Source organism: Salmo trutta, chromosome 18 (genome assembly GCF_901001165.1).
Source record: "Salmo trutta chromosome 18, fSalTru1.1, whole genome shotgun sequence".
NCBI classification, from domain to species: domain Eukaryota; kingdom Metazoa; phylum Chordata; class Actinopteri; order Salmoniformes; family Salmonidae; genus Salmo; species Salmo trutta.
Window position 1 is genome coordinate 12,951,313 of NC_042974.1, and position 288,358 is coordinate 13,239,670.

The 288,358-nt window shown below is 42.7% G+C and overlaps 6 protein-coding genes, 1 long non-coding RNA gene and 2 pseudogenes across 12 annotated transcripts; 4 read left to right on the plus strand and 5 right to left on the minus strand.

Annotated features, from left to right (window-relative positions):
* Nucleotides 1–10,213: 10,213 nt before the first annotated feature.
* LOC115152849 (conserved oligomeric Golgi complex subunit 2) lies at nucleotides 10,214–25,580 on the minus strand. 4 transcript variants are annotated; one of them, XM_029697730.1, is made up of 18 exons: nucleotides 25,371–25,578; nucleotides 24,953–25,114; nucleotides 24,556–24,621; nucleotides 23,457–23,537; nucleotides 23,171–23,274; nucleotides 18,936–19,044; nucleotides 18,390–18,569; nucleotides 17,962–18,086; nucleotides 14,665–14,791; nucleotides 14,415–14,554; nucleotides 13,545–13,606; nucleotides 12,932–13,083; nucleotides 12,513–12,698; nucleotides 12,210–12,282; nucleotides 11,896–12,038; nucleotides 11,575–11,714; nucleotides 10,852–11,032; nucleotides 10,214–10,667 (listed from the first exon to the last, which is right to left on the minus strand). In XM_029697730.1, exons 1-18 carry the CDS (start codon nucleotides 25,425–25,427, stop codon nucleotides 10,560–10,562), a joined length of 2,196 nt encoding a protein of 731 aa, XP_029553590.1. In that variant the 5' UTR covers nucleotides 25,428–25,578; the 3' UTR covers nucleotides 10,214–10,559. The 4 variants fall into 4 exon arrangements, with proteins under 4 accessions (XP_029553590.1, XP_029553591.1, XP_029553593.1 ...); XM_029697732.1 differs by lacking the exons at nucleotides 10,214–10,667; nucleotides 10,852–11,032 and adding an exon at nucleotides 11,039–11,200 and having other exon boundaries at nucleotides 25,371–25,580; XM_029697731.1 differs by lacking the exons at nucleotides 23,457–23,537; nucleotides 24,556–24,621.
* Nucleotides 25,581–25,957: 377 nt separating this feature from the next.
* Nucleotides 25,958–57,606, plus strand: LOC115152850 (piggyBac transposable element-derived protein 5). Its single transcript, XM_029697734.1, has 7 exons — nucleotides 25,958–26,678; nucleotides 32,236–32,666; nucleotides 46,967–47,101; nucleotides 49,512–49,692; nucleotides 52,040–52,237; nucleotides 54,643–54,748; nucleotides 56,481–57,606. Exons 1-7 carry the CDS (start codon nucleotides 26,366–26,368, stop codon nucleotides 56,674–56,676), a joined length of 1,560 nt encoding a protein of 519 aa, XP_029553594.1. The 5' UTR covers nucleotides 25,958–26,365; the 3' UTR covers nucleotides 56,677–57,606.
* A 13,324-nt stretch (nucleotides 57,607–70,930) lies between these two features.
* On the minus strand, nucleotides 70,931–190,565 carry LOC115152852 (polypeptide N-acetylgalactosaminyltransferase 2). The gene is made up of 16 exons (XM_029697735.1): nucleotides 190,323–190,565; nucleotides 122,168–122,258; nucleotides 107,780–107,933; nucleotides 93,173–93,271; nucleotides 92,987–93,054; nucleotides 92,412–92,477; nucleotides 90,684–90,805; nucleotides 85,856–85,943; nucleotides 85,031–85,118; nucleotides 75,287–75,390; nucleotides 74,926–75,052; nucleotides 73,916–74,008; nucleotides 73,176–73,259; nucleotides 72,875–73,001; nucleotides 72,045–72,164; nucleotides 70,931–71,735 (listed from the first exon to the last, which is right to left on the minus strand). Exons 1-16 carry the CDS (start codon nucleotides 190,563–190,565, stop codon nucleotides 71,580–71,582), a joined length of 1,830 nt encoding a protein of 609 aa, XP_029553595.1. The 3' UTR covers nucleotides 70,931–71,579.
* Nucleotides 137,773–138,815, minus strand: LOC115152853 (uncharacterized). The gene is made up of 2 exons (XR_003867590.1): nucleotides 138,710–138,815; nucleotides 137,773–138,656 (listed from the first exon to the last, which is right to left on the minus strand). It is a non-coding gene; the product is annotated as an uncharacterized LOC115152853 (long non-coding RNA).
* Nucleotides 190,566–201,357: 10,792 nt separating the features above from the next.
* On the minus strand, nucleotides 201,358–223,964 carry LOC115153637 (unhealthy ribosome biogenesis protein 2 homolog; annotated as a pseudogene).
* An 8,595-nt stretch (nucleotides 223,965–232,559) lies between these two features.
* Nucleotides 232,560–239,484, plus strand: LOC115153638 (ATP-binding cassette sub-family B member 10, mitochondrial-like; annotated as a pseudogene).
* A 4,302-nt stretch (nucleotides 239,485–243,786) lies between these two features.
* LOC115152854 (actin, alpha skeletal muscle 2) lies at nucleotides 243,787–247,068 on the plus strand. Its single transcript, XM_029697736.1, has 7 exons — nucleotides 243,787–243,944; nucleotides 245,015–245,151; nucleotides 245,310–245,634; nucleotides 245,761–245,922; nucleotides 246,073–246,264; nucleotides 246,363–246,544; nucleotides 246,704–247,068. Exons 2-7 carry the CDS (start codon nucleotides 245,023–245,025, stop codon nucleotides 246,845–246,847), a joined length of 1,134 nt encoding a protein of 377 aa, XP_029553596.1. The 5' UTR covers nucleotides 243,787–243,944; nucleotides 245,015–245,022; the 3' UTR covers nucleotides 246,848–247,068.
* Nucleotides 247,069–247,339: 271 nt separating this feature from the next.
* On the plus strand, nucleotides 247,340–250,567 carry ccsapb (centriole, cilia and spindle-associated protein b). 3 transcript variants are annotated; one of them, XM_029697738.1, is made up of 4 exons: nucleotides 247,340–248,063; nucleotides 248,728–249,084; nucleotides 249,485–249,759; nucleotides 250,217–250,567. In XM_029697738.1, the coding sequence occupies exons 1-4, from the start codon at nucleotides 247,991–247,993 to the stop codon at nucleotides 250,385–250,387; spliced, it is 876 nt and encodes a 291-aa protein (XP_029553598.1). In that variant the 5' UTR covers nucleotides 247,340–247,990; the 3' UTR covers nucleotides 250,388–250,567. The 3 variants fall into 3 exon arrangements, with proteins under 3 accessions (XP_029553598.1, XP_029553600.1, XP_029553599.1); XM_029697740.1 differs by lacking the exon at nucleotides 250,217–250,567 and adding an exon at nucleotides 249,989–250,176; XM_029697739.1 differs by lacking the exon at nucleotides 247,340–248,063 and having other exon boundaries at nucleotides 248,072–249,084.
* A 13,057-nt stretch (nucleotides 250,568–263,624) lies between these two features.
* Nucleotides 263,625–271,327, minus strand: LOC115152856 (ras-related protein Rab-4A). The gene is made up of 8 exons (XM_029697741.1): nucleotides 271,159–271,327; nucleotides 270,560–270,640; nucleotides 270,270–270,384; nucleotides 269,754–269,816; nucleotides 267,806–267,960; nucleotides 266,791–266,886; nucleotides 266,497–266,641; nucleotides 263,625–265,280 (listed from the first exon to the last, which is right to left on the minus strand). Exons 1-7 carry the CDS (start codon nucleotides 271,172–271,174, stop codon nucleotides 266,526–266,528), a joined length of 642 nt encoding a protein of 213 aa, XP_029553601.1. The 5' UTR covers nucleotides 271,175–271,327; the 3' UTR covers nucleotides 263,625–265,280; nucleotides 266,497–266,525.
* Nucleotides 271,328–288,358: the final 17,031 nt, after the last annotated feature.

Genomic DNA, 288,358 nt, shown 5'->3' on the forward strand with positions numbered 1-288,358 from the left:
GGTGTAGACATTACAGTAAAATGCTTACTTACAAGCCCTTAACCAACAATGCTTTAAGTGTTAATTAAAAAGTAGACAGCCTAACATTTTACTTATCTGTCCGCCAATTGAAGCTCAACAGAATTTGGGTGATGGAACAGGACAACGACCCAAAACACAGAAGTAAATCAACAACAGAATGGCATCAACAGAAGAAAATACGCCTTCTGGAGTGGCCCAGTCAGAGTCCTGACCTCAACCCGATTGAGATGCTGTGGCATGACCTCAAGAGAGCAGTTCACACCAGACGTCCCAAGAATATTGCTGAACTGAAACAGTTTTGTAAAGAGGAATGATCCAAAATTCCTTCTGACAGTTGTGGAGGTCTGATCCGCAACTACTGAAAACGTTTGGTTGAGGTTATTGCTGACAAAGGAGGTTAGGGTTAGCCCTAACCAGTTATTAAATCCAAGGGTTCACACACTTTTTCCACCCTGCACTGTGAATGTTTACGCGGCGTGTTCAATAAAGACATGAAAACGTATAATTGTTTGTGTTTTTCGTTTAAGCAGACTGTGTTTGTACGTTGTTGTGACCTAGATGAAGATCAGATCAAATTGTATGATCAATTTATGCAGAAATCCAGGTATTTCCAAAGGTTTTGCATACTTTTTCTTGGCACTAGGTGCTCAGTACTTTTTCTTGCCACTTTACTCAGTACTTTGTTGAAGCACCTTTGGCAGCGAATACAGCCTTGAGTCTTCTTGGGTATGACACTACAAGCTTGGCACATCTGTATTTGGGGAGTGTCTCCCATTCTTCTCTGCAGATCCTCTCAAGCTCTGTCAGTTTGGATGGGGAGCGTCGCTGCACATCTATTTTCAGGTCTCTCCAGAGATGTTAGATCGGGTTCAAGTCTGGGTCTGGCTGGGCCACTCAAGGACATTGAGACTTGTCTCGAAGCCACTCCTGTGTTGTCTTGGCTGTGTGCTTAGGGTCGTTGTCCTGTTGGAAGATGAACCTTCGCCCCAGTCTGAGGTCCTGAGCACTCTGGAGCAGGTTTTCATCGAGGATCTCGCTGTACTTTGCTCCGTTCCTCCTTGCCTTGATCCTGACTAGTCTCCCAGTCTCTACCGCTGAAAAACATCCCCACAGCATGATGCCACCACCACCGTGCTTCACCGTAGGGATGGTGCCAGGTTTCCTCCAGACAAAATGCTTGGCATTCAGGCCAAAGAGTTCAATCTTGGTTTCATCAGGCCAGATAATCTTGTTTCTCATGGTCTGAGAGTACTTTAAGTGCTTTTCGAAAACTCCATGCGGGCTGTCATGTGCCTTTTATTGAGGAGTGGCTTCCATCTGGCCACTCTACCATAAAGGCCTGATTGGTGGAGTGCTGCAGAGATGGTTGTCCTTCTGAAAGGTTCTCCCATCTCCACAGAGGTACTCTGGAGCTCTGTCAGAGTGACCATCGGATTCTTGGTAACCTCCCTGACCAAGGTCCTTCTCCCCCAATTTCTGAGTATGGCTGGGTGGCCAGCTCTAGCAAGAGTCTTGGTGGGACCGAACTTATTCCATTTAAGAATGATTGAGGCCACTGTGTTCTTGGGGACCTTCAATGCTGCATAAATGTTTTGGTACCCTTCCCTAGATCTGAGCCTCGACACAATCCTGTCTCTGAGCTCCACGGACAATTCCTTCGACCTCATGGCTTGGGTTTTGCTCTGACATGCACTGTCAACTGTGGGACCTTATATAGACAGGTGTGTGCCTTTCCAAATCATGTCCAATCAATTGAATTCACCGCAGGTGGACTCCAATCAAGTTGTAGAAACATCTCAAGGATGATCAATAGAAACAGGATGCACCTGAGCTCAATGCCGGGTCTCATAGCAAAGAGTCTGAATTCTTATGTAAATAATGTATCTTTTTTATTTTTTATAAATTTGCAAACATTCTAAAAACCTGTTTTCGCTTTGTCATTATGGGGTATTGTGTGTAGAATGATGAGGATTTATTTATTTTTTAATCAATTTTAGAATAAGGCTGTAACGTAACAAAATGTGGAAAAATTCAAGGGGTCTTTCCGAATGCACTGTGTGTCACCTATATTATATAACACCAACAAGTGTTGTATTGTGTACAGCATTAAACACTGATAACTATTGCAGCAAGATAATATAAGGGTTGCGGTTAGGGTTTGAGCAGCTATCAGGGGATATGGACTGAAATAAGCACTGTGCAAACTGGTCTGTTGTTTTTCTTGTAGGTTCCTGGACCTGTCTCTGCCCAAGTTCTCCATGACAGCCCCGACTGACCTAAGGTCGTTGCTCTCGGCCATGGCAGCTAAGATTGATAAATGTTTGCTGGGTTCAGATACTGAGTTTGAAAGACTCGGCAGTAACAAGCTGTTCAGTGTTGATAAGGTAAGATCTAGAGTTCCTCTTAGTGTCATAGGAACAAATAATCTGTTAACCTAATGAGTGAAATATGTTTACATAAACCTGTGATATAGAGCAGATAGATACTAAACTAAACAGTACCTTTACAAACTGTAGTTTACTACAGTGAGGGAAAATAGTATTTGATCCCCTGCTGATTTTGTACATTTGCCCACTGACAAAGAAATGATCAGTCTATAATTTTAATGGTAGGTTTATTTGAACAGTGAGAGACAGAATAACAACAAAAAAATACAGAAAAACGCATGTCAGAAATGTTATAAGTTGATTTGCATTTTAATGAGGGAAATAAGTATTTGACCCCTCTGCAAAACATGACTTAGTACTTGGTGGCAAAACCCTTGTTGGCAATCACAAAGGTCAGACGTTTCTTGTAGTTGGCAACCAGGTTTGCACACATCTCAGGAGGGATTTTGTCCCACTCCTCTTTGCAGATCTTCTCCAAGTCATTAAGGTTTTGAGGCTGACATTTGGCAACTCGAACCTTCAGCTCCCTCCACAGATTTTCTATGGGATTAAGGTCTGGAGATTGGCTAGGCCACTCCAGGACCTTAATGTGCTTCTTCTTGAGCCACTCCTTTGTTGCCTTGGCCGTGTATTTTGGGTCATTGTCATGCTGGAATACCCATCCACGACCCATTTTCAATGCCCTGGCTGAGGGAAGGAGGTTCTCACCCAAGATTTGACGGTACATGGCCCCGTCCATTGTCCCTTTGATGCGGTGAAGTTGTCCTGTCCCCTTAGCAGAAAAACAGCCCCAAAGCATAATGTTTCCACCTCCATGTTTGACGGTAGGGACGGTATTCTTGGGGTCATAGGCAGCCTTCCTCCTCCTCCAAACACGGTGAGTTGAGTTGATGCCAAAGAGCTCCATTTTGGTCTCATCTGACCACAACACTTTCACCCAGTTGTCCTCTGAATCATTCAGATGTTCATTGGCAATCTTCAGACGGGCATGTATATGTGCTTTCTTGAGCAGGGGGACCGTGCGGGCGCTGCAGGATTTCAGTCCTTCACGGCGTAGTGTGTTACCAATTGTTTTCTTGGTGACTATGGTCCCAGCTGCCTTGAGATCATTGACAAGATCCTCCCATGTAGTTCTGGGCTGATTCCTCACCGTTCTCATGATCATTGCAACTCCACGAGGTGAGATCTTGCATGGAGCCCCAGGCCGAGGGAGATTGACAGCTCTTTTGTGTTTCTTCCATTTGCAAATAATTGCACCAACTGTTGTCACCTTCTCACCAAGCTGCTTGGCAATGGTCTTGTAGCCCATTCCAGCCTTGTGTAGGTCTACAATCTTGTCCCTGGCATCCTTGGAGAGCTCTTTGGTCTTGGCCATGGTGGAGAGTTTGGAATCTGATTGATTGATTGCTTCTGTGGACAGGTGTCTTTTATACAGGTAACAAACTGAGATTAGGAGCACTCCCTTTAAGAGTGTGCTCCTAATCTAAGGTCGTTACCTGAATAAAAGACACCTGAGAGCCAGAAATCTTTCTGATTGAGAGGGGGGTCAAATACTTATTTCCCTCATTAAAATGCAAATCAATTTATAACATTTTTGACATGTGTTTTTCTGGATTATTTTGTTGTTATTCTGTCTTTTACTGTTCAAATAAACCTACCAGTCAAATTATAGACTGATCATTTCTTTGTCAGTGGGCAAACGTACAAAATCAGCAGGGGATCAAATACTATTTTCCCTCACTGTATGTGTGATGAATGCAAATAGACAGAAAAGATAGAATGGAAAAAACCTATTGGTACTCTTAGACTTTTGCAAGAATTTGTTTGAATCCAATGGTGACTTTGAGCTTAGAGTAGTTTATCTTGCAGGTGTTCAACAAAGTCATGTTTGAGATGGCTGAAGGTGGTGCTGAAACTCAAGACAAGAACCCAATATGGAGGGGTTCCCCTCAAACTCACTGTCCACAGGCCCTTCTTCACTATAGTAGAGGGAAACTCCAATGCCATTCTCTTGTTGGGGAAAATAAGAAACCCATCTCTAGGGCTTTCTACATCAACACGACAATAAAAAATAAAAAAAATGATTTCACCTTTATTTGACCAGGTAGGCCAGTTGAGAACAAGTTCTCATTTACAACTGCGACCTGGCCAAGAAAAAGCAAAGCAGTTCGACACATACAACAACAGAGTTACACATGGAGTAAAACAAACATACAGTCAATAATACAGTAGAAATATAAGTCTATATACAATGTGAGCAAATGAGGTGAGATAAGGGAGGTAAAGGCAAAAAAGGCCATGGTGGCAAAGTAAATACAATATAGCAAGTAAAACACCGGAATGGTAGATTTGCAGTTGAAGAAAGTGCAAAGTAGAAATAATGGGGTGCAAAGGAGCAAATTAAATAAATAAATACAGTAGGGGAAGAGGTAGTTGTTTGGGCTAAATTATAGATGGGCTATGTACAGGTGCAGTGATCTGTGAGCTGCTCTGACAGCTGGTGCTTAAAGCTAGTGAGGGAGATAAGTGTTTCCAGTTTCAGAGATTTTTGTAGTTCGTTCCAGTCATTGGCCGTAGAGAACTGGAAGGAGAGACGGCCAAAGAAAGTGTTGGCTTTGGGGGTGACCAGAGAGATATACCTGCTGGAGCACGTGCTACAGGTGGGTGTTGCTATGGTGACCAGTGAACTGAGATAAGGGGGGACTTTACCTAGCAAAGACTTATAGATGACCTGGAGCCAGTGGGTTTGGTGACGGATATGTAGTGAGGGCCAGCCAACGAGAGCATACAGGTCGCAGTGGTGGGTAGCATATGGGGCTTTGGTTATAAAACGGATGGCACTGTGATAGACTACATCCAGTTTGCTGAGTAGAGTGTTGGGGGCTATTTTGTAAATGACATCGCCCCAAGTTAAGGATCGGTAGGATAGTCAGTTTTACGAGGGTATGTTTGGCGGCATGAGTGAAGGAGGCTTTGTTGCGAAATAGGAAGCCGATTCTAGATTTAATTTTGGATTGAAGATGCTTAATGTGAGTCTGGAAGGAGAGTTTACAGTCTAACCAGACACCTAGGTATTTGTAGTCGTCCACATATTCTAGGTCAGAACCGTCCAGAGTAGTGATGCTAGTCGGGCAGGAGGGTGCGGGCAGCAATCGGTTGAAGAGCATGCACTTAGTTTTACTAGCATTTAAAAGCAGTTGGAGGCCACGGAAGGAGTGTTGTATGGCGTTGAAGCTCGTTTGGAGGTTTGTTAGCACAGTGTCCAAAGAAGGGCCAGATGTATACAGAATGGTGTCGTCTGCGTAGAGGTGGATCAGAGAATCATCAGCCGCAAGAGCGACATCATTGATATATGCAGAGAAAAGAGTCGGCCCGAGAATTGAACCCTGTGGCACCCCCATAGAGACTGCCAAATCTGTGACCAACTGCAGAAAAATACAAAACATCCTGGATCAGCAGACATGCTGGTTTGTACTAACAGTAGTTCTGTCCTTAAGCTGTTCTTGTCTATTGATGTTCTGTATTATGTCATTCTCTATTATGTCATGTTTTATGTAGACCCCAGGAAGAGTAGCTGCTGCTTTTGCAACAGCTAATGGGGATCCTAACAAAATACCAAATACCCCCCAAAAATTCCAAGATCAATGCAGTATTTCATGTTCCCTTACTGGTATGATAATTAATTCCTGGAGTTAGAATTTACACTCAGTGGCCAGTTTATTAGGTATACCACCCTGTTCACGAAAATGGTTAGCTCCGACAGACAATGAGTCAGGTGGCCGTGGCTTGCTATATAAAGCACGCAGACAGGTATCGAGGCAATCAGTACTGTTTGGTTGAACGTTAGAAATGGCAAAACAAGTTTCCAGGGCAGTCGGTCCCAGTATCTCAGAAACGTCTGGCCATGACATAGTCTAGGGTTTACTGAGAAGGGTGCAACAAACAAAAAACATCAAGTCAGTGGCAGTCTTGTGGGCGAAAACAGCTCGTCGATGAGAGGTCGAAGGAGAATGGCAAGAATTGTGCAAGCTAACAGGCATGCCAAACAGGCAAATAACAGCGGAGTACAAGTGTTCAGAACAGCATCTCGGAAAGCACAACTCGTCGATCCTTGTCACGGATGGTCTATTGCAGCAGACGACCACACCAGGGTTTCACTCCTATCAGCAGCTCCAGTGGGCATGTGATCACCAACACTGGACAATTGAGGAGTATAAAAACATCACCTGGTCCCACGAATCCCGGTTCCTGTTGCGTCATGCTGATGGCAGAGTCAGGATTTGGCGTAAGCAGCATGAGTCCATGGCCCCATCCTGCCTGATGCCAACGGTAAGGCTGGTGGAGGTGGTGTAATGGTGTGGGGAATGTTTTAATGTTTTTTTTTTATAGCTTCATTAAATAGTACCCGCAAAACACCAGTCTCAACGTCAACAGTGAAGAGGCGACTCCGGGATGTTGGCCTTCTAGGCAGAGTTCCTCTGTCCAGTGTCTGTGTTCTTTTGCCCATCTTAATCTTTTCTTTTTATTGGCCATTCTGAGATATGGCTTTTCTTTGCAATTCTGCCTAGAAGGCCAGCATCCCGGAGTCGCCTCTTCATTGTTGACGTTGAGACTGGTGTTTTAAGGTGTACTATTTAATGAAGCTGCCAGTTGAGGACTTGTGAGGTGTCTGTTTCTCAAACTAGACACTCTAATGTACTTGTCCTCTTGCTCAGTTGTGCACCGGGGCCTCCCACTCCTCTTTCTATTCTGGTTAGAGCCAGTTTGCGCTGTTCTGTGAAGGGAGTAGTACATAGCACTGTACGAGATCTTCAGTTTCTTGGCAATTTCTCGCATGGAACAGCCTCCATTTCTGAGAACAAGAATAGACTGACAAGTTTCAGAAGAAAGTGCTTTGTTTCTAGCCATTTTGAGCCTGTAATCAAACCCAAATGCTGATGCTCCAGATACTCAACTAGTCTAAAGAAGCCCAGTTTTATTGCTTCTTTAATCAGCACAACAGTTTTCAGCTGTTCTAACATAATTGCAAAAGGGTTTTCTAATGATCAATTAAACTTTTAAAATGATAAACTTGGATTAGCTAACACAACGTGCCATTTGAACACAGGAGTGATGGTTGCTGATAATGGGCCTCTGTACGTCAATGTCCATAAATAAATCTGCCGTTTCCAGCTACAATAGTCATTTACAACATGTCTACACTGTATTTCTGATCAATTTGATGTAATATTAATTGACAAAAAAATTTGCTTTTCTTTCAAAAACAAATTTGTAAGTGACCCCAAACTTTTGAACGGTAGTGTACATTGTAGGTTACAGCAATGTACTGTACGCTATGATAAAGATAGACAAATGATTATTGAAAGGCCTGAGTTTCTGAATATTGTGGATCTCTTTTTTTGGGGGACAAATCCTCTAGAAAAAAAATGAATAGCTAGAGACTATATTTCTCCTGAGGTTTTGATAACATAATAATGAACAACCTCTTCCCAAAACCAGACCGAAAATAATTATGGTTGATCCCTGTCTAGCAAATGAACTGAGTGTCACTGAACGTAGAGAGATACTTTATTAGGTTACCCCTCATAACAGCTGAACGTAGAGAGATACTTTATTAGGTTACCCTCATAACAGCTGAACGTAGAGAGATACTTTATTAGGTTACCCCTCATAACAGCTGAACGTAGAGAGATACTTTATTAGGTTACCCTCATAACAGCTGAACGTAGAGAGATACTTTATTAGGTTACCCCTCATAACAGCTGAACTTAGAGAGATACTTTATTAGGTTACCCCTCATAACAGCTGAACGTAGAGAGATACTTTATTAGGTTACCCCTCATAACAGCTGAACGTAGAGAGATACTTTATTAGGTTACCCTCATAACAGCTGAACGTAGAGAGATACTTTATTAGGTCACCCCTCATAACAGCTGAACGTAGAGAGATACTTTATTAGGTTACCCTCATAACAGCTGAACGTAGAGATACTTTATTAGGTTACCCCTCATAACAGCTGAACGTAGAGAGATACTTTATTAGGTTACCCCTCATAACAGCTGAACGTAGAGAGATACTTTATTAGGTTACCCCTCATAACAGCTGAACTTAGAGAGATACTTTATTAGGTTACCCCTCATAACAGCTGAACGTAGAGAGATACTTTATTAGGTTACCCCTCATAACAGCTGAACGTAGAGAGATACTTTATTAGGTTACCCTCATAACAGCTGAACGTAGAGAGATACTTTATTAGGTCACCCCTCATAACAGCTGAACGTAGAGAGATACTTTATTAGGTTACCCTCATAACAGCTGAACGTAGAGAGATACTTTATTAGGTTACCCCTCATAACAGCTGAACGTAGAGAGATACTTTATTAGGTTACCCCTCATAACAGCTGAACGTAGAGAGATACTTTATTAGGTTACCCCTCATAACAGCTGAACTTAGAGAGATACTTTATTAGGTCACCCCTCATAACAGCTGAACGTAGAGAGATACTTTATTAGGTTACCCCTCATAACAGCTGAACGTAGAGAGATACTTTATTAGGTTACCCCTCATAACAGCTGAACTTAGAGAGATACTTTATTAGGTTACCCTCATAACAGCTGAACTTAGAGAGATACTTTATTAGGTCACCCCTCATAACAGCTGAACGTAGAGAGATACTTTATTAGGTTACCCTCATAACAGCTGAACGTAGAGAGATACTTTATTAGGTTACCCCTCATAACAGCTGAACGTAGAGAGATACTTTATTAGGTTACCCTCATAACAGCTGAACGTAGAGAGATACTTTATTAGGTCACCCCTCATAACAGCTGAACGTAGAGAGATACTTTATTAGGTTACCCTCATAACAGCTGAACGTAGAGAGATACTTTATTAGGTTACCCCTCATAACAGCTGAACGTAGAGAGATACTTTATTAGGTTACCCTCATAACAGCTGAACTTAGAGAGATACTTTATTAGGTCACCCCTCATAACAGCTGAACGTAGAGAGATACTTTATTAGGTTACCCTCATAACAGCTGAACGTAGAGAGATGTCTTATTAGGTCACCCCTCATAACAGCTGAACGTAGAGAGATACTTTATTAGGTTACCCTCATAACAGCTGAACGTAGAGAGATGTCTTATTAGGTTACCCCTCATAACAGCTGAACGTAGAGAGATACTTTATTAGGTCACCCCTCATAACAGCTGAACGTAGAGAGATACTTTATTAGGTTACCCTCATAACAGCTGAACGTAGAGAGATGTCTTATTAGGTTACCCCTCATAACAGCTGAACGTAGAGAGATGTCTTATTAGGTTACCCTCATAACAGCTGAACGTAGAGAGATACTTTATTAGGTTACCCTCATAACAGCTGAACGTAGAGAGATACTTTATTAGGTCACCCTCATAACAGCTGAACGTAGAGAGATACTTTATTAGGTTACCCTCATAACAGCTGAACGTAGAGAGATGTCTTATTAGGTTACCCCTCATAACAGCTGAACGTAGAGAGATGTCTTATTAGGTCACCCCTCATAACAGCTGAACTTAGAGAGATACTTTATTAGGTTACCCCTCATAACAGCTGAACGTAGAGAGATACTTTATTAGGTTACCCTCATAACAGCTGAACGTAGAGAGATACTTTATTAGGTTACCCCTCATAACAGCTGAACGTAGAGAGATGTCTTATTAGGTCACCCCTCATAACAGCTGAACGTAGAGAGATACTTTATTAGGTCACCCCTCATAACAGCTGAACGTAGAGAGATGTCTTATTAGGTCACTTGAATCACATTTACACAACACACAAGAATCAAAAGCTGTTAATACAACTTTGATTCATTTTATTTAAAATGTACAATATCTATCTCATCCTTCACCAACTCTGTTCACCACATACAATATATTTAAAGGGGTCAGGGTTAACCCCTTTAGGCCCCATTAAATTAGACATTTGCTGCTATGAACAGCCAGGGAGCCAGTAGGAAATATTTCATTGCTATTGTACAAAGACATTTAGAAATTCTCCTGATTTTCAATGCCATGTCCCATATGATCAGTGTTCAACATAAATATGACCCAGTCCTTCAATGGGCTTTCTTCCTCCTAACTACAAGCATACAGGTACATTGGTGCAGGATTATGGTCCAGCCTGCTCTGATGGAGTCCTGTCCTGTGCTCCTTGGACCAAGTCATTTAGTGTTGAGAACATGGTGATGTCGGCAGGCTGCAGACCCATCTTCTGAATCTATCATGGGAAACAAACATCAATATGGTATTAGAAGCTTACCATCACAACAATCATTCTGGGGATTTTCCTGACATGCCTTCCTTCCTTCCCACTGTTTGAGTTAAACAGACGGTCTTTCTAAAACATAGTCAAAGAACAATTACAAGATACGGTTGGTGTTCCCTAACAGGGTGAACCCTACCTGTTCTCCCAGGTACTCCACATCCAAGGCCAGCTGCAGGCGGATCTTGCTGTCGTCTGTGGGGCCTCCGGTGGTTCCTGTCGTGTTGGTGGTCACTGTTTTCCTCGCTTGCTTCAGTCTCTTTAAACTCTCCTCCATTTTTTTCACAGAACTCAAAACATCTGATATGGTTTCAAAATATCTGCCCAAAGTGAAGATGGAAAATGACAGACTTCTGTGCTTGGTGGAGCAGAACAAAAAGCTACTTAAGCTAGTGCGGTTGACTGCCATGGAATTCAATTCAATGTTAGTTGGTGGCCATGTGTGGTGCCATTCTTAGGACAAAACATTGTGACTCACTGCATTGACCCTACAGGGAGCAAGCAGAAGAGTACACCTAAGATTTTATTAAATATTATTTTAACACAATACATGGACTAAAAACTAAGGCATGCATTCAATGTAGAATCTTTATATGTGTACCAGAATTCGCCTTACAAGATCTCCTTTTCCCATTCAGCAGTCACCAGTATACTGTAGTTATGTGTTTCCCAACTCCGGTCCTCCAGTATCCCCAACAGTACAAGCATACCTGATTGTACTTGTCAACAAGTTGAATCAGGTGTTTTAGTCTGGGGTTAAAAACAAAAGCGTGTGCTATTGGGGATACTGGAGGATTGGAGATGAGTAACACTGCTGTAGTTGCCTGCACAGGAAGTCTAACAGACAGCAGAGTCCCCCTACCTGTGAGTGCAGTCATTGAGTGTGATCCGTAGCCAGTCTTGGGCGATGGAGGGCTTCACCGTGTCTTTGGAGTCGCTCAGGAGCTGGTGCAGCGGCCGCAGGGCGTTGTCCATGTAGGCAGAGGCTCTGGAGGGAACTTCCTATACAAGGGATGAAGAACAGGCATGTTTTCAAGCCTGTGAGTGTGTAGTGTGGTGCACTCTTCAGTATTTTGGTACTGTACAGCAGATGTTCTCTAATCATCTCAGCAACGTTAAAGCCTAATGGGAGCACTGTTCCATTGTTCTGAGAGGATGGGCCCTGAGGGGCGGGCCGTCTCACCTTGTTGGTCCTGCGGTACAGTCGGGGGACTTCAGAGGCACTCTTCAGGAAGCGGAAGCACCTCTCGGTTAAATGCTGAGTCATCTTGCGGTTCAAGGTGGGAATGCAGCCAGAGAGGGAGGCTTTGGAGTCTTCTAGGGCCTCTGGAGAGAGAACACAAGGCAGGGGGGGACACTTGTCAAAAAGGCAATCAAAAGGCAATATATCAACTAACATGCAGTAAGAGCTGATGGAATAAGTACCATGATTAAACACTTGTCTGGAACAATGTATCAATGTGTGCTTTTCATCTTTCAAGCATGACGATGACATACCTGCAACAATTACAAAGTTGTTGTACCCAATGATCTCCAGTCTCTGCTTAATCATCTCAGAAAGTTCCGTAATCTGTGAGGAAGGCAAACTCTTAATAGTCGAGAAAAATATGTACAAATAAGGTTCATGCAATAGCATGTCTAATGTTGCCTAACCCTAAAAGCAATTATTAAAAACAACATTATTAAGATTTTTGTCAATTCCGTTTGGCTTCTTGGAAGGTAAAACAATACAAAACTGCATTGGCTTGTTGTGATTGGCCCATATCCCTAACTGGTCTTGTGATTGGTCCATATCACTACCTGGTCTTGTAGTTGGTTCACATCAGAGGCTATAAAGACCAGCTGTTTGGTGGAGAGGGTTGCTGGGCTGCCGCTCTCGCTGCCACCATCATCCTGAGAGGTGCGACTGGACGTGGAGGAGGCGGAGCTGGGGAGGAGCCTCACAGGGTCTTTACTGACCTCCGTGGAGGGAGATTTAGTCAGCATCTAGGAGACAGGGTCCAGAAACACCAATCATGACAACTTAATGTGACCAGCATTTCCTTTTATAGGACTCACTTAAAATACTGGAATACTGACACTGCAGGCTACGTTGAACACTAGATTAATAGAGGTATCACTGAATCTATAGACACTATGCACACTAGCATTAATATTGTAGTGGAACGGTTGGGTTGCCATATTGGAGGAAGGTTGGATTGCCATGTTGGAGGCTGTACCTCAGTGAGGAACTTGGAGTAGCGTGAGATCAGCTGCAGGGTGAGCTTCCAGAAGCGGTGAGACAGCGGGGGCAGGTAGACCTTATCCACCCAGCACCTGACCAAGCTGTTCCACAGCACTTGGGACACCAGCAGGTGATAGGAGCTGCCCGCTGAGGAAGAGAGAGCGTGTAGGGAGGAAGAGAGTGTGTGTAGGGAGGAAGAGAGAGTATGCAGGGAGGTAGAGAGAGTATGCAGGGAGTAAAAGAGAGTGTGTGTGTGTGTTGGGAGGAAGAGAGAGTGTGTAGGGAGGAAGAGAAAGTGTGTATGGGGGGGGAAAGTGTGTAATAATTGAAGCCATCAGGTAATATTGTATATTATGGTAATGACTAATAAAATAACTTATCCATTTGTATACTTAAAAAAAATGTTTTTTACTTTTATTTAACTAGGCAAGTCAGTTAAGAGCAAATTCTTATTTACAATGATGGCCTACCCCGGCCAAACCCTAACCTGGACGACGCTGGGCCAATTGTGCACCGCCCTATGGGACTCCCAATCACGGCCAGTTGTGATACAGCCTGGAATCGAACCAGGGTCTGTCGTGTTATTACAGTTGGATATAGCTACTAACCTGGTGCTGCCTCTAACCCATCAGCAATAGCATTCTCTAAACATGCAGCAATTTCCTTGTACCTGTGACAGAGATGGGGAACAATAGGTCAATGCCTGGCTGTTGAACACATATAAGCTAGCATGCTGTTCTATGAGCAAAACAGTTGGAATTGATCAAAAACTTGTTGTTGTTTTTTTACACAGTGTTGAGTATGTGCAGCATGATGTACATTCCATTGTAAAATGTGCCGGGGCTGACAAACAGTGCAAGGCAGAGTGTCCAACGACCTTCACGTTGACTCCAGAAAAAAAATCTAGATTCCCTTTGAGGGAGTATTCATCAGGCCTTACGCAAAAAGCCAGACTTGTGTTGGACACACTGCTAAAGTACCTCTCAAATCTGACAACATATTATGACGCATACCCCGTAAATATCTTCTTATCTGTAACAAGATATAATGTGGACAGCACAATATCCAGGAAGTAAAATGGATGACTGGACATCAGTAGGGTAGGTAACTATTATAAAGGGAGAAAAATCCAAAGCTTTTTTGTTGTAGATATTTTTGTTAATAGATTTCAGAATACATAAATTCATGCAAGTTTTAAAAATAACATGAAATTAATGAAATAAAAGGGAAACAGCCAGGGAGGTTACCAGAGCATATCAGTTCTGACAGCACTGTGGCACAGATTGAGTTGTTGTGTGGACACTACTGTAATACATGCACATAACTGGGTCTGTACAGGAAGCACAGTTGGAAGGTCATGGAGCAATCAAATGTATTTATAAAGCCCTTCTTACATCAGCTGATGTCACAGGGTTCTGTACAGAACCCCAGCCTAAAACCTCAAACAGCAAGCAATGCAGGAGCACACAGCTATTCACCTGAGCTGGAAGTAGACAGGTAGGTTCCACTTGTTGTGGAAGCTCTGATAGGAGGCGTGAGCTCTCAGTCTCCTCACACTGGCTTGGGAGCCACACTGTCTCTCAAACTTTCTCACAAAGTCAATGCTGATAATGTACCTCTGCAAAATAGATACAAACATGAACCATTAACCAAGCTCTGATGGATTTTTGTTGTTGATTTGACAGTTTTGATGCCAGAGGAACATGATTGGGTAGTCAGAGTACGTACATCATAAAAGGTGTCAGGGTTGCCCGCGTTGAAGAGAGATGCGATTCTCTCCTCGATACCTTTGATGATTTCCGGCCACACTGAGTTCACCAAGAAGTCGTATCCCGGGACTATGTCTGCCTTCTCACTGGACAGACAGCCGAAAGCAAAGACATGAGAAAGAACAAACAAGAAATTCATAGATAATGAATGGTTAACCACCATTCTACCATATACTTTCTGGGTTATGAACGCATAACTACCATTTTACCACATACTTTCTGGGTTATGAACGCATAACTACCATTTTACCACATACTTTCTGGGTTATGAACGCGTAACTACCATTTTACCACATACTTTCTGGGTTATGAACGCGTAACTACCATTTTACCACATACTTTCTGGGTTATGAACGCGTAAATACCATGTTACCACGTACTTTCTGGGTTATGAACGCGTAACTACCATTTTACCACCCACTTCAAGGTTATGAACGCCTAACTACCATTCTACCATGTACTTTCTGGGTTATGAACGCATAACTACCATTCTACCATGTACTTTCTGGGTTATGAACGCATAACTACCATTCTACCACATACTTTCTGGGTTATGAACGCATAACTACCATTCTACCACATACTTTCTGGGTTATGAACGCATAACTACCATTCTACCATGTACTTTCTGGGTTATGAACGTGTAACTACCATTGTAACGTGAACTTTCTAGGTTATGAACACGTAACTACCATTCTACCGTGAACTTTCTAGATTATGAATGCGTAACTACCATTCTAGGTTTTGAATGCGTAAATACCATGTTACCACGTACTTTCTGGGTTATGAATGTGTAACTACCATTTTACCACATACTTTCTGGGTTATGAATGCGTAAATACCATGTTACCACATACTTTCTGGGTTATGAATGTGTAACTACCATTTTACCACATACTTTCTGGGTTATGAATGCGTAACTACCATTTCACCGTGAACTTTCTAGGTTATGAACACGTAACAACCATTCTACCGTGTACTTTCTAGGTTATGAACTCGTGACAACCATTCTACCGTGTACTTTCTAGGTTATGAACTCATAACTACCATTCTCCCATGTACTTTCTAGGTTTTGAACGTGTAACAACCATTCTACCATGTACTTTCTGGGTTGTTAACGTGTAACTTCCATTCTACCATGTACTTTCTGGGTTTTCAACGTGTAACTACCATTCTACCATGTTCTTTCTGGGTTTTCAACGTGTAACTACCATTCTCCCATGTACTTTCTGGGTTTTCAACGTGGTAATACCATTCACCATGTACTTTCTGGGTTTTCAACGTGTAACTACCATTCTACCATGTACTTTCTGGGTTTTCAACGTGTAACTACCATTCTACCATGTTCTTTCTGGGTTTTCAACGTGTAACTACCATTCTACCATGTACTTTCTGGATTTTCAACATGTAACTACCATTCTACTATGTACTTTCTGGGTTTTCAACGTGGTACTACCATTCTACCATGTACATTCTGGGTTTTCAACATGTAACTACCACACTACCATGTACTTTCTGGGTTTTTAACGTGTAACTACTATTCTACCATGTACTTTCTGGGTTTTCAACGTGTAACTACCATTCTACTATGTACTTTCTGGGTTTTCAACGAGGTACTACCATTCTACCATGTACTTTCTGGGTTTTCAACGTGTAACTACCATTCTACCATGTTCTTTCTGGGTTTTCAACGTGTAACTTCCATTCTACCATGTACTTTCTGGGTTTTTAACGTGTAACTACTATTCTACCATGTACTTTCTGGGTTTTCAATGTGTAACTACCATTCTACCATGTACTTTCTGGGTTTTCAACATGTAACTACCATTCTACTATGTACTTTCTGGTTTTCAACGTGGTACTACCATTCTACCATGTACTTTCTGGGTTTTCAACGTGTAACTACCATACTACCATGTACTTTCTGGGTTTTTAACGTGTAACTACTATTCTACCATGTACTTTCTGGGTTTTCAACGTGTAACTACCATTCTACTATGTACTTTCTGGGTTTTCAACGAGGTACTACCATTCTACCATGTACTTTCTGGGTTTTCAACGTGTAACTACCATTCTACCATGTACTTTCTGGGTTTTCAACGTGTAACTACCATACTACCATGTACTTTCTGGGTTTTCAACGTGTAACTACCATTCTACCATGTACTTTCTGGGTTTTCAACGTGTAACTACCATTCTACCATGTTCTTTCTGGGTTTTCAACGTGTAACTACCATTCTACCATGTACTTTCTGGATTTTCAACATGTAACTACCATTCTACTATGTACTTTCTGGGTTTTCAACGTGGTACTACCATTCTACCATGTACATTCTGGGTTTTCAACATGTAACTACCACACTACCATGTACTTTCTGGGTTTTTAACGTGTAACTACTATTCTACCATGTACTTTCTGGGTTTTCAACGTGTAACTACCATTCTACTATGTACTTTCTGGGTTTTCAACGAGGTACTACCATTCTACCATGTACTTTCTGGGTTTTCAACGTGTAACTACCATTCTACCATGTTCTTTCTGGGTTTTCAACGTGTAACTTCCATTCTACCATGTACTTTCTGGGTTTTTAACGTGTAACTACTATTCTACCATGTACTTTCTGGGTTTTCAATGTGTAACTACCATTCTACCATGTACTTTCTGGGTTTTCAACATGTAACTACCATTCTACTATGTACTTTCTGGTTTTCAACGTAGTACTACCATTCTACCATGTACTTTCTGGGTTTTCAACGTGTAACTACCATACTACCATGTACTTTCTGGGTTTTTAACGTGTAACTACTATTCTACCATGTACTTTCTGGGTTTTCAACGTGTAACTACCATTCTACTATGTACTTTCTGGGTTTTCAACGAGGTACTACCATTCTACCATGTACTTTCTGGGTTTTCAACGTGTAACTACCATACTACCATGTACTTTCTGGGTTTTCAACGTGTAACTACCATACTACCATGTACTTTCTGGGTTTTCAACGTGTAACTACCATTCTACCATGTACTTTCTGGGTTTTCAACGTGTAACTACCATTCTACCATGTACTTTCTGGGTTTTCAACATGTAACTACCATTCTACCATGTACTTTCTGGGTTTTCAATGTGTAACGACCATACTACCATTTACTTTCTGGGTTTTCAATGTGTAACTACCATTCTACCATGTACTTTCTTATATCTGAAGGGAGAGAAGCCTTTAGAACTTTGACTTTGTGGACAGCTATGGGCCTTACCTTGAAATGACTATTCCAGTCACCTCGCGCAGCAGTCTACAGTGATGTGGCACAAACTGTAGGAGCTTGGTGTACATTATTTGAAGGCCATTGGGGGTGGACTTGACAAACTGTTCAACAATGACCTGTTGATAACAAAATAGTAACTGAAGTACTGTTTATATAGAGAGGGAAACATGGACTTCATCTCTGAAGCAGAACACAGTACATAAAGTTCTTGAACTGTCAATTTCTGCATCGTTTCACAAAGATATTGGTGAGCTGGGCACTAAGAGCCGGATTATCAGAAACAAGATAAAAGCCTATTTCTGGATTTAAAAGCAAATAAAATTACGTTTTTAAGTCCAGGAGTAGGTTCAATCTGGGTACGGGACACCAGCACAAAATACTCTTCTGATCTTGATGGTTCCGATGAAACACAACCTCACCATGTCCATGTAGGGCTTGACCAGGACTTGTCCCACCAGTGCCTCTGCGTCCCTGGTCTTGTCGATGGTGGCGTAGGTGCGTAGGCAGTGACGCACAATGTCCACGTTGGAGGTCTGGAGGCCCTGTATGAGGAGCCCCTCCAAAGACTGCTGTAGCATGGACGTGATGCCAGAAATACGCTACAACACAAGTCGTACACAGACACAGTATCAGTAAGGGATGTTTACAATGGACAGGCATGGACAGACACAATGTCAGTAAAGGGATGTTTACAATGGACAGGCATGGACAGACACAGTGTCAGTAAAGGGATGTTTACAATGGACAGGCATGGACAGACACAGTGTCAGTAAAGGGATGTTTACAATGGACAGGCATGGACAGACAGTGTCAGTAAAGGAATGTTTATAATGGACAGGCATGGCCATTTCCAACCATTAATCTTAGTCTAGTTTGTGTACTCAAAATAGTCTAGTTTGTGTACTCAAAATCAACTCCACAAATCCAATGGGGCCGTAAATATTGAATGATGTGACGGGACGTACAGGCCTGACTTTGTCCAGCAGGGGCATGCCCTTGCTTTGGACAGCATGGAACTGCAGCTGGTTGAACTCTGTGGCAATCCGCTCCAGAATCTGGCCAGCTAAGAGAGGACTACAAAGCAAAAGAAACGGCAAACTTCATCATTAACTGAGATACATCCGTATGGTAAATAGACTGTATTCATCATTAACAGAGATACAGTTGAAGTCGGAAGTTTACATACACCTCCACCAAATACATTTAAAACTCAAGTTTTTCACAATACCTGACATTTAATCGTAGTAAAAATTTCCTGGATCACCACTTTATTTTAAGAATGTGAAATGTCAGAATAATAGTAGAGAGAATGATTTGTTTCAGCTTTTATTTCTTTCATCACATTCCCAGTGGGTCAGAAGTTTACATACTCAATTAGTATTTGGTAGCATTGCCTTTAAAATTGTTTAACTTGGGTCAAATGTTTCAGGTAGCCTTCCACAAGCTTCCCACAATAAGTTGGGTGAATTTTGTCCCATTCCTCCTGACAGAGCTGGTGTAACTGAGTCAGGTTTGTAGGCCTCCTTGCTCGCACATGCTTTTTTCAGTTCTGCCCACACATTTTCTATAGGATTGAGGTCAGGGCTTTGTAATGGCCACTCCAATACCTTGACTTTGTTGTCCTTAAGCCATTTTGCCACAACTTTGGAAGTATGCTTGGGGTCATTGTCCATTTGGAAGACCCATTTGCGACCAAGCTTTAACTTCCAGACTGATGTCTTGAGATGTTGCTTCAATATACCCACATATTTGTTCCTTCCTCATGATGCCATCTATTTTGTGAAGTGCACCAGTCCCTCCTGCTGCAAAGCACCCACACAACATGATGCTGCCACCCCCGTGCTTGACGGTTGGGCTAGTGTTCTTCGGCTTGCAAGCTTCCCCCTTTTTCCTCCAAACATAACAATGGTCTATTTTTGTTTCATCAGACCAGAGGACATTTCTCCAAAAAGTACGATCTTTGTCCCCATGTGCAGTTGCCTGGCTTTTTTATGGCGGTTTTTGAGCAGTGGCTTCTTGCTGAGCGGCCTTTCAGGGTATGTCAATATAGGACTCGTTTTACTGTGGATATAGATACTGTCGTGTCTTTGGCATCATTAAAACTGAAGACAAATTTATCAAATAACTCTCTAATTATTATTACACGATTAAACTGATTAATCGTGTAACTGTAATTAACTAGGAAGTCGGGGCACCAAGGAAAATATTCAGATTACATAGTTATAATTTTCCTAATATAACTTTCAGATATTTTAATATCTGATCACTTAGTCTTCTGATTAATGACGTATTCTTTACCTCGTCAGTCTCATTCCAAACGTCGTAAATTGTTGGTTATCTGCACGAACCCAGTCTTCACTATGAGTCATTCATACATCAATTGTCTTAAAATAATTGATTTACTAACTAAGTCATTCACAGAAATGCAGAACAAACAGTAGATATCATTACAAAGAAATGATAGAGGAATGTGCTCTAGTGGGCTAAACCGGCATGGCGGCTTGTTAGACAAAAGGGGAGTGGGGGGTCAACTGAGAAGGCACTACAGAGTTGATAATTATAACAATTGAAATGCTAATCCTTTGCACATGAACACTCACTCATTCGGGAACAATTGCAATCAATATATATATATTTACGCTCAGTGTGTCGTCGGGATCTCTGTTGAAAAGTTTGTTTCTGTTGGAGAGTCTGTCCGCCCTCTCTCTCTCTCTGTCGTGGTTAGAATGGATAGTTCAGAGTAACATTCATTCATGTCGTTATAGATTAGATGTTTTCGGCGGTTGTCGGTCTTCGCGTTCAATGATACCGAATTCCTAGCTGCAGACTAGTAATTAATATCAAAGACTTGTTCTTATTCTGTCGGTATCGATAGTCTAAGAGTTTAACCACGTGGTATGGTTAAAAGTTCATCAAGAGAAATGCATGGTCTCCAACCTTTAGCCATCTCGTAATTGAGGTAAGCTCGGTCTGGTGATAGAAAACCTCGGTGGGGGTTTTATTCAGAAGAGCAGAAAAGGGCCTGTCCCATGACGCCAGACCATAACTGTGCTCATGGGCGGTCCTCTGATTTAGTTAAGACTCCAAAGGGAATTGGAGTTTCCTTCATTAAACAGTCCAAAATCACATTACACAATTTCACAAACAGTTCCATCCTTATTCATTCATTTTATACAACCATTTAGATGTAAGTCTCATAGCTGAGGCTATTGTATACACATAATTATGGTAATGTGGCGGTATTGTCTCTCATGAGTTTCACAAAATTGTACCAAACAGACCAGTTCGTAGCTGGATTCTTCACCGATCTTTTATACCTTCTCCAGAACATAAATGTAATTCGGTTCTCCAGTTCTGTGAGGTGGAAGAAGTCCTTTGTTCTCTCTACTGTGGCCATGAGGAGAGGGTCTCCTCGTAGGAATTTATGACCGCTCTTACAGAGCCTGGTGTCAGAAGTACTGAGGTCGGGGGATGGTGCTCGCAGTGTCCAAAGAGGGCAATGTCATGACAATACTTTTGTACCCGTTTCCCCCAGCATCTTCACAAGGTCCTTTGCTGTTGTTCTGGGATTGATTTGCACTTTTTGCACCAAAGCACGTTCTTCTCTAGGAGACAGAACGCGTCTCCTTCCTGAGAGGTATGACGGCTGCGTGGTCCCATGGTGTTTAAACTTGCATACTATTGTTTGTATAGATGAACGTGGTACCTTCAGGCATTTGGAAATTGCTCCCAAGAATGAACCAGACTTGTGGAGGTCTACAATTTTTTTTCTGAAGTCTTGGCTGATTTCTTTTGATTTTCCCATGATGTCAAGCAAAGAAGCACTGAGTTGAAGGTAGGCCTTGAAATACATCCACAGGTACACCTTCAATTGACTCAAATTATTAGCCTACCAGAAGCTTCTAAAGCCATGACATAATTTTCTGGAATTTTCCAAGCTGTTTAAAGGCAGTCAACTTAGTGTATGTAAACTTCTGACACTGGAATTGTGATACAGTGAATTATAAGTGAAACAATCCGTCTGTAAACAATTGTTGGGAAAATTACTTGTGTCATGCACAAAGTAGATGTCCTAACCGACTTGCCAAAACTATAGTTTGTTAACAAGAAATTTGTGGAGTGGTTGACAAACGAGTTTTAATGACTCCAACCTAAGAGTATGTAAATTTACGACTTCAACTGTAACAACCAATATAACAATATTACAAACAATAATAATAATACACTTATGGTTGCTGTATTGGTTGTATGTAAACTTCCGACTCCAACTGTACATCTGTATGGTAAATAGCCTGTGTTCATCATTAACAGATACATCCGTATGGTAAATAGCCTGTGTTCATCATTAACAGATACATCCGTATGGTAAATAGACTGTGTTCATCATTAACAGATACATCCGTATGGTAAATAGACTGTGTTCATCATTAACAGATATATCCGTATGGTAAATAGACTGTGTTCATCATTAACAGATACATCCGTATGGTAAATAGACTGTGTTCATCATTAACAGATACATCCGTATGGTAAATAGACTGTGTTCATCATTAACAGATACATCCGTATGGTAAATAGACTGTGTTCATCATTAACAGATACATCTGTATGGTAAATAGACTGTGTTCATCATTAACAGATACATCTGTATGGTAAATAGACTGTGTTCATCATTAACAGATACATCTGTATGGTAAATAGACTGTGTTCATCATTAACAGATACATCTGTATGGTAAATAGACTGTGTTCATCATTAACAGATACATCTGTATGGTAAATAGACTGTGTTCATCATTAACAGATACATCTGTATGGTAAATAGACTGTGTTCATCATTAACAGATACATCTGTATGGTAAATAGACTGTGTTCATCATTAACAGATACATCCGTATGGTAAATAGACTGTGTTCATCATTAACAGATATATCCGTATGGTAAATAGACTGTGTTCATCATTAACAGATACATCCGTATGGTAAATAGCCTGTGTTCATCATTAACAGATACATCCGTATGGTAAATAGCCTGTGTTCATCATTAACAGATACATCCGTATGGTAAATAGCCTGTGTTCATCATTAACAGATACATCCGTATGGTAAATAGCCTGTGTTCATCATTAACAGATACATCCGTATGGTAAATAGCCTATGTCAAATCAGCAAAAAGCTGATGCAATCTCTTTTTAAACAGACCTGCTCATCTCAAGAGATGTCCAATCATTTGAGTTCTGAGAATGTAGGATTTTTTCAATCTTCTCTACTGATCGGACAACTTGTATGAGTTTCATGACATTGATCTGGTTTAAACGAAGAAAAGAGAAACATGACAGTTTAAAGAAACTCGTCTAACTTCTCTTTGAATCATAATCTTTTGTCTAAATGAATTGTAAAAGTGTAAGCATCCAGCTACACACATACAAATGTACTGTATGTTATAGAAAAACTATTGTTTGAAATGGTAGACATAAGGTTAACAAACCTTTTTGTTTTGCAAGTCATCTTGCTTGGATAGCTGGTTGTCAACGGCTTTGACCACCTCACTTACAGATGTTCTCAAGTTCTGAGAAGTAAAAAGGAGACCAACACACAAAAATAGGGCAACATGTGTGGCCAAGTCAACAGAAATAGGACAAGATGTGTGGCCAAGTCAACAGAAATAGGACAAGATGTGTGGCCAAGTCAACAGAAATAGGACAACATATGTGGCCAAGTCAACAGAAATAGGACAACATGTGTGGCCAAGTCAACAGAAATAGGACAACATGTGTGGCCAAGTCAACAGAAATAGGACAACATGTGTGGCCAAGTCAACAGAAATAAGACAACGTGTGTGGCCAAGTCAACAGAAATAGGACAACATGTGTGGCCAAGTCAACAGAAATAAGACAACGTGTGTGGCCAAGTCAACAGAAATAGGACAACATGTGTGGCCAAGTCAACAGAAATAGGACAGCGTGTGTGGCCAAGTCAACAGAAATAGGACAGCGTGTGTGGCCAAGTCAACAGAAATAGGACAGCGTGTGTGGCCAAGTCAACAGAAATAGGACAGCGTGTGTGGCCAAGTCAACAGAAATAGGACAGCGTGTGTGACCAAGTCAACAGAAATAGGACAACGTGTGTGACCAAGTCAACAGAAATAGGACAGCGTGTGTGACCAAGTCAACAGAAATAGGACAGCGTGTGTGACCAAGTCAACAGAAATAGGACAGCGTGTGTGACCAAGTCAACAGAAATAGGACAACGTGTGTGGCCAAGTCAACAGAAATAGGACAACGTGTGTGGCCAAGTCAACAGAAATAGGACAACGTGTGTGGCCAAGTCAACAGAAATAGGACAACGTGTGTGGCCAAGTCAACAGAAATAGGACAACGTGTGTGGCCAAGTCAACAGAAATAGGACAATGTGTGTGGCCAAGTCAACAGAAATAGGACAACGTGTGTGGCCAAGTCAACAGAAATAGGACAATGTGTGTGGCCAAGTCAACAGAAATAGGACAACGTGTGTGGCCAAGTCAACAGAAATGAAGATAAATCCAATTGATCATAATATGAAAAAATAGAGTGAAACAGAGCACATACCAGCACCTCTTCACGCAACTGACACAGTGGTACTGATAGCTGGTTCAGGGCTTTGTCCATTCCAACCTAAATAGATGATATCCATTATTATCTACCTACTGTAGCTATTAGGCCTATTTGACATGTAAAAGTCCTGATCCTAGCTGGAACAACTGTTAGGAAGAACAAACTGACATCATCATTATCCCACATCACATCTATTTATATTGCTACATCTATATTGAGCAGATTCCTGCTGTTGCTCTCAGTTGCTCCTAGTTTATTTTGAGTGACATCATCGTAAAATATGATTGCTATCTTGTTATTTGGCTGAAAAAGCATGGTTGTAAACATGCCTTAATGCAGCTTGGGTGGGGGACACTGCAGCATCTTGAACGTGTCAGCCATAGAAACTCACCAGATTGGTGGAGAGGTTGACAAAGTCAGCATAATCTTTATTGATGAGCTCCACCATGGCTGTTTTGAGCTGTTTGGAATACATCTCGAGGTCCTCGCGCATCTCCTCCAGTTGGACATGCTTTCTGCAATCTGCAACAAACTGATCCACGTCGAAGTCATCCTGAATGCAACAGAAGATCAAAACATGTCATGAGTGATCATGTAGTTAGTTAGTTAGCTAGCTAGCTAAGATTATGCAAATAATGTACAGCAGAAACTAACTTGCCATTTCTAATCGGGTTTAGGTAGATAAATACTACGAGACAAACTTATTTAAGTCGTTTCATAACAAGTGATGAAGCCAGTTTGGCTGATCACTGCTAGCTAACCTATGGCATTGCTAGCCAGCTGTCTAGTTCCAAAAGTCAAATTCTTACCTTCATAAACACGTCCTTGTCGAAACACAGAGAATCCGGCCCCTTTGGCAGATTCATCTTTCTTTTGTACAACCCTTGAAATCAGAAAAGGCTGGACATGTAGTTATAATATAAAGTAACGAATGTTGCTAAATACTTTCTGAAGAATGACAGAGGGGAGAAGACACATGATACTTCCGCAAACATGACAGGGTACCACACCAAAAAGCCAGACGACTTCCGCGAACCAGTCGACTGCACCCCCCACAGGGCACCAAGAGGAGCGCTGCTTGGTTTCCCCCAAAATATGCTGGGCTTAAAAAGAAAAACCCTGTCCTGCTGTTGCTTTCCTTTCCACATAAATTCATTAATCGTTTTCAAAACTGATTTGAAAGAGTTCCTGTAATGACATTGTCTGAATAAACGAATGTATTAATAATAAATGAATAAACGAACGCGTTAGTCATACATGTGTTTTATATTCGTATCACAAGCAATGGGCAATTGATGGGGTATATGCATTTTCTAACCGCATCAGAAGACAATTCTGCTTTAATATCATAAGATTTGACATAACAGTGAGATACACAACGCTATTATGAACGCTATTGGCCAGCACATGAGAGCCATCCGGGTCAGCTGATCATGATGCCGCGTATTCATTGAAATCTCTACACAGTACGAGCCCATTTTACGAGCCACCAACGAAATAGCTGGCCCACACGGATGCGCAGAGGTGTGATCAATATTGATCATTTCGGTCTCTGTGCATAGCGCTTAGGGGTATTTAATAAGTACCCTTGATGAGGACAGCTCCTCTCCGGCACATGCTTTGAAGAAAGGGGAGAGTAGAAGTTATCACATCACAAGTCTGCAGTAGGCCTAGCATAATTCTAAAAACGTACAGTGGGAGTGGACGTAGGTAGGTGTGTGTGTTACGAGTTTTTCCCCAGTCGTGGATAGTTACATGCCGAATATTGTGCCGTGTTGTAAGCTACAAAAAGCATCGACGAGAGATGGCGGAATGTGGGAGGAAGGCGCTGTCTGTCTTGGAGGCGGCTCGCTCACGCTACGAGAGCTTGAAGATCTCAGATGATGTTTTTGGGGAATCGGGAGATGACAGCAGCGACAATCCCTTTTACAGCACTTCGGGTGACTCGAATTCGGATAACTGCTGCATGGAGGCCGGCGACGATCAAAGGTCAGGTGAGACTATGAATTGTCAAAGCGGAGGTCCACCCGGCTCGGTCTCAATAACTCAAGCAGAAGAGGATGGATGGAGCGACACCCTGCAAGATATCACGGTGGCCCCATACAACGAGACATATGGTATTTCATTTTAAGAATAAAGCCTCGCTTGACATAATGAATAGGATCATGATCTGATTTTCTCCATCATCTAAGGTGTGTGTGTGTGTGTGTGTGTATCTAGTAAGTAGCCTATGATTGGTGGTCCTGACTCCTGATTGAACACCATGTCAAGAGAAAGAGCGAGAGAGAAAGAAAGCCCAAGTGTCCTTTAATAAAGGATCATGTCACAATATGGATTCATTTCTTGGAGAATTGTGGCTTATATGAATTTGGCTATTTAATTATCCAAATGAAATAGCCCACACTGTAACACTGCACTGGGGACCAAACAGTAAATGGACATAGGGGACAAGTTGCAGAGGAGCCTAAGAGAACGCTCTCTGCTTCTCTGTTCCTCTCACTGCATCTCCAGAGACTAATAACGTTGTGCAACATATTTGCCTGTTCAGCCACATGTATTTGCCAACTAAGGTATTGAAGTATGCCAATGTGAATTTTGGACCTCCAAGAAAGGCAAAAATACGATAGAGGATGTTCATTGGCAGGAATATTTTGTATTTTTTACATTGGCAGTAAAAGGTGACCTAGGTAGTCTATGGTAGTATAGTAAGAGCTGCTGTGTAGAACATGTTAGTGGTGCACGTCTTGAAAGCACCCCTAGATCACTGTTTATAGTGCAGATTGTAGGCCTATCTGTGTGTGGCTGCTGGGTATGGACCAGGGAGCACTGTTTGTTCCAACATCATAGGCTGAGAGAGAGAGAGAGAGAGAGAGAGACTGGCAGCCATGACAAATTAACTCTAAGTGGAGATGAATGACCATCTCCCCTCTTACATCTTCATGGAAGGTTCAGCTGCTACGATCAATGACGGAGGGCCTGTAAAGTAATGGTAATGTTTATTCCATTATCTCAGTCTCCTATTGCATGCCCAGGGCAGAGTTTAAAGGTCCAATGTAGCCTTTATTTGATCTCAATATCAAATCATTTCTGTGTAACAATTAAGAACCTTACTGTGATTGTTTAAGATTAAATTGGTCAAAATGGCTTCTTAGCAAAGAGCAATTTGTTAAGCAAGAATTTTGCTAGGACTGTCTGGTAGTGGTCTGTAGTGGTCTGTCTGGTAGTGGAGGGGAAAACTGAAAACTTGCTGTTATTGGCAGAGAGGTTTGGAACTGTCATTCTTATTGGTCTATTAAGTCTTAACGCCTGGTGATGTCACTCCATCTCACCAATACAGGCTGATATTTCAGGCGGTCTTTTCCAACAGCTCTTACACTAAAAGGTCATTAGCATCCTTTTCACAATTTCAAAGTATTAATCCAACCTCATAGTGTGAAAATATATATAAAACACCGGTAATCATGTTTTTGGCTGCACTGAGCTTTTAAAGAGAATTTAAAAAAATTGGTTTCCCAGTGCTGCCACTGTAAAGTAATACCTAGTAGTTACAAGTCGTACTTTAGGAGTTAAACCCATTCTAGTACCAACAACCTAACCAAATGTAATATTGTTATCCTTACAAATATCCTGTAAAATGATCAATGTATTACAGTTCTGGTCAGTCGTATAATAGGTGTTATTGCATAGATACTGTATGTCAAATGTAACTAAATAGGTATGTGTAGATTGAGGTTCCTCCCTTCATCATTACTCTGTCTGAACACTCTCTCACTGACGTTGGTGTGGGTGGTGCCTTGTGCCACTGTCACGACGTGAGAGAAAATCATGCCATCTGCCTGTAGGCTTTGGTATGGGCTTCATCACAGGCAATGACAGGTGGTGGCGTTAGCCAAGACATTGCCTTGGGAATCACTTCAGCGTACAGAAGTCTTTGTACTTTATAGTCTACACTACAGTATGTGTGGCGGTCTCTGTCTCCACTAGAGCATGGTTTGCTTCCTCACACTCACCACTAAGTTATTTGAGACTGTTGACACAAACAATAGTGTTGGCAGGTGTATTTTAAACAAATTCCCCAGCCAAATTGCAGTAAAAGCTTGACTGTATCCAACCCATTAGTATATGAGCAAATAGGCAAGACACAGGGCTGGTGTGGCCAGGAAAGATGAACATGAGGTGGTTTTGTCATTAAGGTTCGGTCAACAGAAGGTTTCCATGCAGCAAGCTGGTGTTCACTGAGGAGAAGACTGTCCAGTCAAGGTCCACACATCTCAACGAGAAACTGGAGTTATAACGTCAATTCTACGGGACACTAGCTATCATACATAAATAAACCACAACATACATTTTTCATTGGGAAAATGAGCGATGGAGTCTGTATGATTGATATTTAGTCCGATATGAAAATCCCACAGTTATAGCAGGGATAGGCAGCGCTTAGTAAGCATGTCTATGGGTCTGAAATGTCATTCCATTCATTTCATTATCCGAGTAAAATCTCTGCAGTGTGTATATGCACGTTAGGACAACCCCTCCGGATTACAATATAATACTGTATAATCTATTACCGTATAATGTATTATGTAACATAATTATGATTAGAAAAGGCTTTAGAATCAATCAAGCTCCATTTCACTTTATTGAATGGCACATACATTATCTACAGTATGTTCGTCTTAGACATTCTACTGCGGTGTTGTCAGGAATTTCCCACAATGGAATTCTTAATCAAGGGAATAAAACAATTCTATTCCATATATTCATTTTTGGCCAGACTTCTGTTTACTGTATTGATTTTATGGCATCTGTCTTTGGAAATCCCTGCCTCTAAGGCAGTCATCCTGTATTTTGCACTTTGCTGCCAGATTTGAAAGTCTACTGGATTAAAGAAGTGGTTTTTGAAACCGTGTCTAGGTCTGTAGAGTGACCCACCCTTTGGCCTCTAGCCTAATTAGATGTATCTCTCTCACAGTCTGGGTTTGAGAAACTAAGGGTCCAAAAGTAACAACGTTTAGCTCTGTCAACCTGACATGTACACTCAGTGCAAAAGTAGTAAAATACCAAACTAGTTGATTTTTGTCCTTTTGAGACCCAACATTTTCCTTATCTCTAGGCTGGACGTAGAGAGGACATGAGATTCTTCATTTTAGCCAAATGGCTTTTAGCAGTTGGCCAATCCAAACTTCCAGATATAGAGTTTGTTTCAGATATATCAATTTGTTCCAGAGAATGAGATAAATACTGGTTTACTGGGCCTGAACTTGTACTTCTGTTTAGAGACGGTTTCTCACTCCAGTGAATGTGCATACTTTACAAGTGTGCCAAGAAAAATAGGTGTGACTCTCTCTCACAATTAAAAGCGGATCATTTTATTACATATTTTGGTTCATCAGCATTTAATTGAGAGCTCTTAGATGAGCTCTCTTGTGATTTTTGGCTGCACCTTGGTTGAGGTGCTCCTCTACTCCCTTACTGACTTTACAAGATTAGAGAGCAACAGTTCAATGAGTTTCATCACTGGTTTTGTGATGTGTCAATAATGAACCTTTATTTAACTAGGCAAGTCAGTTAGGAATAAGTTGTTGTTTACAGTGACGGCCTACCCCAGCCAAACCCTCCTCTAACCCAGGGCCTGCGTAAGTCCAGAGATACTTCACACCCACAGCCTATACAGTTAATTAACAGATGTGATGATGACCTGTGACAGCTCAGTGCTGCAGTTTTAATCAAGGCTCTATTCTTGGGTTTACGGTTGATATACAGTGGATGTACAAATTTACAGTATCAGTAAGAATATACACTCAGTGGCCAGTTTATTAGGTACATCCATCTAGTACCAGGTCGGACCCCCCCTTTGCCTCCAGAACAGTCAATTCTTCGGGGCATGGAAACGTTGCTTGGGAAAAATTCCCCACACCATTACACCACCTCCACCAGCCTTACCGTTGGCACCAGGCAGGATGGGGCCATGGACTCATGCTGCTTACGCCAAATCCTGACTCTGCAATCAGCATGACGTAACAGGAACCGGGATTCGTCAGACCAGGTGTCGGACCAAATGTTTTTGACTCATCAACTGTCCAGTGTTGGTGATCATATGCTCACTGGAGCCACTTCTTGTTTTTAGCTAATAGGAGTGGAATCTGGCGATGTTGTCTGCTGCAATAGACCATCCATGGCAAGGATCGACGAGTTGTGCACTCCGAGATACCGTTCTGCACACCACTGTTGTACTGTGCCGTTATTTGCCTGTTTGTGGTCCGCCTGTTAGAATGCAAGCTAACGTTCAATTGAGCAGTAACTGAATGCCTCGATGCCCGTCTGCCTGCATTATATAGCAAGCCACCGCCATGTGACTCAAATGTCTGTAGGAGTGAACCATTTTCGTGAACAGGGTGGTATACCTAATAAACTGTCGCATAGAGTGCATAGTCTCTATGGGCCAGATGGCCGGTTGGTGAGGGCCACAGCCCGGGGGAAGAAGCTGTCCGGTTGGTGATGTGAAGTTGTCCTCCCACTTGAGACTGTGGGACATGACGGTCCCCAGGAATTTGAATGATTCAGCCGTGTTAACACTTGAGCCATCAATCTCGAGGGGGAGAGATGGTGAGTGGCGTTTTCTGAAGTCAACTACCATCGCCACGCTTTTGTCTGTGTTTTAGGTTATTGTGACTGCACCAGGCCACTACCCACTGGGCAAAAACTGGTTGAATCAATGTTGTTTCCATGTCATAAAAAAAATACAAATCAATTTGATGATTCCCACGGGGGGCCAGTACAAAATAAAAATGTGTGAAATGTATGCATTCACTACTGTAAGTCGCTCTGGATAAGAGCGTCTGCTAAATGACTAAAATGTAAATGTAAATGATGAATCAACGTGGAAAACTGATTGGATTACAAAAAAAGTAATCAACGTAAGAAAATGTAGTCTTTTTTTCACCCAACTTTTAACCTAATCCAATGACAAGGTGACATTTTTTGTTGATTTCGCGTTGAATTCACGTTAGTGAATCAACCAAATTTAACTGACGTCTGTGCCCAGTGGATAGCCGGTCGACCTCTCCACGGTACATGGACTCATTGCCGTCGGTGATGAGACCGACCAGAGTGGTGTCATCTGCAAACTTGAGTAGTTTGACAGATGCGTTGTTGGAGGTGCGGATTACCATGCATTGGAAACTACAGTATGTCGATGAGTGGGCTTTTCCAAACGGTTATAGTTGTTGGCTTGCATAAGCGGGAATGTTCATCTGACACGTTCGAGACAAGACAAGACTTTCTATCCACTATAGTGTAGCACATGACAGTAATGAACCCTTCCCTCAAGCCCCAAAAGATTGATTCTTGTTTGGATTACATTATGGTTAGTGTCATGTTGAATAGAAGTTGATTGCAGCCCTAGGGTTGACAGCACAATCCAAATAAAGACTGGAAAGAAATGCTACACGTTCTGCTCTTTTACTGTACAAAATAACTCAGTGCACAAAAGAGCTCCATACTTGTAATTCCCTTTTTAGAAATCATAGTCGTTTACACAGTAAGACTCAATTTACAAGTAATGTGTGATTGTTATTTTCATTTGACAGCATCAATCTGAGAGGCAGGTTTTAATGAGCGAGTGATGCTTTGACTGCAGCTCCGTCATCTGTCTGTCTCTCTCCCTGTCACCAGGCCCTACCCAGAGAATGCCAGCCACAGCCACTTGCATGGACTTCTTCCAGCTCTTTGTGCCCGACAACGCCATCCAGAACATGGTGACGCAGACCAACATGTACGCCAAGAAGTACCAGGAGCGCTTCGGCAGCGACGAGGGCTGGCGAAACGTGACTGCGGCCGAGATGAAGGCCTTCTTGGGCTTCGTGACTTCCACCAGCGTTCACCGCTGTGAGTCAGTGCTCAGCATCTGGAGCAGTGGCTTCTTTAGCAACCGCAGCATCGCACTCAAGATGAGCCAGGCGCGCTTCGAGAAGATCCTCAAGTACTTCCACATCGTGGCCTTCCGCTCCAGCCACGGCAGCCATGGCCTCTACAAGATCCAGCCCTTCCTGGACTCACTGCAGCAGTCGTTTGGCTGCAGCACCTTCCGCCCCTCACAGACTCAGGTATGGCAGTAGGCTGCTGTGTGTACTGTTCAGCTTTGGACATGTTTAGTACAGATGACAGGGCTGGGGTCAATTCGAGTGAACTTGAATTTTATTTCAAGTTTTTCATATATTTAAAAAAAAATAATAATTAAAATCACTTCCTGAAGCGACTGCCTTCAATTCAAATGTGTTGACATCTGTGCCCAGCGGGCAGCTTGGTGTGTTCGGCTCTGGGTACTTTTAGAACAGACTCAAAATACAACACAGTGGTCAGATAGGTAGGTTGTCATTTGGACAAACATTCCTGGAACAATAGTACGTTGAGTCCATGTTTGTTCTAGTTTAGAACAGACTCATAGTTAACTTCTTTGGGAGCTGAATATTTATCTGTGAAGAGTAAACTTGTTTTCTGTCTAATTAAACTCTATTCAAATGTTAATCTAATATCTGGCAGCAGCTGAATAACGTGTATTTGGGTCGTTTAATTAAGAGGGATTGGTTAAGATTAAGTTCAGAAACAAGCCAATGCACACTGAATATCCTTGCTGCAATTGGAATTGATTGACATGAGCCAATTTGCAACCCCCCATGGGGATTCCACCAACTCTTTCAGAATCTTGGCAATGTGAACTTTTCTGAAAGGAGGACAACCTGTCTTCTCTTTCCGTGCTAGGAAGAAGTGGGCTGGGAGGATGCGAAGTCGAAATGTTGTTGCCTTCACAGAAATAATTACGTATGACTGCCTCTGTGTTCCACGTTAGAAGGTTATGCTGTATTTTGGTATCAAAGAGCGGGTCAGATTAGTGATCCATAGTGACTTCAGACTGCAGTTTCTGAGCCCAAAGAGTATTTCTAACTGATTTAGAATGTGTCTGTCATAAACTTCGTCGTCTGAAGAGGAGAAATCGTCGGACCAATATGCAGCGGTTATATTGCTCATCTTCTTTTTATTAGAAAGGAAAAAATACTTATACAAAACAAACGACGAAAAACAGTCCCGTAAGGTGCTCAGACTATACAAGGTAACAACCACCCACAAACACAAGTGAAAACACACACAACTAAAAATGGCCCCCAATCAGAGATAACAACAAACAGCTGCCTCTGATTAGAGGTCATTGACAAAACTAACATAGACATAGAAAAACTAGAAAACCCACATAGAAATAGAAAATCAACCAAAAACCCCGAAACACACTAAACAAACACCCCCTGCCACGCCCTGACCAAACTACAATAACAAACAACCCCTTTTACTGGTCAGGACGTGACAGTGTCTCTAAGCCTACTAGTTACTACACAGGGTATTTGCACATCAATGAATGTCTGACGTAGCCATGTTAGGGATTTCTCCACCTGTCCTCTGTTCTATTTCAGTTTTAAGTTACTACTTTGATGCAGACATACCCAACTTTGTAAAATAGCCAACCAATATAACACCCAATATAACAACCAGTATCACAACAAATATACCAATATTACGACCAATAAAACAACCAATATAACAAGCACTATCACATCCAGTATCACAAATATAGCAATATAACGACCAATATACAGTTGAAGTCGGAAATGTACATACACTTGGTTGGACTCATTAAAATTCACTCATTAAAACTCGATTTTCAACCACTCCAAAAATGTCTTGTTAACAAAACTATAGTTTTGGCAAGTCGGTTAGGACATCTACTTTGTGCATGACACAAGTCATTTTTCCAACAATTGTTTACAGACAGATTATTTCACTTATAATTCACTGTATCACAATTCCAGTGGGTCAGAGGTTTAAATACACTAAATTGACTGTGCCTTTAAACAGCTTGGAAAATTCCATAAAATGCTTTAGAAGCTTCTGATAGGCTAATTGACATCATTTGAGTCAATTGGAGGTGTACCTGTGGATGTATTTCAAGACCTACCTTCAAACTCAGTGCCTCTTTGCTTGGCATCATGGGAAAATCAAAAGAAATCAGCCAAGACCTCAGAATTTTCTTTTAGACCTCCACAAGTCTGGTTCATCCTTGGGAGCAATTTGCAAATGCCTGAAGGTACCACGTTCATCTGTAGAATCAATAGTACGCAAGTATAAACACCATGGGACCACGCAGCCGTCATACCACTCAGGAAGGAGATGCGTTCTGTCTCCTAGAGATGAACGTACTTTGGTGCGAAAAGTGCAAATCAATCCCAGAACAACAGCAAAGGACCTTGTGAAGCTGCTGGAGGAAACAGGTACAAAAGTATCTATATCCACAGTAAAACAAGTCAAGGGTTAGGGTTAGGGTTAGATCGACATAACCTGAAAGGCCGCTCAGCAAGGAAGAAGCCACTGCTCCAAAACCGCCATAAAAAAATCCAGACTGCGGTTTGCAACTGCACATGGGGACAAAGATCATACTTTTTGGAGAAATGTCCTCTGGTCTGATGAAACAAAAATAGAACTGTTTGGCCATAATGACCATCATTATGTTTGAAGGAAAAAGGGGGAGGCTTGCAAGCCGAAGAACACCATCCCAACCGTGAAGTACGGGTGCGGCAGCATCATGTTGTGGGGGTGCTTTGCTGCAGGAGGGACTGGTGCACTTCACAAAATAGATGGCATCGTGAGGACAGAGAATTATATGGATATATTGAAGCAACATCTCAAGACATCAGTCAGGAAGTTAAAGCTTGGTCGCAAATGGGTCTTCCAAATGGACAATGACCCCAAGCATACTTCCAAAGTTGTGTCAAAATGGCTTAAGGACAACAAAGTCAAGGTATTGGATCTGCCATCACAAAGCCCTAACCTCAATCCTATAGAAAATGTGTTGGCAGAACTGAAAAAGTGTGTGCGAGCAAGGAGGCCTACACACCTGACTCAGTTACACCAGCTCTGTCAGGAGGAATGGGACAAAATTCACCCAACTTATTGTGGGAAGCTTGACCCAAGTTAAGAAATTTAAAGGCAATGCTACCAAATACTAATTGAGTGTATGTAAACTTCTGACCCACTGGGAATGTGATGAAAGAAATAAAAGCTGAAATAAATCATTCTCTCTACTATTATTCTGACATTTCACATTCTTAAAATAAAGTGGTGATCTTAACTGACCTAAAACAGGAAATTCATACTAGGATTAAGTGCCAGGACTACCAATATTACAACCAATTTAACAACCAATATAACCAACAATATAACTACCAATATAACAACAATATTACAACCAATACAGCAATCAATATAACAATATAACAACCAATAACTACCAATACATCAACCAATATAACACTGTTACAACCAATATAACAATATTACAACCAATATAACAACCAATACAGCAACCAATATAACACTATTACAACCAATATTACAACCAATATAACAACCAATACAGCAACCAATATAACACTATTACAACCAATATAACAATATTACAACCAATATAACAATCAATGTAACAACCAATACAACAACCAATATAACATAACTACCAATACAGCAACCAATATAACACTATTACAACCAATATAACACTATTACAACCAATATTACAACCAATATAACTACCAATACAGCAACCAATATAACACTATTACAACCAATATTACACTATTACAACCAATATTACAACCAATATAACAACCAATACAGCAACCAATATAACACTATTACAACCAATATAACAATATTACAACCAATATAACAATCAATGTAACAACCAATACAACAACCAATATAACATAACTACCAATACAGCAACCAATATAACACTATTACAACCAATATAACACTATTACAACCAATATTACAACCAATATAACAACTAATACAGCAACCAATATAACACTATTACAACCAATATAACACTATTACAACCAATATAACACTATTACAACCAATATAACACTATTACAACCAATATAACAATCAATGTAACAACCAATACAACAACCAATATAACACTATTACAACCAATATAACACTATTACAACCAATATAACAATCAATGTAACAACCAATACAAAACCAATATAACATATAACAACCAATACAGCAACCAATATAACACTATTACAACCAATATAACACTATTACAACCAATATAACAACCAATATAACAACCAATACAGCAACCAATATAACACTATTACAACCAATATAACACTATTACAACCAATATAACAATCAATGTAACAACCAATACAACAACCAATATAACACTATTACAACCAATATAACACTATTACAACCAATATAACAATCAATGTAACAACCAATACAACAACCAATATAACACTATTACAACCAATATAACAACCAATATAACAACCAATACAGCAACCAATATAACACTATTACAACCAATATAACACTATTACAACCAATATAACAACCAATATAACAACCAATACAACAACCAATATAACACTATTACAACCAATATAACACTATTACAACCAATATAACAATCAATGTAACAACCAATACAACAACCAATATAACATATAAGAACCAATACAGCAACCAATATAACACTATTACAACCAATATTACACTATTACAACCAATATAACAATCAATGTAACAACCAATACAACAACCAATATAACACTATTACAACCAATATAACAATCAATGTAACAACCAATACAACAACCAATATAACACTATTGCAACCAATATAACACTATTGCAACCAATATAACACTATTACAACCAATATAACACTATTACAACCAATATTACACTATTACAACCAATATAACAATCAATGTAACAACCAATACAACAACCAATATAACACTATTACAACCAATATAACAATCAATGTAACAACCAATACAACAACCAATATAACATATAACTACCAATACAACAAGCAATATAACAATATTACAACAAATATAACACTATAACAAGCAATATAACAATATTACAACTTATAACAACCAATATAACAATACTACAACTTATAACAACCAATATAACAATATTACAACTTATAACAACCAATATAACAATATTACAACTTATAACAACCAATATAACAATATTACAACTTATAACAACCAATATAACAATACTACAACTTATAACAACCAATATAACAATATTACAACTTATAACAACCAATATAACAATATTACAACTTATAGCAACCAATATAACAATATTACAACATATAACAATACTACAAGCAATACAACAAGACTACAACCAATACAACAAGATAACGACCAATATCACAATACTACAACTAATATAACAATATTACAACTTATAGCAACCAATATAACAATATTACAACATATAACAACCAATATAACAATACTACAACTTATAACAACCAATATAACAATATTACAACATATAACAACCAATATAACAATATTACAACTTATAACAACCAATATAACAATATTACAACATATAACAACCAATATAACAATATTACAACATATAACAACCAATATAACAATACTACAACTTATAACAACCAATATAACAATATTACAACTTATAACAACCAATATAACAATACTACAACATATAACAACCAATATAACAATATTACAACATATAACAACCAATATAACAATATTACAACTTATAACAACCAATATAACAATATTACAACTTATAACAACCAATATAACAATATTACAACTTATAACAACCAATATAACAATATTACAACATATAACAACCAATATAACAATATTACAACTTATAACAACCAATAACAATATTACAACTTATAACAACCAATATAACAATATTACAACTTATAGCAACCAATATAACAATATTACAACTTATAGCAACCAATATAACAATATTACAACTTATAGCAACCAATATAACAATATTACAACTTATAGCAACCAATATAACAATATTACAACATATAACAATACTACAAGCAATACAACAAGACTACAACCAATATCACAACTAATATAACAACCAATATAACAACCAAAATAAAAAATATTACAACCGGTATAACAACCAATATAACAACGTCACAACCAACATAACAACCAATATAACTACCAATATTACAACCAATATAACTGTCACGGGTGTCGTAGGGTAGAGACCAAGACGCAGCGGGAAAATATATACTCATCTTCTTTTTATTTGGTGAAGAAGTAAAACACAATTAACGTATATAAAACACAAACAAACTGGACAGTCTTGTCAGGCACACAGCTAAACAAGCGCAATCTCCCACAAACTAACAGGTGAAAACAGGCGACCTAAGTATGACTCTCAATCAGCAACAACGATGTACAGCTGTTCCTGATTGAGAGCCACACCAGGCCAACACAGAAATACAACACTAGACCAGCCCCTAGAAATACAATACAAGAACATACCCAACAACCCTGAACACCTAAATCAAACACCCCATCTTACATAAATACATATCTAATAAACCCCAAACCAATTAAATCAAATACCCTTTCTACATAGATACACCACTAAACCCAGAAACACTCTACACAAAATAACCCTCTATATAAACATATAACCAAAAACATGTACAACAAATACCCTCTGCCACGTCCTGACCAAACTACAATAACAAATTGGCCCTTTACTGGTCAGGACGTGACAATAACAGCCAATGCAACAACCAATTTAGCAATATTACAACCAATACAACAACTAATATAATCAATTTAACAATATTACAACCAATACAACAACTAATATGACCAATACAACAATATTACAACCAATACAACAACTAATATAACCAATACAACAATATTACAACCAGTACAACAACTAATATAACCAATACAACAATATTACAACCAATTTAACAACCAATATAACAATATAACAAGTAATATAACTAATACAACTAATATAACCAATATAACAACTAATATAACTAATACAACTCATACAGTGAGGGAAAAAAGTATTTGATCCCCTGCTGATTTTGTACGTTTGCCCACTGACAAAGAAATGATCAGTCTATAATTTTAATGGTAGGTTTAATTGAACAGTGAGAGACAGAATACAACAAAAAAATCCAGAAAAACGCATGTCAAAAATGTTAGAAAATTATTTGCATTTTAATGAGGGAAATAAGTATTTGACCCTTCTGCAAAACATGACTTAGTAATTGGTGGCAAAACCCTTGTTGGCAATCACAGAGGTCAAACGTTTCTTGTAGTTGGCCACCAGGTTTGCACACATCTCAGGAGGGATTTTGTCCCACTCCTCTTTGCAGATCTTCTCCAAGTCATTAAGGTTTCGAGGCTGATGTTTGGCAACTCGAACCTTCAGCTCCCTCCACAGATTTTCTATGGGATTAAGGTCTGGAGACTGGCTAGGCCACTCCAGGACCTTAATGTGCTTCTTCTTGAGACACTCCTTTGTTGCCTTGGCCGTGTGTTTTGGGTCATTGTCATGCTGGAATACCCATCCACGACCCATTTTCAATGCCCTGGCTGAGGGAAGGAGGTTCTCACCAAGATTTGACGGTACATGGCCCCGTCCATCGTCCCTTTGATGCGGTGAAGTTGTCCTGTCCCCTTAGCAGAAAACCCCCCCCAAAGCATAATGTTTCCACCTCCATGTTTGATGGTGGGGATGGTGTTCTTGGGGTCATAGGCAGCATTCCTCCTCCTCCAAACACGGCGAGTTGAGTTGATGCCAAAGAGCTCCATTTTGGTCTCATCTGACCACAACACTTTCACCCAGTTGTCCTCTGAATCATTCAGATGTTCATTGGCAAACTTCAGACGGGCATGTATATATGCTATCTTGAACAGGGGGACCTTGCGGGCGCTGCAGGATTTCAGTCCTTCACGGCGTAGTGTGTTACCAATTGTTTTCTTGGTGACTATGGTCCCAGCTGCCTTGAGATCATTGACAAGATCCTTGACAAGTTCTGGGCTGATTCCTCACCGTTCTCATGATCATTGCAACTCCACGAGGTGAGATCTTGCATGGAGCCCCAGGCCGAGGGAGATTGACAGTTCTTTTGTGTTTCTTCCATTTGCGAATAATCGCACCAACTGTTGTCACCTTCTCACCGAGCTGTTTGGCGATGGTCTTGTAGCCCATTCCAGCCTTGTGTAGGTCTACAATCTTGTCCCTGACATCCTTGGAGAGCTCTTTGGTCTTGGCCATGGTGGAGAGTTTGGAATCTGATTGATTGATTGCTTCTGTGGACAGGTGTCTTTTATACAGGTAACAAGGTGAGATTAGGAGCACTACCTTTAAGAGTGTGCTCCTAATCTCAGCTCGTTACGTGTATAAAAGACACCTGGGAGCCAGAAATCTTTCTGATTGAGAGGGGGTCAAATACTTATTTCCCTCATTAAAATGCAAATCAATTTATAACATTTTTGACATGCGTTTTTCTGGATTTTTGTTGTTATTCTGTCTCTCGCTGTTCAAATAAACCTACCATTAAAATTATAGATTGATCATTTCTTTGTCAGTGGGCAAACGTACAAAATCAGCAGGGGATCAAATACTTTTTTCCCTCACTGTATAACCAATATAACAACTAATATAACAGTATCACAACCAATATCACAACCAATATAACAATATACTGTGCATTCGGAAAGTATTCAGACCCCTTGACTCTTTCCACATTTTGTTATGTTACTTATTCTAAAATGGATTACATAGTTTTTTTCCTCATGAATCTGCACACAATACCCATAATGACAAAGCAAAAACAGATGTTTTGATTTTTTTTCAAAACCCCACCCCCCACAAAAATGGAAATATCACATTTACAGAAGTATTCAGACCCTTTACTCAGTACTTTGTTGTAGCAGCTTTGGCTGATTACAGCCTCAAGTCTTCTTGGGCACACCTGTATTTGGGGATTTTCTCCCATTCTTCTCTGCAGATCCTCTCAAGCTCTGTCAGGTTGGATGGGGAGTGTTGCTGCCCAGCTATTTTCAGGTCTCTCCAGAGATGTTCAATCAGTTTCAAGTCCAGGCTCTGGCTGGGCCACTCAAGGACATTCAGAGACTTGTCCCGAAGCCACTCCTGTGTTGTCTTGGCTGTGTGGTTAGGGTCGTTGTCCTGTTGGAAAGTGAACCTTCGCCCCATTCTGAGGTCCTGAGCGCTCTGGAGCAGGTTTTCATCAAGGATCGCTCTGTACTTTGCTCCGATCATCTTTCCCTCAATCCTGACTAGCCTCCCAGTCCCTGCCGCTGAAACACATCCCCACAGCATGATGCTGCCAACACCATGCTTCATCGTAGGGATGGTGCCAGGTTTCCTCCAGACGTGATGCTTGGCATTCAGGCCAAAGAGTTCAATCTTGGTCTCATCAGACCAGAGAATCTTGTTTCTCATGGTCTGACTCCTATAGGTGCCTTCTGGCAAACTCCAAGTGGACTATCATGTGCCTTTTACTGAGGAGTGGCTTCCGTCCGGCCATTCTTCCATAAAGGCTTGATTAATGGAGTGCTGCAGAGATGGTTGTCCTTCTGGAAGGTTCTCCCATCTCCATAGAGGAACTCTGGAGCTCTATCAGAGCGACAATCACCTCCCTGACCAAGGCCCTTCTCCCCCGATTGCTCATTTTGGCTGGGCGGCCAGCACTAGGAAGAGTCTTGGTGGTTCTAAACTTCTTCCATTTAAGAATGATGGAGGCCACTGTGTTCTTGGGGACCTTCAATGCTGCAGACATTTTTACGTACCCTTCCCCAGATCTGTGACCTCGACACAATTCCTTCCACCTCATGGCTTGATTTTTGCTCAGAAATGCACTGTCACCTGTGGGACCTTATATTGACAGGTGTGTGCCTTACCAAATCGTGTCCAATCAATTGAATTTACCACTGGTGGACTCTAATCAAGTGGTAGAAACATCACAAGGATGATCAATGGAAACAGGATGCATCCAAGCTCAATTTCGAGTCTCATAGCAAAGGGTCTGAATACTTATGTAAATAAGGTATTTCTGTTATTTATTTTTTATGCATTTGCAAAAATTTGAAAACTGTTTTTGCGCTGTCATTTTTGGGTATTCTGTGTAGATTGCTGTGATTTTGGGGGGGATTTTTTTTTACCCATTTTAGAATAAGGCTGTAATGTAACAAAATATGGAAAATGTAAAGGGGTCTGAATACTTCCCGAAGGCACTGTAACAACCAAAATAAGAACCAATATAACAATATAACTGCCAATATAACAATCAAAATATCAGCCAATATAACAACCAATATAAAAACCAATACAACAACCAATATAACATTTTAGTAAGGCAATAATAAGGCTGCATTGTCTTATTTGAAATGCCTGTTCAAATGTTCTAAATTGAATAACTCTGGGATGTGCCCAATGTGTCAGTCAAGGTGTAGTGTACTCTGAACTATATACATAGTGTACAGGAGGCTGACAGTTTGCCTCAGCGTGTTCCCTGGTGACCATCAGGCGTTCCGCATTGCATGTAAATTCCCTGTCAGACATGGCGGATCAAATCGGCGCGCTGCTGCCTCCCAGAGCTGACAGGGGAGGAAAGGAGTGTTGAGTGGGCACCTTCCTTCTCCTCCACTCCACTCCCCTCCCCTCAACTTCAATCCCCTCTGTTCTGCTCCCCTCCACTCCACTCTCCTCCTCTCCACTCCACTCTGATCCCCTCCGCTCCCCTCCACTCCACTCCTAGGAGTCTAGATGGAAATGAGGCAGACCCACTCAGTCAGAGCTGAGGGAAAGGGAATCCAGCTTCACACCACATCCTCTGGCCCAGAAGTCAGGGCCCCCAAGGCTGGTGTCTGGACACAGCATAGCACATCTGGTTTCCTTGTTCTCTCTCTCTCCCCCCTCTCTCTCTGTCTCCCTCCCCTCTCTCTGTCTCCCTCCCCCTCTCTCTCTCTCTCTCTCTCTCTCTCTATATATATATATATATATGTAAAAACCAGCAGGCATTGTTCAAAATCCTCATCATTTCCCAATGCAAATACTTTCACCCAGACATTCACTTTATTATCTGCACTTACTGCTGAGTTCCAGGGACATTTCTATCACTGAGTCCAGTAGCTGTAGAGGTATGAGGTGAAATATGCCCTCCATAGCTCCACAGTGGGGGGTTGGTGATATCCTGTCTCTGATTGGGCTGCCTCTGTCTGGGGCTCTGATCAGCACAGCCTGGGGATGGATGTTCTGTCTGAATAATGAATGCCTTTTCCCTGGCTGTGGCCAAGAAAAAGTGTCTACCAGAATGTTCCATGTACTGTTTTTTTTCTGTCTGTGAAGCCTACCTCCTTCAGCCTCTGCCTTTTATAATGAGAATAACAGAAGCCTTTACAGAAATGTTTTTTCTTCCCCCTTTTAGACAGCTCATTAAGTGAAGTTTCTACTTTAAGACGAAAGGAAAGGTGCATGTCAAAGCCTTCCAGTGCATCTCTGGCATAGCAGGGGTTCTTTGGAAAGTACATTCAAATTGCTGAGCTTTGTGACACTAACAATTCTGCTTGGCTAGCTGTCCAATGCTACTCTCTCTCATTAACGTACACAACACAAACACCTCTGTTTAGAGATATAGCACGTCTGGCAAATAGAAGCTGTACCTTTTGGTTCCATCTCTGTCTTCTCAGACGCTGTGTCTCTCTCTCCGGTAGATCATGGTTCTCAGAATGCCACCTATCTTAGCTAATGCAGCAGCTGGCAGACAGATGGAATTCATCTTTGTCATGGCCTCCACTGAGATGAAGTCATTGGGGTTGAGAAATGGGTTTGATACACATCCATCCTCCACAGGCCAAAGACTAACCGAGCATTAACAGATCAGCAGAACACAGGGTCTAAAGGACAGGTCTATAGCCACACTGTCATATTTCAGGCAGCAGTGAAAAGTCAGACAATACACACATTTGTGACTGATTTCACCCATGTAGGAATAACTGAATCATTGAGAAAATCCTTTTGCTGCTCAAGATGTGTTTAATGAGGGAGACCTGTGGATAACTATCAACAGCTGCTGTTTGTTTCCAACTGAATAATTCATGTCTCAAACACAGTGCTTCTAACAGATTCCTCTGGTCAACTGTCACCGTGTCTCTGTGTCTTATTGACCTATTTGACTCCATGTAAAGGATCCAGGTGTTTCTGTCACCAACGGGACAGTGCATCATCAAAACAAATCAACATATTGGGCTAAAAACAACCTCATCATGAAGACATAAAAACAACCGGTCACATCATGTCTTCTCTATATGTCTGAAATACCTGCTCCCTGATCCGTTCAGACCTAGAATACATTTTTAGGTACTTCCTCTCAGTCAGGCGGCCTGCCGTGTGTCTGTTTGGCTCCCCAGTGGTAGGAGGTGTGAGTTAACAGAGAGGTAGCAGGCAGAATGTCTACAGTACTCAATATGGCTTGCCTGTTCTGTTCTGGGCAAAACAAACACCACCTGTGCCTCGTTGTGGCTCCTTGGTCAGGTGCAAAATCACTGTGGCAACGCATGCTGGGGCCGTCCAGCCAACTTGACATTCTGCAGACTAGAATGCCAGACAGATAGAGGGGTTAGACACACTGTTTCATTAACAGTAGGATGTTAAGATGCTCCCTAGGTTTAGTCTGTAGTCCACACATATACAGTACAATCAGTCAGCAACAGCTACCATGCTGCCACCCTCAGGCATTTAATGGTTCAGTACCCCCACATCCCTGGTTATACACCTGTTCTTGGCTGAAGGAGACATCCCTGGTTATACACCTGCTCTTGGCTGAAGGAGACATCCCTGGTTATACACCTGCTCTTGGCTGAAGGAGACATCCCTGGCTATATACCTGCTCTTGGCTGAAGGAGACATCCCTGGCTATACACCTGCTCTTGACTGAAGGAGACATCCCTGGTTATACACCTGCTCTTGGCTGAAGGAGACATCCCTGGCTATATACCTGCTCTTGGCTGAAGGAGACATCCCTGGCTATACCCCTGCTCTTGGCTGAAGGAGACATCCCTGGTATTACACCTGCTCTTGGCTGAAGGAGACATCCCTGGTTATACACCTGCTCTTGGCTGAAGGAGACATCCCTGGTTATACACCTGCTCTTGGCTGAAGGAGACATCCCTGGTATTACACCTGCTCTTGGCTGAAGGAGACATCCCTGGTTATATACCTGCTCTTGGCTGAAGGAGACATCCCTGGTTATACACCTGCTCTTGGCTGAAGGAGACATCCCTGGTTATATACCTGCTCTTGGCTGAAGGAGTCATCCCTGGTTATATACCTGCTCTTGGCTGAAGGAGACATCCCTGGTTATACACCTGCTCTTGGCTGAAGGAGACATCCCTGGCTATACACCTGCTCTTGGCTGAAGGAGACATCCCTGGTTATATACCTGCTCTTGGCTGAAGGAGACATCCCTGGCTATACACCTGCTCTTGGCTGAAGGAGACATCCCTGGTTATATACCTGCTCTTGGCTGAAGGAGACATCCCTGGTTATACACCTGCTCTTGGCTGAAGGAGACATCCCTGGCTATACACCTGCTCTTGGCTGAAGGAGACATCCCTGGTTATATACCTGCTCTTGGCTGAAGGAGACATCCCTGGCTATACACCTGCTCTTGGCTGAAGGAGACATCCCTGGTTATATACCTGCTCTTGGCTGAAGGAGACATCCCTGGTTATACACCTGCTCTTGGCTGAAGGAGACATCCCTGGTTATATACCTGCTCTTGGCTGAAGGAGACCTCCCTGGCTATATACCTGCTCTTGGCTGAAGGAGACCTCCCTGGTTATACACCTGCTCTTGGCTGAAGGAGACATCCCTGGCTATACACCTGCTCTTGGCTGAAGGAGACATCCCTGGTTATACACCTGCTCTTGGCTGAAGGAGACATCCCTGGTTATACACCTGCTCTTGGCTGAAGGAGACATCCCTGGCTATACACCTGCTCTTGGCTGAAGGAGACATCCCTGGTTATACACCTGCTCTTGGCTGAAGGAGACATCCCTGGTATTACACCTGCTCTTGGCTGAAGGAGACATCCCTGGCTATACACCTGCTCTTGGCTGAAGGAGACATCCCTGGTTATATACCTGCTCTTGGCTGAAGGAGACATCCCTGGTATTACACCTGCTCTTGGCTGAAGGAGACATTTTATTTGTTTGTTGTTGCATTGTCCAGAATGAACCTGCAAGTAAGCATTTGGTTGGACGATGTATACCATGTGTATCCTGGACATACTGTATGACTAATAAACTTGAGGATGCCTTTGAATATGAACTGTACAAACTGCTGGGGGAAAGATTGACATGTTGGTGAGGTGATGCTGTCCCAAAGGTGTTCCATGATGTAATACTGATGCTTTCCCTCTGTCCCAAAGGTGCTCCATGAGCCCCTGATTGACGAGGACCCGGTGTTCATCACCACCTGTACGGAGAGAGAGCTGAGGAAGAGGAAGAAGAGGAAGTTCAGTCTGTGGGTCCGCCAGTGCACATCCACTGGTTTCATCTGTCAGGTACTGTGTGTGTGTGTGTGTGTGTGTGTGTGTGTGTGTGTGTGTGTGTGTGTGTGTGTGTGTGTGTGTGTGTGTGTGTGTGTGTGTGTGTGTGTGTGTGTGTGTGTGTGTGTGTGCGTGTGTGTGTGTGCATGCGCGCACATGAAAGAAGAAAATGAGAGAAAGGGAGATGGCGAGAGCAGTGGAGGAAGAATGAGGGGAGGGAAGGACTGCAGCCTCTTGGATTTCTACTCTTTTATATCTGGGAGCTAGTACTACACTTAGCCAACTTTGTGACAAAGACTGTCCACCTTCAATTACGCCCAGTACAACCACACAGGGGCTTTCACAAGACTAGCTGCAATTGGTCTAGACTGTAGAGGACACCAACACTGCAGGACAGGACACTCAGACCATGCCCTTCCCCCTCACTCAGACACAGCTGAGAGATCCAGACAAACTGTGATTGGATGACTGATGTGGGACCATCCAGTGCCTCAGTCTCCAGAACCAATGTTTTATTACTGATTCCCAGGAGAAGGCGCCAGTCCACTTAGTATAATTGCTGTCTGTTCTTGGTGGGAGTATGATACGCCAAATGACTGCTGCCCCATGCCTCAAACAGATCCAGGAAGACTTGAGAATGTATGGATATGCATGGGCTGTGTCTCAGTTGGTGGGAAGAAGAATCAATCGATCATGTCCTTTTTTTGTGTAGCTCTCTCTTACTTGAAAACTGCAGGGTTAGTATTGTCAATAGAAAACAACAGGGTTAGTATTGTCAATAGAAACTACAGGGTTAGTATTGTCAATAGAAAACTACAGGGTTAGTATTGTCAATAGAAAACTACAGGGTTAGTATTGTCAATAGAAACTACAGGGTTAGTATTGTCAATAGAAAACTACAGGGTTAGTATTGTCAATAGAAAACTACAGGGTTAGTATTGTCAATAGAAAACTACAGGGTTAGTATTGTCAATAGAAAACTACAGGGTTAGTATTGTCAATAGAAACTACAGGGTTAGTATTGTCAATGGAAAACTACAGGGTTAGTATTGTCAATAGAAAACTACAGGGTTAGTATTGTCAATAGAAAACTACAGGGTTAGTATTGTCAATAGAAACTACAGGGTTAGTATTGTCAATGGAAAACTACAGGGTTAGTATTGTCAATAGAAAACTACAGGGTTAGTATTGTCAATAGAAACTACAGGGTTAGTATTGTCAATGGAAAACTACAGGGTTAGTATTGTCAATAGAAAACTACAGGGTTAGTATTGTCAATAGAAAACTACAGGGTTAGTATTGTCAATAGAAAACTACAGGGTTAGTATTGTCAATAGAAAACTACAGGGTTAGTATTGTCAATAGAAAACTACAGGGTTAGTATTGTCAATAGAAAACTACAGGGTTAGTATTGTCAATAGAAAACTACAGGGTTAGTATTGTCAATAGAAAACTACAGGGTTAGTATTGTCAATGGAAAACTACAGGGTTAGTATTGTCAATAGAAAACTACAGGGTTAGTATTGTCAATAGAAAACTACAGGGTTAGTATTGTCAATAGAAAACTACAGGGTTAGTATTGTCAATAGAAAACTACAGGGTTAGTATTGTCAATAGAAAACTACAGGGTTAGTATTGTCAATAGAAAACTACAGGGTTAGTATTGTCAATAGAAAACTACAGGGTTAGTATTGTCAATAGAAAACTACAGGGTTAGTATTGTCAATAGAAAACTACAGGGTTAGTATTGTCAATAGAAAACTACAGGGTTAGTATTGTCAATAGAAAACTACAGGGTTAGTATTGTCAATAGAAAACTACAGGGTTAGTATTGTCAATGGAAAACTACAGGGTTAGTATTGTCAATAGAAAACTACAGGGTTAGTATTGTCAATAGAAAACTGCAGGGTTAGTATTGTCAATAGAAAACTACAGGGTTAGTATTGTCAATAGAAAACTACAGGGTTAGTATTGTCAATAGAAAACTGCAGGGTTAGTATTGTCAATGGAAAACTACAGGGTTAGTATTGTCAATAGAAAACTACAGGGTTAGTATTGTCAACTACATTGTGTGATTAGAAGTATTTAAATGTAAATGGTAGTCAGATTGTAGGAGCCACAGCAATGTGGCTAATTGGAACATTAGCCACTACACAGACCATTCCTGAGATCATTATGTATTCATTTATATATGTCAGTGTATGACATTTTACATTTGACATTTTTGTCATTTAGCAGACACTTTTATCCAGAGCCACTTACAGGAGGAGCAATTAGGGTTAAGTGCCTTGCTCAAGGTCATATCGACAGATTTTTTGCCTAGGGATTCGAACCAGCGACCTTTTGGTTACTGGCCCAATGCGCTTAAACGCTAGGATACCTGATGACATTATGGTGGTATTGACTGTCTCTGTCTCTCTTCCAGATCTATGTGCATCTGAAGGAGGGCCAGGGTCCTGATGGGTTGGCCACCCTGAAGTACAAGCCTCAGCTCCACAGTATGGTGGCCAAACAGCTGTGTCAGAACCTCTCAGGCCGCAACAGCATCATCTTCACCGGGCCCAGCATCACCAGCCTCAACCTGTACCAGGAGTTTGAGAAACAGGGTAGATCTTAACCTTTCATCCTATTTATCTCTTTTCCTCATTCTTTCCATCCACCTCTTTCCTCGCTTTCTCTCTCTCTCTTTACAGTACTGTAATCTCCTTCCTGCTCATCCTCTGCCGTTTTCAATTACCATAAACGACCTCCGGCTACTGTAACACTGAAATTGAAGACCGTCAATTGAAGTTCACCTTGAGACTTCCCTGAGAACCAAGATGTAAATTGTGTGTATTCTGCTTCCATGCCTACCACCCACTAAGCTGCGTAACTGGCCATATAGTAAACTGTGAAGATGACGTCCATTAAATTCTCCTGATTCTTATTTTGGAAACCGAGAGCACCTGTTCATCCTACTGTTAATGAACAGAGCAAACAGTCTAGTGAGATATCAATCATTTTCAACTCCTTAAAAATGAGAAATGCCATTGTCTTTCTTTCACCCCTTGTTGAGTAAGACGTGGTGGAGGGAGAGTCTGTCCTGCTCTAGGCTTTATCCTATGATCTCAACACTGACTGGGCACCTGTAAGGACCAGACAAAATTGATTCACTGTTTAACAGATTTTCCCCCCAGAAAAGTGAGGCGAGCAAGCAACAAAGAAAAAAATATATAATTTGTTCATTAGGTGGATAAGGAATAACAGTACTTTACAACATTGTCCTAGGCTATATGGACATGAACAATAGGCGACATATTCAATTTCAGACTCATTTTCCGATTATTATTATGAATACACAAATGAACATTAATGAACATTATTCACATAGAATATTGCATTCTATTATACATCCTATCATATTCAAAAATGATTAAAAAAAAATATATGTATGAATGTATTATCAGTTCATTAATCTACTTAATTGTATAGCCTAACAAATTCAAGAATGATTGACGAATAATTGTAATCAAATTTAAAATGTTGCATAATAATAAGTTCATTACCTGAATGCATCTCTATAGCCTAGGCGTTAACAAAATATTCATACAAATATGATTAGGTCTCTATTAGACTAGTAGGCCATGTAGAAAGAGGGTCAATCAAGTTAGGTCTGACAAATTAACGTAGCATTGGAAAAAATACATAAATCCAGCCATAGAGTATAACCTTTAATCATAAAAAACATTATGTTTATAACATGCACAATTAGAAGCATCAATCTATATAGAATACCCTGACTACACCGCGAGCGTTGCAAAATAAATGTAGGAATATATGTTATTCAATTATTGCAGCCACACTGCTCGCGCGTGTCAACGAGCGTCTGCGTTGCCAAGGGCTAAAATAGAAGTCATTCCAATTTCTGACGCAGATCACGCTGCAAGTCCTGCCTCTCCCATCTCCTCATTGGTTTATAGGAGCAGGTACCCACGTGCCATCTCATCATTGGTTATACCCACGTGGGTGATTGAAAGACAAACTGTGTTGCCGGTCGTCGTGGTAATACTATGAAAGTTAAATGCCGATCACCATATAAGTTCAAAGATGAAAAAGCCTGGAAGGAGGAGAGATGACTAGAAACGATTCGGTTGACCGTTTTATGTGTGGATTAATTGTCAGAGTAGAGGACCTTGTGCATTTCAGGTAAAATAACAACTCAATGTTTATATCCCAGGACAAACTAGCTAGCAACAGCAAGCTAGCTAAATAGGACAAATTAGCTAGCAAGTGCACGCTAACTAGCTAAATTGTCATACATGTTTAATGCTTTTCGACCTGTCCCCAAATGAATGTCATTGGTTCAAAGTTTGTTTTGATATTTTAACCTGCGTGTCGTGATTGTGTTTGGTGTAGGGGGACAAAATAAATGTGTGCACGATGGCGCACGTATGCAGCCGGTTTGGGTTCCGTGAGAGAGAAATTAAACATCTGCACGTCGCCTGCAGGTGTGAGCGTGTGTTTCACTGTCCAATCTGAGGCTTGAACATGATCTGAGCGTGTGATCTGAGGCTGCTTGGTCTCTTGGGCATCAACTTGGGAGAGCCTGAAGGGAGAGCGGACAGTGCATTATAAACAAAGAGCTGCATATATTGGCCCAAAAATAACACATCTGATTTTTTTGAATTTTTTCGGTGTGTGGAGAAAAGTGAGAAGGGGCATCTGTTAAACAGTAATTCAACTTTGTCCAGCCTAATCTGGGCCATCTCTCATTACAGCAGGAGGGTGGGTTATAGGAAACAAGAGGGTTTTATTCAGCACACATCAGGATCAACTCTCACAAGTACGTTACATTGTGCACACAGAAGTAGATTTAGCAGTGTGGTGGAACATTTAGCCGAAAATCCTTTTTGTCTGTTGCACCATCCTGAACGTGTCCCAGATGTCTAAAGGTGTGTGTTTGTCCTCTGCCAGAGATCTACTGCTGTGGGCTGCTGAGCACCAGGAAGAGTGACTGCACCGGCCTGCCCCAGTGCATGCTGGTGAATCCTGAGAGCCCCCAGCAGAGGGGCCAGTCCCGCAGCATGATGAGAGGCAACACCTCCCTCATCAGCTGGTACAACAAGGGACACTTCCGCTTCCTTACCAACGCCTACTCACCCACCAAGGAAGGTGAGGACTCCCGCTCTGCAACCAGTGTTATATTAACGTTTTCTTTTTCATACATTTTCATTCAGAAGATGCATTCAGGTGTATGTTTAAACTGTGTTCAATCATGGGTATAGATTTGTGGTGAACTGCCTTCAATTTTAAAGCAAAACGTTTCTCCTTATTTTGATCATGTCGACCTACTGCATCACTAGAATGTTCTGAAATGGGGCATCATTATGAAGCTCTTTAGGGCTGACTGATACAAAATGAGTCACCCCCCACCATCGACATGATGTGGATTTCCCAGATAAAAGTCACTCAGAATCTACCCTGTAGACAGCTGGGGAACTGTCATGGACCACCTCGCCATTCTCTCTCCCTGTATGAGGATGGAGTGATGATCCGAGATAATGAGAAAATCCCTGTTGTGTGGCATGTGAGAAGGTCTCTCACCTCAGACACATTTAATCCCATTTGTAAAATAAGAGGTAAGAAAATGCATTATATCTGGATAGATAAACAGCATGGATCCAGAGTAGATGAGTGGAATCGATGGAGAGTTAATATTTCCACTCCCGAGTGGCGCAGTGGTCTAAGGCACTGCATCTCAGTGTTAGAGGCGTCACTACCGACCCTAGTTCGATTCCAGGCTGTATCACAACCGGACGTGATTGGGAGTTCCATAGGGACAATTGGCCCAGCGTCGTCCGGGTTTGGCCGGTGTAGGCCGCCATTGTAAATAAGAATTTGTTCTTAACTGACTTGCCTAGTTAAATAAAGGTTAAATAAAATAAAAACATGCAAATAAACAAAAGCTGCATTATTAGTGTTGTATTCAATGAGGAAAACCCACCCAATCTGAATGAATCCTAGAGAGAATGTAGGTATTTTTCATTGTCCCTTAATCCAGTACAAATGATCTCACTACTGATAATATAAAAACCCAAAATACAGCAAAACACAAGCCCCTCCCACCCCAACCTTCTGTTATCCCTCCAATCGGTTCTTATACATACGAGTCATTATTGTCTTTGGATGGTTAAGTGGTGGTCGTAGCATTTCATTAGAGCTACAGAGAAAGCCATTTGACCTTTGAATAAATCTAACACTGTATCATTGGTGAAATGGCTGTGAAGTGAAGTAATCATGTGAACGACTGAAGCTGAGGCAATGGTGAGGGAGAGTCAGAGAAATATTTCCAAATTGAGACCTTACCAAGTCTGCTGCTAAATTATATTCTTCAATTCTGTGAAGAAAAAATCCATTGTGTTTCCTGACTGATATGATCGTTACTCTCTGATCTCGCGTTTGTTTTTCAAATGACCCTCCAGTAACTTTCCAATGTGTAGTGTAATTAGCGTACAGATCCATGAGGGTCATTTTTATGGAAGCTACAGATGGAGGTTCAGTCAAGGTAACCGTATCAAAGTCCTGCTAATGGTTCAATTGGGATCCAGGGGACTACTAGACTCGTTCCCTCTCAGCTACCTCCATAACTACACTCCTCATGTTCATCTATTTTTCATGTGCTGCTTCACCTGCAATCACTTTATTTTAGCTATTGGGTTGATACTTTTTAGAAGGTGTTTCTCCTAGCTTCACTAGTAAGCACGCAGTCCTGTTTTTCTTGTTGCAGATCAAGGTATTTTCTGCAGAATATTTTGGTTATTTTGGCGCTATAGTGAGAAACCATCAACATTGGATTTTGAGGCCTGTAGTTTAGTTATGTACGGCATCACTCTTTATCCAGTTACAGATGGGCTATACTTTACTGTTAAGATATCATGCTCCACATTTCACTTGTATTGTACTTTGTCACAGAGTCTTAACATCTGTTTACATAATACTTCTGTTTTTAACTCAGTGAAATTTGATTCCCACTCCCATTAGCCTTCTCTGAGTCATGTGTTGGGTTCCAGCTCCCATTAGCCTTCTCTGAGTCATGTGTTGGGTTCCAGCTCCCATTAGCCTTCTCTGAGTCATGTGTTGGGTTCCAGCTCCCATTAGCCTTCTCTGAGTCATGTGTTGGGTTCCAGCTCCCATTAGCCTTCTCTGAGTCATGTGTTGGGTTCCAGCTCCCATTAGCCTTCTCTGAGTCATGTGTTGGGTTCCAGCTCCCATTAGCCTTCTCTGAGTCATGTGTTGGGTTCCAGCTCCCATTAGCCTTCTCTGAGTCATGTGTTGGGTTCCAGCTCCCATTAGCCTTCTCTGAGTCATGTGTTGGGTTCCAGCTCCCATTAGCCTTCTCTGAGTCATGTGTTGGGTTCCAGCTCCCATTAGCCTTCTCTGAGTCATGTGTTGGGTTCCAGCTCCCATTAGCCTTCTCTGAGTCATGTGTTGGGTTCCAGCTCCCATTAGCCTTCTCTGAGTCATGTGTTGGGTTCCAGCTCCCATTAGCCTTCTCTGAGTCATGTGTTGGGTTCCAGGGGTGATCATCAAGAGGAAAAGTGGTGAGATTCCCTGTCCGCTGGCTGTGGAGGCCTTCGCTGCACACCTCAGCTACATCTGCAAGTATGACGACAAGTACAGCAAGTGAGTCACTAATTAGCCCACTAGTTGACATACTGGATCTATTGTACTAATTTGTCACCCTGGGAGAAAGGTGTTTGCCTATATGAATGTTCATCATCATAGCACAGGTCTGTCCAACCCGTCTCCTGAGAAGCTACCCTCCTGCAGGCTTTTGCTCCAACCCTAGCTATAGCACACCTGATTCTACTAGCTGCTAACAAGGACATTGATTAGCTGAATCAGCTGTGTTACGAGGTTGGAGCAAAAACATGCCTACCCAGTAGCTCTCCACGAGTCTGCTGTCCTGGATTGCTGTTGGTCTAGTGAAATTATTTTAATATGGCAAAGTATTATGCTGTTCCAAATTCATGAATATTGCGAGGTCCCTACGGCTTTGTGTGGCTAATTTGAAAGTCTTTCAGACTTCATTGGGACATGACAGTGGTGTCAGCTATAAACCTTCCCCCTGTGCTGGTATACAGAGAGTCAGCCTGACTCCCCCTGTGCTGCTATACAGAGAGTCAGCCTGACTCCCCCTCTGCTGCTATACAGAGGGTCAGCCTGACTCCCCCTGTGCTGCTATACAGAGGGTCAGCCTGACTCCCCCTGTGCTGCTATAGAGAGGGTCAGCCTGACTCCCCCTGTGCTGCTATACAGAGGGTCAGCCTGACTCCCCCTGTGCTGCTATACAGAGGGTCAGCCTGACTCCCCCTGTGCTGCTATACAGAGGGTCAGCCTGACTCCCCCTGTGCTGCTATACAGAGAGTCAGCCTGACTCCCCCTGTGCTGCTATACAGAGAGTCAGCCTGACTCCCCCTGTGCTGCTATACAGAGGGTCAGCCTGACTCCCCCTGTGCTGCTATACAGAGAGTCAGCCTGACTTCCCCTGTGCTGGTATACAGAGAGTCAGCCTGACTCCCCCTGTGCTGCTATACAGAGGGTCAGCCTGACTCCCCCTGTGCTGCTATAGAGAGAGTCAGCCTGACTCCCCCTGTGCTGCTATACAGAGAGTCAGCCTGACTCCCCCTGTGCTGCTATACAGAGAGTCAGCCTGACTCCCCCTGTGCTGCTATACAGAGAGTCAGCCTGACTCCCCCTGTGCTGCTATACAGAGAGTCAGCCTGACTCCCCCTGTGCTGGTATACAGAGAGTCAGCCTGACTCCCCCTGTGTTTCAGATTCGATCTTCCAACACCTGGAGAAGGAAATGTTTCAGGAATCACATTAATATGATATAGAAATCTTCTGATATGCACAGCATGGTGCATTTCTATGTCCCAAATGGAGAACAGCACCAAGTGATGTTAACGTCGGTCAAAGACAGAAGCCTTCAATTAAGGGGACAAGAGGAGCGATAGATGGCATATTGCTCAACACACACACACACACCAGGGAGAATGTCACTTTACTTCTCTCCCTCTCTAACCTCTCTCTGCCTCCAATTAGTTTGGAGATTGGACAGTAATTAGATGTTGTTCTGTACCTCAGAGGACAACACTTGTGGGCGTGCAGAACTGCAGATTACATCTGGAGAGCCAGAAAGCGGAACTTTAGCTGAATATCGCTCCTCCTCACCACTAACCAATGCCTCACACCTAGTCACGGAGACAAGATATCCTCCCAACTGTCTATGTGCCCTTCCGTCCGTTGTCATTTCAGATTATCAATTGGATGTGATGGACATCTGACATATTATAAAATGACCAATTTGTCAAGATCCCAGTTAGCCACTCAGGGTTGGTCTTTTCTCTCAGGTATTTCATCTTCCACAAGCCCAACAAGACGTGGCAGCAGGTGTTCTGGCTGACCATCAGCATCGCCATAAACAACGCCTATATCCTGTACAAGATGTCCGATGCCTACCACATCAAGCGCTACAGCCGAGCGCAGTTTGGAGAGAGACTGGTGAGGGAGCTGCTGGACTTAGACGACTGTACCCCCACCCAGTGAGGAGACCTTTATAATATACACCCACATACTGTACCCACACACTGTACCCCCACCCAGTGAGGAGACCTTTATAATATACACCCACATACTGTACCCACACACTGTACCCACACCCAGTGAGGAGACCTTTATAATATACACCCACATACTGTACCCACACACTGTACCCACACCCAGTGAGGAGACCTTTATAATATACACCCACATACTGTACCCACACACTGTACCCACACCCAGTGAGGAGACCTTTATAATATACACCCACATACTGTACCCACACACTGTACCCACACCCAGTGAGGAGACCTTTATAATATACACCCACATACTGTACCCACACACTGTACCCACACCCAGTGAGGAGACCTTTATAATATACACCCACATACTGTACCCCCACCCAGTGAGGAGACCTTTATAATATACACCCACATACTGTACCCCCACCCAGTGAGGAGACCTTTATAATATACACCCACATACTGTACCCCCACCCAGTGAGGAGACCTTTATAATATACACCCACATACTGTACCTACACATACTGTACCCACACACTGTACCCCCACCCAGTGAGGAGACCACGTCATCTTTATAATATACACACACATACTGTACCCACACACACTGTACCCACACACTGTACCCCCACCCAGTGAGGAGACCATGTAATCTTTATAATATACACACACATACTGTACCCACACACACACACATACTGTACCCACACACACACATACTGTACCCACACTTACTGTACCCACACACTGTACCCCCACCCAGTGAGGAGACCCCGTAATCTTTATAATATACACCCACACACTGTACCCACACACACTGTACCCACACACTGTACCCCCACCCAGTGAGGAGACCCCGTAATCTTTATAATATACACCCACACACTGTACCCACACACACACACACACACTGTACCCCCACCCAGTGAGGAGACCACGTAATCTTTATAACGTCTCACACACACACACACACACACACACACACACAGTCACGTCTCACACGTACACACACACACACACACACACACACACACACACTGTCACGTCTCACACACACACACACTGTCACGTCTCACACACACACTGTCACGTCTCATACACACACACACAGTCACGTCTCACACGTACACACACACACACTGTCACGTCTCACACACACACACACACACTGTCACGTCTCACACGTACCCACACACACACACTGTCACGTCTCACACACACACACACACACACACACACACACACACTGTCACGTCTCACACGCACACACACACACTGTCATGTCTCACACACACACACACACAGTCACGTCTCACACACACACACACACACACACTGTCACGTCTCACATGTACCCACACACACACACTGTTCATCACATGCAAAGCACTAACGCACACTAACCACACCCACTAATACATATTTTCTTTACAATTGTAGACACTGGAATACGTAATTCTTTAAATGAAACCATATTTTAATAGTGTCTGTGTTAAATGGGTTTGGGGACAAACTAGGTGTGGAGAGCAGGTCTCTATCTATTTCAGAACTCAAGAGAAATGTCTATAGATGAACGTTTCTTTACTAAGGCACAAAGCAGAGCCATTGTACTATCCACATGCCTCATAATGTTAGTGTCACAGGCTGCATGACAAAAACGTGTTTGGATAATTTACTCTTCAAATGTGCAGAATGTTTCTTATTTTTTTCTGACCGGGTTAAACGTTGTTTCCATGTAGTGCAATGTCACTCTGTAATGTCAATCTATGATTCTATTGGACCACCTACCGAGCAACATCTGGGATTTTCTCTCCAAGATAGACCTGAACCACTAAGCAGATGAACTGCATTATGTATATACACAGTATATGTAAGCCCAGGATCCATTATGTTTAAATGAAATATGAAGGAGAAGTAGATCTACATTACTATTCCCTTCCAGAGCTCTTCCTGCTGATGGTTCATACCTGGAATGGGAAATCTCCTACTTATCAGGGTAGTGCTTACTGTACTCAACTCCATATCTCAGTCAATAGGAACCTTTCAACTGGTCATCAGATTATATGACTGGCAGTCCTTATATTTGCAACATCATTGGAAATACTGGATGGTGTGACTTGTGGTCAGGTTTTCAGACGGCAAAGGGAAGGTTTGATGATATGATAAACGATACCAGTTGTTGCCAATGCTGGCCACGTGAACGTTGGTTTGGATGAGGCGTACTGTTGATGTACAGCATGAACAGAGTCTCCATGTGGCGTAGTCTTGGATCATCAAGAGCTGCAGGGGTTAGTTCAGTTCAACTCTAGATAAACACGCTGAACCGTCCACAGCCAAACTCACTCACTGACAGACCACACAGACATGGACTGTTCCCAGTTCAGTTCAACTCTAGATATACACGCTGAACCGTCCACAGCCAAACTCACTCACTGACAGACCACACAGACATGGACTGTTCCCAGTTCAGGTCTACTGAATAGGGCTGGTCACGTCCACAGCTCATTCCCTGGAAGCAAGCCTGACATTGATCTATAAAGTATGTGAGTTGGGTTTGAGTTAAACATTTCATACCATCAGCCAATGACTCTCAGTCCAATGATGTCACTAAAAGATGGAGAGAAGACAACACCAGACCCACAGAGTTTGTCAACGTTATTCCTTCCAAATGTGCTTAGGAGAATGGATTCTCCTGTTCCGTAATGACTTTGAGAGGGTGCGGTCTTGCATCTTGTGTGGAGACAGAATAGTACCCCAATGTGTTGTAGGTGGAGCTGTTTAAGTCAGTGAAGTGAATGTCGCTGTGGATTAATAATGTCTTCTTTTCCAATAGAGACTGTTATGTCAGTGTAAAAGTGTGCAATTCCAAAGTCCACACACAAAGGCCTATTTTATCCCTTGACCGATGACATACATTCGTGCTTGTCCACTCCTTGCCACTGTGACTGTGTTATTGATGTGTGAATTGTTTGTGAGATTTGTACTACTGAGGCAGAGTTGTCCTAGCTAGGGCACTACTCATGCACTTTCGATCGTCTTGCACTTTAAAGTGATTGAATAAAGGTCTATTGATGTTTACTAAATATCCCTAGCTTTGATGAATCCCTTTAATTAATGGTGGTACTAAATGCTTCCTCAGAAAATAGGAGTTAAATGATGCACATTAATACTCCTTAACTATTGTGTAAATCCATGCTCTGTCACAGAATACTGAAGATGTAATGCTGTTTAACTGGTATCGCCTAAGTTTCCTCCCTAATTATTGAGTGCTCGACCATTCTTTGAAGAAGCAGGAAATCAAAATTTACTAGAAAGGGAAATTGGTGTCTATTGAGTGCTGACTTATGCAACCTAGTGCTACAATATTTATGTAGGAATGATTTAAAGGGGATATTGCTGATCAACTAAAGTACACTCGATGATGAACACTAAAAACCAATGAAATTGAAAACGTTATGAATATTTACCTAAATATATATGTGCATAGGCAATTGTGGTAAATGTGTTTTTGTGTGCAGATAAGGTATGTATACTGAACAAAAATATAAACGCAACATGCAAGCATTTCAAAGATTTTACTGAGTTACAGTTCATATCAGAAAATCAGTCAATATAATACATTCATTAGGACCTAATCTATGGATTTCACATGACTGGTAATACATATATGCATCTGTTGGTCACAGATACCTTAATAAAAAGGTCGGGGCGTGAATCAGAAAACCAGTCAGTATTTGGTGTGACCACCAATTGCCTCATGCAGCACAACATCTCCTTCACATAGAGTTGATCAGGCTGATGATTGTGGCCCACTCATCTTCAATGGCTGTGCAAAGTTGATGGATATTGGCGGGAACTGGAACACACTGTCGTACATGTCGATCCAGAGCATCCCAAACATGCTCAATGGGTGACATGTCTGGTGAGTATGCAGGCCGTGGAAGAACTGGGACATTTTCAGCTTCCAGGAATTGTGTACAGATCCTTGGGTCAGTGCATTAACATGCTGAAACATGAGGTGATGGGGCTGAAGAATGGCACGACAATGGGCCTCAGGATCTCATCAAGGTATCTCTGTGCATTCAAATTACCATCGATAAAATCAACTGTGTTCGTTGTCCATAGCTTATGCCTGCCCATACCATACAGTAAACCCACCTCTACCATTTGGGCACTCTGCCAACAACGTTTACGTCAGCGAACCGCTCGGCCACACAACGCAATACACGTGGTCTGCGGTGGTGAGGCTGGTTGGACGTACTGCCAAATTCTATAAAACGACGTTTATGGTAGAGAAATGAACATTAAATTCTCTGGCAACAACTCTGTTGGACATTCCTGCAGTCAGAATTCCAATTGTACTCTCCCTCATCTTGAGACATCTGTGGCATTGTGTTGTGTGGCAAAACTGCACATTTTAGTGGCCTTTTGTCCCCAGCACAAGGTGCACCTATGTAACGATCATGCTGTGTAATTAGCTTCTTGATATGCCACACCTGTCATGTTGATGGATAATCTAGGCAAAGGAGAAATGCTCACTAACAGGGATGTAAAGAAATGTGTGCACAAAATTTGAGCGAAGTAAGCTTTTTGTGCGTATGGAAGATTTCTGGCATCTTTTATTTCAGCTCATAAAACATGGGACCAACACTTTACATGTTGCGATTATATTTTTTTCAGTGTATGATTGTAGTTCTATTAGTCTTCACTTATAGGTAAGATAAATTGTCATTTTTCACATTTTCTTTCCCCCAAAAAACATTGTCGTTCTTGTGTATGTTTGTGTGAGTCACTAGTTCTGTGCACTGATCACTGTGTGAAAGAAGCTCTGACAATGCCATACATCGGTTGATAATGCTCATAACAATGCTCTTTTGTTCTGAATTGTTATATTGATAGACACCAAGAAGTATGCATGATACGGTCAACAACTGTTCAAAGGAAACACTTCTACTCAGCCATGTATTAGAGATTTTCTCAGTGCCTTTTACATATAACATATTTTGTTCTTCCGGTATGTTCAAAATTGGTTGAGGATTTATTTATTGTTTTATAAAGGAGAGAGCAATATGGACAAAACCACAAAGGCATTTGATGCCAGTATCATTTGGCGATTTCAGATGTCTTCTGCAGAGAAAAATATAATTTATTCAAGATAAACTGTCATTTGTTAATCTGTCACGTCAATCTGTATAATGCATTTGTGTTCATGAATTTCATTATTTTGTCAATCCATGATTCTACTACTAGGTTTTTTGTTCAACCCTTACAACACAGGTAGCCAAGTCATATTCAGTACCTGAGGCCACATCCTATCGTTCTCTTTTAGCATCCTTGGCCATTTCTCGTTGCCTTAAATGTCTTTGTGTCAGTCTGATATCACTGTAATTCCCTATAGCATCTGAGAGGCAATTTTAATTTACTATTCCTCTGTCAAATTCATGAGGTCAGTTGATTGACAGGCCTCTCAATCTATCGTCATCGGTTTTTCCTTAGGGTATTTAGCTACTGCTGTTCTCTGACCCATAAAGCATCTGTCTGACAGTGAGTGCAGCTCCAAGACCATCAAATCAAATTTTATTTGCCACATGCGCCGAATACAACAAGTGTAGACTTTACTGTGAAATGCTTACTGACAAGCCCTTAACCAGCAGTGGGGGGGGGGGGGTCTCTGATCATTTTATGGGCTTTCCTCTGACACCGTCTAGCTTCTTGGATGGCAGGAAGCTTGGCCCCAGTGATGTACTGGGCCGTTCACACTACCCTCTGTAGTGCCTTACGGTCAGATGCCGAGCAGTTGCCATACCAGTCAATGATGTAACCGGTCAGGATGCTCTCGATGGTGCAGCTGTAGAACCTTTTGAGGATCTGGGGGCCCATGTCAAATCTTTTCAGTCTCCTGAGGGAGAAAAGGTGTAGTCGTGCCCTCTTCACGACTGTCTTGGTATATTTGGACCATGATAGTTTGTTGGTGATGTGGACACCAAGGAACTTGAAACTCTCGACCCGCTCCGCTACAGCCCCGTCGATGTTAATGGGGGCCTGTTCAGCCCGCCTTTTCCCGTAGTCCATGATCAGCTCCTTTGTCTAGCTCACATTGCGGGAGAGGTTGTTGTCCTGGCACCACACTGCCAGTTCTCTGACCTCCTCCCTATAGGCCGTCTCATTGTTGTTGGTGATCAGGCCTACCATTGTTGTGTCGTCAGCAAACTTGGGTGAACAGGGAATACAGGAGGGGACTAAGTACACACCCCTGAGGGGCTCCAGTGTTAAGGATCAGCGTGACAGATGTGTTGTTGCCTACCCTTACCACCTCGGGGCGGCCCGTCGGGAAGTCCAGGATCCAGTTGCAGAGGGAGGTGTTTAGTCCCAGGGTCCTTAGCTTAGTGATGAGCTTCGTGGGCACTATGGTGTTGAACGCTGCACTGTAGTCGATGAACAGCATTCTCACATAGGTGATCCTTTTGTCCAGGTGGGAAAGGGCAGTGTGGAGTGCGATTGAGATTGCGTCATCTGTGGATCTGTAGGGGCGGTATGCGAATTGGAGTGGGTCTAGGGTGTCCGGGAGGATTCTGTTGTGAGCCATGACCAGCCTGTCAAAGCACTTCATGGCTATGGACATGAGTGCCACGGGGCGGTACCACTCCAGTGCACCCACCTCTACCCCTAAACTAAGCTCTTAATGGACGATCCGAGACTGCATGCAAATAAGGATATTACCATACACGGCATCTCTCTGGCTAGTCAGGCAGCCCATTAAGTTCTTAAGTTAGTTTTTTTACTAACTATTTTGAGAATGTTTTTCATTCAATTTAGTTTTCACTCTGCATTTGTGATCAAGACTGATAAAATACTGTAAATACATTTTATTATTACAGTATAATAGCCTACATGGAGTCTATATTTTTGAGAGAGACTGAAGTTTAATGGAAGTAGCTCAGTAAACGGTGACGTTTAATGGAAGTAGCTCAGTGAACTGTGACGTTTAATGGAAGTAGCTCAGTGAACTGTGACGTTTAATGGAAGTAGCTCAGTGAACTGTGACGTTTAATGGAAGTAGCTCAGTGAACTGTGACGTTTAATGGAAGTAGCTCAGTGAACTGTGACGTTTAATGGAAGTAGCTCAGTGAACTGTGACGTTTAATGGAAGTAGCTCAGTGAACTGTGACGTTTAATGGAAGTAGCTCAGTGAACTGTGACGTTTAATGGAAGTAGCTCAGTGAACTGTGACGTTTAATGGAAGTAGCTCAGTGAACTGTGACGTTTAATGGAAGTAGCTCAGTGAACTGTGACGTTTAATGGAAGTAGCTCAGTGAACTGTGACGTTTAATGGAAGTAGCTCAGTGAACTGTGACGTTTAATGGAAGTAGCTCAGTGAACTGTGACGTTTAATGGAAGTAGCTCAGTGAACTGTGACGTTTAATGGAAGTAGCTCAGTGAACTGTGACGTTTAATGGAAGTAGCTCAGTGAACTGTGACGTTTAATGGAAGTAGCTCAGTGAACTGTGACGTTTAATGGAAGTAGCTCAGTGAACTGTGAAGTTTAATGGAAGTAGCGCAGTGAACTGTGAAGTTTAATGGAAGTAGCGCAGTGAACTGTGACGTTTAATGGAAGTAGCGCAGTGAACTGTGACGTTTAATGGAAGTAGCTCAGTGAACTGTGACGTTTAATGGAAGTAGCTCAGTGAACTGTGACGTTTAATGGAAGTAGCTCAGTGAACTGTGACGTTTAATGGAAGTAGCTCAGTGAACTGTGACGTTTAATGGAAGTAGCTCAGTGAACTGTGACGTTTAATGGAAGTAGCTCAGTGAACTGTGACGTTTAATGGAAGTAGCTCAGTGAACTGTGACGTTTAATGGAAGTAGCTCAGTGAACTGTGACGTTTAATGGAAGTAGCTCAGTGAACTGTGACGTTTAATGGAAGTAGCTCAGTGAACTGTGACGTTTAATGGAAGTAGCTCAGTGAACTGTGACGTTTAATGGAAGTAGCTCAGTGAACTGTGACGTTTAATGGAAGTAGCTCAGTGAACTGTGACGTTTAATGGAAGTAGCTCAGTGAACTGTGACGTTTAATGGAAGTAGCTCAGTGAACTGTGACGTTTAATGGAAGTAGCTCAGTGAACTGTGACGTTTAATGGAAGTAGCTCAGTGAACTGTGACGTTTAATGGAAGTAGCTCAGTGAACTGTGACGTTTAATGGAAGTAGCTCAGTGAACTGTGACGTTTAATGGAAGTAGCTCAGAGAACTGTGAAGTTTAATGGAAGTAGCGCAGTGAACTGTGAAGTTTAATGGAAGTAGCGCAGTGAACTGTGACGTTTAATGGAAGTAGCTCAGTGAACTGTGACGTTTAATGGAAGTAGCTCAGTGAACTGTGAAGTTTAATGGAAGTAGCGCAGTGAACTGTGAAGTTTAATGGAAGTAGCGCAGTGAACTGTGAAGTTTAATGGAAGTAGCTCAGAGAATTGTGAAGTTTAATGGAAGTAGCTCAGAGAACTGTGCTCATGTCGTGTGATGGGTAACCTTGCCTCTGCCTATTGGCTTCTTTGCATATTCAAGTCTATCTCAAAATAATAGTGCTGCCACTTCTGAAGGAACATTGAGACCTCATTGTCATGTCTTTCTGTAGGCCTATAGTGCAATGTGGTAATAGAAAGTCTAAAGTTGGGACATAAAGATGTATGGTGGAGACACTCATTTCAAGGAAAGGAAATTAACTTTGCTGACCTCAGGGCATCATTATTTGATATTCAAAGGTTCATTAGAAATGCTAAATAAATACAATAACCTGATAACATAAGGTGCTATCAAAATACTGTAAAGAATTCTAGTAGATATTGAAATATTTATCATAATGTTCTCAATCATTGGTCAGTAGTAAATTTGTCAAGAATAATAAGGGAGTTGGTGAAATGAAATCTAGTTTCAGCATGGTGTATTTCACATTGTACTAATGTGTTAACTGGACCAAACATCCTAACGTATCGGATTCATTCTAGAAGAATGTAATGTCAAAAACTGTATGTACAAAACAAACTGCAATGTATGATTGCTCTGGGAATGTTGTGTTGTAGAAACGGCTTCTCGTCCTGTGTGTCTTTCATCGGTGGAGGAAAAGTGATAGCTGTGTCATGTTTGTACGCTCCTCATTGTGTATTCCTTCTGTAATCTCCATGTTAACTGTGCACCACCCTGGGCCCGGTTTTTCAAAAGTTGTTTATCTGGATCTCTCCTATCAGATAGCATTAAATGCATAGACATAGAATGAATAGAACATGTCCCCATTTTATGTTCTGTTCATTCTATGTCTATGCATTTAATCCTATCTGATAGAAATCCATCTTTTGAAAAACTGGGCCATGACTGACTTTGTGAATCGTATGTTGATGAGCATTTACACCATGTTACACACATTTAATAAATGTTCATGATTTTATACACCACCAGTGTCAAGTGTTTATGTAGGCCTTGTAAAGGGTTTACGAAGGCTTCCTTAACCTTATATGCTTTATAAAATTATACTTTATCTAAAGCGTGACGAATATGGGCATATCACGCTTGCTCACCCTGTGGGCTTGGAGTATGATGCATGTCAGGCTAGCGCCCCCTGTGGGCTAGGAGTATGATGCATGTCAGGCTAGCGCCCCCTGTGGGCTAGGAGTATGGTGCATGTCAGGCTAGCGCCCCCTGTGGGCTAGGAGTATGATGCATGTCAGGCTAGCGCCCCCTGTGGGCTAGGAGTATGGAGCATGTCAGGCTAGCGCCCCCTGTGGGCTAGGAGTATGGAGCATGTCAGGCTAGCGCCCCCTGTGGGCTAGGAGTATGGAGCATGTCAGGCTAGCGCCCCCTGTGGGCTAGGAGTATGATGCATGTCAGGCTAGCGCCCCCTGTGGGCTAGGAGTATGATGCATGTCAGGCTAGCGCCCCCTGTGGGCTAGGATTATGATGCATGTCAGGCTAGCGCCCCCTGTGGGCTAGGAGTATGATGCATGTCAGGCTAGCGCCCCCTGTGGGCTAGGAGTATGATGCATGTCAGGCTAGCGCCCCCTGTGGGCTAGGAGTATGATGCATGTCAGGCTAGCGCCCCCTGTGGGCTAGGAGTATGATGCATGTCAGGCTAGCGCCCCCTGTGGGCTAGGAGTATGATGCATGTCAGGCTAGCGCCCCCTGTGGGCTAGGAGTATGATGCATGTCAGGCTAGCGCCCCCTGTGGGCATGATGCATGTCAGGCTAGCGCCCCCTGTGGGCTAAGAGTATGATGCATGTCAGGCTAGCGCCCCCTGTGGGCTAGGAGTATGATGCATGTCAGGCTAGCGCCCCCTGTGGGCTAGGAGTATGGAGCAGTGGGCGACAGCAGGTCTGTTTAGTAAAGCTGCTGATCTTTGGTGACTCTGCATCTTTAAAAAGGTCTAATGCAGACAGTTGGGTATCAATATCAAAACATTTCTGGGTAACAATTAAGTACCTTACTGTAATAGATTTCCATTCAAATTGGGGAGAGTCCTAACTAATTTACGACATCACCATGCCATCATGGAAAGCCAAAACTCTCACCCATGCAAACCTGCTGATTAGAAGGTCCTGTGTATATTGTATTTTCAACCAGCAACTATCAGGAAATAATGCTGATCAAATGTTTTCACACTTTTACAGTGTTAGTTTCATCAGCTGTTGTACAATATGATACAAAACACAAGAAAAAAAATACTTTTGACTGCACTGGGCTTTTAATGTCTGTTACATTACCCTGGGATGTGATGGAGTGTTACACATATGTACAAACCCTTTAGTTTCCTCTGACTGTGGGATGTACATGCAGAAGGTATTAGAGCTGGACCTTTATGCGTACTAAAACACAACCCTCCTTTTGGCCCTGCATCTAAACCAGTGTTTCCCAATCCTGGTAAATACTGGTTTAACACTCACACAATTGATTGAACTAATTAAAGGCTTGATGATGAGTCGATGTGAATCAAGCATGGGTGTACTAGGGCTGAAACAAATGTCTACTTGAGGTCCCCAGGGCTAGTTCTTAAAACCTCTCCTCGGGGACCCCCAGACGTTTCCCAGTTGTGTTGAAGCCCTGAACTAACTCTCCCAGACAAGGGCTTGAGAATTTGTTGACTCTGGTGTGCTAGCTCTGAAATGGATCCTATACATGGAACAGATGGGGGTCCCCGAGGAGAGGTTTGAGAACCCCTAATATGAGAGAGAGATGTCCACAATTTGCTGAGTGGAAATTGAGACACTGGAGAACAGCCAGGGCTGGATCTTTGTTAGAGGCTGTTTCCATGACAATACCGTCCTGTTTTCCCCCAAGGAGGACTCTGCATAGCAATGAGAGCAAGCAGGCCAGAAAAACTGGCTGAATGATTTAGTTACAGCCGTCATCAAAACTCTGGCTTCCAAACCTTATTTCTCATTGCTAATTAACCAAGTATTCAAGGAATGTAAAGAAAGGCCACATCTCTTATATATAAATGCATTTATTTAAGTAAATGTTTCCTAATTTAAAGTAAATTTGCCATAACTATAAAACAGTGAACAATTCCAAGCGTTGTACAGTAGATCCACTCACTGGTGTTGCTTGTTCATACTGTACAGTAGTATATACAAACATACACTTTTACATTGGTTACCCCCACGCTGCCTCCCTGTGATTTGAATCGTAATCTACACAATCCTACAGCAAACCGTTTTATCAAAGGAACAAATCATATTTGATGTCCCAAATTACTATTTTCTTGATTTGGTTTATTATCCGTCATCATTATGCCAATGGCACGTCCTTCACCTTGTATTGACAATGTAAATCAAATAAGTAAATAACTTTGGCACATTGTGCAATGTAAACATGTCATCCAATTAAAAAGTGGCTGTAATGCTAGGATTCTTTTTTTTCTCCTCTCTCCGTAATTCCTAAAGTGAACAGCAAACTTGTCATTTTCACACAAATCTTACAAAAAAGGCTTGATTCAATACTTGAACAACCGTTGCCACCATGTAGACAATGTTCACCTGAGCAATCCCATTTAGTACTGTAGGCCATCCTCTACACATCTGAATTTCACATTAGAATTCTTTCAATTTCAACAGTGACGTACGTGATAGCAGACAAAGCTCTTACCATGTGAAACTTGTCAACTCATCTCATACGGGAGGTTACAACCCCCAACTCATCTCATACGGGAGGTTACAACCCCCAACTCATCTCATACGGGAGGTTACAACCCCCAACTCGTCTCATACGGGAGGTTACAACCCCCAACTCGTCTCATACGGGAGGTTACAACCCCCAACTCGTCTCATACGGGAGGTTACAACCCCCAACTCGTCTCATACGGGAGGTTACAACCCCCAACTCATCTCATACGGGAGGTTACAACCCCCAACTCATCTCATGATTTCATAGGCCTGCTCTCACACGAATCTCACATTCTGAACTGCAGATAAAATATTATGGTCTGTTTCCTCTCTCACCGTGGGACACCTCCTCTCTCACCGTGGGACACCTCCTCTCTCACCGTGGGACACCTCCTCTCTCACCGTGGGACACCTCCTCTCTCACCGTGGGACACCTCTTTGGCATTTTTTAAATGCAATACCTTTTACACAAGCGTCAGATAGGGACTGCTGCATATGCTCTGTCGTTGTGATGCTCATTTCTGTATGGTTGGAGACTCCTTTTGTATCAGGAAGTTTGACCAGAATGGTGTAGCACACACAGGGATTGATGTGTTGGACTTACACAGATTGCTTATGGTAAATATGTGCATATATAATGAGGGCGTACAAAATACAGAAAGCAAATATTACTAAATCATTTGTAATTTGCTATTCTAGAATAAATTAATCTCCATTGATATCGGGGGAACCCCCACGAGACAAAAACAATGTCACGTCAATGGATGAATTGTTGCTTTCATAAGTCGTTATAGGCTCCTTTGGCCATCACATTAAAGGTGGGTTCTGCTGCCCCTCAGAAGGGTAAACGGTAACGTTTAAAGTACCACATATCACAAGCTACATGTAGAAACCCAATCAGAATGGTCCCGAAGCAGATGCTAAATGCACAACAATGCCACTGAAATAGGAAAATAGGAGCATGTTATTGCTTTTCTCCCTTGTGAGTGCAGTTAGCTATAGCCAAATGACCTGCCCTCCTTCAAAATAACCTGTTGAAAGCTGCTCACTAGCACACACATTCTCTTTTAAATGGGATGGATATCAAACAAGGCAAAGACATCATTCACAAAGCATGCGAGTAATGTCGAGAAACTAATGGACAGAAAAAGAAACCGAAGGAGAAAAAAGGCGTAGAAGTATTGGTATAACATGCAGCAAGGCCTCCCCGTGTACATGCTGTCTGTCACTCAGCGCTGAACAAGTGGCATTTTCTAAAATGTCAAATCACAAATACATACACTGTGTGAGGCAACACTTGTAGACTTCTGAGAATGGAAATGATGGTTCCAACATTACCCTGTAATAAACTCTTCACCAACACTGATTTGGATGAGGTTATGACAGGGTAGTTACAATGGTAACACCGACACTGAAAAGGATCACTTTTTTTGTTTTTTAGAAAGTAAGTAGATATGTTTTTACTCACAAGAGAACTGTCACAACGCAACAATAGTACAAAGAAATATCTGTCCAATTTACTGTGTTACTCAGTTGATTATTCTACAGTATAATTGAACACAAAACACATTTTTCAATGTCTGCTAGAAATAAAATAAAACTACAATAAACTTGGACACTACTGCTTTTGCAAAGAAAAACATACATATACATATATGTATGTATATATATATATGTATATATATATATATATGTATATATATATATGTATATATATATATATATATATATATATATATATATATATATATATATATATATATATATATATATATATATATATATATCTCTCTATATATATATATATATCTATATATATTTATCTATATCTATATATATATATATATATACAATTTTGGGGGGGTTCCATTCAATTGTGATGTAGAAAGGGGACAAACACTGAGGAGCCGTAGCAGCCAGTGCTACAATCTGTGAGGATTCAGCAGCGATACAGCCACACCCTCGACAACTCCTGGCCCCACCAGTATCCAGGCCTGCGAAGAGAACACTTCTGATCGGACAACGTACCTTCTTACAACACGCGTGACAGGAGCAGAATGAAAACTCTAAATTGTTCATTTTCTTAATCTCTTTTCAACTCTGGCAGAACAGTCCACCAATCAGGAGAGAGGCGTTTGAGTGAACGAGAGGAACAGTGCATAGAGTCATTTCCCTTCTACCAGCAGGACTTTAAGGGGCCAAAACCAGCTGAGACCATCCGCTTTGTTCCTGGCCAGTCTCTGTCTAGTCAGGGAACCTCTGTAGAATACGTCTTTTACATTCAACAAAGACAGATCACTTGAGAGAGAAAAACTACTAATTAATAGTCTTATCCATTTCAGAACTTCAGTGGAAAGAGAGAACAAAGGACACGCACAAAATAAAAAACATCCACAATGTTCCTTTCACCTGTAATAAGAAAAATGACTTTGTCACATTCCAAAGAGCGGGACTAAAGATGAAACGCTGAGGTATATAGTTGGAGGGAAAGCATTATCATCACCACCACCACCAACATTAAAATCATCATCAACATTAAAATCATCATCATCCCACTTGGTAGTCTGTAGTTTCATATCCTGCTTCCCTCTGTGTGTTGTGGCCCCTCCGGGGACCTCAGTCTGTCCGTCTGTGTATGTTGGTAATGGGTGGCTCTAGTCTGTTTGGCTCCAGGGAGGAGAGTATGTGGTGCTGGTGGGGGACACTCTCTCTCTGTTTGTCTGTCCATCTCTCTCTCTCACTAGGGCTGGAGGTTGAGGGTGAACTTCCACTGCTGGTTGAGGTTGGGGCTGCACACCTCCACTGTCAGCCCCCCATTACGTGCGCTGCGGCTGTCCAGGCACAGGTTGCTGCCCACGTGCCGCAGCTTGGAGTTGCTCTCAATCTGCTCCCATTTCTGGAGACACACGAGGTGGGGGTCAGGGAGGGGTTGGGAGAGGGAGGAAACAAGGGTCCACAAATCAGTCACAGGTTTTTATGTCATGTGAGTTTTATTAACTAAAAACCCACTAATGGTTTCTATTGATAGTGAGTTTATGGTGCAAATCCAAAGGGATCATCCCAATCCAGAAAAGCATCATAATCCACTAAATTAATGTTCTGATTCCATTCTAACAGCCGGACTGCTGTCAGTCTCTCATCTTACTACTAGTGCTTTCTGATGGATCTGATCCTCGGTGCATGACTCGGTGCTCGGCTCGCTCACCTGTCTGCTGTCGTTTTCCCTGCAGCCCTGCATTTTGATTAGTGAGCCTGCGGTGCGATCCACCACCGTCAGACACAGGTCCATGTGCTTCACTGACTTGTCCTTGGTCAGCGCCCATTCCTGAGGAGAACGAGAGGGAGACAGTCAGTTTAGGTACTCCTCTGAATGATTATGTAGGTCTATATGTAATGTGTGTGTCTTTGTCAACTGTGAATATGCAGTGTTTGCATGTTGTCTGTTGTAAATCACACCTATATAGACCAACAGGGCCTTGACTCTCCCATAATCCCCTCCTCCAGCGCAGTAATATAATCAATATGTTGTGGGAAGTGGGACATCAAATAGGATTTCATCAATATGAATCGGAGACTCCCAATCAAAGCAATATTTGACTGTCCAGCCCAGAACCTGACAGTGGACTGTCCAGCCCAGAACCTGACAGTGGACTGTCCAGCCCAGAACCTGACAGTGGACTGTCCAGCCCAGAACCTGACAGTGGACTGTCCAGCCCAGAACCTGACAGTGGACTGTCCAGCCCAGAACCTGACAGTGGACTGTCCAGCCCAGAACCTGACAGTGGACTGTCCAGCCCAGAACCTGACAGTGGACTGTCCAGCCCAGAACCTGATAGTGGACTGTCCAGCCCAGAACCTGATAGTGGACTGTCCAGCCCAGAACCTGATAGTGGACTGTCCAGTCCAGAACCTGATAGTGGACTGTCCAGCCCAGAACCTGACCAAAAGTAAACCCACCTCAGTGTGTTACCCAGCCCGGTGCACAGCTTGGTTATGTGTAATGGATCTGAGCAATACCTGAGCCCTGAATGGTACCTGATTTCCCCCAGCATTGTGGCATTCGTAGACCCCCACCACTCCGTCTGCAAAGTGTCCCAGCGTGTCTAAGCAGTTCCCTCCCTGCTGCAGAGCTCCGAAGGCAATGTCCTGATGGTCAGGGACCCTGAATGGCCAGACAAACAGCACAAGTCAAGGGGATGTCAAATCACAAGATGTGAGTATATGCCACAACCAGTCTTTCCCCTAGTTCAATTTCCAAGTGGAACGCAAAGGCCCCCAAAGTCTGTTTCGCCTATATATTGCTGGTCCACTGTGGCGGTGTGGTCTCTCTACTTACCGCAGCTCAGGGTACACATTCTCCAGGTACCACTTGAATGGCTGGCAGCCAAGCCTCTTCTTCATCTCCATCCTGCTCTGAATGCTGCCAGACAGAGATGAAACCATGACTCATCTAACTACCAGCCATCTCAGAGAGACAGACCGCACGCAGCATGACATCTGGAGGCAACTGAGATCACTACATCAAAGCACAGAGTACATGATATTACAACTCAGCTCAGGGCGTACCATCTGACCTTCTGGAGGTGTCAGAAAAGGGGGAATGTCTTGTTATTCTATAAAAGGACAGCAGGGCCATCTGCGATGCCATCTTGGAAGAAGTGTGTCTGAAACAATACTTACTTGCCGTAGGGCACAGGAAGAAGGGCGTCTGAAAGGATACTTACTTGCCGTAGGGCACAGGAAGAAGGGCGTCTGAAAGGATACTTACTTGCCGTAGGGCACAGGAAGAAGGGCGTCTGAAAGGATACTTACTTGCCGTAGGGCACAGGAAGAAGGGCGTCTGAAAGGATACTTACTTGCCGTAGGGCACAGGAAGAAGGGCGTCTGAAAGGATACTTACTTGCCGTAGGGCACAGGAAGAAGGGCGTCTGAAAGGATACTTACTTGCTGTAGGGCACAGGAAGAAGGGCGTCTGAAAGGATACTTACTTGCCGTAGGGCACAGGAAGAAGGGTGTCTGAAAGGATACTTACTTGCCGTAGGGCACAGGAAGAAGGGCGTCTGAAAGGATACTTACTTGCCGTAGGGCACGTTTCGGGCCGAGGGCACAGCGGCGTAGTAAAAGTTCTTAAACTCGTCCATCCACACCTCTGCTGCTCGCCTCGTGTTCCTGTGGACAGACCGATACACACCATGCTAGAATACTTGAAAAAATGCATCTTCCTGTTCCTTCTTCCAGTCCTTGAAATAATCACTGATCTGAAATAATGTCATAATTTCAGTGTAGTAGCCTAAAATCTATAGGCAATGTTATAGATTCAATTGATCACATGTGTTATTTATTCAATAGAAGGATGGATGTCTGTTAAAATATGAACAGGGCAAGAGAAAGTGAGGAGGCGGTTCAAGCTTCAGAAAACACAGGAGGAGAGTGACAGTCCTCGAAGCTATTTTGAGATATGAGCACACATCCTAAGACTTGGCAATCTGTGGGGTTTTCAGTGCGATGTGACAGACTGGCAGTGAGGGAGTGGTGGCTTTCTCTCATCTCATTGATGAATCACCCAGATGCGAAACAGTGTTGACACTGCAGGGTGAAGCCAAGACGAGGGCAGAGCTGAGGCTTCTGTTCTGATTCAGCCTCTATTTTAACGACTGCAGCTCAGCTAGACTTTGAACAGCAGTATTAGAATGTGAATTTCAGAGGAATGAAACAGCCCTTCCCTACAGGCTACTAGCAGGTATTCATCTCAATGCCTCAGCTTGGATTTCATTGGGTCTTTGAGAAAGGTAAAGTTAGGGGTAAAATGTGGGTAAAGTTAAAGTTACTGTAGGGTTAGTGAGTAAACTCAATTGCCAGTTAGCCTGTACAGTTGCCCTTTTTTATGGCTCTCATTTCAAACTCTAATGTCCACTCCCTCTGGTTGGTTATGTGCCCGTATGTAGAAGAGGATAGTCCACAGTACCAGTATGTAGAAGAGGTTAGTCCACAGTGCCAGTATGTAGAAGAGGTTAGTCTACAGTGGACCACAAGAAGGCAGACTTTAGCCAAGTCTACCTCATGTCACAGGTACAACCAATAGTCACCTAGCAAACACGGTGCCACTGCCCCCAGGGAAGGTATATGGGTGCTGCTTCCTGAAGACGTGGCCCACTCTACTGCAGGGAATGATCTCTAGACTGCCGCCACACTGCCACACGCGGAACGAGATCTCTGCAATGTCCAAATACAAAACACACATTAATATAATGGTTGAGGGCAAGGTTTTACAGTGACAATTCATTGTGCTAGAAGTTGGCATCTTCAATGTCAATACGATTTCAGTCAGAAAATGGGGTCCTATAATATTGACATCGTAAACCAATCCAAAAAAAGCATCCCACTCCCTCTCCCATTCCCACACAATGACAAACAAGCTCAAGCTTTCCTAGTGTTGTGTCCACTTACCTAGATTCTCTCCACCCCACACGTCCATCATCATGTCGTACTTCCCCAGCAACTCAAAGTAGTCCTTGTCCATGACAAAGAGGCCGCCGGCAATCATGGGAGTCCTGAGAAAGGGGTATGACAGAAAGTAGCTAGGGTTATGAGACAAACCAGAGACCGTTCTGCCAAGTTCAGCTCTCCTACAGTCCTCTCATTTGCATGTGATACCCGGAGCCCTGTAACCCGGCAGGGAGCCTGGCCCTGTAACCCGGCAGGGAGCCTGGCCCTGTAACCCGGCAGCGGCAGGGAGCCTGGCCCTGTAACCCGGCAGCGGGCGGCAGGGAGCCTGGCCCTGTAACTCGGCAGCGGGCGGCAGGGAGCCTGGCCCTGTAACCCGGCAGCGGGCGGCAGGGAGCCTGGCCCTGTAACCCGGCAGCGGGCGGCAGGGAGCCTGGCCCTGTAACCCGGCAGCGGGCGGCAGGGAGCCTGGCCCTGTAACCCGGCAGCGGGCGGCAGGGAGCCTGGCCCTGTAACCCGGCAGCGGGCGGCCTGGCCCTGTAACCCGGCAGCGGGCGGCCTGGCCCTGTAACCCGGCAGCGGGCGGCAGGGAGCCTGGCCCTGTAACCCGGCAGCGGGCGGCAGGGAGCCTGGCCCTGTAACCCGGCAGCGGGCGGCAGGGAGCCTGGCCCTGTAACCCGGCAGCGGGCGGCAGGGAGCCTGGCCCTGTAACCCGGCAGCGGGCGGCAGGGAGCCTGGCCCTGTAACCCGGCAGCGGGCGGCATGGAGCCTGGCCCTGTAACCCGGCAGCGGGCGGCATGGAGCCTGGCCCTGTAACCCGGGAGCGGGCGGCATGGAGCCTGGCCCTGTAACCCGGCAGCGGGCGGCAGGGAGCCTGGCCCTGTAACCCGGCAGCGGGCGGCAGGGAGCCTGGCCCTGTAACCCGGCAGCGGGCGGCAGGGAGCCTGGCCATGGAACCCGGCAGCGGGCGGCAGGGAGCCTGGCCCTGTAACCCGGCAGCGGGCGGCAGGGAGCCTGGCCCTGTAACCCGGCAGCGGGCGGCAGGGAGCCTGGCCCTGTAACCCGGCAGCGGGCGGCAGGGAGCCTGGCCCTGTAACCCGGCAGCGGGCGGCAGGGAGCCTGGCCCTGTAACCCGGCAGCGGGCGGCAGGGAGCCTGGCCCTGTAACCCGGCAGCGGGCGGCAGGGAGCCTGGCCCTGTAACCCGGCAGCGGGCGGCATGGAGCCTGGCCCTGTAACCCGGCAGCGGGCGGCAGGGAGCCTGGCCCTGTAACCCGGCAGCGGGCGGCAAGGAGCCTGGCCCTGTAACCCGGCAGCGGGCGGCAGGGAGCCTGGCCCTGTAACCCGGCAGCGGGCGGCAGGGAGCCTGGCCCTGTAACCCGGCAGCGGGCGGCAGGGAGCCTGGCCCTGTAACCCGGCAGCGGGCGGCAGGGAGCCTGGCCCTGTAACCCGGCAGCGGCAGGGAGCCTGGCCCTGTAACCCGGCAGCGGCAGGGAGCCTGGCCCTGTAACCCGGCAGCGGCAGGGAGCTGTGGTGTCCTGACCTCTGGCTGTTTGGATGGAATAATACAACACTTCACTTTTCCTCAGAGGCCATTTTGTTTTCAAAAGGAAGAAAAACATCAATGAGCGTCTTGGACAAAAGCCTGTTGAACAAAAATCCATGGCTCAAAACTAAAACAAGGTCTGGTCTACAGAGAAATGGATCAAACAAAGTCTGGTCTACAAGGACATAGGGCTTGGCAGTATACCGCATTTTATGATATACAGGTATTGATGCAGGGACCGGTTTGGGTTTTTACTTTACCTTCTATAACGGTATTTGAATGTTTGGTTTGTTAAATGTGATACGCCATGTGTAATGTCAATTGTTATAGTTTACTTCGCTACTTGAGTCATCTCCCTCCGCACCACTTTCCACACAGACCAAGCCACGCCCTCTGTCACTCAAGGAGTGCATTTGATGTTCCTCAACCACGAGACACTTGCATTCAGTCTGCATGGTCATGGCAGCACAGGCAACAATGCTGTTTTCACTTTGCTTCTTAATATAAATCCACTTGCATTCAGTCTGCATGGTCATGGCAGCACAGGCAACAATGCTGTTTTCACTTTGCTTCTTAATATAAATCCACTTGCATTCAGTCTGCGTTAGTGATGGGCAACTTGGCTCTTTTCAGTGAGCCGGCTCGTTCGGCTCAGCTCACCAGAAAGAGCCAGCTCTTTTGGCTCCCAAACGCCTCTTTAAAAAAATATGTTTTGTATTTTTTCAAAAAAGAATGCAATTAAACATTTGCATTTAAAGTATAACTTTTTAATGTATATAAACAAAGTGCATATAAATCTGACCATTCAAAACAAATACAATCTGAACAGCATAATAGAATATTGTACCATATCAAAGAAAAATAAATAACAATGTGCCAAACTGCAGCATCCCACTTAAAATATTAAAAACTGGTCCCTCTTTTCTCTCTCTTCTTTATTGCCATGTTATAACCAGCAGCACACAGCAATGCTGACCATATTGTGCTTTTATGAGAGATTTGCATTCAGAAATACAAGCTGGCTCACTTGAGGGGCTGATGCGGTTTCTTCTCTCAGTAATTATTTGTCCCGTTTTCGAGAAGACCCGATGTGGCCACTATTCAGAGTCTCCCTGTCATGACTTTAGTAAACCGTAGGTAGACAGAGGCCTTGTTCTCCCACCAGCTCAGAGCATCTGCAGATCTTTGGGGCTCCTCCAAATAGGATCGGACCTCCATTATGGAATCTGCTGAGGGATTCCTTCCTGCTGCATCCCCAGTTGCTCTCTCGTCAAACAGCATCCAAACAGCAGACGTTTGTGGCACTACTGCTGGTGCTTCTGCTCCATCTGATCCCTCTTCTTCCTGTTGCCCTGGTGCCTGAGCCAGCTGACTGCTGGAGCTGTCCCCCCCTGCTGCTGAGGTTGTTCTTTGAAGAGCCTCATCAATCGCTCTGGCATCACTGAAGGCTAACTTCTTAAACCTGGGGTCAAGTGCAGCGGTTTCTGATAGCACGTGATTATATTCTATTCTTTGGAACTTTCTGTCCATTGATGAACATAGGGTGTCCATCAACTCTGTCACATGTCCTGTGGTTAAATTTGCTTCTCTCTGGCGGCTGGCTGTGATTCGCTGCAGACCCTTACGCAGGAGTATCATTGTTGAGGCTGTCACAGCTGAAAAGAGAGAACAGTAACTTATTAGTTCAGGTTCATGTTTTGTCTACTGATACTACATTCTCATCTACTGCTCATATACATATATAATACTTGATTAAATAATGATGTAGTAAAAACTGCTTACTCTACTTCTCTCCACTGATCTCCACAGTGACCTGCTCAAAGGGTTCCAGGACTCTGCACACCTCCTCCACCACCTCCCATTCCTCTTGGGTCAGAGCATCAACAGGCGCATTGACAATGGTCAGGGTAGAGATGATGGCATCCTTTGACTCAAGAAACCACTTCAACATATAAAATGTTGAATTCCACCTTGTAGTGCAGTCTTGTTTACGCCTCAGCTCAGGCATCCCCATCTGGCGTTGTATAGTTTTTCTGCACCTACTGTGCTCCTGTGGAAGTATTCCACAGCTGCTTTCACTTTGTCCACAGTGGGCTTCATCACCTTCAGAGCATTTCTTACAATCAGGTTGATTGTGTGGGCAAGACATGGATGATGGGTCCATTTTACAATGTTGATGGCTTTGGTTATGTTAGCTGCATTGCCGCTAACACAACAGACCACTTTTCCATCTACTTGCCATTCTCTGGCCACTCTCAACAGTTCCTCTGCCAAGTTCTCTGAGGTGAACTCAAAGCAGTCCAGAAGACAGCTAGACATCGAAAATTCTTCAATGAAGTGACATGTAACCGACATGTAAGCAGTGGTTATCCTTGATGTCCAGCAGTCAGTGGTAAGGCAAACTGCATTAGCTTTTGGGACTCTTTCTCGCACTGAAGCCTGTGTGCTCTGGTACAGTTGTGGAATAAGTGATTTTGAAAGGGTTTTCCTGCTTGGAATTGTGTCCATTGGATTTAGACTATTGCTATAATTTCTAAAACCTTTGTCCTCCACGATAGAAAATGTCTGGAAATCGGTGGCAATCATTTTAGTCAATGCAATATCAATTTGGCCTTGTTTTGCTATCTCCACGTGTGGAGGTGCTAGCTCCACCACTATCACTAGCAGGCCCGCTAGTTTCTCGAAGCTCCGCTACAGCTAGCTTCACTGTTGGGTGCAGTTCGCATCAGCCGGTGTAGGTTGTGCGTAGAACCAGCTTGAGATTTGAGATTTTCTTTTGGCAAATTCTACACTGTGCTCTAACATTGTCTACATTATTAAAATGCATCCAAATGCTACTGTGCTTTCGAATCATTTTCAGCTGTTTTCACAGCTGTCCTTCCTCTCTCTCCTCGGCTGCTAAGTGTGCGACTGTGTGAGTTGGCTCGGCCCTCCCTCATGTATCTTTGGTTGACACTGCGTGTCTGATCAACAGGAACAACAGGTTAGTAACAGGAACAACTGTTAGTCTGATAAGGGAATTTATATGTTTAAGGTAATGACTAAGGAATTCCACCCTGAAACGTAATTATTAGATTATGTAACATGTATAAGAATAATTAGACTAACGTAATTATTAGACTATGTAAAGTAAAATGAATTAGAGTGATAAACTTAAGTCCAATAAGGTTTGGTCGAGACAAGTTAAGGGAGAGAAATGTGTGTGTGACTAAGAAAACACAGAGGACAATTAAACTATACATGACCTGACCTGGTTGGAACTTTGAAAAACTTACGACAGGAAAGAGACTGTCAAGGTCCCTCTAATCTCGGGAGGGAGGGAACGGTATGGAACTGCCAGCTTGGTAGTGATATACGAGGAATGTGGACTGTGGGGAGAGAGACAGCCTACCTACTGTTTGTGTGTGTGTGTGTGTGTGTGTGTGTGTGTGTGTGTGTGTGTGTGTGTGTGTGTGTGTGTGTGTGTGTGTGTGTGGGGAAGTAGGTGGGGGTGAGAGTTATAAAAGGACATGTCTGTGTATTTTGGACTTTAGAACGTTCTGAATAACCCTTACGGACCTTTTGCAGAAGCTGAGTCTTTGCCTAATTATTATTAAACCCAGGGTCTTACAAACCTCGGGGATTGGTCAAAGCTTAAATAATTGTTTAGTTATCATCATTGGGATTGAAAATTCTCGTGTCATAGTCTGAGCAGACAATCAGAACGAATCAGACCGCTTGAGCATTTAGGCCTATATTATTTTATTTATTCCTTCTTTGAATTAGTTATTTCTATTCATTTAAATCTTTTGATTATTCATGTCTTCATTTTTTATAAATAGATTCGGCTCTTCTGATATGCGAGCCGGCTCCCAACGTTCACCTACAAGAACCGGTTCGTTTGCAAACGACCCATCACTGGTCTGCATGGTCAATGCAGCGCATGCAACAATGTTGACGACAACAACGATGTTTTCACTTTGCTTCTTAATATAAATCCACTAGCGTTCTATAATGACACTATTAGTTTGTGTTTCTTACATCAGCAAACAGCTAGTTTGTCTTTTCTTAGCAAGTTGCCCTAAATCTTGTGAGACGCTAATTGTTAGATGCTAATAGCTAGCTAGCTAATAAATGTACTGAGTAAGAGCAAATGTAGCTAGCTAATACTGCCTGATAATACCAGCGATGGTGTAGACCTAAATCAGCATGTTGTTTGTGCAACAGTATCTTCTAAATCAAAGAGGAATATGCAAAGCAAGAATATGTTAGCTACATGAAGTAGCTAAGAGAAAACATGCAATGTAGCCAAAGCTTATAGGGTCCCCTAGGAAACACTTATCAACACTTTAGTTCCTACCCTGTCACAATAACTCCTCCCTGGCATTTTAATTTGTCATCATCTCAAACAACACTGTATTCAAAGTGCCCACTATTATATTCCAACTATAGAATTAGAATAGTCATTCTATTTCCATGACTCCAACAGTTTTGCTTTAATTCGCAAGTCAAATCGCAATTGCAACATTTGGTTAAAAATAAATCCTAGATTATTTGCCCACATCGTGCAGCCCTACATGGCAGTGTGGAAATTATCTCAATTGAGCAGTGGTGTGAAGTACTTAAATAAAAAAAACTTTCAAGTACTACTTGTTGTTATTTTTTGGTATCTGTACTTTACTATTTTTCACAACTTTTAATTTTACTTCACTACATTCCTAAAGAAAATACTGTACTTTTTACTCCATACATTTTCCCTGGCACCTAAAAGTACTCGTTGTATTTTTAATGCTTAGCAGGCCAGAAAAGTTCCAATTCACACACTTATCAATAGAACATCCCTGGTCATCTACAGCCTCTGATCTGGAAGACTCACTAAACACAAATTCTTTGTTTGTAAATTATGTCTGAATGTTGGAGTGTGCCCCTGGCTATCCGTAAATGGAAATAATTTATACTTCTACTTTTGATACTTTGGTATATTTAAAATCAAATACCTTTAGACTTTTACTCAAGTAGTATTTTACTGGGTAACTTTCACTTGTACTGGATAAATTTTCTATTAACACATCTTTACTGTTACTCAAGTATGACAGTTGGGTACTTTTTCCACCACTGCAATTGAGTGCAGGAAATTATAAAAGCACAGAAATTTGTTTTGGTTGAAGTTGAACAGTATAAAACAATCAGAATTGAGAAAGACTCATTGAAATCACTAAGAATGTACAGTTGAAGTCGGAAGTTTACATACACTTAGGTTGGCGTCATTAAAATTCATTTTTCAACCACTCCACAAATTTCTTGTTCACAAACTATAGTTTTGGCAAGTCGGTTAGGACATCTACTTTGTTCATGACACAAGTAATTTTTCCAACAATTGTTTACAGACAGATTATTTCACTTATAATTCACTGTATTACAATTCCAGTGGGTCAGAAGTTTACATACACTCAGTTGACTGTGCCTTTAAACAGCTTGGAAAATTCCAGTAAATGATGTCATGGCTTTAGAAGCTTCTGATAGGCGAATTAACATAATTTGAGTCAATTGGAGGTTTACCTGTGGATGTATTTCACGGCCTACCTTCAAACTCAGTGCTTCTTTGCTTGACATCATGGGAAAATCAAATGAAATCAGCCAAGACCTCAGAAAAAAATTCTAGACCTCCACAAGTCTGGTTCATCCTTGGGAACAATTTCCAAATGCCTGAAGGTACCACGTTCATCTGTACAAACAATAGTACACAAGTATAAACACCATGGGACCACACAGCCATCATACCGCTCAGGAAGGAGACGTGTTCTGTCTCCTAGAGATGAACGTACTTTGGTGCGAAAAGTGCAAATCAATCCCTTTCAGCAGCAAAGGACCTTGTGATGCTGCTGGAGGAAACAGGTACAAAAGTATCTATATCCACAGTAAAACGAGTCCTACATCAACATAACCTGAACATAACCTGAAAGGCCGCTCAGCAAGGAAGAAGTCACTGCTGAGCACAAAAAGCAGAGAAATGTCCTCTGCTCTGATGAAACAAAAATAGAACTGTTTGGCCATAATGACCATCGTTATGTTTGGAGGAAAAAGGGGGGGGCTTGCAAGCCGAATAACACCATCTCAACCGTGAAGCATGGGGGGTGGCAGCATCATGTTGTGGGGGTGCTTTGCTGCAGGAGGGACTGGTGCACTTCACAAAATAGTTGGCATCATGAGGAAGGAAAATATGTGGATATATTGAAGCAACATCTCAAGACACCAGTCAGGAAGTTAAAGCTTGTTCGCAAATGGGTCTTCCAAATGGACAATGACCCCAAGCAAACTTCCAAAGTTGTGGCAAAATGGCTTAAGGACAACCAGTCAAGGTATTGGAGTGGCCATCACAAAGCCCTGACCTCAGTCGTATAGAAAATGTATGGACAGAACTGAAAAAGTGTGTGCGAGCAAGGAGGCCTACAAACCTGACTCAGTTACACCAGCTCTGTCAGTAGGAATGGGCCAAAATTCACCAAACTTTTTGTGGGAAGCTTGTGGAAGGCTACCCGAAACGTTTCACCCAAGTTATACAATTTAAAGGCAATGCTACCAAATACTAATTGAGTTTATGTAAACTTCTGACCCACTGGGAATGTGATGAAAGAAATAAAAGCTGAAATAAATCATTCTCTCTACTATTATTCTGACATTTCACATTATTAAAATAGTGGTGATCCTAACTGATCTAAGACAGGGAATTTTTACTAGGATTAAATGTCAGGAATTGTGAAAAACTGAGTTTAAATGTATTTGGCTAAGGTGTATGTAAACTTCCGATTTCAACTGTATGTGTTGCCACCCTAGGATCACTCACTACTCATAAAGCACTAGGATCACTCACTACTCATAAAGCACTAGGATCACTCACTACTCATTAAGCACTAGGATCACTCACTACTCATAAAGCACTAGGATCACTCACTACTCATAAAGCACTAGGATCACTCACTACTCATAAAGCACTAGGATCACTCACTACTCATAAAGCACTAGGATCACTCACTACTCATTAAGCACTAGGATCACTCACTACTCATAAAGCACTAGGATCACTCACTACTCATAAAGCACTAGGATCACTCACTACTCATAAAGCAAATGTATAACTTTTATTATTCAAAAACTAAAAATACCGTCCAATTATTTTTAAATACAATGATATAATATTTTGGCCATATCGCCCAGCCCTACAGGGACATGGATCAAACGAGGTCTGGTCTACAGGGACATGGATCTACCAAGGTCTGGTCTACAGGGACATGGATCTACCAAGGTCTGGTCTACAGGGACATGGATCTAACAAGGTCTGGTCTATAGGGACATGGATCTAACAAGGTCTGGTCTACAGGGACATGGATCTACCAAGGTCTGGTCTACAGGGACATGGATCTACCAAGGTCTGGTCTACAGGGACATGGATCTACCAAGGTCTGGTCTACAGGGACATGGATCTACCAAGGTCTGGTCTACAGGGACATGGATAATGCAGGGATACTAAAGCAGATCTAGAAGTCCATTTAACCAGAACAGCTTATCCTATTGTTTTCTATAAACCTATCACAAACAAATGACATATTTTCAAACACCAAATGCCAATTACGATAAAAAAATGACTTGAGTCACCCTTTGGGTTAATTTCCATCACCTTGTGAAGAGGAACAAGATGCATTATAGGCAATGAAGAGCCATACTCTAATTCTAGCCTTTGGATATTGATTAAATGCTGCCCTCTGTTGGTTACCAATATGTTGACTGAGAGAATGCATCTAACATTTGGTTATTACGTAAAACATAACCATTTATGTGGTCTCATACTGATTGAACAAATCAAAGTGTTTGCTCTCTTCTGATCTTCCTTTCACAGCAATATCTTCATCAAATATCTTCTCCCTCATCATCACCATACACAATTTAAGACAAAGCTGTATAAGATGAGAACGCCTTCAATCACCCGTCTGTGTTTACTTCACCCTGCGATATCATACGGCACCGTAGACGTCAGGGAGAAAATGGAACAGAGGCTCAAAGGCTCCGTTTTTCTTCAGGAGCTTTTGGCTATATTCCCCAGAGGGCTCAGTGTGGATGCTGCACACTGATATCTAATACTGCCTGCCTCAGCCTCTCCTCCAGGGGGCCCTGGCTGTGAGGCAGAGGAGAGGACAGCATAAAGAGCCCAGAGGTGAGACAGGCTTACTTGATTGGTGCAGTGGGGTTTCCTTGACGCACCCTCCTCTGCTCCACGGTCATATAGTCCCACTTGAAGACCAGATTCCAATCAAATCCTAGAGCGGGAAAAACAGGTACTGATTAGGTTTTAAGGGATTTCAAGTACACAAGAGTAGATTCATTTTGATAACAGGAAAAGCTGGTTGTCAGTGTTTGTATTTCTCTTAACACTACTATCCTTTTCACACACAATGCCTAACTGATAGATATTATATTACACATCTGTGGCGTTCCATCCATCAACATTTTTAGATACATTTTTTATTTATTTAACCTTTATTTAACTAGGCAAGTCAGTTAAGAACAAATTCTTATTTACAATGACGGCCTAGGAACAGTGGGTTAACTGCCTTGTTCAAGGGCAGAACGACAAATTTTTACCTAGTCAGCTCGGGGAATCGATCTAGCAACCTTTCGGTTACTGGCCCAACGCTCTAACCACGAGGCTACCTGCCGCCCCATATGGCTGTACATTACACTTCTCATAAGCCCTATAGAGTGCAGGAGCCTTGGGAGTGCACAATGTAATCTGCCTATATCCCTAGACAAATCAATCAAATAGTTTCCATTCCAAAGGGCACTCTTTTTCAAGATTTATCACACGCTTATTCTCTCCTTTGCTCTCACACTCAGTCAGTCAGCCAGCCAGTCAGCCCGTCAGCCAGCCACACTCCAAGAAACAGACTTCTTTGGCAGAAGGTGACATGGGTACAGAGTGAAAACTGCCATGTGATTTTCCAGCCTGCCCTGGAGAGGGAAAGGAAAGCTGCAGGTGTAGACGAGTGGGATTTACCTCCTTTGAGATCGGCCGAGGCGCCTACGTACTGGAAGTTGTCCATGTTGATGACGTCGATGATGGGGGAAACAACCCGCGTTTTGTCCTGTGCGAGAAGTAAAGAGAGAAAGATGTGACACAAAGATGCAGTGTTCCACTAGATTATATTGAAATAAGACTCAGGGACTGAAATAATCAGTCAAAACCACCACATCATTTCACAACCAAGCACTAGATAAAAGCTGAATAACAAATTACAGTCCAAAACAGATCTGCGGCGAGTCAAACTTTTGTCCACATATTCACTTAAATATATGAGCTTAACACAGCCAGAACACAAATAGATTTCCAAGAGGGAAGTACAACATTTGCTGAGAGTGACATAAATCAGATGGATTGGATCATTCCAGAACTATTCCAAGTCTTTTGATGGAGCAGCAGAGAACTACAGCAGTGACTGTGTTCCATTGAAGTTTTGTCAAACCAACGGTGAGTTAGAGCTCTTTAAATCAAATAACATTTTTGGGGTCACAACCATATTTAGCAGATGTTATTGCGGGTGTAGCGAAATGCTTCTGTTCCTAGCTCCAACAGATCAGTGATATCTAATACACACAAATCTAAAACTAAAAGAATGGAATTAAGAAATGTAGAAATATTAGGGTGAGCAATGTCGGAGTCCGGAGTGTGTCAAATCAAATTTTATCGGTCACATATACATGGTTAGCAGATGTTAATGCGAGTGTAGTGAAATGCTTGTACTTCTAGTTCCGACTATGCAGTAATATCTAACAAGTAATCTAACAAATTCACAACAACTACCGTATACACACAAATGTAAAGGGATGAATAAGAATATGTACATAAAATATATAGGTAAGCGATGGCGTGCGGCACAGGCGAGATGCTGTAGATGGTATAGAATACAGTATATACATATGAGATGAGTAATGTAGGATATGTAAACATTAATAAAGTGCCGTTATTTAAAGTGACTAGTGATACCTTTATTAACTCCATTTATTTAAGAGGCCAGAGATTTGAGTCTGTAAGTTGGCAGTTAGTGGTGGCTGTTTAATAGTCTGATGGCCTTGAGATAGAAGCTGTTTTTCAGTCTCTCGGTCCCAGCTTAGATGCACCTGTACTGACCTCGCCTTCTGGATGATAGCGGGGTGAACAGGCAGCTGCTCGGGTGGTTGTTGTCCTTCCTGTGACATCGGGTGCTGTAAGTGTCATGGAGGGCAGGTAGTTTGCCCCAAGTGATACGTTGTGGAGAGCCTTACGGTTGATGGCGGTGCAATTGCTGTACCAGAGGGTGATACAGCTTGACAGGATGCTCTCGATTGTGCATCTATAAAAGGTTTGTGAGTGTTTTAGATGACAAGCCAAATTTCTTCAGCCTCCTGAGGTTGAAGAGGCGCTGTTGCGCCTTCTTCACCACTTTGTCTGTGTGGGTGGACCATTTCAGTTTGTCTGTGATGTGTACAACGAGAACCTTAAAACTTTCCACCTTCTCCACTACTGTCCCGTCGATGTGGATAGGGGGGGTGCTACCTCTGCTGTTTCCTGAAGTCCACGATCATCTCCTTTGTTTTGTTGACGTTGAGTGAGAGGTTATTTTCCTGACACCACACTCCGAGGGCCCTCACCTCCCTGTAGGCCGTCTCGTTGTTGTTGGTGATCAAGCCTACCACTGTCTGCAACTTGATGATTGAGTTGGAAGCGTGCATGGCCACACAGTCATGGGTGAACAAGGAGTACAGGAGAGGGCTGAGAACGCACCCTTGTAGGGCCCCAATGTTGAGGATCAGCAGGGTGGAGATGTTATTTCCTACCTTCACCACCTGGGGGCGACCCATCAGAAAGCCAAGGACCCAGTTGCACAGGGCGGGGTCGAGACCCAGGTTTTCGACCTTAATGACGAGTTTGGAGGGAACTATGGTATTAAATGCTGAGCTGTAGTCAATGAACAGCATTCTTACATTGGTATTCCTCTTGTCCAGATGGATAGGGCAGTGTGCAGTGTGATGGCGATTGCATCGTCAGTGGACCTATTGGGGCGGTAAGCAAATTGGAGTGGGTCTAGGGTATCAGGTAGGGTGGAGGTGATATGATCCTTGACTAGTCTCTCAAAGCACTTGATGATGACAGGAGTGAGTGCAATGGGGCGATAGTCATTTAGTTCGTTACCCTACCTTTCTTGGGAACAGGAACAATGGTGGCCATCTTGAAGCATGTGGGGACAACAGACTGGGATAGGGATTGGTTGAATATGTCTGTAAACACACCAGCCAGCTGGTCTCTGAGGACGTGGCTAGGGATGCCGTCTGGGCCGGCAGCCTTGCGAGGGTTAACACGTTTAAATGTTTTACTCACGTTGGCCACGGACAAGGAGAGCCCACAGGCTTTGGTAGCGGGCCGTGTCAGTGGCACTGTATTGTCCTCAAAGCGAGCAAAGAAGTTGTTTAATTTGTCTGGGAGCAAGATGTCGATGTCCGCATTGGGGCTGGTTTTCTTTTTGTAATCCGTGACTGACTGTAGACCCTGCCACATACGTCTCGTGATTGAGCCGTTGAATTACGACTCTACTTTGTCTCCATACTGATGTTTTGCTTGTTTGATTGCCTTGCGAAGGGAATAGCTACACTGTTTGTATTCGGTCATGTTTCCGGTCGCTTTGCCATGATTAAAAGCGGTGGTTCGTGCGTTCAGTTTTGCGCGAATGCTGCCACTAATCCACGGTTTCTGGTTAAGGATGGTTTTGTATACATCGCGGAAGTTCAAGTAGCAATGATCCAGAATTCTGCCAGCTCGTGTCGAGCATTCGATATGCTGATAGAATTTAGGGAGTATTGATCTTAGGTTAGCTTTGTTAAAATCCCCGGCTACAATAAATGCAGCCTCAGGATGTGTGGTTTCCGGTTTACATAGAGTCCACCGAAGTTTTTTCAGGGCCGATGAGGTATCTGCTTGGGGGGGGAGATATACACGGCTGTGACTATAATCGAAAATAATTCTCTTGGTAGATAATGCGGTCGGCATTTGATTATAAGGAATTCTAGACCAGGTGAACATAAGGACTTGAGTTCCTGTATGTTGTTGTGATTACACCATGTTTGTTTCTGTCGGCCTGATGCGTGAAGAAACCGCGTGGCTGTACTGACTGACAAAGTATCCCGAGTGAGCCATGTTCCCATGAAACAGAGAATGTTACAATCTCTGATGTCTCTCTGGAAGGCAACTCGGGCCCTAATTTCGTACACCTTGTTATCTAGAGATTGGACATTGGCGAGTAATATGCTAGGAAGCGGTCGATGGTGTGCTCGCCTTCTGAGTCTGACCAGTAGGCCGCTCTGTCTGCCTCTCTTGCGGCGACCACGTTGTTTTGGGTCGGCCTCTGGGATAAGATCGCATGTCCAGGGTGTGTGTGTGTGAGATATTAGATAGATATATCTATCTATGTGTGGAAAAAGTCAAGGGGTCTGAATACTTTCCGAAGGCACTGTATGTGTGTATAAAACTATGAAATAACACATATGAAATCATGCAGTAACCACAAAAGTGTTAGACAAATCTAAATATATTTTATTTGTGACATTCTTCAAACCCTTTGCCTTGATGACAGCTTTGCGCACTCTTGGCATTCTCTCAACCAGCTTTATGAGGTAGTCACCTGGAATGCATTTCAATTAACAGGTGTGCCTTGTTAAAGTGAATTTGTGGAATGTCTTTCCTTCTTAATGTGTTTGAGCCAATCAGTTGTGTTGTGACAAGGTAGGGGTAGTATACAGAAGACAGCCCTATTTGGTAAAAGACCAAGTCCATATTATGGCAAGAACAGCTCAAATAAGCAAAGAGAAACGACAGTCCATTATCATTACTTTAAGACATGAAGGTCAGTCAATACAGAACATTTCCAATAACTTTCTTCAAGTGCAGTCCAAAAAAACATCAAGAGCTATGATGAAACTGGCTCTCATGAGGACCGCCACAGAAAAGGAAGACCCAGAGTTGCATCTGCTGCAGAGGATAAGTTCATTAGAGTTACCAGCCTCAGAAATTGTTCAAGTAACAGACACATCAACATCAACTGTTCAGAGGAAACTGCGTGAATTGGACCTTCATGGTCTAATTTCTGCAAAGAAACTACTACTAAAGGACACCATTAAGAAGAAGAGACTTGCTTGGGCCAAGAAACACAAGCAATGGACATTAGACCGGTGGAAATCTGTACTTTGGTCTGATGAATCCAAATTTGAGATTTTTTCCAACCCCGTGTCTTTGTGAGACGCAGAGTAGGTGAACAGATGATCTCCGCATGTGTGGTTCCCACCGTGAAGCATGGAGGAGGTGGTGTTATGGTGTGGGGGTGCTTTGCTGGTGACACTGTCTGATTTATTTAGAATTCAAGGCACACTTAACCAGCATGGCTACCACAGCATTCTGCAGCAATACGCCATCCAATCTGGTTTGAGCTTGGTCGGACTATAATTTATTTTCCAACAGGACAATGACCCAACACACCTTCAGGCTGTGTAAGGGCTATTTGATCAAAGAACGAGATGGAGTGCTGCATCAGATGACCTGGCCTCCACAATCTCCCGACCTCAACCCAATTGAGATGGTTTGGGATGAGTTGGACCGCAGAGTGAAGGAAAAGCAGCCAACAAGGGCTCAACTCCTTCAAGACTGTTGGAAAAGCATTCCAGGTGAAGCTGGTTGAGAGTGCAAAGCTGTCACCAAGGCAATGTGTGGCTACTATATTTTCATTTGTTTAACACTTTTTTGGTTACTACATGATTCCATGTGTTATTTCATAGTTAAGATGTCTATGGTACACACTGACCTCTGCCACCCTTTCCAGGAGTGGTTCCAGCCAGTGTTCGTTACACTCGCAATGGCTGTCCAGGAAGGTGAGAACACTGGCAGTGGCTGTGTCGGCCCCTCTCACCCGCGATCTCATCAGACCTGTGGAGGAGTAGCACGCCTGGTGCTCTAATCAATATGTCATCTACAAATACACAATGGTTCATTCATGTGTGTGCAGGCCTCTCATTTCTACGTGTACAGTACCGGTTCCCTGAAGTTTGGGATGTGCATATCACAATCGTTGGCTACTCATAATTAAATATTTATTTACATTGAAACTTTTCGCATTATTAATACAAAACTTAAAATACCCCCAGACTAAAATGGTTAAATTTACACTTTATACATTTTAGTCATTTAGCAGACACTTATCTAGAGCGACATTGTCTGAGTGCATTTTCATACAGAGCGTGAAATTATACATTTGTATGTTTTTAATGACTTGGTTTGAAGTAATCTATTACCCGCTGAAGTGCTTGGTCATATGAACTTTAACCCTGGGTTAGACAATTCAATTCTTGCTTAGTTGGTTGAGCGGGGCAGAGTGTGGTGTGCTATTGGTTGAGAGGAGCAGAGCGTGGTGTGCCATTGGTTGAGCGGGGCAGAGTGTGGTGTGCCATTGGTTGAGCGGGGCAGAGTGTGGTGTGCCATTGGTTGAGCGGGGCAGAGTGTGGTGTGCCATTGGTTGAGCGGGGCAGAGTGTGGTGTGCCATTGGTTGAGCGGGGCAGAGTGTGGTGTGCCATTGGTTGAGCGGGGCAGAGTGGGGTGTGCTATTGGTTGAGAGGGGCAGAGTGTGGTGTGCCATTGGTTGAGCGGGGCAGAGTGTGGTGTGCTATTGGTTGAGAGGGGCAGAGTGTGGTGTGCCATTGGTTGAGAGGGGCAGAGTGTGGTGTGCTATTGGTTGAGAGGAGCAGAGTGTGGTGTGCTATTGGTTGAGAGGGGCAGAGTGTGGTGTGCCATTGGTTGAGAGGGGCAGAGTGTGGTGTGCTATTGGTTGAGAGGGGCAGAGTGTGGTGTGCCATTGGTTGAGAGGGGCAGAGTGTGGTGTGCCATTGGTTGAGAGGGGCAGAGTGTGGTGCGCTATTGGTTGAGAGGGGCAGAGTGTGGTGTGCCATTGGTTGAGAGGGGCAGAGTGTGGTGCGCTATTGGTTGAGAGGGGCAGAGTGTGGTGTGCTATTGGTTGAGAGGGGCAGAGTGTGGTGTGCTATTGGTTGAGAGGGGCAGAGTGTGGTGTGCCATTGGTTGAGAGGGGCAGAGTGTGGTGTGCCATTGGTTGAGAGGGGCAGAGTGTGGTGTGCTATTGTGGAGTTGTAAAAGACAATCAGTTTTGCAGAGATAGCAATAATGAACAGAGGACTGCAGCCAAGTCTTTTTGACCTAATATTCATTCTATTCGACAGCACACAAAGCACTTTCCAAAAATATACTCTTGTTGTTACAAACTCTTCATTGTTTTGGATTGTATATTTTCTCCCCATTGACCCCAATAAACCTGTTTAGAGGTTTCCTTTCCTAGCCCTAATGATCCTTCTCTGCTGTTACAAGTGGCAAATCACTTCAGTTGATTTGATTAGGGTACATGCAGTGTTGGACAAGGTCAAGGACAATGGGCATCAAATACTATGATGATGACTAAAGCCTGACCAATCATTTTCAACTAGCAGTTTTTATTCCTTCAAATGCATTTCCCATTTATCAACTCACCTTCTCGTCGATCGTTTCGAAGAACCCGGATCTTCTCAATTTTCCCCAACAAGGCTCCATCTTCAGCTGAACCACGAGACACAACCCTTGGTTACTAAAATAAACCATCTATACACATATACACACACGTCAAATAAACATCTATATAGGATTTATAAGGGCTTTATGAAGACTTCTTTTCAGCTGTGAAAGTTGTGTTTCATTTAAAGTGGGACCAATGGTTTACTTAGTGTCGGCGTCACTGGAGGGCCACTGTCAAACAGACAACTCTAGAACGACAAAAGATCGCTTTAATCTACTTCAAAAGGCTGACGGGTACAAGAGACCTCTATGAAAACTCAGGAGGGAAAGATATATGATAGGTGTGATGCCTGAGCTGGAGGCATGTGCCCTTTAGGGTCACCCAGAGTTTAGAGGGACGGAGCCTGAGAGATGGTTCAGGACAGGGGCTTTAGTTTACAGACCGGGTGGCGAGGGAGAGAAGGACCTGGAGCCTGTCAACCAGTGCCAGTACTGATCCAGAGTGACAGAGGCACAGGGCAAAAGAGAGAGTTAAGACTCAAACAGCAACTCACGGTTGTCACTGTAATCATCAACCAGGATTATCTCCTTGACAAGGTGGGGGGGACTCTTCTTAAGAACACTGGAGAGGGAGGGAGGGAGGGCAGAGGGTTAGACATGGGTTAGCATCTTCAGGCCTAGCCTGTCGGAGAAAGAGAGTGCGTGTGTGTGTGTGTGTGTGTGTGTGTGTGTGTGTTCACCTGACCACGGTGCGGAGCAGAGCTGAGCGGGCCTCATTGTGGAAAGTGATGATCACACTAGAAGCAGGCAGCTCTGTCTTCCACTGTTTATGCCGGCAGCTGAGGGAGAAAGGGGACACACAAATTCAATAGGACACTGGAAACAATCAATGGCCAAAAAGGACCAATTATCTGCCTTTAAAAGAGAGAAACAAGGGTTAGCCGGTGTTGCGTGTTCCAATACGCTGGTTGAATAACTTTAGCTTTTGATGTTGAAATCCCCGGGCCCCCCCCAAAAAATAGGTTACAGATTTTTTGGTTTGGTGAAGCTGTAATGGAAGGAAAGTCTTGCTTGCGTAAACGATGGCGCCTCAGACCAGCCCCTTGAGATTTCAATATGATAGATGGGCTAATCCACTAGAGCCCAATCACCAGCAGCGTCGGGTACGAGTATGGGTGAGAGCGCAGCAACTACCCGCGTCAACGCCATTGACATGGAGTGCCCACGATGAGCCTCCATATATATATATAGATAGATTGATAGAGATAGAGACAACAGTAGAGTAAGATTGTAACATCAATCAATGCTTCCGACAGGAGTTACAAGACAAGACATGAATACGACTACCTTTTTTTTTAGGAGAACTAAAAGGCATAAAATAGCTGGCCATAGTTCCCAGAGCAGCAGTCAACTATGATACCATCTGGGCCTAGAGAGAACCTCGTAAATCTGCTGCGTCGATGGATACCTGATCTACTTTACAGACAGTACCTGAAACACACACAACTTCAGTAGTGGACTATTTAGTGCCCCAGCTGGACACCAGCAGGTCATTACTGTTAGGACTGCATTCACATTAAAGTCCATGCTTCTGCGAATGGATGTAAAGTAGTCCAGTAAACCAAGTCCCTGACACCAGATGTGTACCAAACAAACAAACTGCGGCACGCCCTTTTCTTTGCACAGACATCATACTTCATGTAATGTAGCTCCCTCTGAACTGCGTAATAGAAAAGAGGTGTCAGTAACAAGACACTGTAGGGAGGGGATATGAAAGACATAGTTTGAAGAAAAAACAAGCACGGGCTGATGAGTTGCTTTGTATAGCCTTCTGCCTGGTCCTTTGGTGGCCTCTTCAAGTGCACGCCATGCAGTGCTTCACAACGTGACCCGCTCACATTTCTCATGAAATATTCATCCGGCAGTGTACACCGAGAACACTTCATTAGAATCAGAGACAGTGGCTAAAATGCCAGACAACGGTTACAGAGTCCCCGCTGGGTCGACAGACGATACATAAAACATTCTCATTAAGACCCGTAGCCTCCAGCAGGCCTCCAAGGTAACGCTCTGTCTGAAGAGTAAACAAGAAGCCAAGCAATTTAGGCTTGTCACAAAAAAAAAGGACATTGAAATAAAAACGCCTCCATTTTGATTGGCTTTAAACAGACAAGGCTCTGTTGTGACGAGAAACAGAGGAGTAATCTCCCACCTAAGTGTTTGATGGTGCCTGGCAGACAGCCGCAGGCAGAGCAGAGATGGGGAAGAGAGGAAGCTGAGTTGCATTTAGAAAACCGACAGAGCTCTCGCTCACATCAAACACTGATCGGAAACTGATAGAGAGTTGTACAGAAAACGTCACTGATGTGACCGTAAGTTTAACACCTTACATACAGTACAGTAGGGATCGTACAGTAGGGATCGTGGTACTTAGGCAGGGAGTAATGTCAGAAACTCAGAACTAAAATTGTGCATATTGTGTCGAATGCTCGACTAAGTTCTGGGAGGGAGATGTGTTAGAATAGATACTAGAAAGCGGAGCAGAAAGCAGGACAGTAGCTCCACCCCCCATTCTTTGCACATTTCGAGGTCAAGTCTATGGGCCAAATGTCCCCTCGCCTTTCGTTATTCAAAAGATGCCAACATCCTGCTGCTCGTGACAAGGTCATATCACGAAGACTCAGTTTAGTTATGCATTCATGTATTTAAATAGGATTTTTACAATGTACAAAGGGTTTCATGTACACAAATGTAAGAGGCAATTATCCCTTTCTGCTTTGGTAGTGACCATTCTCACCCGACGTGCTGGCGGGTCCATTCTCACCCGACGTGCTGGCGGGTCCATTCTAACCCCGCGTGCTGGCGGGTCCATTCTAACCCCGCGTGCTGGCGGGTCCATTCTAACCCGAAGTGCTGGCGGGTCCATTCTAACCCCACGTGCTGGCGGGTCCATTCTAACCCCACGTGCTGGCGGGTCCATTCTAACCCGACGTGCTGGCGGGTCCATTCTAACCCGGCGTGCTGGCGGGTCCATTCTAACCCCACGTGCTGGCGGGTCCATTCTAACCCCACGTGCTGGCGGGTCCATTCTAACCCGACGTGCTGGCGGGTCCATTCTAACCCGACATACTGGCAGGTCCATTCTAACCCGACATACTGGCAGGTCCATTCTAACCCGGCGTGCTGGCGGGTCCATTCTTACCCGACGTGCTGGCGGGTCCATTCTAACCCGACATACTGGCAGGTCCATTCTAACCCCACGTGCTGGCGGGTCCATTCTAACCCGACGTACTGGCGGGTCCATTCTAACCCGAAGTGTTGGCGGGTCCATTCTAACCCCACGTGCTGGCGGGTCCATTCTAACACCACGTGCTGGCGGGTCCATTCTAACCCCACGTGCTGGCGGGTCCATTCTAAACCCACGTGCTGGCGGGTCCATTCTAACCCGACGTGCTGGCGGGTCCATTCTAACCCGACATACTGGCAGGTCCATTCTAACCCGACATACTGGCAGGTCCATTCTAACCCGACGTGCTGGCGGGTCCATTCTTACCCGACGTGCTGGCGGGTCCATTCTAACCCGACATACTGGCAGGTCCATTCTAACCCGGCGTGCTGGCGGGTCCATTCTAACCCGACATACTGGCAGGTCCATTCTAACCCGGCGTGCTGGCGGGTCCATTCTAACCCAGCGTGCTGGCGGGTCCATTCTAACCCGACATACTGGCAGGTCCATTCTTCTGATGTAAAGTGATTTTATGTTCAGTTTTCTTTTCACTTTCTGAAGGTGACTTCTAGTTCTATTCATATGATTTCATATGAACATCTAAGTGTTGTATATAAACCTTGAGCATTTGGGCCTTTCCTCATTTAGAACTCTGGTGAGTTGAAAAAAAATGTGACAATTTGAAGCAGAATGTTGGAAAGATTGTGGGGGAATTCTTCTAGTGGAAATACTGTACTTAGAGCCATGGCTCAGGAGGTGTATTAACAAAAAAATTGGTGACATATCTTCCACTGGTGCCAAGAAAGAGTCCAGGACAAAACAAAATAAAATCAACAGTTGAGTTGAAATAAATCCTAAACCCATTTGTACTAGTGGTTGTTCTGTAGTAGACATGGTTCAGACACTCGGGGTAACCTCCCTGTGGCTCTGTACACACAGCTCACACTGACGTGGGAATAAAAGAGCTTCAAATCTATTCAAATATATGCATGTTATGCGTGCAAATGTTGGGCACAGTGTGGGCACCTTTCACTTGTCTGCTAACCGTGTCCGCCAGAGAAACTCGGAGAGCTCAAACTCTCAGTGAAGACAACACTTTCAAAGACACTGGCCTAATCATGAAGGGTGTCATGGAAACCAATATATACAGTCAAGATGTTTTTCCCCTAATCATAGCAAATTAGACATTTATTTTATGTCAATTTTAGAGGAAACGTAACCTTGATTCAAATACACTGACTAGCACTATGGCCATATATGGTGAACCAGCATTCATTTAATCCCCAGATACTTCAACCCACACACACACACAGTGAGAGGAGCCAAGCTGGTGAGGCAAACAAATCAATGTGCCACCCCCTGGCATTGATATCAATCCACTATGAATACAGAGACGTCTGCATGAAATATTTTCCACCAGAGCACATACTGTGATCCTGGCACATTGACAACTGAGAGATACAGTTCAATCCCCTACTAGAAGTTACCGCTCTCTACAGACACAAACAAGGGAAATTAAAAAAGGGAAATTAAATCAGCATGCGGTACCTCTGGAATAAACAAATCAATCACTGTGAATTGTACCCCATTTCCATGTTGAAACTAACAGGACAGAGTGAAAGCTGAAAGAGTGCATAAGATATGGAACAAAGTAAAGATTAGTGTAGTTGTAGCATTCCTCACAATGCTCCTCTTCACGGCAACGACAGAGGCAAAAAGCTGAAATATCCATGTTCACATTCAGCCTGGCTGCTTCACGTCAGCCGGGTTCCCGGTGACTGCTTCACGTCAGCCGGGTTCCCGGTGACTGCTTCACGTCAGCCTGGTTCCCGGTGACTGCTTCACGTCAGCCTGGTTCCTGGTGACTGTTTTATTGGCGTATAAGTGACCCTGCATTCCCTTGAGAACTTTCCTGCAGGCGCACTGACCACAGGCAGAAGTAAGCGTCAGTTACCGAACTGCAATTACTGACAAAGTATGGGCCGACTTGTCAAAAGGATCGTTAGGAAGCCTGTGCTCCTCCACTCGAGGGACAGTGGAAATGACGGGCTTGAAAGAAGCTGAGCAGGTGGAGGATGGAGAGCGCTGCTAGCCAAGACTAAACAACAGCAAGTTGAAGAGACGTAATTGATTCACCATGCCATTATAGTTGGCAGAGCAATCCCAAACAATACATGTCTGTAGCCATATCTAACTTCAATTACTCAGACACAATACAGACAGACCCACAAAGAGAATGCTGTCAATTAGCATTTCCGCAATCCCAAACAATACATGTCTGTAGCCATATCTAACTTCAATTACTCAGACATAATACAGACAGACCCACAAAGAGAATGCTGTCAATTAGCATTTCCAGTTACGCAGGATGATTGAAATGCTTTGACATCTATGACCAACATACAGTTAACTGCCAAAATAAAGGAAACACTTGAGAAAAAGCAGGATACAAAGTACACTATATATACACACAAAAGTATGTGGACACCCCTTCAAATTAGTCAATTTGCCTATTTCAGCAACACAGGTGTATAAAATCGAGCACAAAGCCATGCAATCTCCATAGACAAACATTGGCATTAGAATGGCCTTACTGAAGAGCTCAGTGACTTTCAACGTGGCGGATGCCACCTTTCCAACAAGTCAGTTTTCTGCCCTGCTAAGAGCTGCGCCGGTCAACTCAGCCAGGAAGTTGTAGGCCACAAAGCTAACAGAATGTGACCGCGAGTGCTGAAATGCATAGCGCGTAAAAAAACATCTGTCCTCGGTTGCAACACTCACTACCGAGTTCCAAATTGCCTCTGGAAGCAACGCCAGCACAATAACTGTTCGTCGGGCGCTTATAGAATGGATTCCTTGGCCGAGCAGCCGCACACCAGCCTAAGATCTCCATGCACAATACCTAGCATTGGCTGGAGTGGTGTAAAGCTCGCCGCCATTGGACTCTGGAGCAGCGTTGTCTGGAGTGATGAATCATGCCTCACCATTTTGCAGTCCGACGGACAAATCTGGGTTTGGCGGATGCCAGGAGAAATGCTACCTGCCCCAATGCACAGTGCCAACTGTCAAGTTTGGTGGAGAAGGAATAATGGTCTGGGGCTGTTTGTCATGGTTCTGGTTAGGCCCCTTAGTGTCAGTAAAGGGAAATCTAAATGCTACAGCAAACAATTACATTCTAGACGATTCTGTGCTTCCAACTTTGTGGCAAAATTTTGGGGAAGGCCCTTTCCTATTTCAGCATGACAATGGCCCTGTGCACAAAGCGAGGTCTGTATAGAAATTGTTTGTCGAGATCAGTGTGGAAGAACGTGACTGGTCTGAAAACAGACAGGGGGAGGTGTGGGGTTGGGGGCACAGACCTTCCTGACCAAACATCCTGCATACCCACCAGTCATAAACCACAGGCGCTCATGGGAAACCTATAGTGGTGTGGCTAAATGCTTAGTGTATGACACATGAATGAGATAGTCAAGTCACATGCTACAACTCAGAGTATATTTTAGGTACTTTAAAGAGCCACTGAACACACCGATTGGTAAGTGTTTTTCTGTTGCTCATTAGAAAAATTAGATTTCAGTCTTGGAAGTGTGTTTCCTGACCGATTCCGCGTTTGGTTAAGGATGTTTGTCCGACATGAGACACTGTAGATGCGGAAGCCTATTTCCCTTCTTCAAAATCCCCAGAATGAATCTAAGATAACATTATTACAGATTTCTTGAGTTGACGTTTTTACCGAGGATGTTTTAGTTTGACATCTAACTAAGGCGTCTGGTGCAGTATTTCTCAAGTTGACAATTGCGTGACGTGTTATCTTACGTAAACAAAGTCAGAGCTGCTGGGCGGGTCTGTCTCACTATCTATGCTATCGGATAGAGAGCAATCACCGCAGCTGTTCACCCCATGTAAGTGGGCAAATAGACATCGTCAAATCAAAACCTTAATTTATCCGTTGTGACGCACAGATGTTCCAAACCCTATTTACACTTTGTAGTCAATTTTGACACAAGAATAACTGTTTCTGACTCATATCAATGCCACATAGGCCGTTTTCAAAAGGGATTTGTTGCTTTTTAAAGGAGGTCACTCTTTAAGGGGTCGTTAATGTCTTTGCGGAGACGGAGTTGAGTAATGTCAAACTCCAGGCACAGATGATCATAACTCTGTGTTAGCTAAGACCACCACAGGCCTTCCCAAACCATAACTCACTGGTGAAATAAGTCATACTACAGCGCTCTCCCTAGTGATTCCAAAAGTACCTTCAGTTGGATATGTCAAGTTAATTCTGGGAACAACTACTAACGTAATGTCGTCTCTCACTCTCTCTCACTCTCACTCACTCTCACTCACTCTCACTCACTCTCACTCACTCACACACACTCTCTCTCTCTCACACTCACTCTCTCTCTCACCCAGGCTGCTTAGGCAGGTCATACATTCCTGGAGGAGATTCTTCCTCATGGCCAGACAGTATAGAGAGAGTGAGTTTTCATAGAGAGAACAAGGGAACTTCTTCCACCTCACAGAACTTGAGAACTGAACAATATTCATGTTCTGGAGAATGTATAAAAGGTCGGTGAAGTAGCCAGCTACGAACTGGTCCGTTTGGTACAATTTTGTGAAACTCATGAGAGACAATACAGCCACATTTCCATAACCCTGTTTAAACAAGAGTCTCGGTTGTGGGGCTTGCATCTAATTGTTGTATGGGATGAACGAGTAAAGATTAAACTTTGTGAAATTATGTAATGTGATTTTAGACTGTTTTATGAAGGGAACTCCAATTCCCTTTAGAGTTTAACTAAATCAGAGGCCTGCCCCATGAGCACAGACATTGATCTGGCGTCATGGGACAGCCCCTTTCTGCTCTCCCGAATATAACCCCCACCTTGGGAATTTATCTTCAGACCATGCTTCTCTCAATTACGAGAGGGCTAAGGTTTGAGCCCATTGCTGAATTCTTAACCATACCACGTGGTTAACTCTGAGACTATCGAACCAACAGAATAAGAACAAATCTTTGATACTAATTACTAGCCTGCAGCTAGGAAAATCGGTATCATTGAACACGAAGACTGACAACCGCCGAAACAGCTATTCTATAACGACATTGCTGAATGTTACTCTGAACTATCCATTCCAACCACCGCAGAAAGAGAGAGGGCGGACAAACTCTCCAACAGAAACAAACTTTCCAACAGAGATCAGGACGACACACTCAGTGTAAATATATATATTGATTGCAATTATTCCCGAATGAGTGAGCGTTCATGTGCAAAGGATTAGCATTTCAATTGTTAGAATTATCAACTTTGTAGTGTCTCAGTCGACCCCCACTTCCCTTTTGTCCACCAAGCCGTGATGCCGGTTTAGCCCACTAGGGCACATCCGCTATCATTTCCTTGTAACTATATCTAATGTTTGTTTGTGCATTTCTGTGATTATTTAGTTAGTAAATAAATGATTTAAGACAATTGATGTATGGATGACTCATAGTGAAGACTGGGTTCGTGCAGATAACCAACAATTTACGACATTTGGAATGAGACTAACGTGAGGTAAAGAATAATTCATTAATGAGAAGACTAATTGATCAGATCAGGGATTTTTGTTTTGTTTACTACCCAGTGCCCACCCACCAATATATTTGCATCAGTCCAATGGGACAGCGGGAGAAAGTGTTTTCACAGAGTGGCAGAAACGCTTACCTCAATATATTAATTTGTGGCCACTGAAGAACAATGCCGTCAACATGACCCATGAGCATTAATGGTGGAGAATATTGATCAGATCTCATGTTAAATTGTAGCTAAATCAAAATGTTGTACCTAAATGAACATTGCTTCACTGCCTGCTACATCTGGCCAATGTAGTATTTGGCATTTGGTCCATGCTCAGAAAAATAGCACGAGGTGTAATCTCACGAGACAACATGTACTGTACCAGCTCTATAGAGAAAACCATGTCTCCTGTGCATACCAGATCAGTTCCCATTTAAAAGGAGTACTAGACTTACCTGGCATTTAAACCCACCCGAGGGCCGAAACAACAACTCATAGGCTTACTCAAACCATATGGATTTGGCCCTCCTATCCTGATATCTTGGCAGGGATAGTGCCCAGGTCCCCGGGAGCACAGACCAGCCCGGAGGATAATCAATTGTACCTTTGAGCAGCGCTCCTCTGGCTGACATGAGGGAGCCAACGTGGCAGATGAAGCAGAGGAGCAGGGGCGATTCCTGGGTCCCCTGAATACATTGATCAGAATGTCAGAGGGAAAGCTACTGTGTTACAGCCACTGACCACTCCCTCTCATTAGCATTCCAACACTTTGGCCTCTGTGCTCCCCCTCTTCCACCCCCTGTCCCTCATCAATTGTATCCACTTCCATGTATCATCTTACCCCACCCCCCTTCACTGTCTTTGATATTTCCTCTCGTAACACGCTCTGTGCCACAGGTCCAGAAGGCCTCAAACACAGAATGCACTAACTGTAAGTGGCCCTGGATAAGTGTGTCTGCTACATGACTAAAATGTAAATGTGGGATGAATGGCCATCAGAGATCAAAAGGGGCACTTCCAGTTCAATCTTACATGCACTACTGGGGAAGTCCCTGGGCAGCTGCCTTAGTCACAGCCATTTCCCTCACAAAAGGACCCACTAGGCTATGTACACCCTCCCTAAGAGATAAAGAATCCATTATACACAGGGATTAATCTCATGCTTTTTCGCTTTGCATTGTCCGATATTCAAACGTTCTAGATATCTGAGGGTATAAAAGCAAGGCCACAGAGGTTTCCACAGGCAAATAAAACAGCAGAGTGATTCTCTAATTTGATGATGAGTGACATGATTATGTGGTAATGGAGGAAGCTCTTCCAGAGTGGGCTTCCTGTTATCTGAAGGTTCTCCCTGGAGTATCTAATATCTATTGATCAGGGCCTGGTTTCCCGATAGTGATGGAAGTCGGGCTGACGAGTGTTTTAATGACGCATCTTTTCTACAACCGCTGATGACGTAACGCGTTTCCCAAAACGCCACACAGAGAGAACGTTCAATAAATGAAATGGATTGAGCAAAAATTTGACTACAATTTGCAAAATAGAACTGCAATTGATTGAACATGAAATGTATTTAAATATAATTTAAATATATTTATATTTTAATGCATTAATCTTGTTTTCATTTGTATTTGTTATGGATCCCCATTAGCTCCTGCCTAGGCAGCAGCTACTCCTCCTGGGGTCCAGCAAAATTAAGGCAGTTATACAATTTTAATGTCAGGTCCAGTACCATCGTTGGGCCGCGGGTGTGAAAGATTAGGCAGCCAGATATGTAATGCCAGCAGTCTAAAAGATTACTGTAGGTCTGGTCTGCTAGAGTCACTTTTATTAATAACTTTGACACATTCTGGAAACAGAAGATACTCTACAGGAATGACGGAGTCCATCCAAATCATCTTGGCTCCTGGACTCTGTCCACGCAATCCAAGGCTGCGTTGAAACAATGACTGGTAAATGATCCAAGACCAGCTTAGTTAAACCCTACCATTGTGACAATGAGTCGTCATAATGCTGCATCAAATGTACATGATCTTAGCGGCATTGGCAAACAATGTAAGTAATTTAATTTATGTACCCCTAATTGCACCGAATACATCTGTTTATCCTACAGCTATTGTAAGCAGTAATCATGAGCCTATAAACCACAGTTACACTGTTAGCACTGAGGTGGTGTGCAATAGTAGGAAGACCACTTTATGCAGCTCACCCTGTACTATCAGCTCCAATGTAAATAACATGAGTAAGTCTACCTTTGATAAGCTTCTCGGTAAAGCATGAAAAGCAATAAAACAACCCAGAAAAGTGCTAAAAAATAGCCCATATTAACATATGTAGCCTAAGAAACAAGGTCCATGAAGTCAATAACTTGCTTGTAACAGATGACATTCATATTCTGACTATCTCTGAAACTCACTTGGATAATACCTTTGATGATACAGTGGTAGCAATACATGGTTATAACATCTACCGAAAAGACAGAAATGCCAAAGGGGGCGGTGTTGCGGTCTATATTCAGAACCACATTCCTGTAAAGCTTAGAGATGATCTAATGTTAAATAATGTTGAAGTAATATGGCTACAGGTTCATCAGCCTCACCTAAAGTTGAAGATATCCCTCTAGCGGTGTAAGGGCTGTGCTTTGGCAAAGTGAGTGAGGTTATATCCTGCATTTTTGGCCCTGTCCGGGGGTATTGTCGGATGGGGCCACAGTGTCTCCCGACCCCTCCTGTCTCAGCCTCCAGTATTTATGCTGCAGTAATTTATGTGTCGGGGGGCCAGGATCAGTCTTATATCTGGAGTATTTCTCCTGTCTTATCCGGTGTCCTTTGTGAATTTAAGTATGATCTCTCTAATTCTCTTTCTTTCTCTCTCTCTTTCTCTCTCGGAGGACCTGAGCCCTAGGACCATGCCTCAGTACTACCTGGCCTGATGACTCCTTGCTGTCCCCAGTCCACCTGGCCGTGCTGCTACTCCAGTTTCAACTGTTCTGCCTGCGGCTATGGAACCCTGACCTGTTCACCGGACGCGCTACCTGTCCCAGACCTGCTGTTTTCAACTCTCTAGAGACAGCAGGAGCGGTAGAGATACTCTGAATGATCGGCTATGAAAAGCCAACTGAAATTTACTCCTGAGGTGCTGAGCTGTTGCACCCTCGACATCCACTGTGATTATTATTATTTGACCCTGCTGGTCATTTATGAACATTTGAACATCTTGGCCATGTTCTGTTATAATCGCCACCCGGCACAGCCAGAAGAGGACTGGCCACCCCTCATAGCCTGGTTCCTCTCTAGGTTTCTTCCTAGGTTCTGGCCTTTCTAGGGAGTTTTTCCTAGCCACCGTGCTTCTACACCTGCATTGCTTGCTGTTTGGGGTTTTAGGCTGGGTTTCTGTACAGCACTTAGATATCAGCTGATGTAAAAAGGGCTTTATAAATACATTTGATTTGATAATAGCCATATCTAGGAAAACCAAAGTTCCAAAGGCTGGGTGTAATAATAAGAGGTCATACAAAAAGTTTTGTAGTGATTCATATGTTGATGATGTAAAGAATATTTGCTGGTCTGTGGTGTGTAATGAGGAGCAACCAGACACTGCACTTGACTCATTTATGAAACTACTTATTCCAGTTACTAATAAACACGCACCCATTAAGAAAATGACTATAAAAACTGTTAAATCCCCTTGGATTGATGAGGAATTTAAAAATGGTATGGTTGAGAAGGATGAGGCAAAAGGTATGGCAATAAAGTCTGGCAGCCCAACTGATTGGAAAATGTACTGCAAATTAAGAAATCATGTGACTAAAGTAAATAAAAAAGAAACTACACTATGATACAAAGACAAATTATATAAAGAATGATAGTAAAAAGCTTTGGTGGCACCTTAAATTACATTTTGGGAAAAAAAGACAACTCGGCTCCTTCATTCATCACAAAGCCCACTGATATTGCAAACTACTTTAATGACTTTCATTGGCAAGATAAACTTAGGGATGACATGCCAGCAACAAACACTGACACTACACATCCAAGTATATTGGACCAAATTATGAAAGACAAGAATTGTACTTTTCAATTGCGTAAAGTCAGTGTGGAAGAAGTAAAAAAGTATTGTTGTCTATCAACAATGACAAGCCACCGGGGGCTGACAATCTGGATGGAAAATTACTGAGGATAATAGCAGACGATATTGCCACATCTTCAATTTAAGCCTACCAGAGAGTGTGTGCCCTAAGGCCTGGAGGGAAGCTAAAGTCATTCTGCTTACCAAGAATAGTAAAGCCCCCTTTACTGGCTCAAATTGCCAACCAACCAGCATGTAACCAACCCTTAGTAAACTTTTGGAAAAAATTTGACCAGATAAAATTTTATTTCACAGTAAACTAATTGACAACAGAATTTCAGCATGCTTATAGGGAAGGAAACTCAACAAGCACAGCACTTACACAAATGACTGATGATTGGCTGAGATAAATTATCGATCATGGTCTGCTGCTGGAAAAACGTATGTGTTATGGCTTTACATCTCCTGCTATAATATGCATATAGAGTTACTTGTCTAATAGAACACAGAGGGTGTTCTTAAATGGACACCTCTCAAATATAATTCAGTTACAATCAGGAATTCCCCAGGGTAGCCGTTTAGGCCCCTTGCTTTTTTACATTTTTACTAATGACATGCCACTGACTTTGAGTAAAGTCAGAGTGTCTATGTATGCGGATGACTCAACACTATACACGTCAGCAACTACAGCGACTGAAATGACTGCAACACTCAACAAAGAGCTGCAATTAGTTTCAGAGTGGGTGGCAAGAAATAAGTTAGCCCTAAATATTTCTAAAACTAAAAGCATTGTATTTGGAACCATACACTCACTAAACCCTAAAACTCAACTAAATCTTGTAATAAATAATGTGGAAATTGAGCAAGTTGAGACGACTAAACTGCTTGGAGTTATGAGACGACTAAACTGCTTGGAGTTATGAGAGGTATTGACATGTTGAATGCACCGAGCTGTCTGTCTAAACTACTGGGCCACAGCTCGGACACTCATGCATACACCACAAGCGGTCTCTTCACAGTCCCCAAGTCCAGAACAGACTATGGGAGGCACACAGTACCACATCAAGTAACGCAAGCACTACATTTTGATTTAAAAAACAGATAAAAAAAAATACCTTATGGAACGGCGGGGACTGTGAAGCAACAAACATTGGCACAGACACATGCATACACACACGATAACATACGCACTATACATACACATGGATTTTGTACTGTAGATATGTGGTAGTGGTGGAGTAGGGGCCTGAGGGCACACAGTGTGTTGTGAAATCTGTGAATGTATTGTTATGTTTTTAAAATTGTATAAACTGCCTTAATTTTGCTGGACCCCAGGAAGAGTAGCTGCTGCTTTGGCAATAGCTAATGGGGCTCCATTATAAAAACAAATACAAAATATTTAGTAACAATGGTTTTGAGAAACAGTTCAGAGATTTACTGATGCTCCTACGAAGGTTCTAACGATGAACTTAGTATTCAGATGCTTTTGGGAAACTGAGCCCTGGCACTGGGAAACTGGGCCCTGGCCCATCCTGAGCAAACATCAAAAGCACAGACATAAATAAAGTTGGACACTGTTGGACCTCAAAGAACTACAGGCACCAACTGCAGCATGAACTGCTAACAGGCACCATGGATTCATCATCAACTGCTAACAGGCACCATGGATTCATCATCAACTGCTAACAGGCACCATGGATTCATCATCAACTGCTAACAGGCACCATGGATTCATCATCAACTGCTAACAGGCACCATGGATTCATCATCAACTGCTAACAGGCACCATGGATTCATCATCAACTGCTAACAGGCACCATGGATTCATCATCAACTGCTAACAGGCACCATCGATCAGCATCAACTGCTAACAGGCACCATCGATCAGCATCAACTGCTAACAGGCACCATCGATCAACATCAACTGCTTCAACAAGGAAGAAAATTGAAGGGTAATTTGCTATCAATCTACCATCCTGACCCCCAACAATAAGCCATCTACTCGCCTGTATTTTTTTCCAGAGGACCTGCATTTACTTTGATCTTTGGGCAGTGAGTGGGTGAGCCAATTGGTAGCTTCAGATGATTGTGCCAAAGGTCTCTGCTAGACTGTCCAGTGTTATTGTGAGGCTTAGTTAGGTTATATTGAGGCTCCAGCAGAAGAAACTCAGTCCAGCGTTATTGTGAGGCTTAGTTAGGTTAAATTGAGGCGCCAGCAGAAGAAACCCTGTCGTTAGGCTAAGGAGGAAGAAAAATAAAAATGTATACTTCTGTCTCTGATTAATGTTGCCCTCCTGATAATCAGATGACAGCATGAGGTCCCAGTTTCTCCCCCATAAGACATTACTAATTGGTAAGTGCACTGATGTTCGGGGCCAATCACTCAACTACTCACTGCAGTAAAATCACCATGAATTGAGCTAAAATTCTTTAATTCTGTACTCATGTGTTCCCCACTCAATTCCACCCATGACTGAGGTGGAATGGAGACTTACTGGTCGTGTCTGGTGTCAGGGACTCCGCGGTCCATCCTCAGCTTGTCACTCTCCACCTGGTTGAACTTGTTGCGGGCGTAGGGATCCTGCCCTGGCCGCACCACCGTAGCACCAATATATAGGTCCTGGTCAAAGTCTTGCCATCTCACCTTGCCTGCAGACCAGAGCAGACACACAGGAGAGGAAATGAAGACAGTACAATGGACTGCAGCACAGTAAATAAACATGTTCTAACCGCCCTCCCTCTTACTGGGCAGAAAACAGCTGCTAGCACCTTCTGGTTACAGTTTCATCACAACTGAACCTTTGTGTTTATTTTGCACATTCCAGAGCTCACAGATAATTTGAGACTTTCCCAAACTGTAATAAGAGCCTGCAGTCAGCTACATTACAAAGACTTTCCCAAACTGTAATAAAAGTCGGCAGTCAGCTACATTACAAAGACTTTCCCAAATTGTAATAAGAGCATGCAGTTAGCCACATTACAAAGACTTTCCCAAACTGTAATAAGAGCCTGCAGTCAGCTACATTACAAAGACTTTCCCAAACTGCAATAAGAGCCTGCAGTCAGCTACAATACAAAGACTTTCCCAAACTGTAATAAGAGCCTGCAGTCAGCTACATTACAAAGACTTTCCCAAACTGTAATAAGAGCCTGCAGTCAGCTACATTACAAAGACTTTCCCAAACTGTAATAAGAGCCTGCAGTCAGCTACATTACAAAGACGTTCCCAAACTGTAATAAGAGCCTGCAGTCAGCTACATTACAAAGACTTTCCCAAACTGTAATAAGCGCCTGCAGTCAGCTACATTACAAAGACTTTCCCAAACTGTAATAAAAGCCTGCAGTCAGCTACATTACAAAGACTTTCCCAAACTGTAATAAGAGCCTGCAGTCAGCCACATTACAAAGACATTCCCAAACTGTAATAAGAGCCTGCAGTCAGCTACATTACAAAGACTTTCCCAAACTGTAATAAGAGCCTGCAGTCAGCTACATTACAAAGACTTTCCCAAACTGTAATAAGAGCCTGCAGTCAGCTACATTACAAAGACGTTCCCAAACTGTAATAAGAGCCTGCAGTCAGCTACATTACAAAGACGTTCCCAAACTGTAATAAGAGCCTGCAGTCAGCCACATTACAAAGACCTTCCCAAACTGTGATAAGAGCCTGCAGTCAGCTACATTACAAAGACTTTCCCAAACTCTAATAAGAGCCTGCAGTCAGCTACATTACAAAGACTTTCCCAAATTGTAATAAGAGCCTGCAGTCAGCTACATTACAAAGACTTTCCCAAACTGTAATAAGAGCCTGCAGTCAGCTACATTACAAAGACGTTCCCAAACTGTAATAAGAGCCTGCAGTCAGCCACATTACAAAGACTTTCCCAAACTGTAATAAGAGCCTGCAGTCAGCTACATTACAAAGACATTCCCAAACTGTAATAAGAGCCTGCAGTCAGCTACATTACAAAGACTTTCCCAAACTGTAATAAGAGCCTGCAGTCAGCTACAATACAACTACATTACAAAGACTTTCCCAAACTGTAATAAGAGCCTGCAGTCAGCTACATTACAAAGACTTTCCCAAACTGTAATAAGAGCCTGCAGTCAGCTACATTACAAAGACGTTCCCAAACTGTAATAAGAGCCTGCAGTCAGCTACATTAAAGACTTTCCCAAACTGTAATAAGACCCCTGCAGTCAGCTACATTACAAAGACTTTCCCAAACTGTAATAAGAGCCTGCAGTCAGCTACATTAAAGACTTTCACAAACTGTAATAAGAGCCTGCAGTCAGCTACATTACAAAGACGTTCCCAAACTGTAATAAGAGCCTGCAGTCAGCTACATTAAAGACTTTCCCAAACTGTAATAAGAGCCTGCAGTCAGCTACATTACAAAGACTTTCCCAAAATGTAATAAGAGCCTGCAGTCAGCTACATTACAAAGACTTTCCCAAACTGTAATAAGAGCCTGCAGTCAGCTACATTACAAAGACTTTCCCAAACTGTAATAAGAGCCTGCAGTCAGCTACATTACAAAGACTTTCCCAAACTGTAATAAGAGCCTGCAGTCAGCTATATTACAAAGACTTTCCCAAACTGTAATAAGAGCCTGCAGTCAGCTACAATACAAAGACTTTCCCAAACTGTAATAAGAGCCTGCAGTCAGCTACATTACAAAGACTTTCCCAAACTGTAATAAGAGCCTGCAGTCAGCTACATTACAAAGACATTCCCAAACTGTAATAAGAGCCTGCAGTCAGCTACATTACAAAGACTTTCCCAAACTGTAATAAGAGCCTGCAGTCAGCTACATTACAAGCTACCTGCGTCTCTTTTGCTTCTTCTCTCGCAGGAGCACACACTCACACAGCCTAGTCAGATTATTATACATTTAAATAAAAAGCGAAATAAAATTCCATGTGTAATTGTAATTCTTGTCACAACAACATATGAAAACATGTCATCACATAAACACTGGATATCAGTGTGGCTAAACACTAATGCAGCTGTTATGTTAATGAAGCCTCTAAAACATACGGCAGCATTCGATTACATTATCTGTCAGACAGGGTGGGGGCACGCAGAGAAAAAAAGACCATGAGTAATTAATCTCATTGAGCTCTGACAGCTTGTCTTCAGCATGACAATTAGGAAGGTCTGAGAATAATCCGTCTCAGATGCTAATTGTTCCACAGAAATGGTAAATTGCATGCAGGGGGCATTATAACTGACTAAGCTTGAAGACAAAAAGCAGTTGACCTTGTCATTTCCATGATTAACAGAAGCCACAGATGACTATCTATGAAATTAATGGTGCAGTCTATTAAATGGTTCAGTCTTATGTCATCACAATCCACAGACATGCAGTAGCACATTTTGTTGTAATCTGTTATTTTTACATCAAATATCTTCATATACCTTAATGCCTAGTTAAATAAAAGGTTAAATAAAATAAACATAAGTAAGACATTAAGTTATTAGGTCACTTGTTATTTTGCTAATAGCAGCAGTTAAGGCTGTGTTAATGAGCATGGCCTGCTGGCAATGATGGGACTAGATTTGTAAAGAGGAAATCAAATCCTCCATGCCCGCTGCAGTAAATTCCGGAACATTACATTTGAGTCGTTTAGCAGATTCTCTTATCCAGAGCGACTAAGTTAGTGCATTCATCTTAAGATAGCAAAGTGAGACAACCACATATGACAATCGTATCAAGTACATTTTACCTGAAAATATTTATCAGCAAAGTCAGAGCTAGTAGGGGGAAGCTTGTTCCACCATTTGAACATATTGTATACAACGATCCCTTATACAGTAGCTTCACTTTATCACTTTAAAGAACTGAGGAACAATATGTGCACATTGCTGCGCTTATATAATGTGAAGAAATAGCCTAACAGTTTATTAACATTTAAAGCTAAACTTTGATGTGTTGCGTAAGCCACATTGGATGAAAACGTTTTTTTGATGCTAGTGATTGTATTCATTTGGGATCAATCACATCCCACAACTGTCCCAAACTTTGTAATATTTATTTCTCGCACAGAATAGGTCAACTTTTATACTATGGGGGATAGTAGATTGACATAGGCTAGAGCTTTTGCTGTTCACTAAGCCTTCTCATCTTGTTGGCTGACGAAAATTAAATGTGTACAGTTCTTCCAATACACACCACGAAATTGGATAAGGACGCGGGCAGTTGCGTCCCTGATGTGTCTTCACTTTAGACTGTAAGAAAGACCAGATCACGTGATGGAGAGCCATGTGAGTGAGAGGTGCTTCGGAGCGCGCATCATTCAGGGAAAAGGGCATAAAGCAGAGCTCCGGGCCAAGGGCACAACAAACATGGATTTTTTTTTGCGTGCATTACGGCCACACAAAAGGGATGCTGCCATGAAATTCGAGACATTATAAAGTGCTTGTCAAATTGTGAATGAGAGACTAATGAACTGTGTACAGCCTGCGCAAAAAACAAAGCAGACCTCATGCCTTTCAAGCGACTTTTTTCAAATCCTCATTAGAGTCGCATCATGCAGCCTTACAATGTATTTAAAATCAAAACATATAGCCCAACGTTTGTAAAACTACTAAAGTTACAATAATAACTAGGGATGCACCGATATGACATTTTTGTCCGATACCGATAACCGATATTTTCCTTTCCCCTCCAAAAAAATGATACCTATATTTAACATTTTTGTGGCCTTTTTAAGCATTCTAGTACAGTTAAGTAGTTCACTCACTCACTCACTCTCACACGCACACACACACACACACACACACAGGTCTAAGGCACAGCATCTCAGTGCAAGAGGCGTCACTACAGTTCCTGGCTCGAATCAAGGCTGTATCACATCCGGCCGTGATTGGGAGTCCCATAAGGCAGCGCACAATTGGCCCTGTGTCATCCGGGTTTGGCCGGTGTAGGCTGTCATTGTAAATATGAATAAATAAATAAAAAAATTCTTCACTGACTTGCCTAGTTAAATAAAGGTTACACACACACACACACACCAAAAAGTTATTTTGTTGGCATTTACGTGTGTCCCCATTACCAGTAAAACATAATCAAAACCTATTTCTTTCACTTGCTTGCTGTGATGTTTCATTATTCATTCGTTTCATTCTCAACCAGGATTTCATCATACATGTCAAGCAGTGAAGTTTCAGCACTGTCTGTGGCCTCTCTTCCTCGGTGAGCACTGTCACTGTGTCTGTTTCCAGCTTGTCCAGCTGTGTATGTAATATTTCACGTAAACACTGTCTGCATCGAAGTAGCAGTCCTTGTACCTAACATCTAGCATGGTGGCGACACAGTAAAGAGGCTCAGAGAGAAGGCCACTGAATCGCTTGTTCACAGCCTCAAGTACTTTTGCACGTTTTAACCCCACGGTCTGTCGGCAGTTTTGTTGAGCAGGCGTTCAATGCCATGACAGAGGGTATCACGTCTGCTGCAGACGAAGTTGATTAGCTTATTTCTCCAGTCAGTTGTTCGAATGCCATTTGAAATGGCAGCAGCGGTATGAGAACCAGGACATTCTTGAGCATGTAATACAGCCTTCCTCAGCACGAAATCCTCGTTGACCAACTGAGCTGTCAGACTCAGCATGCTCATTGGGCTGACGTCGCTGGTACAAATGTTAGTCGTGAAGCTAATAGCAGTGACGCCCATAACAAGCCCATAGCAACTCCTCCCATACATCCCAAGATGGCGTAGCAGTGCTGATGTGTTTTGTTCGTCCTCTCGTGTACTTTTGTATTTTTCGTCCTTTTTTGTAAATATTTCGATTTTTATTTTCAATCTCTTTCCATTTTAACTCAATTATACCTTCCGGTAACCTGCCTCACCCAATGTTATAGAGAACCGCTATTAATTTGAATTTTTAGACCTAATAGCAAGAGCCACCTAGCCATCAGAAGCTAACCAGCTAATTTAGCTACAAGCTATTTAGTCATTATTAGCCACTGCTAGCGGCTTTTACCTTCTGCACAGATACCAGCCCTTTTTTTAGCTTGGATAATACTCGCCAGCCTACCAGTATCAGACTGTCAATCCACCACAACGCCGGATTCCTGCCGTAATCCCTGGACCATTACTCCTGATCTTCACAGCTAGCTAGCACCCACCGAGTTACCCAGTACCGAAGCTATCCCTGAGGCCCACCTCCCGGCCTACTCAGTTGTTCACCCCAATCCCACCCAAACACGGCTAGAACCCACTACTCCACCGGATCCTTGCCATAAGCTCTGGACCTTGGCACCAGATCACTGCTGCTACCGAGTGGCTAGCACCAGGTAGCCGTGAGCCAGGCGCATCCCCGGGCTAGCAAACTAAATTACTACATCTACAATACCTCTTTCGCCATCTGGCTTGGATCCTTTGTCGACACGGCGCCTCGCCGCACCACCACGACTGGTCTGCCGACGAATACTCCATCCGCTGTGCCTCCAACCAGCCTCCGTCGGACGTCAGAGCAGACGCTTCTACTAGCACCGGGCTACTAACTTTAAGCGCCGTGTCACCCGCATGCTAGCGTAGTAGCGACTACTCCGCGGCCTCCCTGTTCCATCTACCGCTGCCCCCTGGACCCTATGATCACTTGGCTACATAGCTGATGCCTGCTGAACTGTCCATTAATCACGGTACTCCATTCTGTTTATTATTTGTTTATCTGTCGGACGCAGCCGCGAACTCAGGCTGTGTGTGTAGTTAACCGACCCTCTCTGTCCAGTCATCGCCATTTTACCTGTTGTTGTTGTTTTAGCTGATCAGCTGTTGTCTCACCCGTTGTCTAGCTAGCTCTCCCAATCAAAACCTGTGATTACTTTATGCCTCGCTGTATGTCTCTCTCAAATGTCAATATGCCTTATATACTGTTGCTTAGGTTAGCTATTGTTTTAGTTTAAAACGGAGCCCCTAGTTCCACTCATCATACCTCTGTTACCTCCTTTGTCCCACCTCCCACACATGCGATGACCTCACCCATTATAACCAGCATGTCCAGAGATACAACCTCTCTTATCATCACTCAGTGCCTGGGCTTACCTCTGCTGTACCCGCACCCCACCATACCCCTGTCTGCACATTATGCCCTGAATCTATTCTACCACGCCCAGAAATCTACTCCTTTTATTCTTTGTCCCCAACGCTCTAGGCAAACAGTTTTGATAGCCTTCAGCCGTACCCTCATCCAACTCTGTTCCTCGGGTGATGTGGAGGTAAACACAGGCCCTGCATGTCCCCAGGCACCCTCATTTGTTGACTTCTGTGATCAAAAAAAGCCTTGGTTTCATGCATGTCAACATCAGAAGCCTCCTCCCTAAGTTTGTTTTACTCACTGCTTTAGCACACCCCGCCAACCCTGATGTCCTTTCCGTGTCTGAATCCTGGCTTAGGAAGGCCACCAAAAATTCTGAGATTTCCATACCCAACTACAACATTTTTCGTCAAGATAGAACTGCCAAAGGGGGAGGAGTTGCAATCTACTGCAGAGATAGCCTGCAAAGTTCTGTCATACTTTCCAGGTCTATACCCAAACAGTTCGAACTTCTAAGTTTAAAAATTAATCTCTCCAGAAATAAGTCTCTCACTGTTGCCGCCTGCTATCGACCCCCCTCCGCTCCCAGCTGTGCCCTGGACACCATTTGTGAATTGATCGCCCCCCCATCTAGCATCAGAGTTCGTTCTGTTAGGTGACCTAAACTGGGATATGCTTAACACCCCAGCCATCCTACAATCTAAGCTTGATGCCCTCAACCTCACACAAATCATCAAGGAACCCACCAGGTATAACCCCAAATCAGTAAACATGGGCACCCTCATAGATATCATCCTAACTAACTCGCCTTCCAAATACACCTCCGCTGTTTCCAACCAAGATCTCACCGATCACTGCCTCATTGCCTGCATCCGTAATGGGTCTGCGATCAAACGACCACCCCTCATCACTGTCAAACGCTCCCTAAAACACTCCTGCGAGCAGGCCTTTCTACTGGACCTGGCCGGGGTATCCTGGAATGACATCGACCTCATCCCAACAGTAGAGGATGCCTGGTTCTTTAAAAGTGCCTTCCTCACCATCTTAAATAAGCATGTCCCATTCCAAAAATGTACAACCAGGAATAGATATAGGCCTTGGTTCACTCCAGACCTGTCTGCCCTTGACCAGCACAAAAACATCCTGTGGTGTTCTGCATTAGCATCGAATAGCCCCCGTGATATGCAACTTTTCGGGGAAGTTAGAAACCAGTATACACAAGCAGTTAGAAAAGCCAAGGCTAGCTTTTTCAAGCAGAAATTTGCTTCCTGCAACACAAACTAAAAAAAGTTCTGGGACACTAAAGTCCATGGCGAATAAGAGCACCTACTCCCAGATACCCACTGCTCTGAGGCTAGGAAACACTGTTACAACCGATAAATCCACTATAATTGAGAATTTCAATAAGCATTTCTCTACAGCTGGCCATGCTTTCCACCTGGCTACCCCTACCCCGGTCAACTGCCCGGCACCCTCCACAGCAACCCGCCCAAGCCCCCACCATTTCTTCTTCACACATATCCAGATAGCTGACGTTCTGAAAGAGCTGCAAAATCTGGACCCCTTTAAATCAGCCGGGCTAGACAATCTGGACCCCCCCTTTCTAAAATTATCTGCCGAAATTGTTGCAACCCCTATTACTAGCCTGTTCAACCTCTCGTATCGTCTGAGAGTCCCAAAGATTGGAAAGCTGCCGCGGTCATCCCCCTCTTCAAAGGGGGAGACACTCTAGACCCAAACTGCTAAAGACCTATATCTATCCTACCCTGCATCTCTAAGGTCTTCGAAAGCCAAGTTAACAAACAGATTACTGACCATTTTGAATCACACCGTACCTTCTCCGCTATGCAATCTGGTTTCAGAGCCGGTCATGGGTGCACCTCAGCCACGCTAAAAGTCCTTAACGATATCATAACCGCCATCGATAAGAGACATTACTGTGCAGCTGTATTTATCGACCTGGCCAAGGCTTTCGACTCTGTCAATCACCACATTCTTATTGGCAGACTCAACAGCCTTGGTTTCTCAAATGATTGCCTCGTCTGGTTCACCAACTACTTCTCTGATAGAGTTCAGTGTGTCAAATCGGAGGGCCTGTTGTCCGGACCTCTGGCAGTCTCTATGCGGGTGCCACAGGGTTCAAATCTTGGGCCGACTCTCTTCTCTGTATACATCAATGATGTCTCTCTTGCTGCTGGTGATACTCTGATCCACCTCTACACAGATGACACCATTCTGTATACTTCAGGCCCTTCTTTGGACACTGTGTTAACTAACCTCCAGACGAGCTTCAATGCCATACAACTCTTCTTCAATGGCCTCCAACTGCTCTTAAACGCAAATAAAACTAAATGCATGCTATTCAACCGATCATTGCCCGCACCTGCCCGCCCATCCAGCATCACTACTCTGGACGGCTCTGACTTAGAATACGTGGATAACAACAAATACCTGGGTGTCTAGACTGTAAACTCTCCTTCCAGACTCATATTAAGCATTTCCAATCCAAAAATAAATCTAGAATCGGCTTCCTATTTCGCAACAAAGCATCCTTCACTCATGCTGCCAAACATACCCTCGTAAAACTGACCATCCTACTGATCCTCGACTTCGGCGATGTCATCTATAAAATAGCCTCCAACACTCTACTCAACAAACTGGATGCAGTCTATCACAGTGCCATCCGTTTTGTCACCAAAGCCCCATACACTACCCACCATTGCGACCTATACGCTCTCGTTGGCTGGCCCTCACTTCATACTCGTCGCCAAACCCACTGGCTACAGGTTATCTACAAGTCTCTGCTAGGTAAAGCCCCGCCTTATCTCAGCTCACTGGTCACCATAGCAGCACCCACTCGTAGCACGCGCTCCAGCAGGTATATCTCACTGGTCACCCCCAAAGCCAATTCCTCCTTTGGTCACCTTTCCTTCCAGTTCTCTGCTTTCAATGTCTGGAACAAACTGCAAAAATCTCTGAAGCTGGAGATTCCCATCTCCCTCACTAGCTTTAAGCACCAGCTGTCAGAGCAGCTCACAGATCACTGCCCCTGTTCATAGCCCATCTGTATACAGCCCATCTACCTCATCCCCATACTGTATTTATTTATTCTGCTCCTTTTGCACCCCAGTAGCTCTACTTGCACATCTACCATTCCAGTGTTTAATTGCCATATTGTAATTACTTTGCCACCATGGCCTATTTATTGCCTTAATTCCCTTTTTTTACCTAATTTGCACTCACTGCATATAGACTTTTTGTTTTCTTTTTTTCTACTGTATTATTGACTGTATGTTTTGTTCATTCCATGTGTAACTCTGTTGTGTGTGTCTAACTGCTATGCTTTATCTTGGCCAGGTCGCAGTTGCAAATGAGAACTTTTTCTCAGCTAGCCTACCTGGTTAAATAAAGGTGAAATAAAAATAATAACTTGATTAAATTAATCATGTAACAATTAACTCATTAGGAATTTGGGGCACCATGGGAAAAGTTGTATACCAAGTTACTATCTCCGACTTAAACTCTAATGATTGTATAAATATCTCTTACATCAATAACAGTCAACTATTAATTATTTCCTCATATCAGTCTCATTCTGAACGTTGTCGACTTTGTAAATCTGCACTAACCCTGAATCAGCGATACACAAATTGGCTTAATTATTTATTTTCTAACTAAATAATCACACAGAAATACATAAAACACAAGGTATAGATTATTGATTAACATGATGCAATGAAAACAGTCCCTAGAGGACTAACAAAAACATGACCATTTGGATACACAATGGAAAGGGGAGGGGTATGTAAGGAGAGCGAGAGGAAGCGTCAACTTCTCGTACATACATTTGGAAACTACACTCACCGTAGTCAGAATATTTAGCACCCTAACAACCGCTCATTCGGATTAGAAATGCAACATATATTTACGTGTAGATGTCTTTCTCTGCCGTCTCTCTGTTTAAACATGGCGAGTAGTTCGATGTACGTCTCTGGTTGTCCAGAGGTCACAATGTCCTTAGTTGTAGGCTTCTTTGTCTTGGAGTGTTCATTAGGATGGATGTATCAGAGGTACCTATGGTGGTGAGAGGGATCTATTCTTCCCTCTCGTCTTTAGTCGAGTTTCCTAAACTACTTTACAAAGATACACAGCTGCAGAATGTGAATGCTCCAGTCTAGTCTTTATCTTCTTCACTTGTCAAGAGTTTCAGAGGGTCTTACCATTTTCTGGTCTTGTAGCTTTAACACTTTCAACGTGTGGACCACGTCCTCACGTTCTCTGGTTTCAATGGTTGATTATTCAGGGTACAGCTAGGACTACTTTACACTCTGGCAGCAACCCAGCATGTTTTGGTCTCATGTACATTTCGTTAGCAAGTCCTTTTAAGTACTCTGGTCTTAGGGGCGTTCCAACACGCCGACACAATGTCTGTGCTCACGTGACCATGGTTACGGACTGGGCCCAGGTTTCTCTCATTTAGAAGGCTAAAATCACATTTCTATCTTTTCCAAAATATTGTCATACTTAATTATATATTTACACAACATTTAGATACAAACCTGAGAACTAGCATGTGTACACCCTTAGAGATACAGTTATACCATCCTTAATGACATCACAAAATACACTTTACACGATTGTTCTTTAAATCCCCACCGACCATTTGTCATTGTTTGAAATATTGTTTCATTGTCAAATTTTAGATGTAGTTTTGGCGGCAAAGTCTCTGTGTAACAAAGGATTTTCAGCCTTCCATTTCTGCAGAGTGGGGGAGAGTTTCTGCAAGGTATTCAAGTCATAAAAAGCCCCCCCCCCCCCCTGTCATGACAGTGTGGAAGCCACAAGATGCTAAATGTTTTTTTTTATTACAAAAAACACAAGGGGTAACATTAAAGTATTAGAACATGAAGGACAAACAATACAGCATCAAGACACTATCAAACATGTATCAGTCTTTCCGCAACAGAGCCATCCTTATGTGTGAGGGTGCGTGTGCATGATAGTGATATAAAATATGTCAGTTTCCTTTATCATGATCACAATCTTGTGAAACCCGAACCCTCCAAGATCGCCCCACAGTTCCCCAATAGCTGTCCCTCAACCATTCGAGACCCCTCCCACAGCCCCACCGGAAGGGGGAAAAAAATACAATTCATTCCATTCCCCACCCCCAAGAACCCCCCAATGCACCAACAACCAAGAGAATGAACTAAAGAGAAAAAAGGAAAAGACCGAAGATAACAGCAAACAACAATGCAAAAAAATAAAGAATAATAGATTTAAAACAAAGGACATCAAGGACCACTAAAATCATAACAGCAATGCCAACTGTATATGTTTGTGTGCATGTCTGGTACTATTACATGTATGTGTGTGTTCTTGTATGTGTTTATTTGAATGAGAGTGTGTGTATATGCATGTGTACAAACACCTGCACGGCATCAGCCTCAGGCAAACCGGCATTAGTTGTAAAAACACTGCTACTTAGTGTCATTCAAATGTACTTTTATTTAGATTTTTTTTCTCCTTCATCTTTTGACCATCATTGTCTCTGTCACACAGCAACTGGGTTTATGTTAATTAACGGTAAATTACCGTGAGACCGACAGTTATTTGCTTGACAATGACCGGCTGACAAAATGTCATGACCGCCACAGCCCTACACCCAGTACATCATGTTAGAATGGACCCACCAGTACATCATGTTAGAATGGACCCACCAGTACATCATGTTAGAATGGACCCACCAGTACATCATGTTAGAATGGACCCACCAGTACATCATGTTAGAATGGACCCACCAGTACATCATCTTAGAATGGACCCAGGTATTTGCTTGACAATCCCCAGCTGACGAAATTCTCTGACCGCCACAGCCCCTAGCCAGGCGCACCAGTTTGTGTCAAGAACTGCAACGCTGCTGGGGTTTTCACGTTCAACAGTTTCCTGTGTGTATCAAGAATGGTCCACCGGGCCCTCCTGAGTGGCGCAGCAGTCTAAGGCACTGCATTGCAGTGTTGCAGCGTCACTACAGCCTGGGGTTCGATCCTGTGTCACAACCGGCAGTACCATAGGGCAGCGCACAATTGGCCCAGCGTCGTCCGGGTGAGGGAAGGGTTTGGCTGGGGGGGGGGGCTTTACTTGGCTCATCTCGCTCTAGCGGGTTAAGCGACCGGGTGTTATTAAGAAGCACAGTTTGGCGGGTCATGTTTCGGAGAACGCATGACTCTAACTTCACCTCTCCCGAGCCCGTTGGGGAGTTGTGGCGATGAGACAAGATCGTAATGTCATGAAATTTGGGGGGTAAAATAAAAAAATATATAATTAGAAAATGGTCCACCACCAAAAGAACATCCAGCCAACTTGACAACTGTGGGAAGCATTGAAGTCAACATGGACTAGCATCTCTGTGGAACGCTTATCGACACCTTGTGGAGTCCATGCCCCGACGAATTGAGGCTTTTCTGAGGGCAAAAGAAGGGGGGTGCAACTCAATAATAGGAAGGCTTTCCTAATGTTTGGTATACTCAGGGTATGTGAGCCAGTCTGCCCAAAACTGTACCAGAGGTGGTCGTCTGTGGGCTTGTTTTTGCATTCGGACAGGGAACCATGTAGCCTTATAAGAACCCTTGTGTGGGGAAGTGTGGAGCTCTCTAGCTGAAACACAGTACTGTGGCTGATGGGCAGCTTGGAGGAGCACAAAGTCCTACAGATAGAGGGGAAGGCCCCTCACTGCTGCCTTGGCACATTTGGACCCACATTTTGGATGGATTTTCAGCTCCATATGTCAAGGAGTTGCTAGCAGATCTTAAACCGTATTGTACAGTAGTAATATGGGAATGTACATTTAGGAATGATGGTGCAGGATATGGCTAAATTCAGCTCTGATGTCATACTTACTTATAGTCAAAAAAGGAGTAACTGTATATTAGGCCATCTGGAAATCCGCTTAATTAAAAACTGCAACCCTTCTGCGAATTCTTTGTTTCGGTCCAATTTGAGTGTTAAGCGGAGTGACCTAAATAGTGTGAGGCATTGAAACAAGATATCTGAATAGTGATGATTGCCTGGAACTACTGTACACCCCAGAGTATTCTTTATACATATTGTTCAGGATACAAAAGCAGAAAGATGTCTCCCTGCCCTACCTTTACAGAAAACACACGTTTCTGACATAAATTAAATGGAACAGCTCTCTAAGGACTACCTTGCCAAGGAGAGAATATATAACAGTTCTGATGGTAAAACTACTGTAGTTTATATCCCTCCAAACACGGCATGCTGCTTTTTTAAATGCAGGAAAAGCCTATGTAATGTCAGCATATGCTTACACCCGAAGCTTAATGCATAAAGCAGCTCTGCTAAATTGGATCCCGGTTTGGTTGAGCACATGGGCTCGCAAACTGGTACGATAGAGATTTGGGTGATTGGCCCATTGATGAAGATCAGACACTCTGAAAAACACCCAGATGAATTCAGATTATTTTCATAGCCTTCCTATACACACACACACACACACACACACACACACACACACACACACACACACACACACACACACACACACACACACACACACACACACACACACACACACACACACACACACACACACCTTGCATAATTAGCCCTGACCTTGTAAACAGTAAAGGTAGTTTACTAGTTTTAAACAGAACCACAGCTGGAACCCTGCACTATTGCACAGTCGGTTGAACAACAAGGCAACCTGGAGTCCTGTGTTGACTAATCTTCTCATCATGTGTGTAAATGGGGGTAGGGTGTGTGTGTCCAATCAGAATGGACGGTGCTGTGGGATGCCTGGCTGGGTATCTGGCTCCTACCTGAGGGGAGTGTTTCCAGGCTGTGGGTTTGGTCATCTGCGTTGCGGTGTGCCTGGGCCTGATTTGATGAGTCAATAGCGTTCCAGTCATCCTGCCAAAGAAACAAAGACGCATGAATATAGAAACACGTAGAGAACGTCACAATCTACATTCAGTGGAAAATGTTTGTCCCTCCTCAGAAAAGGATGATCTAATGATAGAAAACACCCTTGTTCATAAGTAGCGGTATGTCAAACACCGAGAATGTCAAGCACATTTCCCAGACTAATTCTGAAAGCAAATGGTTAGAAAACATTACAAATATTGTAGTCTTCCTAGTTCCCTGTTGGTGCTATTGATTTATTTCTTCAAGGTTGGCTGTGGAATTAGAAACGCATGATTTGCATCATCATGTTACTGTGGCAACAAGGTGCCCCTGACTGTTATTGCTCTGCTTCGAGCAGCGTTTAAAATGTCTGGGAGTTTGTCAAAAGCATTTTGATGAAGAAAATGGGGCCGTGGTCCTATGGCAGTAGACCATTATTCCATTGAAGAACTTAGAACAAAGGCTACTTATCAAAACCAGACGGACAGAGGGCATGCTTTATCTTATCTTAGGGCTCACAGCCAATCAAATAACTTCACAATTTGTATGTGGAGTCATGCAGACCACATTAGATCTTCTCCAGAGGCAGACCAAGAGTATTTCTGCATGTTGGAGCAGACATACCGACAGCCTGTAAAAAACACCCAATATAAAAAGAAAAACAATGTTTTATACTATATAATGGACAAAACCCATGTCGTCATCTCCCTGTTGACAACCATCAGGACAACATTTTAGAAACGTTCTAGACTTAAGGTAAGAAAACAGAATTATACAATAACTCTGGTGCAGATGCTCTTGAACTTTCCAATCATCGCCAGGTGCATGATTGATCCGCAACAACACGTTTTGTGAGGATTCACAGAACAGAGTGCGATGGAGAGGAATTGTCGACTGCCTATTCTCATATGGTTGCTGTTCTGATGTCACGGCAACATCAAAAGCAGAAGGACAGTGTGACTAAACAGCCAGATGGATTTCCATCAGTGTTAGAACACACAGGAGCTGTGTGCCAAAACAAAGCCAGTGAAGAGTACAGATGTAATCTTCATTTGCTACAGCAGGGAAAAAATGATTGCAGCAACAGGAAATGTGAATTATTATGAATTCTAATTCATGGGCATTTTTGAAAGAGTAGATACATTTTTCGTAAGGGAAAATCAAGTCAAATTTGGCCTCAATCTCGCCTGCCTCCTATAACCAACTGTTGGGAAATATGGCCGCGCTGACAATGACAGCATGGGCCAAGCCAAACGGTGAAACACTGCAGCACTGCAAGCCTGTAACACACCACAGGCCAGACCGGCAATAACTCAAACAGGAAGTCCTCTTGCCAAGGTTAGCAGTAAATAAACCAACAGGCAGGATGGTATGGACAGAGCTCAAGCTACTGAACTCCAGAAGCCCTCACTCTGCCGAACACGACCAGCTCTGGTCGCCTGCTCCTTCAGGCCAAAATGGACTGGTGGCTGTGGCAACCAATAGCATTCAGAGGCTCAGCATTTTATCATAAACTTATCAAATCAATGATCAAACCTTAGAAAAAAATCTATATCTTTAGACAGAGGAGCATAAATAAGTACTTTATGTCCTGAGAACGATTAAGAAAAATTTGACGCATGTCTCCTAGAGCAAAATTATGTGTTCTGATGTTATTTCTTAAAGTGGAGGGGAGTTGTGGTGGTGGTGGTGGTAGTAGTGGGCTGCAGCTGACACGGATGCAGATCGCTATAATCATTCTAATGAATGATGTGCATATTCCACATCATTAAGTCTGCTCTGCAAAACCACAATACCACCACCGTTTACAATAACAGGTCATTCCAGAAAGAAGAAAAAACGGAACAAATAAAATGAGTCAACATTGCTCGGTTTGCTTGTGTGTGAAATTGACAGTCATCTCGCTGACAAACAGCCTACGTTAACGCAATTTCCAGAGTGATTCTCATGAAGTCACAGTTGTTCATCGTTTCTCACACTTGGCAGAACATGGGAACAATTATTGTGCTGCCATTAACATTACAGGCAGCGCTATGGGAGGAAATCACACGACTCTCCTCCTCCTCAGAGTTAGCATCTGGCTAATGAACAACTCATTACCAAGCCACCGGTTGGGTCTCTTGGTGGGAGACCTGAGAAAGCACTCGTTTTAAGATGAGTGATAGAAGTGTTACTGTAGCATCCTAATGCTATTCAAACCTTTACTAAAGTCAACCTTACATCCTCTTAGCCAGACCAAAAGCTTCTTGACTTTTAGGTTGGAGGCGAGGTTTCTTATAGTGATCGGGGGATAAAAGTTATATACAGTTACATATCGCAATATTATTTTGGACGATATACTTTGACTCCATTTTTTTTTCTCTTCTAGGTAGTTAACTAGCACTAGTCGGCTGTACCTGTGCCAAAACGCTGGTAATTTTCATCCTATAGCTTGTTCGCCATCTTCATTTTAAATAGTGAGCCAACATGTTTTCAGCACTTTTATTTCCCTGACTGATCAAAACTAGTTGTTTTCTCATGCTCTCTCGTCTCTCTGCAGCAGACATATAGTGAGCAATATCTTTAGAACATTAAACCATAATACAAGTTGCGGTATTGAATCTCAATACGATTTGTATGTATCGGCACCTAAGTATGGTGCTAGTATAGCACGGCATGGCGCTAGTATATCATGGTGCTAGTACAGCATGGCATGGCGCTAGTACAGCACGGCATGGCGCTAGTATATCATAGCGCTATGCTGGCGCTAGTACAGCATGGCGCTAGTACAGCATGGCGCTAGTACAGCATGGCATGGCGCTAGTACAGCATGGCATGGTGCTAGTATAGCATGGCGCTAGTATAGCACGGCATGGCACTAGTATAGCATGGCGTTAGTATAGCATGGCATGGCACAAGTACAGCATGGCATGGTGCTAGTATAGCATGGCGCTAGTATAGCATGGCACAAGTACAGCATGGCACTAGTATAGCATGGCACTAGTACAGCATGGCATGGCGCTAGTATAGCACGGCATGGCGCTAGTATAGCATGGCGCTAGTACAGCATGGCATGGTGCTAGTACAGCATGGCGCTAGTATAGCATGGCATGGTGCACGTACAGCATGGCGCTAGTATAGCATGGCATGGCACAAGTACAGCATGGCGCTAGTATAGCATGGCGCTAGTACAGCATGGCATGGCGCTAGTATAGCATGGCGCTAGTACAGCATGGCGCAAGTACAGCATGGCATGGCGCTAGTATAGCACGGCATGGCGCTAGTACAGCATGGCGCTAGTACAGCATGGCATGGTGCAAGTACAGCATGGCGCTAGTATAGCATGGCACAAGTACAGCATGGCATGGCGCTAGTATAGCATGGCGCTAGTATAGCACGGCATGGCGCTAGTATAGCATGGCGCTAGTACAGCATGGCATGGCGCTAGTACAGCATGGCATGGCGCTAGTATAGCATGGCACAAGTACAGCATGGCATGGCGCTAGTATAGCATGGCGCTAGTATAGCACGGCATGGCGCTAGTATAGCATGGCGCTAGTACAGCATGGCATGGCGCTAGCACGGCATGGCGCTAGTATAGCATGGCATGGCGCAAGTACAGCATGGCGCAAGTACAGCATGGCACAAGTACAGCATGGCACAAGTACAGCATGGCACAAGTACAGCATGGCATTGCACTAGAATAGCATGACGCTAGTATGTCTTGGCATGGTGCTAGTATAGCATGGCGCTAGTATAGCATGGCACTAGTATAGCATGGCATGGCGCTAGTATAGCATGGCGATGATATAGCATCGCATGCTGAGGTTCCGGGCAATTCCCAGGCCCAGTTTGTTACCACACAAAGTTAACGTACAACTTGGGTGCATACTACGCCGCCATGCTCCACCGTCATACCACACCATCATGCTCCACTAAACTTAGCTTTTAGCTCTGCTGGTCCCTGCTGTGCTCTGCTATTACATATGCCACTGTAGGGCGTACGCCCTGCTATGAACAGCAATGCTACCATCTATCATCAACCATACATCATCTGTCTGGTACAGTGGTAGACTACTACAGTCAATTCTATTTTAGTTTTGGCCTGCTTGACTCCATGATGTTTTCAGGTCTGGGAGCCAAGCGGAGGAGAGAGCAGGTGTGAATGCAGAGAGCCCAGAGGAACATCCATCTCAGTTGGCATGGAGTAACCCCACGGCAACTGTTCCCCCTCGCTGAGCCCTACATGCACTGTCAGGGGGCATTGGCAGGGAGGAAGCAGCCAGACTAGAGGGACTTAAACTGGAACTTTACCAAGCCCCCAATCACTCGTCTTTCAGGCTACTCTGGAGCAGATGATGAAGAGGAGGAAAATTCAACCAAGAATCTTCCCTGAGGATGCTGGGGGGGGCTGTTGCTTAAGTTGGTACCTGGAACTGGAGAAGTTGAGAGTAGAAGGCGGTAGGGAAGAGAGTAGCTCTGGAGTGTTCTTCAGAGATCAGGAAATGTTAATGTGTCTGACACAGCTGGTAGGGTTATGTAGGTCTACCGTATGTGAGGTCATGACAAGCTTAAACTACTGTAAAAGCAAGCAGGGAACGTAGCAGTTGAAAGAACACAGCTGGATTCCTCAAGAAGAGTCTTCCACTGGAACACAAAAATCCATGTCAATATTTACAGGCCCTGCTGGTAGAACAGGTATGATGACCAAGCACTCTGAACTGTCCTTGTCTGTACTAACAGACTTGTGTTTTTATTATCAGTCAGGTCTGCAGTGTCATAAAGTGACGATTTGGATCATCTTTGCGTGCTAAACAGGACTGCAGAACTGGGACATGCGTATGCACAGTACTCACAAGTCTCATTATGCAGAGATGGAGTTGGCAGTCTCTTTCAATCTATCTTCAGTTGGCAACTTCAGTCAGGTTAAAGCTGAGGGTATTCTTGAACACACTGGTGTATGGTGCTGCAGATGCTGAACTGTAGGAACCAGGCAGTAAAGTGACACTATGATGACAGATACTAATGAAGGAACCAGGCAGTAAAGCGACACTATGATGACAGATACTAATGAAGGAACCAGGCAGTAAAGCGACACTATGATGGCAGATGCTGAAATGTAGGAACCATGTACCAGAGGTGTGGACTCGAGTCACATGACTTGGACTCGAGTCACAAATATGATGACTTGCAACTCGACTTTGACACCAATGACTCGTGACTTGACCTTTAGCCTTATGACTTCAAGCCCAAATATTAAAAGTGACGCTATTAAAATGTGTGCAGCGCATCAACTCTTCATTTAACGGATTACAGTTTGAATCGGACAGCAGCCAATCAAATTGTGCCAGCTGAGAAAAAGTTGTGCGTGGCAGTGCAGAGGAACGTCGGCAGGTGAATTGAGATGGAGCCCTTGGAAAGATGATACCCAAAAGTATTATTTTCGGATATAAAGACGACGCTGTATGAACAAAAAACGGATTGCAACTTGCAAAACATTCGGTTCGAAAATTACACACGGAGGCGCAACAATTTCCAACTTTGGTCGACATTTGAAGCTGCACAAAGAACGGTAAGTCGTGGCTAATATAGCCGACAGCTATATATTTTATTACTTTACTAGTGTATCATGTAGGCTAACGTAACATGAAATCATTGCACCCAAGATTGAGCTAAAACTGGTAGCCTAAATCCTGCCTGATGTTACCGCTGTTCCTAAAACGAACGACAGACAGACAGGAGTTAAGGTTGGGCGATTGTGTACAAGCCTACATCACCCTATAGCCATCCTCACTATTGGGTTGGGGGGGGGCTTTCTCATGGCTACTCATGTATTTCCATGGAAATATAACATTTATTTGGAAAGTAATGTGTCATTTCACCTTTATTTAACCAGGTAAGCTAGTTGAGAACAAGTTCTCATTTACAACTGCGACCTGGCCAAGATAAAGCAAAGCAGTGCGACATAAACAAGCGTACAGTCAATAACACAATAGAAAAAAAAGAAAGTCTATATACAGTGTGTGCAAATGGCGTGAGGAGGTAGGCAGTAAATAGGCCATAGTAGCAAAGTAATTACAATTTAGCAGATTAACACTGGAGAGATAAATGAGCAGATGTGCAAGTAGAGATACTGCTGTGCAAAAGAGCAGAAAAGTAAATAAAAACAATATGGGGATGAGGTGGGTAGATTGGGTGGGCTACTTACAGATGGACTATGTACAGCTGCAGCAATCGGTTTGCTGCTCAGATAGCTGATGTTTAAAGTTAGTGAGGGAAATATAAGTCTCCAGCTTCAGCGATTTTTGCAATTAGTTCCAGTCACTGGCAGCAGAGAACTGGAAGGAAAGGCGGCCAAATGAGTGGTTGGCTTTGGGGATGACCAGTGAGATATACCTGCTGGAGCGCATGCTACGGGTGGGTGTTGTCTCAGCTCACTGGTCACGATAACAAGGCGGAGCTTTACCTAGCATAGACTTTCGGATGACCTGGAGCCAGTGGGGGTCTGGCGCCGAATATGTTGCGAGGGCCAGCCAACTAGAGCATACAGATCGCAGTGGTGGGTGGTATAAGGGGCTTTGGTAACAAAACGGATGGCACTGTGATAGACTGCATCCAGTTTGCTGAGTAGAGTATTTGAAGTTATTTTGTAGATGACATCGCCAAAGTCGAGGATCCGTAGGATAGTCAGTTTTACTAGGGTAAGTTTGGCAGCATGAGTGAAGGAGGCTTTGTTGCGAAATAGTAAGCCAATTCTATATTTGATTTTTGATTGGAGATGTTTAATATAAGTCCGGACAACAGGCCCTCCGATTTGATACAGTGAACTCTATCTGCAAAGTAGTTGGTGAACCAGGCAAGGCAGTCATTTGAGAAACCAAGACTATTGAGTCTGCCGATAAGAATACAGTGATTGACAGAGTCGAAAGCCTTGGGCAGGTCGATGAAGACGGCTGCACAGTAGTTTTTTTATCGATGGCGGTTATGATATCGTTTAGTACCTTGAGCATGGATGAGGTGCACCCGTGACCAGCTCGGAAACTGGATTGCACAGCGGAGAAGGTACGGCGGGATTGGAAATGGTCAGTGATCTGTTCATTAACTTGGCTTTCGAAAACTTTAGAAAGGCGGGGCAGGATGGATATAGGTCTATAACAGTTTGGGTCTAGCGTGTCTCTCCCTTTGAAGATGGGGATGACCGCGCAGCTCTCGGCCGATACGAAAGAGGTTTAACAGATTGGTAATAGGGGTTGCAACAATGGCGGTGGATAGTTTTAGAAAGAGAGGGTCCAGATTGTCTAGCCCAGCTGATTTGTAAAGCTCCAGGTTTTGCAGCTCTTTCAGAACATCTGCCATCTGGATTTGGGTGAAGGAGAAGCTGGGGAGGCTCGGGCAAGTAGCTGCAGGGATGGGCGGAGCTGTTGCCGGGGTTAGGGCCAATTTCAAGTTTTCATAACAAATCGGTATTTTTGGCCACTGATTTGCCGATTTTTTTTTTACACCTTTATTTAACTTGGCAAGTCAGATTAAGAACACATTTCTTATTTTCAATGACGGCCTAGGAACGGGGGTTAACTGCCTTGTTCAGGGGGGATTCGGGGATTCGTTTTTGCAACCTGCCGGTTACTAGTCCAACGCTCTAACCACCTGCCTTACATTGCACTCCACGAGGAGCCTGCATGGCAGGCTGACTACCTGTTACGCGAGGGCAGCAAGAAGCCAAGGTAAGTTGCAAACTGGCATTAAACTTATCTTATAAAAAACTATCAATCTTAACATAATCACTAGTTAACAACACATGGTTGATGATATTACTAGTTTATCTAACGTGTCCTGCATTGCATATAATCAATGCGGTGCCTGTTAATTTCTCATCGAATCACAGCCTACTTCGACAAACGGGTGATTTAACAAGCGCATTTGCGAAAAAAGCACTGTCATTGCACCAATGTACCTAGCCATAAACATCAATGCCTTTGTTTAAAATCAATACACAAGTATATATTTTTAAACCTGCATATTTAGTTAATATTGCCTGCTAACATGAATTTGTGTCACTTCTCTTGCGTTCCGTGCAAGCAGTCAGGGTATATACAGCAGTTTGGGCCGCCTGGCTCATTGCGAACTGTGTGAAGTCTATTTATTCCTAACAAAGGCCGTAATTAATTTACCAGAATTGTACATAATTATGACATAACATTGAAGGTTGTGCAATGTAACAGGAATATTTAGACTTAGGGATGCCACCCGTTAGATAAAATACGGAATGGTTCCGTATTTCACTGAAATAATAAACGTTTCATTTTCGAAATGATCGTTTCTGGATTCGACCATATTTATGACCTAAGGCTCATATTTCTGTGTGTTATTATGTTATAATTAAGTCTATGATTTGATATTTGATAGAGCAGTCTGACTGAGCGATGGTAGGCAGCAGCAGGCTTGTAAGCATTCATTCAAACAGCACCTTCGTGCGTTTTTCCAGCAGCTCTTCGCAATTCTTCAAGCATTGCGCTGTTTATGACTTCAAGCCTATCAACCCCTGAGATTAGGCTGGTGGAACCCATGTGAAATGGCTAGCTAGTTAGCGGGTGCGCGCTAATAGCGTTTCAAACGTCACTCGCTCTGGGACTTGGGAGTGGTTGTTCCCCTTGCTCTACATGGGTAACGCTGCTTCGAGGGTGGCTGTTGTCGATGTGTTCCTGTTTCGAGCCCAGGTAGGAGCGAGGAGAGGGACGGAAGCTATACTGTTACACTGGCAATACTAAAGTGCCTATAAGAACATCCAATAGTCAACGGTATATGAAATACAAATGGTATAGATAGAAATAGTCCTATAATTCCAAAATAACTACAACCTAAAACTTCTTACCTGGGAATATTGAAGACTCATGTTCAAAGGAACCACCAGCTTTCATATGTTCTCATGTTCTGAGCAAGGAACTTAAACGTTAGCTTTTTTACATGGCACATAATGCACTTTCACTTTCTTCTCCAACACTTTGTTTTTGCATTATTTAAACCAAATTGAACATGTTTCATTATTTATTTGCGGCTAAATTGATTTTATTGATGTATTATATTCAGTTAAAATAAGTGTTCATTCAGTATTGTTGTAATTGTCATTATTAGAAATAAATAAATCTTGTTAAAAATGTTTTTTTAATTCAAATTTATGTATTGTTTATTTATTTTTTTTATTTTTTTTAATCAGCCGATTAATCGGTAATCGGCCTTTTTTTGGTCCTCCAATAAATCGGTATCGGCGTTGAAAAATCATAATCGGTCGACCTCTAGTTAGGATCACCACTTTATTTTAAGAATTTGAAATGTCAGGTAGTCTTTCACAAGCTTCCCACAACAAGTTGGGTGAATTTTGGCCCATTCCTCGTGACAGAGCTGGTGTAACTGAGTCCGGTTTGCAGGCCTCCTTGCTCACACACACCTTTTCAGTTCTGCCTACAAATGTTCTATAGGATTGAGGTCAGGGCTTTGTGATGGCCACTCCAATGCCTTGACTTTGTTGCCCTTAAGCCATTTTGCCACAACTTTGGAAGTATGCTTGGGGTCATTGCCCATTTGGAAGACCCATTTGCGACCAAGCTTTAACTTCCTGACTGATGTCTTGAGATGTTGCTTCAATATATCCACATAATTCTCCTTCCTCACAATGCCATCTATTTTGTGAAGTGCACCAGTCCCTCCTGCAGCAAAGCACCCCCACAACATGATGCTGCCACTCCCGTGCTTCACGGTTTGGATGGTGTTCTTCGGCTTGCAAGCCCCCCCCCCTTTTTCCTCCAAACATAACGATGGTCATTATGGCCAAACAGTTCTATTTTTGTTTCATCAGAGCAGAGGACATTTCTCTGCTTTTTTTATGGCCGTTTTGGAGCAGTGGATTCTTCCTTGCTTAGCGGCCTTTCAGGTTATGTCGTTATAGGACTCGTTTTACTGTGGATATAGATACTTTTGTACCCGTTTCCTCCAGCATCTTCAAAAGGTCTTTTGCTGTTGTTCTGGGATTGATTTGCACTTTTCACACCAGGGTACGTTCATCTCTAGGAGACAGAACACGTCTCCTTCCTGAGCGGTATGACGGCTGCGTGGTCCCATGGTGTTTATACTTGCGTACTATTGTTTGTACAGATGATCGTGGTACCTTCAAGCATTTGGAAATTGCTCCCAAGGATGAGCCAGACTGGTGGAGGTCTACACATTTTTTTCTGAGGTCTTGGCTGATTTCTTTTGATTTTCCCATGATGTCAAGCAAAGAGTCACTGAGTTTGAAGGTAGGCCTTGAAATACATCCACAGGTACACCTCCAATTGACTCAATTTATGTCAATTAGCCTATCCGAAGTTTCTAAAGCGATGAACTCATTTTATGGAATTTTCCAAGCCGTTTAAAGGCACAGTCAACTTTGTGTATATAAACTTCTGACCCACTGGAATTTTGATACAGTGAATTATAAGTGAAATAATCTGTCTGTAAACAATTGTTAGAAAAATGACTTGTGTCATGCACGAAGTAAATGTCCTAACCGACTTGCCAAAACTATATTATTTTAACAAGAAATTTGTGGAGTGGTTGAAAAACAAGTTTTAATGACCCCAACCTAAGTGTATATAAACTTCCGACTTCAACTGTATAATTATTATATTCAGCCCAAGGGCACAACGGCCACTTTGGTGAAAAAGGCATGGATTTTTTAGGGACATTACAGCCACACAAGGGGTATGCCGCCGGGAAATTCAAGGCCTGGTGAGAATATTATCAAGTGATTGTGAATGAGAGACTGATGAAGTGTGTGCAGCCTGTACAAGAAAAAAAATCAGAGCCCTTGCCTTTCATGCAACTTTTTCAAATCAGAGTCACATCATGCAGCCTTAGAATGTATTAAAAATAAAAACATACAGGCCAACGTTTGTATCACAAAGTTGTATAAATAACTGTAAATTAAGCATATGGGAAGACATGTTTCTTTGTTAACCACTCAACACAAAATAGCCGCATGAGTGCACTTCCTTGGAAAACATTTGGAGAAATATCGTTTCTATTTTATTCATGTTCAATTGTATTTTTCATATTATAAAATACAAAATAATGCCACGGAATTCTAAGCAAATCTTGTCTGCTAAATGAACCAGTGTAGCCCACAGCCATATCAGGGCCTAACAAGGACAACTCAGAGTATGCTATTCTGTTCTTCTGAAATAGACTACAATTTCTTCATACGTTTCTTTTGACCTGTCTAAAATAAATAATGGATTTATTGTTATGGTGTAGGTTATATTAAAATGATTTAGACATTTTCCAAAAGGTCTGCACCATTGGCTTGTAGGCTATGCATGGAAGCCAGGAGATGCTAAACGTGTTTACTGTATGTTAATTAACGGTCAATTACCGGCTGACAAAATGTCATGACAGCCACAGCCCTAGGTGTGGTTAGTGTGTGTTAGTGCCCTACCGATGGACAACTGAAAAGGTCTTTCATTTACCAAATGACAGCAATCTAGTGATTTACAAAGGTCATTTGACAAGCTACAAGATGGTGATGGAACAAACTTCTGAAAGAGAGAGCTCAACCATTTAGGCTTATTCAAACTTCAACAGCCATGCATAGTGACCCAACAGCATTAGAGTAACAGCCTACCTCAGACAAGCTTTAAATTTCTCATTTAGCTAAACCGTTTACTGTGTACTTTCCATGAGCCATGCAGTCAGCCTTGGCCTTGAGACAGTCAATGACGACATGAACATGACGAACCACAACACCTAGACCTAACCACCACAGCTAACAACAGATGCAAAACAAGAAAACCTGCTTCACACGTCACCGTAATGAAAGTTACAGATAGAAATACCATGAATAGAGCTGGCACAATGTCATGTTCTGTTCTAACAATATATTTCTCTCTTAATGTTCATGAATGTGGCCTTGCGAATGTGGCCGTAGACTTGAACCTTTCTGCTTGGCCCAGAACGATAAATATAGCTTAGCTAATCATCAAACTCAAAGTAACAAAAACATCCAGCTTTGTTTAATCCTCATTAAGGACTCCTCTGGCATGGGCAGGTGAAAAGGTCAGCATAAGCTTCACTTAATCAAGGAATCAATTAGAAAAAGAAAAATTATGAAAGGCTGTCCTTCTGCCAAAACCCACCTGCTGCCACCGATGGCAAAGTTATTTGGTGCAATTAATCATGGCTAAAATGTTGACATTCGGCAGACAGAGAACATCTTTCACTCTCCTGTTCTCTTTTTTTTAGTTTTTGCTAAGTCAGTCTGACGAGTCTTCGGTTCTGGGCCTGATTTCAAACAGATGGTTGAGTAATATGCAGCACACGCTGGGCAGGCTCAGGAAAAATGAATCAAACTTTATAAAAAAATACAAAATAAAAATGGGGCTGTTTCTTCCATATGGTTAGCCGCCAAGAGATCTCCCTCGATATGGTTAGCCGCCAAGAGATCTCCCTCCATATGGTTAGCCGCCAAGAGATCTCCCTCCATATGGTTAGCCGCCAAGAGATCTCCCTCCATATGGTTAGCCGCCAAGAGATCTCCCTCCATATGGTTAGCCGCCAAGAGATCTCCCTCCATATGGTTAGCCGCCAAGAGATCTCCCTCCATATGTTTAGCCGCCAAGAGATCCCCCTCCATATGGTTAGCCGCCAAGAGATCCACCTCCATATGTTTAGCCGCCAAGAGATCTCCCTCCATATGGTTAGCCGCCAAGAGATCTCCCTCCATATGTTTAGCCGCCAAGAGATCTCCTTCCATATGTTTAGCCGCCAAGAGATCTCCCTCCATATGTTTATCCGCCAAGAGATCTCCTTCCATATGGTTAGCCGCCAAGAGATCTCCCTCCATATATGTTTATCCGCCAAGAGATCTCCCTCCATATATGTTTATCCACCAAGAGATCTCCCTCCATATATGTTTATCCGCCAAGAGATCTCCCTCCATATATGTTTAGCCGCCAAGATATCTCCCTCCATATGTTAGCCAACAAGATATCCCCCTCCATATGCTTAGCCAACAAGATATCTCCCTCACTGATTGCTCAGCAATCCTTTGACTCATCCCCAACGGTTTGAAGATTATTAGCCAAATCACTTGCAGCAGGAAGCCTTGGGTTGATTATGACCACATATCACATATTCTTATGGCCACCAGAAATGACCATTAGCTCATTCATACCCACAAGCCTCAGTGATCATCATCTGGAAACTTGGCAGTCCAATGGGGGATGGTGGTCTATAACTGGACGGCTTTCTTGGAGCAACATGAGGGAGTGATACCACTAATGTCATCACATCCTCCACACACTATTGCATATAGATAATAGAACTGTCAATGGTTCTGCCAAACATCCCTATTATCCTTCTGTCAGACCCCATGCTGGATAAAGCCGCAATGACTAGCTTTTTGGCGAACAGATCAAATCAAAGTTTATTTATCATGTGCGCCGAATACAACAGGTGTAGACATTACAGTGAAATGCAAAAAAGGTATTAGGTGAACAATAGGTAAGTAAAGAAATAAAAACAACAGTAAAAAGACAGTGAAAAATAACCGTGGCGAGGGTATATACAGTAGCGAGACTATAAAAGTACCGAGGCTACATACAGACACCGGTTTGTCGGGCTGATTGAGGTAGTATGTACATGTAGATATGGTTAAACTATGACTATGCATATATGATGGACAGAGAGTAGCAGTAGCATAAAAGAGGGGTTGGCGGGTGGTGGGACACAATGCAGATAGCCCGGTTAGCCAATGTGCAGGGAGCACTGGTTGGTCGGCCCAATTGAGGTAGTATGTACATGAATGTATAGTTAAAGTGACTATGCATATATGATAAACAGAGAGTAGCAGCAGCGTAAAAAGAGGGGTTGGGGGCACACAATGCAAATAGTCCGGGTAGCCATTTGATTACCTGTTCAGGAGTCTTATGGCTTGGGGGTAAAAACTGTTGAGAAGCCTTTTTGTCCTAGACTTGGCACTCCGGTATCGCTTGCCATGCGGAAGAATAGAGAACAGTCTATGACTGGGGTGGCTGGGGCCTTTGACAATTTTTAGGGCCTTCCTCTGACACTGCCTGGTGTAGAGGTCCTGGATGGCAGGCAGCTTAGCCCTCAGTGATGTATTGGGCCGTACGCACTACCCTCTGTAGTGCCTTGCGGTCAGAGACCGAGCAATTGCCATACCAGGCAGTGATGCAACCAGTCAGGATGGTTAATCCACATAAAAGTATGTTTTAGATCTGTCATTCTCATTGAAAGCAAGTCTAAGATGTGGTAGATATGTTCTATATGCGCCATTTCTATGCTTCTTGTTCTTAGGTTTTGTTTTTACATCTTTTACTTTTGTACACCAGTTTCAACTCTTATAATTTCCCCCCGGCCACCCTTTAAAGTCTGGTTCCTCTCTAGCCACTGTGCTTCTATATCTGCACTGCTTGCTGTTTGGGGTTTTAGGTTGGGTTTCTGTATACATCTGCTGATGTAAAAAGGGCTTCATAAATACATGTGATTGATTGATACTTGCTTGTTTTGTCAAACTGAAATTAGAAGTATTATAATTTTTGCAACCAGGAAATGGGTGAACAATTTCTGCATAGTGCATCTTTAAACACTAGTCCGCACAGTGATCTTCTTTCCTTTCAACCATCACATGGTAGGACACTGGGCTGTATTCAGATTTGATTATGAAAGCACTTTATAGCAGGACTTTCACCCAATGAATCATTCAATTCCGTCTGGTAATGGTCTTCGGGAACATATACTCTATCTTTTCATTGTAAAATGTGGACAGCACACAAAGGTTTGTTTTTAAGCTGGTGACACAATCCATCAAACCAATATTCATAACCACAGCATTTTGAAGTCATCTTGGGCTCACATGTCACAACGGTGGGCCTATCTAAAATGGTCATCTTTTGGCTGTCTTTCCAAGTGATGGTTGTCTTCTCCATGAGCTTTCTGTCCGGAGTCCTGGTTCTGAGAAAGTAGAGGGCTTAACAAATACCACCAGTCCCACACATTGAACAATGAGCCACTGAAGAGCCCAGACATGGGTGCCTTACTCCTGCCCAGAGACAGAACCTCTAATCAGGTCCAGAACAACTGCATTACTGTAATGGCTACAGTCGGTAGATCAGGCCAAGGCATCCTCTGTCTTCTCCCTATGGTGTCATGCCGCCTCAATGCTCTCATTTTCCAACTCGCTCCAGCTGAAAGTCACTTAAGCCCTGTGTTGAGCCACCAGAGTCCTGCCTGACCTGGGAATGTTAGAAGGGATGACACCGGCAGCGGCTGTGACCCAAAGATACAGTACTAATTAAAACGGAATGCTCGCGCCTGTCAAGTGAGATTTTTACCCTCGATGGATGCAAATAGGATGCACATTTTTGCTATTCTAATTACGAGAATAACAGACTAATTTCCATATTGTGACGATTCACTTGATCAAGTTTGCAAATGCAACACCATGACAGTAGATGTTTTGTTCATACTCTTGTCAAATATTTGCATCTTTTGTAACGAAACAAATCTGAAGCCGTTATATTCCATTCTGTCTCTTCAGGCTCTGTTAGGAGAAAATTGGTGTGTTAGCTGGCGTAATAACTTTCTGAGTTCGTATTAACGTGGGTGATAAGTCTGTGTTAGGAGTCTGCTTCCCTGTCAGTTTGGATCGGTGCATTGCCACAGATTCGCTGTTTATGAGTTAAACATGGAGTTGTCCATTTGCAGGCTGTCACTAATGCACAGGAGGGACACTTTCCCCTTGAGATAAATCCATAACATCACTTTAAAACATCAAAATCAGAAAACAACAGAGGAGCCTCTGGGACTAGCAGGATTCGGGAGGAGAGGAGCCTCTGGGACTAGCAGGATTCGGGAGGAGAGGAGCCTCTGGGACTAGCAGGATTCGGGAGGAGAGGAGCCTCTGGGACTAGCAGGATTCGGGAGGAGAGGAGCCTCTGGGACTAGCAGGATTCGGGAGGAGAGGAGCCTCTGGGACTAGCAGGATTCGGTGGCAGACGTAATTAAGTCCTAGCATGGTGGCAGACCTCATTAAGTCCTAGCTCGATGGCAGAGAGACAAAATGAATAAGCCACTAATCTTCTTGCAGTCAATCTTTCTGGGAGATTAATGCCTGGCATCCAGTCTGTTCCATTTACAGTTTAAGAGCCAACCTGGAACACACACACTCCATCCGTATCCTCCAGATACTTTGTCCAGAAGACACACACACACTTCACCACTCACGGTCAAAGCCATACAGTACAGAAAGTGTGAACATGAAGCTGCCATACAGTTATATCACCGGTGGACAGGACATAAAATCAGTCATGGTTCTAACGAGAGGTGTTATTAACCCGTAGGGTTCTACAGCCGCTAGTCTATAATCTTGACCTCTGGAATGATCCATTCTGATGTGACGGCCCACTGTGTCAGTTCACCCTGACCTCTGGAATGATCCATTCTGATGTGACGGCCCACTGTGTCAGTTCACCCTGACCTCTGGAATGATCCATTCTGATGTGACGGCCCACTGTGTCAGCTCACCCTGACCTCTGGAATGATCCATTCTGATGTGACGGCCCACTGTGTCAGTTCACCCTGACCTCTGGAATGATCCATTCTGATATGACGGCCCACTGTATCAGTTCACCCTGACCTCTGGAATGATCCATTCTGATGTGACGGCCCACTGTGTCAGTTCACCCTGACCTCTGGAATGATCCATTCTGATGTGACGGCCCACTGTGTCAGTTCACCCTGACCTCTGGAATGATCCATTCTGAGGTGACGGCCCACTGTGTCAGTTCACCCTGACCTCTGGAATCACAGTGATTCCTATGTCATCACAAGGTTCCCCCCTGCCTTGTGTGGCATCCCCTCTGGAATGCAACAGAGATTTAACATCCCACAGGACCTGGTATGCACACTGATTACGCCATGAAACATGACTGCGGGATTGCTGGTGGGGATTTTATTGCTCGTTGTAACCAGACATAATTGCTTTTGATAGCTAGCTTACTGACTGCCGACTCTGCTCATGCAATTATGTCTCAGCCAAAAGGGCCAAGTATAGGGTGGATTTCTTGAACACTGCTAGTATAGGCACATGGTTATTCTCTTTTCACAGAAACACAACTGAAAGCATCATGAGTTCAATCTCAGTTGAGGGGATGAACACCATGTTTAGTGGTTGAGGCTGCATGCAGTCACGCAGGCGCTTTCTGACCCTCAAATGAACCTACATGTGGCAGAACAGAGGGTGAAGCAAATATGCTGTGGACAAACAAGCATCTTTGTTACTCAGATTATGAATTTAGCACAATATACTTTTCTATTGTGAGGAGATAACATATTTGTTTAAGAGACTAAAGCCTTGTTTATCATAGAGCCCAACATAATCCCAAGGCAATGAATCAATTTGAAAGATTCTATAATGAAGTACAAAACAAGGTTAAATTAGTTCAATTAACTTGCCATTTAGTACCAAGGATGTAGTAATTTGATCAGGACCTTGTAATAAGAGGCAAGAAAGTGGTGCAGTGCAGAAGCAAAAGCAAATCATTTTGGAAAGAGTTCTGCGCTACACCTCATTACAGGGAAGCATTTGCAGTGGACTCTTCCACGGCTTCAGACCCAGAAAAGGGTCTGACGTGATAAACATCGAGTGTTTAACTTTCATCCGAGCGGAGAAGTGCAACTGAAGCACAAAATGAGTCTGATGCCGACTAGAAATTACAATAAGCAGCAATTTAGATCTGCGTTTACAAAAACGCAGCAAGATAGTTATGCGTTTTTTCTGCATGAAAAACAAAGATTTATGAGTTAGGGCAACCCCTAAGTTTAACTTGCAAGTCCTCAGTAAGTAGCTAAATTGATACGGTATTGTGTTAGCTATCTGCCGTGTTTTATTAGTCAGAGCCCTTTGGATGGGTTCTGTACAGCTGCCACTGCAGCCTGATTTCCTCGCGGTTTTTTTCCTCTCTGTTCTCAGACAGTCTGCTCCTCCAGGCATTTTTAGCTAGCAGCCTCCATGGAAATGTGATATTACTTTTGCAAACATTGTTAGCATTCTGGTAATAGACTCCTAGAAGGATTTTTTTTGTTGCATTTTGGGCACCCCCTTGTGTACTAAGCTGGTAATACCGTAAATCCCGATGTGAGAGACGCACGGTATGACGATATGAAAATCTGGATACCGCCCAACCCCATTTCCAAAAACATTGTTTTTAGTTGATGAGTAACAGTTTTATTTAAATCACAGATTGGAGGGAGTGGCCAGGTGTGGTCACCACACCTTTCATTCACATGACAATTACACATTCTTTAAGTCCATCCTTTACCAGAAGCTCTGTCAAAGTACTATTGTTGCCTGAATTGACAGTCAGTCACCCACCCACCAATGTGACGCATTACTGCTGGGGGACAAGCTGACTGACAGTGTGTTACCATGTGAGAGAGAGAACAAGCTGACTGACAGTGTGTTACCATGTGAGAGAGAGAACAAGCTGACTGACAGTGTGTTACCATGTGAGAGAGAGAACAAGCTGACTGACAGTGTGTTACCATGTGAGAGAGAGAACAAGCTGACTGACAGTGTGTTACCATGTGAGAGAGAGAACAAGCTGACTGACAGTGTGTTACCATGTGAGAGAGAGAACAAGCTGACTGACAGTGTGTTACCATGTGAGAGAGAGAACAAGCGGCTGACTGACAGTGTGTTACCATGTGAGAGAGAGAACAAGCGGCTGACTGACAGTGTGTTACCATGTGAGAGAGAGAACAAGCTGACTGACAGTGTGTTACCATGTGAGAGAGAGAACAAGCTGACTGACAGTGTGTTACCATGTGAGAGAGAGAACAAGCTGACTGACAGTGTGTTACCATGTGAGAGAGAGAACAAGCTGACTGACAGTGTGTTACCATGTGAGAGAGAGAACAAGCGGCTGACTGACAGTGTGTTACCATGTGAGAGAGAGAACAAGCGGCTGACTGACAGTGTGTTACCATGTGAGAGAGAGAACAAGCTGACTGACAGTGTGTTACCATGTGAGAGAGAGAACAAGCTGACTGACAGTGTGTTACCATGTGAGAGAGAGAACAAGCTGACTGACAGTGTGTTACCATGTGAGAGAGAGAACAAGCTGACTGACAGTGTGTTACCATGTGAGAGAGAGAACAAGCTGACTGACAGTGTGTTACCATGTGAGAGAGAGAACAAGCTGACTGACAGTGTGTTACCATGTGAGAGAGAGAACAAGCTGACTGACAGTGTGTTACCATGTGAGAAAGAGAACAAGCTGACTGACAGTGTGTTACCATGTGAGAGAGAGAACAAGCTGACTGACAGTGTGTTACCATGTGAGAGAGAGAACAAGCTGACTGACAGTGTGTTACCATGTGAGAGAGAGAACAAGCTGACTGACAGTGTGTTACCATGTGAGAGAGAGAACAGGACCGTCTTTAGGAATGAGATTTGGTAGTCATCTTTTGAAGCACTAGGTTTATGGTAAAATATCACAAACTACAGTATCCTAATCCTGTTTCATGTTTTTTATCCTTTTATAAGTATGATAACTTATTTAATACATTTTGTTTTAATATAAAATAGGGTAACAACCGCTCAACAGGATAGTGCTGAAAAAGTACTTTAAAAAGTAATAAGGCTATCACTTGATTTTCATTCCATCTCCTCCGATTCTTTCATGTCCTTCCAAATCAGTGAGATTACTGAAGCACAATTCCTCAGTGAATTGCTGTTAAAAACCACAGAAGAAAATTACCTGTCACCCCCCAACAAGAGTAGTAATGACCCGTCACAGAAACACAGTAATGACCCGTCACATTAACACAGTAATGACCCGTCGCAGAAACACAGTAATGACCCGTCGCAGAAACACAGTAATGACCCGTCGCAGAAACACAGTAATGACCCGTCGCAGAAACACAGTAATGACCCGTCGCAGAAACACAGTAATGACCCGTCGCAGAAACACAGTAATGACCCGTCGCAGAAACACAGTAATGACCCGTCGCAGAAACACAGTAATGACCCGTCGCAGAAACACAGTAATGACCCGTCGCAGAAACACAGTAATAACCCGTCGCAGAAACCAACAATGGATTAAACTATGACAACCTGTAAGTGCCTGTTAAAACAAACGATTCTTCCCTGGATGCTACAGAAAAAAAAGAACACTAGCCAAAATTATGATCAGGGCTATAGCGTCAACCTAAGATGCTCATATAGCCAACCCCGTGACATGCTTAGTTTCAGAATGCATATGTATGACAAACCATTTACACATATCAGGAATCTGATGCAATTCATCATTTTGTAATAATAACATCCAGTCAAAATATTCAGAACAGACGTTTTTTTTAACCATATCAAACTCTTCATCTCTAAGTTAGGAACAGATGAGAGGGAGCAGGAGAATGAAATGAACATCTCAAGAGTAGCCTAATCATTGGTCTTGCATATTTTGCATGTGAAGCCGTAATCTCAGCGATTTAGTGCATGTTTCATTCAGGAGAAATCGTCAAAGCATACACATCACCTTAGGGCACAGGTGTCAAACTCTTTCAATGGAGGGCCGAGTGTCTGCGGATTTTCGCTCCTCCCTTGTCCTTGATTGATGAATTAAGGTCACTAGTTAGTAAGGAACTCCCCTCAACTGGTTGTCTCTGGCTTAATTGAAAGGGAAAACCAAAAACCTGCAGACACTAGGGCCCTCCATGAAGTGAGTTTGACACCCCTGCCTTAGCGTCTAAACAAAGCTCACTGAGAAGTCATGTAACTATGGTTACTACCACCAGCTCATGTTTTGACATCCACCACTTCGGAATTAACACGGAGATATTCCTTCAGGACCCCCGCTGCTTCTAATTTATCAGCAAAAGCATTTTCAGTGGGACTCTTGAGGCCTTTGAACGCAGTTGGGGCTGGGGGCAGAGAGGTGGACTCGGACTTCACTACATTTAAAACCCAATCAGGATCCGGAAGGCTTAAGGATCCAGGAAGAGCTGCCACCATCAGCAGCACATCAGGATGCCAGCTATCCAATACCCTCTACAGAAATACCAACTGGGATTTCCATTGAACAAAAATAGCTTTCTGAGGCGTCTACCGTTTCTGCTCTACCCTGTCCTCATCATTGAATCCCATCATGCATGTGAATATGTGAGAACAGATCAGGCTAATAAAGCCCAAGTTGAAGTATACATTTACACTTCAGAGAAATGGTTGAATGACCGAGCTGGTGTCTAACCTATATAACGTAGTATAACCTATATAAAGTACACCTACATTATTTCAAAGGCACCACCTTCATGAAAGTAAATGGTAGGTAACAAATAATCGAACCTAGCATTTTCATAGAGGTGCCAATAAGGAAGCCCTCCTGCCTTACAGTAAACACATATGAAGGAATGACTGTTTAACAGTCCCTGACTGTAAGCCTGTCCCCGACTCCTTTCCCCTCTCCAGGTCCATGGTCCATTCCACGCACGCACGCACTGCAGTGCCCACCTGTTCAAAGTTCTGCCCAGTAATGCTGCTTTTGTGCTTACAGCAGCTTACCAGGGAAATCTCCCTCTTCTTTTTTCTCACAGGACATAGGAGACCTCCAACCCACTAACCCTAACCACCACTCCGCTTACCACTCTGGTGATAATGACGGGGTCATTTCCCCTTGTTACAACTTGCTTGGCTGCTGTAAAAATGGACAACTCAGTTATTTTTCTTAGAGAAGATACAAAGTCTAGATTCCGGTGGGAGTTCTTCTGTCCCTCTTCCTGTCAGTCTCTTCACCTCCTCCCATTGGAGCAGAGTTGAACTGAGTGGCTGCACACTGAAGCGCAGACACAACAGAGCTGCTGGTGGTGCGTCAACTTACTGAGAAAGAAGCAGAAGGGAACAACACGCCTGTAAACAGATAGAGCTACTGTAGGAGTTGAAGGGCAGACTGGATCACGGAGAAGATGATAGTGCTATCCTGATCCCTCATATCTGACTGCTACAATCAGAAAGGTCATATCTAGTTGCCCCATAGAGGCTAAGAAGCCCTGAGAAAAATGTATCAAACTAAAATCAGTCCTAGCAGGGCATTTCCATGTAAAAGGTTCCATGAGCACCAACATGTGAAGTTCATAGCTTTCATTTGATATGCTCCTAAATCCATATTCTGGGGAAATGAAGGCATAGATATATTTTTCAACCATTTTCAATCTTAAAAATTAGGCATAAGCAAAGTCTGATTTCTGGATAAACAGACAGAGTTAGGGCTCCCGAGTAGCGCAGCAGTCTAAGGCACTTCATCTCAGTGCTAGAGGCATCATTACAAGTTTAAGAAATATAGCCTTGTGCCTTGTAATTCCTTTACCAACAACCCACCAATCTTTAAGATATCCACATACTTCTGGTCATGTGGTCTACCTGCTCGTCGAACATCTCATTCCAAAATCATTGGCATTAAATTCTCCCCTTTGCTGCTATAACAGCCTGCACTCTTCTGGGAAGGCTTTCCCTTAGATGTTGCAACATTGCTGCAGGGACTTACTTTCATTCAGCCACAAGAGCATTAGAGTGTTCGGGCACTGATGTTGTACGATTAGTCCTGATGTTGGAACGCAGTTGGCTTTCCAATTCATCCCAAAGGAGTTCAGGTCAGGGCTCTGTGCGGGCCAGCCAGGTTCTTCCACACAGATCTCGACAAACCGTTTCTGTGTATGGACCTTCCTTTGTACAAAGGAGCATTGTCATGCTGAAATAGGAAAGGGCCTTCCCAAAATGTTGCCACAAAGTTGGAAGCACAGATTCGTCGAGAATGTTATTGTATGCTGTAGCATTAAGATGTCCCTTCACTGGAACTAAGGGGCCTAGCCAGAACCAAGAAAAACATCCCCAGATCATTACTCCTCCTCCAGCAACCTTTATAGTTGGCTGTCAGGAAAACGCTATCTACCTCAATGCATAGTGCATTGAGGTAGATAGCGTTTTCCTGGCATCCGCCAAACCCAGATTCATCCATCGGACTGCCAGATGGTGAAGGGTAATTCATCACTCCAGAGAACATGTTTCCCCTGCTCCAGAGTCCAATGGAGGCGAGCTTCAATTCCTTTGCACAATGCCAACACTCGGCATTGTGCATCGTGATCTTAGGCTTGTGTGCAGCTGCTCGGCCATGGAATCCCATTTCATGAAGCTCCCGACGAACAGTTCTTGTGCTGACGTTGCTTCCAGAGGCAGTTTGGAAATTGGGAAACTTTGCAGTATTTTTTTTTTTTATGTACTATTTTTTACATTAATAGCTAAGGAAATGTTTTGTGTCATTACATACAGTCGGGAAGAACTATTGGATATTAGAGCGGCGGTAACTCACCAGAACTACCAGCATTACGACCAGGAATACGACTTCCCTGGAGAAGATCCAATGTTCACGCTCTCCAGAGCAATTGAAATATTCCAGAAGCCGACCCAAAACATCACCGGGGAAGGAGAGGCACTCGATGCGGCCTGCTGGTTCGACTTAGGAGGCGCGCACACCACCCACCGCTTCAGAGTATATTACGCACAAATGTTCAGTCTTTGGATAACAAAGTTGATGAGCTTAGAGCAAGGATTTCTTTCCAGAGAGACATCGGGCATGTAACATACTTTGTTTCACGGAAACATGGCTTCTCAGGATACTCCGTCAGAGTTGGTAAAGCCAGCAGGATTCTCAGGACAACGCGCAGACAGGAATAAATCTTTCTCCGGGAAGCAGAAGGGTGGAGGGGTGGGTTTCATGATAAACGACTCATGGTGTAATTCCAGGAACTCAACTACTTTTGTTCACCCGACCTAGAATACCTCACAATTTAATGCCGACAATATTATCTCCCAAGAGAATTCTCCTCTGTCATCGCCACGGCTGTGTACACCCCACTTCAAGCAGATACCTCGACGGCCCTCAAAGAACTTAACTGGACTTCATGCAAACCACATATCCTGAGGCTGCATTTATTGTAGCTGGGGATTTTAAGAAAGCTAATTTGAGGACTAGGCGCCAAAGTTTAATCAACATATAGACTGTATTACTCGCGCTGCTAAGACTCTCGACCATTGCTATTCAAACTTCCAGAATGCTTACAAGGCCCTGCCCACGACTCTCTTGCTCCTCCAGTCCTATTAGGCAGAAACTCAAACAGGAAGTACGCGTGCTTCATACTACTCAACCCTGGTCTGATCAATTGGAATCCACACTTCAGGATTGTTTTGATCACGTGGACTGGAATATGTTCTGGGTAGCTTGCGAAATAATCTATACGCATACAGATAAGGTGACTGGTTTTATAAAGGAACTGTATAGGAGATGTAGTACCCAGTGACTATTAAAACCTACCCTAACCAGAAACCGTGGATAGATGGTAGCATTCACATGAAACTGAAAGTGCGAACCACCGCATTTAACCATGGCAAGGTGACTGGTAATATGGCAGAATATAAACAGTGTAGTTATTCACTCCGCAAGGCAATCAAACAAGTTAAACGCCAGAAAAGAGATGTAGTGGAGTCGCTCAACGGCTCAGACATGTGGCAGGGACTACAGACAATCACGGACTACAAAAGGAAAACCAGCCACGTCGCCGAGAACGACGTCTTGCTTCTGGACAGGCTAAACCCATTCTTCGCACGCTTTGAGGATAACACAGTGCCACCGATGCGGCCCGCTACCAAGGACTGTGGGCTTTCCTTCTCCATGGCCAACGTGAGTAAAACATTTAAACGTGTTAACCCTCGCAAGGCTGCTGGCCCAGACGGCATCCCTTGCCGCATCCTCAGATAAAGCGCAGAGCAGCTAGTTGGTGCGTTTACAGACTAGAGGTCGATCGATTACAATTTTTCATACCGATTTAAAATCGGCTGATTTTTTGTTGTTGTAATAATGACAATTACAACAATACTGAATGAACACTTATTTTAACTTAATATAATACATCAATTTAGCCTCAAATAAATAATGAAACATGTTCAATTTGGTTTAAATAATGCAAAAACAAAGTGTTGGAGAAGAAAGTGAAAGTGCAATATGTGCCATGTAAAAAAGCTAACGTTTAAGTTCCTTGCTCAGAACATGAGAACATATGAAAGCTGGTGGTTCCTTTTAACATGAGTCTTCAATATTCCCAGGTAAGAAGTTTTAGGTTGTAGTTATTATAGGAATTATAGGACTATTTCTCTCTATACCATTTGTATTTCATATACCGTTGACTATTGGATGTTCTTATAGGAACTTTAGTGTTGCCAGTGTAACAGTATAGCTTCCGTCCCTCTCCTCGCCCCTACCTGGGCTCGAACCAGGAACACATCGACAACAGCCACCCTCGAAGCATAGTTACCCATCGCTCCACAAAGCCGCGGCCCTTGCAGAGCATAGGGAATAACTACTCCAAGTCTCAGAGCGAGTGACGTCATCGATTGAAACGCTATTAGCGCGCACCCCACTAACTAGCTAGCCATTTCACATCGGTTACATCAGCCTAATCTAGGGAGTTGATGGGCTTGAAGTCATAAACAGCTCAATGCTTGAAGAATTGCGAAGAGCTGCTGGGAAATGCACGAAAGTGCTGTTTGAATGAATGCTTGCGAGCCTGCTGCTGCCTACCATCGCTCAGTCAGACTGCTCTACCAAATATCAAATCATAGACTCAATTATAACATAATAACACACAGAAATACGAGCCTTTGGTCATTAATATGGTCGAACTCGGAAACTATCATTTCGAAAATAAGACGGTTATTCTTTCAGTGAAATACGGAACCGTTCCGTATTTTAACGAACAGGTGGTATCCCTAAGTCTAAATATTGCTGTTACATTGTACAACCTTCAATGTTATGTCATAATTATGTACAATTCTGGCAAATGAATTACTGTCTTTGTTAGGAATAAATGGACTTCACACAGTTCGCAACGAGCCAGGCAGCCCAAACTGCTGTATATACCCTGACTGCTTGCACGGAACGCAAGAGAAGTGACACAATTTCCCTAATTATAAGAAAGTCATGTTAGCAGGCAATATTAACTAAATATGCAGGTTTAAAAATATATACTTGTGTATTGATTTTAAAGAAAGGCATTGATGTTTATGGTTAGCTGCAACGACAGTGCTAAATCATCGCCCGTTTGGCGAAGTAGGCTGTGATTCGATGAGAAATTAACAGGCACCGCATCGATTATATGCAACGCAGGACACGCTAGATAAACTAGTAATATCATCAACCATGTGTAGTTAACTAGTGATTATGTGAAGGTTGATTGATTTTTATAAATGTAATGCTAGCTAGAATCTTACCTTGGCTTCTTGCTGCCCTCGCGTAACAGGTAGTCAGCCTGCCATGCAGGCTCCTCATGGAGTGCAATGTAAGGCAGGTGGTTAGAGCGTTGGACTAACAAGGTAAAAATCTGTCGTTCTGCCCCTGAACAAGGCAGTTAACCCACCGTTCCTAGGCCGTCATTGAAAATAAGAATGTGGTAACTGACTTGCCTAGTTAAATAAAGGAGAAAAAAAACAAGAAAAAAAAAAACTAATCGGTGTCCAAAAATACCGATTTCCGATTGTTATGAAAACTTGAAAAATCGGCCCTAATTAAAAATCGTCCATTCCGATTAAATCGGTTGACCTCTATTATAGACATAATCAAATCTCTCTATCCCTGTTTGCTATCCCCACGTACATCAAGATGGCCACCATTGTTGCTGTGCCCAAGAACGCCCTTTGGTGCGAAAAGTGCAAATCAATCCCAGAACAACAGCAAAGGACCTTGTGAAGATGCTGGAGGAAACAGGTAGAAAATATCTAAATCCACAGTAAAACGAGTCCTATATCGACATAACCTGAAAGGCCGCTAAGCAAGGAGGAAGCCACTGCTCCAAAACCACCATAAAAAGGCTAGACTACGATTTGCAACTGCACATGGGGACAAAGATGGTACTTTTTGGAGAAATGTCCTCTGCTCTGATGAAACAAAAATAGAACTGTTTGGCCATAATGACCATCGTTATGTTTGGAGGAAAAAGGGGGAGGCTTGCAAGCCGAAGAACACCATCCCAACCGTGAAGCACGGGTGTGGCAGCATCATGTTGTGGGGGGTGGTTTGCTGCAGGAGGGACTGGTGCACTTCACAAAATAGATGGCATCGTGAGGAATGACAATTTTGTGGCCATATTGAATTAACATCTCAAGACGTCAGGAAGTGAAAGCTTGGTCGCAAATGGGTCTTCCAAATGGACAATGACCCCACGCATACTTCCAAAGTTGGCTCAAGGACAACAAAGTCAAGGTATTGGAGTGGCCATCAAGGCCTGACCTCAACCCTACCAGACATTTGTGGGCAGAACTGAAAAAGCGTGTGCGAGCAAGGAGGGCTACAAACCTGACTCAATTACACCAGCTCTGTCAGGAGGAATGGGCCAAAATTCTTGATGAAAGCCTGCTCCACAGCACTCAGGACCTCAGACTGGGGGCGAACGTTCACCTTCCAACAGGACAACGACCCTAAGCACACAGCCAAGACAATGCAGGAGTGGCTTCGGGACAAGTCTCTGAATGTCCTTGAGTGGCCCAGCCAGAGCCCAGACTTGAACCTGATTGAGTATTTCTTGGGATACCTGAAAATAGCTGTGCGTCAACTCTCCCCATCCAACCTGACAGAGCGTGAGAGGATCTGCAGAGAAGAATAGGAGAAACTCCCCAAATACAGCTGTGCCAAGCTTGTAGCGTCATACCCAAGAAGACTCGAGGCTGTAATCACTGCCAAATGTGCTTCAACAAAGCACTGAGTAAAAGGGTATGAATACTTACACAAATGTGATATATATAAATATATACATTTGCAAACATTTCTAAAAACCTATTTTTCCCTTTGTCATTATGGGGTATTGTGTTAAGATTGATGAGGCGAAAAAACAATTATCCATTTTAGAATAAGGCCGTATCCTAACAAAATGTGGAAAAAGTCAAGGGGTCTGAATACTTTCCAAAGGCACTGTGTGGATGTATGTATGTATGTATGTATGTATGTATGTATGTATGTATGTATGTATGTATGTATGTGTGTATGTATGTATGTATCTATGTGTATGTATGTATGTATGTATGTATGTGTATGTATGTATGTGTATATGTATGCGTATATGCATACATACATACAAATAAATAAATAAAAAGAAAAGAAAACCCTGGAATGAGTACTATAGGTGTGTCCAAAATTCTGACTGGTACGTGTATATCTATTATTTACACATACATTACACTCAAAAGTTTGGACACACCTACATTACTCATTCCAGGGCTTTTCTTTATTTTACTATTTTCTACATTGTAGAATAGTGAAGACATCAAAACTATAAAATAACACACGTGGAATCATGTAGTAACCACAAGTATTACACAAATCAAAATATATTTGAGATTTGAGATTTTTCAAAGATGCCACCCTTTGCTTGATGACAGCTTTGCAGACTCTTGGCATTCTCTCAACCAGCTTCCTTGAGGTAGTCACTTGGAATGCATTTCAATTAACAGGTGTTCCTTGTTAAAAGTTAATTTGTGCAATTTCTTTCCTTCTTAATGCGTTTGAGCCAATCAGTTGTGTTGTGACAAGATGTTGTGACAAGATGAGGTTAGTAGACAGAAAATAGCGCTATTTGGTAAAAGACCAAGTCCATATTATGGCAAGAACAGCTCAAATTAACAAAGCGAAACAGTCCATCATTACTTTAAAGACATGAAGGTCAGTCAATATGTCTTTGTGAGACGCAGAGTAGGTGAACGGATGATCTCCGTGTGTGTGGTTCCCACCATGAAGCATTGAGGATGTATGATGGTGTGGGGGGGCTTTGCTGTTGACACTACCTGTGATTTATTTACATTTCAAGGCACTCTTAACCAGCATGGCTACCACAGCATTCTGCAGCGATACGCCATCCCATCTGTTTTGCGCTTAGTGGGACTATCATTTGTTTTTCAACAGGACAATGACCCAACACACCTCCAGGCTGTGTAAGGGCTATTTGACCAAGAAGGAGAGTGATGGAGTGCTGCATCAGATGACCTGGCCTCAACAATCACCTTACAGTGAAATGCTTACTTACGAGCCCCTAACCGACAGTGCAGTTTCAAAAAATATGGATAAAAATAAGAGTAACAAGTAATTAAAGAGGAGCAGTAAAAAAAATAACAATATATACAGGGGGGTGCCGGTACAGAGTCAATGTGCGGGGGCACCGGTTAGTTGAAGTAGTATGTACATGTAGGTAGAGTTAATTAAAGTGACTATGCATAGATGACAACAGAGAGCGGCAGTGGTGTGGAGAGGGGAGGGGAGGGGGGGGCAATGCAAAGTCTGGGTAGCCATTTGACTAGATGTTCAGGAGTCTTATGGCTTGGGGGTAGAAGCTGTTAAGGAGCCTTTTGGTCCTAGACTTGGCGCTCCGGTACCACTTGCCGTGTGGTAGCAGAGAGAACAGTCTGACTAGGGTGGCTGGAGTCTTTGACAATTTTTAGGGCCTTCCTCTGACACCACCTGGTATAGAGGTCCTGGGTGGCAGGAAGCTTGGCCCCAGTGATGTGTTGGGCCGTTCGCACTACCCTCTGTAATGCCTTGCGGTCGGAGGACGAGCAGTTGCCGTACCAGGCGGTGATGCAACCAGTCAGGATGCTCTCGATGGTGCAGCTGTAGAACCTTTTGAGGATCTCAGAACCCATGCCCCCCAAAAAATTGGCCTTTATTTAACTAGGCAAGTCAGTTAAGAACAAATTACTATTTACAATGACAGCCTACCCCGGCCAAACCCTAACCCAGATGACGCTGGGCCAATTGTGCGCCTCCCTTAGACTCCCATCACCAGAGCGATAGACAGAGAGAGACAGAACGGGTACATATTTGTATATTTAGTGTTAGAGAAAATATTTTCTAAAGGTCTCTTGATCTAAACGTCTGTCCCATAGGTGTAAACATCACCGAGCTTTAGCTTGGCTTCCTGAACTCGTTAGCAACTCGCCTTTCATCTCATATTAATATTGTCCATCAAACAGAAAGTGTATTTTGTTTAAAATCTATTCATTATTTTAGATTAGTGACTATAAAAACGATCTCAATGTCTGAATGTGCTACAGCGATGAAAGCACTCTCTCCTGCTGCGTTACGATGGAAGTATTCCAGGCATATGTTGTTCGTGGCCGTGACGTAGGGTTCAGCCAGGAGTTGATGGACAGTCGGAAGAGCAAATGAAATGGTAGGAGGGACAGCCCAGCTTCAAGTGGTGTCAGATTTCACATCCTGCTTCACACAGGCAGAGGAGACATACTCCGGGGGCCTTAAGAATCAGGGCTACCGCTCAATGCGATAGCCCCAATGGTGTCCTCAAAATATGGACTTAGCTTTCATTTGACATGCTCCTATGAACTTCACATGTTGGTGCTCATGGAACCTTTTACATGGAAATGCCCTGTTATGACTGATGTTAGTTTGATACATCTTTCACATTTTCTCAGGGCTTCTTAGCCTCTATGGGGCAGCTAGATTTGATTGCAGTCAGACAGATATGAGGGATCAGGATAGCACTATCATCTTGTCCGTGATCCAGCCAGAACCCTAAACAGGGGACTTTAGATCTAAGAGTCAAAGTATCATTATGTTACTGTGGAATTGCCCAACTGTTCTGCTCAGACAAGCATCATGCGAGTCTCCTGGTCGTCTGGGGAACGAAGGGAAAGCTGTTGCTGAACTGGCAGACAATATTGTATGCTGTCTCTAAATAACTGACTGACAGGCAGGCAGGCTTACCAAGAGACCTGGTGCTACTGATGTAGAGTGGCAGGTGTATACACATCAGGTGTGGAGGCCAAGAGACCTGGTGCTACTGATGTAGAGTGGCAGGTGTTTACACATCAGGTGTGGAGGCCAAGAGACCTGGTGCTACTGATGTAGAGTGGCAGGTGTATACACATCAGGTGTGGAGGCCAAGAGACCTGGTGCTACTGATGTACAGAGTGGCAGGTGTATACACATCAGGTGTGGAGGCAGATCAAAGTTAAAAATACTATGTTGAGTTAGCTACATATTGAGTGTGTGACAGACGGTCCAATTTGACTGAAACATCCAAAAGTATAGTCCCCATTTACCTCGAAAGCCTGTCATTTTCTGCAGGTCTAATGAAAAGTGATTCTGCCACTGCCCTCCTGGTTATTTCAGGTGTGCAGGAGGCATGCTGCTACAGCTCAGTGAGTGGCAATTCAAAACCAAAGGCCTGGCATTTTGAAGATAAAAGGTCTTGCCTCGCTGAGTGAAATGATCAATGGAGCAGGAAGTTTCACTTGTGCATTTTCCAGCCTTGTCAGTTCATAGCTTGATACACTTGACCAGCATTTGATTAGCTTGACCAATACTTCCTGAATTAAAGCCTTTGTCAGGTTCGTTCAAAGGATTAGTGGGAAGAAAAATACAAGCATCAGGCGTGCTCTGTGTTAACTACTGTTTTTAACATTACAGGCGTGTAGGGGCTCCACTAAGGCTCCAGCACTGTTTTTATCATATCATACAGGTGAAGAAGCTGCCGCACTTTTGAAAATGTGTCTAAGAGTGACATCTTAAAAGATAAACAACTTGCAGTGCTTTGGACTGTCATGCTGTCACCCGCTAGCCAAACATCAAGCTAAAATGTCAAATCTGTAATGGCAGCCCAAAAAAACCTAACAATGACAAAGATTCTTCTAGCCCTTGTCCGCTGTCATCTCCACTTGCACATGACTAGAAGTTATTAAGTTCAATGGCCGCATTAATGGGTGAGGTACATCCTTCACACCTTTATAGAAAAGGGGAGGATCAATTCTACCACAATTCACTGCACCAGCCCTTCAATTGGGCATTTTCTAATCAAATCAAAGTTTATTGGTCTCATACACAGTTTGGCAGATGTTATAGCGGGTGCAGCTAAGTGATTGTGTTACTCGTCCTGAACACAGCTGTAAAAATGTCAAACAAGTAGGCCACACGTTAGGCTATATTGAGTCAGCTAGGCCACATCCATTTAATCTGATAAGAGGAAACGATTCCCCACTCAATAAAACCACTGCATTACATCTACCACCTTTATTCAGAAGCTCAAAAATGCACTCTGAAATATTTTCAGTGTTCTCGCTTGGCTCACAGTGACACTGCAAACGGAATGCCGAATGTTGGTCTTCTATCCTAACTGAAGCTTTACCATTGGTGAAATGGTGCCCAATCATCTCATTGCAAATCAATTCTAATTAGGCCAATACTAATACACCTTTATTACATCATGAAGAAGTCAAGAATTCAAACAAACACCTTGTTGTACAATCATTCAGATAATTGTAAATACTTAGGACACAAAATAGCTCCAATAAGTTGTTCAGTTGGACATTAAATTGATCGAGATCTCAGCAGCACAGCAAGTTGGATACTCACTAGGGAGATGAACTGAGAGCAGCGGTGGCAGCAACCTGAGAATAATCCCTACTATGGAAGACTACTACAGCTCTACCCTCAGGGCAGGGAACAACACACACTGCCTGGACTAACACCAGACCCAGCCAGGCAGGGATTTCAAATCATCTGAAGGAGGGGCTTTTTTCAGTGCGTTTCAAATTGCTTCACTTCAAAGTAAAATAAACCATAGAGGGTGATAAACTAGGAGAGCTCTGACCGTGCTGGCTGGCCTTCCCCTACCAAGGTGTAGTAGAGTTGGGAGCACACTGCGTGCAGAAGCCCTCCATAATGCTCCCTGCTGAAACTAAAGACTCCGCAGAGCAAACTAAGATGTCACTCTGGCATGCAAGGCTAAGAAGGAAGCAACTCAATGGGGCAATTGTGTGTGCTGGCCTGCTGCCTGGACCCCCATCTGCATGAGGAAACCAGACAGAGTCCGGGGAGTACAAGTGGAACCAGACTGCAGAGTCCGGGGAATACAAGTGGAACCAAGACTAAAGCAACCCAAACTAGCCATCAACACCACCCTGCTGGCAGCAGTAAGACTTGGAGAAGATGTGTGGCACAAGAATAGCCGTGTCTTAGCCGGAGCATCACCTTTTGGAGGATCGAATGCACATTATCCTTTTGGAGGCTCATGTAATGTCTATTCCTACCAGCTACAATTGACTAGGAACACCATAGAAGCACAGCCAGGCCTTTACTAAATTACCAAATATTTCATAAATATTCCAGCAAACTAAGTGAAAAAAAGAGCTAACTGAAAAACCTGTCTGATTTACAAGATGCTTTTGTTAACCGCTCACATTACATCCCTCAGTTGCCTCGCTTCTTCCCAACCGACATAGACATCGTTTTATGTTCAGCAGGGCACAAAGTAAAAGCAGATCTTTCACTCGGCACCGTGCCATTCTATAAGTGGCCTGAATGAGAGACGTAGCGGGTCAGTGATACAAGAGTTCTGAGGACGCTCACTGACAATCAGACCCTTCATAATAAAGCTGGCGAGAGGAAACAAGGACATCTAATGACAGCCTCTCCTTGGCTTCTCTATCATTCCCAAAGCCACACACACACACACACACACACACACACACACACACACACGATGTCACTCTTGCTGCTGGTGAGTCTCTGATCCACCTCTACGCAGACGACACCATTCTGTATATTACTGGCCTCTCTTTGGACACTGTGTTAACTAACCTCCAGACGAGCTTCTATGCCATACAACTCTCCTTCCGTGGCCTCCAACTTCTCTTAAATGCAAGTAAAACTAAATGCGTGCTCTTCAACCGATCGCTGCCCGCAGCTGCCCGCACAGCATCACTACTCTGGACGGTTCTGACTTAGAATATGTGGACAACTACAAATACCTAGGTGTCTGGTTAGACTGTAAACTCTCCTTCCAGACTCACATTAAGCATCTCCAATCCAAAATTAAATCTAGAATTGGCTTCCTATTTCGCAACAAAGCATCCTTCACTCATGCTGCCAAACATACCCTCGTAAAACTGACAATCCTACCAATCCTAGACTTCGGTGATGTCATTTACAAAATAGTCTCCAACACTCTACCTCAACAAATTGGATGCAGTCTATCACAGTGCCATCCGTTTTGTCACCAAAGCCCCATATACTACCCACCACTGCGACCTGTTCACTCTCGTTGGCTGGCCCTCGCTTCATATTTGTCGCCAAACCCACTGGCTCTAGGTCATCTATAAGTATTTGCTAGGTAAAGCCCCGCCTCTTCTCAGCTCACTGTTCACCAAAGCAGCACGTGCATCTCACTGGTCACCCCCAAAGCCAGTTCCTTCTTTGACCGCCTTTCCTTCCAGTTCTCTGCACCCCAGTATCTCTACTTGCACATTCATCTTCTGCACATTTACCATTCCAGTGTTTAATTGCTATATTGTAATTACTTCGTCACCATGACCTATTTATTGCCTTACCTCCCTTATCTCATTCGCACACAATGTATATAGACTTTTTTTCTACTGTATGTTCGTTTATTCCATGTGTTTGTACATTCCAACAAATCTGTTGTTGTATGTGTCGAACTGCTTTGCTTTATCTTGGCCAGGTCGCAGTTGTAAATGAGAACTTGTTCTCAAATAGCCTACCTGGTTAAATAAAGGTGAAAAAATAAAAATAATAATATATATACACATATATATATATACACACACACACACACACACACACACACACATATATATACATATACACACACACATATATATATATATATATATATACATACACACACACACACACATTTATATATATATACATACATACATACATACACACACACACATACACATATACATATATATATATATATATATATATATATTTTTTTTTTTTTTTTAAACACACCAAGGGGACAGCCTCTCCGTGGCTTCTCTCTCACTCCCACAGCCAGCCTGGGGACAGCCTCTCCGTGGCTCCTCTCTCATTCCCACAGCCAGCCTGGGGACAGCCTCTCCGTGGCTTCTCTCTCATTCCCACAGCCAGCCTGGGGACAGCCTCTCCGTGCCTCCTCTCTCACTCCCACAGCCAGCCTGGGGACAGCCTCTCCGTGGCTCCTCTCTCATTCCCACAGCCAGCCTGGGACTGGCCTACATGCACCACAGAACATGTTCTGTCTGACTAATCTTTCCATTACAGGTCAAATGTAGTTAATTTTCATGTCTATTAGTATCCCACAAAACTCAGTTGCTATAGAAACATTTTTAAACTGGGAATGGAGAGGACTTAATTGTCTGAACAAAACTTCACACCAACCTCTGATACGAATCACAAAATCACATTTTCAGCTGCTTTGGCACATTAAAGCAACGGCAAATAGTCTAGTAGTTCACGTCGATCTCTCAAATATAATCTACTAGTCCGGTTGCAAAAATGATCTCTCATTATTGGGCAATGTTTTCACGTCATTCCTGCCCATAGGTTAGGGTTAGGTCATGCTGCCAAAAGGCCAGAGAGCATTGTTCACCAAAACAAACAGAGTGAGTGACGAACTGGACTGAATGAGCAGGTCACAGAGTTATCCCAGGATGGACTGAATGAGCAGGTCACAGAGTTATCCCAGGATGGACTGAATGAGCAGGTCACAGAGTTATCCCATATTCCTGCCATGAGCACTGTGTGAGGAAGTGATAGCATGGGTTAAGCCACAAAAAGACTCAAGTGCCCAACTCAGCCGTGCAGTAATCCAATACCACACTCCCCATCTCTTGCTCTGCCCATTTGGAGATGGAGAAAAAAAGGAAGTGTGACAAGTGAGGAGACAATGCCCCTCTCCACACCAAGAAATGGAAGTCCATCTGTGCCTCCTCTCAGTCATTGGCCCCAGCTGTGCCTCTTCTCAGTCAGTGGCCCCGGCTGTGTGGGAGTCACACAGACACATGTGCAGTGGAGCGTTACCCACAGTTCAACCCATGAGGGCCACCTCCTCTAGGGAATGCAGTTCCTGAAGGTCAGTGAACCAACCTGCTCCAGCTGGGCCCAGGCAGGGTAGCGGGATGGAAGTATGCCAGAGCACTTTCCTCAAAGTAAAAGTCTTCAGAAGAAGCCACATTTTCATTGGCTCACAGGTTAGGGGAGGAGTAAACTAGAGATTAATTATGGTTGAAGAATGACGCTGTCAATTGATGTCCTGTCAGGCGCAGTAGGATGAGCCAAGCTGTTAATATTTGCTTAAATACAATAACACGTGTTTAATAGAGATGCACGATATAGTCGGTGAGCATATCGGAAGATATTAGCTAAAAATGCCAACATCAGCCCGATGTCTAGTTTAACGCCGATGTGCAAAACCGATGTCAAAGCTGACGTGCATACCTAATATAATGTAGGTAGATGATGTTATGACACCACGAAAAATACAGCGCGACACAGAACAAAGGCAGAAAAATACTAAGCACACACTTCCAACAACTAAATAAGTTCAAGTCGAGCAGTCATTTGAAAGAGTAAGAAAATTTCAGCAAGACAACTCAAAGACGAAATCCATTAACTTCTTATGGGCAACATCCGGTGAAATTACAGAGCATGAAATTCAAACTACAGAATTATAAATATTTAACTTTCATAAAATCACAAGTGTAATACATCAAAATAAAGCTTAACTTCTTGTTAATCCAGCCGCTGTGTCAGATTTCAAAAAGGCTTTACGGCGAAAGCACACCATGCAATTATCTGACGACAGCGCCCCGCATACAAAACCATGAAAAACATATTTCAACCAGGCAGGTATGACACGAAAGTCAGAAATAGCGATATAATAAATGCCTTACCTTTGATGACCTTCTTTTGGCACTCCAAAAGGTCCCAGTTACATCACAAATGGTCCTTTTGTTCGATAATGTCCTTCTTTATATCCATAAAAACTCAGTGTAGCTGGCGCGCTTCAGTCGCCCTACCAGAGTTACAGTATTGTTGAAACTCCATGAGCTACTTGCTATGGGCGTCACTGCTATTAGCTTCACGACTGACATTTGGACCAGCCCAATGCGCATGCTGAGTCTGACAACACAGTGGGTCAACAAGGATTTCGTACTGAGGAAGGCTGTATTGCATGCTCAAGAATGTCCTGCTTCTCATACCGCTGCTGCCATTTCAAATGGCATTCGAACAACTGACTGGAGAAATAAGCTAATCAACTTCGTCTGCAGCAGACGTGATACCCTCTGTCATGGCATTGAACGCCTGCTCAACAAAACTGCCGACAGACAGTGGGGTTAAAACGTGCAAAAGTACTTGAGGCTGTGAACAAGCGATTCAGTGGCCTTCTCTCTGAACCTCTTTACTGTGTCGCCACCATGCTTGATGTTAGGTACAAGGACTGCTACTTCGATGCAGACAGTGTTTACGTGAAATATTACATACACAGCTGGACAAGCTGGAAACAGACACAGTGACAGTGCTCACCGAGGAAGAGAGGCCACAGACAGTGCTGAAACTTCACTGCTTGACATGTATGATGAAATCCTGGTTGAGAATGAAACGACTGAACAACAAAACAGCACAGCAAGTAAGTGAAAGAAATAGGTTTGATTATGGTAATGGAACATACGTAAAGGCTAACAAAATAACTTTTTGGTCAGTGTGGTGTGTGTAACCTTTTAACTCAGCAAGTCAGTTAAGAACAAATTCTTATTTACAATGACGGCCTACCCGGGCCATACCAGACGGCGCAGGGCCAATTGTGCGCCGCCTTATGGGACTCCCAATCACGGCCGGATGTAATAGAGCCTGGATTCAAACCAGGGACTGTAGTGATGCCTCTTGCACTGAGATGCAGTGCCTTAATGCCTCCATGTGTGTGTAACTAACTGTACTAGAATGTTGAAAAAGGCTGCTAAAATTTTAAATAAAATATCGGTATCTTTTTTTTGGGCAAGGAAAATACCGGATATCAGTATCGGCGCATCCCTAGTTTTTAAACAAGCGTTACACATTTTCTTTTTCAATGATTTCTGTATTAACCCATAATTTCTCATTCAGTTTAGAATTACCCAAGCTGCTGTTATCAATAACTCGCTCTCACAGCCAGACTTAGGACAAAGCGTTCCTAGTTTTCTTTTGACTCAGTGGATAGCAGACACCAGCCTGCAGTTCCATCCTCAGGAGTCACCATCTTGACTAATTCAACAACATCATGACAAAGCATAACTTTTCAGGGAGCAAATAGTTTGGCAATTTAGTTCATGATTCCACCCCCTACTTTCGTCATTTGTCCTGTCCATGACAAAAAAAAGAATGCGAAAAAAAGAGTCAGGGGCCGTGTCCGAATACCCATACTTGCATCCTAAATAGTAGGCCATTTGAGTATGAGACAAAAAAGGTTTTATAGTATGTGACATTTCCAAAATCGAGTATACTTTAATATGCCCAGATGTCATACTCATTTCGGTTTTAACAGCAGATCAATTAGATATGCGGTATCAAAAATCAGCTAATAGAGAGAACCAATGCAAACGTGCAGGACTTATGCCAAATTAAAGTTTTATAGCATGTGAATTTTTGAAAATAGTTTGCTTAAAATGCCAGGATGTTATACTCTTATCATTTCATCTAGTAGAATTCAATGCACACTTTTCAGGAATTTCAAAGCCACAATTGGAAGAGTGGGGCTGCGAATTTAGCTTGATCGGTTTAACAAAACAACTTGGAAGATGGCAAATAGCGAAGCTTACATAACATTTATGAAAGGGTTTATGAAGGCTCCATGAAGCCTTACAATTGTTTGTTGAAAGAGGGATCTGAAATTGACAAACTACAGAGAGGGTATTCAATACTGAGTGCAGATGGACATTTGGGTTCAAAAATAAAAGTCAAAATCATGCCAGTGATGATGTAACACATGGTAAAAAATTAGTAAATAAACGTTGATGGTAGAAAACAAAACTGGCATCCAAACTGGGGCCGCTCTCCTCGCAAGTCTGGCAGCTACCAACTTAGGATAAAGTAACATTCTGAGAGGTTTGGCACACAAAGTTTAGACGTTTTCACAGAGCACATTTCCATATGGCAACAGTGTAACTAAAGCTTTTATTACATCAATTCTCAGTGAAATATGACCTGACTCAGAGCAATTGTAACCTTTTACAACGAATGCCCTGCAACAGAAACACTGTGCCAGACTAACAGTCTACCTCTCCTCATGCTGATCATATATCTGGCATCAAGCATACAGCTCAACATTGAAGGATTAGCTATATGTACCAATCGGGTTTCAGGAAGAAGCATAGCACAATTACAGCAGCCATGAAGGTTTTAAATGATATCACTGAAGCTCTTGACAAAAAACAGCACTGTGTCTCACTTTTTATTGATCTCTCTAAGGCTTTTGATACAGTTGATCATGCTCTACTAAGGCAGAGATTGTCGAGTGTAGGTCTTTCAGAGCATGCAGTTGCATGGTTTGTTAACTATCTGTCTGATAGAACTCAGTGCAGTCAATTTGATGGGCTCATGTCTGTTAAATTGTCTGTCTGTAGTGATGTGCCCCAAGGCTCTGTACTTGGTCCTCTCTTATTCACTATTTATACAAATAATTTAGACAAAAATGTCAAAAATGCGCAACTTCATTTTTATGCTGATGATACTGTTATTTACTGTTGTGCCTCGTCTCTTACAAAAGCTTTCCAGAACTTGCAAACTGCTTTTTATACTGTTCAACATACCTTGTCAATTGAAGCTTATCCTCAATACTGACAAAACTAAACTAATGGTGTTTTCTAAAGCAAGAAATAGACCTCTGAACCTTTCACCTATTACTACCTGTCAGGGCAAGGAGATTGAGGTTGTAACCTCATATAAATATCTTGGAATTTTGATTGATGATGGCCTCTCTTAAAATGCATATTCAACAACTTACAAAAAAATTGAAGCTGAAATTAGGATTTTATTTTAGGAATAAGGCTTGTTTTTCTTTTGAAGCCAGAAGGAGGCTAGTATCAGCTACATTTATGCCTTTACTAGACTATGGGGATATTTTATATATGAATGCTTCCGCTCAGTGTTTGTGATCAATTGACACCCTTTACCATGGCACTTTGAGATTTATTTTAAAACTGCAAAACCCTTACGCACCACTGCACTTTGTATACCAGGGTTGGCTGGCCTTCTCTAGTCACTCGTAGGCTCAGTCACTGCTATACTTTTATTTACAAAGCCATTTTGGGTTTACTACCTTTTTATTTGGGCATTTTTATTGTTCAGAAATGTGGTGGGTACTCTCTTCGTTCGCTGGACTTTATCCTGCTAACTGTTCCAAATGTCCGAACTGAATTTGGTAAAAGGGCTTTTATGTACTCTGCACCATCGTCTTGGAACGCCTTACAAAATACTTCTAAACTGGAAGAACTTGTCCCGATTGGTATTTTTAAATCACTGATGAATGATCTTGAGACTGATTCCCTGACCTGTCAATGTTTTTAAGTTTGCCGTTTTTGATTTTGTTATACTCTTGTGAATTCTATGGTTTTTACTAGATTACTTGTAGTTTTTCATGTTGTGTGTCTAATTTTTGTAATGACTTGGCGCTGCCTATCTTGGCCAGGACGCTCTTGAAAAAGAGATTTTAAATCTCAATGAGCCCTTCCTGGTTAAATAAAGGTTAAATAAAATAAAAAATAAAATAATATGGTTACGTTGAATGACCACGATGGAACTGATCAGCATGTTAACATGTGACCCAACAGACTCTTGATAATCTGGAGACATGGTGGAACGATCAGCATGTTAACATGTGACCCAACAGACTCTTGATAATCTGGAGACATGGTGGAACTGATCAGCATGTTAACATGTGACCCAACAGACTCTTGATAATCTGGAGACATGGTGGAACGATCAGCATGTTAACATGTGACCCAACAGACTCTTGATAATCTGGAGACATGGTGGAACGATCAGCATGTTAACATGTGACCCAACAGACTCTTGATAATCTGGAGACATGGTGGAACGATCAGCATGTTAACATGTGACCCAACAGACTCTTGATAATCTGGAGACATGGTGGAACGATCAGCATGTTAACATGTGACCCAACAGACTCTTGATAATCTGGAGACATGGTGGAACGATCAGCATGTTAACATGTGACCCAACAGACTCTTGATAATCTGGAGACATGGTGGAACGATCAGCATGTTAACATGTGACCCAACAGACTCTTGATAATCTGGAGACATGGTGGAACGATCAGCATGTTAACATGTGACCCAACAGACTCTTGATAATCTGGAGACATGGTGGAACGATCAGCATGTTAACATGTGACCCAACAGACTCTTGATAATCTGGAGACATGGTGGAACGATCAGCATGTTAACATGTGACCCAACAGACTCTTGATAATCTGGAGACATGGTGGAACGATCAGCATGTTAACATGTGACCCAACAGACTCTTGATAATCTGGAGACATGGTGGAACGATCAGCATGTTAACATGTGACCCAACAGACTCTTGATAATCTGGAGACATGGTGGAACAATCAGCATGTTAACAAATCAAATCAATGTTATTGCGGGAGTAGTGAAATGCTTGTGCTTCTAGCTCCGACAGTGCAGTAATATCTAACAAGTAATATCTAACCATTTCACAACATATATCCAATACACACACACACACACACACACACAGGAATGGAATTAAGAAAATATAAATATTTGGACAAGCAATGTCAGAGCAGCATAGACTAAGATACAGTAGAATAGTATAGAATACAGTATATACTGTCGTGTCTTTGGGCATCATTAACTTGAAGACATGTTTATCAAATAACTCTATTTTTACGCGATTAACTGATTAATCGTGTAACTGTAATTAACTAGGAGGTCGGGGCACCAAGGAAAATATTCAGATTACAAAGTTATAATTTTCCTAATATAACTTTCCAGATATCATAATATCTGACCGATTATCTTCTGATTAATGATGTATTATTACCTCACGTCAGTCTCATTCCAAACGTCGTAAATTGTTGTTATCTGCACGAACCCAGTCTTCACTAAGTCATCCATACATCAATTGTCTTAAAAAAAATTATTTACTAAACTAAGTAATTCACAGAAAGCATACAAACAGTAGTTATCGTTACAAAGAAATGGTAGAGTAATGTGCCCTAGTGGGCTAAACCGGCATGGCGGCTTGTTAAACAAACAAGGGGGTGGGGGCAGCGGAGAAGGCAACAGAGTTGATAAATATTAACAATTGATATGCTAATCCTTTGCACATGAACGCTCACTCATTCGGGAACAATTGCAATCAATATATATTTACGCTCAGTGTGTCATTGGGATCCTTGTTGGAGAGTTTGGTCCTGTTGGAGAGTTTTTGTCCGCGTTCTCTCTTTCTCTCGGTTAGAATGGATCTTTCAAAGCGACATTCGTTCATGTCGTTATAGAATGGTTGTTTCGTCGGTCTTCGCGTTCAATGATATCGAATTTCTAGCTGCAGACTAGTAATTAATATCAAGGACTTGTTATTATTCTGTCGTTATCATTAGTCTAAAAGTTTAACCACGTAGTATGGTTAAAGTTCAGTAGAGGGATGCATGGTCAAACCTACTGGCCAACTCGTAATGGAGTGGAGGCCTGGTCTGGCGAAAGAAATTCTGGGTGGGGCTTATATACTGAACGTAGAAAAGGCTGTCACATGACGCCTTGTCCTGTCTGTGTCCCTGGGGGCGTGCCGATGACTTAGTTAAGCTTGACATACAATTCTCTCACATTAACATAAGTACATAGCATCTCAACATATTCCAAATAGCTTTATCCTTATTCATACATTTTATACAACCATTAGATGTAAGTCTCATCGCTGAGGCTAGTATATAAACCTTAGTATGGTAATATGGCCATATTGTCTCTAATGAGTTTCACAAAATTGTACCAAACGGACCAGTTCGTAGCTGGATTCTTCACCGATCTTTTATACCTTCTCCAGAACATAAATGTCGTTCGGTTCTCCAATTCTGTGAGGTGGAAGAATCCTTTGTTCTCTCCATGAAAACACTCTGTCTCTTTATACTGTGGCCATGAGGCAGGACATTCTCCTTTGGAATTTTATGACCCCTCTCACCATAGCAGCCTGGGTAGGGGGAGGTAGGTAGGGGAGTGGTGCATAGAAAAGGCCTGGTGCAGAGGGAGATGGTGCAGAAGTAGGGGGATGGTAGAGGGGGTCAACTGTGCTCGCTGTACTCAAAGAGGGCAACGTCATGACAGTACATATGAGATTAGTAATGCAAGATATGCAAACATTAAAGTGACTAGTGTTCCATTTATTAAAGTGGCCAGTGATATCTAGTCTATGCCTGTAAGCAGCAGATTCTAATGTACAGTCTGATGACCTTGAGATAGAAGTTGTTTTTCAGTCTCTTGGTCCCAGCTTTGATGCACCTGTACTGACCTCGCCTTCTGGGTGATAGCGGGGTGAACAGACAGTAGCTCGGGTGGTTGTTGTCCTTGATCTTTTTGGGATTACTGTGACAGTATTAACATGTGACCCAACAAAGACTCTTGATAATCTGGAGACATGGCGGCATCTGGCTTGACGATTCAGTAAGTAAAATTGGTAGGATGTGTTTGTATTCTATATTATTGATTCCTTTGTACAGGTAAGCACATTATTGCTATGAAATAAAGTAACACATTTGCAATACAAGCCAACTACTGAGAGGATGGATTTAAATCTGGATAATCTACATTAGTCAGTGTTCTTCCCTAAGAACAAAAACAATGAGCTGTTTGGGGGAACTCCTGTCTGCTTCACATTCACAGAGCATTTGATTTCAAATAATGATAATAGGAATGTTCAAGACAGTCATCTATTTCATATTCTTAGAAAATAAACACTTTGTGACCCTTAGCTGCTCAACAGGAGGCCTTCAGCCTCTTCAGAAGAACACTGTTCACACAGTGTGAGGTGGAAAGGATGAACGTTGTGGTTTTGATCACTCACAACTGTACTTGAAGTGGAAACAACGGGAGAAATGGATGGTTCAGACGCCATTTCAGAACTATTTCTCGGTGGCACCTGTCTTCGGAGAAAACGCTATGTATGGCGCAACAATGATTGATCAAACTATGTATAGTATTTCCCTTTTGAAAGCAGGGCTCTTTGTGGGCAAACTAGGACACTTTTAGAAATGAAATCTTACTTCCCATTACGTAGGCAAGTCTTTCCTTCTTTGACTGTCAGTAAGTTTTTCTATTAGTTAAAGGACAGTAGGGTGTACTTCCTTTTCCTGCTATTATCAAACTCTACAACTCCCTGACAGCACCCTAAACCATATTCAACCAAATCTAGGCAATGTCCTACTAAACCACCACATTGGTGGCTGATGTTCTAAACCACTACCGAGCCCTGCTGTTAAAATTCACAAAGGACAGGCAGGCTCACAGTTGACGTAAGAGGAAGCAACAGTCAGAGCCTAGACTCATGCCCAGCAGTATTAAAGATGATAGATCTCATTGTAAACGGCCTTCTCTGTGAAGGTTGGCTTGGAACGGGGCAAGGTTATACACTGATGAAGCGCTTTTCATTTTGCTGGTGATGACTGCAGAGATACAGCCAACTGCTTCGTCACAGCACAGCCAGTCGCACAGTCAGTATTAACTTCTGACTTGCAGTAGGGAGCAACTGCTCCGCTTTTGAGCTCATTGTCTCTCGTAAACCGGAATGATTTAAATGCCCTGTTAAAGCCAGGGCCTGTGGAGCATGAGAGTCTTCCAACCCTACAGTTGGAGTGGTTGTTATTCAGCAGCCGCTACCAAATCATAATGAAATGGAACAAGCTAAACATAGAGGTATTACGCCAAACTGAATCAGACTCCTTGTGAGCAGAACACACCAACACATATATGAAGGGGACGACTGGTTGTGAAGGGAAAGAGAAGCAGGTGGGAGGATTCATTTATATTGGGCGCACACAGGGTGTTTATTCTGTTACTGGAGACTAGTGCAAATTGGACACATTCCTCCTCAGTGTGTCAATCAGGCCTGGCCTCTCTGATCGCTGTTCCAATGGTGTCGTCCTTCACCCATCGAACAGACACCCAAATCATCTCCTGCACTTGGGTGTGTAGCTGTGGATCACTCAGGGAATATGAAACGTGGTGCCGAGGGAAAGACGACCTGAATTGCAATGAGCCTGCTTCATACACACAAGGTCTTTCTAACCAAACCGTTGAACTGAAATATTGTGGAGGTGGAGAGGAGCAAGGACAAGGTACAAAGACTAACTGTGATTCCTAGAAATAAGTCTTTGCAAATGGCAAGGTTGACATTGAGAGGCATAGGGTTTCAGGTATAAACTCAATAAAGGTAGTAACTTGTACTGTACTCCAGTCGTGGGTTGCCTCTGAAATGAAACACATTTCATCCACGTCTAGCAGGCTGATGGTGATAGCAAAGGGATACTTCAAAAATCAATAGAGAAAACCTAATATTTGGGGGGAGAGTCAAAGTTTACTTTGAGCAAAAGACTTTCGCAGTTTTCATAATTCGATCCTGCAGGGCATCCACCTTTGTGATTCCAATCATTTATTCAATCCAATGAAAGTTTTTCCTTTAAACTCCAGCCCTTGGTAATTGTCAATGTGCATGAAGTAGAGCTCACTTGTGGAATGCAAGTGCCTAGATTGACCAAGGCCAACTCTCATTAACAAAAATGGCACGGAATAAAAGGCCCTAATTTTCCACCAAGCTCACAAAGGGAGATGATCAGGGATAACATCCAATAAATATCCACATCGTTCTTGTAGGACCAGACGCGCAATATACACACAGTGGAATGATTGAGAATCATGAGCCAACAAGTAGGCAGATCGTTATAAATATTTTCTTTAAAACGCAGTATTTCATAATCAAGACTGAATAATTCATAGTACGTTTGTTCACCTTGTAAAGGTAACGGCATGTTGTTGATTATTTCTTAACAGCTTGTATAGATTGGTGAGGAGCAGGCAGCTCTGTGCGGGCAGCCAAGGCTGCCGAGCTGAGTGGGGTCTGTGGAATGGGGGGAGGCGGCAGTCATGCTCTGTGTGACAAAGTGGAAAGTTTGAGCGGCAAGGGACTGTCAGGTGATGATGCATGGCCAGCACAGAGGAAGTTGCAGGCTTGTCTCCAGCTCCCGCACCCAGGAAATATCCCCTGCATGCATCAGATGGTCCTATAAATACAGTCGCCAGTCCCCATCAGATGGTCCTGTAAATACAGTCGCCAGTCCCCATCAGATGGTCCTGTAAACAGTAGCTAGCTGGATGAGGACTGTGGATGGTAAGGTGACCACTTAGGGGCAGATCAGTTGATAACATTACAGAGCTTATAAACTCCATGGAGAAGTCTGTATACATGTAAATCCATAAAATGATAGTGACTAGACACGTTACGAGCATTGTATGATGACTAGCAAAAGGATTCAATGAAACCTAATCAAAACTGTTTTGGATGAATAGAATTCCAATGAAAACTCCAGCTGTTTTGATCACTTGCTTAGCATTCATTCCATGAGATACAAACAAGATCTTAATTCATCCCCATATATAAAACACAGCCCAGTTAGACTAAGTTTCAGATTTCTCAAGTAGTCCTGGTCCTTTCCCATGGTATTGTCTAAAATGAAACCCCCAAGCTGCAGTCTCCAGAGGGGCTGAGGTTAAAACCTGGGACAGTAAGGTTGCCCACAGTGCAGCCAACGAGAGTCAGCATAGCAACTGTTGCTCATGTCTCCACTGAGTGGCCATGATGTGCATAATTTACTAGACAAAGGTTAAAAAGTTTGACAAGTCATGTGGTCTGCCCAATATCACTGTTTCATACAATTTGGGGGCCTCAATATTGTTGACAGGTAGAAAAAAAGCAATTAGTGTTTAGCTACAGTCATTGATGGCTTGAAGTTCATAAACCACTGTGAATGTAATGACCTGAACATTTACCCAGCAGTAGTCTTCATTTTTTATTTATTTTATTTCAACTTTATTTAACCAGGTAGGCAAGTTGAGAACAAGTTCTCATTTACAATTGCGACCTGGCCAAGAAAAAGCAAAGCAGTTCGACACATACAACAACAGAGTTACACATGGAGTAAAACAAACATACAGTCAATAATACAGTAGAAAAATAAGTCTATATACAATGTGAGCAAATGAGGTGAGATAAGGGAGGTAAAGGCAAAAAAGGCCATGGTGGCAAAGTAAATACAATATAGCAAGTAAAACACCGGAATGGTAGATTTGCAGTTGAAGAAAGTGCAAAGTAGAAATAATGGGGTGCAAAGGAGCAAATTAAATAAATAAATACAGTAGGGGAAGAGGTAGTTGTTTGGGCTAAATTATAGATGGGCTATGTACAGGTGCAGTGATCTGTGAGCTGCTCTGACAGCTGGTGCTTAAAGCTAGTGAGGGAGATAAGTGTTTCCAGTTTCAGAGATTTTTGTAGTTCGTTCCAGTCATTGGCCGTAGAGAACTGGAAGGAGAGACGGCCAAAGGAGGAATTGGCTTTGGGGGTAACCAGAGAGATATACCTGCTGGAGCGCGTGCTACAGGTGGGTGCTGCTATGGTGACCAGTGAACTGAGATAAGGGGGGACTTTACCTAGCAGGGTCTTGTAGATGACCTGGAGCCAGTGGGTTTAGCGACGAGTATGAAGCGAGGGCCAGCCAACGAGAGCGTACAGGTCGCAGTGGTGGGTAGTATATGGAGCTTTGGTGACAAAACGGATGGCACTGTGATAGACTGCATCCAGTTTATTGAGTAGGGTATTGGAGGCTATTTTGTAAATGACATCGCCGAAGTCGAGGATCGGTAGGATGGTCAGTTTTACGAGGGTATGTTTGGCAGCATGAGTGAAGGAGGCTTTGTTCGCGAAATAGGAAGCTAATTCTAGACTTAACTTTGGATTGGAAATGTTTGATGTGAGTCTGGAAGGAGAGTTTACAGTCTAACCAGACACCTAGGTATTTGTAGTTGTCCACATATTCTAAGTCAGAACCGTCCAGTGTAGTGATGCTGGACGGGCGGGCAAGTGCGGGCAGCGATCGGTTGAAGTGCATGCATTTAGTTTTACTTGTATTTAACAGCAGTTGGAGGCCACGGAAGGAGAGTTGTATGACATTGAAGCTCGTCTGGAGGGTTGTTAACACAGTGTCCAAAGAAGGGCCAGAAGTATACAGAATGGTATCGTCTGCGTAGAGGTAGATCAGAGAATCACCAGCAGCAAGAGCGACATCATTGATGTATACAGAGAAAAGAGTTGGCCCAAGAATTTAACCCTGTGGCACCCCCATAGAGACTGCCAGAGGCCCGAACAATAGGCCATCCGATTTGACACATTGAACTCTATCAGAGAAGTAGTTGGTGAACAGGCGAGGCAGTCATTTGAAAAACCAAGGCTATTGAATCTGCCGCTGAGGATGTGGTGATTGACAGAGTCGAAAGCCTTGGCCAGGTCAATGAATACGGCAGCACAGTATTGTTTCTTATCGATGACGGTTACGATGTCGTTTAGGACATTGAGCGTGGCTGAGGTGCACCTATGACCAGCTCTGAAACCAGACTGCATAGCGGAGAAGGTGCGGTGGGATTCGAAATGGTCGGTAATCTGTTTGTTGACTTGGCTTTCGAAGACCTAAGAAAGGCAGGGTAGGATAGATATAGGCCTGTAGCAGTTTGGGTCAAGAGTGTCCCCCCCTTTGAAGAGGGGGATGAGCGCAGCTGCTTTCCAATCTTTGGGAATCTCAGACGACACGAAAGAGAGGTTGAACAGGCTAGTAATGGGGGCTGCAACAATTTCAGCTGATCATTTTAGAAAGAGAGGGTCCAGATTGTCTAGCCCTGCTGATTTGTAGGGGTCCAGATTTTGCAGCTCTTTCAGAACATCAGCTGACTGGATTTGGGAGAAGGAGAAATGGGGAAGGCTTGGGCCTGTAGCTGTGGGGGGTGCAGTGCTGTTGACCGCGGTAGGGGTAGCCCGGTGGAAAGCATGGCCAGCCATAGAAAAATGCTTATTGAAATTCTCAATTATAGTGGATTTATCGGTGGTGACAGAGTTTCCTATCCTCAGTGCAGTGGGCAGCTGGGAGGTGTTCTTATTCTCCATGGACTTTACAGTGGCCCAGAACTTTTTTTAGTTTGTGATGCAGGAAGCAAATTTCTGCTTGAAAAAGCTAGCCTTGGCTTTTCGAACTGCCTGTGTATATTGGTTTCTAACTTCCCTGAAAAGTTGCATATCACGGGGGCTGTTCGATGCTGTTGCAGAACACCACAGGGTGTTTTTGTGTTGGTTAAGGGCAGTCAGGTCTGGAGAGAACCAAGGGCTATATCTGTTCCTGGTTCTAAATTTCTTGAATGGGGCATGCTAATTAAAGACGGTGAGGAAGGCATTTAAAAAAAAAAAAACAGGCATCCTCTACTGATGGAATGAGGTCAATATCCTTCCAGGATACCCGGGCCAGGTCGATTAGAAAGGCTTGCTCGCTGAAGTGTTTCATGGAGCGTTTGACAGTGATGAGTGGAGGTCGTTTGACCGCTGACCCACTACGGACGCAGGCAATGAGGCAGTGATCGCTGAGATCTTGGTTGAAAACAGCAGATGTGTATTTAGAGGACAAGTTGTTTAGGATAATATCTATGAGGGTGCCCGTGTTTACGGCTTTGGGGTGGTACCTGGTAGGTTCATTGATAATTTGTGTGAGATTGAAAGCATCAAGCTTAGATTGTAGGATGGCTGGGGTGTTAAGCATGTCCCAGTTTAGGTCACCTAGCAACACGAGCTCTGAAGATAGATGGGGGGCAATCAATTCACATATGGAGTCCAGAGCACAGCTGGGGGCAGAGGGTAGTTTATAGCAGGCGGCAACGGTGAGAGACTTGTTTTTAGAGAGGTGGATTTTTAAAAGTAGAAGTTCAAATTGTTTGGGTACAGACCTGGATAGTAGGACAGAACTCTGCAGGCTCTCTCTGCAGTAGATTGCAACACCGCCCCCTTTGGCCGTTCTACCTTGTCTGAAAATGTTGTAGTTAGGGATGAAGATTTCACAGTTTTTGGTGGTCTTCCTAAGCCAGGATTCAGACACGGCTAGGACATCCGGATTGGCAGAGTGTGCTAAAGCAGTGAATAAAACAAACTTAGGGAGGAGGCTTCTAATGTTAACATGCATGAAACCAAGGCTATTACGGTTACAGAAGTCATCAAACGAGAGCACCTGGGGAATAAGAGTGGAGCTAGGCACTGCAGGGCCTGGATTCACCTCTACATCACCAGAGGAACAAAGGAGGAGTAGGTTAAGGGTACGGCTAAAAGCTATGAGAATTGGTCGTCTATGACGTCCGGAATAGAGAGTAAAAGGAGCAGGTTTCTGGGGGCGATAAAATAGCTTCAAGGTATAATGTACAGACAAACGTATGGTAGGATGTGAATACAGTGGAGGTAAACCTAGGCATTGAGTGATGATGAGAGATATTGTCTCTAGAAACATCATTGAAACCAGGTGATGTCATAGCATGTGTGGGTGGTGGAACTGAAAGGTTGGATAAGGTATAATGAGCAGGGCTAGAGGCTCTACAGTGAAATAAGCCAATAAACACTAACCAGAACAGCAATGGACAAGGCATATTGACATTAAGGAGAGGCATGCTTAGCCGAGTGATCAGAGGGTCCAGTGAGATTCAGACAGCTAGCCGGGCCATAGGTAGCAAGCTGGCAGAAGATGGAGGGAGTTCTGTTTTTAGCCACCTTGTGCGTTTCTGTCTGTAGATGAGTGGGGTTCCGTGTGGTAGGGGGGACCAGTCCAATTGGCAAAATAGTTATAGTGGCCTAAGAAAATTGTCCGATAGACCTATTCAGATAGCAGCCGATAAGACAGCTAACGATTAGCAGGCCGCAGATGGGCGTTCAGGTTACGTCGTGACGGAGGGGCCAGTTGGATAACTCCCTCGGGCAGATAACGTCGGTAGTCCAGTCGTGAAGGCCTGATGGGGCTCCGCATCGGCAGTAAAATGGGTCCGGATAGGTGATTGTAGCCCAGGAGTGGCTGATGGAACTCTTCAGCTGGCTAGCTCCGGAATAATTGATGTTTGCTCTGGGACTGACATTAGCCAATAGTCACTCGGATAGCAGCTCGCTAGCTGCAAGATCCAGGTGTAAATGTCCAGAGCTTGCGATAGAAATCCGGGGATATGGAGAGAAAAATAGGTTTGGTATGCTCAGGTCTGCTTCGCGTTGTACAAAACTGGTGATAGCTATTCGAGCTAAGGGATAGCTGATGACTGCCAACCGTGGTTAGCTGAATACTAACGCTAGCTTCTGGCTAGCTTCTGTTGTGGATTTCAGATTTGAGGTGAATAATACTTTTTTTTTTAATTGGTGAGGCAAGTTGCAGGAGAGTGCTTTGAAGTTGAGTTTTTAGAAGAAAAAAATATATGTGAAGTATATACACACACACACACACACACACACACACACACACACACACACACACACACACACGACGAGGACAAAAGACATTGACTGCTATGCCATCTTGGAGATTTTGGGCATTTACTTTGGCATCCTCAAAAGATCTTGTTTGAATTGGGATGCAGCCATTTTGGATGGGCTGAGTGAGAAGAGGAGTGGGAGTGCTCAGAATCGTGACAGATACAGGGAGCAGGAAACATTCTCTCATTAGACCCTGGTCTCACAGACAGGCAGATGGCTCCCTCAACTGTCAATTCATCAGGACCCATGGAAACAAAGCACTATTTTCCTTCTCTCTTCATTTGCCAATCCCTCCCTCTTTACTCCAAGAACATTTTCCTTGGCCAACTGGGCTGGTCCACCCTTACTGCCAGCCTTGAGGGATATTCTCTGCATGCCATCATCCTCTCTCACGTTGCCAGTTAAGTAATTCTGGAAATGGTGCGTATAACAATTCATGCTGCCAGCTCATTTCAAAACAAACAATTAAAACAGTGGTCATTATACTTCAATTCCAGTTTTGGGGAAATACACATTTCTAATACCCCTTGAAGAAAGATGGTGCTTATTATCAGATCAATAAGATGACTCTCTAATTGATTCAGTGATGCACAACTGGGAGAAAATACAGTCAAATCTGAATCATTAGAATAAGATGTGAATCAGGGCCTCATGGTTCCATCCTTTCTATACACAAGTTATGTAAAGCATAGACAGGCTGTTGGACCTTTCCTCTGCAATGGAATCAGTTTCAATCAGAATGATTTTGGAAGAATGGGGCAATAACTTTTGCGTCATTGTGCTGTTGGAGACAGGAGTAACAGTTCTTATTCTATTAACACAGTTGAGCTAGTCTAACAATCTTTTTGTGTTGTGTCTTAATGCCGTGTGGGAACCAGGCATAAGATGGGTGAAATGTAGGACTTCTGTTTGTGCTCTTTATTGCTCAGTCTAATCATGGCCTCGAGAACACTGGTTAGGCTCGAGAACACTGGTTAGGCTCGAGAACACTGGTTAGGCTCGAGAACACTGGTTAGGCTCGAGAACACTGGTTAGGCTAAATATCCATCTTCATCACATAGCTGTAACAGTCGTTTCATTTGCTGTCAAATTAGCATAATAACACCAACTTTATTTTTTTATTGTGTATTAACTGTGATTGCATTGTTCACCACAGTAATTTTGGCTCGTTACAGACAACCGCTGTCTCTCTCTGGGTGTCTCAAAGTCGCTCCCATGTTTCATTGCTAAGCCAAATTGTTAACTGACTATATACGAAAAAGCTCAAATGTGACATATCATTCACAGTATATCAAATGCTAAAGTCCCAAGGATGTTTCTCTAACATCTCTCTGCTGGTACATAAACCCCTGGGTTATGTGCAGTTGGACAGTGCAACTCACAGTGACAAGATCAGCTTAGTTGGAAACTGAATGTAAGATCCAATTAGATTTAATTATGTTTCTTGCCTCCCATATGCTCAAAATGTGATCTCAAAATATAGTACTATATCAAAATATTGACATCAAAATGTGGCCTTGTTATACAAATGTAACAGGGTTGGTTATGTTTCCACTTGACACTGAATAAATATGTATTCAATGTTCATGTATTCCTATTGGTTGGTTAAATGTACATATCAGTAAGGTGTTATGCCATTAGTCATGCATGCAGATAGGGGGAGATAGCAAATGTAAATTCTTCCCAGTCTGATACTGCCATGCAAGCAGTAGGTCACGTTGTGAAATATTGGATTCTATTGTCATATTTACGAGTTCACTAGGTACATGGGCTGATGTGTGTATACTGTAGGTATAAGGTACCCGTTAGATATTGGGGGCATCCTGGGATTAGCTTCTGTATGTTATTGCTGAAAGCAAGCTGGAATTGTAATGATCACATTAGGCCCTGCTAATTCACAGTTATTTCCATGTTAAAACAGACAAATCACAAATCTACAGCCATCAACATCCTGTTATCCTGCACATCTAATGTGCTTCATTGTGTCTATCGGCAGAATAAACACCAATCAACGATCGACGGCCAGACAGTCCTTTCTTTAAAAACACAACGCAAGAGAGTTAGGAAGTACAACCACATGGGTATCCTCGGTAAATTAATTATTGAAAGTTTGTGTGTTTGTCAAAGTCCTTTAATGTCTTAAATTCATGCCTCCAATTGGCAAGCATCTTGCTTTTAGAATAGGAAAGACATGTTCAATTGCCTACAACACACAGAGATTCTCCATTTCTCCAGAGGAGGGATTATTTGTCATTCCTGATCAAGAAGTTGTAAAGCATTCAGTCCTTTTCAAAGAAGGAAACAAATCACAGGCAGGGAAAGTGATTTCATTTGCTCAACTTCCAGTAAGAATATAGTATCCACACAGGGGGTTTAATTTACTGAAAACACTAGGGCTACTGTCTATTTCCGGGTGTTGATCAGTGTTTTTAGCCTTTGGACTCAAAGCTCATGACAAATACCTGCAAAACCACCAAATCTGTTGGCTCACATGGCTGCCATGTTTTTTTCCAAGAAACAGCCTACAGCAGTCAGCATGAGGGCCAGTCATGCATTCCACACATACAGTACCAATCAAAAATTCCGACACCTACTCATTCCAGAGTTCTTTTTTTTTCTATTAGACATCAAAACTGAAATAACACATATGGAATCATGCAGTAACCAAAAAAAGCATTAAACAAATCAAAATATATTTTAGATTCTTCAAAGTAGCCACACATTGCCTTGACAGCTTTGCACACTCTTCGCATTCTCTCAACCAGCTTCATGAGGTAGTCACCTGGAATGCATTTCAATTAAGAGGTGTGCCTTGTTAAAAGCTAATTTGTGGAATGTCTTTCCTTCTTAATGTGTTTGAGCCAATCAGTTGTGCTGTGACAAGGTAGACAGAAAAAAGCCCTATTTGGTAAAAGACCAAGTCCATATTATGGCAAGAACAGCTCAAATAAGCAAAGAGAAACAACAGTCCATCATTACTTTAAGACATGAAGGTCAGTTAAGTGGAAAAGGTCAAGAACTTTGATAGTTCCTTCAAGTGCAGTCGCAAAACCATCCAGAGCTATGATGAAACTGGCTCTCAGGAGGACCACCACAGGAAAGGAAGACCCAGAGTTACCTCTGCTGCAGAGGATAAGTTCATTAGATTTAACGGCACCTCAGATTGCAGCCCAAATAAATGCTTCACAGAGTTCAAGTAACAGACATCTCAACATCAACTGTTCAGAGGAGACTGCATGAATCAGGCCTTCGTGGTCGAATGACTCCAGAGAAACCACTACTAAAAGGACACCAATAAGAGACTTGCTGGGCCAAGAAACACGAGCAATGGACATTAGACCAGTGGAAATCTGTACTTTGGTCTGATGAGTCCAAATTTGAGATTATTGGTTACAATTGCCATGTCTTTGTGAGACGCAGAGTAGGTGAACGGATGATCTCGGCGTGTGTGGTTCCCACCGTGAAGCATGGAGGAGGAGGTGTGATGGTGCTTTGCTGGTGAAACTGTCTGATTTATTTAGAATTCAAGGCACACAACCAGCATAGCTATAACAGCAAAAGGCCATCCCATCTGGTTTGCGCTCAGTGAGACTATAATTGGTTTTCAACAGGACAACGACCCAACACACCTCCAGGCTGTGTAAGGGCTATTTGACCACGGAGAGTGATGGAGTGCTGCATCAGATGACCTGGCCTCCACAATCACCTGACCTCAACCTATATTGAGATTTTATTTATTTCACCTCTATTTAACCAGGTAGGCTAGTTGAGAACAAGTTCTCATTTACAACTGCGACCTGGCCAAGATAAAGCAAAGCAGTGCGAAACAAACAGTTACACATGGAATAAACAAACACACAGTCAATAACACAATAGAGAATAAAATGTTTATATACAGTGTGTGCAAATGAGCTAAGATAAGGGAGGCAATAAATAGGCCATAGTGGCGAAATAATTACAATTTAGCAAGTAAACACTGGAGTGATAGATGTGCAGAAGATGAAGGTGCAAGTAGAGACACTCGGGTGCAAAGGAGCAAAAAAATAAATAACAGTATGGGGATGAGGTAGTTGGATGGTAGGTAGTTGGATGGGCCATTTACAGTTGGGCTATGTACAGGTGCAGTGATCTGTGAGCTGCTCTGACAGCTGGTGCTTAAAGTTAGTGAGGGAGACATGAGTCTCCAGCTTCAGTGCTTTTTGCAATTCGTTCCAGTTATTGGCAGCAAAGAACTGGAAGGAAAGGCGGCCAAAGGAGGAATTGGCTTTGAAGGTGACCAGTGAAATATACCTGCTGGAGCGTGTGCTGCGGGTGGGTGCTGCTATGGTGACCAGTAAGCTGACATAAGGTGGGGCTTTACCTAGCAAAGACTTATAGATGCCCTGGAGCCAGTGGGTTTGGCGATGGATATGAAGCGAGGGCCAGCCAACAAGAGTGTACAGGTCGCAGTGGTGGGTAGAATATGGGGCTTTGCTGACAAAACGGATGGCACTGTGATAGCAACTGCATCCAGTTGCTGAGTGTTGGAGGATATTTTATAAATGACATCGCCGATGTCAAGGATCGGTAGGATAGTCAGTTTTACGAGGGTATGTTTGGCAGCATGAGTGAAGGATGCTTTCTTGCGAAATAGGAAGCCGATTCTAGACTTAATTTTGGATTGGAGATGCTTAATGTGAGTATGGAAAGAGAGTATACAGTCTAACCAGACACCTTGGTATTTGTAGTTGTCCACATATTCTAAGTCAGAACCGTCCAGAGCAGTGATAGACGGGCGGGCAGCTGCGGGCAGCGATCAGTTGACGAGCATGCATTTAGTTTTACTTGCATTTAAGAGCAGTTGGATGCCACGGAAGGAGAGTTGTATGGCATTGAAGCTCGTCTGTAGGTTAATTAACCTCTCTGGGATAGGGGGCAGCATTTTCATGTCCGGATGAAAAGCGGGCCCAAAGTAACCTGCCTGCTACTCAGGCCCAGAAGCTAGGATATGCATATATTTAGTAGATTTGGATAGAAAACACTCTGAAGTTTCTAAAACTGTTAGAATAATGTCTGAGTATAACAGAACTGATTTGGCAGGTGAAACCCCGAGCACAATCTATCCAGGGGAAAAATTTGAGGTTATTGTGTTTTCTATTGGAGACCTGATTTTAGGGCCCAGATTGCAGTTCGTATGGCTTCCACTAGATGTCAACAGTCTTTAGAAATTGTTTGATGTTTTTCTTTTGAGAAAAGAAGTAGGGCTGTTCTTTGTAGGTGTCACTCTGAAGGGCTTTAGTCTTTTGTTGCACGTGCGCTCCAGTTCACGCGCAACAAAAGACTAAAGCCCTTCAGAGTGACACCTACAAAGAACAGCCCTACTTCTTCTTTTCTCAAAAGAAAAACATCGAACAATTTCTAAAGACTTCAGAGTTTATTCCGTCTTAAATTGCATCATTTATTTACATTGTAGGATACCTGAGGTTGGATTACGAACGTTGTTTGAAATGTTTGGACCAAGTTTACAGGTAACTTAGATACTTTGTAGTCATGTTGGAACCTGTGTATTTATGAATCAAAACGCGCCAAATAAAATGGACATTTTGGGGATATAAAGAAAGAATTTATCGAACAAAACGACCATTCATTGTGTCACTGAGACATTTCAGATTGCGAAAAGAAGATCTTTAAAAGGTAAGGCATTTATTATATGGCTTGGTCCAAAAGTATACAGAATGGTGTCGTCTGCGTAGAGGTGGATCAGAGAATCACCAGCAGCAAGAGCGACATCATTGATGTATACAGAGAAAAGAGTCAGCCCGAGAATTTAACCCTGTGGCACCCCCATAGAGACTGCCAGATGTCCGGACAACAGGCCCTCCCATTTGAAACACTGAACTCTCTCTGAGAAGTAGTTGGTGAATCAGGCGAGGCAGTCATTTGAGAAACCAAGGCTGTTGATTTTGCTGATTAGAACGTTGTGATTGACGGATTTGAAAGCCTTGGCCAGGTCGATGAATACGGCTGCACAGTAATGTCTCTTATCGATGGCGGTTATGATATCGTTTAGGACCTTGAGCGTGGCTGAGGTGCACCCATGACCAGCTTGGAAACCAGATTGCATAGCGGAGAAGGTATGGTGGGATTCGAAATGGTCGGTGATCTGTTTATTAACTTGGCTTTCGAAGACCTTAGAAAGACAGAGTAGGATAGATATAGGTCTGTAGGAGTTTGGGTCTAGAGTGTCCCCCCCTTTGAAGAGGGGGATGACCGCGGCAGCTTTCCAATCTTTGGGGATCTCATACAATACGAAAGAGAGGTTGAACAGGCTAGTAATAGGGGTTGCAACAATTTTGGCTGATAATTTTAGAAAGAGAGGGTCCAGATTGTCTAGCCCTGCTGATTTGTAGGGGAGAAAAGGGAGAAATGGGGATGCTTGGGCAAGATGCTGTCGGGGTTGCAGGGCTTTTGACCAGGGTAGGGGTGGCCAGGTGGAAAGCATGGCCAGCCATAGAAAAATGCTTATTGAAATTCTCAATTATTGTGGATTTATCGGTGGGACAGTGTTTCCTAGCCTCAGTGCAGTGAGCAGCTGGGATGAGGTGCTCTTATTCTCCATGGACTTTACAGTGTCCCAGAACTTTCTTTGAGTTTGTGCTGCAGGATGCAAATTTCTGTTTGAAAAAGCTAGCCTTAGCTTTCCTAACTGCCTGTGTATATTGGTTCCTAACTTCCCTGAAAAGTTGCATATCGCAGGGGCTATTTGATGTTAATGCCTTACGCCACAGATGGTTTGGGATGAGTTGGACCACAGAGTGCAGGAAAAGCAGCCAACAAGTACTTAGCATATGTGGGAACTCCTTCTAGACTGTTGGAAAAGCATTCCAGGTGAAGCTGTTTGAGAGAATGACAAGAGTGTGCAAAGCTGTCATCAAGGCAAAGGGTGGCTACTTTGAAGAATCTAAAATATATTTTGATTTGTTTAACACTTTTTTTGGTTAATACATGATTCCATGTGTTATTTCATAGTTAAGACAAAACTATTATTCTACAATGTAGCAAATAGTAAAAGTATAAAGTAAAATCAGGTAAAACAGGTATGTACAGTACTAGCTACAGTGCCCTCAGAAAGAATTCACATCCCTTGACTGTTCCACATTTTGTTGTTACAGCCTGAATTTAAAAATAGATTAAATATAGATTTTGTGTCACTGGCCTACACAAAATACCCCATAATGTCAAAGTGGAATTACGTTTTTTTTATTTTTCCAATTAATAAAAAATGAGAAGTTGAAATGCCTTAAGTATTCACCCCTTTGTTAAAGCAAGCCTAAATAAGTTCATGAGTAGAAATGCGCTTAACAAGTCACATAATAAGTTGCATGGACTCACTCTGTTCAACAATAGTGTTTAACGTGATTTTTTAATGACTACCTCATCTCTGTACCCCACACGCAATTATCTGTAAGGTCCCCTCCGTCGAGCAGGGGACTAGGTCAGAATAAAAATAAACGGAATGGAGCCAAGCACAGGCAAAACCCTAGAGGAAAACCTGGTCAGTCTGCTTTCCACCAGATACTGGGAGATTAAGTCACCTTTGAGCAGGATAATAACCTAAAACACAAGGCCAAATCTACTCTGGAGTTGCTACCAAGAAGACAGAGAATGTTCCTGAGTGGCCGAGTTAGATTTTCAAGCAGATTTGCAACTATGGCAAGACCTGAAAATTGTTGTCTAGCAACAATCAACAAATTTGACAGAGCTTGAAGAATTTTGCAAAGAATAATGGGCAAATACAATCCAGGTGTGAAAAGATCTTTGAGACTTACCCAGAAAAACTCACAGCAGTAATGGCTGCCAAAGGTGATTCTAACATGACTCTGGGGTGTGAATACATATCTCATTTACATTTCTGTATTTTATTTTCAATACATTTGCAATAAACATGTTTTCACTTTGTCATTATGGGGTAGTGTGTGTAGATGGGTGAGAGAAAAATATATATTTGAAATATTTTGAACTGTAACACAGCACCACAACAAAATGTGGAGTAAGTCAAGAGGTATGAATACTTTCTGAAGGCAGTGTAATTAAAAAGGAGGATACCATCAGCACACAAAATAGTTATCTGGTATGACTCAAGTCTTAAAACAGGTTTTACCCAAATGAAAAGACCACAGCGGCACGAGATACAACAGCTCTTGAAATTAGTTCTAGTCTTCTGAACAACTCCAAACTATTGAACAGTTGCCTTATCCCTCATTCAAAAGTTAATTCCCACAGATGTCAATAAACACACCACATTTACAGTAGCTTTGTTCACGTTTGTTCCTTATCTGCATGGCCTTGGTTGTTCTAGATTTCCACAGTGGTACACTAAGACAAGCCAACACTGTTAGGATCATGTCTTCCCGTAGGCTTTGCCTGTGAGCCTGTACATTTCCAATAAGACGTGGAACTGACGTAATGTTCTTCAAACAGTGATTTTGTTGTGTCTAAGGCAACCAGCATATTTATGAGTGCCATCAGAAACGTTGAACTGGGCAGGGCACTGGGGTGGTAAAACAATCACTTACTGCTGTAAAGGAAGGAAAGGAAACCCAACTCCACTTTTTACAAAGTTAACTAACACCGTCTCTAAACCTCACCCATACAATAAGTGCACACATTTAAAAAACTATAGGATTGACCGATTGTAAGAAGTAACTCAATCTATATAAAAATAGACCTTTGTCCTCACAGAGCTTCAGCATCTGGTAGGTAGGCTAGGTAGATCCAGTTCCCCCAGATCTACAGAGGGCATCAAAATGTGTATATGGGCAGGGGGCAGGAGCAGTAAGTCATGACTGTTAGAATGTAATGGCTGCATCCTGTTCAAATCACAGTGAGAGGAAACATCTACACACAGAAAATGGAAATCTGAATATCAATTATGCAAAAGCAGAGCTGGGGAGTATTTGTAAACTCAAAAAAAATCCAGAAAACCAATAACGCTGAAATTCTTCTGGCAAATCCATTGTTCATCCTTCCAATAAAACAAAGCACATTGTCGAAGAGGTGGAAGAACGGGATCTGCCCTCTTCCATAAAACATGATTAGCACAAGGAAAATAAATTGAAACAGGGTCTTAGGACAAATCTGAGGCAGCAGCACTTTCATTTAAAGCACAAAGAGGCTCTATTCCAGTTAGTGTTGATCGTCCTCAGAACCACCACTGGCCTGTGGCCTTCACACAATCCCAAACTCTTCTGGGAAGTGCAGGCTCTCAAACACATGAGATTGTTTTGTCAAAGCTGAGAACAAGTTTGTTACAAAGAGTCACAATGTTCACACTTGACAGAGGGCCAATAAATACAAACAGAAAGTGTGAGACTTTTCAGGGCAGTAGCCCTCTCTCCATAAACAGTTATAGCCCAGAAGGAAAACCCTGTTTAGTCAGAGTAGTGAGGATGGCCTGTGTGTTATAAGTCCTCATGCCAAAGTACACATTCCTGCTGGTACCATCCCTGGCTCGTCCCTTCAGAGTCATATTACTGTCTTACAGGCTGTACACCGGTCCCTGTACAGCGGTCCCTGTACAGCGGTCCCTGTACAGCGGTCCCTGTACAGCGGTCCCTGTACAGCGGTCCCTGTACAGCGGTCCCTGTACAGCGGTCCCTGTACAGCGGTCCCTGTACAGCGGCTTGAGCACATCTGCCCCTTGTTAGACATAATACTGTCAGGGAGACAATCTCACTTATCCAAGTATTACAACCACGTGTGGATCACCAGTGTCCAAGTCAAGCGGTTTTACTGCCCCCTGTTCTACAGAGACTGAGCGTTGGAAAGCATTACGCTAATACCTCATAACTTAGAATAGACTTGACACACTATTGTAAACCTTATCAGGAAATCAAAGATGACAAAAAGAAAAATGGAGTAAGCATTGAGGAAATGTATTTATTTGACCATAATTCAGACTGGTATACCTAATCTTTAGTCACTATATTAATTGGACTTGATTTACACTCATTACCTGTAATGTAATCCAGCAGTAATGAATGTGTCCTATGAATGCTTTATTATCAGAGTCAACGCAATTCTTCACATGCCTGTGGTGTACTGTATCTTTATATCGACAGGTCCTAAGGAAAATGGAGCCATTGTGTAGTGGGCAGCGCAGACCAGTGGGGTTTTGCCCAAACAGCCTCTGGCTCCCTTCACAGAAATGTATGGAGGTGAAGCATTTGCAATTCAGAATGTAATGACTACGGCTAATAAGCTCCATAAACATTTCACCAGTCAAAGCAGCATTCACCCCTCTCTTTTGTCTTTGCCTTGTCAAATGTCTCCATTCAGAGGTAGTGGTACTTGTCAAAACACTGTATGCCTAACCACCTGTCTCAATCATTTAAAATAAATAGCATTTTTCATCTTTCATGGACCCATAGAAAGGTCAGTTACATATTTCTCTCAAGTTATATATTCCTCAGAAGAGGAAAAAGTCAGAAAGTAATAATTTAAAAGCTCACAGTGGGATATCAAAGAACAAAATTACTTCAGAGTAGGCTCCTTTCCTCATCATGGCACTGAGTACTACCACTGCTGGAGGTGAATGACAAGCTCCAAGCACCTGAACCACCCTATTGAACAAAACAATCATGGAAGAACACTGACAGTTCTGTACATCAGTGGAGCTCCTCAAGCACTGCAAGGATACAGATCAGCTCCAAACCAGGTCCATTTATATGGCTTAGCCAGGAAGCAGATACAGTTGAAGTCGGAAGTTTACATACACCTTAACCAAATACATTTAAACTCAGTTTTTCACAATTCCTGACATTTAATCCTAGTAAAAAGTCCCTCTCTTAGGTCAGTTAGGACCACCACTATTTTAATAATGTGAAATGTCAGAATAATAGTAGAGAGAATGATTTATTTCAGCTTTTATTTCTTTCATCACATTCCCAGTGGGTCAGAAGTTTACATAAACTCAATTAGTATTTGGTAGCATTGCCTTTAAATTGTTTAACTTGGGTCAAACATTTTGGGTAGCCTTCCACAAGCTTCCCACAATAAGTTCTTCCTGACAGAGCTGGTGTAACTGAGTCAGGTTTGTAGGCCTCCTTGCTCGCACACACTTTTTCAGTTCTGCCCACACATTTTCTATAGGATTGAGGTTAGGGCTTTGTGATGGCCACTCCAATACCTTGACTTTGTTGTCCTTAAGCCATTTTGCCACAACTTTGGAAATATGCTTGGGGTCATTGTCCATTTGGAAGACCCATTTGCAACCAAGCTTCATCTTCCTGACTGATGTCTTGAGATGTTGCTTCAATATAGCCACAAGTTTCCTGCCTCCATGATGCCATCTATTTTGTGAAGTGCACCAGTCCCTCCTGCAGCAAAGCACCCCCACAACATGATGCTGCCACCCCGTACTTCACGGTTGGGATGGTGTTCTTCGGCTTGCAAGCCTCCCCCTTTTTGCGCCAAACATAACGATGGTCATTATGGCCAAACAGTTCTATTTTTGTTTCATCAGACCAGAGGACATTTCTCCAAAAAATACAATCTTTGTCCCCATGTGCAGTTGCAAACGGTAGTCTGGCTTTTTTATGGCGGTTTTGGAGCAGTGGCTTCTTCCTTGCTGAGCGGCCTTTCAGGTTATGTCGATATAGGACTTGTTTTACTGTGGATATAGATACTTTTGTACCTGTTTCCTCCAGCATCTTCACAAGGTCCTTTGCTGTTGTTCTGGGATTGATTTGCACTTTTTGCACCAAAGTACGTTCATCTCTAGGAGACAGAACACGTCTCCTTCCTGAGCGGTATGATGGCTGCGTGGTTCCATGGTGTTTATACCTGCGTACTATTGTTTGCACAGATAAACATGGTACCTTCAGGCGTTTGGAAATTGCTTCCAAGGATGAACCAGACTTGTGGACGTCTACAATTCTTTTTCTGAGGTCTTGGCTGATTTCTTTTGATTTTCCCATGATGTCAAGCAAAGAGTCACTGAGTTTGAAGGTAGGCCTTGGAATACATCCACAGGTACACCTCCAACTGACTCAAATTATGTCAATTAGCCTATCAGAAGCTTGTAAAGCCAAGACATCATTTTCTGGAATTTTCCAAGCTGTTTAAAGGCACAGTCAACTTAGTGTATGTAAACTTCTAACCCACTGGAATTGTGATACAGTGAATTATAAGTGAAATAATCTGTCTGTTAACAATTGTTGGGAAAATTACTTGTGTCATGCACAAAGTAGATGTCTTAACCTACTTGCCAAAACTATAGTTTATTAACAAGAAATTTGTGGAGTGGTTGAAAAACGAGTTTTAATGACTCCAACCTTAGTGCATGTAAACTTCTGACTTCAACTGTAAGAGCAACACACACAGGATAAAGACAAGTAGACAACAACCCACAAAAACAGTAGTCCATGCTGATCAGGAGCAGAGCAGGGGAGAGATTTAACTTTCCCACTGTGATCAGCGGGCCCATCCAGACCCTCTATTCAGCCTAGTCAATATTAGATCAGGGATCGCTCTGCTGGATCAAAAGGGCAGAAGCTGGAAGGGCCTGGAATGCTCTCTAAAAACACTTTTTCTGGCTCCATGTTAAACCACATACAAGGCAAAGGTCAGGATAGAGCAGGGGCCTCAAAAGCAATGTGCTCTCCACATGACAACACATTTCTCCTCACAGGTAGGCAACACATTTCCCCTCACAGGTAGGCTAAAGATAAACAGTGGGAGTGGTGGTGAGAGACAACAACCTAGCGTCATTTCCACACGATTATTCATATGAATCAACCCAAGTGCATCCTACGACAGTAGGCACATATATATATACACACACCGGGAAAAATTATTTTGGGGGACTTCAAAAAACGGGCTCAGATCCTATGCTGGGTTTTGTTACACTGAGTTATTCCGTAAACAACTGGAGATTGCAACATGCTACATCATAATAAATTGTCTGAGGAGAATAAAACTGCACTAGGTGTTGGCTCTGACCGAGGGAATAGTAATCCAGGAGGACTAGGTGTTGGCTCTGACCGAGGGAATAGTAATCCAGGAGGACTAGGTGTTGGCTCTGACCGAGGGAATAGTAATCCAGGAGGACTAGGTGTTGGCTCTGACCGAGGGAATAGTAATCCAGGAGGACTAGGTGTTGGCTCTGACCGAGGGAATAGTAATCCAGGAGGACTAGGTGTTGGCTCTGACCGAGGGAATAGTAATCCAGGAGGACTAGGTGTTGGCTCTGACCGAGGGAATAGTAATCCAGGAGGACTAGGAACACTCAAATATCAGAATACATCTGTGAATGAATGCCATTATTATTACAAACATTATTTCAGCAAATGAATCAAACATCCAGTGAGCTGTTCAAACCTGAACAAAATGTAACCTGAGGATTATCAGTTATGACATCAGCAGAGAATGAAGAAACTCCCTCTGCTCTAAACACACAACATTTTTAATGTACACTTCCCAATGCAATAATTTATTGTTATTCCAAAGAGAGCTTTGCTTTAAAAAGCTGAGGAAGCACAGCATGGCCATTCACACTCGCAGGCGCAGCTACAATGTTGTCCGCTGAGCCAGAGCAGAACAACCAGCTTGTCAATAATTGTGTTGCAGAGCGGAGATCAGATCAAACACAATGGAGCCAGAGATAAAAGCTGTCAATCTGGTTACCATACACGTCCAGTGAGTGCATTCTCACCAAGCCGCAGCAGCTCCCAATACAATAATGTGACAGGTCGGTGAAAGCATCCATCATCCAACCTGTCTGCTAAACACTGAGGACCTCCGACCTGTCTGCTAAACACTGAGGACCTCCGACCTGTCTGCTAAACACTGAGGACCTCCGACCTGTCTGCTAAACACTGAGGACCTCCGACCTGTCTGCTAAACACTGAGGACCTCCGACCTGCATGACTGCATAGAGGCCTAATTTAAGGCCTTCCAGTATACAGTTTACTCAGTAAGTTCAAGGCAGCAATTGTCTCTATGTTTAGTTTATCATGTTAAGTCTCCAAAGTGAAAGTGTTGGGTTGAAACTGTAAATGTCTGGGTGATGTTTTGGGTAAAAATGTATGTCTGTAAACAAGAACTTGCTCGGTGGAGAGCAATAAATTACATTATATTTAAATGGTTACAGAGGCCTTCTGAGCTGTGAGTACTGACAGAAGCCTTAACATCTGATGTACATTCCATCACACCATTCACTGTAAGATGCAAAAAGGGTCAGGTAGCCTAGCGGTTAAGAGCGTTGGGCCAGTAACTGAAAGGTCACTGGTTCGAATCCCAGAGCAGACTAAGTGAAAAATCTGTCGATGGGCCCTTTTATTATATGTTTTTATTTAACTAGGCAAGTCAGTTAAGAACAAATTCTTATTTATAATGATGGCCTACCCCGGCCAAACCATAACGACGCTCGGCCAATTGTGCACCACCCTGTGAGATTCCCAATCATGGCCAGTTGTGATACAGCCTGGATTCGAACAAGGGTCTGTGTGACACCCCTAGCACAGATGCAGTGCCTAAGACCGCCCTCGAGCAAGGTACTTAACCCTGAGTGTTCCTGTAAATCGCTCTGGATTAGAGCCCCTGCTAAATGACTACAATTTTTCATATAAGTGCATCGTTCAATTGAAATACACGCACGTGCGATGAGGATAACAATACACTACCTAAATTACAGTGAAGAGCACTGTCAATAGTCCGAAACAGAGGGTTCCCGTCTGCAGTAGCAGGAGCCTGTCAATAGTCCGAAACAGAGGGTTCCAGTCTGCAGTAGCAGGAGCCTGTAAACAGTCCGAAACAGAGGGTTCCCGTCTGCAGTAGCAGGAGCCTGTAAACAGTCCGAAACAGAGGGTTCTAGTCTGCAGTAGCAGGAGCCTGTAAACAGTCCGAAACAGAGGGTTCCCGTCTGCAGTAGCAGGAGCCTGTAAACAGTCCGAAACAGAGGGTTCCCGTCTGCAGTAGCAGGAGCCTGTCAATAGTCCGAAACAGAGGGTTCTAGTCTGCAGTAGCAGGAGCCTGTAAACAGTCCGAAACAGAGGGTTCCCGTCTGCAGTAGCAGGAGCCTGTAAACAGTCCGAAACAGAGGGTTCCCGTCTGCAGTAGCAGGAGCCTGTCAATAGTCCGAAACAGAGGGTTCTAGTCTGCAGTAGCAGGAGCCTGTAAACAGTCCGAAACAGAGGGTTCCCATCTGCAGTAGCAGGAGGAAACATAATGCTGTTGGGCTCTCAGCCACCTTGGTCTCCTTTTACTGGTGTTCTCCTGCAACAATGCAAAGCAGCCTCCACCCAAATCACAGACAGACAGCTGTAAGGCTAATTGGAGATATAGCTTGTCTTACACATGGATAGAAATACAATTAAAGTGCAGTCTTTTGCAGGCTCATCTCCCTCCACAACAAAAGTCAGACATCAGATGCCCCCTTCCCACAGGAAGCATACCAGCAGCAACTTTATCACCCATATTTGAGTACAATGTGGGAGTTTAGCACAGCAGTGTCGTTTGTGAGAAGTACCCTGTGATTTGGCCTTGAGGCGTCCCACTGCCTTGTACTCGCCAGGGAAATGGGTAACTGCTCGCTGATAACTGGAGATTAGGCCTTTGTTAATCAAATCAGAATGCCCATGGGTCCTTATCTAGCTGCACCACCTATCAGCCTAATGTCAAATGTAAGGGGCAGAATGACTGATCACACAATGACAAGGGGTCGGTTAAGAGCCTAGGTGTTATCACAAGGGTTGGTTACATGATAAAAACGCTCATATTTTTGCTGAAAGGACAATTTAACTGTAGGTGACGTGTTTGACCTCGTCAATCCTGTATATTAAGATAACAGAGAAATAAGAATTAAAGCCTTGGAAGAGAACTATAGTTATTTGGTTATAAACTACAGGCATTAGCCTATTCCTCAATTGAAATGATATGACCATAAATAAACAGGGATTTTAACAAAGGCAGACGGACGCAGAAGGTTTGCATATTTTGTTACAATGTAGCCTATCCATCTGCAGCCGATATATTTCCTGCCAGTATAGCGGGGGAATATATTTCAACAATGAAGTATTTGTAGACGATATAGTTCACTGTTGAGGTCTTCCTAAATAGTCGAATAAGTAAGCGTTATGTGCGTGAAACGCAGCTCTTCATAAAGTGTTTACAACCGCCCAGCTATTCAATCACAGCAAAATGATACGATACCAGACAGAGCAACGTTCAAACCATACAAGAGCTTTATCCCTCATTTCAAGCACATTAAAATAATCTAGTTGATGATGGGAACAGATTTTGGAACAATATAATATTCCATAATATAAACCGCCTATCATAATAGCCACTTGTTAAACATATTCACAGTATGTTTCTCCTGAAAGCGAGCTCTGGGGGTGTATTTATTACGGAAACGATTTACCGTTTATTAAGAAAAACTTAAGTATGTTGGACAAATTCAGTTTGGTCGCTAATCGCTTCGTTCCATTTAAGAAACGTTTTGCAGCAGAATTGGCGTAATGAATACACCCCTGATGCATTTTCAATAAGAGCAAAAAGTGTCGGGGAAACCTACCTTTCGACTTAACGTTGTTCCCGAATAGAAATAATATGCTATGCCAAGCACCCACAGGACCGCGAAGCATAGTAACATCCTCGATTTCCTTCGCATTGCTGTCTGTTTGAATGTGAAATAAATGTCCGATAGCCTTATGCTTTGATTAAAGCGTCCTGTATCCGAGCTGTGTGCCTGCAATTGACGAGCAATGTTCAGCGCAGCTTCGGCAGTCCAGCAGAGAAAGCAGGAAACAGCCGACATCACGAGGTTAGAGGTGAAAGGCCGTCTCTAATCCAATCACGCTCCGTGGAAGGAGGAGTGATGGGGGTTGGTACGTTTGTCGCTCTGCAAGCGTTCTTGACTTTGACAGAAGAAACATTGTTGCAGTGTTGTGGCGATGTATTAGTGAATTAATTCTTTTAGCTTCTGCCACATTGTCGCCGCGGATTTAAAACGCCCCAGTTTGTGCAACAGATTAAGCGGACCCTGCGGCCTGTATAGATGGTATTGTAATCCATAATATAAGAGTTACAGAGAGGGTTATGTTATTCACTGTCCCCCACGATGAAATCGGGGAGGGGACTGTGGATCAGTTTCCGTCCATTAGTTATTCGTTGGTATGTTCGTTTATTCGTATGTCAGTCACATGCGATATCTTAGAGAGGAGAGTGCACTGGCCAGATTTGGACGAAATGTGGGTGAATTGCCGCGAGCTTACTATACTAGTCGGAACTAGGAAACTCGGAAATGTCCGACTTGCTGATTTGTTTAATGCGTCACGTGTATAACAACAACCAGTTAAAAAAACGGAGATTTCCGAGTTACCTAGTTCCGACTAGCACTTGACACCTGCTCGTCTAACATCTCATTCCAAAATCATGAGCATTAATATGGAATTGGTCCCCCTTTGCTGCTATAACAGCCTCCACTCTTCTGGGAAGGCTTTCCACTAGATGTTGGAACATTGCTGGGGGAATTGCTTCCATTCAGCCGCAAGAGCATAAGTGAGGTCGGGCACTGATGTTTGGCGATTAGGCCTGGCTCGCAGTCAGCGTTCCAATTCATCCCAAATGTGTTTGATGGATTTGTGGTCAGGGCTCTGTGCAGGCCAGTCAAGTTCTTCCGCACCGATCTTGACAAACCATTTCTGTACGGACCTCGCTTTGTGCACGGGGCCATTGTCATGCTGAAACAGGAAAGGGCCTTCCTCAAACTGTTGCCACAAAGTTGGAAGCACAGAATCATCTAGAATGTAATTGTAAACTGTAGCGTTAAGATGTCCCTTTACTGGAACTGAAGGGCCTAGCCCGAACCATGAAAAACAGCCCCACACCATTATTCCTCCTCCACCAAACTTTACAGTTGGCACAATGTATTGGGGCAGGTAGCATTCTCCTGGCATCTGCCAAACCCAGATATGTCCATCGGACTGCCAGATGGTGAAGTGTGATTCATCACTACAGAGAACGCTTTCCACTGCTCAAGAGCCCAATAGCGGCGAGCTTTACACCACTCCAGCTGACGCTTGGCATTGTGCATGGTGATCTTAGGCTTGTATGTGGCTGCTCGGCCATGGATGAACAGTTATTGTGCTGATGTTGCCTCCAACTTGGTAGTGAGTGTTGCAACCGAGGACAGACAATTGTTACGCGCTACGCGCTTCAGCACTCAGTGGTCCCGTTCTGTGAGCTTTGTGGCCTACCACTTCACGGCTGAGCCGCTGTTGCTCTTAGACGTTTCCACTTCAAAAATAACAGCACTTACAGTTGACCGGGGAAGCGCTAGCAGGGCAGAAATTTGACGAACTGACTTGTTTGAAAGGTAGCATCTTATGACGGTGCCACGTTGATGTTCACTGAGCTTTTCAGTACGGACCATTCTACTGCCAATGTTTGTCTATGGAGATTGCATGGCTGCGTGCTCGATTTGATACACCTGTCAGCAATAAAGCTCAGTATTTCTATTATTTAGTTTATACAGTCTTTTTGCTCATCTTTATCAAGAGATCCAATAATTCTGGTGTTTCCTTGCCTAAGCAACTCTTCGTGTTATTGGTGTCCTTTAGTAGTGGTTTCTTTGAAGCAATTTCACCATGAAGAGGGAATGTCTGAACAGTTGATGTTGAGATGTGTCTGTTACTTGAACTCTGCGAAGCATTTATTTGGGCTGCAATTTCTGAGACTGGTAACTCTAATGAACTTATCTTCTGCAGCAGAGATAACTCTGGGTCTTCCTTTCCTGTGGCGGTCCTCATGAGAGTCAGTTTCATCATAGTGCTTGATGGTTTTTACAACTGCACTTGAAGAAACTTTCAAAGTTCCTGAAGTGTTCTGCATTAAAGTAATGATGGACAGTCATTTCTCTATGCTTATTTGAGCTGTTCTTGCCATAATATGGACTTGTCATTTTACCAAATACTGTATACCAACCCTATCTTCTGTTTACCAACCTTACCTTGTCACAACACAACTGTTTGGCTCAAACGCATTAAGAAGGAAATAAATTCCACTATTTAACTTTTAAGAAGGCACACCTGTTAATTGAAATGCATTCCAGGTAACTGCCTCATGAAGCTGGTTGAGAGAATACCAAGGGTGTGCAAAGCTGTCATCAAGACAAAGGGTGGCTACTTTGAAAAATCTAAATTATAAAATATATTTTTATTTGTTTAACACTTTTTTGGTTACTACATGATTCCATATGTGTTATTTCATAGTTTTGATGTCTTTACTATTTTCTATGTCTTCACTGTTATTCTACAATGTAGAAAATAGTAAAAATAAAGAAAAACCCTGGCATGAGTAGGTGTGTCCAAACTTTTGACTGGTACTGTACATATTACCTCAATTACCTCGACTAACCTGTGCCCCTGTACATTGACTCGATACCGGTACCCCCTGTATTTAGCTTCGTTATTGTTATTTTATTGTGTTACTTTTTTAAAACTTTAGTTTATTTAGTAAATATAATTTTTCTTAACTGCATTGTAGTTTGTAAGGGCTTGTAAGTACGCATTTCACGGTACGGTCTACACCTGTTGTATTTGGCGCATGTGACAAATAACATTTGATTTGACATACTGTCTATAATACTGTAATAAGCTCACAGAGTTGCTGTCACAAACTACAAACTCCACACAGTTGTCACTGACTAGTTAGATATTCATTTCCCAGTGAGTAAAACATTTTTGTACTTACAGCATTCATAGACATTCATTTATATCATGTTTTTGCTTTGGCTGACCTTTTTTGTATTGACATTTGTCAATAAAACTCCTGAAAGCAACTGTTTATGTCAAATAGTTTTGTGTTCTACCTGATTCCCTGGTTGTCCTGAAAAGAAAATGGTAAAACTCTTCATACACTTCATTGTGAGGCTGGACATGCAGATAAATGAATGTCAGATAAATGAAAAGCAGATTTTTGCTGGGGTCTCAGGACTGGTTAAGAAGAGATAGAAGGGCGATATGTCATGTCTCTGTTCTCCTTACAAGCCCAGCTTCTGAGGACCGGGTTAAACCAAAAGCCTAATTAGGGGCGGGGGATCCAATTGTAAAATGAGGTAATGAGTGGCACTATGTGATGTAAGGAAACAGAAATCCAGTCGCTGGCTTGCGCTTTATGGAAGGAAAATATTTTCCTATCAATCAAATTGATTACTGGGGGACTGACTGGAGATCCAGATCCAATTATATTTATATCATTTCCAATATTCACAAGTTCTCATATATCAAACTGTTGACCCACAGTGAAAAGGCTGATTGAGCATTTTGGCTAACGTAACTAGCGAATAGGTGCTCATATAAGTCATCTATTTGTTTCCCACAATTGCATGATGATGATTGAAAAGGCTGCAGTGATACCTACTTCACTTCTTAAACCTTAAATGTTGTGCGTTAATCTGTTAATCCTTCTCTGGCACTAAAATAATGAATTATAGGGGCCTAACTCAAGTGGCCTCTAAGTATCACAACCTAGCCTAGCCTACTGATGTGGGATTGGTAAGGCTTTGCAAGGGCCATAGAAGTACACATAATTATAGATCATATTCTCCTCATCATCAAGACTTCGTAGCCACCACAACTCTTTGTACTCATCTCTGAAACTTGGCCCAGCACCGCCTAATCGCCAAAGTCTTTCGCAATTAAATGTTTTACTAAATGTATTTAGCTACCAGAAAAAAGAATGCAAAAGATTTTACCACCCTGTTGTCCTCTAAAGGTATTTTTCCTCAACTATGAATAATACGTTCTAGCCATATCAAGCAGAATCTATTTTTGCCTTCCATTTTCCATCAGAGGGCATCTCTCTAAATAACCTTAGCCTTGTGCTGAGGACACACAACGTAGTAATATGTATCTCTCTCCATCTCCTATTATGAAAAGGAAGAATAGGAGGCTTAGCGTGCCTCCTTGATCTCAGTCAATTTAGTTTAGCATACGAACAGCTTAATGAACCAAACAAATCGACACCAGAGCATCAGTGAGAGGTAAGCCCACATCAAAATGGATTTCATTATTCAACTGGGCTTATTTGTAGATTGATGAAATGGAGACAGCTTACTTTGTAGGCCTACTTAGGTTCCTTGTTGAAAAACCACAAAGCAGAGAGCCTTTCCATGCAATTCATCAACACCTATGAACAGTTGGCATCTGTTACGACAGAATAAATGACTTACAGAGGTCTGCATGTTTAGGTAGGACTTCCAAACTCCCAATTCAAACACAGAAGATGGTGTTTCTGTTTGATCCCAGGATTCCCAAGCCACTCACAAAGACAGAGCAAGTAGGAGAAGCAGGGCTCCGGAGCTGTAATTACCATTGACAGGAGGAAGCATGGTAGTTCTGCCAGAAAACTGGAGGTTACCCTCATTAAAGTAAGAAGGGCTTAACGAAGGTTGTCAAGTAGACTTCAAGGACTGTTGGAGGGCAAAAGTGCTGCAAACCATGTGGAAAGACCCAGGTTAATAAATATTGAAGGGGGGTCCAACTGACTTCTGAGTCTCAGAATGAACCCTTTCAATTCAGGCACCTCCTCAGACATCTGAGGGGTTGTCGAGTTGTTACATCAAGATGGGGTGAATAGGAGAGAGGATTAATTCACCGCTCGTGTCATCTTGAAAAGATGAGGCAGGTGGTGATCCACAATGCAAACAATGGCACTTCATCTATCCCAAATAATCATATGAATTTCATTACAATAACAAGAGAAAAAGTTCAGCTAATCATTTATGTCAAATAATGTATGTATCACTACTTGTGTAAAATCGCATTGGATTATTTGCACCGCCATCATGCGTCACGTCCGTCGTAAGGAGGAGACCAAGGCGCAGCGTGTGTATCGTTCCACATTTTATTTTAACTGTGAAACTATGCAAGAAATACAAATAAACTACTAAACAAAACAACAAACCGTGACGAAGCGGCGCAACATACACTAACTCAAAATATAATCTCCCACAAACCCAGGTGGGAAAAACAACTACTTAAATATGATCCCCAATTAGAGACAACAATGACCAGCTGCCTCTAATTGGAGATCATCCCAAAAACAACAACATAGAAAAACAGAAACTAGAACCACACAACATAGAAAATATAAACTAGACAAAACCCCCCGTCACGCCCTGACCTACTCTACCATAGAAAATAAAAGCTTTCTATGGTCAGGACGTGACATCATGCACATTGTGTACTTACGTCTCTTGAACAAATCAGAGGTTTAAAGGCCCAGTGCAGTCAAAAATGTAATTTTTCTTTGTTTTATATATATTTCCACACTATTAGGTTGGAATAATACTGTGAAATTATGAAAATGGTGATAATACCATTTCAGCCTGTTTTGGTGGGATGGGGTTTTGGCTTGCCTGGTGACATCACTATGCTGTAAATAATTAATAGACCAATAAGAAAGAGTTCCAAACCTCTCTGCCAATAACAGATCCTTTTCAGACCACTCCCAGATGGTCCTAGAAAAATTATTGCTTGAGAAATTGCTCTTTGCTAAGAAGCTACATTTGGTTATTTTTGAACATTTCAAATTAAAACAATCATAGTAAGGTTTGTAATTGTTACCCAGATATTACTTGATATTAAGATCAAAATGGCTGCATTGGACCTTTTCAGGTATATATTCAAGCAATGTCTTCTTATTACAGCATATGTGTGACAAACACAATAATGTGGATCCTGATTGTCCTTAACAGAGTTCCAACGGTAGACTAGCATATTAGCACTAGATCAAATTGTTACCCCATAGAATAACTCTACAGAAATCCACTCCATAATTCGACTTTATCGGAGTTCAATTAATTCAACCTGTTAGTTAGTTCTCTATGATTTACATCCTACACAAAGCCATTCTATTCTGCTTAACTTTTCCACGTTTAACAGCAATTATAGGTTTTCACTGATGCAAGAAGATCTTGGCATTTTAGTGTATTCACTGAATACCAGGCTTGCATTTTTTTTCTAAAAGACTCTCTTAATTCCCTCTCCTATAAAATACAAAACACCTGAATCACCTTTAATGCAGGTCATGGTTGCACATTGTGAAATCCTTCCTGACATTTTTCTATCTCACCAACTATTACCAACTATTTTACTGTACAGTTTAATACTTATGCATTTCCCCGGCCTGGCTTTATAAGAACTGCTTCACTATGGAGCCTGGCTTTATAAGGCCTGCTTCACTATGTAGCCTGGCGTTATAAGGCCTGCTTCACTATGGAGCCTGGCTTTATACGGCATGCTTCACTATGGAGCCTGGCTTTATAAGGCCTGCTTCACTATGGAACCTTGCTTTATATGGCATGCTTCACTATGGAGCCTGGCTTTATAAGGCCTGCTTCACTATGCAGCCTGGCGTTATAAGGCCTGCTTCACTATGGAGCCTGGCTGTATAAGGCATGCTTCACTATGGAGCCTGGCTTTATAAGGCCTGCTTCACTATGGAGCCTGGCTTTATAAGGCCTGCTTCGCTATGGAGCCTGGATTTATAAGGCCTGCTTCACTATGGAGCCTGGCTTTATATGGCCTGCTTCACTATGGAGCCTGGCTTTATAAGGCCTGCTTCACTATGGACCCTGAATGTATAAAGCCTGCTTCACTATGGAGCCTGGCTTTATAAGGCCTGCCTCACTATGGAGCCTGGCTTTATAAGGCCTGCTTCACTATGGAGCCTAGCTGTATAACGCCTGCTTCACTATGGAGCCTGGCTGTATAATGTCTGCTTCACTATGGAGCCTGGCTTTATAAGGCCTGCTTCACTATGGAGCCTGGCTTTATAAGGCCTGCTTCACTATGGAGCCTAGCTGTATAACGCCTGCTTCGCTATGGAGTCTGGCTGTGTAACGTCTGCTTCACTATGGAGCCTGGCTGTATAACGTCTGCTTCGCTATGGAGCCTGGCTGTATAACGCCTGCTTCACTATGGAGCCTGGCTGTATAACGCCTGCTTCACTATGGAGCCTGGCTGTATAACGCCTGCTTCACTATGGAGCCTGGCTGTATAACGCCTGCTTCACTATGGAGCCTGGCTGTATAAAGCCTGCTTCGCTATGGAGCCTGGCTGTATAACGTCTGCTTCGCTATGGAGCCTGGCTGTAAAACGTCTGCTTCGCTATGGAGCCTGGCTGTATAAATGGCTTACTAGTGAGATCAGAGGGTCAGATCAGACGGTCACCGTTGATAATGGCTTACCAGTGAGATCAGAGGGTCGTGTTGATAATGGCTTACCAGTGAGATCAGAGGGTCAGATCAGAGGGTCACCGTTGATAATGGAAGACCCTGGCCGTGACCCCACTCTCCGAGAGTGTCTAGGGGAGATTTGGGATATGCAAAAAAAACTTTGCCAATTCACACATGTAGGGGCGCCATACTACTATGGCTAGCCCTGTTAAACACATTTCACTACACCTATCAGGTGTATGTGACAATAAAACATACTTTTTATTATTAATATACACTTGTACAATATAAGCACCTACCTATTAATAAATAAGGGGTATTCACTCACACAATTGGGCCCATAACTGGCACCCTGTTGACACCCAATAAACCCTGCTGACACCCAGCAACCCTGTTGAGAACCAGCAGTCAGTTCATGTTCTAATTTATTTCTGTTGTGAGGCAACTTCAGGCTTATGACTGTAGAAGAACTGAGAATGCGAAAGCAGCCAGCAGAACTCTCATTTTAGCAAAGTCAGGAGGGAATGTGTGAGGGAGCCAGAAATGCCCTGCTTCATTATTTCAAGCAGAAGTCTTTCCACTTCACCTGGACATCACTGGCCAGCAAGTATTATGTCAGCTCTTTAATCAGCCATCATCTGCCTACTGGCACTGACTGCAGAGGCCATCACTCTAATTAAATGATCAGTTTAATTAAATGAAAGAGCTTCTGCGAATATTATAGGAAACCTTGCCAGTCGAGTTGGTAGATTCAGGCATTGTAAATTGTCAGTCCTGCCAGATATCTGACTTTTGAATAAACATAGTCTAAGACAAAAAATATGAACTTTCCTGTAATGACTTTATAAGGTAAATATGTGTTTATTGAAACATGAGTGCTCAACCTCTCAAGGGGATTTACAGTGCCCTCAGAAAGTATTCATACCCCTTGACTTATTCCACATTTTGTTGTTACAGCCTGAATTTAAAATTGATTAAATAGATGTGATTCTCATCCATCTACACCCAGTACCCCATCATGACAAAGTGAAAACATGTTTTTAGAAATGTTTGCAAATGTGCTGAAAGTGAAATACAGAAATCTCATTTACTTAAGTATTCACACCCCTGAGTCAATACATGTTAGAATCACCTTTGGCAGTGATTACAGCTGTGAGTATTTCTGGGTAAGTCTATAACAGCTTTGCACACCTGGATTGTACAATATTTGCACACATTTCTTTTGAAATTCTTCAAGCTCTGTCAAGTTGGTTGTTGTTCATTGCTTGAGAGACATTTTCAAGTCTTGCCATAGATTTGGCAAGGGCCCTGAGATCCTCAAAAGGTTCTACAGCTGCAACATCGAGAGCATCCTGACTGGTTGCATCACTTCCTGGTATGGCAATTGCTCGGCCTCTGACCGCAAGGCACTACAGAGGGTAGTGCGTACGGCCCAATACATCACTAGGGCTAAGCTGCCTGCCATCCAGGACCTCTACACCAGGCGGTGTCAGAGGAAGGCCCTAAAAATTGGCAAAGACCCCAGCCACCCCAGTCTCTGTTCTCTCTACTACCGCATGGCAAGCGGTACTGGAGTGCCAAGTCTAGGACAAAAAGGCTTCTCAACAGTTTTTACCCCCAAGCCATAAGACTCCTGAACAGGTAATCAAATGGCTACCCGGACTATTTGCATTGTGTGCCCCCCTCCCCCCACCCCTCTTTTTACGCTGCTGCTACTCTCTGTTTATCATATATGCATAGTCACTTTAACTATACATGTACATCTATCTCAATCGGCCCGACCAACCAGTGCTCCCGCACATTGGCTAACCGGGCTATCTCCATTGTGTCCCACCACCCACCACCCGCCAACCTCTCTTTTACGCTACTGCTACTCTCTGTTCATCATATATGCATAGTCACTTTAACCATATCTACATGTACATACTACCTCAATCAGCCTGACTAACCGGTGTCTGTATGTAGCCTCGCTACTTTTATAGCCTTGCTACTGTATATAGCCTGTAATTTTACTGTTGTTTTATTTCTTTACCTACCTATTGTTCACCTAATACATTTTTTGCACTATTGGTTAGAGCCTGTAAGTAAGCATTTCACTGTAATGTCTACACCTTTTGTATTCGGAGCACGTGACAAATAAACTTTGATTTGATTTGATTTTCAGTCTGATTTATATCAAAACTGTAACTAGGCCACTCAGGAACATTCAATGTTGTCTTGGTAAGCAACCTAAGTCTATATTTGGCCTTGTGTTTTAGGTTATTGTCCTGCTGAAAGGTGAATTCATCTCCCAGTGACTGTTGGAAATCAGACTGAACCAGGTTTTCCTTTAGGATTTTGCCTGTGCTTAGCTCTAATTGTTTCTTTTTAAACTAAAAACTGCCTAGTCCTTGCCGATGACAAGCATACACATAACATGATGCAGCCACCACCATGCTTGAAAATATGAAGAGTGGTACTCACTGATGTGTTGTGTTGGATTTGCCCCCAACATACCGCTTTGTATTCAGGATATAAAGTTCATTTCTTTGCCAATTGTTTTTGCAGTTTTACTTCAGTGCCTTATTGCAAACAGGATGAATGTTTTGAAATATTTGTTTTGAAATATTTTTTTGCCAAGCAATAAGTGCCCTTCTTTGCGAGCCATTGGAAAACCTCCCTTGTGTTTGTGGTTGAATCTGTGTTTGAAATGTACTGTTCGACTGTGGGACCTTACAGATAATTGTATGTGTGGGGTACAGAGATGACGTAGTCATTAAAAAATCATGTCAAAACACTATTATTGCAACTTATTATGTGACTTGTTAAGCACCTTTTTACTCCTGAACTTATTTAGGCTTACCTTAACAAGGGGGTTGAACATTTTATGACTGAAGACATTCAGTCAACAAACATTTAAGAAACGTCTCATGTTTACACTTGAGGGTCCAAATATTTATTTTAAAGCAGAAGAAAAGAAAACCCTTGCAAAAATGATTATATTGAGTCCTACTGAAGGATTTACATTGGCTTGAGGAGCCCTTTTGGAAAATGATCATGTTAGACAACAGTGGAATATCCATAATGACATTCCACTGAAAACCAGATCTATGTCATTCTGCTCATTATTTGTGAAAATAAATGATCCTATTTCTGTATTCATCTGCGAAGGCTCACCCCAATTATAATACAGATTTCTCCTAAGCTTTCCTTGTCTGGTAGTTAATAACAACAGCTAATCACAATGGAACGTTTCAGGCACAAGGTTTCCCAAGGAATGCATGTGATAAAGCTATGTTAATGACATTCACCTCCACTATATATACAGGTTTAAACCATTTCCAGAATCACCTAGAAGCATTAGAAATCACTTCCACAATTTGCTTTTGGTATTACAATCATCTACTCTCATCCTCAGCAGACCTACGAATGATTTGTTATTTTTCACCATATGACATAAAAAATCAAATGTACATGTATTGTTAAGAATCTACAGTTGTTTTGTTAAGAAAAAAAATGTGCCTGCAATAAAGACAATCTTTCTGGAAAGGGAGATGGTAGAGGAGAGTCCCAGGCAGTTTATTTCTCCTCTCCTTGCCACTGGCTTTTATGGTAATGAGTGTAACTACCGTAGAGCTCATTGAACACTTCTCTGAGACCCATCTGGAGGATGGTATTCAGAAACCTCACCTCCTGCTCAACACAGAGGTCCAGGATCCTGTAGACTCCCTCTGTCAGGTGCCTCTTGATGTCAGGTTGCAGAGTCACCTTGAGGGTGTGGAGGAGAGAGGAGTGGAGGAGAGGTGAGGGAGAGGCAGTGTGGCAGTACCAACCAGGATGTTTCAGATAGAAGTGGACAAACAGCCCAGTGAAGTTATTCTCTCAGGGGAAAGCATGCACATCTTCAAATATTTTTTAAAAAGTAGACATTATCTTTGAAAGGCAGGCCCCAAAAAAACTGGTTTCAATTTGACTGAGCGTTTGAGGCTGGGGAAGGGGTATTAAAATGTAACCGTCATAATGTTGGTGTGATGAGTGAGATGGCTGATCTGTGTTTTGCCTTTTCCTTACACCTTTGTTTGTGTACGCAGCCAAGGCAGTTTTGAAAGCCTGGTAGGAATACAATGTATTGCCAGCTGGAAACTGGACAACAAAAGCACTTAGTCTACCTGGAAAGAACCATGGCAGTGTTCAACTATTGCCTTAATCAATCCTTTGTTTAATCCTTACTCAAAGAGTTTCCCATGGATTTTTACATTCCAAGGTAATCCTCATGCATCTTCCCTTTCTGCCTGTTCCATGGAAAATACACACTGAGACAGTGCCAGACATGCTCAGACGGCATCACATAACCAAACCGACGGAAAAAAACAGTCTACTAGACTTTACAGAAAGTACAGTCCTTTCGAGTACAAGTTGGCGCAGGGCGGGACACAAGATTATGGAGGAAATGAAATGTTGACTTCTCTCTCCTTCAAATCTGAGAAGTCCAGAGGACTTGCCTTAGTAGCTCTAAATGGTCCCATGTATAGTACAACACCACAATACAAACAGCCATGGATCAAATAAAAATCCTTGTATTCAATTTGCAGATAGAGTGTATTCCCTTCAGATGTAAGGGCTTGTTGGGATGATAAGAGAAGATATGAAACATCTTATCGACACTGACCAAACCGACAACTTATCAACACTGACCAAACCGACAACTTATCAACACTGACCAGACCGACAACTTATCGACACTGACCAAACCGACAACTTATCGACACTGACCAGACCGACAACTTATCGACACTGACCAAACCGACAACTTATCGACACTGACCAGACCGACAACTTATCGACACTGACCAAACCGACAACTTATCGACACTGACCAGACCGACAACTTATCGATACTGACCAGACCGACAACTTATCGACACTGACCAGACCGACAACTTATCGACACTGACCAGACCGACAACTTATCGACACTGACCAAACCGACAACTTATCGACACTGACCAAACCGACAACTTATCGACACTGACCAGACCGACAACTTATCGACACTGACCAAACCGACAACTTATCAACATCGACACTGACCAAACCGACAACTTATCGACACTGACCATACCGACAACTTATCGACACTGACCAAACCGACAACTTATCGATACTGACCAAACCGATAACTTATCGACACTGACCAAACCGACAACTTATCGACATCGACACTGATCAAACCGACAACTTATCTACACTGACCAAACCGACAACTTATCGACATCGACCAGACCGACAACTTATCGACATCGACACTGACCAAACCGACAACTTATCTACACTGACCAAACTGACAACTTATTGACACTGACCAAACCGACAACTTATCGACACTGACCAGACCGACAACTTATTGACACTGACCAAACCGACAACTTATCTACACTGACCAAACCGACAACTTATCGACATCGACACTGACCAAACCGACAACTTATCGACATCGACACTGACCAAACCGACAACTTATCGACATCGACACTGACCAAACCGACAACTTATCGACATCGACACTGACCAAACCGACAACTTATCGACATCGACACTGACCAAACCGACAACTTATCGACATCGACACTGACCAAACCGACAACTTATCGACATCGACACTGACCAAACCGACAACTTATCGTGGACATTCTGCTGATATCGTTCACTATGATAAATAACCTATAGGGTCCTACAAGAGAAATCTGAAGTTTGAAAGGAAGTAAGTTTGGTAATATGGATGATTGTTAAATGGGACAATTGATAGATACAGCATTCAAATTAGTAGTTGTGGATTTAAGGGTAATGTAAAAAAAACTGATAATGTAGTTAATGTTACAAACTTATCGTTCAATTGATCGTTACCGTGATAATTCAGTCAATTGAATGCATTTTTGTTCATATTGCCCAGCTTTACTAATCACCATCGTCCTTGATGATGAGAGAAAACCAGAGATCTTACCTTCTGTAACTCACTGACGTACTGTGCTACCATGAAGGAGGAGAGGATAGTGAAGCCCTCGGCTGTGGTAGCGGTGTGGGAGTACATGCGTTCCACCAAGCAAGCACACTTCAAAAGCACCGCTGCATCGGTCTCAGGGGCTGGGGAATAGAAGAGGAGAGCTTTTAAAAAACTAGACCACGCCAAACACTGAGGGTTAAACTTTTATTTCAGACAGAACTTTAGAAGTGGGACAACTTCTACAAAATGGTGACTTTTGAGTGATGCATCACAGTGGGTGTTCAGAGTGCACTGTGCTCCTGACACAGACGTGGGCTGGATATAACTGATGACAGCACAGTGGGTGTTCAGAGTGCACTGTGCTCCTGACACAGACGTGGGCTGGATATAACTGATGACAGCACAGTGGGTGTTCAGAGTGCACTGTGCTCCTGACACAGACGTGGGCTGGATATAACTGATGACAGCACAGTGGGTGTTCAGAGTGCACTGTGCTCCTGACACAGACGTGGGCTGGATATAACTGATGACAGCACAGTGGGTGTTCAGAGTGCACTGTGCTCCTGACACAGACGTGGGCTGGATATAACTGATGCAGCACAGTGGGTGTTCAGAGTGCACTGTGCTCCTGACACAGACGTGGGCTGGATATAACTGATGACAGCACAGTGGGTGTTCAGAGTGCACTGTGCTCCTGACACAGACGTGGGCTGGATATAACTGATGACAGCACAGTGGGTGTTCAGACTGCACTGTGCTCCTGACACAGACGTGGGCTGGATATAACTGATGCAGCACAGTGGGTGTTCAGAGTGCACTGTGCTCCTGACACAGACGTGGGCTGGATATAACTGATGCAGCACAGTGGGTGTTCAGAGTGCACTGTGCTCCTGACACAGACGTGGGCTGGATATAACTGATGACAGCACAGTGGGTGTTCAGAGTGCACTGTGCTCCTGACACAGACGTGGGCTGGATATAACTGATGACAGCACAGTGGGTGTTCAGAGTGCACTGTGCTCCTGACACAGACGTGGGCTGGATATAACTGATGACAGCACAGTGGGTGTTCAGAGTGCACTGTGCTCCTGACACAGACGTGGGCTGGATATAACTGATGACAGCACAGTGGGTGTTCAGAGTGCACTGTGCTCCTGACACAGACGTGGGCTGGATATAACTGATGACAGCACAGTGGGTGTTCAGAGTGCACTGTGCTCCTGACACAGACGTGGGCTGGATATAACTGATGACAGCACAGTGGGTGTTCAGAGTGCACTGTGCTCCTGACACAGACGTGGGCTGGATATAACTGATGACAGCACAGTGGGTGTTCAGACTGCACTGTGCTCCTGACACAGACGTGGGCTGGATATAACTGATGACAGCACAGCATTTGAATCAAATCTCCAGCATGCGGTTGAGAATGAATATACTTTCAATGCATTGTGACAGAGCAGAACAATAACAACAGGGTTTTGTATAAGCCGAGACATTAATCATGATAGCTAAGAGCAGAATATGGAGCAACAAAAGCTATTTAATCATTCTAATTGTGTATAAACTAATGTTTACGCTCACAGTCTGCATAAAACAAACAGTATAGCCCATTACAGAATACAAAGGCCCGGCTGGAACAATTTCCCCATCCCTGCTTTTCTCTCTTGACTGATTAGATGTACAGTAAAGCACAGCTCACATGCTGAAAACAAACAGGGGAGAAATATGGCCACCATTGTCAGGGTGAGAGGTGTTGTTAAACAACCCAGTCTCCATGCAATTTGTCACCTGTGAGGGTTACTATATTTCACAGGGCCAGCCAGGACCCGATACATGATGCACTGAGCCTTATATGCTAGTTCAAATCAACAAGCTGCTCCTCTCCATCTCCTCTTGTTGACCCTTCCTCCTGTGCCTGGAACAGGGGAGGGCTGCCTAGATGTGTACAGAGTTGGCCTCCTTCGGCTGAGGAAGACGACCACTAACAACATGTTATATATGATTTCTAAAAATAAACCCCATCTGAAGACAATCACTGTTGCATAATTGAATATGTCATTATTTCCTTTTCGTCAACAACGTCAGGAAGGCTTTGATGTTGAGACTTTGTTGCTCCTTTTAGAAACAGGAAAACATAATGTATCCCTGAATATGTTGATCACAAAGCTGAATACAGCTCCTCAACACTGATTCAACTCATCAGGGATGCATGCAGCAGTACAACACTTTAAAAGGTGTCCATCCACGAGCTTGTCCGGGACACCCGCTGTGCACTGTGCTTTTCATGTCTCCTCAGAGGGAATGTTAGATTTCCCTCACATTGCTCTTGATCCTGTCCTAGGGGACCAGCAGGACATACAACCAGCTACAGAAATATAACATGACATTCTTCTTCCGTTCTCTCTTTCCACTGGATGAGCTCTGCTGATTAAAATAGGCCCAGTTTCATGTGTGAAATAGGCCCAGTTTCATGTGTAAAATAGGCCCAGTTTCATGTGTGAAATAGGCCCAGTTTCATGTGTAAAATAGGCCCAGGTTCATGTGTGAAATAGGCCCAGTTTCATGTGTGAAATAGGCCCAGTTTCATGTGTGAAATAGCATAAAAAACATGATAAGACACACCTATAATATTCTCCTTTATCCTTCAATACTCCTGCCCTACTAACAGGACTGCTTAGCCTGGTGACAGCATGAGCTTGAGTTTATTTGTATTTTTCCAGGGACAGTGCACATTAATCAACATTTCAGTAAAGGTGTCGGTTTTAGCCAGGTGGCTAATTTTCAACCCCAGTTCCTGGGCAGGTTATTAAAAACAATTACAATAACAATACAGACAAACAATGAGCAGTGAGCACACTCAGAGCAACATAGGACAAGAAACACGTAGCATGCAGACAAAGAAACATAGAACAAGCGTCACGTAGCATGCAGACAGAGAAATATAGAACATGCAACACGTAGCATGCAGACAGAGAAACATAGTACAAGCAACATGGAGCATGCAGACAGAGTAACATAGAACAAGCAACACGTAGCATGCAAACAGAGTAACATAGAACAAGCAACACATAGCACGCAGACAGAGAAACATAGAACAAGTGACACGTAGCATGCAGACAGAGAACTTAAAACAAGCAACACGTAGCATGCAGACAGAGAACATAGAACAAGCAACAGCTAGCATGCAGACAGAGTAACATAGAACAAGCAACAGGTAGCATGCAGACAGAGAAACATAGAACAAGCGACACGTAGCATGCAGACAGAGAAACTCAAGCATCACGTAGCATGCAGACAGAGAAATATAGAACATGCAACACGTAGCATGCAGACAGAGAATATATAACAAGCGACACGTAGCATGCAGACAGAGTAACATAGAACAAGCAACACATAGCACGCAGACAGAGCAACATAGAACAAGTGACACGTAGCATGCAGACAGAGTAACATAGAACAAGCAACACATAGCATGCAGACAGAGAAACATAGAACAAGCGACACGTAGCATGCAGACAGAGAAACATAGAACAAGCAACACATAGCACGCAGACAGAGAAACATAGAACAAGCGACACGTAGCATGCAGACAGAGAACACAAGCGTCACGTAGCATGCAGACAGACAAATATAGAACATGCAACACGTAGCATGCAGACAGAGAAACATAGAACAAGCAACACGTAGCATGCAGACAGAGAAATATAGAACAAGCAACACGTAGCATGCAGACAGAGGAATATAGAACATGCAACACGTAGCATGCAGACAGAGAAACATAGAACAAGTAACACGTAGCATGCAGACAGAGGAATATAGAACATGCAACACGTAGCATGCAGACAGAGAAACATAGAACAAGCAACACGTAGCATGCAGACAGAAAAACATAGAACAAGCGACACGTAGCATGCAGACAGAGAAACATAGAACAAGCAACACGTAGCATGCAGACAGAGGAATAGCACAAAAAGCAACAAAACAAAGTCCATAACAGCAACAAAGTTGTTCCACACCTACAGACAACAGACAACATGGAAAACGGCAAAACACAGCTGAGGATTATGTTCACAAGTCTGATTGGCCTTTAGCCATGTCTTCATATTTTTTGCAAAGGTGTGATAGGTGGTGCAGTTGTGTGTGTCTGATAGTTCCAGACATGGGAAGCTCTCACAGAGAAAGCAGATTGACTAAAGGTGCTTTTCCTTAAGGAACCTATCCAGTCCCCTCTCATGGCAGACCTTGTGGATCTGCTGCCATGAGTTTGCGTTTTCTGTTTAATAAAAGTATTAAGCTGAGGGGAGCTATGCCATTTAGGATATTGAATACAAGACATGCGTCGATTGTATTACTCAAGATTTTTCCAACTCAGGAGCTCGTTCTTTCTGAGGATGTAACAGTGATGATGGCTATTGGGCTTCCTATCATGCACTTTGAGAGCCTGTTTGTAGACAGACTGAATGGGTTTTAATGTTGTACAGCAAGCTTGGGCCCAACTAGTCAAGCAGTATGTTAAGTGGGTGAGTATCATAGCATTGAAGTACAGTTTTGTTACTTCTGTAGTCAAACAATTTCGCATGAATCAGAAATGAGCTAGGTTGAACTTTTAGTTACCTTTTTTTAAAAGAGAGGTTGGAATCAAGTATGATGCCAAGGTACTTAAAATCGGATACCACCTGGAGCTTCTCCCCTGACACATAGATATCTGGCTCAGTAGCATCAGTTACCCTCTTTGTGAAGAACATGCAGACTGTTTCTTTCACATTGAGATGCAAACATGAGTCACTGAGCCATTTTGTCACCTGGACCATTACAGTAGTGAGTTCTTGTGCAGCTTGTTGTTTGCTCTTTGCATGCACATATATCATTGTATCATCTGTATACATTTTAACTTCAGACCCAGTACAGACAGAAGGCAGATCATTCATGTACAGGCTGAACAGGAGGGGCCCCAGTATTGACCCTTGGGGCACGCCCACATCATCACTCTGACACACTGAGTTCTGCCTTCTAGGTATGATTTCATCCATATCAAGGCATCGGGGGGAAAAGTTGAACTTGGACAGTTTTGTGATGAGAACCTCATGGTTAACAGTATCAAAAGCCTTCCTTGGGTCCAGAAACACAGCGCCAACAACGCCCCCTTTGTCCATCTTGGACTTCCAATTTTCCAGAAGAAAGCAGTTGGCCGTTTCTGTGGAGTGTTTTGCTCTGAAGCAAAACTGCATGGAGTGTAATGTGAAGGGGCTGTTGTTGAGGTGGGCAATCAGTTGTTCTGCTACACACTTTTCAGCAACTTGGACACCACAGGTAATATACTAATGGGCCTGTAGTTCTTATGTCAGCAGGGTTGCCTGATTTAATGATGGCCGTTATTAAGGCAGACTTCCAGACCCTTGGAAACACCCCCTGACCAATAGATCTGTTGGTGACCTTAGTAATGGGGCCAATGAGTGACTCTTTGTAGTTATTAAGAAAGGTAGAGTCCAGCCCAAACACATCTTTGACTTTAGAGTTCTTTGGTGAGATAATCACCTTGTTCCCCTCTGACTCAGAAAATTCCCTTATGATGAAGACAGGTTGAGTGTCCTTCACTAGCGCTGAACCCAGGAACCCAGTGGGGGTGCAGTGTTACTATGGTCTTTCCCTGTTCACTTTTTTAGATTCTCTCAGATCAATTTATAATTTCCCTTTGCTTCACCAATTATGTTGATCAAAAAGTTTGCCTTGGCCTGTCTGATTTCTTTCATCACCTTATTTCTCAACATGGTAAACCTATGTCTGTCATGCTCTAATTTGGACATCAGGGCTGTTTTTAGAGCATGATCTTTCATCGTCAGTTTCCAGATTTCTCCATGTAGCCAAGGAAGAGTATTATTTTTGCCAGGTTTGGATTTGATTTTCTTTAGGAAGCCAGTTATTGTAGTCTGGATTGTGGATATAAACACCTGATAATCAGCTTCCACATCTGTATAGGACTAGAGATCATTCCAGTTAATTCCATTAATTGCATTTTCAAAATAATTGAATTCACTCTTAGGTATTCTTAGTTGATCCGGCTTTCTAACAGTAGAGAGCTTAAACCTGCTCTTAGAAAGCTTTCTGGCTGTAAGTGTCAGATTATGATCAGATAGCCCAGTAACCATATTAAATGATTTAGTCACTCTCTCTGGTTTATTACTGAACACCAGATCAATCTGTGTTTTAGAGCAACAAGCCACCCTGGTTGGCCCTTTAACTAGCTGTATAAGGTCAAAGGTATTAGTGATCTGTTTGAGGATTTTCCTACAAGACTTGTCTTCATAATTAATGTTAAAATCTCCCATTATGATGACCTCTTTCCCAAAATCACATCCCCTAAGCATGCTGGAGTTGTTTGACACTGACAGCACATTTATACAGAGGAGTCCCTTGGGAAGAACCCAGGCTAAATATCATGTTCCACTGGATATCATAAGGTGAATGCACCAATTTGTAAGTCGCTCTGGATAAGAGCGTCTGCTAAATGACTTAAATGTAAATGTAAATGTCAACTTCTAAAACAACAGGCTGTCTTTGTCATACAGTATATTTGTCAAGCGGTGTGATGATTAAGGGTGCCCTTTAGGCTGAAAAATACATATAGTACACATGAAGACACTTAATACACATTAAGGCATTTAGTCCACATGAAAACATTCAGTACACATGAAGACATTTAGTCCACATGAAGACATTTAGTCCACATGAAGACATTTAGTCCACATTAAGGCATTTAGTACACATGAAGACATTTAGTCCGCATGAAGACATTTAGTCCACATAAAGACATTTAGTGCACATGAAGACATTTAGTCACATGAAGACACTTAGTCCACATAAAGACATTTAGTCCACATGAAGACACTTAGTCCACATGAAGACATTTAGTACACATGAAGACATTTAGTACACATGAAGACATTTAGTACACATGGAGACACTTAGTACACATAAAGACACTTAGTACACATTAAGACACTTAGTCCACATGAAGACATTTAGTCCACATGAAGACACTTAGTCCACATTAAGATATTTAGTGCACATGAAGACATTTAGTACACATTAAGACATTTAGTACACATGAAGACACTTAGTCCACATAAAGACATTTAGTACACATGAAGACATTTAGTACACATGAAGACATTTAGTACACATGAAGATGGTTGGTCGCTGTTCTTCAATGGGAACCAGCAGGAAAATAGAAACTGCTGAATAATATATAGGATGCACAGAATTCCTGTAAATGCCAATGGCATTCCTATCAATTGAGATTATGAGTTAATGGGTGAATACTTGGATTAACGTATGAAGTAGTGGCTGAGTGAGTGAATAAATGATTACATGAACCGATGGCCTTACCTCTCTCAGCCTCACCCTTCTGTCTCCCCTCGTGCATGAGGAGACCTCCAGGCGGTACAACCAGTTGAGGTAAGACTGCACCGCTTTCACCTGGGCACATTCCAAAAAAGGGCCACGTTACAAAAAGTTCAACTTTGACAACATTGCATTTGAAAGACATTTAGATTGTATTAATTTAGCTATAAAATGCTTTTAAAGCATTTTACATTTGAGAAGAAAACAATCTAATACATAATCAAACTGAAGCATTTGTGTGGGTCTATATTTGTCAGACGGTTGTTAGACCCTGTTCTTGGAGGTCTGTAATTGTTTTGGTATGGGCTGAGGAGAGGAAGGTGCCATGTGCTATCTCCCAACGAGAGAGAAAGAGAAAAAATGCCCTCAATTCTCAGGCTCAGGCGCTACCATGTTCCTATGAGTCATCAGTCGGCGAGGTAATCATTTCCACACATCCTCCAGTGTTCACGCCAAAGACGTGCCCTTCTCCAGAGCACATCTGCCTCCACTTAAGCACCCATCTGGCACAGACCAACAGCCCTTTTCAGAAATTGATTCTGAAGTTATTCTGTTTTATTGCCTACAGTGGGAGGCAGTGGGATGTTTTCTTTGGTTAGCACCCCCAAAATATGTTCAATGTCAAGTGGAAACGGGCTAACTTAGGTGCTGGCCTGGATCCAAGGTTGACTGAGTATAATAGTCATGGGGTAAGCTAGTCACTCCCTTGGGTGCTTGTGTGATAGGCTGAATCAAGCTAGGGAAATCGGAGCAGCAGCTGCCAAGGAATATTCTGTATGAACATTTAGGTAAACCTGTGTGACAGGTGTGTAGACAGATGTTATTTGTCCATGCAAGTATAAGGCCTCCCAAGTCAACACCTACACAGTGTCAAAAGCCTTCAGGAGACGCATCATTACAGGGAGAAGGGAAGCCTTCAGGAGACGCATCATTACAGGGAGAAGGGAAGCCTTCAGGAGACGCATCATTACAGGGAGAAGGGAAGCCTTCAGGAGACGCATCATTACAGGGAGAAGGGAAGCCTTCAGGAGACGCATCATTACAGGGAGAAGGGAAGCCTTCAGGAGACGCATCATTTCAGGGAGAAGGGAAGCCTTCAGGAGACGCATCATTACAGGGAGAAGGGAAGCCTTCAGGAGACGCATCATTACAGGGAGAAGGGAAGCCTTCAGGAGATGCATCATTACAGGGAGAAGGGAAGCCTTCAGGAGACGCATCATTACAGGGAGAAGGGAAGCCTTCAGGAGACGCATCATTACAGGGAGAAGGGAAGCCTTCAGGAGACGCATCATTACAGGGAGAAGGGAAGCCTTCAGGAGACGCATCATTTCAGGGAGAAGGGAAGCCTTCAGGAGACGCATCATTACAGGGAGAAGGGAAGCCTTCAGGAGACGCATCATTACAGGGAGAAGGGAAGCCTTCAGGAGACGCATCATTACAGGGAGAAGGGAAGCCTTCAGGAGACGCATCATTACAGGGAGAAGGGAAGCCTTCAGGAGACGCATCATTACAGGGAGAAGGGAAGCCTTCAGGAGACGCATCATTTTAGGGAGAAGGGAAGCCTTCAGGAGACGCATCATTACAGGGAGAAGGGAAGCCTTCAGGAGACGTATCATTACAGGGAGAAGGGAAGCCTTCAGGAGACGCATCATTACAGGGAGAAGGGAAGCCTTCAGGAGACGCATCATTTTAGGGAGAAGGGAAGCCTTCAGGAGACGCATCATTTCAGGGAGAAGGGAAGCCTTCAGGAGACGCATCATTACAGGGAGAAGGGAAGCCTTCAGGAGACGCATCATTACAGGGAGAAGGGAAGCCTTCAGGAGACGCATCATTACAGGGAGAAGGGAAGCCTTCAGGAGACGCATCATTACAGGGAGAAGGGAAGCCTTCAGGAGACGCATCATTACAGGGAGAAGGGAAGCCTTCAGGAGACGCATCATTTCAGGGAGAAGGGAAGCCTTCAGGAGACGCATCATTACAGGGAGAAGGGAAGCCTTCAGGAGACGCATCATTACAGGGAGATTACAGGGGATTGAGAATGAAAAACCATATAGCATAGAATTGCTTGCTATTGTCAAAGTATTGTAAATTGAATAAAGTTCATGTGATTTGGCAGTGAAAAGGTATGATTCAAATTTTGCTTCAGCGAGAACTATTATTATGAACAAGACTAAATATTTCTAAGGGTCAGTCCGCACCGTGGATCAGTGGACACTGATGTTTGCACCAAATTACATTAAAATAGATTTCCTGGCTGCAGGATAAAACACTAGGCATGCCAACCGTTTCACTTGCCAAGAGAGCAACTCTAATATTCTCTTTGTTGCAGTGCACAATGTCTGTGCTAGCACCTTAGCAAGCAACCACTGTTTCCATCTACCCGTCTAAGCCTTGCATTCCATTGTTTATGACACAATAAAGGAAGTACTGTTTTTTCTATCGTGAACAGCAAATTAAACACAAATCAGACACTCTGTACATGGACATATTCAAGTGCTAGGGCTTTCGATTACCGAGAAGCATGGCTTGAGTTGTGGTTCAGGGGAAGGAGGGAGAAGAAGGAATCCACAGCACTGACAATGATTGATCCTCACACCCTGAGGGTGTCTGGGTAAAAGGAAAATCAGAAGAACCTACTTGTGAATATGAAACGAATCCCCGACCAGAGATTAGAAGAGCACAAAACAGGGCTCCTTGTGTTGTACTTCAGAGAAGTGATGCAAACCCTAAAATGTGCTCTGCTGTAGTGTTATCAAACCCCAGGTAAAATGTGCACTGCTGTAGTGTTATCAAACCCCAGGCAAACCAGCTCTGCGGTAGTGTTATCAAACCCCAGGCAAACCAGCTCTGCTGTAGTGTTATCAAACCCCAGACAAACCAGCTCTGCTGTAGTGTTATCAAACCCCAGGCAAAATGTGCTCTGCTGTAGTGTTTTCAAACCCAGGGCAAACCAACTCTACTGTTGTGTTATCAAACCCCAGGCAAACCAGCTCTGCTGTAGTGTTATCAAACCCCAGGCAAACCAGCTCTGCTGTAGTGTTATCAAACCCCAGGCAAACCAGCTCTGCTGTAGTGTTATCAAACCCCAGGCAAACCAGCTCTGCTGTAGTGTTATCAAACCCCAGGCAAAATGTGCTCTGCTGTAGTGTTATCAAACCCCAGGCAAAATGTGCTCTGCTGTAGTGGTATCAAACCCCAGGCAAAATGTCCTCTGTTGTAGTGTTATCAAACCCCAGGCAAAATGTGCTCTGCTGTAGTGGTATCAAACCCCAGGCAAAATGTTATCTGTTGTAGTGTTATCAAACCCCAGGCAAAATGTGCTCTGCCATAGTGTTATCAAACCCAAGGCAAAATGTTATCTGTTGTAGTGTTATCAAACCCCAGGCAAAATGTCCTCTGCTGTACTGGTATCAAACCCCAGGCAAAATGTCCTCTGCTGTACTGGTATCAATCCCCAGGCAAAATGTGCTCTGCCATAGTGTTATCAAACCCCAGGCAAAATGTTATCTGTTGTAGTGTTATCAAACCGCAGGCAAAATGTTATCTGTTGTAGTGTTATCAAACCCCAGGCAAAATGTCCTCTGCTAGTGTTATCAAACCCCAGGCAAAATGTGCTCTGCCATAGTGTTATCAAACCCCAGGCAGAATGTTATCTGTTGTAGTGTTATCAAACCCCAGGCAAAATGTTATCTGTTGTAGTGTTATCAAACCCCAGGCAAAATGTCCTCTGCTGTAGTGTTATCAAACCCCAGGCAAAATGTGCTCTGCCATAGTGTTATCAAACCCCAGGCAAAATGTTATCTGTTGTAGTGTTATCAAATCCCAGGCAAAATGTTATCTGTTGTAGTGTTATCAAATCCCAGGCAAAATGTTATCTGTTGTAGTGTTATCAAATCCCAGGCAAAATGTCCTCTGCTGTAGTGTTATCAAATCCCAGGCAAAATGTCCTCTGCTGTGGTGTTATCAAACCCCAGGCAAAATGTCCTCTGCTGTAGTGTTATCAAACCCCAGGCAAAATGTTATCTGTTGTAGTGTTATCAAATCTCAGGCAAAATGTCCTCTGTTGTAGTGTTATCAAACCCCAGGCAAAATGTCCTCTGCTGTAGTGTTATCAAACCCCAGGCAAAATGTTATCTGTTGTAGTGTTATCAAACCCCAGGCAAAATGTCCTCTGTTGTAGTGTTATCAAACCCCAGGCAAAATGTCCTCTGTTGTAGTGTTATCAAACCCCAGGCAAAATGTCCTCTGCTGTAGTGTTATCAAACCCCAGGCAAAATGTTATCTGCTGTGGTGTTATCAAACCCCAGGAAAAATGTCCTCTGCTGTAGTGTTATCAAACCCCAGGCAAAATGTTATCTGTTGTAGTGTTATCAAATCTCAGGCAAAATGTCCTCTGTTGTAGTGTTATCAAACCCCAGGCAAAATGTTATCTGTTGTAGTGTTATCAAACCCCAGGCAAAATGTGCTCTGCTGTAGTGTTATTCAGCACAAGACGCCCTCCAAAATACATCAAAGAACTCCATGGACAAAGGGAATATCGAGAGATAAAGTAAATTAATCAAAGTTTCATAATCACAATGACATCAACTAAAAACATCCCCAGAAAGAACCATTCTTATGCCCAAGGATTGGTTATAACATAAAAAGATGCATGAAGTGACATGTATCGAACCTAGCACACTAACCTGCGGGTGACACTGGATGACTGCAAACAGAGCCTCGTGGATGGACTCAAAGGTAGTGTGGTAACCTCCATGATCAGATGTTCAAGGGGGACAAACTGCAGGGCCCCCAGCACCAGGGTCACGTCGTGGGGGTTGGAGAGCATCCCCTCCCCATGACGGAGCAGAGTGTCTAACACTGGCATGGTCAGAGCAGCGGTCAGGGTTGTCTGCTTGCCAGACTCCTTCACTAGAAACTGAGAGAAGAGAGGACAGTGGGAGTTGAACCAGAGACAAAGGACAGAAAGAGAGAGAAATACTACATCCTGTGTGGGTTCTCAATGTACTAAGTGTAACCCAGAGAGAGAACAGAGAAAAACAGAAATACTGGAACACCAATTGGAGTGAGACAACATTCCTGTTTGTAAGTGTTGTGGATACAGTGAGGGATTTTAGTTGTGTATGGTAACACCTAACGTTAGTTATTCCTGCAGAGTTGCAGTGAGGTGAGAGGCAGCCATATTGATAAATGAAATCAGATTCAGTTTGATTAAATGGGACAGGTAGTCACTCTCCCTGCTGCATACTGAGACTGAAACAGGGAGGGAGACACTTACTGCTGCAGCCCAACATTGGCTTTCCACAGCTAAACCAATTCTTCCCCCAAATCACATCCAAGACACGGGAGACAGTGCAGAGCAGGAGAAGCGTGACATGCTTTGTAACGGACTGCCAGACTGTTTCTTTCTGCAATGCCCAAAGGGGGTTTCTACGCTAAATAGGAAACACATTTACCCTTCAATTCCATGTTAAGTCAATGCCAAAGCCAATCCAATGCTTTGTTTTGTCCCTCTTGAAGCATGGAAGCAGGTTTGTAAGTGAGGACACATTGTACCTTAACCATAACTAGATTTTGCATGATTCTACCTCAAATAATATTTTTCAGCGGCATTCATTTATTTGGATGAACAGTCCTCAATAAAGCACAGCACATCAAAAGTCACAGTGAATACTTACTACCAAGGAAGACATCATCTGAGATGCAATGAGTCAGAACACTTTTAAGCAGGTTTCTGGAATCAGGCAGCAAGAAACTTCGTTATTCGTTGTATTTTATTATTAATTTGTTTTCAAGAGAAATTCTGTGAAATTCTGAATGATGTCTGTTTTAGTCACCCATGTTTGTCAGTGATGGTACAGGACGTTAACATGGACATTTACTGGAGGGTTATTACAGCTATTATCAGCAGCAGGAAATCCCACAATGTACAGGTGAGCATCTCAGAACACGCTACCATTTCAGAACACGCTACCATCTCAGAACACGCTACCATCTCAGAACACACTACCATCTCAGAACACCCTACCATCTCAGAACACGCTACCATCTCAGAACACGCTACCATCTCAGAACACCCTACCATCTCAGAACACGCTACCATCTCAGAACACCCTACCATCTCAGAACACGCTACCATCTCAGAACACCCTACCATCTCAGAACACGCTACCATCTCAGAACACGCTACCATCTCAGAACACGCTACCATCTCAGAACACGCTACCATCTCAGAACACCCTACCATCTCAGAACACTCTACCATCTCAGAACACGCTACCATCTCAGAACACGCTACCATCTCAGAACACCCTACCATCTCAGAACACCCTACCATCTCAGAACACGCTACCATCTCAGAACACGCTACCATCTCAGAACACGCTACCATCTCAGAACACGCTACCATCTCAGAACACTCTACCATCTCAGAACACGCTACCATCTCAGAACACGCTACCATCTCAGAACACGCTACCATCTCAGAACACCCTACCATCTCAGAACACGCTACCATCTCAGAACACGCTACCATCTCAGAACACGCTACCATCTCAGAACACGCTACCATCTCAGAACACGCTACCATCTCAGAACACGCTACCATCTCAGAACACCCTACCATCTCAGAACAAGCTACCATCTCAGAACACGCTACCATCTCAGAACAAGCTACCATCTCAGAACACCCTACCATCTCAGAACACGCTACCATCTCAGAACACCCTACCATCTCAGAACACGATACCATCTCAGAACACCCTACCATCTCAGAACACGCTACCATCTCAGAACACCCTACCATCTCAGAACACTCTACCATCTCAGAACACTCTACCATCTCAGAACACGCTACCATCTCAGAACACCCAACCATCTCAGAACACGCTACCATCTCAGAACACGCTACCATCTCAGAACACTCTACCATCTCAGAACACTCTACCATCTCAGAACACGCTACCATCTCAGAACACCCTACCATCTCAGAACACGCTACCATCTCAGAACACGCTACCATCTCAGAACACGCTACCATCTCAGAACACGCTACCATCTCAGAACACCCTACCATCTCAGAACACGCTACCATCTCAGAACACTCTACCATCTCAGAACACTCTACCATCTCAGAACACGCTACCATCTCAGAACACGCTACCATCTCAGAACACGCTACCATCTCAGAACACACTACCAAGTCTGATCTCTTTTTCTTTTACTAGCTCTGACTTTGCTGATAGCTACGTTGTTGAGGAAAAGAGTACTTACTATGATTGTGATATGTGGTTGTCCCACCTAGCTATCTTAAGATGAATGCACTAACTGTAAGTGGCTCTGTATAAGAGTGTCTGCTAAATGACTAAAATGTCAATGTCAATCTAAAAATGAAAAAGAAACGTGCATTGTTGTGGAATGAGAGAGTGAAAAGAAGTGGAGCGATGAGACCAGGAAGACAATGGGGTGTCAGGATGGGCACAGCTCTCGTAGGATCTGCTGGCTGAAGTTCCTATAGAGACCCATGTGACTTAGACTCTCCTGGGGGATGCCCTCGCTAGGCTCATCCTGTAGGCAAGCGCAGGCCAGCTCGCTCCTCACCATCCCGGTCATCGCATCCACAGAGAAGGTCTGGCCTAGCAGACTAGCAGGCTGGCCTGGATGGCAGGGCCCATGACAGCAGTGCTCTTCCCCAGCAAGTGGCTCAGGGTCTCATCTAGCTGCTTGGTTTTGCTGAGGCTGGAGGTCATGGCCTGGCACAGCGTGTTCAAAGACGCAAGCAGGAGCTGTACAGAGAACAGTGTTTCCTGGGACAGTAGACAAAGCCATAACGGCCACCTTGCTATTGACCACGTAGGTGGGGCATTTCTCTTGGTTGAGACAGACACTGCTCATTCTGTGGATTATCAATAGGATCAGGGACTGGATGAAATCCTGGACGGTTTTTAGGAAAGTCAGCCAAGCAGAGCTGTCCACAGTTTGAGAGGCCCTTATTGCAGTGTGAAAGGAGAGCTGCCAAAGCTGCCTCCAAGAGGCTACTCCCATGCACAATCTTTAAAACATGATGGGAATTATTCCCTGCCAGAAGTGATCCCATGAGACTGAAGAGCTGATTCGGCAGATGTATTGTCACTGCAGGCTTCACGTCCTTATGTAGCTGTGTGTCTGTGACCATGAGGAATAAGAACAAAAAGAGCCCTGAAAAGTCTTCAGATGACATTCGATCTGGGTTAAGAGCATCGGTGACTTGAAGTAAGCTTAAAAGGTTATCGGCTTGACTTTGAGATAGGGTTATAGAGGCTCCAGTTGTACTAGAGCTCAGTATGTGTTGGGCTATGGCCTCCAGTCTCTTCAAAGCAGAGGGGGCTTCAGTGACATCACCGTCTGACTGAGTTACTGCACTTACTTTGTCTCCAGCTGTTGAACAACTGACTTCACTTAACTTCATGAGTGCTGGATGGCCTGGGGTCATGTCTGGGGTGCTGCTGAGAATCCCCACAATCCTTTGAGTGACACATCTGACCACAGCAGAGTAAGTAATGGGTAACTCGACCAGAATGAGGCTCTCAAGCAGATGTTTTAAAATGAGAGAGACAGACAGCTTCTCAGTGGTGTAGTCTGGTGTCTTCTGAAGTAAGGAGCTGAGGAGAACTTCAGCTACATGAAGCACTTTGTCCTCTGAGAAGTATAGCGAGATCATTAGTAGGTTTGTGGTAACTAGGTACCAATGTGCCACTGGGTAGATGCTGGCATCCATACTACTGACCTGGCAGTCCCATAGCTGGTCACTCTGCTGGCCAAGTTGAGGATCTTCTCTCCCCACAATGTGCTGGACTGCTCTGCGGAGGACATCTGAAGCTCTAGTCTGTCCTATAGCTCATGCTTAGGATAACTTTCTTAATTTGTTGGAGAGTGAGCAGTTTTTGCAAGAGGTGGGTCCTATGGAGAACAGGCTGTCGGAGCTCATCCACCGTAAGCGTCCTATGGAAAACAGGCTGTCGGATCTCACCCACTGCTGAGCGTCCAATGGAAAACAGGCTGTCGGAGCTCATCCACTGTAAGCGTCCTATGGAGAACAGGCTGTCGGAGCTCATCCACTGCTGAGCGTCCTATGGAGAACAGGCTGTCGGAGCTCCTCCACTGCTGAGCGTCCTATGGAGAACAGGCTGTCGGAGCTCCTCCACTGCTGAGCGTCCTATAGAGAACAGGCTGTCGGAGCTCCTCCACTGCTGAGCGTCCTATGGAGAACAGGCTGATGGAGCTCAGGCACCCTCATAGATATCATCCTAACCAACCTGCCCTCCAAATACACTTCTGCTGTCTTCAACCAGGATCTCAGCGATCACTGCCTCATTGCTTGCGTCTGTAGTGGGTCAGCGGTCAAACGACCTCCACTCATCACTGTCAAACGCTCCATGAAACACTTCAGCGAGCAGGCCTTTCTAATCAACCTGGCCTGGGTATCCTGGAAGGATATTGATCTCATTCCATCAATAGAAGATGCCTGGTTATTCTTTAAAAGTGCATTCCTCACAATCTTAAATAAGCATGCCTCATTCAAAAAATGTAGAACCAGGAACAGATATAGCCCGTGGTTCACTCCAGACCTGACTGCCCTTGACCAGCACAAAAACATCCTGTGGCGTACTGCACTAGCATCGAATAGACCCGGCGATATGCAACTTTTCAGGAAAGTTAGGAACCAATATTCACAGGCAGTTAGGAAAGCAAAGGCTAGCTTTTTCAAACAGAAATTTGCATCCTGCAGCACAAACTCCAAAATGTTCTGGGACACTGTAAAGTCCATGGAGAATAAGAGCACCTCATCCCAGCTGCCCACTGCACTGAGGCTAGGAAACACTGTCACCACCGATAAATCCACAATAATTGAGAATTTCAATAAGCATTTTTCTACGGCTGGCCATGCTTTCCACCTGGCCACCCCTACCCTGGTCAACAGCCCTGCATCCCCAACAGCATCTTGCCAAAGCCTCCCCCATTTCTCCTTCACCCAAATCCAGATAGCTGATGTTCTGAAAGAGCTGAAAAATCTGGACCCCTACAAATCAGCAGGGCTAGACAATCTGGACCCTCTCTTTCTAAAATTATCAGCCGAAATTGTTGCAACCCCTATTACTAGCCTATTCAAACTCTCTTTCGTATCGTCTGAGATCCCCAAAGATTGGAAAGCTGCCACGGTCATCCCCCTCTTCAAAGGGGAGACACTCTAGACCCAAACTGCTACAGACCTATATCTATCCTACCCTGCCTTTCTAAGGTCTTCGAAAGCCAAGTTAATAAACAGATCACTGACCATTTCGAATCCCACCGTACCTTCTCCACTATGCAATCTGGTTTCCGAGCTGGTCAGGGGTGCAAATCAGCCACGCTCAAGGTCCTAAACGATATCATAACCGCCATCAATGAGACAATACTGTGCAGCTGTATTCATCGAACTAGCCAAGGCTTTCGACTCCGTCAATCACCACATTCTTAGACTCAACAGCCTTGGTTTCTCAAATGACTGCCTCGCCTGGTTCACCAACTACTTCGCAGACAGAGTTCAGTGTGTCAAATCGGAGGGCCTGTTGTCTGCACCTATGGGGGTGCCACAGGGTTCAATTCTCACGCCGACTCTTTTTTTCTGTATACATCAATGATGTCACTCTTACTGCTGGTGATTCTCTGATCCACCTCTACGCAGACGACACCATTCTGTATACTTCTGGCCCTTCTTTGGACACTGTGTTAACTAACCTCCAGACGAGCTTCAATGCCATACAACACTCCTTCCGTGGCCTCCAACTGCTTTTAAATGCAAGTAAAACTAAATGCATGCTCTTCAACCGATCGTTGCCCGCACCTACCCGCCCGTCCAGTATCACTACTCTGGACGGTTCTGACTTAGAATACGTTGACAACTACAAATACCTTGGTGTCTGGTTAGACTGTAAACTCTCCTTCCAGACTCACATTAAGCATCTCCAATCCCAAATTAAATCTAGAATTGGCTTCCTATTTCGCAACAAAGCATCCTTCACTCATGCCGCCAAACATACCCTCGTAAAACTGACCATCCTGCCGATCCTTGACTTCAGCGATGTCATTTACAAAATAGCCTACAACACTCTGCTCAGCAACTTGGATGCAGTCTATCACAGTGCCATCCGTTTTGTCACCAAAGCCCCATATACTACCCACCACTGCGACCTGTTCGCTCTCGTTGGCTGGTCCTCACTTCATATTCGTCACCAAACCCACTGGCTCCAGATCATCTATACGTCTTTGTAAGGTAAAGCCCCGCCTTATCTCAGCTCGCTGGTCACCATAGCAGCACCCATCCGTAGCACGCGCTCCAGCAGGTATATTTCACTGGTCACCCCCAAAGCCAATTCATCCTTTGGCCGCCTTTCCTTCCAGTTCATAGCCCATCTGTAAATAGCCCATCCAACTACCTCATCCCCATATTGTTATTTATTTTTTGCTCCTTTGCACCCCAGTATCTCCACTTGCACATTCATCTTCTGCACATGTATCACTCCATTGTTTATTTGCTAAATTGTAATTATTTCGCCACAATGGCCTATTTATTGCCTTACCTCTCTTATCTTTCCTAATTTGCACACACTGTACATAGACTTTTTCTCTATTGTGTTATTGACTGTATGTTTGTTTATTCCATGTGTAACTCTGTGTTGTTATTTGTGTCGCACTGCTTTGCTTTATCTTGGCCAGGTCGCAGTTGTAAATGAGAACTTGTTCTCAACTAGCCTGGTTAAATAAAGGTGGGGAAAAAAAGAAAAGAAAAATAAATCCACTGCTGAGCGTCCTTTGCACTGACTCTGGAAGAACAGGCTGTCGGAACTCATCCACTGCTGGGTGGCAGATGACAGCCAGGAGCTCCTCAGCTTGGCGTAGGTCAGGAGAACAGAGGAGATGAAGGCCTCGTGTGCCTTCCTAACCCGTGGCTCTGTGCAGTTGGAGTCAATCCATCCTGCTGACAGCAGCTCGTCCACGTCCGGCTCTATGATCAGGTGGTTGAGACTGAGCAGGGCTTTTAGACAGCGGTACCATGCTGATATAATGGGATTGGGCATTGTCAAACAACATCCTAACCACCTTCCTATAGAAAAACAACTGAACCTCCTTGTGCTTTATCCTGTCAGCCGCCACATTGTAAATGTCTCCCGTCAAGCATAAATTCAAGAGGTTCTCCAAAGCCAGCAGAGCTAAGCTGCAGTTTTCACCATCAAACATGTCTTTGCGAGTCACCACGTTAATGAAATCCACCGCGGTGATTAACTGTGTTCTTTATTATCCTCTCCTTTACAGTAGGCGTACAATGAGAACCTGAAGAACAGCGGGAGGGAACTCGACCACACCGCATAATGGAGAGCAGTGTCACAGAGCTTTGTAAGTATTGAGTGGATTGGGGAGAGTAGGCCCTTCCCTGCCAGCCCTTTCTTCATCCCTGGCTCCTCCTTATACACCTGGAGGTGGTCTGGCAGGAAGAGGGCAGACTGCCGGATGGTATCCACCTTACCACGGATGTCCCTACTCAGGTGCTAGCCAACACGTGGGTCATCCTCGGCCATCCAGGCCCTGATGGTCAGTAGGTCCCTGAATGTGACAGAGAGGACTGGGGAGGACAGGATGCCCTTACAGAAGCTCAGCACAGTGGAGACAGACGCTGAGGAGGTCTCTGAGGCAACTCCTGAATCCTTTCAATTATAACCTGGAGAGAAATAAATGTTAGAAATCATGACATTTAATAAAACACTTGTATCATCAGTGTAAAATGGGCATGGTTCAGTTTTTCTACCCGGGGTGTCTTGGGGTTTTTCAGCATAATGTGAATACCAGAGTAAATGGAAGCCATACTGTACATGAAACAAGGCCTGTGGAAAGGGAGAGATTGACCTGAGTCAATACAGTTCTGAGACTAAAGGAATGTTATCTTATTTGGCCAGCAGAGGGAGTCGTTTCCTTAAAGTTAAATTATGACAATAAGGAAGCTGGTGAATGATGGAGCTGGTGAATAATGGAGCTGGTGAATAATGGAGCTGGTGAATGATGGAGCTGGTGAATAATGGAGCTGGTGAATGATGGAGCTGGTGAATAATGGAGCTGGTGAATAATGGAGCTGGTGAATAATGGAGCTGGTGAATAATGGAGCTGGTGAATGATGGAGCTGGTGAATAATGGAGCTGGTGAATAATGGAGCTGGTGAATGATGGAGCTGGTGAATGATGGAGCTGGTGAATAATGGAGCTGGTGAATAACGGAGCTGGTGAATGATGGAGCTGGTGAATAATGGAGCTGGTGAATAATGGAGCTGGTGAATGATGGAGCTGGTGAATAATGGAGCTGGTGAATGATGGAGCTGGTGAATAATGGAGCTGGTGAATAATGGAGCTGGTGAATGGACTTGAAATAGGAAGTATCTTCATGATTGTGAAATATAAATGTACCATGCCTGGAGTGTACTGGTCAAATAAACTTGTAATCAGATTTTTTTTTTTATAAAACGTAGCCAATACCAAATCAAATCAAATCAAGCCTTATTTCTACAGCACATTTCAGACATGGAATGCAACACAATGAGCTTCACAGGAAAAAGCAAATAATGACAATGAAAATAAAAACTGAAACATTTACTACACAACAAACATGAGGATAAAAACTAAAGAATAACACAAATGGAATGACTAAAAAGCCCCTTAAGGAAAAGCAAAGCTAAAAAGGTGTGTTTTAATAATAAATGTAGTGTACTGCAGTTGAACAGCAGTTTTGCTGCACTCTTACATTGCAAACTTACTGCAGCAAATAAAACTGTTATTTTGGAAGCAGTGTCTACCTCATGCAAATACTGCAATCTTTTTTTGTAATGGTTCTAGACCTTGGGATAGTTAAAAGTCCAGTGCCAGAGGACCTGAGGGACCTACTGTGTACATAACTTAAAAGCATGTCTGACATGTATAGGGGTGCACAATCGTGGATTGATTTAAAAACCAATAGAAATATCTTAAAATGAATTCTAAATCTCACAGGCAGTAGTTTTTAGGTAGACCAGACAGGAGAGCATTGCAGTAGTCAAGCCTGCTTGTAATAAAAGCATGGATGAGTCTCTCTGTATCAACCTGAGAGAAAACATAGGCTACTACCTGATGAGCTACTATATAACTATAACTAAGGTATACGATTGTTGCTGCAATGCTGACATCTGTCAAAATGACCTGTCAGGTCAAAGAAGTTAATAAATACATGTGAATGTCATTCATATTTAGTGTGTCATGAGGTTGTAACAAAACTGAAGGAGACGCTAGTAAGAACAAACGAGAATCACATGAACCTATTTGATCAAGAAAACATGGTGCAGATGAGGCAATGTCTGAACAATTCAAACGCTGCTCATTTTAATAAAATGCACAATTATGTGTTTGTTAGAAAATGGTGTTCTTCTTCATCTTCTATGATAAAATGGTGGTCCGCAAACAAACGTTAAAGATATTCTCTTGACAAAACTTTATTAATGAGGAATTTGCCCTCAGTGGTGGAAATGACACCACTACTAAAGGACAGGTATATTTTGTGGAAATAATATATATTGATACAGATTTTATATTATTGAGTCTTTCTCTAGAAGATAACATTACATCATGTGTAATTATTCATGTTTTCTCATAGAAAAACATAGTAGCTCAAAAGTCTGGGTCAGGGACGAGGGCAAAACAGTAAAATTGAGGTATAAAATGCATCTGAAAAATAGCTCAAATACTTGATAGAGAGGTGTTGAAAAACATATGGGGTGATTGTAGTGTGAACTTAACATATAAAGAATAAAAACATATTTTTTTATAAAATCCACAAAATTGACCCTGAGGACATAGAAGTTCCTGTAGTTGCCCAAAGCATGCTAAGCAGTCTGTCATTTTTCTCTAAAAACAGCAGAAGCGTCATTTCCATCACATTAATTTCCATCACATTAATTTCCATCACAAACTTAACTGTGATGGAAATGACAGAACATGGTGGAAATAACAAAAATACATTATGTTATTACTTTTTACTTTTTTAAACTTTAGGCTTATTTAGTCATGTTTTAAATTACTTTCATCTAGAAAATGCTCCAAGGTATGCGCAATTGGAAAACTTTAGTATTTTTCTTTGTTTTTAGAAGATGCCACATAAAACAGCACAGAGGTCACAGACATAGAAACAAAATAAAAAATGATCCTATACGATACCAGGAACATCTGCAAAAAGACAGGAAGAGATACTGGAAGAAAAAAAAGGGAGAAGTGATATCTATCTTCGAGCTTACAAAACGAGAACAAAGAAGCAAGAGATGGTTATAGAAATAGAAGACAGACTTTAAAGAGAACAGTTGCAATGGAGACCTACCTATCAGACAACACAACACCTCAGTCACCAGATGGAGACCTACCTATCAGACAACACAACACCTCAGTCACCAGATGGAGACCTACCTATCAGACAACACCTCAGTCACCAGATGGAGACCTACCTATCAGACAACACCTCAGTCACCAGATGGAGACCTACCTATCAGGCAACACACCACCTCAGTCACCAGATGGAGACCTACCTATCAGACAACACCTCAGTCACCAGATGGAGACCTACCTATCAGACAACACAACACCTCAGTCACCAGATGGAGACCTACCTATCAGGCAACACAACACCTCAGTCGCCAGATGGAGACCTACCTATCAGGCAACACAACACCTCAGTCACCAGATGGAGACCTACCTATCAGGCAACACACCACCTCAGTCACCAGATGGAGACCTACCTATCAGACAACACAACACCTCAGTCACCAGATGGAGACCTACCTATCAGACAACACACCACCTCAGTCACCAGATGGAGACCTACCTATCAGACAACACCTCAGTCACCAGATGGAGACCTACCTATCAGACAACACCTCAGTCACCAGATGGAGACCTACCTATCAGACAACACAACACCTCAGTCACCAGATGGAGACCTACCTATCAGGCAACACAACACCTCAGTCGCCAGATGGAGACCTACCTATCAGGCAACACACACTCTCAGTCACCAGATGGAGACCTACCTATCAGGCAACACACCACCTCAGTCACCAGATGGAGACCTACCTATCAGACAACACAACACCTCAGTCACCAGATGGAGACCTACCTATCAGACAACACAACACCTCAGTCACCAGATGGAGACATACCTATCAGGCAACACAACACCTCAGTCACCAGATGGAGACCTACCTATCAGACAACACAACAACTCAGTCACCAGATGGAGACCTACCTATCAGACAACACAACACCTCAGTCACCAGATGGAGACCTACCTATCAGACAACACCTCAGTCACCAGATGGAGACCTACCTATCAGACAACACCTCAGTCACCAGATGGAGACCTACCTATCAGGCAACACACCACCTCAGTCACCAGATGGAGACCTACCTATCAGACAACACCTCAGTCACCAGATGGAGACCTACCTATCAGACAACACAACACCTCAGTCACCAGATGGAGACCTACCTATCAGGCAACACAACACCTCAGTCGCCAGATGGAGACCTACCTATCAGGCAACACAACACCTCAGTCACCAGATGGAGACCTACCTATCAGGCAACACACCACCTCAGTCACCATATGGAGACCTACCTATCAGACAACACAACACCTCAGTCACCAGATGGAGACCTACCTATCAGACAACACAACACCTCAGTCACCAGATGGAGACATACCTATCAGGCAACACAACACCTCAGTCACCAGATGGAGACCTACCTATCAGACAACACAACACCTCAGTCACCAGATGGAGACCTACCTATCAGACAACACCTCAGTCACCAGATGGAGACCTACCTATCAGACAACACCTCAGTCACCAGATGGAGACCTACCTATCAGGCAACACACCACCTCAGTCACCAGATGGAGACCTACCTATCAGACAACACCTCAGTCACCAGATGGAGACCTACCTATCAGACAACACCTCAGTCACCAGATGGAGACCTACCTATCAGGCAACACACCACCTCAGTCACCAGATGGAGACCTACCTATCAGACAACACCTCAGTCACCAGATGGAGACCTACCTATCAGACAACACAACACCTCAGTCACCAGATGGAGACCTACCTATCAGGCAACACAACACCTCAGTCACCAGATGGAGACCTACCTATCAGGCAACACAACACCTCAGTCACCAGATGGAGACATACCTATCAGGCAACACAACACCTCAGTCACCAGATGGAGACCTACCTATCAGGCAACACACCACCTCAGTCACCAGATGGAGACCTACCTATCAGGTAACACACCACCTCAGTCACCAGATGGAGACCTACCTATCAGGCAACACACCACCTCAGTCACCAGATGGAGACCTACCTATCAGGCAACACACCACCTCAGTCACCAGATGGAGACCTACCTATCAGGCAACACTCCACTTCAGTCACCAGATGGAGACCTACCTATCAGGCAACACTCCACCTCAGTCACCAGATGGAGACCTACCTATCAGGCAACACACCACCTCAGTCACCAGATGGAGACCTACCTATCAGGCAACACTCCACCTCAGTCACCAGATGGAGACCTACCTATCAGGCAACACAATACCTCAGTCACCAGATGGAGACCTACCTATCAGGCAACACTCCACCTCAGTCACCAGATGGAGACCTACCTATCAGGCAACACAACACCTCAGTCACCAGATGGAGACCTACCTATCAGGCAACACAACACCTCAGTCACCAGATGGACACCTACCTATCAGGTAACACACCACCTCAGTCACCAGATGGAGACCTACCTATCAGGCAACACACCACCTCGGTCACCAGATGGAGACCTACCTATCAGGCAACACACCACCTCAGTCACCAGATGGAGACCTACCTATCAGGCAACACACCACCTCAGTCACCAGATTGAGACCTACCTATCAGGCAACACACCACCTCAGTCACCAGATGGAGACCTACCTATCAGGCAACACACCACCTCAGTCACCAGATGGAGACCTACCTATCAGGCAACACAACACCTCAGTCACCAGATGGAGACCTACCTATCAGGCAACACACCACCTCAGTCACCAGATGGAGACCTACCTATCAGGCAACACAACACCTCAGTCACCAGATGGAGACCTACCTATCAGACAACACAACACCTCAGTCACCAGATGGAGACATACCTATCAGGCAACACAACACCTCAGTCACCAGATGGAGACCTACCTATCAGGCAACACAACACCTCAGTCACCAGATGGAGACCTACCTATCAGACAACACCTCAGTCACCAGATGGAGACCTACCTATCAGACAACACAACACCTCAGTCACCAGATGGAGACCTACCTATCAGGCAACACTCCACCTCAGTCACTAGATGGAGACCTACCTATCAGGCAACACAACACCTCAGTCACCAGATGACCTGCAGCCAGAACACGAGGCCATCATACCTGCCCCTAACTTACCTGCCCTGATGCACACCCTGATACCCCTTCCTCATCGTCTGCAACAGGAAGGAGAAGTCAAATACTTGCTGGAAGGAAAAAGGTTGGAAGAGGTCGCTCAAAAACATAGAGATCTTTGCATGACAAATGGCAAACTTGATAAAAGCTTAACGGAAAACTGAGAAATACAAAAAAAGATCTGATCAACTGATGAAGAAAATGGAGAGATAAGATTCCCCAAAGGCAAAGATAAAACAGAAAATGAAGGGAACTCCGAAGAACTTGAGAAGGATTTTATTGTTTCAAAATGCCATCATTGCAGAGTTAAAGCAAAAGTATCAAAAAATGTGCAGTGCCAAGGACAAACAAGTGGCTTCAAAAATGCTCAGAGGCAACATCCTGAGAAAGTATGGCCTGGTCAAAGCTGCAAACAGAGAATTTGGATTTTTAGCAAAAGCATTGAGGGCAAATTAAAACAGGCCAACCAGTCTTCAATACTCCAGGAAAAAGCAGTGTTACATAATTAGCACAGCCACAGAAGAGAAAATCACTAGATTCTATGAACGTGATGTCAACAGTAGAGCAACAACAAGGAAAAAAGACACACTAACGAGGAACAAGAAAATAAAGCAGAAGTGCTTCTTTAATGGCACAATTCAGAACCTTTATCAGGATTTTAAGAGGGAATATTCAGATATTAAAATGTCCTACCATGAATTCTTTAAAATACGTATTTTTGGGTTGTCAAGTCAACAGTCCAGGATAGGGACACGTGCCACATGCAAAACCCACGCCAATGTCCAGTTCATGGTGGACAAACTACAGCATCACAAAGTGATCAGCTGCAGCAACAATGAGAACCTTATTGAGTCTTTGTGCTGTGAGAACCTGAAGTAAGAATGTATGTAAAGAGAGTGCTCCCTTTGCCAAGCCAAAGAGCTTAAAACATCTGACTTTGATGCTGGTGAGCAGACATGGTGGTTTGAGTGGAAAAACAAAGCTGAAGAGAGAGAGAAGGAAAAACAAAGAGGGAAACATGGAGAAGTTCACTGTACATTTGACAGAATAACAAAAGGTGTGTGGCACACTGCATATTCTACTGGAGGACTTCTCCAAAGGATTGAAACAGAAGTTGGGGAAGAAGATATGTACAACATTCGACACCAATACTCCAAACTGAGAGAATTAAGAGAACCTGTGGAAAGAGGAGATCATTGTGCATACTGACTTTGCAAAGAACTCAGGGGTGCAACTTTCACTGGGGATGAGGACGGGGGGACATGTCCCCCTCACATTCTGAAATTGCATTTTTGTCCCCTCCAGTTTTATCATTTGAATGTGATACAAAATGAGGCAACGGTGTGCTTTAGGACCATGCAGACACCTCCGAGCGGTTGGGTAGGCTGTTTGGAATGTTTATCCGACTAATAATTATTCCCCCCCCCCCCCCTTCTAAAACCAAAGCTGTGCCACTGAGAGAACTACCTGTGTAAATACACCAGTGAAATCCAGGCAGTTCACTTTGGTGATTCTCACATGCAGGTGACCCTCCACACCAGTGTTGGATATACCACAAATGATACCGTTTCACTTTGCTCACTGAGCTCTGCAATCTGGGCTCATCTTTGAAAAACACTGGCCTACGTCCTTGAGCTCTGCCCACTTTTGGAATCTTTCTTTTTCTTAAATTAATTACATGTTTTACAATGGTTGTTGTTCAAAATGTTTGCAATAAAATATTGTTTTCATAAGTTATTTTTACATAGATGTCTTTTCCACCACACCTTGTCATTTCCAAGGGTAAATTAGTATATTATGTATAATATACATTGATTGATTTGTTTTAGATAGGGAAATCATATGGTTGTTATCATAATCTCACTAAAAGGTTGGGTGGAAATATCTTTTTTTTTAATGATAAATACATATTTTCAGCAGTCACAAAGGAAAGTTTATACATTCAGGCATTATGTTGAATTATTAATTTTAGGAAAACCTTAAAAAGCACTTAAAATAATATTCAGTGCAAGTTCATGTACAAATGTATAAGAAATGTGTTAAAAAATAATTGTATGATATTTCATTTTCAACTAAAATGGATGTTTAATGATGTGATGGAAATGACATTTGTCTATGGCTGTCTGAGAAAAATGATGAAAATATATCAATTCCTGAATAGTACGATCGCAGCCATTATCGGATATTATTTCCAGACAAATCAAAGATGATTATAATACTGGTAAAATGGTGCTTCAAAACATTTTAATTTCTGAAAGCTTGCCGGGCCAAAGTGCCCGAAGTTGCAGAATCACCCAAATACTGAATTTGTTAAACCATTTTTCTGGAATACCCCTCGGAAGAGGAAATCGCATTAGCAGAGCTTTTAGTTATGAACGACCTTCATCCATTCACCAAAATGTTTTAGATAATGCAAATAAAGCACACACCATTTCATAACCACTATTTTGACTTTAATGAATGAAGTTATTTTGTTTAATTGGAAACACATATACACATGGTTCATTTACGTTTGAAAACCCGGAAATAGCTCAACCCCAGCTCATTAATAAATGAACAAATCACACTTAAATAAAAAACTTATTCTCAATCGCTTAGCTCACCTAAACATCTGTTTAATTGTCTGTTTTGTTGAATAGGGATGAGCTTGTTCTACTTTGAGCTGATGAAGGGTTATGGAGCAGGGCCACGGCTGTGGGAGCTACTGGACAAGAAGCCTGATTTCCCCCTTAATGGTCAGCATCATTCCCCTCTAATTCTAGACCACACTGAGACAGCATTGTGCAAAACACCATAGCTACAGCACACTTCACACTCCTCTGCATCTAAACGGGCATGTCCTTTTTCCTCCTCATTTCTCTATAGAGGGTATTGTGCTGAGGCCGGAGCAACTGAAGGGTAATCTGGAGTTCCAGAATGTCTCCTTTGCCTACCCGACCCGCAAAGATGCCCCTATCTTCCAGGACCTTAGTCTCTCCGTGCCTGCCGGCTCTGTCATGGCCGTGGTAGGCCCCAGCGGCTCGGGCAAATCCACCCTGGTCTCCCTGCCTGCTGGCTCTATGACCCAGACTCAGGTGAGGACAGCAGCCAGGAGGTCATCTCTTACAGCAGCTTCATGCTGTAAGAGCATGAAGCTGCTCGCATTTCGCAATTTGATTTGATGTCACTGTGTGCATGTGTCTTCCATTTCATCAAGTCTTCTGATTTTGAGATCCCTGTTTTGCTCTGTAGGTGTGATCACTATTGACGGGCATGATGTGAGAGATTTGAATCCTTATTGGCTGAGGAGTCACATTGGAACTGTTAGTCAGGTAATTGGTCACATGATGACATTATTAGTTGACCACATGTTCCCATTATTGTGGCTGAGCTGGTGTTGTGAGGTGTGGTCTGTCCCTGTACTCTGTGGGTCTGCAGGAGCCTGTCCTCTTCTCCTGTTCCATCGCTGAGAACATTGTCTATGGAGCGCCCAACTCTGACACGGTCACAGTTCAGGAAATCCACCGGGCTGCACAGATCGCCAACGCCTACGAGTTTGTCCGAGGTTTCCTCCCGAAGGCTTTGACTCAGTGGTGGGAGAGAAGGGTGTTCTACTGTCAGGTGAGACAAATACATAGATTTCCTGATGATGGTGTTGGACTTCACTCGACATTCTCAAGCCTGAATGATCTGACTACAGACAGATATGGGTTTTATTATGAAGTTCTTCATCATAGCTTCTTTAACCTGTTTAGGATAGGGGGCAGTATTTTCACGGCCGGATAAAAAACGTACCCGATTTAATCTGGTTATTACTCCTGCCCAGAAACTAGAATATGCATATAATTGTTTGATTTGGATAGAAAACACCCTAAAGTTTCTAAAACTGTTTGAATGGTGTCTGTGAGTATAACAGAACTCATATGGCAGGCCAAAACCTGAGAAGATTCTATACAGGAAGTGCCCTCTCTGACCATTTCTTGGCCTTCTATAGCCTCTTTATCAAAAACAGAGGATCTCTGCTGTAACGTGACATTTTCTAAGGCTCCCATAGGCTCTCAGAAGGCGCCAGAACGGGGAATGATGACTCCGCAGTCCCTGGGCGGAAAACAGTAGCGCATTTGGATAGTGGTCGATCTGAGAACAATGACACGGGTGCGCGCATGCACGTGAAGACACCATTTTCTTCTTTGAATGAAAACAACGTCTCCCGGTCGGAATATTATCGCTATTTTACGAGAAAAATCGCATAAAAATTGATTTTAAACAGCGTTTGACATGCTTCGAAGTACGGTAATGGAATAATTAGAATTTTTTTGTCACGATACGTGCCGGCGCGTCACCCTTCGGATAGTGTCTTGAACGCAAGAACAAAACGCCGCTATTTGGATATAACTATGGATTATTTGGAACCAAAACAACATTTGTTGTTGAAGTAGAAGTCCTGGGAGTGCATTCTGACGAAGAACAGCAAAGGTAATCCAATTTTTCTTATAGTAAATCTGAGTTTGGTGAGTGCCAAACTTGGTGGGTGTCAAAATAGCTAGCCTGTGATGGCCGGGCTATCTACTCAGAATATTGCAAAATGTGCTTTCACCGAAAAGCTATTTTAAAATCGGACACTGCGATTGCATAAAGGAGTTCTGTATCTATAATTCTTACAATAATTGTTATGTTTTTTTGTGAACGTTTATCGTGAGTAATTTAGTAAATTCACCGGAGGTTTTCGGTGGGTATGCTAGTTCTGAACATCACATGCTAATGTAAAAAGCTGGTTTTTGATATAAATATGAACTTGATTGAACAAAACATGCTTGTATTGTATAACATAATGTCCTAGGAGTGTCATCTGATGAAGCTCATCAAAGGTTAGTGCTGCATTTAGCTGTGGTTTTGGTTTTTGTGACATTATATGCTAGCTTGAAAAATGGGTGTCTGATTATTTCTGGCTGGGTACTCTCCTGACAAAAAGGCTTTTGTTGTAAAGCCTTTTTGAAATCGGACAATGTGGTTAGATAAAGGAGAGTCTTGTCTTTAAAATGGTGTAAAATAGTCATATGTTTGAAAAATTGAAGTTTTGGGATTTTTGAGGAGTTTGTAATTCGCGCCACGCCCTATCATTGGATATTGGCGAGGCGTTCCGCTAGCCGCAGTCCTTCTCAAATAGTGGGGCGCGCCCCCCTGGGGGGGCTCGGAGCGATGCCAGGGGGGGCGCGTGACCCCGGGGAACATGCTTTTTCTTGCCGGGGGAGTAGTTTTTTTTTTTAACCGAACAAGAGCACACAGCACAGAGCAGGAGATATGAAGTGCAGATAACAAACCCTTAAGAGACACCATGGAAAAATATTTAACAGGGATGAAAAGAAAGGCGGAGAGAGACGGAGATAATGAGACAAACGTAAGTCTCCCGAAAGCTAAGACGAGGAAATATGACGAAGCGTATGTAGCGCTTGGCTTCACCGTGACTACGGTGGGAGACGAGGAAAGACCGGTATGTTTACTGTGTCTAAAAATGTTGGCAGCGAACAGCATGAAGCAAAATAAATTAAGGCGTCACTTAAAGACATTACACCCCAATCACGCTGATAAGCCGCTTGAGTTTTTTCAGCGAAAACTTGCCGAATATTGTCAACAATCGTCCCGCTTTGTGAATGCTTCTTCAGTAAACCAGCGAGCACTGTTAGCATCATATAAGGTGGCGTACCAAATTGCTCAGTGCAAAAAACCCCACTCCATAGCAGAGGAGCTGATACTGCCTGCAGCATTAGACATGGTCTCTGTCATGCTGGATGACGCAAGTGCTGCAAAAATAAAAACTATCCCTCTGTCCACTGACACTGTCGCCAGACGTATAAATGACATTGCTAACGATCTTACAGAACAGCTGGTAGATAAACTCAAAGACAAACGTTTTGCCTTACAGTTCGATGAAGCAACTGACAGCAACAAAGACTGTTTGTTTATCGCTTATGTACGTTTTGACATGACAAACTCCCTGTGTGAGGATCTACTTTTTTGTAAATATGTCAGAGACAGAGCCACAGCTGAAGAGCTATTCAAGATGCTGGCCTGCTTCCTGACTGAGAATGGGCTAAAGTGGGAGAACTGCATTGGTGTTTGCAGTGATGGTGCACAGACCATGGCAGGGATGAGAAAAGGACTTCGGGCACTCATCAAGAGGGCCTCACCTAATGCTGAGTGGACACACTGTGTTATACACAGAGAAGCACTGGCATCAAGGCACCTTTCCTCTGAATTAAGTGAGGTTATGACTGACATTGTAGGTGTAGTCAATTTTATAAAGACCAGACCACTAAAAACAAGAGTCTTCTCTGCTATCTGTGAGGAGATGGGAGCTGAACATCAAGCTGTGCTGTTTCACAGTGAAGCAAGGTGGCTGTCACGAGGAAAAGTCTTGTCCCGAGTTTTTGAGCTCAGAGAGCAGATAAGAATGTTTTTGGAGCAGGAGCACAAGTATGACATCACAGAAAAATTTAGTGATGAGAACTTCCTGGCAAAACTGGCCTACCTGAGTGACATATTTGGAAAGCTAAATGAACTAAATCTACAGCTTCAAGGGAAAGATAAACACCTCCCTCAGGTCACAGACAAGATCAGCTCTTTCACTCGAAAGCTTGCAATGTGGGGCAGGCGACTTGATGAAGGAAATACTGATTCATTCCAGAACCTGCATGAATTTGTTGACACTACTGACTATGATGCCACCTCAGTGATTCCATATATTAAGGAGCATATTTCATCACTGATGGGATTCTTTAAAAAGTACTTCCCTGAAAACAGTTCCCAATATGACTGGGTGAGAGATCCTTTCAATGCACCAGCTCCAACTGGTTTCAGCTCTGCAGAGGAGGACCAGTTCATTGATATGACGTCTGACTCCACATTCAGACTGAGGTTCACATCACAGACACTGAGTGAATTCTGGCTGAGTGTAGAGAGGCAGTATCCAATCTTAGGGCAGAGGGCCATGGGCATTCTTCTTCCTTTTGCAACATCTTATCTTTGTGAGACTGGCTTCTCTGCTGTTGCTGCACTGAAGACCAAGTACAGGTCCCAGCTAAACAATCAAATCAAAATCCAATTTATTTATATAGCCCTTCGTATATCAGCTGAAATCTCAAAGTGCTGTACAGAAACCCAGCCTAAAACCCCAAACAGCAAGCAAAGCATGTGAAAGAGGCACGGTGGCTAGGAAAAACTCCCTAGGAAAAACTCCCTAGAAAGGCCAAAAACCTAGGAAGAAACCTAGAGAGGAACCAGGCTATGAGGGGTGGCCAGTCCTCTTCTGGCTGTGCTGGGTGGATATTATAACAGAACATGGTCAAGATGTTAAAATGTTCATAAATGACCAGCATGGTCAAATAATAATAATCATTGTAGTTGTCGAGGGTGCAACAAGCACGTCCGGTGAACAGGTCAGGGTTCCGTAGCCGCAGGCAGAACAGTTGAAACTGGAGCAGCAGCATGGCCAGGTGGACTGGGGACAGCAAGGAGCCATCATGCCAGGTAGTCCCGAGGCATGGTCCTAGGGCTCAGGTCCTCCGAGAGAAAGAAAGAAAGAGAGAATTAGAGAGAGCATATTTAAATTCACACAGGACACCGGATAAGACAAGAGAATACTCCAGATGAAACAGACTGACCCTAGCCCCCCGGCACATAAACTACTGCAGCATAAATACTGGAGGCTGAGACAGGAGGGATCAGAAGATGAGCAGGAGCTGAGAGTTGCAGTATCATGCTTCAAACCCCGCTTCGAAAAGTTGTGCTCTGCAAAACGTGCTCATTGTAGCCATTAATCCTGACTTCCTCATTTTGATAAAAAAAAAATCAGCACAAATTGTTTTATTCATTTTTGTTTTATAGGTCAAAATGTTTCATATATTGTGCTCCTGAGTTAATGTTGCTGATCAATTTGAATTTATTATTATTTATTGATTATAATTAATTTTATTTTTCAGTATCAAATGGTCAAAAAAAAATTACAGTTTAAGTAAGGGTTGAATTTGTTTTTAAATTTCAGGCAAATTGATGCACTTGAAGTCTTTTCTGTTACAAACTAAAAAAAACAATGTTAATAAAGTTATTCTTTGTTGTAAGTTGATCTATATTTCTTTCTTTTTTCTTTTTTCGTTTTCTTTAATGTTAATAAGGATACAATGTTATGCAGAGGTGTACTTATAACAATTTTATAGACAAATGATACTATTTACAGTCGCGGCGGAGAGTTGGGGGGGCGCGAAATGTTTACTTCTTCCTAGGGGGGGCGTAACAGAAAATAATTGAGAAGCACTGCGCTAGCGGAACATCTAGATGTAAGAGGTTTTAACAGCTGGAATGGAATGACTTATTTTACTTGAACCAACAGGTGGTCAAAAAAAGAGAATTGCTATCGCAAGGGCTCTGCTCAAGGTAATTTAATTACACCCAATTGCATGTGTCAACAATGGATGTTTTTAGTTATATGAGCTAAAGTAATAATGTTTACTTTCCTCCCTTCCTTCAGAACCCCAAGATACTTCTACTTGATGAGGCTACAAGGTAAGAGATATGCATAATCACATCACATGTTTTATTTCAGCCTATTCCTCTTCATTTTGGACAGTTAAGCATTTCCCCCCCTATTCTTCAGTGCCCACGATGCAGAGAATGACTTCCTGGTCCAGGAGGCTCTGGAGCGGCTCATGGATGGGCGCAAGGTGCTGATCATCGCCCACCGCCTCACCACCATCCAGAACGCTGACGCCGTGGCGGTGCTGGGCCAGCGGTGTGTGGTGGACTGTGGTCAGCACGCACAGCTCCTGGGCAACCGCCAAGGCCTCTTCAGAAAGCTGATGGAGAAACAAACCTTCTTCCAAGAGGGGCAAAAGCAAGCATTGAAAAGAGCAGAGGACAGGGGAGCTCTTAAAATGTAGAGAAAGTGCCTTTACAGTAGCTGTGTGGTGACGTGCTCTGCTACACTCCTCAGTACGTCAGTGTGTGAATCAGATGAAGCTGCATGTGCATATCAAATTGAACATGGATGATTTTGGACATGTGTTAAATTTGAGTACTGCAGATATCTTATATAACTGCTGGGATTCATTTTGAGATGGCTTCTCTTCTTGAGGACACCCAACTCATTGAGGATCCTCAAGAGGTTAGTGTTTCCTGAAAATATGAAGGACATTAAAACTCTGAAGTACGTCACGTAAATATTGTCAATTAGACGGGCCTATTTCCAAGACACTGCAAACATACAGAGAACTGAAATACAAGCTAAATTGTCATAAATGTAGATGATAATCAAATAACATCTTACATTCCAGGTGACAAAGCAATGAATGAACCGCCACTGATCAGTTATGAAAATGATGTGCATATCCATGAAAATATTCTGCTATTCAAATGTGCTTTTGGGTCTTTGCTACCAGTTTGGGAAACATGTCTGAACAATCTAACATTCAGTAGGTAACATTTTATTCAAATCTATGTATTGCCCTAGCTAACACACCTGACTCCAATAATCAACTAATCATGATATTCAGTTTAGAATGTAATTCATTTAATCAGCTGTGTTTTGCTAAGGATGGGGTAAAAAAGTGTGACACCACTCCGGCCCCCCGAGGACTGGAGTTACCCGTCCCTACATCACTTTTACTCATATCTACAGATGACCCTACCCCTATATCACTATTGTATTCAGATGTTTTGGGGCATAAGTCCTATATACATTTTCTCTACAGAAGGCTCTTGGGTAAAATCAGTATGTTGTAATAATGTTATCAAATATTATATTTTGATGATTTTGTGCTCTAAATTATTAGGCATCTGTGAAAAATAAAATCTAATTGGTATTCTGTGAATACTTTTTCAAATTAACCCCCACTAATAGCCCTACTAATACAGCAGATGCAGTACTGACATTACATGACAGGTTTATGTCATACTCATTCATCACATATTCTCTAGAAATATTTCCTCATACCAAAAGAGGGTGCTATTACCCTATTGATTTTTTTTCTCTCCAATCCGTGTGTGTAAAGTGTGTTTAAAAAAGTTTGAATTTTACCTGAACTACACTGAACAAAAATATAAATGCAATATGTAAAGTATTGGTCCCATGCTTCATGAGCTCAAATTAAAAACTCCCAGAAATGTTCCATATGCACACAAATTGTATTTTTCAAAAAAATTTTGCACAAATTTGTTTACATCCTAATTGGTGAGCATTTCTCCTTTGCCAAGATAATCCATCCACCTGACAGGTGTGGCATATCAAGAAGCTGATTAAACAGTGTGATCATTACACAGGTGCACCTTGTGCTGGGGACAATAAAAGGCCATATGCAGTTTTGTCACACAACACAATGCTACAGATGTCTCAAGTGATGCAGCAGCATGCAATTAGCCTGCTGACAACCGCAGACCTCCACATCAGAGGAGTATTTCTGTCTGCATTAAAGCTCTTTTGTGCGGAAAAGCGCATTCTGATTGGCTGGGCCTGGCTCCCTAGTGGGTGGGCCTATGCCCTCCCAGGCCCCACCCATGGCTGCGCCCCTGCCCAGTCATGCAAAATCAATAGACTAGGGCCTAATTCAATTATTTAAAATGACTGATTTCCTTATATGAACTGTTACTCAGTAAGATCTTTGAAATTGTTGCATGTTGCGTTTATATTTTTGTTCAGCATAATTAAAACAAATTCAGTTCAGACATCTGGGCTATCCAAAACAATTCCTTTGATTGTTGCCTAATCCATTCTACTCATATACCTTTGTGACCCCTTTCAATGATCAAATACACTACATGATAAAAGGTATGTGGACACCTGCTGGTCGAACATCTCATTCCAAAATCATGGGCATTTAATATGGAATTGGTCCCCCTTTGCTGCTATAACAGCCTCCACTCTTCTGGGAAGGCTTTCCACTAGATGTTGGAACATTGCTGCGGGGATTTGCTTCCATTCATCCACATGAGCATTAGTGAGGTCGGGCACTGAAGTTGGCCGATTACGCCTGGCTCCAAATCATCCCAAAGGTGTTCAATGGGGTTGAGGTCAGGGCTCTGTGCAGGCCAGTCAAGTTCTTCCACAATGATCTCGACAAACCATTTCTGTATGGACCTTACTTTGTGCACGGGGCATTGTCATGCTGAAACAGGAAAGGGCCTTCCCCAAACTGTTGTCACAAAGTTGGAAGCATAGAATCGTCTAGAATGTTATTGGATGCTATATCGTTAAGATTTCCCTTCGCTGGAACTAAGGGGCCTAGTCCAAACCATGAAAAACAGCCCCAGACCATTATTCCATCTCCACCAAACTTTACAGTTGGCACAATGCTGTGGGGCAGGTAGCGTTCTCCTGGCATCCGCCAAACCCAGATTTGTCTCTCAGACTGCCAGATGGTGAAGTGTGATTTATCACTCCAGAGAATGCGTTCCACTGCTCCAGAGTCCAATGGAGGTGAGCTTTACACCACTCCAGCCGATGCTTGGCATTGCGCATGGTGATCTTAGGCTTGTGTGTTGCTACTTGGTCATGGTAACTCATTTCATGAAGCTCCCGACGAACAGTTCTTGTGCTGATGTTGCTTCCAGAGGCAGTTTGGAAGTCGGTAGTGAGTGTTGCAACCGAGGACAGACGATTTGTATGCCCTACGCGCTTCAGCACTCTGCGGTCTCGTTCTGTGAGCTTGTGTGGCCTACCACTTTGCGGCTTAGCCGGTGTTGCTCCTAGACATTTCTACTTCACAATAACAGCACTTACAGTTGACTGGGGCAGCTCTAGCAGGGCAGAAATGTGATAAACTGACTTGTTGGAAAGGTGGCATCCTATGACGGTGCCACATTGAAAGACACTGAGCTCTTCAGTACAGGCCTTTCTACTGACAATGTTTGTCTATGAGGATTGTATGGCTGTATGCTCGATTTTATACACCTGTCAGCAACAGGTGTGGCTGTAATAACCAAATCCACTAATTTGAAGGGATGTCCACATACTTTTGGCCATGTAATGTAGGTCAGTTTAGAGCCCATAACGTGCAGCCTATCTATCATGAAAACAGAAGCGCCAAATTAATGTGACTAGAAGAGACCTCTGAACCTCATTAAAGCTAGAATCCTTAATTGAAACAATAAAGCAGACACCCCCGTCTCTGTTTTGGTAACAATCTGAGGGATGGGCCTGGAGAAATGTAACCACTCTCAAATTCATAGACAGAGCTATGGATGCAAAGACTGGCCATCCATGACATCAATACTATAGTTTAATCATCTTTTGAGGCTGTTTGTTGACATTTACATTGTTTACTAACTGTGGGGTACACACATCTTATATTTGGGGTTTTGATGGGGTACGGCAGTTGAACTAAGCTCATGAGGCGATTGGATTGAATCCCAGCCCTAGTCTATCCTTGCCCTATTACACTCTTATAAAAAAGGTTATAGAAAAGTTTCTAGCACTGCTTCATATATGGCACCCCTAAAGGTTCTATGCAATTCAAGAAAATGGGTTAATTGGGCTTCTGTATTAAAACCTTTAGGGGTGCCATAATACATAATATACTAACAAGCTTAGAACCCTTTTTGATTTTATTTAGAACTTTTTTTCTAAGAGTGTAAGGTTCTCTAGCCCAGGCTGGAGTGGTCTTCTGAGTGGCTAAACTAGGGCATCACCTGCTGGGGCAGACAGCTGAGTGGCAGCAGCTGGGATCGCAGACCCTTTAAAACCAAACCAGCCTCAGATGTAGAGCTACTAAAAAAACGCTTTATTTATTTTGTACAACACAATATATAAGATCAAGTGAATGGAAGGACTGATTTTCACAGAATTTCAATAGAAAATAATGCTCAGCAGCTATTCATTTTCATTAAACACAGCATTCTAAGGTTGGATATGAGATTCTTGGATAGTTTATTGTGTCATGTGGTCTGGCTACACTGCTAACGGATTAGACAGGGTCGTCATGAATTAACCCTGGCCTCCTGTGGTCTCTGTCAACAAATGATTTGACTGGGGTGTTGCTGTGAGCAGATGACCTGGACTATTTCTTCAAATATATATATATATATTGAATAATAAATGTATTAGACCTACTGGACATTTTTTACAACCCTAATGTTAAGTAGCCAATAAATAACCTACTATGATGCTTACCATAACATGCTTAGTTAGCATAGTATAGCTGTTATGATGTTTCAGAGAATCCGTCTGGCGCTAGCCATAAATAGGTCAGGCTACAGCTGCACACTGATGGAATAATAATATCTTTATTTGGTGTTCTAACAAAATCCACATTTCAAAAAATGATAACTTTGTGTGCATGCAACTAGCAAATAGCATCATGGAAATAGTTTCATTAAACGTATGCTACTACAGGCCTGAGTGAATGGGGCATCTGTTATTGTTTGGATAACCCACTGTGGTCTAGAGCTCTAAACCGAGTAAAATCCCAAAGATCAAACTACCAAAATTATAGACCAACCCATTGTTAAAACGGCTGTGCAATTGCAATAAAATTATATGAGAGGAATTCCATTCTCAAAGGAACATTCACATTTTTGTAATCAGCCTGCGGTACTTTGACAGAAGAAGAACATAAACTACCTTCCTTCCTTGGTGTTGTCATTCCTATATGGCTATAAGGTTGCGGTCCTTGATAAGGGAAGGGCTTTCCAAACGGGATCCTGTTTGCAGTTATAGTTTGCTATGCCATGAGGGTGTCTTACAAATCACAGGCTCTCCATATACGGCTCTGGCACCGTGGCTTGGAATCAGGACAGCAGTCCCATACATGGAGAGCCCTGCTGCTCACTTTGAAACCGGGGAGCCCTGTAACCTGCCTTCGAAGTCTCCCCCTGTCACCCCGAAGAACCTAATATGGATGACGGCTGGGTAAATGTCCAATGGAACACGTAGACATTCTCAGTGGTGGGTAAGGGAAATAGGCCGAACGCGGTGAGTATATAAGGTTGGAAGCGCCACTGTAGCTCGACCCAGCAGCAACAGTTGTTTTCCGTGTTCTGAGCTTCATTTGAGACAGACAAGGTAAGAACCTGGAATCAACCCAAACCTTAAAGACTGGATCTACTATTTATGGATTGATTTCAATGGAAATACTCTATTTTTTTTTATTTTACATCTTCGGGACCAATTAATATTACACAAGATACTGATAGTGATGTCACAGGCTCTTCACCTGAAGAAATGACTAATGGAATTGTATAGGCTACAACAGGTGGAAGGGTAGAACAGCGATAAAATACACATTTTCCTTTCTATCAGATTACTTGGTAAACCCTTGTTTGTAGAAGCCTAATAGACTTGGCTACCTTGATTTTGTGTTGTGAAATAAATTAGAGGAGTTTCATGGCGTTGAGAAACAATAATTGGAGAAATCATTTAACTCATAGAACAACTTATTGTAGGCCTATAACATGGGTATACAATAAGGAGAACATGTCCAGTAGGCTATTCAGCGGGCGACATCATCTAATGTTGACACAACTCAAATGACTTGTGCCAAACTCAATTCAACATAGTGTAACAACCCTGGGTTTATAAGCGCGGATATCGCCTCTCCCGCTTGAGCATGCTCTTGCGGCACAGTCGATAGCGCGCTGGACTTCGGGCTTAGAAGTTCGAGGGTTCGAGACCTGCTTCCTACTTGTTTCATTACATTGGTGTCAGACGTGATCGGACCTTGCATCCACGACAGTGAAGGTGCTTGACCGGTGAGCGCGTTCCTGTAAGACTTAGAGTCGCAAGCTAGCGAGAGAACGCGCTCTTTGAAAGGAGGGAGTAGTGTAACGACCCTGGCTTTATAAGCGCGGATATCGCCTCTCCCGCTTGAGCATGCTCTTGTGGCACAGTCGATATCGCGCTGGGCTTAGAGGGCTCGAGACCTGCTCCCTGCCTGTTTCATTACAATAATATCGACATATGATTATCTTAACAAGTCATGTGTGTTAGCTATCATTTGTGGCTTGTACAATACATAATAAGTTGGACATACAGTTTCGGTTTGTGCATCGTGAGTTATCTTGTTCTGTTACACAGCTCCGACGTGCGTGCGCCATGCAGAAAAATTAACAAACTTTTTTACTTGTATTATTAAGAACCCAAGATGTGTGACGACGACGAGACTACTGCTCTTGTGTGCGACAACGGCTCCGGCCTTGTGAAGGCTGGCTTCGCCGGTGATGACGCACCCAGGGCTGTCTTCCCCTCCATCGTTGGTCGCCCTCGTCACCAGGTAAGATCTGCTCTCCAATGACGTTTGCAACAGGCCCATATTACGCATTTTCCCCACCGGTAAATCCTGTATTGTCCATCTATGAGTTCACACTTAATGTTTTGACTGGGATTAGGCTACGTCCCCATATAAACCAACGAGTCTCCTCTTTCCTCCAGGGTGTCATGGTCGGTATGGGTCAGAAGGACTCCTACGTAGGAGATGAAGCTCAGAGCAAGAGAGGTATCCTGACTCTGAAGTACCCCATCGAGCACGGTATCATTACTAACTGGGACGATATGGAGAAGATCTGGCACCACACCTTCTACAACGAGCTGCGTGTAGCCCCCGAGGAGCACCCCACCCTGCTCACTGAGGCCCCCCTGAACCCCAAGGCTAACCGTGAGAAGATGACCCAGATCATGTTTGAGACCTTCAACGTCCCCGCCATGTATGTTGCCATCCAGGCTGTGCTGTCCCTGTACGCCTCCGGTCGTACCACTGGTAAGGAATGCAGTTTACGCATCTAAATAATTCACCTAAAACAACATATCGGCTACGTGTAGCCAACCATGTCTCTTTATTATGAGTTCATTCAGATGAATATTGACGTTTTGGTTTATGTTCAAGGTATTGTGCTGGACTCCGGTGATGGTGTGACCCACAACGTGCCCATCTATGAGGGTTATGCTCTTCCCCACGCCATCATGCGTCTGGATCTGGCTGGTCGCGATCTGACTGACTACCTCATGAAGATCCTCACTGAGCGTGGCTACTCCTTCGTCACAACTGGTGAGATTTCGTTTGCCTTGTTTTACTCACCATGAGAATGCCATGCGTAATCTGTCAAATGAGAAAAGACGCACAAGACGTGCGCATTTGGCTGTGCATAATTGCAATAATTTGTTCCATTTTCTGAGCAAAAATACTTCTTCATTACAGCCGAGCGTGAGATCGTGCGTGACATCAAGGAGAAGCTGTGCTATGTGGCTCTGGACTTCGAGAACGAGATGGCCACTGCCGCTTCCTCCTCCTCCCTGGAGAAGAGCTACGAGCTTCCCGATGGTCAGGTCATCACCATCGGTAACGAGCGTTTCCGTTGCCCAGAGACCCTCTTCCAGCCTTCCTTTATTGGTACGTAATCATCGTATAACGAGAAGGGCTAATATATATGCCTGCGATGTTGGTCGAATTAAAGAGATTATGTTTCTAATACGATATGATCTGAACAGGTATGGAGTCTGCCGGTATTCACGAGACCGCCTACAACAGCATCATGAAGTGCGACATTGACATCCGTAAGGACCTGTACGCCAACAACGTGCTCTCCGGCGGTACCACCATGTACCCTGGTATTGCTGACCGTATGCAGAAGGAGATCACTGCCCTGGCCCCCAGCACCATGAAAATCAAGGTAATTATATAATCGGCAACCCAATGACAATATTCTCACATTTAGAATAACTTTTTGGAAAAATAAAATAAACATTTAGATCTTAACAATACAATCTTAATATGTCATGTTTTTTATTTATTTTTATTTTTTACTAATACTCAACTTCATTCTCTATAGATCATCGCCCCCCCTGAGCGTAAATACTCCGTCTGGATCGGTGGCTCCATCCTGGCTTCCCTCTCCACTTTCCAGGCCATGTGGATCACCAAGCAGGAATACGACGAGGCAGGTCCCAGCATTGTCCACCGCAAGTGCTTCTAAACCTATCATCGTCTCCAGTGTCTGCGTTCTCTGGATCGCGAAGAGAAACAACATGTTGTTACTGGACTTTTTTTTGCCACACTTTTATTTTGTAACCAACCCTGGGGGAAAATCTGCAAATGTCAACCAACATCAACAAGAACGAAACATGCCATGTTATTATTCAACATGTGAACGTGAATGTACATAAATACTAAGTTATTAAAGTCCATTATTTGGTATTTTCATACATTTCTGTTTTGTAATCATCAGCCAATGTTAGAAAATACATAACATGATCATCATGCAATGAACCAATAGGCTTGCCTACTCGTGCACATGCACAGGTAGAATGCATGGCAAATTTAGGATTTTCATTCTGAATGCAATGGTACTGTGAGATAATAGGCTATTGGAAATACCAAGGTCAACGACATTCATTGTTATCAAATTTCACACATTCGGACGATTACGCACGCGATAAAACTGCATGCAAACTGACTTGAGTGGAGTCTAAACTGACTTGCGTGGAGTCTAAGAGATTTGACTCTTGATTTGGCTTGGAGAGAGTGAAAGGTGACTCTCGGCAATTCCTTCGCTTGAATGTGCTATGCTTGCTCCTTCCCGGCCGGGTACTTTCAACTTCGCAGCAACACAGATTTGACACTAATCTCATATTCCAAGGACATATTCTTCATTTAGAATACATGGGCAAATAATTGAACACAGTTTTAGAGCAAATCTCTCACACATTTCAAACTCTTCAAAGCGCCCGCCCCATCCATCCTTTTGAAAAGACAAGTAGGCCTACCCACGATTTTGACCAAACATTGCTCTAGCTATCTAGCACACTGATTGCAGGTTACTAATCAGTTGCTCATCAGGACCTTGTTATAGTAGGGCTGGAGCAAAACCCTGCGCACCAGCTCTCCGGAAGTAGAGTTACTGAGCGCATTCTGCAGACATTAATTTTAGCGACAACATTCCTGTATTCTAGGCAACATTTACCACCTATTTAAAAGTATCTGATCAGACTCATGTTATACCAAGTTACATGTGGTCTGTGCATTCTCACCCAATTGTCATATATTCGGCCACCTGTTGGGAGGAAATGGCATTCTAAATGGATCTCAACTACGGGCGGGGCTTAGACGTAGCCAGCCTATGATTACAGCACACGAAACACCATCTGTTGTGTTTTGCTTCCGTGAAATCCGAGCCAGTAAATCTATATGCTGTAAGTATAATACATTAGAATGTTCAAACCTACGATTTGCAATACATTTTCAGACATTCTATAGTTCTGTGCAGAATTAAATCGCATAGGCTACAGCGTGCATGATCTAGTTATCTTGCACATTTTGCATTCGTTGCAGTGTAAACGACATTACCTACATTATAAAGTCGTTTTATTTTCCTACTTAGTGTATTCTGACAATAGAATAAGGAGATTGATATGCTATTATCAGCTTAATTTTACAATAATAATCATGTCATACCAGTTTAATAATACATTAAATAGTGAGTGCAATGCAATAACGATTACATTACAACAAGCTTTATGGCTTATTGGCTATAGCTTCAAATAAGAATTAATGATAAAAAACACACATTTCTCTACACTGAAAATATTATGGCATAAAATCTAGAAGAGTCGTATGAAGAACGTCCTCTGTATGAAGACGTTTTTTGAGAGGGCGGGCGCGTCAACTATGCGTCACACCCCCACAGCTGTTCAGCCATTGGCGTCTTTTCTCTAGGATTCGTAGTCCCTATGTTTTGGTTTAAATGTCTGGCCCTGGATGAGTAGGCTAGGTATAGTCTGGTATTGCTCGGTACTATGTAACAGTTTTACAATGTAACAAGGGAGGAATTCATTCAAACACGTTCTTTTTGATAAGGGTCTAACAAACGGAAATTAAGAATGGTTACAAAGAGGATCCGAACGGAGTATATGAAGAGATTCAAGGACCCGGAATGGGAAACCTACGCCAAGTGTTATGAGGAGATGATAAAGTACAGACTGACGAGAAGGCTTTTGGAACAAACTCATAATCCGTGGTTTTGGAACAGTGACAGTGACTCGGAATCCAGCAGGTCCACTCCTCAAAAGAATAAAGTTGAGCCATTGGTCCTAAAAGAAGAATCACAACGAGAACGTGAGAGAAAGATTCCACCTAAAGAACCATTGGAACAGAAGATCCCCATTTCAGAAGAATTGCAAGAAGTTGCTTCTCCAGAGACCTCGCCACCCATTGGTAAACATGTTTAAGGTCAATGTTTACAGTTTTATTATCAACTATTTAAATGTTTGTTTCATTATGCATATATCCTCAGTAATTTTCTTACAACGTCTTGCACAATTTCACCTATATATTTGAGATGTTTATGCAGATGGGAATTAGCTAACAGCTACCAAAGACTCGTGTTGTTGTTGTACATGGTCCCTGCCTGGTCAAATAATGTTAAAATAAAACAAATAAATAATGAAACACTAGGACTCTCATACTGATAAGTTAACATGGAAAGATACAAAATATTTATCACACCCTCTGTCTGTTAACTGTTTCTTCCTACAACACTTGCACATATTAAAAACTAAAGTATACAAAAAAAAATATTGAACTCATAAGTATATCTCATCTCTTCTCTTCCTAGATGTACAGGGTGCTGTGGACAGAGGTTGTAGAGAGACAGAGGAAGTCAAGCTGGGACAAGGATTAATTGCCTCTGAGTCAGGGAAGAAGCCAGAGGCCCAAACTAAAGCCAAACAGTCCAGAAAGCCCCTCAGGGCATGGAGCCAGCTACGGAAGCCCAAAGAGACTGACAAGAAAAACAGACACCCATTTGCCCTGTATGGAGGGGGTGATAAGCCAGCTGAGATGGCTAGGAAGAAGACTCACAATGTGGGTCCAGCTGCATCAACCAAGGAGGTGATTACTCACTCAGCCAATGCAAATTCCAAAAGGTCTGTCAAGTGTTTAAGTGTAGTAGGTCAATGGGGCGGTTTCTCAGACCCAGATTAAGCCTAGTCCTGAACTAAAAAGAATGTTCAATGGAGAATCTCCGGTAACTGGCCCATAGTATTCCTTTACTTCATTACACTAACTCTTGCGGTCCTCATATCCACCAGTCTGCATTAACTCTTGTTGTGGACCTCAGATCCACCAGTCTGCATTAACTCTTGTTGTGGTCCTCATATCCACCAGTCTGCATTAACTCTTGTTGTGGACCTCAGATCCACCAGTCTGCATTAACTCTTGTTGTGGTCCTCATATCCACCAGTCTGCATTAACTCTTGTTGTGGTCCTCAGATCCACCAGTCTGCATTAACTCTTGTTGTGGTCCTCAGATCCACCAGTCTGCATTAACTCTTGTTGTGGTCCTCAGATCCACCAGTCTGCATTACGGGCCAAAACCAGACGGGAGGTTGAGAAGCAGGTGCAGAAAGTGGACAAGTGGAGAGTGCGGTCTGCAGAGCTGGAGAAAGTGACAATGACCAAACCTGACTTTAACCCCTGGATGACAGAGTACATGCGCTGCTTTTCTGCCAGGTCCTGATAGATATAGAGTGCAATACTTGTGATAAACATAGGATGGGGAATATGGTATTCGTTATCAAATAGAAAACATCAAGAATTATTTTGTTTCCAAAGTTTGCATTCACCATGCTTTTCTCACAGCTTTTAAAATGTTTTAATGTTCATACAGTATAGTCGTGGCCAAAAGTTTTGAGAATGACACAAATATTAATTTTCACAAAGTCTGCTGCCTCAGTTTGTATGATGGCAATTTGCATATACTCCAGAATGTTATGAAGAGTGATCAGATGAATTGCAATTAATTGCAAAGTCCCTCTTTGCCATGCAAATGAACTGAATCCCCCCAAAACATTTCCACTGCATTTCAGCCCTGCCACAAAAGGACCAGCTGACATCATGTCAGTGATTCTCTCGTTAACACAGGTGTGAGTGTTGACAAGGACAAGGCTGGAGATCACTCTGTCATGCTGATTGAGTTCGAATAACAGACTGGAAACTTCAAAAGGAGGGTGGTGCTTGGAATGATTGTTCTTCCTCTGTCAACAATGGTTACCTGCAAGGAAACACGTGCAGTCATTATTGCTTTGCACAAAAAGGGCTTCACAGGCAACGATATTGCACCTAAATCAACTATTTATCGGATCATCAAGAACTTCAAGGAGAGCGGTTCAATTGTTGTGAAGAAGGCTTCAAGGCGCCCAAGAAAGTCCAGCAAGCGCCAGGACCATCTCCTAAAGTTGATTCAGCTGCGGGATCGGGGCACCACCAGTACAGAGCTTGCTCAGGAATGGCAGCAGGCAGGTGTGAGGGCATCTGCGCACACAGTGAGGCAAAGACTTTTGGAGGATGGCCTGGTGTCAAGAAGGGCAGCAAAGAAGCCACTTCTCTCCAGGAAAAACATCAGGGACAGACTGATATTCTGCAAAAGGTATAGGGATTGGACTGCTGAGGACTGCCGTAAAGTCATTTTCTCTGATGAATCCCCTTTCCAATTGTTTGGGGCATCCGGAAAAAAGCTTGTCCGGAGAAGACAAGGTGAGCGCTACCATCAGTCCTGTGTCATGCCAACAGTAAAGCATCCTGAGACCATTCAAGTGTGGGTTTGCTTCTCAGCCAAGGGAGTGGGCTCACTCACAATTTTGCCTAAGAACTCAGCCATGAATAAAGAATGGTACCAACACATCCTCCGAGAGCAACTTCTCTCAACTTTCCAGGAACAGTTTGGTGATGAACAATGCCTTTTCCAGCATGATGGAGCACCTTACCATAAGGCAAAAGTGATAACTAAGTGGCTCGGGGAACAAAACATCAATATTTTGGGTCCATGGCCAGGAAACTCCCCAGACCTTAATCCCATTGAGAATTTGTAGTCAATCCTCAAGAGGCGGGTGGACAAACAAAAACCCACAAATTCTGACAAACTCCAAGCATTGATTATGAAAGAATGGGCTGCTATCAGTCAGGATGTGGCCCAGAAATTAATTGACAGCATGCCAGGGCGGATTGCAGATGTCTTGAAAAACAAGGGTCAACATTGCAAATATTGACTCTTTGCATCAACTTCATGTAATTTTCAATAAAAGCCTTTTACACTTATGAAATGCATGTAATTATACTTCAGTATTCCATAGTAACATCTGACAAAAATATCTAAAGGCACTGAAGCAGCAAACTTTGTGAAAATTAATATTTGTGTCATTCTCAAAACTTGACTGTACACCAGTCAAACGTTTGGACACACCTACTCCTTCCAGGGTTTTTCTTTATCTTTACTATTTTCTACATTGTAGAATAATAGTGAAGACTTCAAAACTGAAATAACACACATGGAATCATGTAGTAACCAAAAAAGTGTAAAACAAATCAAAATATATTTTATTTTTGAGATTCTTCAAAGTAGTCACCCGTTGCCTTGACAGCTTTGCACACTCTTGGCATTCTCTCAACCAGCTTCATGAGGTAGTTACCTGGAAGGCATTTAAATTAACAGGTGTACGTTCTTAAAAGTTCATTTGTGTAATTTCTTTCCTCCTTAATGCGTTTGAGCCAATCAGTTGTGTTGTGACTAGGTAGGGTTGGTATACAGAAGATAGCCCTATTTGGTAAAAGACCAAGTCCATATTATGTCAAGAACAGCTAAAATAAGCGAAGAGAAACGACAGTCCATCATTACTTTAAGACATGATCGTCAGTCAATCTGGAACATTTCAAGAACTTTGAAAGTTTCTTCAAGTAAAATCGCAAAAACCATCAAGCGCTCTGATGAAACTGGCTCTCACGAGGACCGCCACAGGAAAGGAAGACCCAGAATTACCTCTGCTGCAGAGGATAAGTTCATTAGAGTTACCAGCCTCAGAAATTGCAGCCCAAATAAATGCTTCCCAGAGTTCAAGTAAGACATCAACATCATGTGTTCAGAGGAGAATGCATGAATCAGGCCTTCATGGTCGAATTGCTGCAAAGGAACCACTACTAAAGGACACCAATAAGAAGAAGAGACTTGTTTCGGCCAAGAAACACGAGCAATGGACATTAGACTGGTGGAAATCTGTCCTTTGGTCTGATGAGTCCAAATTTGAGATTTTTGGTTCCAACCGCTGTGTCTTTGTGAGACACAGGGTAGGTGAATGGATGATCTCTGCATGTTTGGTTCCTACCGTGAAGAATGGAGGAGGAAGTGTGATGGTGCTTTGCTGGTGACACTGCCAGTGATTTATTTAGAATTCAAGGCACACTTAACCAGCATGGCTACCACAGCATTCTGCAGCAATATACCATCCCATGTGGTTTGGGCTTAGTCCCACTATCATTTGTTTTTCAACAGGACAATGACCCAACACACCTCTAGACTGTGTATCACTCTGTCACTCTGACCAAGGAGAGTGATGGAGTGCTGCATCAGATGACCTGGCCTCCACAATGACCCGACCTCAACCCAATTGAGATGGTTTGGGATGAGTTGGACCGCAGAGTGATGGAAAAGCAGCCAACAAGTGCTCAGCATATGTGGGAACTCCTTCAAGACAGTTGGAAAACATTCCAGGTGAAGCTGGTTGAAAGAATGGCTTGATGACAGCTTTGCACACTCTTGGCAAATGGTGGCTACTTTGAAGAATCTGAAATATAAAATATATTATGATTTGTAAAAAAAATAATTGGGTTACTACATGATTCCATATGTGTTATTTCATAGTTTTGATGTCTTTACTATTATTCTACAATGTAGAAAATAGTAAAAATAAAGAAGAACCCATGAATGAGTAGATGTGTCCAAACTTTTGACTGGTACTGTATATTCCTTAGTCCCTACAAAGTATTGCATCCAAATCATGCATTAACTTAATTCAAGTTTCGCAACGGTCATGCACAAAATCCTCTGAATGATGGAATTATTTATCTTGCAGTAACAATGTGCAGTAAATAGTCCTCCGTTTGTGAAATCCCAATATCACCGTCCAAAGTTATTTATACACAGAATGACACTAGATAGTCCTGGTCTCAGCTTATTGCACCGCCAGGCCCCAGCCCCCAGCCAAGGGTTACTCTCAGGACGCATTAGGCTTAGGCGGTATACCGGGGTATTTTGAAATACAGACAGTAGGACTTTCAACACCATCTTGCAGAGGGCACGTGCTAGGCCACTGCTTATAACTTAAAGTTAACTATCTAACGTGCCAAATAAATTATTTCCAGCTCAGGACTCCAGCTATGCATTTGGTTTGCTGACCTGCAAGATCAAGCTTATTGGTTACAACTGAAACAATCAATTCCCTCCTGTATCAAGATCACTGCTGCCTAAATGAGCTTTTTGTGTTATTTTTTAAGTTTGGAAAGAAATAGCGCTCCTTGTGTGCACTGCAAGTAATACCGTATACCGCAGTATGGTACCGTATACCCCCGTATACCCCAGTATGGTACCGTATACCCCAGTATTTTACAGGAACCGTGTGAAGGTATGAAAATCTGGACACCGCATAGATGTCATTGATAAAATCCTCCCAAAAGTGACCTCAATAGCACATTGACCTCAGTGACAACGTTCTGTACATACTGAAGGTCAAAATTTAGTTTATGTGGATGTTCTCATGGTTAAATCTATTTTTTTGGGCGGTTCAGTATTATGTTATGGTCTTCTGTTATCATAAATTCATTTTATTTGTCAGTATTATGTTTTAACACCACAGGTTTTATTTCCATGTAAAAGACCATAAGACAACGTTTAGAACTAATTTGGATGAAATAATGAGCAATAAATAGATGCAATAAGTTGTAAATAACTAATATTATGTTTCAAATAGCTACAACAGGGCCAATGCTTTCGATTACAGTGACCATAACCACAGGATGCATGAAATGTAATAATCTACCAGCACCAGATAACAATTGATTCACTGATATCTGTGTGAGTAAGCTGCAGTACACAAAATGTCAATGTCGATGTTGTGAAGTATAGAACAATAACAATTTACTGCAGCCATTACATTGAGGTCTTGATTTACTCAAAACTTTGGGACATCTCCCTGTCAGTATAATGACTTGTCGGTGCTAAAGTGAAGATGTTTATGTGAGGCTACATTACTTGGAATAAAGCCAGTAGGACTAGTGAGTCTAGATCATAGACAACCTGTAAGGAGGGAGCTAATGTCCAGCTCCAGCAGATTAAAAATGGCACCACTATTTTCTTGTTTAAGTGTTATTTTGTATGATGAAACTTAAATGTTTACGCTTTTACACATTTAATGGTACCGATACTGAGATCAGATTGCATTTTGATATTGTGTGCTATGCTTAAAATAATGAATAAACTACTTTTTTTACTGAATTGTTTGACTTGGAAAACATCCACCAGAAAATATGTATTACAGTAATGAGATTGAAAGGCATATTTCACCTGGATACTCATCAATTCATCAGCACAACCACAAATATGCCTCAAATTATATCTAATGTTGGAATGTCAATTAACAAAAATATGGACAATGCCATCCATTACTATGCTCATGTGTTACATTAATGGGACGAGAGGACATACCATCATGTAGTAGTGATGGGCATTTCCTGTACTGTAACTGGCAGTGCCTTCTCTCATGATGAACGTCATAATCTTCAAAAACTGTAGTAGATCGGTTCTACCCTGAGGAGGAGGGGGGGATCAGTGGATTTACTGTCAGTCATTTCAACACAATAGTGGCATTGCAGGTTGTCATTTCTGCAGTCACGTCGAGCCTGGAGAAGTGTTACATGCCTCGGGAACCAAATTAACATATAGCGATCTTGCTCCAGTAAACGGTCAATCTAAGCAGAGACACAATGACATTCTGGAGCCTGCCATTTCACACAGGGAACTGAAAAGTCCCGATATGCATTGGGAAAATGGTCATTGAATGAAATGACTGGCGTCAATATTAACTTTGGTGCAAGGTGTCAAAAGGTAAGTAGATCACCGTGAATTAGCTCCCTGTCTGTGAGCCAGCTTATCCACCTATGTAATAACAAAACCTGCACAAACTCCATAACTATACGATTACACAGCTATTACTAATTAGACTGTTACTATAGTTTTATTAAATCAAATGACATTTTATTGGTCACATACACATGGTTAGCAGATGTTGGGGCGGCAGATAGCCTAGTGGTTAGAGCGTTGGACGAGTAACCGGAAGGCTGCAAGATCGAATCCCTGAGCTGCCCCTGAACAAGGCAGTTAACCTACTGTTCCTAGGCCGTCATTGAAAATAAGAATTTGTTCTTAACTGACTTGCCTAGTTAAATAAAGGTTAAATAAATAAAAATAAAGATGTTAATGCGAGTGTAGTGAAATGCTTGTGCTTCTAGTTCTGACCATGCAGTAATATCTAACAATTTCACAACAACTACCTTTTACACACAAGTGTAAAGGAATGAATAAGAATATGTACATATAAATATATGAATGAGTGATGGCCGAACGGCATAGGCAAGATGCAGTAGATGGTATAGAGTACAGTGTATACATATGAGATGAGTAATGTAGGGTATGTAAACATTATATAAAGTGGTATTGTTTAAAGTGACTATTGAAACATTTATTACATCCAATTTTTTATTATTAAAGTGGCTAGAGATTTGAGACAGCCGTCACTCAATGTTAGTGATGGCTGTTTAACAGTCTACTGGCCTTGAGATAGAAGCTGTTTTCAGTCCCTCGGTCCCCGCTTTGATGCACCTGTACTGACCTCGCCTTCTGGATGATAGCGGGGTGAAGAGGCAGTGGCTCGGGTGGTTATTGTCCTTGATGATCTACACAGGTAGACTTACTATAACATTCTACCTGTAATTAATTACTATAGTAAGTGTTATAACACAGGTAGAATGTGTATAGTAAGTGTTATTACACAGGTCGAATGTGTATAGTAAGTGTTATTACACAGGTAGAATATTACTACAGTCATTAGTGTTATTACACATGTAGAATATTACTATAGGAAGTGTTATTATACAGGTAGAATGTTACTTTAGTAATTAGTGTTATTACACAGGTATAATATTACTATAGTAATTAGTGTTATTACACAGGTAGAATATTACTACAGTAATTAGTGTTATTACACAGGTAGAATATTACTATAGGAAGTGTTATTATACAGGTAGAATATTACTATAGGAAGTGTTATTACACAGGTAGAATATTACTATAGTAATTAGTGTTATTACACAGGTAGAATATTTCTATAGTAAGTGTTATTACACAGGTAGAATATTACTATAGTAATTAGTGTTATTACACAGGTAGAATGTTACTATAGTAATTGGTGTTATTACACAGGTAGAATATTACTATAGTAATTAGTGTTATTACACAGGTATAATATTACTACAGTAATTACTGTTATTACACAGGTAGAATGTTACTATAGTAATTAGTGTTATTACACAGGTAGAATATTACTATAGTAATTAGTGTTATTACCCAGGTAGAATATTACTATAGGAAGTGTTATTACACAGGTAGAATGTTACTATAGTAATTAGTGTTATTACACAGGTAGAATGTTACTATAGTAATTAGTGTTATTACACAGGTAGAATATTACTATAGGAAGTGTTACTACACAGGTAGAATATTACTATAGTAATTAGTGTTATTACACAGGTAGAATATTACTATAGTAATTAGTGTTACTACACAGGTAGAATATTACTATAGGAAGTGTTATTACACAGGTAGAATATTACTATAGGAAGTGTTATTACACAGGTAGAATGTTACTATAGTAATTGGTGTTATTACACAGGTAGAATATTACTATAGTAATTAGTGTTATTACACAGGTAGAATATTTCTATAGTAAGTGTTATTACACAGGTAGAATATTACTATAGTAATTAGTGTTATTACACAGGTAGAATGTTACTATAGTAATTGGTGTTATTACACAGGTAGAATATTACTATAGTAATTAGTGTTATTACACAGGTATAATATTACTACAGTAATTACTGTTATTACACAGGTAGAATGTTACTATAGTAATTAGTGTTATTACACAGGTAGAATATTACTATAGTAATTAGTGTTATTACCCAGGTAGAATATTACTATAGGAAGTGTTATTACACAGGTAGAATGTTACTATAGTAATTAGTGTTATTACACAGGTAGAATGTTACTATAGTAATTAGTGTTATTACACAGGTAGAATATTACTATAGGAAGTGTTACTACACAGGTAGAATATTACTATAGTAATTAGTGTTATTACACAGGTAGAATATTACTATAGTAATTAGTGTTACTACACAGGTAGAATATTACTATAGGAAGTGTTATTACACAGGTAGAATATTACTATAGGAAGTGTTATTACACAGGTAGAATGTTACTATAGTAATTGGTGTTATTACACAGGTAGAATATTACTATAGTAATTAGTGTTATTACACAGGTAGAATATTACTATAGTAATTAGTGTTATTACACAGTTAGAATATTACTATAGTAATTGGTGTTATTACACAGGTAGAATGTTACTATAGTAATTAGTGTTATTACACAGGTAGAATGTTACTATAGTAATTAGTGTTATTACACAGGTAGAATATTACTATAGTAATTAGTGTTATTACACAGGTAGAATATTACTATAGGAAGTGTTATTACACAGGTAGAATGTTACTATAGTAATTAGTGTTATTACACAGGTAGAATATTACTATAGTAATTAGTGTTATTACACAGGTAGAATATTACTATAGGAAGTGTTATTACACAGGTAGAATGTTACTATAGTAATTAGTGTTATTACCCAGGTAGAATGTTACTATAGTAATTAGTGTTATTACACAGGTATAATATTACTATAGGAAGTGTTATTACACAGGTAGAATGTTACTATAGTAATTAGTGTTATTACACAGGTAGAATATTACTATAGGAAGTGTTATTACACAGGTAGAATATTACTATAGTAATTAGTGTTATTACACAGGTAGAATATTTCTATAGTAAGTGTTATTACACAGGTAGAATATTACTATAGTAATTAGTGTTATTACACAGGTAGAATATTACTATAGGAAGTGTTATTACACAGGTAGAATGTTACTATAGTAATTAGTGTTATTACCCAGGTAGAATATTACTATAGGAAGTGTTATTATACAGGTATAATATTACTATAGGAAGTGTTATTACACAGGTAGAATGTTACTATAGTAATTAGTGTTATTACACAGGTAGAATGTTACTATAGTAATTAGTGTTATTACACAGGTAGAATGTTACTATAGTAATTAGTGTTATTACACAGGTAGAATGTTACTATAGTAATTAGTGTTATTACACAGGTAGAATATTACTATAGGAAGTGTTATTACACAGGTAGAATGTTACTATAGTAATTAGTGTTATTACACAGGTAGAATGTTACTATAGTAATTAGTGTTATTACACAGGTAGAATGTTACTATAGTAAGTGTTATTACACAGGTAGAATATTACTATAGTAATTAGTGTTATTACACAGGTAGAATGTTACTATAGTAAGTGTTATTACACAGGTAGAATATTACTATAGTAATTAGTGTTATTACACAGTTCGAATATTACTATAGTAATTGGTGTTATTACACAGGTAGAATGTTACTATAGTAATTAGTGTTATTTCACAGGTAGAATGTTACTATAGTAATTAGTGTTATTACACAGGTAGAATATTACTATAGTAATTAGTGTTATTACACAGGTAGAATATTACTATAGGAAGTGTTATTACACAGGTAGAATGTTACTATAGTAATTAGTGTTATTACACAGGTAGAATATTACTATAGTAATTAGTGTTATTACACAGGTAGAATTTTACTATAGGAAGTGTTATTACACAGGTAGAATGTTACTATAGTAATTAGTGTTATTACCCAGGTAGAATGTTACTATAGTAATTAGTGTTATTACACAGGTATAATATTACTATAGGAAGTGTTATTACACAGGTAGAATGTTACTATAGTAATTAGTGTTATTACACAGGTAGAATATTACTATAGGAAGTGTTATTACACAGGTAGAATATTACTATAGTAATTAGTGTTATTACACAGGTAGAATATTTCTATAGTAAGTGTTATTACACAGGTAGAATATTACTATAGTAATTAGTGTTATTACACAGGTAGAATATTACTATAGGAAGTGTTATTACACAGGTAGAATGTTACTATAGTAATTAGTGTTATTACCCAGGTAGAATATTACTATAGGAAGTGTTATTATACAGGTATAATATTACTATAGGAAGTGTTATTACACAGGTAGAATGTTACTATAGTAATTAGTGTTATTACACAGGTAGAATGTTACTATAGTAATTAGTGTTATTACACAGGTAGAATGTTACTATAGTAATTAGTGTTATTACACAGGTAGAATGTTACTATAGTAATTAGTGTTATTACACAGGTAGAATATTACTATAGGAAGTGTTATTACACAGGTAGAATGTTACTATAGTAATTAGTGTTATTACACAGGTAGAATGTTACTATAGTAATTAGTGTTATTACACAGGTAGAATGTTACTATAGTAAGTGTTATTACACAGGTAGAATATTACTATAGTAATTAGTGTTATTACACAGGTAGAATATTACTATAGGAAGTGTTACTACACAGGTAGAATATTACTATAGTAATTAGTGTTATTACACAGGTAGAATATTACTATAGTAATTAGTGTTACTACACAGGTAGAATATTACTATAGGAAGTGTTATTACACAGGTAGAATATTACTATAGGAAGTGTTATTACACAGGTAGAATGTTACTATAGTAATTGGTGTTATTACACAGGTATAATATTACTATAGTAATTAGTGTTATTACACAGGTAGAATATTACTATAGTAATTAGTGTTATTACACAGTTAGAATATTACTATAGTAATTGGTGTTATTACACAGGTAGAATGTTACTATAGTAATTAGTGTTATTACACAGGTAGAATGTTACTATAGTAATTAGTGTTATTACACAGGTAGAATATTACTATAGTAATTAGTGTTATTACACAGGTAGAATATTACTATAGGAAGTGTTATTACACAGGTAGAATGTTACTATAGTAATTAGTGTTATTACACAGGTAGAATATTACTATAGTAATTAGTGTTATTACACAGGTAGAATATTACTATAGGAAGTGTTATTACACAGGTAGAATGTTACTATAGTAATTAGTGTTATTACCCAGGTAGAATGTTACTATAGTAATTAGTGTTATTACACAGGTATAATATTACTATAGGAAGTGTTATTACACAGGTAGAATGTTACTATAGTAATTAGTGTTATTACACAGGTAGAATATTTCTATAGTAAGTGTTATTACACAGGTAGAATATTACTATAGTAATTAGTGTTATTACACAGGTAGAATATTACTATAGGAAGTGTTATTACACAGGTAGAATGTTACTATAGTAATTAGTGTTATTACCCAGGTAGAATATTACTATAGGAAGTGTTATTATACAGGTATAATATTACTATAGGAAGTGTTATTACACAGGTAGAATGTTACTATAGTAATTAGTGTTATTACACAGGTAGAATGTTACTATAGTAATTAGTGTTATTACACAGGTAGAATGTTACTATAGTAATTAGTGTTATTACACAGGTAGAATGTTACTATAGTAATTAGTGTTATTACACAGGTAGAATATTACTATAGGAAGTGTTATTACACAGGTAGAATGTTACTATAGTAATTAGTGTTATTACACAGGTAGAATGTTACTATAGTAATTAGTGTTATTACACAGGTAGAATGTTACTATAGTAAGTGTTATTACACAGGTAGAATATTACTATAGTAATTAGTGTTATTACACAGGTAGAATGTTACTATAGTAAGTGTTATTACACAGGTAGAATATTACTATAGTAATTAGTGTTATTACACAGTTAGAATATTACTATAGTAATTGGTGTTATTACACAGGTAGAATGTTACTATAGTAATTAGTGTTATTAGACAGGTAGAATATTACTATAGTAATTAGTGTTATTACACAGGTAGAATATTACTATAGGAAGTGTTATTACACAGGTAGAATGTTACTATAGTAATTAGTGTTATTACACAGGTAGAATATTACTATAGTAATTAGTGTTATTACACAGGTAGAATATTACTATAGGAAGTGTTATTACACAGGTAGAATGTTACTATAGTAATTAGTGTTATTACCCAGGTAGAATGTTACTATAGTAATTAGTGTTATTACACAGGTATAATATTACTATAGGAAGTGTTATTACACAGGTAGAATATTACTATAGTAATTAGTGTTATTACACAGTTAGAATATTACTATAGTAATTAGTGTTATTACACAGGTAGAATGTTACTATAGTAATTAGTGTTATTACACAGGTAGAATATTACTATAGTAATTAGTGTTATTACACAGGTAGAATATTACTATAGGAAGTGTTATTACACAGGTAGAATGTTACTATAGTAATTAGTGTTATTACACAGGTAGAATATTACTATAGTAATTAGTGTTATTACACAGGTAGAATATTACTATAGGAAGTGTTATTACACAGGTAGAATGTTACTATAGTAATTAGTGTTATTACCCAGGTAGAATGTTACTATAGTAATTAGTGTTATTACACAGGTATAATATTAATATAGGAAGTGTTATTACACAGGTAGAATGTTACTATAGTAATTAGTGTTATTACACAGGTAGAATATTACTATAGGAAGTGTTATTACACAGGTAGAATATTACTATAGTAATTAGTGTTATTACACAGGTAGAATATTTCTATAGTAAGTGTTATTACACAGGTAGAATATTACTATAGTAATTAGTGTTATTACACAGGTAGAATATTACTATAGGAAGTGTTATTACACAGGTAGAATGTTACTATAGTAATTAGTGTTATTACCCAGGTAGAATATTACTATAGGAAGTGTTATTATACAGGTATAATATTACTATAGGAAGTGTTATTACACAGGTAGAATGTTACTATAGTAATTAGTGTTATTACACAGGTAGAATGTTACTATAGTAATTAGTGTTATTACACAGGTAGAATGTTACTATAGTAATTAGTGTTATTACACAGGTAGAATGTTACTATAGTAATTAGTGTTATTACACAGGTAGAATATTACTATAGGAAGTGTTATTACACAGGTAGAATGTTACTATAGTAATTAGTGTTATTACACAGGTAGAATGTTACTATAGTAATTAGTGTTATTACACAGGTAGAATGTTACTATAGTAAGTGTTATTACACAGGTAGAATATTACTATAGTAATTAGTGTTATTACACAGGTAGAATGTTACTATAGTAAGTGTTATTACACAGGTAGAATATTACTATAGTAATTAGTGTTATTACACAGGTAGAATGTTACTATAGTAAGTGTTATTACACAGGTAGAATATTACTATAGTAAGTGTTATTACACAGGTAGAATGTTACTATAGTAATTAGTGTTATTACACAGGTAGAATGTTACTATAGTAATTGGTGTTATTACACAGGTAGAATATTACTATAGGAAGTGTTATTACACAGGTATAATTTTACTATAGTAATTAGTGTTGCACAGGTAGACTTACTATAGTAATTACAGTGTTATTACAGGTAGAACAGCAACTTCATTTGTAGTGTTACCAAGTATTCAAAATGGATATTACAGACACACTTAATAAAGTAAGAGGAGTCACCTTGTCACAATTTACACAATTTTGTTATACTTTATTTAAAAAAAAAGTAGCTATATTATTGAGAATAAATTTTAAAAAGCATGAGTCATAACAATTAGGGAAAACAACTAATAATATCAACACAAAGAACATGACAAACGGGCCAATGAAACGGCAGGCGTGAGACAGTGCTGATTGATAATTCTCACCGTAACATGACAAACAACAGGTTGATGAAACCAGCAGGCATGAGACAGTGCTGATTGATAATTCTCACCGTAACATGACAAACAACAGGTCAATGAAACCAGCAGGCGTGAGACAGTGCTGATTGATAATTCTCACCGTAACATGACAAACAACAGGTTGATGAAACCAGCAGGCGTGAGACAGTGCTGATTGATAATTCTCACCGTAACATGACAAACAACAGGTTGATGAAACCAGCAGGCGTGAGACAGTGCTGATTGATAATTCTCACCGTAACATGACAAACAACAGGTCGATGAAACCAGCAGGCGTGAGACAGTGCTGATTGATAATTCTCACCGTAACATGACAAACAACAGGTCGATGAAACCAGCAGGCGTGAGACAGTGCTGATTGATAATTCTCACCGTAACATGACAAACAACAGGTTGATGAAACCAGCAGGCGTGAGACAGTGCTGATTGATAATTCTCACCGTAACATGACAAACAACAGGTCGATGAAACCAGCAGGCGTGAGACAGTGCTGATTGATAATTCTCACCGTAACATGACAAACAACAGGTTGATGAAACCAGCAGGCGTGAGACAGTGCTGATTGATAATTCTCACCGTAACATGACAAACAACAGGTCGATGAAACCAGCAGGCGTGAGACAGTGCTGATAATTCTCACCGTAACATGACAAACAACAGGTTGATGAAACCAGCAGGCGTGAGACAGTGCTGATTGATAATTCTCACCGTAACATGACAAACAACAGGTTGATGAAACCAGCAGGCGTGAGACAGTGCTGATTGATAATTCTCACCGTAACATGACAAACAACAGGTCAATGAAACCAGCAGGCGTGAGACAGTGCTGATTGATAATTCTCACCGTAACATAAAAGGAAAATGTGATGTCATAATTGATAGATTATTCTTCAGCTAATAATGAAATACTGTGATATTCAGTCCATAAAACATGCTTTGAGGTACTTAAATGATCTATTCTTTATACAGATAGTACTGTACATAATGCAAGATGCTGTGGGTAGGGATAGGGCAGCAGTACAGGGGTGTAAGTAAAATGCCAGGGCCGTAATCATTTAGCGTCTCTGATTAAGTGTGCTGATCGAGGATCAGGTCCCCTTGTCCATGTTGTCTTATTCATTATGATCTAAGAGGAAAAATAAATTATATCAGCACTCCAACTTAGAGACGCAGTATGAATACGGCCTAGCTGATTGAAGGGCTTGGTCCACTCTTAGAGGAGATTGGAACATGGGCATCTCTGCCTGTGTCTGAGGGGTCCAGGAACAAGCTCAGCATTCCAGATTGGGGCCAAAAATCCGGGACTCTATGGATCACTGATGGAACATCCGGAAGTTGGGAAGTTAGAAGGTCAGGGAAGAGTCGCTCCGCCATGATGAGCCCTGTATCATGTTCCCTACATCTGTCATCTGTCCTCTGAGTCTTCACCAACCTGCCTGGAAACAAGGACAGAGAGCTTTGAATCCAATACACAACCAGGCACACAGGGATCTTGTAAATGAGCCCCTTTAGCCAAGACACCTCTGTGTCAATGTGCAATCAACAGAGTTACAATTCATTACAACTGCGGGCTGGCAATATTTGGCAGTTACTCAACTCTACGCTCTGTAATTAACAAGCTAATTGATGATTCCTGTCTGCAGACATTGTACCCCTCTATTTATGCCTGCCATTTTTTGTGAAACACTACAACACCCAAATAAGGCACTTCAGAGAGCCTTGACCCAACAGGAGTCAGGAGAATCTCGGGTTAAATATATATCTGCCCAGAGGGAACACTGTATCGACCCCAGTTGTGTGAAGCCGCATCCAGACAGCTTCTTAGTAGGGAGGCTCGTCATTCTCATGACCTTTACCCTCCCCTCTACCAAAAGTAGAGTCGGTTTGGGTGGCTATGGTTCTGTATCACCGACACAGCCACTTGGGAGCTGGAGGACCGAAATAGATGGCTCCTCCCTCTGTGAGATACCTAAAAACAGCCCCCTGGCCTCAATCCAACCCCCCATTACCACGGGGGGCGACACAGTACCATAAAGAGACTCTAGACTTAAGGAGTTACATTTGGGACACAGACTTACACTTAGCCCTGAAGTAGTTTCAGTGATCACCTTGGAGCAACAGAAAATAAAACATTGCAAAGCATTCAGGGAAACCATTTGAAAAGAACATGTATCAGCATTCTGATGATGTTTTATTTCATTTGAGTTCTGATTCCCATTTTAATGTACGGACAGATATAGAAAGGGGTACATGAAGGGGTACATGAAGTAGTTAAGGGCTCGAACACGTCTCCGAGGGGGCATGTGATGAGCTTGAATTAACAGACAAAACTGACAACAATAATGGCGAACAAACTAGCAGTGTTTCAGCATTTGGTGAATTATGGACGAATCTTTAAAGCTCATGGATTTGCATCTCAAAATGCTCCATGCAATGAAACAGCCTCAACTGTGAAATAGAGAAGACTTTTGAATGGCCTCTTATATAACATGTGAAAAGCAACATCTACGATTACAACTTTATCTGTGCCTGCTATTTTGAGAGGCGGCAGTTTGGATGTCACTAAACTGAGCTATTAATTGAGTTACTAGTGTAATAATGCCAGGGCAAGTCCCAGACCAGAATCCTTTGCAGTAGGCGGCAGTCTCTCACCTTGGATCTGGGCACACTGAGCTTGTTCACTAACAGCCACATTCCTGGGCGCTCTCGGCCTGTCCCCTGCGAGGGGAGCGCAGCTGTCGCAGCGCCGCGTCTCCGTACTGGATCCCTGATCCCATCCGCTCCGGGTCCAACTCTCCTGGAAGAGAAGAGAGAGACAGAGAGAGATTCAAAGAGGGAGAGAGAGGAAGGTTGAAATAAATTCCCTGAGCTGAAACAGTTCAGCTGGTAAACTATGCTTTCATTGCTGTTGGTTAAGGCGAGAAGACACTGATAGCCGAGAGATACCCGACTCTATCTTGTTGAGAATTTTCCTAGCACACTGCACAAAGGCCTCTTCCACGTTCTCCCCTGTCAGAGCACTGGTCTCCAGAAACATCAGCTCTGAAACAGACAAGACAGCGGGACACAATATTAACATTGACTATCCTTGATGGATATGAAACCCAGTGCTCTATTCAATAAGTAAAGCTGAAGTGATACAGAATGCACAATGGAAATTTAAAAGGTAATTTCTGATTCAAATCAAATGTTATTTGTCATGTGCTCCAAATACAACAGGTGTAGACCTTACAGTGAAATGCTTACTTAAAAGCCCTTAATCAAGAATGCAGTTTTAAGAAAAATAAGTGTAAGTAAAAACTAGATGAGTAAAAAATTTAAAAAGTAACAAATAATTAAAGAGCAGCAGTAAAACAACAATAGCGAGGCTATATACAGGGGGTACCGGTACAGAACCAATGTGCGGGGGCACCGGTTTGTCGAGGTAATATGTATATGCAGGTAGAGTTAAAGTGACTCTACCTGGAGCGGACATAAGCAGTCTTTACCATGAATACAGTCACTGCTAATGCAGAAACATTGCCTTTAATTTCAATCACGCTGCAACACTGAACTTCTGTGATACGGATTGAAAAGAGCCCTAAATCTGCATTTAGCTGTAGAGGACATGAAACTGCCAAGGTTCTGTGTGCACTAGTTCACACAGTGTTGTCCTACAGTGACCTCTAGTGGGGGATGGAAAACACTCAAATTAGGATCTTATGGTAATTGCTTCACCTTGGCGTCTGTGAAATTCCAAGACGTTCAGGTCTACAGCAGTGTCTAGAGGGTAGGAGCTACCTTTTTGGGTGATATGTGTCAAGCGTTTTAGAGTAGAAGTGCTGACCTAGGATCTTGAACACCATGAATAAAATGACAGAGAAGACCTGCTCCTAAATCAGCACTCGCAGTCAGACACTTGAATACATACAGCCGTTGGATTTCAGTGTTAAGAGGGATCATCATTCATACGAAAACGCACCATTTTCCTGAGCAAAGCGAGACGCCTCCAGGAAGGTGACCTCCCTGTCTGCATCCAAGTCCTTCTTGTTACCACACAGGATGATGACAATATTTTGGCTGGCCAGCATCCTGGCGTCTGTCAGCCAGTTGGTCAGGGCGTTGTAGGTTTCCCGGCTGAGGACGATGAGGTCAGATAGGTAAAATAGATTGAGAGGACGAGAGCAGTGAAGACACAGATGAGATGGTTCTGTTTACATGAATCAAATTTGACTTTAGAAAGGCTAGTGTTTTCCAAAAAAGATGACAGGAGCCAATGTGCTACCAATGAGTCATATATCTAAACTCAGCAAAAAAATAAACATCCCTTTTTCAGGACCCTGTCTTTCAAAGATAATTTCGTAAAAATCCAAATAACTTCACAGATCTTCATTGTAAAGGGTATAAACACTGTTTCCCATGCTTGTTCAATGAACCATAAACAATTAATGCACATGCACCTGTGGAACGGTTGTTAAGACACTAACAGTTTACAGACGGTAGGCAAATAAGGTCACAGTTATTAAAACTTAGGACACTAAAGAGGCCTTTCTACTGACTCTGAAAAACACCAAAAGAAAGATGCCCAGGGTCCCTGCTCATCTGCGTGAACATGCTTAGGCATGCTGCAAGGAGGCATGAGGACTGCAGATGTGGCCAGGGAAATAAATTGCAATGTCCGTACTGTGAGACGCCTAAGACAGTGCTACAAGGAGACAGGACAGACAGCTGATCGTCCTCGCAGTGGCAGACCACATGTAACAACACCTGCACAGGATCGGTACATCCGAACATCACACCTGCATCACAGGTACAGGATGGCAAGACCAGGAACGCACAATCCCTCCATCAGTGCTCAGACTGTCCGCAATAGGCTGAGCAAGGCTGGATTGAGGGCTTGTAGGCCTGTTGTAAGACAGGTCTTCACCAGACATCACCGGCAACAACGTCGCCTATGGGCACAAACCCACCGTCGCTGGACCAGACAGGACTGGCAAAAAGTGTTCTTCACAGACGAGTCGCGGTTGTCTCACCAGGGGTGATGGTCGGATTCGTGTTTATTGTTGAAAGAATGAGCGTTACACCGAGACCTGTACTCTGGAGCGGGATTGAGTTGGAAGTGGAGGGTCCGTCATGGTCTGGGGCGGTGTGTCACAGCATCATCAGACTGCCTGCAATGACAACAAGCTCAATCTCAACGCTGTGCGTTACAGGAAAGGCATCCTCCTCCCTCATGTGGTATCCTTCCTGCAGGCTCATCCTGACATGAACCTCCAGCATGACAATGCCACCAGCCATACTGCTCGTTCTGTGCGTGATTTCCTGCAAGACAGGAATGTCAGTGTTCTGCCATGGCCAGCAAAGAGCCCGGATCTCAATCCCATTGAGCACATCTGGGACCTGTTGGATCGGAGGGTGAGGACTAGGGCCATTTCCCCCTAGAAAAGTCCGGGAACTTGCAGGTGCCTTGGTGGAAGAGTGGGGTAACATCTCACAGCAAGAACTGACAAATTGGGTGCAGTCCACAAGGAGGAGATGCACTGCAGTACTTAATGCAGCTGGTGGCCACACCAGATACTGACTGTAACTTTTGATTTTGACCCCCCCTTTGTTCAGGGACACATTATTACATTTCTGTTAGTCACATGTCTGTGGAACTTGTTCAGTTTATGTCTCAGTTGTTGAATTTTGTTATGTTCATACAAATATTTACACATGTTAAGTTTGCTGAAAATAAACACAGTTGACAGTGACAGGATGTTTCTTTTTTTGCTGAATTTAGGTCCCCTAGAGTCATGCTCACGTACTAAATTCAATATGTCGTTTTAGAAACATTTGTTGTTTATTCACAAAGATGGATGACAGCTCCAAAACAGCTTACTCCTTGAAGGTAACCCATAATAAAGCATGTATTATTTCTCCTCACTTACCTGGTGATGTCATACACAAGCAGCGCTCCTGCAGCACCTCTGTAGTAACTCCGCGTCACAGATCTGGGAGAGAATAGCAATTGTAACATCACTTTGAAATACATCATTGTACCAACTGGGACATTTTACACATCAGAACTGCATTTATTAAATTGACATTATCCATCTCCTACTCCAAATACAGCTAGCTATACATAACAACATTTAGTGCTGTCCTCCAAAGATGATCTGGTGCCATCCAAGTCACAAGACAAAATCCTACATGGTGCTCAGTAGTAGTGCTTCAGAATTTTAGCTGCACTCCACATTAATAACTCCCCGACATCAGCATTTTAGCTGCGCTAAAATAGATAAATGGCCATATCGGCCATTATTTATTCCCTTACTGTTCTAAGGATCTGGCACCAGTTCTCTAATGATCGGCTGGAGATGAAACGGTCCAAGCTGGTTTGAATAAAATGTCTGATGCCCTGCCACAGTATGAGTAAGTATGTGAAATGCTGTCTTGTATCATACCTGAATCTCTCTTGTCCTGCAGTGTCCCAGATTTGGAGTTTGACATATTTGTTCCCCACATTGATTATCTTTGAGCCAAACTCCACTCCGATGGTGTGATTCGAATCGTCTTTGACTGCGATTTAAATTAAAACGTTTCATGTTAATATCACATAATTTGATCACAACATATTTATTGATTCAAAGCTCTTTTAACCTTAAAGTGTAGCTTGTACCTAAAATACATGTTATAGCTAGCTAGATAGGAAGTACATGTCAGTACAATCCAGGCATTGGACAGGAGGACTTACATCTCTTCTCAATAAACTGGTGAAGAAGACATGATTTTCCTGTCCCTGCATTCCCAATCACTAGGAATTTGAACAGGAAATCTAGAAGAGGGGAAACAAACTTAATTTTTATTCATATTTCATATTCATTGTAATCATTAGATCATGCATATTCATTAGGCTAGTTGGATAGCTAGCTAGTTAACATGTGTACGCAAACAACGCATTTGCAATGCCAATCATCCAGCAGCACAGCACCTGGCTAATCAGCTTGCTATAACTAACGTTAGCTGAACTAACGCATTTTTTTTCCTTCATGTATAGCTAGCTACTTTTTCGCCGAAATTTAACGTTAGTTAATTAACGTTAGCTACTGTCGCTCTCTGAAATGTAGAGGATTGTCTAGATAAGAAACCAATTAGCTAATGATGACATTTGACAGAGATGCAAGCTATCTAGCTAAAGCTATACCCCCCCATCAACGAGTAAACAGGAAACGTTAGCTAGCTAGCGTAGGCTATTTGTTTTGATAGACATAGCAATGACGTTACACCTGCTCCATCGTCACCTCTGGATATCTATTGTAATGCGACCTTACTGTACTAATGAAGGTTTCCTACCGTATGTCTCAGACATGGCCAGGGTTGTGTTTTGTTAGCTAGGTAAAATAGTTATGTCCACTTGTTTTTCTTGAGGCAAAGCAGCTTCGATATAAAAATAATAATTGAAGGAAAATCCCTAATGATATCTGTGAATCCTACTGGATTTCACTCTCACTTCCCGTAGAACGCTTTTTCAAAATAAAAGTTGCATCAATCAACATAAAACATATCTATATATTATAGCAAGTACAGTTATGTTGAAAGACATTTCACTTAATGTATTACTATTTTAGAGGAATCGGATTAGGCTACTTTTGTATTACTTCTATTTCGAACACCCAGATCTATATTTTAAACTAGAATAGGTACATTTTCTTCAGAAAATGTGTGTGCTTTTTTCAACTATTACTATTGGCTTTAGATCTATTGTCTAGCTAGACATGTTGTTAGCATTTTGTCTTGATTAGAGCTAGCCTGGTCTCAGATCTGCTATCATTGTCAAGCCATACATGTTTGGCATGACAATGAGTGACAAAAGCATCAGTATGATGGCACAAACAGACTGGCTTTCAACAATCTATTTGGTCTCATAGTTGGCCACGATCTTAAGTCTAGTTGGTCTGGATCTAGAGGTAGAGGCCAAGTAAGTTGGTCTATATACTGATATACTAAAGACTAGTTAGATGTCTAGTTGGTATGATTGGTATGATTTAGTTGGCCTAGACCTAAATCTATAATGAACTTAGATATTTAGCTTGTCTAGTCTCGGTCTGTGTTATAGTTAGATGTCTAGTTGAGCCTATCTATAATAAAGGATAGGTATTTATTAAGATTGATCAGTACACAAAGAACCTGCTGCTTGCAGCTTCTCATAAGAAGAGAAGCTTGGTTGTAAACATGTTATACTGTAGAACAGGTTGTTTGTGGTCTAATATACCACGGCTGTTAGCCAATCAGTATTCAGGGCTCGGTGCCACACAGTTTATACTGTAGAACAGGTTGTTTGTTTATAGGTCATTTTCTTGTATGGTTTGCCCTATTCCTACAGAGTAAAGTACATGTACATTGAAGGTGAAATGCAAAGGCAATTACATAAATATTACTTCACAAGTTATACCTATCTAATGGTTCATGTATGATTGAATCAGATTGTACATGAGCTTCTGTATAGACCTAGGCATATCATTTGTCAGAATAAAATTGATACTGTCTAGCTTGGAAAATTCCAGAAAATGATGTCATGGCTTCAGAAGCTTCTGATAGGCTAATTGACATCATTTGAGTCAATTGGAGGTGTACCTGTGGATGTATTTCAAGGCCTACCTTCAAACTCAGTGCCTCTTTGCTTGACATCATGGGAAAATCAAAAGAAATTAGCCAAGACCTCAGAAAATAAATTGTAGACCTCCAAAAGTCTGGTTCATCCTTGGGAGCAATTTCTAAACGCCTGAAGGTACCACATTCATCTGTACAAACAATAGTACGCAAGTATAAACACCATGGGACCACGCAGCCATCATACCGCTCAGGAAGGAGACGCGTTCAGCACCTTGTGAAGATGCTGGAGGAAACAGGTACAAAAGTATCTGTATCCTGCTTTGCTGCAGGAGGGACTGGTGCACTTCACAAAATAGATGGCATCATGAGGGAGGAAAATTATGTGGATATATTGAAGCAACATCTCAAGACATCAGTCAGGGATTTAAAGCTTGGTCGCAATGGGTCTTCCAAATGGACAATGACCCCAAGCATACTTCCAAAGTTGTGGAAAAATGGCTCAAGGCCTTCACAAAGCCCTGACCTCAATCCTATAGAAAATGTGTGGGCAGAACTGAAAAAGCGTGTGCAAGTAAGGAGGCCTACAAACCTGACTCAGTTACACCAGCTCTGTCAGGAGGAATGGGCCAAAATTCACCCAACTTATTGTGGGAAGCTTGTGGAAGGCTACCAGAAACGTTTGACCCAAGTTAAACAATTTAAAGGCAATGCTACCAAATACTAATTGAGTGTATGTAAACTTCTGACCCACTGGGAATGTGATGAAAGAAATAAAAGCTGAAATAAATAATTCTCTCTACTATTATTTGACATTTCACATTCTTAAAATAAAATGGTGATCCTAACTGATCTAAGACAGGGAATTTTTACAAGGAATTGTGAAAAACTTAGTTTAAATGTATTTGGCTAAGGTGTATGTAAACTTCCGACTTCAACTGTATATATAGTGGTATTTTAGCGGTAGACAGGGATAAAGATTTTGTTCAGGCGCCAGACAGGTATTAACCCTGCCGAAAAGAAAAGAGTAGGATAGAGCAACACTACCAGACACACACACATCAGCAGAAGAGACTGCCTAGACTGTAGCCTGTTTGCCAGATAGCCAGTAGAGAGAAAAAGACACCATATAGAAAAGACACGTCACAGCACAGGTGTAACCCCACCAATAATACCTCATACAATAATAACGGCAGAGCAATTTAACGGCAACTTCATAGAAACAATTGACAAGAACGAACCCAGTAAACAACATTAGAGGATTGGCAATAATCGGTATTACCTCCCAGTGGAGTGCAGAGGGTATGAATGGGTGTGTGTGTGGGTGTTCATACACAAAACAAAGGCCTTAAAATGTCCAAAATCTTCTCGGCCATATGTCAATAGTACCACCCCACATCAATACAGTTCAAATAACAATACACAAAAAACTTGCAAGCAACCTCCCTTTAACTAAAATGTCAACCCAAATACTTCTGGCAGGGCAATAATAGTCCAGCGACACTGAACATCAAAGGGAACTCATTGAAAAAGAAATAAAGTCTGCTGTAGTGATGGGTCGTTCGCGAACGAGTCGGCTCTAAGAGCCGGCTCGCATATCAGAAGAGCCGAATTTACTTATAAAAATAACTAAAAAATAAGTTATGAATAATCAAAATATTTAAATGAATAGAATTAACTAATTCAAAGAACGAAAAAATAAATAAAATAATATAGGCCTACATGCTCAAGTGCACACATTCGTTCTGACTGTCTGCTCAGACTAACAGCCTCACCTGTTGTTCCTGTCAATCAGACACGCAGTGTCAACCAATGAACCAAAGATACATGAGGGAGGGCCGAGCCTTCTCACTCACAGTCATACTTAGCAGCCGAGGAGAGAGAGGAAGGACAGCTGTGAAAACAACAGCTGGAAAATCCCACCGTACCTTCTCCGCTATGCAATCTGGTTTCTGAGCTGGTCATGGGTGCACCTCAGCCATGCTCAAGGTCCTAAACGATACCATAACCGCCATCGATAAGACTACTGTGCAGCTGTATTCATCGACCTGGCCAAGGCTTTCGACACTGTTAATCACCGCATTGTTATAGGCAGACTCAATAGCCTTGGCTTCTCAAATGATTGCCTCGCCTGGTTCACCAACTACTTCTCAGATGGAGTTCAGTGTGTCAAATCAGAGGGCCTGTTGTCTGGACCTCTGGCAGTCTCTATGGGGGTGCCACAGTGTTCAATTCTCTGGTGACTCTTTTCTCTGTTTATCAATGATGTCGCTCTTGCTGCTTGTGATTCTCTGATCCACCTCTACGTAGACGATACCATTCTATATACATCTGCCCAGTCTTTGGACACTGTGCTAACAAACCTCCAAATGAGCTTCAACGTCATACAACACTCCTTCCGTGGCCTCCAACTGCTTTTAAATGCTAGTAAAACTAAGTGCATGCTCTTCATCCGATTGCTGCCTGCACCTTCCCGCCCGACTAGCATCACTACTCTGGATGGTTCTGACCTAGAATATGTGGACAACTACAAATACCTAGGTGTCTGGTTAGACTGTAAGCTCTCCTTCCATACTCACATTAAGCATCTCCAATCCAAAATGCAATATAGAATCGGCTTCCTATTCTGCAACAAAGCCTCCTTCACTCATGCTGCCAAGCATACCCTCGTAAAACTGACTATCCTACCGATCCTAGACTTCGGCGACGTCATTTACAAAATGGCCCACAACACTACTCAGCAAATTGGATGTAGTTTATCAGTGCCATCTGTTTTGTCACCAAAGCCACATATACTACCCACCACTGCAACCTGTATGCTCTCGTTGGCTGGCCCTCGCTTCATATTCATCTCCAGACCCACTGGCTCCAGGTTATCTAAGTCTTTGCTAGGTGAAGCCCCGCCTTATCTCAGCTCACTGGTCACCATAGCAACACCCACCCATAGCATGCGCTCCAGCAGGTATATTGCACTGGTCATCCTCAAAGCCAACACTTCCTTTGGCCGCCTTTCCTTCCAGTTCTCTGCTGCCAATGACTGGAAAGAATTGCAAAAATATCTGGTAGCTGGAGTCTTATCTCCGTCTCTAACTTTAAGTATCAGCTGTCAGAGCAGCTTACCAATCGCTGTACCTGTACACAGCCCATCTGTAAATAGCCCACCCAACTACCTCATCCCCATATTGTTACTTATCCTCTTGCACTTTTGCACCCCAGTATCTCTACTTGCACATCATCATCTGCACATCTATCACTCCAGTATTAATGTTTAATTGTAATTATTTCACCTCTATGGCCTATTTATTGCCTTACATTCCTACTCTTTTACATTTGCACACACTGTACATAGAAAAGAGAAATCTATTGTGTTATTGACTGTACGTTTGTTTATTCCATGTGTAACTCTGTTGTTTTTGTCGCACTGCTTTGCTTTATCTTGGCCAGGTCGCAGTTGTAAATGAGGTCTTGTTCTCAACTGGCCTACCTGGTTAAATAAAGGTGAAATAAAATATATAGTCATTAGTGGTCTGTGTCGCCTATAGTGGTATTTATAAACTGGGTGGTTCGAGCCTTGAATGCTGATTGGCTGACAGCCATGGTATATCAGACTGTATACCACGGGGATGACAAAACATTTATTTTTACTGCTCTAATTACGTTGGTAACCAGTTTATAATAGCAGTAAGTCACCTCGGGGGTTTGTTATATATGTCCAATATACCGCGGCTAAGGGCTGTGTCCAGGCATGTTAACTGTATATTGGCCATATACCAAAACACCTCGGGCCTTATTGCTTAAATATAGCCTATAGTTATCAGGATGCATGCAACACGTTTTGACTACAAAATCTTCTTCAGGCAGCGTCAACATTATTATATATTTTTTTAGATGTTTATGGTTCAAAATTGGGAGTGAAGTGAATACTCCATGCAATATAGTCTCCTAATGCAGACACCCAAACCACCACAAGGGTGCACTGGTAGATTAGCTATATCTGCCATATTCAGATATTCATATTCTCTGAATCAGTTTTCTTCAAATTCCTGTACCCCTATACCCAGTCTTTCCCAGAGGAGGCTCACAAGGACCCCTACGGCAACATCCAGGCCCCATAATTGTTACTTGTTTTTTTCTGTAAAACCAACAGAAGCAGAAACGTTTTAAGGCAGGGGTAAAGAGTGGTTGAGGAACCACCATGGGGACACTGCTCATGCCTTTGGATGTCACATAGCTGGTGTGTTGAATTCTGAGGGCTTGGGTCCTATGGGCCGAAAATGTACTGAATGACACCTATGAAGTTCTCTGAGTTGTAACTAGACATCCCAAGCCCCCACATACCTCCCCCCACCCAGATGTAAAATTATGAGGACAGGCCCTTAATAGGTGTTATTTTGAGATTTAAAATAGGTTTATTGGTAGCCAATTAAATTCTTCAATTCTACAGCAGTTGTGTTTTGTCAAGTTTTCAATAAACAAGGTAGCTTATCCCCAGATGGATAGGAGTGGTATGTTACATCATGCCTAAGGATGTGTAAAGAAGTCCTACTGTCACTCCATCAGATTTCCTGTTTAGTCAGACTCTCCTGAATGTACTGTATGTTACGGACATCTGCTTGACATTTCAATGAGATCTGACCAGACACAGTGCCCTACATTTCTAAGTAACTGCTACTACGAATATGTTGAAATAAGAGAATGCAGACTGCCAATGCCACTGGGGTAAAAAAAAGAACATATTCAACTAGTTCACCTCTAGGTTTTGAGGAAATGTATTTAATTTGACAAAACTATCGTTGGATAGCTTCTAGTGTTTGTATGTTTTCACAACAATCTTTTCCCAATGCAACAGAAAATAGTTTGATACTGTTTATTTCTAGGGGGGAAGGAATGATGTTGGCTTCTACTTCATGCTGCAGTACAACCATATAATATTATTACAACCAGCATGTTGTAACATTAAACAAACCTTCTGCCGTACTGAGAACAGCCTCTGAAGTCTCAATATACAGTAGACCGGCCTACTGTAGAGCCTGAAAATTAAATCGGAGGTCTTCCCTTTCACAACTTGTAAGCTGGTTTAACACCATGGAACCTGCTCCCCCCCGAGGACCAATGGTATCACTGGAAAACAATAGAAACCAGGAAGAGGGGAAATGACCTGTCCTTGGAATCTAAAAATGTCATCAGGATGTTGTTCCAAAATATGGGAGGTTTCTTTCTGTGAATCAGTGAGAGGCGAGCATCTGTGTTCAGGTCAGGTCAGACCCTGGGGCAGAGCACACGGAAGGTCTGGAAAGACAACGGTAATGACTGGGTGGGCATTGTCTATATGCTCCTACTTGTTACATCTATTTCTGGTCTAATATCTAAATTGGGGTATGATCATATACTCCAGCTATGGAAGAGCAACAGAGAAAGGGGACGGAGTTGTAAAGGATGTTGCTTTACCTGTGTGGGCAGATTTATGTAACTATATAACAAATATAACTGACTAATATCATTTCTTATTCAGATGATATTCAGAGTAGAACTGGTTGTCATACTCTCTTTCACCACACCGACTTGGGTCCTGTAACATAATACTGTAAGCCCTCTGTAGTTAGGGTTACTGTAGAAATGTTTTTGAAATAATAGTGTGAAAATAAACACACCAATGGACTTTGTCCCTTTAAACAAATAGCCCCTCCAAAACAACCAGCTCTCCATTGCCACAACAGACCAGACTGTCAACAGTATCAACATTGTGACAGAAATTCCAAACAACCAAGCTAACTAAAGAATGATCTTTCTTTGGCCATGTTTAACAGGTGAGAGTGATTTGAGGAAAGACACCATCCATACAAGATATATGACTCGTGGTCATTCGATACCACACTGAACAAAACGGTACTTGTTACTTAAACTGGGGGAGACCTTAAGACTCCTGGCAGTATATGAATAATGATGGCTCTCAGTTGAGCTGCCTGCAGACATTGCTGACCGCTGCTGGGATATGATGGGCTGCTTTCCCAGAGGCAAACTGGCCACCTCTAATGCTATTAACTTTATTTACCCTCCAGAAGAATGACTCCTCTGGAACTGATGGAGAGCTGAAGCCTAGCGCTCTTAACACCAGTGTCAAACAGTGACGCAGACGCACTGAATGGTCTCCTTGTACAGGCTCCAGAGAAACTGCAAGTTGTCCTTAAACTTGACAGATTGCTCTGGAGACGGACCCCAGGACCCCAGAACACTAGGACCCCAGAACACTAGGACCCCAGATCACTAGGACCCCAGGATCACAGGACCCCAGAACACTAGGACCCCAGGATCACAGGACCCCAGAACACTAGGACCCCAGGATCACAGGACCCCAGGATCACAGGACCCCAGAACACTAGGACCCCAGGGTCACAGGACCCCAGAACACTAGGACCCCAGAACACTAGGACCCCAGGATCACAGGACCCCAGAACACTAGGACCCCAGGATCACAGGACCCCAGAACACTAGGACCCCAGGATCACAGGACCCCAGGATCACAGGACCCCAGAACACTAGGACCCCAGGATCACAGGACCCCAGGATCACAGGACCCCAGAACACTAGGACCCCAGAACACTAGGACCCCAGGATCACAGGACCCCAGGATCACAGGACCCCAGAACACTAGGACCCCAGAACACTAGGACCCCAGGATCACAGGACCCCAGAACACTAGGACCCCAGAACACTAGGACCCCAGAACACTAGGACCCCAGAACACTAGGACTCCAGGATCACAGGACCTCAGGATCACAGGACCCCAGAACACTAGGACCCCAGAACACTAGGATCACAGGACCCCAGGATCACAGGACCCCAGAACACTAGGACCCCAGAACACTAGGACCCCAGGATCACAGGACCCCAGAACACTAGGACCCCAGGATCACAGGACCCCAGAACACTAGGACCCCAGGAGCACAGTCAGCTTGAAATGTCTGCTGCTAACATCTCCTTAGTGGCTCACACTGCAGGTATTCATAAGCTGATCTAGCCTGTAAAAGGCCACAGTTTGTAATGCCTGGACAATAATATTGTAATGTTACGATGACTTGAAATGGTTTGGCGTCAAGACCACTCCAAACCAGTAGTGTGTAATTGTGTTGAAAACTACTTGCAGTCCAGTCCAGATTTAGAGAGAATTCTGACTGAAATGCTTTCCTGAAGTTACTCAGCTAAAATAAAAGAGTCTGCTGAATATTCAAGACAGATACAAGCAAATAAGACTTGATGTTCACAGTCACTGCAATCTGCAGACCTCCCAGTCACAAAGTTCATTATAATACACTGTTTGCCTGGTATTTTTAGACCTTACGAAATGTGGGATATTTTTCATTATGAAATACTAATAAGCACACATATTAGATGTGCTATGATGACCAGTAGACTTGTAGCTTAGAGGTTCAAAACAGTTTTAGCACTCAGTACATGTACTGTACAGTACATATCCATTTGAATCGATGCCGGCAGTATGTTCCATTAAATTGGCACAGAGTTACATTACCAGAAAGAAAATTAACAAAGAAACATTCCCTCCTACTGCTCTGAAAGGCCCACATTGAATGTCTTCTTTCAGGCGGTGATGCCCCCACAGTCCTTCATGGTTCACAGAGTTTGCCATTGTTCCACCTCACATCAATATTGGGGGATGGACAGCCTGGGAGGCAGTGGACAGAGAGCATCAAAAGAGTCAACCATGGAAGAGGAGGGCAAGGGGGTTGGACTTGGCTCTTTTTGATCACTTAAGTGTTCACTAAACACACACAAAGGGAGCTGGGATCACTTGGCATGTCTACTGAGGGTCACTGGGAGCATTCAGGACCCTGATGGGAACCCTGGCGCTGCTAATCCTAAGAGGTCAGACAGGAAACAGGAAGTTGTCATGTGAGCTGATTTGTAAACCGCCAGCCTGGGTAGATTTCCATCCTGTCACTGTCATGTCATACCCCGTATTTGAAGGGGCTGGGGGATGGAATATCTACTTTATGTGTGTCATCCTTGTCAGCAAGACAGAGCCTGATACAAGCAGAGGCTTCCACAATAACAGGAATGGCCTCTCCCCTGTCTGCCTACCACACCAACCCCTTATCTCTCACCCACCCGCCTTCCACCCTCTCTAGTTCATTGTTTGAGCATCAGAGGTCAGTGGCTTTGAGCTGGGTGACGCTGGCTGGTAAATGTTTGATAGTTAGGCGCACTGAGGACCAAGGACACCATGACACCCTGCAATGGACAATGTGTATTAAGTTGAACACCAGTCACTGTGCAAAAAAAGTGACCAAGCAAGGGCCCCCTCATCTGAGATGTGAATATGAAACAGGGCAGATGCAGCTCTCAGCCTACTGATCCACATGTCAATTGTTTCATTGGTGGCCCTATTGAGCCCTTTTAGAATGGGTGATCTGCAGGGTGAAAAGAGCCTGCACCCATTCACACTCATGGGAGACGGTTTATCAGGACTTACGTACTGCGGACAGGTATGTGCTGTCAGTGGGGTAGGATAGTGAATGGAAATAGTTTCCCCATGAGGACACTCTTCAAATTGACTTATTAGAAAGTTCTGAATAACTCAGCGATAGCCAGATTAAAGATGGGGACGTGCTGCATTGGTACTCTGGCTTCAAGCAGGCAAAATGTGCATGGGAAAACAATAAAACCAGTAATTCTCTTCATCATCAGATGTGCTGATTTCAATGAGAAGTAGCTTTGGATTCTTGTTTACTAGATCAATGAGTCCTCTTTAAAGGTCACCCTTGCTGAGAACAGAACCATCCCCCAACACACCCACACACATCCATGGGAAACACTAAAGACTTGACCGTTAGGGAGTTGACCACCTACTCAGGTCAAAGTTACCTTCCAACCAAAGAGAACTTCACAGCAATATTTCCCTTTATTTGGTAGCACAGATCCTCGACATTTCGTGCAACATCTAGAATAACAGTCTAACTGCAGCTTGGTCTGCTTGAGGACGTTCTCTAAGCATTCCTGTAGAGAGTGGGAAAGAGGCTCAGAGGCTTCCATTGGGTTCACATGAAAATGTCTGAATCAAGACACCCCTAAATCACAGCAAATGTGCTGCTCTGCCGTTTGGACTACAAAGTCCTCGCCGCCTCCTCCATGCGAACGCGTCACACTGCAGAACGCATTGACCTTTCAGATTTCATTAAGCATTAGGGGGAGTGAGGCTGGGGGAACAGTCCCAGTGTGCTGTAATTAGAATCTAACGAGGGAAACGTTGAGGGAGCATTAGGGGAGTGAGGCTGGGGGAACAGTCCCAGTGTGCTGTAATTAGAATCTAACGAGGGAAACGTTGAGGGAGCATTAGGGGAGTGAGGCTGGGGGAGCAGTCCCAGTGTGCTGTAATTAGAATCTAACGAGGGAAAAGTTGAGGGAGCGTTAGGGGAGTGAGGCTGGGGGAACAGTCCCAGTGTGCTGTAATTAGAATCTAACGAGGGAAAAGTTGAGGGAGCGTTAGGGGAGTGAGGCTGGGGGAACAGTCCCAGTGTGCTGTAATTAGAATCTAACGAGGGAAAAGTTGAGGGAGCATTAGGGGAGTGAGGCTGGGGGAGCAGTCCCAGTGTGCTGTAATTAGAATCTAACGAGGGAAACGTTGAGGGAGCGTTAGGGGAGTGAGGCTGGGGGAGCAGTCCCAGTGTGCTGTAATTAGAATCTAACGAGGGAAAAGTTGAGGGAGCGTTAGGGGAGTGAGGCTGGGGGAACAGTCCCAGTGTGCTGTAATTAGAATCTAACGAGGGAAACGTTGAGGGAGCGTTAGGGGAGTGCCTGGTGGAGTTGACGGAGCAGGAAGACGACATAGAAACATTTGACAACGAAGATGAAGGGATTAGAGGTCCACAACATCACAGGTTCATTTACCGACCAATTCAGCCTGTCTTCATTTCCCTCCATTCATGGTCAATCACCCTCTGTCCCAATGTAGCACATGCTATGGGCTCCACCCCCCATTACCAGAATGGATGATGTGTGAGTATGGAACTCTGTTAGGATGTCTCTGCTGTCAGCCTCACCTCTAGCATTTCTAGGTATGAATGTGAAAATGTGTCTTGTCTCCAGTAGACTCATTAGCCATTGGAACATGCATCTGTTGAAATACTGTCATTATAACCTGCTGCTTTTTTCATGAACCTCAGTTGTCTTCTGCTTTCCCCACAGTGTTTCTCATCCTCTGTCTTACCAAGCAACTGGAGCTGGTTTCCACAGTGTTTCTCGTCCTCTGTCTTACCAAGCAACTGGAGCTGGTTTCCACAGTGTTTCTCGTCCTCTGTCTAACCAAGCAACTGGGGCTGGTTTCCACAGTGTTTCTCATCCTCTGTCTAACAAAGCAACTGGAGCTGGTTTCCACAGTGTTTCTCGTCCTCTGTCTTACCAAGCAACTGGAGCTGGTTTCCACAGTGTTTCTCATCCTCTGTCTAACCAAGCAACTGGAGCTGGTTTCCACAGTGTTTCTCATCCTCTGTCTTACCAAGCAACTGGAGCTGGTTTCCACAGTGTTTCTCATCCTCTGTCTAACCAAGCAACTGGAGCTGGTTTCCACAGTGTTTCTCATCCTCTGTCTAACCAAGCAACTGGAGCTGGTTACCACAGTGTTTCTCGTCCTCTGTCTTACCAAGCAACTGGAGCTGGTTTCCACAGTGTTTCTCGTCCTCTGTCTAACCAAGCAACTGGAGCTGGTTTCCACAGTGTTTCTCGTCCTCTGTCTAACCAAGCAACTGGAGCTGGTTTCCACAGTGTTTCTCGTCCTCTGTCTTACCAAGCAACTGGAGCTGGTTTCCACAGTGTTTCTCGTCCTCTGTCTAACCAAGGAACTGGAGCTGGTTTCCACAGTGTTCCTTGTCCTCTATCTAACAAAGCAACTGGAGCTGGTTTCTTGCAGAGCCTCAGGCAGAGATGGTGTGTTGACTCAATGGCTGGCATTTTGAAGAGAGACGCAGTTGCTCTTTCAACTTCCAATCTGTTGGGAGAACAAATCCTGAGTCGTGTTGTTGGAATGTCCTTCTCACACATAAGCTTGACTGTATTGGTCTGGGAGGGGGGTGGCAGGGAGTGTGTGGGATACAGAAGATAAAATTCAGTATGTGGAAACAAAAACATCTGACAGATCTGTTGTGGACGTGCTGGGCAGATTACGTCATGTCCCAGGCTTTCCGCTATCTGAATCTCATTCCAAAACACAAGAGCGGGCAAGAGGTATGACACAGTGGCTTGATGAAAATGTAATAAACAATGTCTCGTAAATCATAAACATGTTCAGCAGGAGTCAGACGGTACATGAAAACATATCTAAATTCTAGAGATGAAATAGTCAATTTACAGATCTCAAGTGCCCTACTGATGGTGGATTCACTTGTTTTCATAGCCTTGAAGTCTGAAATGATATTATGCCCCAAGACAGACTTGTATTTAATGGCATTCAGCTCTATAACATGAAACTGAAGCTTTCTTCTTTGGAAACGATTACATGATTTTATGACCTGCAGATAAATCGAATTATTTCATGTGAAACTATGTGAAAATATGTGTTTTTGGAACACTTTACATGTGATCTCATGTGTAGTTTCATGTTGTCAAATATTATCACATTAACTTGACATAAGATCACGTGATCACCTGAAAACGTGTTTTTCAGTAAGAGCAGGTTGAAGTCATTTTAGATGAATTTAACTCGACATGAAATCTGGATTGGATTCGATTTAATATTTGAAGCTAGCAGGGAAACACTTTAAGGTGACTCAACACAAACATTTACAGTGTTTTAGCAAAGTGCTTAATGTACTCTTGGCAATAAATCTGTGGCCAAACTCTTTCATGCCCACAGACCTGGTGCTGGTGGTATAGCAGAAAATTCAAGTTGCTGCCCAACTGAGAGGTTGTGAGTTCAAATCCCAGAAGAGGATGATTCCCGAGTGTGCTCACATTTAATCATTTTATTGACACATTTTACAAGAATGCTACTTTTGACTAAAAGTTTCAAGTTCACTCAACAAGTCATTAAATCCAAACGTGTCAGTTTCCCTTATTATACTAGGTTGGATAACTTTAGATGAAGTTAACTCAACATGAAATTCAGATTGGACTTGACTGAAGGCAGCAGGGTAACAATCTTTTATGACAGTGTGATCTGTTCTAATACAAAAACATTTGTGATTTCTCCATTTTATGATGTCAGTGTAACAATGACTTAACAATGCGATTTGTTAAGACTGATCATGAGACAACCAAGGGGCTACAGAGAGATTTGAATGAATATAAATATTCACTGGCATGAAGAACATTCAACTTGTGGGGTTCCCCTTGTTCTTACAAATTCCCTTCAGCAAACAGACAGACCGTTGCACAACTGATTCCAGAATATAATCACAGACATATGTCTTATTACATCAAGAGGTTTTGATTGAGATGTAGATGGTTTCAATAAACCATACAATTCGTTTTACATTTTTCCTCCCTTTCCTAAATTCAATCACATTTAACAAATATCCCTTTCAAACAGAGATGAAAACCGGCCAACTTTAGCATTCCCTCCAACGTTTTGCCAACGTTTCTTTATATCTGTAAGGTATTGCCGACAACAAAGCATGTACTTTTATTTCAGCCAACCGACCAATTCATGATTGTGGTAATGAATTTAAAAGTCCTGCCAACCCCTCAGTAGAAACGTTGGCCTTTTAATCGTATTGTCTGTGTTACATGTAATCTGTTACTCTCCAACCCGTCATACAGAGGGGTTGTTGGCGCAGAGGCCTGTCTAATGCACACTGGTGACAAGCATATCTATCTTCCAACAAGATGGAGCGGAAACTTCCCTTTATTGTGTCAATCACATGCTGTGACAAAGCAGTGGTCTCTGCTCTTTCCCTACAAACATTTATCAGTCTAGTTCATGTGATATCAACCCCTGGGCTCACCTCAATTCATCATCATCACACACTGAGACTCTCTATATTCCATTTAAAGTGTGGGTTAATGAAGTCTAACATTTGTTATAGTTGCATAAAAGAGACGCCCCAGCAGGTTTCTCACCCCACAGGTCATAGTGGATCAATGTTCATAAAACCAGGGGAGGGTGTAAAGGGTTTTTGAAAATGTATATCTAATAAAAATGTTGTCGAATAAATGTAGACACACATCATATTTACAGCAGAATCATGAAATAGACAAGCTACCATAAAAATCCAGGTTGTTGATTTGATTGGTCCACCAGGTTCCGAGGCATCTCTTTATTTTGCTGAAGAACAAATTAACACCAGATAATAATTTCCAAATTAGAGGGGAAAGACAGTGGAATGACTGTATTAGCCACCTCATTGCAGATAACAGATTGGGTCCTATGAGCAGTGTTGGAATACATGCTGTCTGCAGCCTCCCAACACTGTCTGTGTCCTGGCAGCCGCCCCTGCCGCCCAACCGTGGCCCCATCACAGTTCTCCTGGTTAGGTCATTGCACTATCTATGCAGAAAACAGCTGCCTGCAGCTCCCTTCCCCTGACACTGTGCTGGGCAAAGTCACCAAAATAGAGGAACTGGGTGCAGCCCATGGAAAACAATGATACTTGTGACAACTCATAGGATCAAAGGCCCAGAACTGAAATATTCATGGTTTAGAGGTCAAAATTCTAGTAAATATGCCAGTGATGTGGAAATTGTTAAGATGGTATTGCTTTTAGCAAATGTCTGTTTCTGTGTGCATCCGTATACAAGCATACTTACAGTGCCTTCGGAAAGTATTCAGACCCCTTGACTTTTTCCACATTTTGTTAGGTTACAGACTTATTCTAAAATGTGTTAAATATTAATTTCCCTCATCAATCTACACACAATACCCCATAATGACAAAGCAAAAACTGTTTTTTTTTATGTTTGTTAATTTATTAAAAATAAAAAACTGAAAAATTACATTTACATAAGTATTCAGACACTTTACTCAGTACTTTGTTGAAGCGCCTTTGGCAGCAATTACAGCCTCGAGTCTTCTTGGGTAAGACTCTACAAGCTTGGCACACCTGTATTTGGGGAGTTTCTCCCATTCTTCTCTGCAGATCCTCTCAAGCTCTGTCAGGTTAGATGAGGAGCGTTGCTGCACAGCTATTTTCAGGTCTCTCCAAAGATGTTTGATCAGGTTTAAGTCCGGGCTCTGGCTGGGCCACTCAAGGGCATTCAGAGACTTGTCCCGAAGCCACTCCTGCGTTGTCTTGGCTGTGTGCTTAGGGTCGTTGTCCTTTTGGAAGGTGAACCTTCGCCCCATTCTGAGGTCCTGAGAGCTCTGGAGCAGGTTTTCATCAAGGATCTCTCTGTACTTTGCTACGCTCATCTTTGCCTCAACCCTGACTAGTCTCCCAGTCCCTGCCGCTGAAAAACGTCCCCAAAGCACGATTCTGCCACCACCGTGCTTCATTGTAGGGATGGTGCCAGGTTTCTTTCAGACGTGACGCTTGGCTTTCAGACCAAAGAGTTCAATCTTGGTTTTGTCAGACCAGAGAATCTTGTTTCTCATGGTCTGAGAGTCCTTAGATGCCTTTTGGCAAACTCCAAGCAGGCTGCCATGTGTCTTTTACTGAGGAGTGGCTTCCGTCCAGCCAGTCTACCATAAAGGCCTGATTGGTGGAGTGCTACAGAGATGGTTGTCCTTTTGGAAGGTTCTCCCATCTCCACAGAGGAACTCTAGAGCTCTGTCAGAGTGACCATCGGGTTCTTGGTCACCTCCCTGACCAAGGCCCTTCTCCCTCGATTGCTCATTTTGTCCCGGCAGCCAGCTCTAGGAAGAGTCCTGATGCTTCCAAACTTCTTCCATTTAGGAAAGATAGAGGCCACTTTGTCCTTTGGGACCTTCAATGCTGCAGACATTTTTTGGTGTCCTTCCCCCAGATCTGTGATATAGACAGGTGTGTGCCTTTCCAAATCATGTCCAATCAATTGAATTTACCACAGGTGGACTCCAATCAAGTTGTAGAAACATCTCAAGGATGATCAATGTAAACAGGATGCACCTGAGCTCAATATCTAGTCTCATAGCGAAGGTTCTGAATACTTATGTAAATAAGGTATTTTTTATAAATGAGTGAAAAATTATAACAATTTGTTTTCACTTTGTCGTTATGGGGTATTGTGTGGAGATTGCTGAGGATATTTTTTTGAAATTCATTTTATTAATGAATTTATAAATGAATGGCTGTAACGTAACAAAATGTGGGAAAGTCAACAGATCTAAATACTTTCCGAAGGCACTGTATCTGCATGGAAATATCGAAATTGATGCATTGACATTTCAATGTTGTTTTATTGACCCCAGATACTAATGTGCTTGAGTAATCCATTGATTCAAAATGGTTTTTCATACTTCATTTCCTATTGTTCAGGCCCACATTATCAGGTTTGCTCCTTTTGATCTGGACGTCTGATCACATCAGTTCATTGAATGTGTTCAAATGGAACTAACCGGTATAGAAACTGAACTAAACATGTTGATGTCAGGCATCTCCAGGGGGTTGTAACATATTACTCCCAATCTTGGGGTCAAATTCAGCTCAAACTGTAAGTTCAACTCACATTGTTCCATCATGTCTTAACCCCTTTACAATGCCTGCCTTTCATCAGCACAAGATCAGTCACTCAATACCAGGTCATCAGATCCCAACTGACAGTTTATTGGAGGCTCAGTGGCTTAAAGTATTAGCCAGTAAGAACATGGGGGCAACTGATTGTAAACCACTTGCTGGTTATATGGGGTAAAAGGATCAGATGGAGTTTTCAAGACAAAACACTGCAGTCTCAGTCAGCATTATTCTGTAATTCAATGTGTTTAATGCAGTTTGGGATTTCATTACACCAATAGTTCCTAGCAGTGTGTGAGCGTTGTGTCAACTCTCTCCAATAATCTTTCATTTAAAATAATTCTTGC

Bases quoted from the DNA above. Each gene is read 5' to 3' on its own strand.
- LOC115152852 (XM_029697735.1), bottom strand. From the start codon at position 190,565: ATGTCGGCTGTTTCCTGCTTTCTCTGCTGGACTGCCGAAGCTGCGCTG. The intron at 75,053-75,286 runs GTAAGTGGACAC...TGGACATTGCAG, and splicing joins GTGGGGTGGAGAGAATCTAG to AGATCTCGTTCCGCGTGTGG. The intron at 73,002-73,175 runs GTAAGTAGAGAG...CTGGCCATTCAG, and splicing joins AATGTGTACCCTGAGCTGCG to GGTCCCTGACCATCAGGACA.
- LOC115152850 (XM_029697734.1), top strand. From the start codon at position 26,366: ATGGCGGAATGTGGGAGGAAGGCGCTGTCTGTCTTGGAGGCGGCTCGC. The intron at 49,693-52,039 runs GTAGATCTTAAC...GTCCTCTGCCAG, and splicing joins CCAGGAGTTTGAGAAACAGG to AGATCTACTGCTGTGGGCTG. The intron at 52,238-54,642 runs GTGAGGACTCCC...GTTGGGTTCCAG, and splicing joins CTACTCACCCACCAAGGAAG to GGGTGATCATCAAGAGGAAA.
- LOC115152849 (XM_029697730.1), bottom strand. From the start codon at position 25,427: ATGAATCTGCCAAAGGGGCCGGATTCTCTGTGTTTCGACAAGGACGTG. The intron at 19,045-23,170 runs GTCTGTTTAAAA...TTTGCTTTGTAG, and splicing joins ACATCTCTTGAGATGAGCAG to TCCTCTCTTAGCTGGCCAGA. The intron at 14,555-14,664 runs GTACGTACTCTG...TCTATTTTGCAG, and splicing joins ACCCTGACACCTTTTATGAT to AGGTACATTATCAGCATTGA.
- LOC115152854 (XM_029697736.1), top strand. From the start codon at position 245,023: ATGTGTGACGACGACGAGACTACTGCTCTTGTGTGCGACAACGGCTCC. The intron at 245,152-245,309 runs GTAAGATCTGCT...TCTTTCCTCCAG, and splicing joins TTGGTCGCCCTCGTCACCAG to GGTGTCATGGTCGGTATGGG. The intron at 246,265-246,362 runs GTACGTAATCAT...TGATCTGAACAG, and splicing joins CTTCCAGCCTTCCTTTATTG to GTATGGAGTCTGCCGGTATT.
- LOC115152856 (XM_029697741.1), bottom strand. The intron at 269,817-270,269 runs GTATGATACAAG...ATTCTCTCCCAG, and splicing joins GCAGGACAAGAGAGATTCAG to ATCTGTGACGCGGAGTTACT. The intron at 266,642-266,790 runs GTATCTCTCGGC...CTTCTCTTCCAG, and splicing joins TCTCAACAAGATAGAGTCGG to GAGAGTTGGACCCGGAGCGG.
- ccsapb (XM_029697738.1), top strand. From the start codon at position 247,991: ATGATTACAGCACACGAAACACCATCTGTTGTGTTTTGCTTCCGTGAA. The intron at 249,085-249,484 runs GTAAACATGTTT...TTCTCTTCCTAG, and splicing joins AGAGACCTCGCCACCCATTG to ATGTACAGGGTGCTGTGGAC. The intron at 249,760-250,216 runs GTGATTACTCAC...TGTGGTCCTCAG, and splicing joins CAGCTGCATCAACCAAGGAG to ATCCACCAGTCTGCATTACG.